The 276,787-nt window shown below is 50.3% G+C and overlaps 15 protein-coding genes and 1 long non-coding RNA gene across 20 annotated transcripts; 10 read left to right on the forward strand and 6 right to left on the reverse strand.

Moving 5' to 3' along the window:
- Positions 1-2,534: 2,534 nt before the first annotated feature.
- On the reverse strand, positions 2,535-5,275 carry EIF4EBP2 (eukaryotic translation initiation factor 4E binding protein 2). Its single transcript, XM_084289687.1, has 3 exons — positions 5,114-5,275; positions 3,739-3,918; positions 2,535-3,642 (listed from the first exon to the last, which is right to left on the reverse strand). The coding sequence occupies exons 1-3, from the start codon at positions 5,250-5,252 to the stop codon at positions 3,611-3,613; spliced, it is 351 nt and encodes a 116-aa protein (XP_084145813.1). The 5' UTR covers positions 5,253-5,275; the 3' UTR covers positions 2,535-3,610.
- Positions 5,276-6,409: 1,134 nt separating this feature from the next.
- Positions 6,410-8,639, forward strand: LRRC20 (leucine rich repeat containing 20). The gene is made up of 4 exons (XM_084289800.1): positions 6,410-6,527; positions 6,791-6,940; positions 7,095-7,262; positions 8,408-8,639. The coding sequence occupies exons 1-4, from the start codon at positions 6,446-6,448 to the stop codon at positions 8,557-8,559; spliced, it is 552 nt and encodes a 183-aa protein (XP_084145926.1). The 5' UTR covers positions 6,410-6,445; the 3' UTR covers positions 8,560-8,639.
- Positions 8,640-8,653: 14 nt separating this feature from the next.
- On the forward strand, positions 8,654-12,837 carry NPFFR1 (neuropeptide FF receptor 1). The gene is made up of 4 exons (XM_084289799.1): positions 8,654-9,395; positions 10,346-10,636; positions 11,494-11,593; positions 11,935-12,837. The coding sequence occupies exons 1-4, from the start codon at positions 9,362-9,364 to the stop codon at positions 12,707-12,709; spliced, it is 1,200 nt and encodes a 399-aa protein (XP_084145925.1). The 5' UTR covers positions 8,654-9,361; the 3' UTR covers positions 12,710-12,837.
- Positions 12,838-13,832: 995 nt separating this feature from the next.
- PPA1 (inorganic pyrophosphatase 1) lies at positions 13,833-23,339 on the forward strand. The gene is made up of 11 exons (XM_084290421.1): positions 13,833-13,962; positions 14,133-14,197; positions 16,444-16,497; positions 17,031-17,150; positions 18,470-18,556; positions 18,844-18,970; positions 19,485-19,612; positions 20,815-20,900; positions 21,108-21,177; positions 22,209-22,248; positions 23,028-23,339. Exons 1-11 carry the CDS (start codon positions 13,899-13,901, stop codon positions 23,057-23,059), a joined length of 873 nt encoding a protein of 290 aa, XP_084146547.1. The 5' UTR covers positions 13,833-13,898; the 3' UTR covers positions 23,060-23,339.
- LOC311211596 lies at positions 17,170-18,436 on the forward strand. The gene is made up of 3 exons (XR_014618627.1): positions 17,170-17,454; positions 17,553-17,945; positions 18,041-18,436. It is a non-coding gene; the product is annotated as an uncharacterized lncRNA (long non-coding RNA).
- A 252-nt stretch (positions 23,340-23,591) lies between the features above and the next one.
- On the forward strand, positions 23,592-27,238 carry SAR1A (secretion associated Ras related GTPase 1A). Its single transcript, XM_084290603.1, has 7 exons — positions 23,592-23,668; positions 23,861-23,934; positions 24,434-24,553; positions 24,962-25,027; positions 25,623-25,726; positions 26,101-26,232; positions 26,347-27,238. Exons 2-7 carry the CDS (start codon positions 23,877-23,879, stop codon positions 26,461-26,463), a joined length of 597 nt encoding a protein of 198 aa, XP_084146729.1. The 5' UTR covers positions 23,592-23,668; positions 23,861-23,876; the 3' UTR covers positions 26,464-27,238.
- A 493-nt stretch (positions 27,239-27,731) lies between these two features.
- TYSND1 (trypsin like peroxisomal matrix peptidase 1) lies at positions 27,732-29,638 on the forward strand. The gene is made up of 4 exons (XM_084289838.1): positions 27,732-28,770; positions 28,866-28,996; positions 29,092-29,271; positions 29,360-29,638. Exons 1-4 carry the CDS (start codon positions 27,803-27,805, stop codon positions 29,563-29,565), a joined length of 1,485 nt encoding a protein of 494 aa, XP_084145964.1. The 5' UTR covers positions 27,732-27,802; the 3' UTR covers positions 29,566-29,638.
- Positions 29,639-30,098: 460 nt separating this feature from the next.
- On the reverse strand, positions 30,099-33,240 carry SPOCK2 (SPARC (osteonectin), cwcv and kazal like domains proteoglycan 2; the record flags this gene model as incomplete). The annotated part of the gene is made up of 10 exons (XM_084290163.1): positions 30,099-30,374; positions 30,467-30,607; positions 30,738-30,800; positions 30,892-31,098; positions 31,192-31,305; positions 31,410-31,506; positions 31,606-31,693; positions 31,788-31,902; positions 32,009-32,054; positions 33,022-33,240. The coding sequence occupies 10 exons, from the start codon at positions 33,238-33,240 to the stop codon at positions 30,229-30,231; spliced, it is 1,236 nt and encodes a 411-aa protein (XP_084146289.1). The 3' UTR covers positions 30,099-30,228.
- Positions 33,241-34,190: 950 nt separating this feature from the next.
- Positions 34,191-50,293, reverse strand: ASCC1 (activating signal cointegrator 1 complex subunit 1). Of its 2 annotated transcripts, none has more exons than XM_084290644.1 (10): positions 50,258-50,293; positions 49,207-49,325; positions 48,667-48,766; positions 47,950-48,047; positions 46,819-46,997; positions 43,111-43,247; positions 41,518-41,637; positions 39,318-39,442; positions 38,716-38,795; positions 34,191-34,603 (listed from the first exon to the last, which is right to left on the reverse strand). In XM_084290644.1, the coding sequence occupies exons 2-10, from the start codon at positions 49,319-49,321 to the stop codon at positions 34,487-34,489; spliced, it is 1,071 nt and encodes a 356-aa protein (XP_084146770.1). In that variant the 5' UTR covers positions 49,322-49,325; positions 50,258-50,293; the 3' UTR covers positions 34,191-34,486. The 2 variants fall into 2 exon arrangements, with proteins under 2 accessions (XP_084146770.1, XP_084146769.1); XM_084290643.1 differs by having other exon boundaries at positions 48,667-48,769.
- Positions 50,067-53,663, forward strand: ANAPC16 (anaphase promoting complex subunit 16). The gene is made up of 4 exons (XM_084290645.1): positions 50,067-50,148; positions 51,294-51,451; positions 52,449-52,523; positions 52,918-53,663. Exons 1-4 carry the CDS (start codon positions 50,093-50,095, stop codon positions 53,031-53,033), a joined length of 405 nt encoding a protein of 134 aa, XP_084146771.1. The 5' UTR covers positions 50,067-50,092; the 3' UTR covers positions 53,034-53,663.
- A 3,058-nt stretch (positions 53,664-56,721) lies between these two features.
- DDIT4 (DNA damage inducible transcript 4) lies at positions 56,722-57,893 on the forward strand. Its single transcript, XM_084289946.1, has 2 exons — positions 56,722-56,886; positions 57,082-57,893. Exons 1-2 carry the CDS (start codon positions 56,790-56,792, stop codon positions 57,573-57,575), a joined length of 591 nt encoding a protein of 196 aa, XP_084146072.1. The 5' UTR covers positions 56,722-56,789; the 3' UTR covers positions 57,576-57,893.
- A 2,396-nt stretch (positions 57,894-60,289) lies between these two features.
- Positions 60,290-71,995, reverse strand: DNAJB12 (DnaJ heat shock protein family (Hsp40) member B12). Its single transcript, XM_084289980.1, has 9 exons — positions 71,851-71,995; positions 70,808-70,976; positions 70,051-70,196; positions 67,145-67,330; positions 66,360-66,439; positions 65,498-65,607; positions 63,696-63,868; positions 63,347-63,498; positions 60,290-62,070 (listed from the first exon to the last, which is right to left on the reverse strand). The coding sequence occupies exons 1-8, from the start codon at positions 71,981-71,983 to the stop codon at positions 63,377-63,379; spliced, it is 1,119 nt and encodes a 372-aa protein (XP_084146106.1). The 5' UTR covers positions 71,984-71,995; the 3' UTR covers positions 60,290-62,070; positions 63,347-63,376.
- Positions 71,996-72,292: 297 nt separating this feature from the next.
- On the reverse strand, positions 72,293-160,115 carry MICU1 (mitochondrial calcium uptake 1). Of its 3 annotated transcripts, none has more exons than XM_084290260.1 (14): positions 160,098-160,115; positions 158,836-158,935; positions 156,348-156,436; positions 146,972-147,133; positions 134,830-135,013; positions 129,771-129,933; positions 121,545-121,588; positions 107,290-107,404; positions 96,858-96,940; positions 92,347-92,544; positions 80,983-81,120; positions 76,123-76,231; positions 73,128-73,217; positions 72,293-72,509 (listed from the first exon to the last, which is right to left on the reverse strand). In XM_084290260.1, exons 4-14 carry the CDS (start codon positions 147,130-147,132, stop codon positions 72,349-72,351), a joined length of 1,446 nt encoding a protein of 481 aa, XP_084146386.1. In that variant the 5' UTR covers position 147,133; positions 156,348-156,436; positions 158,836-158,935; positions 160,098-160,115; the 3' UTR covers positions 72,293-72,348. The 3 variants fall into 3 exon arrangements, with proteins under 3 accessions (XP_084146386.1, XP_084146387.1, XP_084146388.1); XM_084290261.1 differs by having other exon boundaries at positions 158,819-158,935; positions 160,098-160,113; XM_084290262.1 differs by lacking the exon at positions 160,098-160,115 and adding an exon at positions 158,167-158,309 and having other exon boundaries at positions 158,836-158,937.
- A 3,678-nt stretch (positions 160,116-163,793) lies between these two features.
- MCU (mitochondrial calcium uniporter) lies at positions 163,794-237,365 on the forward strand. The gene is made up of 8 exons (XM_084290145.1): positions 163,794-164,009; positions 224,013-224,082; positions 228,052-228,222; positions 229,362-229,466; positions 231,704-231,864; positions 232,321-232,524; positions 234,175-234,291; positions 235,413-237,365. The coding sequence occupies exons 1-8, from the start codon at positions 163,842-163,844 to the stop codon at positions 235,488-235,490; spliced, it is 1,074 nt and encodes a 357-aa protein (XP_084146271.1). The 5' UTR covers positions 163,794-163,841; the 3' UTR covers positions 235,491-237,365.
- Positions 237,366-241,966: 4,601 nt separating this feature from the next.
- Positions 241,967-265,545, forward strand: OIT3 (oncoprotein induced transcript 3). The gene is made up of 9 exons (XM_084290493.1): positions 241,967-242,553; positions 246,170-246,544; positions 247,020-247,130; positions 250,121-250,243; positions 252,974-253,096; positions 258,237-258,397; positions 258,916-259,331; positions 263,125-263,224; positions 264,616-265,545. Exons 1-9 carry the CDS (start codon positions 242,490-242,492, stop codon positions 264,802-264,804), a joined length of 1,662 nt encoding a protein of 553 aa, XP_084146619.1. The 5' UTR covers positions 241,967-242,489; the 3' UTR covers positions 264,805-265,545.
- A 4,026-nt stretch (positions 265,546-269,571) lies between these two features.
- Positions 269,572-276,573, reverse strand: PLA2G12B (phospholipase A2 group XIIB; the record flags this gene model as incomplete). 2 transcript variants are annotated; one of them, XM_084290237.1, is made up of 4 exons in its annotated part: positions 269,572-269,690; positions 270,954-271,119; positions 272,418-272,494; positions 276,339-276,573. In XM_084290237.1, the coding sequence occupies 4 exons, from the start codon at positions 276,571-276,573 to the stop codon at positions 269,572-269,574; spliced, it is 597 nt and encodes a 198-aa protein (XP_084146363.1). The 2 variants fall into 2 exon arrangements, with proteins under 2 accessions (XP_084146363.1, XP_084146362.1); XM_084290236.1 differs by having other exon boundaries at positions 272,406-272,494.
- Positions 276,574-276,787: the final 214 nt, after the last annotated feature.

The raw sequence follows: 276,787 nt of genomic DNA on the forward strand, positions 1-276,787 counted from the left end.
CCTTTCCCACCCCAAAAATGAGGCTCCAGCAGGCTGCGGCTCAAGGGGAAGATGCCAGGCAGGGCTTTGGGGGCTCCCACTTTTCCCCACACACACGCCAGGCGCCTTCGGGAAGCCACCTCTGCGCTGGCTCCTCGCTCCCCAGCCTGGCTTTCCAGCCTCGTTAGTAATTTTAACGAGCTGGCACAGCCGGCCACCGCCACATCTCAACCAGCAGAAGTTTCCTAGAAAGCCCAGAGCGTTTCTCGCCCCCGGAGCACCCCAAAATCTCTCCCTGCACCCCACGGGACCCCCGGCACTGCGATAACCCTATGGGGATGTTTGCCCATGTCCCTCGGCACGTCTGGAAATAATTTGCTGGGAAAAAAACAGCTCGGGGGGGGCTCCCCATCACCGTGCCCTATTCGGTGGGAAATGGGGTGCCGGTCCTGGCTGTGGGATGGCGAGAAGGGCGAAAGAAAGAAAAGGATGGGGAGGTGGGCTTGCTCCCCAACCCAACCCCGGTGCCACCAGCAGAGCCAGACGGTGTCTGGGTGCCCGGGGAAGGAGTTTTTGGGGGTCCGGGTGGGATTTTCTGCAAAACCCTAGGGGAAGGGGTAAGATGGGCTCGGGGATGGGGCAAGGCACAGTTATGGGGCAGAATCAACGATGTGTGTCCCCCAGACACACCCCTTAGGGGACGCGCATCTCCCCAACCACCCCCACAGGGGAACGAGCATCCCCCAAACACCCCCGTATGGGGTCGAGCATCCCCTAAACGCCCCCATAGCGTCTCAAGCATCCCCTAAACGCCCCCAGAGGGGCTCGAGCACCCCCCCGAGCACCCCCATAGGAGCTCCAGAGTCTCCCCAAGCACCCCTACATGGGGTCGAGCCTCCCCCCAAGCACCCCCTCGAGCATCCCCCACGGGGCGCGCCCCCCTGTGTGCCTCCCCCCCGACCCCCTCCCCGGTCCGGTACCTGGCTGCGACCCCAACTCAGCTCCTCGGGGGGCTGCTCCGGGCCGGCCCCATAATAGGGGCAGCGGGGCCCGGGCTGGAGGCGCAGCCCCACGGCCGCCCCCCACCCCCGTCCGTGTGTCCGCCCGGCCGGCCGCCCGTCCGTCTGTCCGTCGGCGGGCGGGGAGGGCCGGGCGGGGCGGGTTTCAGCCTCCCCAGCGCTTCCAATGACCGCCGGCGGCCGCCGCGCTCCGCCCGAGCCCCGCGCAGGAACCGCCCCGGGGCAGGGACCCCCCCTCGGGACCCCCCCCCCGCCGGGCAGAGCCCCCCGCGGGGCCGTGGGAAGGGGCACGGGGACGGGAGGGACCCAGCGGGGGTGGCCGGGGACCCCCCGGGACGCTGCAGCCTCTTGGGGAGCCCCCCGCACCTTGCAGCCCCTTGGGGACACCCCGGTAGCTTGAAGCGCCCTGGGGACCCCCTGGTACATTGCAGCTTCTTGGGGACCCCCCCACACACGGTGCAGCCCCTTGGGGTTCCCCTGGGACCTTGAAGCGCCCTGGGGACCCCCTGGCACTTTGCAGCCCCTTGGGGTCCCCCCGGGACCTTGAAGTCCCTTGGGGACACCCCAGTACATTGCAGCCCCTTGGGGACCCCCCCACACACACCCTACAGTCCCTTAGGGGTCCCCCCACATATTGCAGCCCCTTGGGGACTCCCTGGCACCTTAAAGCACCTTGGGGACCCCAGCACACTGCAGCCCCCCTAGAGCCCCCTGACACATTGCAGCCCCCTGGGGACCCCCCTGCACACCCCCCTGGCACCTTGAAGCACCTTGGGACCCCCCCTGCACACCCTACAGTCCCTTAGGGGTCCCCCCACATATTGCAGCCCCTTGGGGACCCCCTGGCACCTTGAAGCACCTTGGGACCCCCCCTGCACACCCTACAGTCCCTTAGGGACTCCCTGGCACCTTAAAGCACCTTGGGGACCCCCTGGCACCTAACAGTCCCTGGGGGATCCTCACACATCTTGCAGCCCCTTGGGGACTCCCTGGCACCTCACAGCCCCCAGCTACAGCCCCCACCCCTTTGGGGACACGCACACACACACGGCCCTATAACCCTGCAGCACAGGCAGGACCGTGGGGGCGACACCAGCACGGCCTCCCCTGGAGACCCCAAATGCCCCGGCACTGCTGCCTCGCTCGCACAGGGCCACATAAATATTTACAGAAGCCCGGCAGGCTGAGGAGAAGGAGAGAAGGAGCCTTGACACGTTCGGGTGGCACCGGGAAGGAGGGCAGGGAATGTAAACGGAGCCCGGAGGCAGCCCGAAAATGGTAAAGGCCGGGACGCGGCGTGGCGCGAGCATCCCACCGCCACCCCACCAGGCTCGGCCCCGGTGCAAGGATTTAGGTGCAGGCATTTCGTGCCCAGCACGTGGAATTTTGTTCCTCCCCCGCAGACAGCCCTGTCTTTTCGAGGAGCAATTCACCACCCCGCGAATAAACGGGGCAAAACGCCCTCGGTGAGCACGGGATGCTGCGGGGCACCCCCAGCCCTCCGCCCCGCGCCGAAAATCCCCGCAGGCAGCAGCGTCGTAGAACCAAGATCTTTATTGACCTCGCTGTAACAGCAACCACCGGTGAGAGCTCTTCTCCTCCCCAACACCTCTTTCAAGAGACAGGAAAACCAAAAAGAAAAAACCACCGACAAACCCTGAAGAGCGGAGAAGCCGCCCCGAGAGGCCGGGCGCTCCTCGCTCTTCAGCCAGAACCCCGTTTAAGAAACAAGCCAAAAAAACAACAAAAAAAAAAAGAACAACGAGAAAGGTAACTCGGTAGAAAGTTGTAGAAACTCGGTAGAAAGCCGTAGAAACGTCGTAGAAAGTCGTAGAAAGGCAGGATGTCCCTTGGATTATCGCTTTTTCGGCTCGGGGAGCAGCGGTCCCGCGACGCACCGCGCGGCTGACGGCCATCGCCCTCCCCGCTCCGCGCCGCCCCGGCCGCCCCGAGGACACGAGGGACCCCCTCGGATCGTCATTTTAAGGAAAAAAAATATCTCTCTCTCTATATAACATATATATATCTGTGCGCGTGTCACAAGCACCCACCCGCACGCCTATCCGCATCTCCACTCACGCAGCACCCCGATGCCAGTACCTGGCAAAGAAAATCCCCCCCCAGATCCCAAATCTCCCCGGCCTGAGGGCGAGATTTCTCCCTTTTTTTTTTTTTCTCCCCTTTTTTGCTCAGTACCAGAAAATATAAATATTTATCATAAAACCAAGGGCTGCCCGCAGCGCACGGCCGCGTTGCGTTGCCCGGTGGAAGCGGGGAGCCCGGGAGCTGTCGGGGTCAAACCTGGACCCCAAAAGACTTTTCCCCACCCAGAGGGGCAGCATCGGCGGTGCTGGTACCTCCTCGGGTACCACGGCTGCTGAAATTTTCCGGGGGAGCCCGGCTGCTAAAACAAAAACAAAACAAAAAAAAAAAACCACCCTCGATTTCCAGGCGTTGTTCCTTAAAACGAGTTTTGGGAAGGGGGCAAGTGTATGGGAGCTGAAGGCGACGTGGTGAAAAAAAAAAAAATAAACACACACAAAAAAAAAAAAAAAATAAAACGGGAGGAAAAAAATCTGGGAAATGGCGAAGGAGAGCAGGAGGGCGCCCGGTCAGATGTCCATCTCGAACTGCGCGTCGTCCCCTGCAAGAGAGACGGAGAGAGGCGTGAGCGTGTCCCCAAAGCGGGGACACCCCGGGGGACCAGGAGGGGCCACCCCGCTCACCCCGCTGCCCGTACCCGCCGACGGCTTCCCGTCGTGATTGCTCAGGCTGCTGCCGGCCTCCGCCTTGGGCTCGTCGGTGGCGGCGCCGGGGCTGGTGACGCCGGGGATGTCGGGGAGGTGGCACGGCGGCGTCTGCGCCATGGGCGAGTTGCGGCGGTCCAGCAGGAACTTGCGGTCGTAGATGATGCGGGTACCTGGGGCGGGGGGACACGGCCTTCGTCAAACGGGCCTCCTCCTCCTCCTCCTCCTCCTCCTCCTCCTCCTCCTCTTCCTCCTCCTCGAGGACAGCCTCCGCTCGGAGGCATTTGGGCGGCCGCCCGGACCCACCCCGAGCCTCTTCTGTTTGCAGAAGGAGTCGCCGCTGGCCGGCCACCACCGCACGAGGACACGCAGCCTCCCTCAGGGCCTCTACCCCGAGCCACGGAGCCTCGAGAAGACTCCAGGCGGCTCGGGGAGGCTCGGGGAGGGAGGACGCGGCTCCGCGCCGCTGCCCCGCGCTCTTATCAGTGCTGATAACCCGCTGCCGGATCAACACCGCGGCACGGAGCCGAGGACGCTCCAAAAGCCTCCGCGGAGGCCCAGGGGTGCCGGAGGGAGGCCGGTCCTCCCGGCGGGCACCGAGCGGCTTCCGTGGAGCGGTGACGTCCCCCCCCCAGCCCCACTGCCACTCGGCAAGGGGGGAGAGGGGTTTTGGGGGTTTTCTCCCCAAAACACCACCCGGTTCTGTGGGATTTTGGGGCACCAAACCTGTGGATCCCCTCTGCCAGGTGGCTTCAGGCTCAGGGCGCAGCGATCGTCCCGAAATCCTAAATAAGCCCTAACGGGGCTGGTGCCGCTGCGTGGGGACGGGGGGTGCCCACGCCACGCGTGGGGGGGTCCCCACACTCCGTGGGGGCTTCCCACGCTCCGTGGGGGTCCCCACACCGCATGTGGGGGTCTCCCACGCTCTGCAGGGGGGTCCCACGCTGCGGGTACAGCGTCCCCAAACCGCGTGGGGGGGTCCCACGCTCCGTGGGGAGGCTTCCCACACTTCGTGGGGAGGGTCTCACGCTCCGTGGGGGGGGTTTCACGCCCCGTGGGGGGGTCCCATGCACTGTAAGGGGGTCCCACGCTGTGGGGACGGCTGGGGGGGGGGGTCCCACGTTCTCTGGGGGGGTTCCCACGCCCCACGGGGGGGTCCCCGACTGCACCAGGGGCTCCCCCACGGCTCGTGGGAGCCTCCCCTAACCCTGCGGCCACCTCGGAGCGGCAAAACGGTCCCGGGGCGCGGGTCACGCGTGGGTGAACGCCGATTTTAAGCTTTTTTTTCCCCTCTAAATCGAGGACCGGAGGGTGGGTGGGGGGGGGGGGGGAGGTTGCAAACTCCTCCGCCCCGCGGGCCACGCTTACCTCCCGGCGTGGTGGAGAAGAGGGTGCCGCCGGGGGTGGTGCAGTAGTCGGGGGGCAGCTGCGTGGCGTCGCTGAGGGCCACGGTGCGCGTGGGGATGGCGCGGCTCTGGCTGGGCGGGCGGCCGCCGGCGGACGCCATGGCCCCGCGCTATTGTCCCCGGGGCGGCGCCACCGCGGGGCGGGCCCGCCGCCTGCCCCCGCCCGACACACGTGGCGCAGCGGGCAGCGCTCCGGCACCGCGCCCCCGAGGCCGCGGGTTCGGATCCCGGCTCGGGAAGGCGGCGCCACGTGGCCGCCATGGGTTGTGTGTGTGAGGGGGTTAGATTAATTTTTTAATTGTTTTGTTCTTATTTTTGCATTTTTTATGCTTGTATTTTTTATTTGTGTTTTTTTATGTTTGTATTTTTTTATTTGTGTTTTTTTTTATGATTGTATACTTTTGGACTTTTTACCTTTTTATTCTTTTCTTTTTTTTTTTTCTCTTTTTATGTTTATATTTTTAAGTTTTGGACTTTCTGCCACTTCTTATTTATCATTTCTGTTTTTTCATTGTTTTTTGTTTATATTTTTTAGTTTTGGACTTTTAACCTATTTATTCTTTTCTTCTTTTTGTGTTTTTGAATTTCTTAATGTCTTTTTTAAACTTTTGTACTTTTTACCATTTTATTTTACCATCTTTTATTTTTCTATTTTTAAAAATTAAAAATTAAAAAAAAAAAAATTTTCTTTATATTTTTTGTGCTTTTTTTCTTATTCTTGTATTTTTAAGTTTTCTGTGTTTGTACCTTTTATTTTTGCACCTTATGCCTTTTTATCATCTTTTATTTTTGCATTCTTAAATTTTTTACGTTTGCACTTTTATTTTTGGACTTTTTACTTTTTTACAATTTTTGTGATTCATATTTTTGCATTCTTTATTTGTGTATTTTTGACCTGTTTGGTTTTTTTTATTATTTTTTTTTCTGTATTTTTATTGTTGCCTTTTACTTTTTTTTTGTATTTTAAAGGTTTTACATTTTTCAGTATTATTTTATTTTATTTTATTTTATTTTTTCTTTGCATTTTTTCCTTGCTTTTTTCTTTATTTTTTTTAACTTTTGTATATTTATTTGTATATTTTTGTGTGTTTATTCATCGGATTTACCTATTATTTACCCCCCCACCCTCCTCACGGCTTTCACCCCTCCACCCCACCCCGCTGCCAAACCCCGAGCAAAAATAAAACCAGGACACCCCTCCCACTGGCACCATCGCCCCCCCAGCTCCTGGGGCAGGCGTCCCGGGCCTTATATTTTATTTTTAGCCGCCCGCCATCCCCGGCTAGGCGGCCCTATGCAGCGGCGGATGGGCGAGGCGGTGGCCAGGGTGGCCAGGAGGGTGAACGAGGTGGTGGAAGCCCGCGAGGACGCCCTGGGTAAGGCTGGGACCCCAAAATCCCCAAAAATACACAGCCCAGAGGCAGCTGGGGAAGGGGACGGGGTCGCAGCCCTCTCCCCAAATCCTCGTCCCGCAGCAGAGAGGCCTGCTTGGGAAGAGGGGGTGAGGGAAATGCGTGTCCCGTCCCGCTGTCCCCGTGTGGGGCTGCGCAGTGAGGGTTTTTTTGGAGGACGAGCGCGGCGTTTGGCAGCCGCCGGCCTGCACCTGCCCCCGGCCGTCACTCGGCTCTCCCCGGGGTAGACCTGGCCGACTGCAAGCTGGTGGCCTTCCCCGCCGGCATCTACAAAGCCATGAGGAGCGTCGCCGAGGGCATCCACCGCATCTCGCTGGCCAACAACGAGCTGAGGGCCCTCGCCGGCCGCTTCGCCACCACCTTCAGCCAGCTGCGAGGTAAGGGGCTGCCCCCACACCTCAGGGAACGCCACCCCACAGCACGCTTCTCCCGCTGTTTGTGGTCCCCCGCGGGAGCTTCGTGGCAAAAAGTGGGCAATCTGCGTTTTTCTCCCCCAAATTCTCCGCCTTTTTTCTCCTCTCCTCCCCTCAGAGCTCAACCTGGAGGGCAACCTCCTGCACCGGCTGCCCGAGGAGCTGGGGTCCCTGCTGCACCTGCGGGCCATCAACCTCGCCCGCAACAAGTTTCGGCGCTTCCCCGAGCCCCTGGCGGCCGCCCCTGCCCTGGAGAGCATCGACCTGGAAGGGAACGAGATCGCAGGTGAGAGGGGGAGAGGATGGAGAAGGAGAGCCCACCAGCCTGAACCTAACAGCCCCCCAGGCTTGGAGCCCTTGGGGCATAGGACTAGGATGGTGGGACACCCATTTCACCCCAGTGGACCTTGAGGGAGACACCAAGAGGACTTTTTCTCTCCCCGCTTGGTGTCATCTACAAGCCAGCTGCGATAGCTGGTAGAAGACCTTTGGTATAGCCTCAGAAACGGGGCTAAAGCACCCAAAAATCATCCTGGTGCTGCTATCCAGCAGCAGGAGCCTCACTTGTGGGACTGGTGGGAGCAGGATGGGTTTTCTGCAGACGGTGAATGGAGGTCGGGGAGGGTGAGCTTAGCGGCAGGAGGGTTGCTGGAGATTTGGGTTTTGGTGCTGGTGCCCTCACCATCCCAACCACGTGTGGTTCCTGGTCCTGCATGTCTTCTGCTGGGGCTGCCACCGGGCTGTGACCCAGGCTGAAGGTATCTGGAGGCTCCTGAGTCACCTGCTGGGCACGCAGAGCCACAGCTGGAGGCCACGGGTGATGTTCTCCAGGGAAACAGGAGGACAAGTAGCTCAATTAATGCCTGCCCGGAGCCCCTCGGCTCCGAATCCAGGCTGTGAGTGCCACTAGCTGCCCTTTTCATCTCAAGGAGCTCTCAAGCTGCAGTGTAACCACGCATAGATTAGTGCCAGGGCTTTTAACTCTTTCCCTGCTCATCCGAGGGGCTTCTGGAGCTGTGTTTTTCTCCCTCGAGGGTGATGCCACCACGCAGCTGCGTGCACCTAGTCGGAGCTGTCATCCCTTCCCTCGCCAATTCCCCAGCAGCCTTTGATCTCAGCTAGCTGGTTCTATTTCGCCGTTATTATCATATTCTGATCTGAGGAAAATTACTGTTGGCTTTAATTAGAAAAGAAGCTTCTTGCTTTTTTTTTTTTTTTTTTTTTTTTCCCCTTGCTGCGTTTTAATGCCCGTATTCTCCTTCTCCAGCCGTTCCACTCGGAAAAGCAGGAAGAGGAGGGGGGAGAGGCTGTAAACATGGGCACTGCAGCTCCCCAGCACCCCTTGCACCGTTTTTTTTGGGGGTAAAAACGCCAGCCTTTTCTCCAGGAACCCCCCCTGACGTTCTGTCCCCAATTTGCTCCCTCCCACAGAGGTCCCGGTGGAGGTTCTGGCCTCCATGGCCTCCCTGCGGAGCCTCAACCTGCGCGCCAACCCCGTGTGCCCCGACATGCGCCTGCTCGTCCGGCCCCTCGTCCCCTTCGAGCTGCTGCTGTCACCTGAGGGCGATGTCCCCGAAGCCTGACACGTCCTGCCTGGTGCAGCAGGACCTCCCCGCGGCCTCCAACTGCTGACACCGCCCCATTAAACGTGTGTTGCACGCACTTTGCTCTCTGAATCGATGAGTTACCTTCTCCATAAAACCACCCCACAGGTACCTGCGGGTCCTGGCGCTGCGTTTGGCACCCTGGATGCGGTGGCACGTCCCCGTGGGGCTGGGGACATGGGGAAGGGCCTCCACGGAGCCCCATGATGGACACACACGTGTGCACTGTGGTGTCCCGAGGTCTTCCCATGCCCTGGTGTCTGTGGAGCCAGGAGGACGCCGGGGGGGCTGCAAAGATGCAGGGGGGACACACAGGGCATTAGGAGAACCTTCAGCCCCCAGATGCCAGGAGGTGGCCCCGTCCCCATCCCGCTGGGACACAGCTTTCCCTGCCTCCCTGCAGGAGCACACGCACTGGGGGGCTCAAGATATAGCCGGGCTGGGGGTTCCCTGGGGGGCACCCACACCTGGGCTGCCCCCATCGCGGGGGGGACAATATTTGCCCCCGTGGCCTCGCCGTGCCCTAACGCCCTGTGGCGGGAGGCTTTTGGGGGGGACACCCCAGCCCCCAAGGTGACAAGATCTGCAAAGCTGCTCCGGCTCCATCCCCGCCGAGCCGCCCGTGGGTACCCCGGTATCCATGGCGATGGGAGGATGCCCCCCCCTCCGCCCCCCCAGCTGCTGCCGCAGCCGCAGCCGGCGGTGACGGTGGCACAGGAGCGATGCTCGGCGCTGGAGACCCCCGGCCGGAGGAGAGCTGGAGCTGGAGCCCCCCGGCCCCATGCAGGCGCTGCGGAACCCGGAGCCCGGCGGGGGTGAGTAGCGAGGCGGAGGTTTCGTTCCCCTCCCTGATTGCGGGTTTTTTCTTCCCCACCGACCCGGGGAAGCCCCCGCCACCCAGATATCCCCAGCGGAGAGGAGGAAGCGTCCCCATATCCAGCTCAGGGCAGGGGGGCTGTTTTTTTCTCACCCCTTCCTCCCGCTCCCTCCTCCCGGAGCATCCTCTGGTTTCTCAGCCGGCACTGCTGCAAGAAATCGCAGCCCAGGGAGATAAAGTCGGGCAAAGTTTCGGGCTTAATCAAGGTGTCAGGCGATGCTGCTGCGGGCTCGGTGACTGCCCGGTCCAAAATTTCCCTTTTCCTGCCTTAAAATCGCAGCCTGTGTCTGCACAGGGTGAGCCCCCCCCCTGCCCAGCATCCCCCCCATCCCTGCCGGGGGCCGGTGCGCGGACCTGCTCCCCCTGGTAGGTCTGCAGCGGCAAAACGATGTCCCCCCATCCACCAGGAGCTGCCCTGGCTCCAGGTAATTATCATAATTACATATTAATTAATGCTGGGTATGGGAGGAGAGTGCACGGGCTCCTCTTTCCTGGACACCGGGGATGCTGACGGACCAACCGGGCTGGAGACCACATCGCTGCATCTGCTGCGTGGTCTGAGCGTTGCAGCGTGTCAGGAGATGGGCTTCTCCCCATGCCCTGCTCTCCTTGCGTGAGCCCTAAAAAAAAGAAAAAAACCACCAGGAGAACAAGATGCCCGCTGGGTTTCTTTAAACTGTACATCAAAAATTCATTCGGAGCTTGGAGGAGCATCCACACCGCGGAGCCAGCCCGCTTGCTGGCCCAGCCCCCTGAGCGGGAGGCGGTGACACGGTTGGGATTCCCCATTTCTGAGGGCATCTCCCCACCTTCCAGGGCAATCAGGAAAAGAAGGAAAGGGTCGCTTCATCCCCTTCCACCTCCATTTTTCTGCTGTCCCTTCCTCAGAGCCTTCCAATGGCAGCTGGGCCAACGCCAGCGAGAGCCACCTCCTGAAGGAGAACTACACCTTCTTGGCCTACTACCAGCACTCCTCGCCCGTGGCCGCGGTGTTCATCCTGGCCTACACCTTCATCTTCCTCATGTGCATGATTGGCAACATCCTGGTGTGCTTCATCGTGGTGAAGAACCGCCAGATGCGGACGGTCACCAACATGTTCATCCTCAACCTGGCCATCAGCGACCTGCTGGTGGGCATCTTCTGCATGCCCACCACCTTGGTGGACAACCTGATCACGGGTGAGGCAGCAGGGCAGCGGGTAGGTGCAGGCAGAGATGAGATTTGTGAAGGGAAGTGGTGGGAGACACCATGAGCCTTCTCCTCACCCTCCCTAGGAGGCCACCTCCAAAACTCCTGCACATCTTTTGTGCTGAGGACGAGGAGGGCAGGTGGTGGGCCGTGTCTGATGGAGGTTTGAAGCCATAACGTTGCTTTCCATCATCTTGAGTGTCACGGGCCACAGCCAGGGGCAGAACATTTCTGTATTTATTACCACCTGCAGTTTAGTGATTGCAGCCCCATGTCCACCAAGGTAGGATGCCACATCCTCCAGCTTCCAACAGGCCATGGGCATTTTCCCACCACACTGTATTTTGAAGATAAAAAGGGTTTTGGTGGCTTTGTGGCCCCATGATACCACCCGTGTTCCTGCTCCAGTGCTGTGCTTACCCAGTGCCATTCAACACCTTAACGAGGGAAGCAAATTAAAGCCCTGCAGATCAAGAACCTGAAGGCTGGTCCCTCTGACAATAGCTGGAGTCCTGCAGAAATGCAGGAGAAAGGGCAAGGGGAAGTGTTTATGATGTCACCTAGCTCGATAACCTTCTGAAAAGTGTAATACAAATCTTTTTAAGCATTTTTTTTTTAATATCTGTACTGCTAAAGGCCATCTCTGTATGAATAACAAGCGAAAAATACAGCTCCCCTGCTTAGGACCAGGATTTAGCATCGCACGGTGGATGGGGACATCTAGAGGGAGTTGCTGATGGACACGACTGAGCTGAATGTGTTCATTCTCAGGGGTGATGATGAGGTAGGGGATGACATGGGGACGTGGGCCAGCCCACCACCCCCAAAGCTTCCTCTGTGCTTGCAGGGTGGCCCTTTGACAACACCATGTGCAAAATGAGCGGCCTGGTGCAGGGCATGTCTGTCTCGGCCTCGGTCTTCACGCTGGTGGCCATCGCTGTGGAGAGGTATGTTGGGATGGGGGGCTCCTGAGACCTCAGCCTGCATCATGGTGGGGTAACCCAAGGCTGCAAAGACCTCCCGAGGCTAAGGAGACCTCCTGCTGCATGAAACCCTCCCCTCCCACCATGGGGCGCTGGCCACCTTCCTTCCCCAGGGATGTCCCACCATGGGCACAGCCCTCATCCCAAGCTTGGCGCCCGCGCAGCACCACATCCCCGCTCTCCTTCACCTCCCAAGGTGCCCATGAAGGTGTGGCGATGGTGAACATGAAACCCAGGTCAAAGCCGTGATCGTGCTTTTGGCCACCTCCTTGGGGTCCTACAAGGAGGTCCTACCAACCCCGCAGGTTTCGCTGCATCGTCCACCCCTTCCGGCAGAAGCTGACGCTGAGGAAAGCCCTGGTGACCATTGCTGTCATCTGGGTGCTGGCCCTGCTCATCATGTGCCCCTCCGCCATCACCCTGACCGTCACCAGGGAGGAGCACCACTTCATGGTGGACACCTACAACAACTCCTACCCCCTCTACTCCTGCTGGGAGGCCTGGCCCGAGACGGGGATGAGGAGGATCTACACCACCGTCCTCTTCTCCCACATCTACGTGGCCCCCCTGGCCCTCATCGTCGTCATGTACACCCGCATCGCCTTCAAGCTCTTCAAGTCAGCGGCGCCCGCTCACGGCGCCCGGCCCGAGGAGCCTGAGGGAAGGAAGGTGTCTCGCAGGAAGGCGAAGGTCATCAACATGCTCATCATCATGGCCCTCTTCTTCACCCTCTCCTGGCTGCCCCTCTGGACGCTGATGCTGCTGATGGACTACGGGTGCCTCAGCGAGCGCCAGCTCCGCCTGGTCGCCGTCTACGTCTTCCCCTTCGCCCACTGGCTGGCCTTCTTCAACAGCAGCGCCAACCCCATCATCTACGGCTACTTCAACGAGAACTTCCGACGGGGCTTCCAGGAGGCCTTCAGGGCCCCTTTCTGCTCGCCGCCGCGCCGGCGCCACCGCGGGCCCTACGGCGCCCGCAACCGCGTCTTCACCCTGGCCCGGGCCAGTGACTCGCCCCCGCACTCCGAATCGGGGCCCCTGGCGCCTCGCCGAACCGGCGTCCCCGCTTGGGATGGCTGAGCAGCCACAGCCACCACCTCGTCTGGTCACCATGGGGCCCGGTGGGGACATCATGCATGACACTCTGGTACAGAGGAACCCCAATGTTGTCATGGTTTGGTGGCCTTGATGCAGGGCATGAACTTCCAACTCAAGGGCTTGTTGTGGGGAGGAATGAGGATTTAAATAAATGCACGTCTTGCTGATGCCATGTCCCTGAGTCCCACCAGTGTCCCCCCTTTACCCAGTCCTTGTCCACCATCATGGGGGCACAGCAGTGGGGGAAAGGTGTGTGAGAGTGGCCGTGCCACGCTGGGCCATGCCAGGAGAAACCACACCATGCTGTTGACGCCATGTGATGCCATATCTTGATAGACCATGCCATCCTATGCTGAGGTGGCCTTGGTGGCCCACGTCAACCCATGCTGTTGAGGCTACGGTCTGCCATGCTGTGGTGGGCTTGGTGGACCGTGCCGCCCCATGCTGTGGTGACCTTGGTGGACCATTCCATGCTTTGGTGGCCCTGGCGTCCCATGCCACGCTGTAGTGGCCTTGGTGAACCATGCCACACTATGGTGGTCCTGGTGGACCATTCCATGGCGTGGTGGCCTTGGTGGACCATGCCACCTCAGGCTGTTGTGGCCGTGTGGTGCCACACCACACTGTGGTGACCTTGATGGACCATGGACCCCAAGCTGTGGTGGGCTTGGTGGACCATTTCATGCTGTGGTGACACTGGTGGACCATTCCATGACGTGGTGGCCCTGATGGACCATGCCACCTCAGGCTGTTGTGGCCATGTGGTGCCACACCACACTGTGGTGACCTTGATGGACCATGGACCCCAAGCTGTGGTGGGCTTGGTGGACCATTTCATGCTGTGGTGCTCTTGGTGGACCATGCCATGATACAGTGGCCCTGGTGGCCCATGCCCTGCTGTGGTGGCCCTGGTGGCCCCTAACATGCCGTGGTGCCCTTGGCGCCCACAGGAGCAGCACCCCCTCCCCTCAGCGCCCTCCTCCCCCCTCTGCACACGTCACTCCCCGCACGTCAACCTGCGCCACGTCACTCCCCGCGGCGGGCGGGGGCGGCTCCCCCCCCACCCCCCTCCCGCACCTAGGCGGGCCGCGCAGGCGCAGTGCGCGGCGCCGCGCTGAGGCGAGCGGCGCATGCGCAGAGCGGCGGCGCGGCGAGGGGCGTGAGGGGCGCCATGGCCGGGTACAGCGCGGAGGAGCGCGGCGCCCCGCACAGCGCCGGGTACCGCCTGTTCCTCAGTGAGTGACCCCGCACCCCGAAACCCCTCCCCGCATCCCCTCAACCCCTCCTGGGAAGCCCCGAGCCGGGGGGGGCTCTCGGGGGACCCCCTCCCAAGACCCCCCCCTTAAGGCCTGAGGCCTGCGGCCTGGTCCGGGCCCGGTGCTGAGGCGCCCCGCTTGCCTTGCAGAGGACGCGGCCGGGCGGTACATCTCCCCCTTCCACGACATCCCCCTGCGTGATGGTGGCGCTGAGGTGAGCGGGGATGGGTTGTGTGGGTGTCAGGCTCCAGGGGGGCGGTGGGAGGGGGGCAGGGGTCGTGGTTTCCCCGCCCGGAGCCACGCAGGTGTGTGCTGCGGGCACGGGGTGCGCGTCACGCGCGGGTTCTAACCGCTGTAAGGTCGTTTTTGTGCCCCTAACCTGCCCGGCGCCAGGCCAGGATGCGGAGCTGCACCCCAGGACCTCAGGAGGAGCGGCTCGCCTGCCACGCGCTGCTCGCACCCCGCCAGCGGTTAGTCGCTTCGGGCTCTTCGAGACCGCTGCCCGAAAAACCGAAGCAGCTCAGTTCTGGGGTCTGCTCTCAGCGTGTTTCCAGGGATAACTCACGCTCCTCACCTCTGTAGCTTGCTTATTCTTCTAACGAGTACTAAAAAGCCATGCAGCTTGAGGAACAGCATGGGTTTGGATGCTGAAAAGGACACGCTAGAGAGCCACGTGTGCAGGTTAAAGAGTAGTTTTCCTGTGTTCTTGCACGCTGCAGTGTGTAGAGAGTGCGGGTGTAGAGAGGGCATGAAGAGCGAGTGCCCTGATGATGTGCAGCCCATCAGGCTGATCTCTGAGGCAAGCTGCTGGCCGCTGTCCTGCCCAGGCCGGTGCTGATAGTTGCTCTCATGGGGAAAATGGGCGTAACACGGGCTGCTGAGGGGAAGGAGGGAGAGCCACCAGGCCCCTTGTTTGCTGCCCACGGCCAGCAAAAGGAAAATGGTGATCAGGGAGGGAGGTGAAACACTTCCTGCAGCTAGTTGGGAAAGCAGGCATCAGAAGGGTAACTCGGAAGGGAATATTGAGGTGGTGTCACACGTTGCAGCACAGGGTGAGGAGGGTTTCGGTGGCCTGGTAATGATTAACATGCAGAAGGGGGCGACTGACTTCAGGCACAGCGTGCTGCTTGCCAGCGCCTCGGTGCCAAGTCATTGAGAGAAAAGCGAGCCAGAATTGCACAACTGATCACGCTGGAGCTCGTTCTTTCTGTAGCTGGAACGCTCGGCAGGGATTTTGCTTGTTACTTAGCGGGTTCGTTAGCTGCGGTAGGGAGCCCGGCTCGGAGCACGAGGCTACCTTGCTGCGTGTCTGCTGCCTTGATCTTTATCCTTAGACTTCTGGCACTGAGCGGATTATCGCGGGGAGTTTTTTCAGCCTCGGGCTGGGATGTGCTGACCTCATCTGTACCTGTGCGTCCGGTCCCGAGGAGCGACCTTGGCCGCCCGTTGGGTGTCCGGGGCCGAGCCAGGTCTGGGCCTCGGGGCGCTGGAGCTGCGGGGTGGCGAGCTGTGCCCCCAAGTCATCCTTCTTGCCCTGTCCAGCCAGCTGTGGTCATCTCCTTCCTTTCCTCAACTTACCTATAAGTACAAATAATGTATATCCTTTCCCGTTGGAATTGCAAATGAGCAGTGACCCCCCTGCAATTAGGAGGATGCAATAAACTCATTAGGGAGGCGCGTGATGTAACAGCGCTCGTTGCACAGTAGCAATCTATTTGTGGTGCCATACAGGTGCAAGGGTTTTAGCACGCCCCGTGTTACCTTTGCAACGCTAATGCTGCTTACCCTGGGGATTAGAAACCTGGTGGATGCTGGGGAGCAAGGTCTGACATTTTATTAAAGGCCGTAATCTCCTCCAGCAGCGCTCATTAAGATTCAGGTGTGGAAGAGCCTTGGTCCTATGGGCCCAGCTGGAGTCAGGGGTTACCCATAAGTGAGGTCCTGCCAGGCGTGGGGACAAATATTTGGGAGCAAAGCTCTCAGTCGTTCGGGATGTTTTGTAGGTACACATGTTATTTAGGTTGTGGCTACTGCAGGCATCTCCTGCTCTGAATGGCCAGGCTGGCTCTTGCTGTAGGAGCTCCACGCTTCCTATATAATGATCACACCTAAAACCTCACCTTGTCTCACCTGGTGTTGTTTCTGTGCTGCTGGTGTCAATTCACTCCAACGCACTGCTCTGTGAAAAGATGACAGGGATGTTCTCAGGAGGCACCTGGTGGAAGGTGTGCAGAAAGCTTGCAATCTAGCCTAACCTCATGGGATTAAAATCTGAGTAATGACATGTGACAGGTGTAGGCTGTGGGACTTCTGTCAGGTGTTTCAGAATTGGCACTGGGGGGGGGAAGCAAAAAGTTCTGGTTTTCTTGCAGCCTTCTTGGTGTTCATGCTTACATGTCTGCTCTGGTATGGTGTGGCAGTGAGGTTCCTCCCCATTCACTGATGTTTTGCTTTCTTCAGAATGTGTTCAACATGGTTGTGGAAATACCTCGCTGGACAAACGCTAAAATGGAGGTAAGTTATTACTACCAGTCCTGCCTCAAGTGCTTCGGCTGTCTAGTCTATGAATAGTCTTGGGCTGTGCTGCTCCTCTCCTCCCTCCTGAAGAACAGTCGAGCATCGTTGGCTCTATAACTTGAAAGACAGTGATCGAGTCCCAATAAATCAGGCCTTTCAAAACCTGCCTTCCTGCAGAGTTGCTGTCAAGGAGGTTCTCTAGATGCAATTCTGGCTTCTCATGTAAATATTTGCCTAATGGTAAAGGCTGAAGTCTTGCAGGAGTTGTAACCACTTAGTATTCTTCTGTGGTTCTTGCCTGAAGTGGCGTGTAACCGGTCTCACCCCCGTGTCGGGTTCTGACGTCGCTAAGCCTGCTGAAATCTGCACCCAGGGGATGCAGCAGGAAACGGGGCTGTGCAGTGCTCGTGTTGGCCCCGGTGTCGGCTCCTGGCTCCCCGGCCTGTCAGCTAGCTGCCAGCTTCCTGGAAAAAATCACTGCCGCTTTCCTCGAGAGCAAAGTAGAGAGCCTGATGTAACTTCTCTTTCAGATTGCGACAAAGGACCCCTTAAACCCAATTAAGCAAGATGTGAAGAAGGGAAAGCTGCGCTACGTAGCCAACGTGTTTCCCCACAAGGGCTACATCTGGAATTACGGTGCTCTCCCGCAGGTGCTGTACCTTGTCGCTGTCCCTCGCTCTTCCTCGTGTCTGCGTGTGTGCCTCTGTCCTCTGCCAGCTGAAAGGCTGAGCTGGAACTCGCACATTTGCAGCTGCATCTGTAGCCTTGCTGACGAAGGGGACCTGTTAGGAAAGCAGTGATGTTTGCAGGTAGAACTCTCCGGGGAGAGGCTTGTAGCTGGGGCTGTAAACAAGCTGTGGCAAAACCGGAGGGCAAGCAGCTGCTGCCAGTGAAGTACAGGCAGAAGGCTCACAAAGGGCATCTGGCAGTGCCACGTGCTCCCTTCCCTGCCAGGTAAAGCTTTAGCATCTAGTTTTGAGCTAATGGTACAGGATCGAGGTGTGCAGCCCCGAGGCAGTGAAAATCTGAGTATCGTTTGTGTGGAATTGTAGCATTTGGACCCTTCGGCCAGTCGTGTGGTAGTGGCCCAAAGAAATCTGTGCTTCAGAGGAAAGGGACTGAGCTTACAACTGCCTCACAGAGACGTGTGATAGAGATTGTGGGGCGTCCTTCAGCACCACAGATCTCGGTGACCTGAATGCTCTGGCTGCACCACAAGGTCTTGACTATCACGGTCATGTCCTGGCATGCAGGGGGTTGGGAAGAGCGTTCATTTTTCTCTATCTGAGCGACCTTAGAGGTAGGTGCTCCTTATGGCGAGAGTGGACCCTACGTCCTTTTGCTCCTGATCAGAAGTGTGCTGTAAGCAGCTGGTAATTTCGGAGGCATGACTCCAATACTTTCTGGAGCCCCCTCTTCCAACCTGCGAGCACTCACAGCTTCAGGTGAGAGGAATTAGGACGCTATGTGGTGTAGGGTATGGGACCCAAGGTTCTCATTTCTGCTCTGGTGTAACAGTGTCCTTTAATCCTTTGACCAGAAGGAAGCAATACACCTTATCTGTCTTCCACCTCTGTCGGGCTGCTATCTGGAGTTCAGGAAGCTTCTGTTAAGGAATGAATAGGGAGAGGAGCAGGCAGGCAGCCAAAGCAGTGAGTATTCTTCGTAGATGTGAGCTTCACCTTTATGCGGCTGTTGAGCTGAGGAGGAAGTCTGAAAAGTTGTTGAAAGAAGGTTTGTCAGCGGGAGGGAGCGGTTTGCCCCAGGCAAGATAAGAACTTTGACTTGGATTTAAGCTGCATTTGCAGGCTAGTGTAAAACCACAGCGTGGCCATCAGCCCTGAAAGCAAGTGTGAAGTGGGTCGTCATCTGTGTCTTCCAGGCCATTGCCTGTGTGAAATAAACCTGCCTTTTGTTTCTTCTTCAAACAGAATTCACTCAGTGTGGGGTTTTTGCTTTGTTTCTGCAGACTTGGGAAGACCCAGGGCATAAGGATGAAGGTACTGGCTGCTGTGGAGATAACGATCCCATCGATGTGTGCGAGATTGGAAGTAAGGTAATGCTTCCTGAAGGTAAATGAGGTTAACGGGGCCCATTGTTCAGAGATGTTATTCCGCTCTTATCTCCTGTATCTTAAGAATGGGATGTTTCCTCTCTTGTCTTTGGAGATGGTTGATGAGATCTTAGAGCGAAAGCCTTGTGAGCAGAGGCTTGCAGACTGCTGATAAGCGATGGCAGATTTATGGTACGGGGCTGCCTGCTGCACTCCTGACAGCTTGTGCTGCCTCCTGGTGCGTGTTCTTGGACGTGTGGGTGCTGCCAACAAGTCTTTTGTCCTCGCAGGTCTGCTCTCGAGGGGAGGTAATCAAGGTGAAGGTGCTGGGCACGCTGGCACTGATCGATGAGGGCGAGACAGACTGGAAGATAATCGCTATCAACGTTGAAGACCCTGAGGCGGGCAACTATAATGGTAGGTGGCGGGGGGAGGAGCGGGTCTGGTCCTGCCCCGTCTCCACTGGGTGCCTGCAGGAAGCTTTCAGGGCAGGAGATGGACTTGCTCCTGCTCTGCCACCACACTTATCGGATGCGATACTGGCTGCGAAAGCAGAACAGGACGTTATCGTCCTCTAGCAAAGGGATACGCTGCTGTTTATCACAGGTTAGGAGACCTTTGCACGGCATGGGATCTCGAAGAAAAGGCTGGCTGTTCAGCCCGTCCTGCGAGTGGAAGGAAGGGGGGTTGCTCAGCAAGTCGCATCAAAGCTGTGTAAATGCGTCCGTGCTCCTGGGGGAAGCCAGGCTTTGTTCTGACGCTGAGACGCCAACTTCCCTCCCCACGTGCAGGCATCCGCTTTCTGTCTGTCCTGCAACCTGTCCAGGATGTCGCCAGGGCTCTGCGGGGAGGGGCAGCTCGAAAGAGCAGGGCGGTAGCGGGGTGCCTTGTGCTGTTGGGTCGGGGTCGCAAAAATTTTCTCCCTGCCTAGATATCCATGATGTCAGGAGGATGAAGCCTGGGTACTTGGAAGCTACGGTGGACTGGTTCAGAAGATACAAAGTACCCGACGGAAAGCCAGAAAACCAGTTTGCTTTTAACGGTGAATTTAAAGACAAGGTAGGGTCAGCGTTGTCATTACCCTGACCTGCCCAAAAACTGAGCTCTGGGTGCACGGGGACTTGAACGAGTAGTTGCTGAGGGCTGGGGATACACCTGCCTTCATTCTTCCTGCTCCAGCCTCCCCTCCTGCTTGTTTACGGGCTGGTGCTTGCAGGGATCCTGGGAGAAAAGGCACAGGGTTATCGCCCCACTACTGCTGGATATGATCAGTCCGGCTTCTAGCTGATGTTTGCATGAGGTCCCGTCAGGGCTGGCAGCCTGTCAGGACCAGGCTGAAAAACACCGGGGTTATTTGCTCCTGCTCTGGAGCAAAGGCCACTTGATGTCACCCTTTGCTTCAACACGCGATAGGCTGCGGTGGAACAAAGTCAGTGCCCAAGGGAGGTGAAGGCAGGAGTGAAAATGTTCGTTCAGGCCTAAACTGTGACACTCCTCAACTCGTGGTGCTGGGCTGGGTGTGCTGGGCCATCTCGTTGCCCCTCAGACTGGGTGAAACTGGAATGGAGGCAGAAAGCAGGGACAAGGCTCCTCGCACGTGGTGCTGCAGTGTTGTAGTTGGCTTCGTGCTGCGTCAGACCAGGATATTTACTGCTGGTGTTCCTGCTGGGACAATCACCCATGATCCAGCCTCCAGCTGACCTGTTAGCACTCGGGTATACACTACTTCTTTTAAGGGAAAAAGCTGTGATCTGCTTGGAAGTGGGCTCATTTTCAGCTAGCTACAGAGCTAGATTAGCCGGGTGACTCTTCCTGTTGATACGAGCAGCGCTGGAGCCGTTTGCCTGCAGCGGAGGAAAGCTGGCAGGTTGGTCAGGCCCAACTGGCTGCTGCAGACAAACAAGGAGGAGCTGTGGGGCGGGTGTTTTTGTAAGGCAGCAGTGGCCTAGGACTAGAATATCTGCCTTCAGTTTCTCTTGGCTTCACACTAGCTAGGCGACCTTGGCATGCAAGCCCACCTTGGAAGTAAAACACTTATTGTAAAATCGGTGTTGTTTCAGCTGGTGTGTGCTGGGAGGTTGCTGTTGTTCACAAAAGGCAAAGCGATGCAAGAGGTGCTCCAAGAGGGCTTCAGTTCCTGACTCTGGGAGGTGTTCTGTCTAAAATCTGCCTGTAAACACAGGCCTCTTTCTCCGCGTAACTGCTAGGCTGGGGAACATGGTGGAGTGCTCGCACCTAACTACGTTTGTCTTCATCTTTAGGATTTTGCAGTGAACGTCATCAAAAGCACTCACGAACACTGGAAAGCTTTGATAGCTAAAAAAACTGACAGAGGAGAGATCAACTGGTAGGTTAACGCTGGTCGCTGCGCTCGCTCCTTCCCCGTGAGCCCCGATGAAGCTTCCTTTCCTGACTTAACACAATTTCTGTTGGCTGCTCGCTGCCTCAGCAGGCAACCAGGCAGCTCCGATAACGATTCTCAGTATTCCATTGTCTCATGCTCCTGGGGGGAGGCTTGGCTTTCGCCTTCTCACGAGCACCCTTTCTCTTGCAGCACAAACCTGACGGTCTCGGACAGTCCCTTCTGCTGTAGTCAAGAGTGTGCTAAAGCTACTGTGGATGCAGTAAGTCCCAGCTGGGGTGTCCCAGCGCCCGTGGCAGAGCAGTGTGGTTTGTGTGGGGCCATAAGCTGCCATCTCAGTAAGAGGAGCCCGACCCTGTATGCTTAGAAAGTTTTTGGCTGACTGAGCGCAGCATCTGGTTCTGGTTAAGTAAGATGGATGTGGAGCAAGTCAGACATTCTTCCAGAGGCTTCTCCTCGCCCTTAGTCATCTGGGAGAAGGAATCCAATCCCGTGTGAAGGGCTGTATTTCTGTCCTGGAGCTCAGCTCTCAGCTGCTCAAAGAGCGTTTAAATATTTGGCCTTTGGAGAGCTTCGCAGCGCGGGGTCACCCTGTGGGATCAGAGCCGCATTTCTGAGGCACCTGCAGCCAGGGACCGTGCCTGCTTTGTGAGGTTTCCCGTGTAAGCGCCCTTCCCCTGATTCAGGGCTCAGCTGAATCTCCCGAGGCTTGTGAAATCACCGGTGCTGGCAACCTAAAAGTGCTTGGAGGAGTAGGGGGAGGAGAATCAAAACAGAAACGCTGCTTCAGAGCATGGGGACGTGACTGGAAACCAGAATCTCTCCGCAGATGTTTTTTGGAAGTGGAGTGCTGGCAGAGGGTGTCACGAGCCATGGCCCCTTGGCTGTCTGCTTTTTAAGCATCAGGTGAAAGCTCCTCTGAGGAGTTCCCCGAGAGTCCTTTGTGTCTCTTTTCCACCCTTACCTCGCACGTTTAAATAAAAGAAGCAGAGGGCGGGCTGCAGATGGCATTAGGGACGGAGACTGGTGGCGGTCAGCAGCAGGTGGCCCCGCAGCGCGAGGGGAGCGAAGGCCCCCGCCCAGGGCAGAGCCCCAGCGGCACGCCGGGCACGTGCAGGGGGGGCTGCGTGATGACAGGACGCGTCCTTCACTGCCTGCCACAGGCTGATTTACACCGCTCAGATCCTAAACTGTGCCCAAAAAAGATCCGTGCGGCCCTAAGCGGTGTCCAGGGAGCCCCAGGCGGGAGGGAGGTTGAACAGTTGCTGCCTGCTAATCCGCTTCTCGTTGCAGGCACCACCCTGTACGGCTGCCAACCCCATCCCACCAGAAGGTAAGCTGGAAAGCCCACGCTGCATCCTGAGGCAGGCTGGAGGTTGCCTCTGAGGAACCCTCAGTGGGAAAGGGAGGGTTTGGCGGCCTGGTTTGGCTCTAGCAGTGGGGAAAATGAAGGACCTTGTCGGGCCTGGCTCGTCTCAGGTGCTGTTTGATCGCTCCGTCACTTCTGTCGTGGCCTCGTTTCATTGAGATGTGAGGCTGGTTTTGTGGGCAGTGAGCAGATCAGAGCTGCTGCAGTTTGCTCCAGGAGAGGTTGGATGTGTAGCAGGCCCTTGGAGAAGAGCACTTCAGAGTCCTGAGGTGCGGTGACAGCAGGGCTTTCAGCGGCTCCTCTGAAAGGGGTTCGCCAGACTGTCAGTGCAGGCGAGGCGAGGAGGGGAAGCGCTTGATCTCCACGAAGAGGAGAGGCAGAAAGCGGCCGTGGGCTTGGTTGTGCAGTTGCTGCTGCTGGCATTTCTGTCAGGGAGCGAGCAGCAGCTGCGGGCTGGTAGCCAGGCTCTCTGCGTGTCGGCACCCTGTCCCTCAGGCGGGGCGCGCTGTAGGAAAACGACAACTGCGGGACAACCCCTGGGGCAGCTGTCCCCTCGCCCACCTTGTCACAGCTGTCCTCCCAGCTTGGTAAAGCTGCAAAGGAGCTGAAGCTGAATCAGGACGTGTGTTTTGGGGCGTGAGGGAGGCGGCCTTACCTTCCCGAGCCGGGTTGCACCAGAACCTGTGGGGTGCGGGGTGGGTGAGGCCGAGGACTAACCCCCCCTTTTTTTTTTCCCCATACAGTGGACAAGTGGTTCTACTACCCCAAAAACTAAGGAGCGGGGACGGACGCTGAGCCAGCTGCGATCCTCCAGCGGAGCTGCCCTGCCTGCTCCCCCAGACCCCTAGCTTTGATGTCACCGAGCAGCCCCTGCCTCTAATTTATGCCCCCGAGAGCTGCCCCCAGCCCCAGTCCCCGCTGTATCCAGCCGGGGGGGGCGCAGGGAGGCTCGGCTCCCCCCGAACCCACCGCTTGTGCCCCACAGCAGGCGGTGGGGGGCAAGGCCGGCCCGGTACGCGTGGTGGGGGTGCTGGAAATAAAACTACTGAACCCGCGCTGCGCCTCGCTGCTGGGGGGGGCGAAAAGGGGCTGAAAAGGGGCCGGGGGGGGCCGAAAGGGGCCGGGGCGGCGGCGGGACTCGAACCGGCGGCCCTGGGGGGAAAGGGGCGGGGCCAAGGATGGTGGGCGGCGCTAGAAGGGAGTGGGCGTGGTTTGTGGAGGGAGGGGCGGGGCTTGTTGCGTGGTGGGCGGGGCGTGACGTCAAGCCCCAGAGCCGACGTGGGAGCCAGCGCGGCGGGCCGGAAGCGGGCGTGACGCCATTTCCGGCGGGGAGCTGGAGGCGGAGGAGGCGGCGGCGGCGGAGCGGGGCCGGGGGCGGCCGCAGGTGGGCGGGGGGCGGCGGAGCCAGGGGGGGCCTCGTGGGGCCCTTTTGGCCTTTTGGGGTCGTTCCGGGTCTGTGGGGCCGGCCCGCTCCGTACGGGCCCCTCGGGGAGGCTCCGTGTCCGGCGCGGTGCCCGCAGGCCCGGCGCTGCCCCCCCCCCCCCTCCCCCCCTCACCCCGCCGCGTGTGCCCGCAGGTGTCGGCCCGCAGCGATGTCGTTCCTGCTCGAGTGGCTGTACAACGGCTTCAGCAGCGTGCTGCAGTTCCTGGGTGAGCACCGCCAGCCCCCGCTGCCCACACGCACCGGGCCAGGGCGCGTCCCGGCCCCGAACTGGGGAGGAACCGGGTGTGAGGGGGTTATCCCGCTGTGCTGCTTCCCTCCTCGCGCTTTTTTCCTCTCTAACCCGCCGCTATCCCTTACGAGTTTAACTTCAGACCCGTAAAATTTCCGTGTTTATGAGCAAAAATGTAAAACTCCCGTATTTGTGGGCAAAATTTCCGTGTTTAAGGACCCGCTGTGGGCAAAAACTGCTCTGTGCCCATCCCATGGGACACTTCCCTGCGTGCTCCTGCAAAAACAACTGCTTACATACAGAGCTCACAAAATAACTCATAAAATGCCGGGTATTTTGGCAAAATCCAGGGCAGGACTTGCCACTTTTGCCACTCTTTTACCCCTTGTTTATTCAGGAGGCTCTGCTGGGGATTGGGATTCGTGTCCCCATGTGTCCCTGTGCCGCTCGATGTGTGTGTCTCTGCTTCCTCACAGGGCTGTACAAGAAGTCTGGCAAGCTCGTCTTCCTGGGCCTGGACAACGCGGGCAAAACCACCCTGCTGCACATGCTCAAGGATGACCGGCTGGGCCAGCACGTCCCCACGCTGCACCCAAGTATGTGGGGTGCTGGGGGGCTTCTGGGAACCCTCCCAGGACTGCAGGTCTTGAGGGCACAGCTGAAATGTGTCGGTGTCCCAAATATAAAGGGGGGAGGTGGAAAATCGGCGTGGTTCGGTGAGCAGCACGAACCCGTCCTGGGGAGGGAGAGGGCTTCTGGTAAAATATGTACCGGAGGATGAGCACTGCGCATTAAAACATCTCCTAAAGTGGGGAGGGGGAGAAATTATTCCCTTCCGTTGTGATTTCATGGAATAATCTCGGTGGCTGAATTCTACAGAGAAAGGATAAAGGATATTTTATATAAAAAAAGTGTGATGTTTGTATGCGGCCCCAAAAATCTCTGGCCATGGCACCTTCTCCCTCTCCCTGAAGCACAGCCTTTATTTTTTTTTTGCCTTTCAGCATCAGAGGAGCTGACGATCGCTGGAATGACCTTCACGACTTTCGACCTGGGTGGACACGAGCAAGGTAAGCGCCGGCTGGCCGAGCTGGACACACCGAGTGGGGTCAGCCCCCCGATTTCCCTGAGATTCTCCTACCACCTTAAGAAAAATCTGCCAAAACGTGATGCTGGAGAGTGCTAGCAATTAGCGCTACCTAATTATTTGTTGCCTGGAAGTGCTTACGGAGCTATATGTGGAAATAACCCCCTGGCTCCAGGAGACCTGTTATTTCGGTGGCTGAATGCTCGTGCTCTATGCTGGCAGTTTGGGGAAAAAAAAGCTGCCAGCTCACGCTCTGCTGCCTGAAATATTTTTAGCCGTAGAAGACTTGGATGTCACGGGATTATTCTTTTGAACAGTGGCTGAATTTTTATCTTTAGGCTTAGTTTGTCGAATTTCCAAAAGAGAAGCAAATCTGCTTGATTTTTAAAGCCCTTCTTTCAGCTGCTGCAACCCCAAGGGTCCTCGGGGGCTCCAAATGTGCCTTCCCCTTCCACGTGCTGCCTTCCTCCACCAAAATGAGCCGGCAGCTGGCCGGGCAGGGCTGTCCTTGTGCGGTGTCCCCGTGCGTGTCCCCTGGAGGCAGGCTCACAGCGCGGTGCCTGTCGCTTGCCTTGCAGCCCGCCGCGTGTGGAAGAACTACCTGCCGGCCATCAACGGCATCGTCTTCCTGGTGGACTGCGCCGACCACTCCCGGCTCATGGAATCCAAAGTGGAGCTGAACGTGAGCCCGGCTTTTCCTTTCTGTCACCCTCGAGTTGCTAAACTAGACAAATCTCTTCTTTTTTTGGGGTATAACTCGTGAGTCTTGTGCTTTGGACTTGCCCTCTTGCACCGGCGGTGTCCAAAGTGTGCTGCTGTGGGGATCTTTGGTGCAGGGGGTGGAGCAGTTTGGGTCCCCTCGCTGTGGGATCCTTTAAATGGTGTTGGAAACAGCCCCTGTGTTTAGCTGCAGCCTTCTTCTGCCAAACTTTTGGGAAAAACCCCACCCACGGGAGCGCTGTAGCACCAAAAAGCAACCCCTGTTTGGCCGCAGAGCTCAAAGAAGCAGTCGTCTGCAGCGATGGGCGCTGCCTGACTCGTTTGTCTTGCTCGCAGGCCCTCATGACAGACGAAACAATATCCAACGTGCCAATCCTCATCCTGGGAAACAAAATCGACAGACCAGAGGCCATCAGCGAGGAGAAGCTGCGGGAGATCTTCGGCCTTTACGGACAGACCACGGGAAAGGTAGGGAGGGGGAGCACGGCGGCGCCCAGCGCCTGAGCAGGGCTTGCTGGCCGGGTGGCGGCGATGCCCAGGGGGAGGACGGGAGAGCTCTGACCCCTGGCTGGGCTTCCGCAGGGAAACGTGCCACTGAAGGACCTGAACGCGCGCCCCATGGAGGTGTTCATGTGCAGCGTGCTGAAGCGGCAGGGCTACGGCGAGGGCTTCCGCTGGCTATCGCAGTACATTGACTGACGCCCGGCGCGGCGCTCCTCCGGACTGATCCCCTTCCTGGCTTCCCGTGGGCTTCCCGAGGCCGCGCCGAGCCTTCCGCACACGTCCTGCCGTTGACCGCGGCCGCCCCGCCGCACAGTGGTGACACGCAGCTCTTTTCCCCGGCCCGCCGGGAGCTCCCGGGGATAACGGGGCTGGCGGGGCCGGGGCGATGCGCTGCCGCGTGCCGCGCCGCCGAAAAAGAGCGAGATCTCACCACTGTGGTCAATTGACTCAAAGAACAACATGGAAAACGAAGCAATTATATATTTTTTAAAGGAAGCGTTGACGTAAGCGGCGTCCCATCTAACTTTTTAGGTTAACGTTCATCCTGTTTAGTCCAGAGTCTGTTTAGGGTTTTTTTTTGTTTTTTTTTGTTTTTTTTAAATATATTTAACGATATTCTTTAGATCTTTCGCAAATTGCCGAACAAAGCATCATGGTATTAGAAGTCCTCAGCAAACCAACCTAGCAGGCGGGCTGCGAGCCCAGGGCACCGTGGGGACAGCAGCCGAGCTGGCGCGAGGCACCGGGCTTTCATTTTGGGGAGGCGAGAGCCGCGGAGCCGTGCTCGGTGCCCGTAGCGTGGAGGTGTCTGACATTTGCATATCGTAAGGTGGTTAATGTAGGCTTAAACCGGTTTCTTTTCTACTCTTCTTCTCTTTTTTTTTTCTTTTTTTTTTTTTTTTTGTCGGAAGTTCCATGGCTGTCTAGCGCTCACGTTCAGTTCAATAAAGACGTGTCTTTCTCCTCCAAAGGGCTGCGGCGCCTCCCTCTAGCCCGGCTGCGCGGGCGCCTGGGCGCGCTCGGTGCTAGCGCCCCGATCCATGCGGGGCCCCTCGCCGCAGGAGCTTCGGCTGCAGATTTAGGACCAGGATGGACGGGAGGCGCGGAGCCACGCAGGATGGGGCCAACAGAGGCAGGTGAACGGGCTGGAGGCCAGGCTCAATCCCCGAGCACCCCAAACCCTGAGCTCCAAGCCCCCGGGGGGGGCAGCACGGGGCGTTTTAGGGGTTTTGGTGCTGCTCCCTGGTGCACCAACCCCCCTGCATCCCCCACCCGCTGCATGGCGCTGCCGTAGCGCGGCTGCAGGGGGCAGTGGCTGCTCGCAGCGCCCCGCGCACCCCTCCTGCGCCACGTCGACCGCCCCGCCTCCGCCTCGGGGCCGTGACACCCGCAGCCCGCACCAATGGTGGCGGGAGGCGGTGCCGCACGTCACGCGGGGAGCAGCAGCAGCAGCAGCAGCAGCAGCAGCAGCAGCAGGCCGTGGCGTGCATCGCCCGCGCTGCATCGCCTGCGTCGCTCGCGCCGCGCCGCCGCCATGTCGGCCGAGCTGCCCTGCTGCGTGGTCAGCGTCGGCGCCGGCGCCGAGCCCTGCAGCTGCAGCGGGGTCATCCTGTGCCGCGGCCCCGGGCTGGTGCTGTGCCACGCCGCCGTCTTCTCGCCCTTCCTGCAGCCCGGCCCGGAGGCCTGGTCCCGCCACCAGGCCCTGCCGGCCTCCGTCCTGCCGCCCGGCCTCCGCGTCCGCCTCCTGCACGCCGCTCCCCAGCTCGGCGCCCCGCCTGCCCTGCAGGAGCACGAGGCCCAGCCTCTCGGCTTCGCACGCTGCCAGGCCTTCGCCCGGGCGCTCGCAGGGCTGGCGGCAAACTGGTGCGGCGGCGGGGAGGACGAGGGGGAGGCCGAGCAGGAGGCTGCCGCCGCCTTGCCCTGGTTCGCTTGGCTGCGGGCTCCCAGCCTCGATGTGCCGGGCGGAGGCTGGACGCCCTGGGCCTCCGCCGGCGACCTCCACAAGGGCGCGGCGCTGCTGGCCTGCGGCTCGCCCTTCGGCGCCCTGTGCCCCGACCTCTTCCTCAACACGCTGAGCGGCGGCGTGCTGAGCAACGCGGCGGGCGAGGGCAACGCGCTGCTGCTGACGGACGCCCGCTGCCTGCCCGGCACCCAGGGCGGCGCCGTCCTCCTCGGCCCCGCGGCCTCCCGGCCCCGCGTGGTGGCCGTCATCGCCGCCGCCTCCTGCGGCGCCGGTGGCCGGGGGCTGGCGCTGCTCTGCTCGCTGCACGCCGTCCTGCAGAGCAGCCGCGGGCTCCTGCGGCAGCTCGGGGAGCCCCCGGCCCCTCCGGCCCCGCTGGCGGCGGTGCCCGGAGCCGCGGCGCTGGGCTGCGTGGCGCTGGTGGAGAGCGGCGGCTCCTGGGGCTCGGGCACGCTGCTGGCCCCGCGCCTGCTGCTCACCTGCCGCCACGTGCTGCAAGCTGGCACCACTCCACGTGTCACCCTGCGGCCCCACGGCGGCCGGTGAGCACAGCCAGCGAGCAAAACCACCCATTTCTCTTATTACCACGAGTTTAAGCCCTAATTGTGTTGTTTTTTCCCAAAAAACCCGCTCGCAGGGCCACCGTGCTGCAGGCCCGCCTGCTGTTCGCCGCCGCCGAGGCGTCCCCGTTCGACGTGGCCGTGCTGGAGCTGCAGGAGCGCGCCCCCGGCTTCCAGCCCCCCCGCCTGGCCTCCGCCTTCCAGCCCGGTAAGCACCAGCACTGGGGGGGGACGACACACACACAATATTTGGGGTGAAAACAGGCTATTTGAGGGTGCCGAGCTCACCCCGCTGTCGCGCAGGGGAGGCGGTGCTGGCGCTGGGTTTCGGGGCGCTGGGCCGGGCGTGCGGCCCCTCGGTGACCGGGGGGGTGCTGTCGGCCGTGGTGGGGGCTCCCCCGGTCATGCTGCAGAGCACCTGCGCCGTGCACCCCGGCTCCAGCGGCGGCCCCCTCCTCGCCGCCACCGACGGACGCCTGCTGGGTAAGCCCCTGCCCTTCCCCTCACCCCTCCCAGCCCTTTTTGGATGTGTCCCCCCCCCTTGGTGACATCTCGCCCCCTCCCCGAGCAGGGATCGTGGCCAGCAACGCGCGGGACAACGCGGCGGGGGCCACCTACCCCCACCTCAACTTCTGTGTCCCCGTCACGCTGCTGCAGCCCCCCCTCGCCCGCTACCTCCGCACCCGGGACCCCGCCGCCTTCGCCCCGCTCGACGCGGGGGACGAGGGGGCACGGGCGGCCTGGAGGCTGCAGCAGAGGCCCCCCAGCAAGCTGTGACCCCCCCCCAAAAAAAAAATTGGGGGGCTGTTTCTATAAAGACTGTGACTCGAGCCCTGCTGTCCCCTGGTGCCCTCTGCAAGAAGAGTGGGGGGGATGAGGGGCCCCCCCCTCCATATAGGGGAACCCCCTGGCCTCATGCATTTGGGGAGGGGGTTTGGGTGTGCTATGGGGTGTGTGGGGGGATATTTGGGGCTGCCAGGAAGGGGCAGGCGAGCGTTGGACACAGCACGGGGCGTTTATTTCACAACACCGCAGCAGCGCGAGCACAGCACGGAGATGGAGGGGGCAAGGTTAGGGGGGCAGCTTGGGGTGGGGGGTGGATTCTTGTTGTGTTTTGTTTTGTTTTTTTTCCCCATTTTCTGTCCCAATTTTCATTTATTAGTGCCGTTGCTGACCACGCTAGGTTCTACCCCCCCCAAATAAAATAAAATAAAAAAGCGCAAAGGGAGGGGTGCGAGCTCAGCCCCACGCCACTCGCTCGCTTCCCCCCGACCCCCCCAAACCCCCCCTGCCCGCCGTGGGGCCGGCCCGGGCGAGCGCCCCCTCGCCCCATCCCACCCCTGGGGCCGGGGGGCTGCCCCCCACGCGCTGTTCTCGGGGGGGGGGCTCCGGGGAGGGGAGGCTGCCCCCGCCCCGGGCCGTGCCTCCCCCCCTCCGCTTCTACCAGATGTAGCCTCCGTCGTCGCCCTCGCCCGCCTCGGCCTCCTCTTCCTCAGCCTCCTCGCCGGCCTCCTCGGGCTCCTTCTCCTCCTCGTCCTCCCAGCCCACGCTGCTGCCGAAGTCTCCCGAAAAGCCCGTGGTGTCCTCTGCAGCCAGGGGGCAGGGAGAGGCTCGTGGAGGGGGGCAGCCCTCGCCCTGCCTCCCCGCTGCCTCCCCACCACCTCTCCTCGCCGCTTACCGCAGTCGGGGCGGCCGCGGGCGCGGGTGCCGCTCAGCTCGGTGCCGTGCTGCTGGTCCACGCACCAGCACTCCCCGCCGCCCGGCGCGCACTGCGCCCGCCGGTAGTACCCGTCCTCGTCGCAGCTGGGGACGAAGGCGCCTGCGGGAAGCCGGGAACCCCCCCCCCCGCCATGCCCCGAAACACGTGCAGTGCGGGAACAGCCCCACCACGGAGCCTCCGCCGCAAAGTTGGGGGTTTTGGGGGACTCAGAGGTCCCCCCCCGACTCACCCGGTGCCTTTTGGGCGGCTTCTTGCATCTGCAGCCTCTCCAGCTCCCGCAGGCACGGCGGCTCTGCGACAGCACCGCGCCGTCAGGAGCACATCTCCCCCCAAGCCTCACGGCGTGCACCCCCCAGACCCCGCAGCACATCCCCCGCACGCACTTTCCCTCCAGAAGCAGAAGCACCACTCGGCGGCGGAGACGCGGCCGTCCCGGGAGGCGTCGCAGGAGTTGAAGAAGGCGCGCACGCACGCCTCGTACTTGTCCAGGTTGATGGCCGCCAGCTCGGGCTGCTCCAGGAACCGGTCCCCGCTGGTGTCCAGCCGCCCGAACATCCACCCCACCGCCTCCTTGCAGCCGGCCGCCAGCGCTGGGGGGGTGAGGACGCGGCCCTGTGGCTCACCCAGCCCCGTGGGGACTCGGGGGGGAGCCGGGGAAGGGGCCATGCAGCAACGGGACGCACCGGTGCCGGGGGGCCCGCTGCTGGAGCCGTTGTGCTTGGCGTTCTCCCGCAGCAGCTGGAACCAGTCGCGCAGCCGCTCACCCAGGTCGGCCAGGTCCTGCCCCGTGCACAGCTCTGCGGGCACCGAATGTGGGTGTGGGGGGGATTTTAGGGGGTGCTGAAGCGTTTTTGGGGGGGCACCCCCATTCCAAACCTGTGGTCACCCCCAAAACGCTCACCCTGCTTGCTGTCAGCGGGGCCCGGGCAGGGGCACTGCCCCTCGCACCGCGCCGTCAGCTGCTTGCCGGCCAGGCACGCCTGCTGCTCCAGCTTGCACTGCGAGGCGTGGGGAAGGAGGGGGGGGCACACCGCAATAATTACAGGGGTCACGCGGCACGCCCCCCCCCCAAAAAAAAACACCGCTGCCGTGCTCACCGCCGAGCTGTATGTGTGGCCGTCGGAGCCGCAGACGGGCGCCAGCGGGGCGGCGTGGCAGGGCTTGCAGCCCCCGCGCTGCTTGATCCTGCAAAGGCAGCAGGCGCTCAGGAAGCCCCCCCAAAAACAATAAAGCCCCACCCCAAAAAAACAACACAATAACGCCCCCCCCAGCCCCTTACCTGTGCTCCAGCTTCTTGCGGCTGATGCACATGGCGCGCTGGTAGCCCTGCGCCACGCACACCTTGTGCCGGCTGCATTTCACCTTCTGGCACGGGTCCTTGGTGGTGTCCAGCGCTGCAAGGTAGGGGGGGGGCACGGGGTTTTGGGGAGCAAAAAGCCGCGTTTGGGTGCTGTGTCCGTCCCCTCTCCCCCCCAAAATAAAAGCAGGGCAGGCTGCTACCTTCATCCGTGGGCTGCCCGTCCTCCCAGCTCCTGATGTAGTCATCCTGCGGGGCACAGGGGGGGCAGCTGCCGGGGGGCCCCCCCCTGCGCCCACGGAGCCCCCCAGGGTGCTGCGGGGGGGTGCGAGCCGCGTCCCCGGCCCGGCAGGAGGAGCAGGTGCATCGCACGCGGGCACTGCGAGCAGCCCTGCGCCGCACGGGGACACTGCGCGCGCACGCAGGCGCTGCACGCCCCTCTGCCTTGCACGCGGGCGTTGCACACACGCATGCACTGCACATGCCCGGGCGCTGCGCGCAGACGGAGGCACTGCACACCCATGCACGGCGTGCACACTGCACACGGGCACGCAGCGGGTGCTTGCACCCTCATGCACCGCACAGGCACGCGCTGCACACCCCCGTGCACCGCACACGCACACACAGCCCATTCATTGCACACCCCTGTGCACTGCACGCACGCATCCCCGTGCGCTGCACATCCCGCTACATTGCACAGGCACATCCTCATGCACTGCACACCCCCGTGCGTTGCACACCCCTGCCCGCTGCACACGCGCATCCCCGTGCATCGCCGCCCGTGGTGCATTGCACATCCCCGTGCGTTTCCCCCCCCTCTGCATTGCACACGAGCATCCTGCTGCACCGAACCTCCCGGCGCACCGCACGTCCTTGTGCATCGCACACCCCCACTCTCCGCACACCCCCGTGCATCGCACACAAGCACCCCGGTGCACTGCACATCCCGGTGCACTGCACACCCCCGTGCATTGCACACAAACACCCTGCTGCATTGCACACCCCGGTGCATCGCACACCCCGGTGCATCGCACACCCCCATTCCTTGCACACCCCCACCCGTCGCACACCCCCACGCCCCCCCTCCCCGCTCTCACCTCCACCTCCTGCGCTCCGGGCGGCAGCGGCATTGCAGAGGGGGAGAGGCCGGAGGCTGGGGGTGAGCCGGGCGCCCCGCAGCCCCCCGCCGCCCCCCGGCCCCCCGCGGCTCACTCACGTCTCGGAAGCGGTTCCAGTGCCGGATGCGGCCGCCGTACTGCGCGATGGAGGACAGCCACTGCTCGTCCTCCAAGAAGTTCCCTGCCGGGGCGCTGCCCGTGCCGGTGCCGGTGCCGGTGCCGGTGTTGGTGCCGGTGCCGGTGCTGGTGGCGGTGCCGGGCAGCAGCAGCAGCAGCAGCAGCAGCGGCAGCCCCCGCAGCGCGCCGCAGCCCCGCATCCTGCCGCAGCGCCGCCGGGAGCCGAGCGGGGCCGAGCGGGGCCGAGCGCAGCCGAAGGGAGGCGAGGGGCGGCGAGAGGAGCCGAGAGGAGCCGAGAGGAGCCGAGCGCGGCCGGGAGGGGCCGGGCGGGGGGCGAGGGGCGGCGCCTGCACCTGCGCCGCTGGGGGGGGGCGAGGCCTGCGGCCGCCTCAGGCGCCCAGCGCCAGCCCTCAGACCCCAAAGGCACCAGAGCACCAGAGCCCAACGCGCCACAGCCCAAAAACCAAGCTCCCGGCACGCCAGAGCCCCCAGGTCCCAATGCGCCAGACCCCAACGTGCCAGCCCTCAAGACCCCAAGACGCCAGAGCCACGCACAGCAGACCTCAAGTCCCCAACACACCAAACCCAATCCAAAAGCACCAGACCCCAACGCGACAGACTCCAAAATACCAGACCCCAAGACCTCAGGACACTATACCCCCGGACACCAGGACAGCAGCCTTCAGACCCCAAGGCACCACACCCCAACACACCAGACCCCAACGCACCAGACCCCAAGACACCAAATCCCAAAACACCAGCCCTCAGACCCCAAAACACCAGACCCCAACACACCAAACCCCAACGCACCAGACCCCAAGACCTCATGACACCATATGGCAGGACACCAGCCTTCAGACCCCAAGGCACCACGCCCCAACACACCAGACCCCAGCACACCAGACCCCAAACCCCAGTTTCCAAAGATACCAGACCCCAACACACCACACCCCAAGGCACCACACCCCAACACCCCAAACCCCAACACACCAGGCCCCAAACCCCAATTCCCAAAGGTACCAGACCCCGACACAGCAGACCCCAAGACCCCACATCCCCAACCACCACCCAGCTCTCCTGCCTTCAGCGCTTTCCCGCTCACAGCTGGAAGTTTGATTACAGAAACCATCAAGCAAGCGGAGACGAAGGCTTTGCCTTTGAAGGGAATTAATTTATTTGGAGATCGACATCACACAGGCGCTGCTGGAGCTCCGAGCAGCGCCTGACCCCGATACCGCGCTCCGGGGAGCTCTCCTGGATTGTGCACGCTTACGCAAAGCGCGGCCTTCCTCCTCTGAAACAGGCGACAGCAGGGAGGTGCCACCCAAAGCCAGTTTTTCCAGCTGTTTTCTTGGAAAACAAACCCGTCTGGAGTTCCTGGGTTCCTGTCCAAACTCCTCGCCCTATAAAATGTGGTGGTGGTGCCCAGGGCGGCCGCGCTCCTGCTCAGCAGAAGTTGAGCTGCCCCGACGTCGCGTAGTAGCCGGAGGCGTCCGTGGAGAACCTCTGGGAGAGCCGAACCGCGTCCAGCTGCACCTCGCCGAAGTAGAAGTGCTCGAAGAGCTGGAGGAGAGGAGAAAAAAAAAAACGTATCGGGAGCTCTGAGAGCAACGAGCTGCTCCTGCAGAACGCCTCTCCTCGCAGGCTTCCCTTCAACAAAACTGCTCTGAAAGATTTCCAGCCCTGGGGACCACGTTTAGCCTTCAACGCGATCAGCGTACGGCACGAGCTCCTCTTTTGGAGCAGCATCAGTTCCTACCCACAGATCACAAACCCAGGGCTCAAGCACCTGGAGGATGTGGGTTTCTCGGTGCCGGAGGGCTCGGCCACGGCCCCGGAGGAGTTATGCCAGGGGAGCATCTCCGGCAGGGAGAGGAGGAGACGAGGAGCCGCGACCGCCACCATGCAAACTCCATTTGATACGATTAAAGATTTATACAATTAAAGATTAATTACATTCCCCAAAGCCTGCCTGCTTCCGTTCGAGGCCCTGGCATAAAACGCCTCATGAATAAGAGATGGCGGGGAGGAGGCTGCTCCCCCCTCTCTCCCCCTCGCTCAGCCAGGGGGACAAACCCTCCCCTGCTCCCCCTGCCACCGGCACCGCCCGGGTCACGGCCTCGCCATTTGCACGCTGCTGAGAGCGCAGCAGCCCTCGGACCAAAGCACTTTGCAGTCCCTCGGCTGCTGCTTTTTTTATTTTTTTTTAAATCCACCACCTCTCCCGTGTCCGAGCGTGTGCGCGTTTCCCGGTGAGAACACTGCTAGGACTATTGATTTTTGGTAATGCAGCTGTACTTGCTGGGAGTAAACATGCTACAAGATTTAAAGGACAGCCACGGCCTTTTTTTTTTTTTTTTCCCCCCTCTGCTCTCGTTTCCAGCCAGCTTCTCGCTGGTGCTTCTCCGCTCCCTTCGGCAACCAGATGCCGTGCGTGAGGATCAGGCCAAGATCCACCTTGGGTAACTGGGAAAGAGGCCCTCAAATGTCATCCTCGGAGCTGCCAGCGCCTTCCCGACAAGCAGCCACCCCGCTCTCGTCCCCCGGGGGCTTGGGAAGAGCTTTCCGAGGGCTGAGCCTCTGCTTTTGACTTCCACTTCTGTTTATCCTGGGGAGAAGCCAAGCAGAGCCAAGAAAGATATTTATATCTCCCACCACAGAAATGCTCTGGTTTCGGAGGAGGCCGAGGAGATGCCTCCTGGATGAGAATTTCTGCTTGGTTTTTGTTTTTTTTGTTTTTTCCCCTTTCCCCCTGGAAAAGGAGCTCAATGGAGGCCGTCACAATTCCCGCACCTGCTGGTGAACCCAAGGCACCTGGTCCCTGCCCCACGGTGCCAACGCCTCAAGAGCTGGGAAATTTGGAATCAAATCACCCGTGTGCTGTCCCTCGGACAGCAGGCACGGCTTAAACAAATTCTTCAACAACTCGCAGGCCTGCCTTCCTCCGGGCAAAGCTCCCCTCCGCAGGGATGCTGCTGGCGTGCTGCAGAACCTTCGCTTCAGCTCAGGGCTTCGGGTCCTTTCCCCTCCTCGCTGCGAGATCCATGAAAATTCATTGCGCTTGAGGAAATCAAACCCTAGTTGCTATGGTGAAAGGCGTTCTGCAAACTAAGAGGCAAACACAAGCGGGACATTTGGAGGTTACCGGAGCCTTGCACATCTTTCCGACAAGAATAAAGGGAAAAAAACCCCACACGCTGGCGCGTTAAAGGCTCTGCTGACCTCCCAGCCCCAAACGTGAGGGATTTACAGCACAACTTCTGTAAGGAAATTCACACTCAGCTGCTGCATCTCCCCCCAGGGGCCTGGTCCCCACGGCTCCCTGCACCCCGTTACAGCGCACGCAGCAGTCGTTTTTTAAGAGCCGGGCTGTGGCTTTGCTGCAGCGATGGCAGGAGGCAGCGAGAGCGCTGGGACGAGGAGCTGCAGCAATGTGACCTCCCGGCTCTGCTCACAAAGCCACCCAGAGGAGGAGCCGGGCCACAGAGCCAGGAAATTAATTCAGGCAGGCCCGGGAAATCAGCCGGCAGAAGGGTCAGGGCACCTTTGGGATGAACCGCCTACTTTTACTAATCAATGTCTTCTTTCTTTCTTTTTTTTTTTTTTTTTTTTCCCTGCACTGGGTCTCCATCTCTATTAAGGAGCCGCCGTAATTCAACGCCTGCCAGCTCCAGGGAGAGGCAAAGAAACGTCCTTTCAGATCCAAAAGGTGATGCTGCCTCCGCTGCGGGTGATCCCGGGGGAGGGAAGGGAGCCAGGAGCTCCCCGTCCCTCTTCCAGCACCTCCCTGAGGACAGCTGGGCAGCCCCCATCTCACCCAACGCGGGATCTTCGGCCCTTTGGTTTCATCTCTGCTTAAAAACCCAATGGGAATTTAGCCCGGGCTGCCCCTCCACACGTTGCTCTCCATTTCCATTCACTCGCCGCAGCCTTCGCGTCTTCACGGGGGGAAAGAAACAAAAAAAAAAGCAAGCGAGGAAATAAGAAAGAAAAGCCCGGAGGCGGCCAGGCCCCGTCTCCGGAGATGCCTCGGTGCCAGGGCCGTGCCAGCTGCAGCACCGGGCACACAGCCACCCTCGGGGACAGAGGAGGAGGAGGAGGAGGAGGAGGAGGAAGCAAGGCGAAGGGGCTGCCAAGCCCCATGCTCCTTGCACGGGGAAGGAGCTGCCCCCTCTCTCTGCTCGCCAGGGGATGTTTTGCAGGGGATGAGCGCGAGTTCTTCAATCAGGCTCCGATCGATTGGGGCTGCCGAAAGCAAAACGCCAGCTGGAGCCAGGGGCGACCTCCCCGTGGGCACCAGGGGGCTGGGAGGGAGCCGGTGCGTCCCTGCAAGGTCATGCTGGAAGGCTGGGCTCCGCTGGAAAGCAGCCTGCAGCTATTTCTGGCTCACGGCATTAATTAACGCCAGCGGGCGTCCTGCTGCAGGCACGGGGAGGCCGTGGGGCTGCACGGAGCGAGCAGGTGAGGGGAAGGCTGATGCTCCTCGCTCCGAGGCCATCACCAGCCGCTCCTGTGGCTACCTCGGTAGAGAACCGGTCAGTTTCCAGCAGGGTTTTTCCCTTTTCACAAACCCGAGAGGCAGCCCCGTGCCCGCAGCGCGATCCTCAAGTGGCGTGGCCAGCAGAGGGAGCATCGTTGATGCCTTCCGAGCCCTACAGGTTTTTGGGCTGGGAGCATTCAGGACGGAGGACGGCTGGATTTTACCTCCCTCTCGAGTCTGAGGACAAATTTGACGCGCACCAGGGCAAGGCCGGGAGGGACAGGGCGAAATGTGGACGCAGACCTCGGGAGCTGAGGCCCTGCGGGGGCTTGGGGCTTCCAAGGTGTGCCACCCGCCCTTCATGGAGCCAGTTTCGGGGCACCAGGAGCTGCCCAAACCTCCCAGGCCACATCCAAACACAGGGACCGCGTCCGTGGCCTCCCTGCCTCAGCGTGGTGCTGAGTCACAGACAGGGAGAGCTTAACCCAGTTCTGTCCCTCCGCCTGTCCTCTGCGCAGGGAAAATCAATCAGCCCCACTCCCTGCCTTCATGTCGATCTCACAGCCGCCTGTAACAAATCCCCTCACCCAGCAGAGGTTGGGATTTGCTTGCAAGCCACTGCTGCTTTCCATTTTTGCCTCTCCGGGCTCGCCTTTTCCCTCTGGATCCTTGCAGGGGCAGCGCAGCATCAGCCCGACGCTGCCAGCTGGCAGAGGCTGCCTGCAGGCTCAGCCCAGGCTGCAGCGTGCTCCTCTCCAAGCGAATCAATCGCAGAGATTAAAAAATAAATAAATAAATAAATAAATAAAAAAGAGCATGCGAAATGGCAGGCGGGTGTAGCAGCATAAATCCGGGCGAGGAGAAGAAGAGCAGCGAAGTGCTCCTCTCTGCTGGGAGCCAGACACGAGCCCGGAGCCTCCCGGGTAAAAACAGGAGCGGAGTGAACGGCAACACGAACACCCACCGAGCATCCGTGCTGCACGCTCCTGATCTGCGCCTCGCCAGCTTTGAGAAGGCTTCGGGTAAACGCCGTGGTGCTCCCGGTTATGAGTGCTCTAGATCGTGTGCTTTCTAAGCAGATCAACCCCCCCGGGAGATCCCCTAAGACAAAAGCAGCCTCCAAGCGGTGTCCCAGCCTCTTCTGGCCGGACAATACCCGCAGCTGGCTCCGTTTCCCTCCTGGTTTCATACTGACCTTGAGGATATTTCGGGCATTAAACGCCTCCCGTTCCTTGAGGGATGCTTTCCCGGGCGCCGTGCTGCTGCGCTCCTCAGCTGTGAGGGGAAAAGCCAGCAGCAGCGTGAGCCTCGGGTGGGAGCACGGGGTGTGCTGCGCCTCACCCCCTGCCCTTCTCCTCCCCAAAGCCAGCTGCCAGCTAACAAACCCTCCCTGCCCGCTTCTCCATGGGAAAACACTTTGGGTTGAAGGAGAACAAGGTGAATAAGGCAGGAATTCCTTACTGAGTGTTAGCTGGGGCACAGAGAGCCCAAGCCCTCACCAGGTACTTGGACACATTCCTGTCTGCTCCAGAGCTCCTGAGCGCTACTGGGCAGTGGCGGTCGGGAAGCTAAGACAAAGAATCTTTGAAAAGATCCAGAAAGGACTCGGAGCACGCCTGCCTTCTCCAGCTGGAGAAAAAAAAATATCTCAGGTCTGAGATGAAGGGGGGGAAAATCACAACACTAATCAAAAATTAAAACGTGGGAAGGGTAAAGCCAGCAGTTACTGAGCAAGGCGATCCCTGCGCAGCAGCACCGGGTGAAATGCATTTACCAGCGAAGAAGAAGGGTACCCACCACCTGGATCTCTCCTGAAGAGCGTGTTCATGACAGTGGCGTGCAGTTTCACCCTGTCCCACTCTTTCAGCATCAGGCCGGAGGCCACGAAGCGCTCCACCAGTTGATCAGCGATCGCCTGCAGCCTGGGAAGGCGAAAAGAGAGAGGACAGAGCAGCGTGAAGGAAGGAAAACTCCGGTGTTGGCAGCTTTTTGCTTCTCTGCTCCCACCCCTAAACTCCTGAGCAAGCAGAACCAGAGCTGGCTGCACTTAGTGGGGAGGCAGAGCCCGGGGCTGCCGCCTCCTGCACGGCCCCTGGTGGGCTGCCAGCAGCCTCCTGACAGCCCCTGGGCTCTCAAACGCCCGACTGCCGTGGCTTTGTGCTGCCTGCTGGCTCCACATCGCCGGTTTTGAAAATTAGCAATGACAGAGATTAAGTGAGTACCATTACGGACAATCCTAAAACAAATTAGCAGAGAAGAGCTCAAGTGCAAATGGTGCTTTATGACATTATAAAGTTAATCAAGGAAATAAAACAAATTAGAATGAATTATAACGGAAATTATTTGCCGGGTGGGAGGCATCAGAGCACGATCTCGCCCTCGGTCTGAGCCATTACATGTGCAGAAGGGCTTGCCAACCTCTAATGCTGTCTGCAGCTATGCAAACCAAGTCGGGCAAATCACAGCTCCTGCCTCACAGCTTAAGCCGCTCAGGATCACCCGAGGATCAGGAAGGAACTCCTCCCCTCCCTCCCCTCAGCCCCGGGAAGGCACGCAGCTCGCAGGGGCTGCGGCAGAGCCGGAGCCAGCACGGCAAAACGCCTGCCTGCTGCTCTCCCCCTGTACCTGCAGCTGAGGAATCGCTGCCAGCCTGCGGTGCCCATTTCCCCGAGCAAAACCCCGCGGGTTTTAGCAGGCTAGAGCTGCGTGGAGCTGTTTGGCAGCACGGGGTTTTCTGAAGGGATTTCTGTTCGCCCCTTCTTTTCTATCACCGGTTGCCCAACGCGGTGCTGCAGCCTCAGAGGAAGCAGAAGGAATGCTCCGTGCTCTCCATCAGCACAGAAGTGTCCTCCTTCCCCCTCTGCAAAGCTAAATGCTTGCTTCACTTGCTAACACTTCCAGAATTTTATTAGGAGAGAAGTGCCAGTTCCTTCATCTGCGAGGGATGAATTAACTCACAGGTGAGGGCAGGACCAGGCTGGGCTGGGGATAACAGATTTACAATCACGTGGCCCTGTGTCAGCCCGTTCCTAAGCACAAGCAAAAGAGGTGTTGCAGGACACAAGCCTGGCAGCCTCCAGAAGCCACGCAAAGCACGAGACCTGGCTTTGGCCCAAACCCCAGCTAACGCCCTCCACAAGGGAGGAGGAGATGCTACCTCAGCAGCGAGCTGTTTCCTAGGGGCTTCGCCACTTCCAGTTCCGAGGCGAGGTGGATTTGAAGATTTCCTTTCTCCAAAATGGGAAAAGCAGCTCTGCCTCCCACAGCGTCAGTGCCTACCCACCCCAGCTGTCCCCAGACATCCCTGCCTCGCTTCGGGCCCTGCTCAGGCTCTGCAGGACCTCTCCCCACCCACAGCCTTATTTTTGGAAGTGCAAGCGGACTCTCAAGCACTGCACCCCTTAGATGGTCCCAAACTTGGACACAAACTTGGAGAAAACGAGGTCCACGGCTCAGCTCTGACACTTCAAGGGCTTTCTACAACAGACCGACCGAAGGGTATTTGGGTTATCCAGCATCTGCCTCTGTCTCACCTCTCTGAGTGCTTCTTCCCTGTATTTCCCTTCTCTCTCCTGGCTGATGGCTGTCCCGGCTCTCCACCCTCCCAGTCTGTTTTTATCTCACCTCTCCCAGGGCAGGACCAACTTCAAAGCGGAGGAGTTGAGAGGAAAAGACCACTTCAATCCCTCCTGCCTCCCAGCAGCTGTCACGCGTTCATTTCCCCACCCGTTTCCTTATCCCATGTCCGATCTCTTACTTCAGCAGAGCCTCCGAAGCCCGGTTTTCCCCAGGGGGGTTTAAGCAGGGGAGCCACCCCCTGCCTTCTTTCCCCAGGGGAAAGGAGATGCCAGCACACGTCCCTCCTAGCCCACAGCCTCCCTCCTCCCCTGCTGGCTCCTGCTGTCCCCTAGCAAGGGGTCAGACACCAAAAGGCAGCACTGCCAGAAAAATAAGAGGGCTACAGACACTGAGGGCTGGAGGAGAGGAGGGCACCCACCTGTCCGAGCCGTCCTTCATGTGGACCTTGGCGTAGAGGACGTCGGTCATGGCAGGGTCATCGTTCATGTACTCCACCCCAGCCACCTCCACGGCCAGGGGCCTGCCGCCGGTGATCTGGCTGAAATGGAAGAAGCCCTTGGGTTAAAGAGCGAGACATCACAGCTGCGCTGGGAATACAACGTGTAGTACCCCTCACGCACACACTACATATGTGTGCATCTCTGTATTTGCTAAGGGAAGGGGATAAATCACAGTTATTGCTGCTGTTAAGCACGACTCTGAGGTTACGTGGGGCTTAAATGTCATACGGACCCCGTGGGGCAGTGAACTCCACGGCAGAGCTCTTTCCTTTCCCGGACATTTAACGTTGTTTGCACCGGGGTGGGGACAAAAACAAGCGCAACAAAACAAAAACCAGAGAAGAAGGCTGCCTCTTTTCAAGAGCTCAGAAAGCTGCAGCTGCTGCTGTCTCGTCGTCTCATGAAACACCACGCTCCCACACCTGCCTGGGTTACTGCCAAGGTCTCGCGGAGCATCCAAGCAGGCAGGAGAAATAAAGAGGAGCCAACAGCACGAGCGTGGCTTTGCTCTCACCTTGCTCGCTTGAGGTTCTCCAGAAAACCTCCCGGGGGGACAGGGGAGGGCGATCTCCTCCTCCAGTTTGTTTTCTGGGAGGAGAGCAGCACGCGTGCGGTCGTGCACGTGAGACTACAAGCACCTGAGGCCAGGCACCCTAAAAAGGGACAAAAAGGGCACATCTACCTTCACACGGCGCGGCTCGCCTTTGCAGAAGTAAACAAAGGTTAATGAAGGCTGGTGTGGGTGGAAGGGAGCCTAAATTAATTTTAAGCGTGTATTTATTTGGCTGTGGCCGGGGAAAGAACCTGTTCAAGCCCTGGAAACGTGCTTGCAGCTCTGTTGAGCAGCTGAAAAAACAGAGCCTGCGCTTTAGGAGAGGAGGCAAGGATTCCCATAGGTACCAGCCAGCACCGCGTGGCTAATTCTTCCACGGTAGAAAAGAAAGGAAAAAAAAAAAATCAGGAATCAGCGCTCTCCGTGCAGAGGCTTGGCAGAAATAAATAAATAAGCCAGCCCCTGAGGTCCTCTCCGATTTCTGAGGCGTGCAGAGATGAGGTGATTCCAGCGTCCTTCAGCCACGCTTCCAGCTGGAGCTGCAGCATCTGCAGCTGGGCCTTGAGGCAGTGAGGAAGCCCCGGGTTCAGCCCTTCCTGCTGCCTGCCCCGCACACGAGAAATGCACGTCAAGGGCACCTCAGCAGGGGACAGCAGCGAGGATCTGCTCGCACAGAGTGACAGTGGGGACCGAGGGGAGGAGGAGGAGGGACTGGAGCGGGTCTGCGGGGCGGGCTGAGGGTTGGGGCTGAGCCTGGAGCTGTGCTCTGGTTGTTATGCTCTTTGGTTGCTGCACGCCGGGTGATTCCTGCTGCTCCTGCTCGCAACGTTCAGCTTGTTTCTGAAATCCTGGCCTTTAGATGCACTCACTGCTGGGCTGCTCTCCTCCTCGCTGCTCCTCGTTAAAGACATTTTGCTTCTCCCCCCCCAGTAAGCGTGCCACCCCCTGCCCCACTCACTCCACGAAGTCCTCCTTGCAGCGCTGCAGCAGCTCGCAGGCCTTCCGGATCTCCTGCTCGTTCAGCAGCACCAGCGTCCCCAGGGTCAGGTGGAGCTTGGCAGGGTTCTGGAACAGGCTGCTGCTCACCCCGTGATCCTACAAAGCAACCAGAACCGGGGCCTCACTCACCCCATCCCGGACACACACCTCTGCCGGGAACGAGCTGCGAGCCACGAGCCTCGAGCTTCCACCTGGAGCCTTAATTAGCTCCTTTTTTCTGCCGGCAGCCTTAATTAGGACTCAGTGGGGTGCAGGGGGACTCCCACGGCCGCTGCCACCAGCGATGGGCTCAGCACAGGGCAGCGCAGACACGGAGCCGGAGTGAAATGTGGTTTTGTGCAGAGCAGCCGGGGCCAGGCGCGGTGACAAGCTCCAAGTGGTCTCTAAATCCTGCCTAAACACAGGCTGCACCTCGCTCCGCCAGCACAGCTCACAGCAGCCCTGATAATTACATTTTTCTCGTTCCCGCGCGCCCTATAGTTTGCCAAGATGAATTAAGTCTAAATTCCCTTTAAAAAAAGGAGCTACGTGTTGTTGCTGGGGAAGAACTGCTCCCAGGTGGAGCCGTGCTTACACTCAGCCTTCAGAAACACACGCTTTTGTTCTAGGGCATTTATAAAAGCACCTTGAGGACGGTTAGCACGCCCATATTACACCAGTGATTTCCCCTCCGCGGCTGTTTCCCATCAGCACACTGAACAACCTCCACGTCGAGCTCCAGAACCACTCACCCTGCTGCCGAAGCATTTCTCTGAAAAAAACAAACCCCAAAAAAGTCCCCTGACTGAGAACGCCAGCTCGGAAGTTCCCACCTGTGCCTCAGAGCTGGAGATAACACCCTCCTGGCACTTAAGGACCGCAGTCCCTCCGCCCCGCAGCACTCAGTGCCCCACAGCTCAGCGCTTTTTCAGGCTCAGCCTGGTGCTCCCCAGCCCACGGGCAGCGTGTGCCTGCCTGCCCCTGCTGCTGAGTGTGTTTTTTGCTGACTGAGCCCCTAAATCCCGGCGTGGGCTGCAGAGCTCAGCACCACGCAGCAGCCTGCAGCAGGCTCCTGAGGTTTGGCACGTCCCAGAGAGGACGCCTCCGTCGCACTCCTCACCTCGCAGAGCCTTTTTGCTGCCTTTAACTCCTCCTGCTGCTAACGGACAGGCCACGATTCCCCTCCATCAACCTTCTTTTCAGGGTCCCCGTAGCCAGAGGATGTTTGGCCCACCCTAAAGCAACAGCTTGGGGAACAGAAACTGGGAGAGAGTTGGATATACCCGTGCTGCAGCCAACCGGCCGATATCCCTCCCGCAGCCCGGAGGACTGTGTGGTAACCAGAAAGTCATGCACAGGTCAGGAAGCAAAACCTCGCCCTTGTTTTCGGGGACAGGGAGTGCCAGTCTGCACCCTAAACATCAAGCTGCCCCAAAAGCAGCCTCCTGACAGCCGGCAGAGTGCTGAGAGCAGCGCAGAGCAAACAGGCCACGACCCAGATAATCTTCCTGGCTTCCTGCCTGGGATTGCAGGCGGCTCCTCAGTGCCCTGCTGCCACCCCAGCTCCTTCCCCAGCACAGGGTGGGCATTTACCCACAGCACAAGTGGCAGCGAGGAGCAGAGGTGGGCCTGCAGCCCTAATGAAAGCCCTAATTCCCAGCCCCAGAGCCGGGAAGGGAATCCCCCTTATTTGATGGGGGAATCTGACAGCCGTGTGTTTGCAGAAACTTGCCGGCAGGTACAAACACATCAAGCTGATCCCATTGTCCCTCCAAAATTCACTGTTCCCTAAGGAGAAAAAAAAAAACCTGCTCCCTAAGGATGCACGATGTCATCATCACAGAAAAACAACTCACTTCCACTCACTGAGGCTTCCAAAAATCCCCCCACACACTCTTTCCTCAAATCTCCCTCCCACTTCTACCTTTGCTCGCTTAGCTGGAACATGGACAGGGTTTTACTCGGAGCCTTCCCCTCTTTGCAAATCCCAAACAAAGGAGCGAGCCAGGAACACAGCTTTCCCTCAGAACCCACTGAGGGGGCTGCAGGCTGAGAAACCCCTCGCTTCCCTGTCCTTTCCCCCGTGAGGTCCGATATCTCGTTAGCAGTGTTGGATACCCACAGGCTGCCGCGTGTTACAGCGCTCTCCTTCCTCTTCCACTCTCCACCTGCACGAGGTTCAGGCTGCAGACCCTGCGTCTGCACAGCTCTGGAAGACCCAGGTGTCCTGAGCCTCAGCACAAGGCTCACCTTACAACGGGTCTCGAGGACAAAAAGGAAAATAAACTTAGAAAGCACACAGCCACCAACAGAACCCCAAGCTGTAGAATCGAAATGAATGGTTGTCATAGAAACTGCTTCGGAGAGGGAAGAGGAAGAGCGGCTCACAAGTGCTCAATGGCCAGAAAAAATCCTCACGCACACACCTGGGCTTTTCCCCTCCTTGCTGTTACTGGAGAGCTCCACTCAAAGCCTGGAGGCTGCCTAATTCCCCAGCGTTTTACACCAGCAAATTGTGAGCAGCAGAGAAGCTCGAAACCTATTCAGGTTCCTCTGAGTACCCAGAGAAATCCCGTCGCTTTGGACAAATCTCTAAGCTCTTATTGCTCCGCGAGGCACGGCTCTGAATGACTGTTTTTCATTCCTGACGTGCCTTCCAGCAGACCCTGCTGGGAGAAGAAGTGGCATTCAAGTGGCATTCGGGGCTGCAGGGTGCTGGGGAGGCGTGCGGGGCTGCAGTGCCCTCCTTCAGCACATCCACGAGCCAGGTGAGGAGGGAATAAAGGCATGGGATGAGGGCGTGGAGGAGGGCAAAGATGAATAAAAACGGCTCCTTTTGGGAGATGTTTCACTGAAAGGGTTCACCCGACACGGAGGCAGCCTGGAGTGAGCAAGCTCGGATAAGCAGGGGCCAGGATGGTCAGGGGGGATCAAGCAGAAGGTCTGCAACAGCCACAAGCCCCTTCAGAAGGGTTAAGAGGAACACCAGGCTGAAAGCAGCAGCCTCAGCCCAGGGCTAACGGCACAAACAGGCGCTGCCAGAGCCCCACGTTGGAGTCAGCAGCCCCCCAAAAAGCCCCCTCTCTCCCCACAGCTGTGGTGTTCCCCCACAAGCACTGGGAGCAGCAGCCAACAGAGGGAGCCAGGCCACCACGGCCGCCAGCCAAGGCTTTTGCAGCCCGGTGGCCAGAATCAGCTGCGTTTAGCATCCCGAGCTCCTACAGCGGCAGGGGAACAGGCAGCAGGGGGAGAAGAAGGAGTTAAGTCAGACGAAGACCCAGGGAAGCGAAGCTCCTGAGCTATTTGCAAGATTGCAAAATATAAAAATAAAATCAAAACATAAAATAGAGAAAGGTCCGCTACATTATTTAGAGGCTTTCTTATAAACAAGAAAAACCCCACAAGAAACAACCCTCTTCTGAAGCTGAGAATTTTGTCCCACCTAGGAAAATCTCAAGGGAGGACAAAATATTTTACCAACAATTAACTGAGGAAGCCATTCCGCATTCCGGATTTGGCAATAAATTCACAGCAGACCCACCAACTTCAGCGAAAGGCCTGTGAAACACGCCCTGCTGGGCAAGGTGCTGAAGAGCGAGGCCCCCCAGGGAAAAGCCAGAAAGCTGCTTCAGGACACGAGCCTGCTGCAGGGCCCGCGTTTGATTTCGGATCCCAGGCGGGTGCTGACCTTTGAGCATTTCTCCAGCACTTCCTCCTTGAACTGCAGGAACCTCTCCTGGACCTCGGGCTGGGTGAGGGCGAAGGAGAGGAAGTGCGTGAAGGGCTGCTTCTTGCGGAAGCTGTCCAGCAGGACGTCGATGCGCGTCCGGGCCGAGATGACGCCGCCGCGCTGCTGCCCCGTGATCACTGCAAGGGAACAGAGCGGGGCCTGAGGAAGCTGCGGGGAGGCTGCTGCCACCCACGCCCGTGGGAAATAGGCAGCAGTTAAACGGGCAGGGGCTTTGCGGTGGGTTCGGCCACGGGTTTTAAAGTATTGATGCGGCGCAGGTCAGAATATTTCATCCTGGAGTCGCCAAGGGAAATAATTGGAAAACCCTGCAGGACAGCACCGCTCTGCTGCCAGCCCGCGGCTTGCCGGAGACATGACGGGAATTAAACCCCCCAGCCCCGCACGGAGGAAGCTCGCCAGACTCCCTGCTCGACTTCAAACGCCTCACGCGGCTGTGCTTCCCTCTGCAAAGGCAGGGTGCTGCCATCAGAAGCACCCCCTGCTCTCCAGAAAGCCAGCTCTGTGCGTCGAAAAAAAACACAACAGGGAAGAACTGCTCGCTTCAGTGGCTCTTCAGATTTGGGGAGCATTGAGAAGAGTGAGCCTGCTCGCACTGCGAGGATCGGCTGACAGCACTGGAAAGGCAGCAACGTCACCAAAACCCTCCTTGCACTGAAGGCAAGTCTGAAGTTCGTTTTGTGCGTAAATATGCAACGCAGCAATTTTTTTGCTGGATGTATGTTACGGCTCCTCGCTAACAGGAGTAGCAAGAATTGAAAGAACAAAAGAATAAAAACGAACCACACGTTTGGGCCCAAGGTTCACAAGCTGGCCATCTACATGTAAGGCTAAGAATCGACTTCATTGAGGGCTAAAAAAGGATCTAGTTTCCCCCCAAAATCTGATACTGCTTTATAAGGGTTTATAAGCAGGGAAAAACCTCAGAAGTGAGGTGATTTCCCCAGGGCCATGAGGTGAGCCAGGGCCGTGCCAGGCGCAGGAACTGAAGGGAAGCTCCTCCTGTTCCCTGTCCCCCCTTAAATCGTGTCTGTGCACAAGCCGATGACAGAACGCTGGTTTTAGGCTCACCGATTTCCCCTTCGACTCCAGGCTTGGGAATGCTGATGGAGGTTCGAGTCTCTGTTTCTAGCCTCTTCTTGGTTTCTCCTTTCTTCCCGATTATGTACCTGGAGGCAGAAAAGTGGAAGAGAGTCACTCGCTGGGCCTCCCCCCACCAGAGGTGCCCGGGCAGCAGACGCTGGCTCGCTTAACTCGGCCTGTGACAGCTCGGCCAGCAAATCCTGCCACTGCCTCTTTGCCACCTGTGTTTTCCCTTTGTCCCCCCCCAGTAAAACTATTCAGCCCATAAAACTGTCCAAACGAACTGGATGAAGCCGTGAACGCCGCAGGCTTCCCAGTGAACAGCAGATCTGAACCAACAGTCAATTCCAGGCACGTGCTTTCTCCCAGGGCTTTCACAAGCTCCCCCTGCCAGGCTGCTCACCCTGCCTCCTCCTTCCCTTCTTCCACCCTCCTGATGCTTTCATCTTCAAGGGAGGAGATGCTCAGAAGCTCTCCTGCCAGCAGCAAGCACCACCTGCTGTCTCTGTCACAGCAAATGCTGGGAGTCGAGCGCAGCACAACTGCACTAGGAAGGCACTGCCAATTCTCCCCTCCCAAAATCGGGGCAGTCACAGAACAGAATACATTGCAGAGATCCACCGCTTACCCTCATCCCCCCCCTCAAATATTCCGCACAGAAATGCTTCCCCAGCCGGAGGGGAAGTCAGAAACACAGAGGCTCACTTGTATAACGGGCTGGGGACCTCCACTCTGCACTGGAAACCTTTCTCAGTCTCTTCCACCACAAAGGCATCGCACGGTTCATCTGCACAGTCGCCGGGCCCTGCTGGAAAAGAAGAGCAGCCCTTGAACGTGCTGCACAGCCTGGCAGCGCTTTATGTAGGTCAACAGCCTCACAATCTTCTTCTCCCAAGGTTAAGCGAACCCCCCTCGGTTGCGGCTAAAGGCTTTTTAATTCATCTTACTGCCAGCTGTGAAAAGCAGAATGGGTGCTTCTGGACCTGGGGGGCACAGGGAGGCAGGAGGTACAGCCCAAGTTTTCTCCCCAGTGCAGTGTGTGGGAGAAATGCCCTCGTTCAGGTTCCTCTCTGCTCTCCCAGCAGGGTGGGCACCATCAACCCGCTGAGACAGCGGAGCAGGAGCCACGGGGGCCACGGCAAAGCGTTCCTCTCCCTTTGTAACATCTCACCCCGCCGCAGAGGCAGCAGGGTGGGCACGGAGAGGTGTCCGAGGGCACGCCAAGGCCGTGCCCGGATGCCCCACCTGCATAGAAGCCTTCATCATCCTCCTCCTCCTGCGGGTGGACGGGCTCCTGGACCAGGCTCTTCCTGTAGACGCGCCCGCCGATCTGTATCAGGGTGGGCCTCAGGACGTCCATCGCGCTGCGGGAAGAGAGACAGCGCGTCCCACACCCCCCTGCCATATAGAAAACCCAAATTTCCCCTGCAGCCGCCCCGCTGTGACACTACAGGCACTTTGTGTTGAAGATATTTGGGCATTTATGGGAATCTAAAGCCCCCCTATGGCTGCAGCACCTCAGTGCATCGCCCCGTGGGGTCTTTGTGCGGCGCAGAGCTAATGTGGTGCTTTTTTTTTTTCACAGAAATGGCAGAAATGGGAGCTCTCTGCCAGGCCATGCGCTGAGCCGGAGGGCGCTGTGCCAAATCCCGGCGGTTTGACCCCAAAACCCTGGGGAGCCGCGCCCGGGTTTTTGGGTGGAAAACGTGGGAATGGCAGCGGCGGGGTGAGCTGCAGAGCCGGGGGGGGGGTGTCAGGTGTCACAGCTGTGCACTGAAATCGCCACATTGGGGGAAATTCGTTTATTTTAGTGTTTTCACCAGAAATTCAGGCTGGAGCCCAACCGCGCGGGCAGCACCTGAGGGGACACAGCCGACAGGGGGCTGCTCCCCGGGGACACGCTGCCCCCGCGCCGGGGCTGTGCCGAGCAGGGCCGCGGAGCCGTGCGATTTAACATTTTTTATTCCCTAAAAACCCCAAAATCGCGCAACGATCGCGGCGCGGTGAGGGGAGGGGGGGGACGCCCTGGAGCCCGCCCCGCGCGGGCCCCGTTGCCATGGTAACCGCGCCCCCGCCCCGCCCCGCCGCCACCGGAAGTGGGCGGGGCCTCCCGCCCGCCCGCCGCCCCAGCATGCACCGCGAGCGCGATCCCGCCCGCCGCCTGCGCCAAGCGGTGCGGGCGCCCAGGTGAGGCCCGGAGCGGGCCGCCGCCACCGGGGAGCGGCGGGAGGGGCGGCCGGGGAGCGGGGGAAGCGCTCGGGGAGACGGCGAGGCCGCCGCCGGGGCCCGCACTCACCGCCCAGCCGCTCGCTACGGAAGCCGGGGAGGGGCCCTGGAGGGGGGTGTGCGCATGCGCGGTGGCGCGGCTGAGGCGGCGGCGGGGTGGGAGGGGTGCGGGCAGGAGGCGGCGCGGCGCATGCGCGGTGTGGCGGCTGAGGCGGTGGCGGGGTGTGGGCAGGGGGCTGCGCGGCGCATGCGCGGTGCGGCGCCGCCGTCCCCTCACAAAATGGCGGGCGCCTGGGGCGGCCGGGGCCGGGGCGGCTCCGCGGGGTTTAAAATAAAAATGTGCGGGGGTCGGGGCCCCGCGGCGTGAGGCGGCCCGTGCCTTTAAACGTGTCCTTTGGCCGGGCCTGCTCCCTCACGGCCAGTCCTGCCTCACACGCCGTGAGGGGAACAGCCCCGAGCTTGCTGCGGACGAGCTCGCGAGTTTAATTCCGAACCAAAATAAATAAAAATCCGCGTTCTCCACCAAATCTCTGAGCGCTTTCCAGAGCTGTGTAGCCTGAAGAGTCTGCTGTAATGCATTTAGTCGGTGGGGGAATAGAAACGCGTTGATTAGGATCATTGTGCAGTGCGTGTCAGTGACGGCCGTTGCTGCTCATAAAAGCACAAAAAGCGCAAAAAATGGTGATTTTTGTGCTGCCAGCTACATAACCAGTGCCAAACACTCCGTTACTACACATGGATAAACCTCTTACAAGGCACGGAGAGGCACACACCACCAGCGGCTGCGCTGGCGTCGCCCCAGTAGTGGGGCACAGAAGTGCCTGCAGCATTTTGGGGGCAAAAACCACGTTTTTGGGAGCGCAGGCGTGTCTGATGTAACACGTGGAGGGGTTGCTGCAGATGAGGAGCGGCGTCGCTGCCCTCGGGATGCCCTCCGGGAGCTGGCAGCCCAGGCGTTACCCGGGAGGAGGGCTTTGGCCGTGTTGATGCTCTGGCAAGCGCTGTCCTGGCCCCGAATTTAGGCATTTAGGGCTAAAACGTAGGGCTAAATTAGGGCTAAAAGTGAAACTTCCTAACCCTGCTCTGCTCTTCCTCCCCTCTCGCAGGCTGGGCCGGGCCGAGATGGCCGCCTCCTCCTCCTCCTCCTCGGCCGGCGGGGTCAGCGGCAGCTCGGTGACGGGATCCGGCTTCAGCGTCTCGGACCTGGCGCCGCCGCGCAAAGCCCTCTTCACCTACCCCAAGGGAGCCGGCGAGATGCTGGAAGGTGACCCTGCCTCCCCCCGAGCCCCCGGGGCCCGCTGAGGCACTGCCAAAAGCCAGGGGAGGAAGGAAGCAGCGGGGCCGAGCGGCTTTTCCCATGGCCCCACCTCTCCCCGCAGCCACCGGCGAGGAAGTGACTTCTCTCGCTGTCACCTCGCCTCTAAACCCGTGGCAGAGCAGGAAGCCCTCCGCCTGCAAGGGAGTAGGGCAGCGTTAATTTTAAAAATTACCCATTGTTGGCCGACCCTTTGATGCTGGGTGGGAATTGCTGTGAAGATAGCTGAGGCAGGAGTTTTCTCGGCAAACCCCCTCTGGTCGGTGCCCGTGTTTCGGGAGGACGGCACGGGGCAGCAGGGAACCGAGGGCCGCATCCTAACGACTGCTTTTGTTCCCCACTGTGCCCGTGTGCCACTCTGTTGAAGTAATTATGAGCAAAGACTTGTTCACGGCACTTAATGAGCCCTCGAAACAAATTAAAATAATGAAGCGCTTCGTGGTAGCTAATAGGCAGGCCACTGTGCTTCCTGAGAGCCTCCTGGGGGGGTGCAGCAGCAGCAGCAGCGCCGGGGCTGGGCAGGCGCTGGGCTCTCTGCTCCAGGCTGCCTTGTTTCGCTATTTAAAAATGGCCTAAAACGACTCCACGGGGGGAATGTGGCCAAATATTTGTGGATTTGCAGCCTCGCTGCGAGCGGAGCCCCCGTGGCAGCCTGACAGCACTCCACGAGTTCTTTGGGATGTAAAAAAAACCCACAACACAAAGCACAGGGCACGACCCTGTTAGGGGTCGAGCTGCTGGCACCCCCGGGCTCTGGGCGTTATTTATAGAAGCCAAGGGAGAACTTTGAGCCTTCTGCCACGGCGCCGGGACCTGCTGCCACCCGCGGCCCCGCGCTGAGAAATGACCCGAGGTGACAGCTCGCAGGTGGCACGGCCACCCCCAGCCCCGGCCGCAGCTCAGGGCAGGGTTTGGGATTAAACCACCTCCCTTCTCCTGTTCGCAGATGGCTCGGAAAGATTCCTCTGCGAGTCCGTCTTCAGCTACCAGGTCGCGTCTACGCTGAAGCAGGTGAAGCACGGTAAGCGCCGCGCTGCTCAGCACAAACAAAAAAAAGGAGGGCGGCTTTTTAAGCTCTAGAATGAAGGAGAGGAGTCCTCCTGCGAACCCCACAGCTCTTTTCACCTCCTTACCGGCCTCACGTTCCTCTGGTGTGACGTGGATTTTTATGGCAGAGGCAGGGATGGGTGAAACACAGCCCCAGCATCAGCTGGAGCAGGAAATCCCGTCCCTTTTGCTTTCGGGTGTGACCCGGGGAGGTCTCCTGGCCGTTCGCAGGGGCTGTGGGAGCAGTTCTGCCTCCCCTCAGCTTTCGGTGGGGTTCACTCCACCGGCAGCTGGGAACCGGCGTCTAATTGAAGGGCTTAATTGCAGCGTGGCTGCGAACCGCAGTCACCTTTGAACTCCTCCCGCAGATCAACAAGTCGCACGGATGGAAAAACTCGCCGGGCTGGTGGAGGAGCTGGAGGCGGACGAGTGGAGGTACAAGCCCATCGAGCAGCTGCTGGGCTTCACTCCCTCCTCGGGCTGAGCGCGGCGAGAGGGGGCAGGCAGCAGGCTCTGCCTCAGGCCGTTTCTCGGGGTGCTCGCAGCTGCCGTCAGCGGGATCGGGTTTTTTTGGGGGGCTTTTTGGGAAGCTGCCGGCGGAGATCCCCCCCTTGGAGCTGCCAGTCAGGTGGAACAACGGGACTCTGGAAGTCTGCGGGGGTGCAGGCTGGCAGGGCTCGGGTTGTGCAGCTGAAAAAAAAACGGGGTGGGTTTCACAGACTGGGTTTGAACTCAGCCCTGCGCTTCCCGGGGGGCTGCTGGAAGGGCCGGGCGAGGGGCTGGCTGCGAGGAGAGCGTCCTCGCCGCTCGAGCCAGCCCTCTGCAGAGCAGCAGGGCCGAGCCCTGCCAGAAACACTCCAGCCCCAGCCCTTCCTCTGGGGAGCTGACAGGATGAGACCCGTCCCGGGGCAGCTGAGGAGGGGCAGGCGGTGGCTGCAGCAGTCCCTGGGGTGGTGCTGAGGCTGCTCGCTCTCCGCTGCCGTCTTTTGTCTGCGCAGAGTGCTGCTGGGGCACCGCTCGCAGTGCAGAAGCCGTCCCCTCAACACCCCGAACCCCTTTTCATGACGTGTTAGATGGCTCTGTGATAATACAATAAATAATGCTGTCTTTGAAATCGTTTCTCTTTTCACAGCTTGGGGGGGGGGGGTGATGAAAGGAGCCGTCAGCTGCTGAGGGTGGTTGAGTGAAGTTCTGAGGCACCTCGGCTGTTGTAAATTGAAATTCAATTAAAAATACCCTGAGAGGAATCGAGGCGCGCTCGCTTTATGCTCAGAAGTGGATTGGGTTAAATCAGGTTTTAATCCCGACTTAACTCCACGAGCAGAAAACCCTCCCTTAAATCCACCCGCTGGAGTCCTCTTGTTTTCCATCTGCACCTCAGGTCTGTTCTGAAGGAGAGCTGGATTTCTGCTTTCTGGCGTAACCATTTCAGCCTGTTCCTTTGCCATGTATCCGCCAGCAGGGGGATAGGATCTGTGCTGCACAATGTCCTCATCCAGCTGCCTAATTTTTCCATGTTCATTATCTTACTTACCAGATGCTTTTTTTCTTTTAACTCGGCGATTTCAGCCCAGCCACATCTGGATTGAAACAGAGAGGCTTTTTACTTCTCAGCTTGGTTGTTCCAAACCAAGTTTTCATCCCCCCAGCCTCCCAACCCCACCTTGGCCCAAGCCCCCCCGTATGGCCAGGCTGCGACACCCGCTGGGGCTGAGCCTCGCCTGCCCTACGTGCTGCGAGCAGCTCAGCTGGAAACGGAAAAAGAAAAAAAAAACACATAAAACTTTGGGTTTTTCTTGCATGAAATTAAACTTTTCCACCCCTGCAGCTGCGGGGGTGTCAGGGCATCGGTGCCTGCAGCAGGCTCCGCACCGAGTGCTGAAGTTGCAGCGCTCAGGTAGCCAAATCTCCCTAGTTCAGTGCCTGACAAAGGGTCCCAAGCCCCCTAGGGCTGAGATTTCCCCCCCCCCGAGCCCCGCACAGCCCCTTTCCCCGCTCCCTCCCCATGTTTTTCAGCTGTTCCTTGGTGTTTGCGGGGGCTGGAACGAGCAAACCCAAGGAACAAGCCCTGCTCCCCGCCGTACATGGCTTGTTTGTGTGTGTGCAGCACCAAAATAGCCGTGTGTGCGTGTGTGTGTGTGTGTGTGTGTGTGAGAGCTATTGAGAGGAAGTGAAAAGTTCATCGTGTACAGTATGACCAAGGCAAAAACATGTTGTGGGGCCGTCCCTCCTCCCGCTCGGTAAACACTTTATGTAAGGAGAACCGGAGGGCTGGCTGCAGAGCTCCCTCTGCTCCAAACACGGGTTGGGAAACTCCTGGAGAGCCCCATTTCTGCTTCGCGCAGCTGTGGGGCAGCCTTGGGGACGGCCAGACCTCTCCTGGGGGTTTGGTAGCACCGTGCCCGCAGCTTGGAGGGGGGCTGAAAAGATTTTGAGGCTTGGCCGCAGCTGGGAGCGGAGGGGGAAGGGAGCAAAAAGTTGAGGCGGGGAGGGGAGTGGAAAGGAAAAAAAAAAAAAAAAAAAAAAAAAAAAAAAAAAAAAAAACCACAAGAAACCACGAACAAAGAGCCTCGTTCAGGGCTGCTCGCTGGTTTTCCTGTGGGTGCCGGCGGCAGAACGCCATGTACCGGCACGGCCCCGTGCCCGCCTCCCTCACCAGGGCCAAGGCACGCGCCGGGCCCGAACCCAGCGCCGTGGGGTGCCAGCAGGCCCCGTGGGGCACATTTTGGGGTGCTCGTGGACAGAGGGGATGCGCCGTGCCCCCCTCTCCACACCCCCCTGCTTCACTGCCATCTCCCCAAGGAGCTTTTTGGCACTCGCAGCCCTTTCCCCCCCACACACCCCGCGCCATTTAGCATGCAGAGATAAAGCCGAAATCTCCCTGAACCCAACTTTTGGGGGCTGGGGGTGTCTGCAGCCCCACGTGGGGGCAGGATCCCAGCCCCACGCCCCGTGGACGTGCGCCGAGGCACTCGCCGAGCCCCTTGCACGGCTTCCCCCCCGGCTGGCCCCCGCGGCACAGCGCCTTGTGGAGCTGTGGCGTGATGGAGCCCAGCTCCCCGGGAACAGCCTGTCCGGGACAAGCTCCGGCACAGCCCGTCCCGCGGGAGCCTCCTGGCCAGGCTCGCTCCCCGCTACGTGCGCAGGAACAGGGCGGGCAGGCGCCGCCATGCACTGATTTTGGGCCCAAAACCACCGCTTTTGGGGCTCCGCTGCAGGGGGGTCGCAGAGAAACCAGGGGGGTGTTCTGCCAAAGAAAGAAAAGTATTTACGCTCAGCTGGGGGGGCTGTGTTTGAACCTAAGCTTGTTTTTAGCAAGATGTGGTCCCTGTTATGCTTTTGTTTTTCCACTCCTTTGCCGTTTTCCCCCGTTTTGACCCCATTTTGTTCCCAGTCTATTGGACGGGCGGCTTGGGACTCCTCAGTCCTCAGGGGGGGAAACCGTGAGGTGAATTTTGTTAAAACCCAGCTTCCCTCAGCGTCTCCAGGCACATCCAAGCCCATTTTGCCATACAGCACAGCACTGCACAAACACCACTGCCTGTTTTTGTCAGCTGGGGCAGGGACCACCTCATTTTTGCCCCTTTTTAGCCCTTTTTTAGCGGGGCTGTTCCCGGGGCTGGTGGTGGAGGGGTGCGAACGCACAGCACCCAAATCCCTGGGGACACGGAGCCGGGGGGTGTTTGCCCCTACTGCTGAGGAAACAACACCACGATTTGTGGTAAAAAAAAAAATCTTTTTTCAGGGCATTTTGGAAGGTTTTTAGCTGCGACAAGCCGGCGCCACAAAACGGCAGCCCCTCGCCTCGGGGGCACCAGCCCTGAGCCAGCACCCGGTCCGCCGGCACGGGACCGAGCCCTGCCGAGGTTGGGAAGGCGAGGGCGGGCGTTTTTTTTTTGCCAAAACGAGGAGTTTTGGGCAAATTTCGGGACCCGGCGCCCGGCGGGACCCAGCGCCCGCGGCCGGCCGGGCCCTGAGGCGAGGGGCCGGGAGGGGGGGGGGGAGGGGGGAGGGGGGCGGTGCGTGCCCGCTGTCACCGGGCAGGAGAGACGCCGCGGACGTGCCCCGCGCTGCCATTGGTGGAGGAGGCCGGCCGGGGGGCGTGGCCTGCCGCGCCGCGTCTATATAAGCGGCGGCGGCGGCGGTTGTCCCCTCAGAGCGGTGCGGCGGGAGGGAGGAGGCGGAGGGGTGCGCGCGCGGCAGCGGTGGTGGCGGCGGCGGCGCTGCCAAAGCCCTCGTCATGGCCGGGCTGTGGGAGCGGCTGGCGGGCGGCGACAGGGCCCGCATGGAGAGCTCCGACTGCGAGTCGCTGGGCAGCGCCTCCGGCTCGGAGGGAGGTGAGCGGCAGGAGGCGGCGGGGGGGGCCCTGAGGCGCTGGGGCCCGCTGAGGCGGCGGGGCCCCGCTGAGGGGACAGGCCCTGAGGGGGTCGCTGTGGGGGGAGGGGAGAGGGGCAGCAGCACGCCGCCCCTCAGCCCCCATTGCGGCGGGGAGCCCCTGTGCCTGCCCGGTGCTGACCCGTTGTCCTCCACAGAGCCTGACTCGGCCGACCAGGCCTCGCTGCCGGACCTGGACCTGCTGCTGCACGACCCCGAGGACGAGGTGCTGTGCGCCGAGCTGCTGGAGCTGGTGCAGGCCACCCTGGGCAAGGCGCCGCTGGGCGCCCGGCGCTGCTCGCGCCTGCTGATGCCGGCCCAGCTCGTGGCGCAGGTGAGGACGGAGCTGCTGCGCCTGGCCTGCAGCGAGCCCTGCGGGCTGCGCGGGGCCCTCCTCGACCTCTGCGTGGAGCACGGCAAGGCCTGCCACGACGTGGGGCACATCGCCGTGGACCCCGCCGTGGTGCCCACCTTCCAGCTCACCCTGGTGCTGCGCCTGGACTCGCGCCTCTGGCCCAAGATCCAGGGACTCTTCGCCTCGGGGCCGGCCTTCACCCCGGGCTTCAGCCAGGCCTTGAAGCTGAGCACGGGCTTCAGGGTCATCAAGAAGAAGCTGTACAGCTCCGAGCAGCTGCTGGTCGAGGAGTGCTGAAGGGGACCCGGCTCACCCAAGTGTTTCGGAGGGGCTGACGCTCGCTGAGCTGGCTGGAGCGCGGCATCTCCCTGCGGCCGCAGTAGTTTAGGTTAGGCTGGAGTAGGGCGTAGGTGGACGGAGCCGGGGCAGGCGGGGGCCCTGCCAGGCGGGCGCGGGGCCGTTCGGTGCTCGCCTCACTTCCGTGGTTGTAGGCTGGTGGCGGTGACTGCGCTCCTGGGCTCGGCAGCGGGGCTGCTGCGGGGGCAGGCGGTCCCCTCCCGGTTACTTCTTTGTGTGTGTGTTTTGTAACAGCGATTGTAATCAATGGGGTCTCTGGGGGAGGGCACGCGTGTGGGGGGAGAGGGGCGTGCGGGGGGCTGTGGGGACGGAGGGCAGGACCCCTCACCAGTGCACCCCGTGCCGTGCGTGTGCTCCGTTGGTTACAGTTGACACTCGTACACTTGATGTTCAAGTGCAAGACTTCCTATGCAATTGTGTTCTTTTTTACTTTTCTAATAAAACTGGTCCAATTGGTAACCCGCTGCCTCCCTGTCTTCCCTGGGCTGTGGGGGATGATGCAACTGCCTCCCCCGTGACCCCGACCCCCCTCGTGCCCTGCAGCCGTGGGAATCCCGGTGGGTTCCTACTGCAGGAAGGGGCAGCGGCCCGGGGCACGGGGCCGTGACTCAGGCAGGGCTGAGTCAGGCCGGGGTGGCAGCGCCCCGTCACCCGCAGCCACCAGGAAGCGGCTGGGGGGGGAATTTGGGACAAAACCGGGAGCGTCTGGGAAAAGGGGTGTGGTGGGAGGGAGGTGGGGAGGTGGTGGGGGGTTGTGAGGCCTGCCCTGCTCTGCGCAGGCAGCGCTTCCCTCAGACACTCCTGAGCCTCCTCGCAGCCACGCTGCTGAGTGCATCTTCCCCCTCCAGGTCCCAAAATTTGGGCGCTTCCAAGGGCTGCTGAGCTGGGCTTGCTCCTCCCCGTCCCCACGCGAGGGCAGCCCCGTTTTTGGGGTCAGGGAGGCCGTGGCACCGGCCCAAAATCCCTCTGGCAGGTGCCCCGGCTCGCGAAACCCCAGCTGGAGCGGCCGAGGCGCTGCAGAACTGGCAGTTCTTGGCCCTGCTGTCACGGGACAGAGCAGGCACGGCCCCGGCCGCGGTGCCAGCGGCAGCTCTGGCTGCTATCTTTAGCTTTTTCCACCTATTTTTACACCGCGCGCGCCAGCAGGGGCTCACCCCGCGCCCTGCCAGCCCCCCGGCGCTGTCGCGGTGTCACCTCTCAGAGCTGCTTTTACAGGGAACGAGCCAGAGCTTCGCAGAACACCCAAAAAAAAGCCTGACGAACCCAAACCTGCCTGCGCTGGGCTCCCCCTGAGTGCCCCACGGCCACCCCAAACATCCCCGGCGCAGCTCCAGCCCCACAGCCCAGCCGTTTGCAGCCCCTATTTATAGCGAGGTGCCCTTTCCGTGAGCCCTGGGGCGGGCGGGCAGCGAGAGGCTCCCTGGAAGGTGCCAGAAGGCCCCGGCGGGGCTTTTTTTAGGGGACGGGGCGGTTGGGGGCCCGTGAGGACACGGCGGGGCTGCTTGTGGTGCAGCACCCGCAGGTCTTCAGCAACAGAGACCTCGGAGTTTGGTGAAAATCAGGGAGAAGGCGTGAAATTTGCCTGCCCCCATTCAATCTCCCCACTCCCTGCTCACAGCACAGCCCCGGGGCTGACCCCATCAGCCCCAGGAGCTGAAATTTGGGAGGGAGAGCGGTGCGTGCGCAGCGCCTGGCAGCCAGGTCTGGCTTCCAACCCACCCGGGAGAGGCTACAAATTGGGATATTAAGTTATTAATTTAATTGCTCGCACAGAATCGGCTGTTAGCGAGCTGCTAGCAGCCATTAGCAATAATCCCATCCTAAATAGCATCAGTTTGCTCCTGCAGGAGGATTCAGGGTGATGCTGGGCTTTTATTTTATTTTATTTTATTTTTATTTTTTTTCTCCATGTGCCTCAAAGCAGGGGCTTGGGCCAAGCTTTTGCGCTTGCATCTGCTTTTCCCAACATTTTAGAAGCCTAAAAGACCGCTTTCCCCACTGCAGAAGCCTGGAGGAAGAGGGAGGAAAATGGTGCACCTCCCAAAAACCAGCTCAGGCTTGGGTGGAGGAAAAGGAGCAGCTGAAGGCACAGGGCTGGGGTGAAAAATGCCGTTTTCTGGTCAGCCTCGGTGAGATTTCCCTTCCTTTGCTCGCTGCGGTTTGCACACGGGGGGGACGAGCGTGTGCCAGCTCAGGGAGGCTGCTGTTGACTCAAGTCTCTTCCCAAGCACAATTATGGAAAGAAAAATACAACCCAGGCAGCCCCGGGAGGCAAAACAGAGCTCGAGGCTGCCCTTCCCGCCAGGGTCGGGGCCGCGGCCGTGTTTCAGCCTTCCCCTCTCTCCGTACCCCTCCCGACCTCTCCCTTCTCTCCATCTTCTTCCCAGCATCTTCGCCCCCCCCTCCCTCTCGCACGAAGCTCCCAGTGCTCCTCAGGCGCTGGGGCTCAGCAGTTCTGCCTTGCTGTAGTCAAAAAATGAAATAAAACCCAGGCAATAACCGGGGAGTTCCCTGCTTTGCGAGCAGTTTGCTGGACGCCACCGCTCCCCTGCTCCTGGGGACAGCACCTCTGCTCCAGCCTCGTTTCCTACCAAGCCGCTTCCTCTGCCGCCCAGAGATCTGCACGACAGCAGCACAGCCGCAGCCTTTCACGATATAAACATTTATTTATAGATGTACAATTTGATAATTAACTCTAAATCAAGAAATGCAGCTTCCAGGAGCACCCGTTAGGATCTGCGCCTTCCCGCTCGCGTTACCCATGGGAATCTACTCGAAGCATCCCAAGGTTTGTGCGGGCAGGCCCTGGGCGAGGGATGCCGTTCCGCAGGACTTTCAGCACCTCTTGCACACGATTTTTCTTGTACCCCCCCCACCTCCACGAGCTGCGTGTGGCTGTGCCTATTTCAACACGCCGCGCTTCCACCCCGTGCCTTCCACAGACGGAGGTACCATTACAAAAAAAAAAAAAAAACACAAAACGAAACAAAAGGAGGAAAAAGAAAACTTCTAAAATCAAGTCCATGCTGTGGTGGCTGTGGCATAAGGCTTAGTTAGCGGGAGGGCTGATGCTTTGCAGAACAAAGAGCCAAGGACAGAGCATGCGGGCTTCTAACGCCGAAGAAAGGAGCCCACCTCGCTGCTTGAGCTCCCAGCCCTCGCACCCACTGCAGGGTGCCGGGGGATGGCTCTCACAGGCCAAGCCTTTAGGCAAAAATTAACTGTCAGGGACAAAAAGGGATCCAGTTCATCCCACGTTCACTTCTCAGACGGCTCACGCTCCCATCCAGGTCCTGCCTGACCAAGCCAGCGAAGCCGAGGGGACGGGGAGCAGCTGCCGACCTTCCCCCAGCAACCTTTCCTTCGGCAGAGGCGATGCAGGGCTCCGTTTTGTACCACCAGCAGCATTTCGCAGGTCTCCCCGAAGAAACGCAGGCGACAGCGCGCCACGGCCACGCTGCAAACAGGAGAGCTGCTGGGCGAGGGCTGCGGGACAAAGTAATTCACAAAGGGACACAGCTCGTGGAAAGCCCTGCTTACAGGCAGAAAGCTGCACACTGATTACGAGGCAAAATTAAAAGCAGACTGGGAAAAAAAAAAGAAAAAAAAGAAAAAAAAGGTTACACACAGACATCAAGCGAACAACAGATGAACTAAAACCATCCAGGACAATCCTTTCCTCCGCTGAATGCGGCTCCAGTTGACCTGCGGAAGCTTCTGCCAACGTTGCGAACCCAAAGTGCAAATCCGGGCAGTTTCAGGAATCGCTTCTCGCCCCCTGCAGATTTGGAAATGCTTTTATTACAGCCCAGAGGGCAGGCATCGGCATCCCCAGCCACGGAGCGCCGCTGTCCTCGAGAAAGCCAAGTGCAGTAACCACAAAGTGATTTCAGCTCCGTGTGCCAGGCAGAGGGGGACGCCCGGGAGGAGGCACTGCCCGCTTCCCCGTTGGCCAAGCTGGGCAGAGAACAAAATAATTTAATCACCCAACCCCTGCATAGTTTAAAAGTACACCGTATATACAGCTATAAATTAATTCTAAATAGATTATATTTCTTTTTTGTTGAAAGTTTCATCACCAAATTGTCCGATTTCTCTCTCCAGCGCAGTCGCCAGGGTCTCCTTTTGCTCCGTGGCTTTGCTTTTTTGGCTCTCTCACCTTCCAGGCCACGCGCTTGTCCCGACGGTTGCGGGACCCTGGGAGCAACCAGGCGGGTGGTGCTGGACGGGGAGGAGGAGGAGGACGGGCAGCTGCTTCCTGTCCTAATTGCTGCCTGAGACGTCGTGACGGCGGAGACGGGCAGAGAGAAGAAAGAGGGCAGTTGTGCGTTGCTAATTCTCTGGTTCCATTTTAATATCGGGTTTGATTCCTTAAACACAAAGTCCGCCACCCGGGCTCAGTGCGCTTCGCCGAGAGTCTTCAGGCGTGTCCAGTCTGGGGACGAAAGCGGTAAGGGTGTGAGTGCCGGGGGGCAGCACGGCGCGCCGCCACCCCACCCGGCCCCGCGTTTTGGGAGGCTCTGCTCAGGCCACGGGCACGCAGCGGCGCCAGATTCCTCCAAATTCCTCCCCTGGAAGGGAGGCAGGGGGGCAGCAGCGGGCTGGCGTGAGAGAGGAGGCGCGGTTGTGAGAAGAGGAGCGGGAGAAGCGAGAAAAGAGCGGTTCCAAGAACGGGGTGCAGGCAAAAAGGGCCGAACACGACCCCGAGGAGTTTCTTTGAGGGCCTTCAGGCTTTCAGACGCTCCGTGAGGCAAGGAGGGTGAAAACAAAGAGCAGCTCCACTGCTGAACCTCTTTACTCGTGTCTGGGAGCCAGCTAGCTGGATGCCCAGCGCCCCCAGGAAGTCCTTGCAAGGCTCAGTAGTGTCCATACGACTAAAACTTGGTGCTTGAAGCTTCCCCTTCAACTTATTTTGTACAGAAACTGCTTTCAAAAGGCTTTGTGGCTAGATGGGGCCACCCTCAGAGCGTCTGGTAGGTGAAATCAGCCTCAATCATCGGGCAGAAAAAGCACTCCAGGCTCTGCCCAGGTGCTCCTGGCTTTCATCAGCTCCCCCGTGGCCCAGCACTCCCGCCCTCACCTGCACTATCCGGCTCGCCCTACCCCCAGCTCCCCGACCCACCCGTCCTCCACCTCAGCCCCTTTTTTTCCCCGTGGACACACAAAGCTGCTCCTACAACCCGCCACGAACTCCAACGCCCTGCTTTGTTCTCCTCCAGAGTCAGGAGAAGGCAGAGGGGGGCAAGGAACATGTTTTCTGCGAGCCCGTTCCCCGTCACCACACTTCTTTAGTGCCACAGGTGACGACTTTTTCAATGAAACAGACAATAAAGCAACAAAAAGGGTTCATTCAGAGGCGGTGGCTGGCTGCCACGGCTGGGAAAGGCGTGGCGAGATAAGGATAAAAAAAAAAAAAAATCTTGAGCCAGCCCAGGCGTGCAGTTGACAGGAGCTCGGCCGAGTTGCCAGCACGCCCGGGGCTTCGCTTTGTTCCTCGAGAACCACCGCCAGCAAAAACAGCGAGCTTGGAGAGAGCCGGGGCGCTGCCATGCAAACTAAACAGCATCAATCTCCCCGGCCGGGAGCACAGGCTTGGCAGAGGGGGGCTGCTTTCCCCCCGCTACGTGCGCGCGTCCAGAGGAGACTCGGGAAGCCTTGTGCCTCAGAGATTTCAGTATTAAGAGCACTGCTGGAGCGCCACCGGCTCGTACTTAGAGCTCCGCCGAGCGGGCTGGCGGCGGCTATCCGTGCAGAGAGGCCTGTACGTCTGACAGTCTGCTGCAGCTGGGGGTGCCCATCTTCTGCGCCCGCTGGTACAGCTCCGAGTCCCCGAAGTAGCGCGCCCGGTACAGCAGGCCTTCCTCTGCAACGGGAGAAGCGCGGCGTTAGGAGCACGGAGCCCCCTCAGCAGGACTTGGCCAAGTCCCAGCGAGCACGAGGCTCGCCGCTCGGCAGGCTGCAAAGCGTGCCTACGTGGTGTTGAAATGCACCCTCAGCGCAGCTCGGCTGGGTTTTTCTGCAGCAGCCAAACACCTCTGCCCCCGAGCCCACGCTACTCACTCTGCTGCTTCTCCTTCCAGCAGTTGTTCCGCAGGTTGGCGATGTAGTCGTCCTCCACGCTCCTCTCCACGTTCTTCAGGTTGGTGCCCGTGTACTCCTCGGCGAAGTTCTCAGCCACGTAGTAGACGACTTTCAGGTGCTCCGTCACCCTCCTGTGTACGTGACCCACGGACCTGGCTCCGGAGAGAAGGCAGAGCAGCGTCAGACACCTGAAGGGCACGGCCAGAGCCCCGCGGCTCCTCGCCAAGGATCGCTGACCACACGCATCGCCCCCACGCTCCTCCGCCCCCAGCGCCTCACAGCTCGGGAGAGGAGAAGCCTTTCTGGTGGAAAAGAAGCCGTACCCTACCCCTACCCCCTCGGATTTGCATTTCAGACAAAACCTTGTTCTTATTTTCTCCCCAGCGCTCCGGCAAACCTAGAGACACTCACCGGGGCGTGCTCGCAAGCCGCAGCACAGGACCTGTGCCCAAACACTGGATTCATTGGGCACGGCTCCAGCTGGATCCGTGCCCGAAGTCTCCCATAACAAATACCAGCTGGCTGCTGCATCAAACACCAGCCTGCCTCCCGAGCCAGGTATAAACAGCGACTCATCCGGCTCGCCCTTCAGCCTGCGAGCAGGGTGTGCAGGAGCGAGTCCCACACCCCTGCACGCTCCAGCAGCGAGAAAACAGAGGCAGAAGAAACCAGCAGCCTGCTACCCACAGGCAGGCGTGCAGCTCGGGCAGGCAGATTCGATGAGGCACTGACCTAGGCGGGTCTGCCAGCAGGAACCTTACTTTTGGAAGAGGTTTACGAAGGGAACCGCGTGACACGTGTTTCTTTACGACTCTGCCATGCTCAGCAGCAGCCTCCTGTAAGCAAGGGGCACCAAAACCTCCCCGTGCCAATAAAACCTCGCCGGGTTCAGCAGTTTGCCTGCGGCACGGCACGCTGGGTTGGGCGCAGCAAGCTCGTTTCCTGCCAAGGAGCAGCTGAGCTCAGCATTTTTTTTTTTCCTTTGCCTGAGCGAGAGTGCAGCACCGCCTGCTGGCACAGCACGCTGCTGCTCCAGCTCCTTCAGCCTCACCCAGAAACCACGGCGGAGGGGCTGGGGCAGCTCGTTTGCTCCTCTTGTCCAAAGCCAAAGTGGGAAATCAGGCGCGGGGGCGATGTTCCAGCTGACAAGGCTGGGAGCAAATCCCTGCCTGCCTCAGAGCTGCCCTGCGCCCAGCGCCCTCTCGCCTCACAGAGCGCCTCCTCGCCAGCCTCAAACTCACAAGCAGAGAGACACGTGCCTGGTTTCGTGGCCCTCAGCCACAGAAGTGACATCCCAACACTCCTTAGCCTCTCAGGGCGACCCTGAGCTGCGCCTCGCCCCAGTTTGCTCCGTCTCCTGGCTCTAAGTGCTAACGCCAGAGCCCTCACCTCGAACCCGAAAGCCGAGCTGGGTTTTGGAGCATTCAGTTACATGTTGGGGCGAACAGATCTGACTTTCATTTTTCACACCCTGATTTAACTCTACATCTCAGCCCCATTGGGCTACAGCTCCCCCAAGGCCTTCACTCCGTCCCCTTCCCACCTAGCTGCAGGCTGCAGAGGCTCCCCGTCAGAGCCCCAGTCCGTCAGGCCGGCGAGCACTCTCCGACAGCCCCTTCCACCCCAAGACCTGCCTGGAAACAATTCGGCCTTCCCTGAGCTGTGAGACAGCAGGGAGCAGGAGCAGGAGGAGATAAAGCACAGAAACAGCAGGAGAAGCAGAGCGCCCAGCTCCCCGGCACCCACCCCGCGGGGATAGGCTCAGAGCAAGGGGTACTAACGGCCTCTGGCTCAGGCTGTAGGGAGGGCTGGAGACCATCATCTGGCTGAGCGCAGACACGATGATCAGGATGAGGATGGGCATCAGCTGGACAAACAGCCCCAGGCCACCCTGCGGGGACAGAAACGCACAGTGGAGCACCATCCTGGAGGCCCAGACCCCAGAGCATCGCTTTCCCTCCCTCCCAGCCCTAACGCAGCCTTAATTCCCCTGGAGCACGCTTCCCCCTTTAACCTCGAGAAGAACTGCTCGGGGAGTTCCCAGTTTTTCTTTCTTTCTTTTCCTTTTCAAGCATCTTACTGGCTATTAAAGGAGCAGGGTTACGTTAAGTCCCACAGTTTCATTTCTCCAGATCAGAGGGCTTGGAGACATATGCAGATTCTGTGAGGGAAAACCCCAAAACAGCTCAGGCCATGAAGCTTTTTCCTTGGTTAATTACACCTCACAGACTAGAAACACCCCATCTCGCACGGTGAGATGAAAGGGAGAAGGGGTACGTGCTGGGAGGAGCCACGTGTATCCGTATTATCTGAAAGCTGGATCTGCCTTTTAAAATCAGAGAATGAACTGAGAGAGGGAATGCTTATCCTCTGCTAAAAACAAGTTCGGTTCACTGCTGCCAGCTCACATCGAGGTGGCACAGATTCAAGGCACACCAGCGTTCACCCTGCTGGAAGAGAGTCCTGGGAGAGCCGCCCGCAGTAAATTAGAGTGGAAATTCTGCAGGCAGCTAACTTCCCACCACTGCAGCTTTCTGTACGGGGAGGTGCCAACGAGCAGGGCTGGTGCACAAAGCAGCCCCGCCAGCTCGCTGGAAAAAACATTCAGGCTCCCGGCCCCCTGCGTGCTCTCTCTCCACTTACATCCCCCTGGTGCTCTCGCCTGTCCTGCCTCTGGTGGTAGGTGTATCGCATCCTGCCGTTGCTGTACACGTGGACGTTACCTGCGGGCAAAAGGAGAAGGATACAAAGGGGTCAGCATGTCCCAAACAGCTCACCAGAGGTGGCTGCAGCAGCTACGGCGCTCCCCAGGAGACTGATGGAAGCATTCACACAAAGGAGTTTATCTTTTGATTAACACCAATCGGAAAAAGAAAAATAAATAAATTTTGTTAGTTTTTCCACCTTAAAAGCAGCTTTTCCTCGTTTTAGATGGCAAAACTACAGCTGAAGAGGGAGACCAGCTGCAAAACTGCTCCTGGATTCTCAAGGGACAGCGAGGAAAGGAAAAAAAAAGACTGAGCAAGAATGGCAACTCGCTGGTTTTCCTGGAGTAGCCCTGCCTTCCTGACAGGCAGAACAGGAACGCTGCGAAAGGTCGCGTGATGCCTGTGCCTCGTTTTTGTTCTAACGTTCAATCCAACCCAGTAACAGTGAACGTCTCCAGCGTGCAGACAGACTGCTGAGCTGGGGAAGAAGTCCAGCTCTGCTGGAATTACCTGCTGGGCCCCGAGTTCTCCAAGCTCCCACCTGGACGACTTAGAAAACCCTAGGTGCTTGGGTCAGTTGTGAGGGAGAGCTCTGACCGACCTCAGCTGTGGGGAGGAGCTGCTCTGCTACCACTCCTCGCCCTGCCAATAAACCCTACAGCACCGTGACTGTCAGAAGGGCCGGGGCCCTCTCGGGACAGCGAGGTTTAACGCGCTTACTGGAGGGGAATCCACCCCCGAAGAACATGTTGAAGAGGTCCTCGGGGGAGATGTCCGCCTCGAAGCCGCGGTGGAAGTCTGCGTGACTGTGTCCGTGCCGAGCGGGGTTGAGCTTCTCGTCCCCGTACTGGTCGTATTGCTTCCTCTTCTCCGGGTTGCTCAACACCGCGTAGGCGTTGCCAATGGCTGAAATACAGACAATTAGGAGGCAATTAGCTTCTTGCAGCCCCAGATGCTGCGCTGAGCCCTGCGAGCAGGCCCGGCTCGCCTCCCTCAGCACCCACGTCAGGTTCTCAAGCAGCCTTTGGCGGCACAGCTCTCCTGCCTGGCACGCTGCTTCGGCAGAAGGAAACCACACCGAGAGACTCGGCCTGAAATCAGCCCGAATAACCAAGCTGTGGTGTGGCTGCTGTGGGTTCTGTGTGCCTTCCTAGAGAAACCCCCTCAGGTGAATGAAACTACCCGGTGCTGCACAAGTGCTGGCAGCAGAGCTGCGATGCATTTTGTTTCATTAAACCCGTTCCTTCTTTCGAACAGCCGATCCCAAACCATTCAGCCATGAGCACAGCAGAGCACGATTTCCGACGATAAATCTTATTCAAAAGTAGCATTAAGTGCACTTGATGCCGTAGCCTGAAACCAGAACTACGAAGAATTTAAGTACAGGGTGCCTCACTGACAGAGACTTTAAGATCCCAAGCAAAAGCTGGTGAGGAGATGTGGGCTGCAAGCTGTGAACTTCAGAACTCCCAGGTTCCACAGGAAGGTTTCCAAGCAGGCAGCCCGCCGGCACCCGCCTGTTTCTGGGCTCCTCTCCCTGCACATCCCAGCTCACCCCTTCCCCTCGGCACCGACCCACCCGGGAGCCTCTGTAGGTGACTGCCGAGCACGTCCCTTCCCCTCCCCGTGTCGCAAGGACGTGAGGAGCTCACAGGAGTGGGGCTGACTGCCGCATTAAGGGCAGGAAAGGGGGACCCGTGCCCTTTGCAGGAGATTAACTCCAAGATTCAACACTTTCCCGGCAGTCAGACCGAGGTGTTTGGTTTCTTCTTGGACTAGAGATTTGGAGAGCGGAGGATGTCGTGTCAGTATGCTCGCTCTGAGCCTCGGTTATAATTAGTGCACGCACAGCAAACGTTTCTACGAGCCGGGCAGGAAGCTAGACCGCGAGGACTGGCTCCAGCACACCAGGCCGTCCTTTCACACCGTGTGATTAAGCAATGAAAATGGGGCAATTTGGGATCTTGTTCATCGTCTAGCCTTCTGCTGACCAAGCTCCACAGGAACACCTCATTCCCAGTCAGGATTTCAGCTCCAAGCGGCTCGGTTCAGCTCTTTGCCCAACGTCAGCCGAAGGCAGTGATGCAAACGAGGTTCAACACAACTGCAGCCACCTGGGACAAGGTCCCGGGCCCAGACCTGATGTTTTATCAGCTGTCACTGGGAAGACGAGTGTCAAGACTTGAGCTAACACAGCAACGTTGGAAAAAAATTAACTCAAGCCCTCAGAGCCCTGCACGTTTCCCCCTTCGCCCTCTGGCAGGGAGCAGCTGGACTTTGGCGAGCCCTGCAAACGAGAGGAGGCTGGAGGATAAAGGGCACCTTGCCTAACGCAGGGCTCCCGGCACGTAACTCTTCTCAAAGCCCTCGGCAAACATCGTTGGTTGAGATTAGAGGTGAGGAAACCTGCCTTTCGCCACCGGGCGAGGGCTGGCAGATAAAACTATCAGCCAGCGGCTCACAGCACAGGCAGATGCTCCCTGCCTAACCTGGCCCCTGCACTAAAAAAGAGTAGCTGAGGGTCAGCTCGCTATCTGCCAACAGCAAGGCGCTTATCAGCCACGGACTGAAGCCTTAAAAGGCTCGAACAAACCTTACATAAGACTTTTACTGCCGAAATTTGCCCACTCGGAGCTCGCCCCTCACCGCTCTCGTGGCAGGCTAGCCTTGCTCCCTGCTCCTGCAAAAATCTCGGGCTGCTCCAGCCCCGCTGCACCCATCGCGCTGCTCAGAACCCCACAGGCAGGTGCCACCCAGGCGAAAAGCCTTGGATTTGGGTACGGGCACCTAGGGAAGCGCCCGCGGGACTGTTTTGGGGGATTACCATCAGAAGAGGCCTCATTTTATTCATGAGTGGAGCAATTCCAGGGGAGCACAGTGCCTCAACCACAGTGCCTCAACCACCAGCCCGCTCCTTTATTTCCCCTCACACAGCTGAACGCAGTTCTCATAGTTCCCACGGCTCTCTACTGCATTTATTCTGGCAGAGGGGATTTTCCTGGCCCACAGGCAATTACTGAGCGCTCACAACCACGAGGCAAAAACTCAGCTAAGCGGGCTTCCAAACTCCTCCTGCTGGGACTTCTCATGCAAGATGCGGAAGATGAAAAATACAGGAAATGAAAAAAATCACGAGTGCTGGAGAACCAGCCACCTTCCCCGCAGCCTCAGAAGGGTGGCACGACTCCCAGACAGACACAGATGCTGCAGCCTACTTCATTGCTGCTGGACAACGACTGGTTTGAAGCTACCTGGCTGCCCAGGAACCATCTTCCTCCCAAGTGATTTGGTTACAGCAGCACCGCTGTGCTCTCAGTGTGCGGGAGCTTTTTGGGAGATGTGTCTGTACGACAAAGGGGCTGCAGACACAACAGCTGCCCCCTGGGGCTGTCCCCAGGAGGGGAGCACCCAGCACCTGCCCTGAACCCGCCCGTGGGGGCTGTTTCAAGCTCATCTCACACTTTGTCCGTGATACAACCAGCTCAGAAAGAAACAACTCTGCTGACCAGAGCTTTATTTCACTCTGCCTGAATCATCAGGTTGTTTTTAGGGAGTCCCTGCTCGCCCAGCTCAGCAGCATCACCTGCTGGCTGTGGGTAAGTCACAAGGCTGGGGAGGTGCGTTACCTTTAAAGGCCTCGGTGGCCCCTGGCGCGTGGTTCTTATCGGGGTGGAACTTCAGCGCCAGTTTCCGGTAAGCCTTCTTCAAGTCCTCGTCCGAAGCTTCTCTGTTGACTCCCAGAATTTCGTAGTAATCTTTGCACTGCTTTACCCTGCCAGGAGAAAAGACACGGGCAGTGAGTTTCGGCCACGGGAACTGCTTTGCCTCGGATGTGTCGACTCTGCAGCCTCGCAGGCGGCGCGGTTTCGACCGACGCTCAGCGAACTCCGCTTCACTCATCTCGGATTCCTCAGAGGTGACCCAATTTTCTCACGTGCTCACCCGCAGCCTGCCCGTGCTGCTGGCACACAAACACTCCTACAGAACGGGTCGGGCCAGGAAAGGTGGAAGGGCCTCTCCTCGGGCACTGCTGGCACAGGCAGAAGAACACAGCCCCCAAACCATGAGCGTGAGGGAGCCGGGGCTGCAGGGACCACAAATGGCAGGCCAGGATCTGGAGGATCGCTGGGTTTTTGGCGTCCCCCTGCACTGCTTCAGATGCAGTTAGTTCAGACTTAAAAACTACCACAGGCTGAGCGGGAGAGGGTGCTGGATAAACGTGTCCTGGGAGTCGGCAGCAGGAGCTTTAGGAGCATCCTGAGCATCTCCACCAGCGGAGCGAGTGGTCCTGCGAGGGTTTGGTACTCGGCTGGGCTCTCAGCGTGACCCGAGCAGCAGGACAGGGGGAGCGGCCGCCCCGAGGCCCCCCGAGCACACACGCACCTCCTGACGGCGTCCGCCTGGTCCCGCGTGTAGCCCCGCGGCGCCTCCCCCGCCGCCTCCCCGCCGCTGCCCGGCCGCCCCCCGGGGCCGGGGCCGGGGTTGGGGCCGGGGCCGGGGTCGGGCTGGGCCCCCGCCGCCTGCTGCTCCTTGTCCAGCTCCTCCAGCAGGGCTGCGGCGGGAGGGAGGCGAGAGTTAAACGGGGAAACTGAAGGGGTCGGGGGAAAATAAGTAATTTTGGGGGAAATTAAACGTTCCTGGGGGAGAAAAATGGATGTTTCGGGGGAAAATTAAAGACTTTTGGGGAGAAAATGAAAGATTTTGGGGAATAAAATTAAAGATTTTGGGGGAAAAATAAAAAAAAAATAAGATAAATTAGATAAATTTGGGAAAAAAATAAATAATCTCAGAGAAAATTAAACGTTTGGGGGGGAAATTAAAGGAATTCAGCAACAATTAAAGGAAGCCCAGGGGACATTAAAATAATTTTGGTGAAAATTAAAGCCATTGCAGGAAAATTAAAGGCATCCAGGGAAAGTTAAAAGGATTTCAGGGAGAGTTACAAGAGAACCCTTGAAAATTAAAAGAAATTTGGGGAAAATGTGATAAATTCAGGGAAAATTAAAAGAAATTCAGGGAAAATTTTGATAAATTCAGGGAAAATTAAAAGAAACACAAGGAAAATTAAAGAAATTTAGGGAAAAATAAAAGAAATTCAGGGAAAATTAGAAGAAACGCAGGGAAAATCGGGAAATTCAGGGAAAATTAAAAGTATCCAGGGGAAATTAAAGAAAATCAGGGAGAATTAGAAGAAACGCGGGGGAAATTAGAGGGATTCGGGGAAAAACAGGCGACCGTGAGGTAAAATTATCGAAACTCGGCCAAACTCAACGCCCCCCCCCCCGCCCCCCGCCCCCGGACTCGCTTTCCCAGCACGCCCCGCGCTGCCCGGACACGGCGCATGCGCAGTCCCCGCGCAGGCCTCCCCCCTCCCCCCCTCGCCGGCCGCCCCGCTGCCCCCCGGTCGCCGGGCGCGGCTCCCTCACCGCGGCCGCGGGGCGTGGGGTAGAGGCGCTGCGCCTTCAGCAGGAAGCGCCGGGCCCGCTCGGGCTGCCCGGCCCTGGCGGCCGCCAGCGCGATGCCGACGCAGCGCTCCGCCTCCTCCCGGTTCCCCTCCATGGCGCCCGGGCCCGGCGGGCGGCGCCGCCTGATGGCGTCACCGGCGGGGCACGCCCCTAGCGACAGGCCACGCCCATAGCAACAAGCCACGCCTCCCGCGGCGAGGCCACGCCCACCACCCGACCCTTACCCACCTCCCAACCAGGCCACCCCCACATCAGACCACGCCCCCCTCCCACCAGACCACGCCCCCACCGCCAGGCCACGCCCCCTCCCGTATTTCCCCGAGTACACGCGCATTACCGTAACACCCCCCCCCCCCAACCCCACGGCGCCCCCCAAAAAAGCAGGCAGCCGCAGCCCGTTAATTAACTCGCAGCTCGTTAAGGGAACGAAAGGGACAGTAGGGGCGCGGCGCGGCCCCGCTAGGGCCGGGGCAGGGTGAAGTCCCAGGCGGTCTCCTGGGCGCACTTCCACATGGCGCGCATCAGGCGGGTGAAGCCCATGTCCTTGGGCTTCTCCAGGCCCCGCATCAGGCGCTGCTTCATGATGGCCACGAACTCCTTGTTGCTCAGCTCGCCGTTCCCTGCGGGCAGCAAGGACGAGGTTACGGGCACCCAAACCCACGGCCACGCGCCCCAAACCCACCGCCACGCAGCTCGGGGGGCGGCAGCCCAGCCCCAACCCGGCCCCACGCAGGGCAGGGTGGATTTATTGAAGTTTCTCCATTTAATTTTTTCTTCCTGCATTGCATCCAAATGCAACTCGGGGCAGGGAAGCTCCCCTGAAACACCAGGAGGGGAGCAGAACTGCCCCCAGCTCTGCGGGCATACAAACAGCCACAGAAAGCCCCGAGCTCTGCGCCTGCTCTTCCACCCAGTGCCTACCTGAGGGTGGATTTGTTGCCTGACAAATCCACCCTCAGCTCCCTTGCTATCAAAATATTTTATCAGACCCCACGTGTGGATGCAAATGGAGAAGGTTGGGAGATCCCTGGATTCCTGCTGAGCTCCAGGGTGATCACCCCATCAGAAAACGCCACGGAGCAAAATAAAATAGATGCAGCAAAGGCACAAGGCAGCAGGTGGGGCTGAAGCCACGGGGATGGCAGCAGAGCTCAGCCAGCCACCAGCACCCGGCAGCTTCTGATGCCCTGTTTCTGTATTCCTCCTCCTCAGCTCGTGCCGGGAGGCTGCTCACTCACCGTCGCAGTCGAAGAGCGCGAACACCACGTCGCACACATGGTCAGAGAGCTCCACCTTCGCCACCGTCCTGGCCACCTGCTGCATGGTCACTGCAAGAGAACAAGGGCAGGCGGTGAGTGCCACACAAAGCCCTGGCTCTGTCCCCAGCCCGCCCAGCACCAGGCTGGGCAGCTTCAGCCAGCAGCAGCAGTCTGTATGTCCTCAAATAGAAACATGAATTTCACAGAAACCTTCCTCAGAGGTGCTGGACCAAGCCCCGACACCACTTTCCTTTGGTGCCCATCCTTCCAACTACAGACCAGGTGTCACAGACCAGGTAAATAAAACCAGAGCGAACTACAAGTGCCATTTCTTCACCGTTTTTGGAAAACAAAGCAGGTGCTGTCTGGCAAAAACGCCTCACAAACCCTTTTCCCATTTGGATTTTGTGTTGGCTGCATCCAGCTGCACGCAGGGAAGCCCCCAGGATTTGATGCCATTAAATATTAGTTTTATAACCTGAAAGCTATATAATTTGGGTGTTTTTTTATGGGTCATTAAAATACACTTTCACCATCCTCTTTAGAAGATGATGGGTTAATTCATCACAGAAGACGAGCTGCCCAGCTCTAGCTGCTCGGTGCCATCCATTTTTCCCCGTTTCATTTTAAACAGCACCTCTAAAATCCTAATAATCAGTTTGCTACATCAGCTTAGCAGCAATTTGACACAAAAGACCCTTTTTTTATTTCCTCCTCCTAATATGATGAGCAATTTGTTGCTTTTCACTACGCAACCCTACAAGAAGTTGTCCTTCGGAAGGGATGAAGCCCATTTATTCCCTGTTCAATTTGCAGGTGAGATGCCCAGGCTAGGTGAGCGTGGGTGGGCAACGTGCAGTGCACAGACAATTTAAGCATGGGAGCACAGACTCCTGCTGCAAAATCCAGGCATATCACCACGGGTTAATTTGCAGCTCCATTTGGACCCCAGGAAAACGCCCTTCATGCGGCTGATGCTGCTGGAGCAGCCACACTGAGGCTTTTTCCCAGCTGGGCTTTCTCCCCCCTGCTTTATGCAGTGTCAGCATCAACCAGACCTTGCCCTGAGGCTTTCCAGAGCTGGTGGGCTTCTGACAGAAGAGAGCAGCCCGAAACTTCCCCAGGCTTTCCTCCTCCAGCCACAGGGCTCTTAGATCAGTGGCTGAGGCTCCAGCACAAGTTCATTAATCGCAAGTAATTAAACAGCAATCGTGCTGATTTACCACCTGCGTGTAGACCTAAATACTCCAGGAATACATATTCCATGACCGGGCAGTTGCTAATTTACTGTAGGTGCTGAGAAAATTGGCTTTGCTAGGCTATTATCTCCTCACGGCACACTGCAGAACCAGCAGCACATCCATATTTCATGTGCAGCATCTCTTGCTTGTTTTTACTTCTAAACGAAAGGAAAAACCCATCGGGTTCTTTTAACTTCCAGCCTTGAGATGCAATGATCTAAAGGAAAGAGCACAGATGATTCCCCGAGAAGTCAAAGCTAAGGCTGTGGACACACGCAGGAAGAAAGGTGACACATCTGGCTCCCTCTGCAATTCCACTGCCCCAAAACGCAAGACCCAAGGAGCAGAGTTGGAATTTTTCCATGTATTGCACATTTAAAATAAGTTTGTTTTAATTGGCACATCAAATCTGGAAACACAGCCGTAATGGCTGAGCCCCCAAAGGATGGTGAGATGAAGAAGGACAGGGGCTGGGCTGGTCAATCAACCACGCCACGACCAAGCTCCCCAGGAAACACCCAGCTCTGAGGTTACTCAGCCAGCTCCTCAGCCACACTCGCGCCCTGGACGATGGGTTATCCGAGCAGAGCTGCTCTGGAGACTTCAACACTCAGACAAGGAACTTAACGGGCTCCCAAGGTCAGAGCCAGTGAGAAAATTCAGGTGTCACTACTCGTGTTTTGGAGCAGAAATGCAGCATCTGGCTCTCGTTTCTAAACAAAGCCCCTTGTTTTTGAGCAAAGCCAAGACAAGGCTTGAGCAGCACCATATGGGGTAATGGAGACCCCTATGGAAGAGAATTTGCAAAACTTCTTACTGCTTGTCATTTCCAGCAACTTTTTCAAGTGCATTGTAGAAGAAGAAAAGACGCTGCTCCCAAGATTGGGATTAAGAACCCCTGAATGCCTGGGCTCCAGCACCAGAGCCCGTGGTGTACCCACCAGGCTGCTCTGCCTCTGCACACACCTGACAGGCCCCCTGCAGCTGGCCCAGCACTCGCTGAGCATCTGGGCCCTCTGACTGCCAGCTGGGGCGGCAGGAAGGAGACGAGAAGAGCAAGGCGAGCAGCAGGCCTCCTTGTGTGCGAGGACAGCCATGCAGTGCGGTGAAGCCCCCTGCTCGTAGCTCAGGCTCCATCGCAAGCATTAGCTTGGAGCCACCAAACACCACGGACATCCCGCAGGCTTGCCTGCAAGGTGTCCCGGCAATAAACAGCTCTTGCTGATTCTCAGGGGCTGTGTGAGTGCTTCTTTTTTGGGGGAATGGGCTAAAGTGGCCCCAGGAGAGGTTTAGGTTGGATATTAGGAAGAACTTCTTTACTGAAAGGGTTGTGAGGCATTGGGATGGCCTGCCCATGGAAGTGTCTGAGTCACCGTCCCTGGAGGTCTTGAAAAGACGTTTAGATGTAGAGCTCAGTGATCTGCTTTAGTGGGGGACTGGTTAGTGTTAGGTCAGAGGTTGGGCTAGGTGATCTTGGAGGTCTCTTCCAACCTGGGTGATTCTGTGGTCTGTTCAGGCTATGCATTTTGCCATTTTTCTCTCTACATGTAAAATGAGGGAAGTATAACACCTGAAATCCCTCTTTATCCATGCACTGCAGAAGTTAAACCTCTCATCACAGAGGAACTGCAGTCTCAGGACATTTTTAATCCATCAGACTGGGCTTGTTCGACCCCTCCCTAAACCCAAATACAAGCTGTGAACCGTGCTGCCTGCCTCTCGAGTTTTAATACCTTTATCAAGCGAGGCTCCAGCCATGTGGTAAAAGCTCAATGCTGTGTCCACATCGTTTATGTTCTTCAGAAACGTGAAGAAGCTCTCCACCTCCTCAAACGTCAGCCCCTAGGATGGAGAAAAGAGGGACTTAGTGATGGGAAAAGCAGACTGTGACACTGCTCGGGTAACAAATGACAAAGGGAATCAACTGCTCGAGCTTGCAGCTGGGGTCCAGACACCGCTACAAGCAGGTTCGTGTAGGCAGACATGCCCGAGTGAGCTTTGCTGCTGGTGGCAGGGCTGGATGTGCTTGCTCTACTTCCCCACACAGCACTCAGGCTGGGAAGTGCTGCAGCTGAAGGCAGCGACCCCTTCAGCGGGACCACCAGGAGCTGCAGCACCCAAACTGTGCCCTCGTGGGCAGGAACAAGCACCCAGCCTGGGATTTATCAGCCTGTCAAGGGGAATTCAGGCTCAGCCTCCTCCTGTTCCACCTAGTGGGAGGCTGATGCATTGAGACACTGCAAGTCCCGACTGCATAACACAGCGGGGTTCCGTGCTGGGGATGGAAGAGCGCACGCTGCAGCTGGGGCTGCGAGTATAAATTCATGTCATCTGTTGTAACCCGGCTCGAGCCGTTCCCAACGACTTCCAATCAGGGCAGAAGCGACCTGTCTTTTTTTTTTTTTTTTGAAATATAAATCACATTTTTTTACGATCTTCTCCTACAGACACGGTGCCTCTGGAATTGTAAGCAGAAGAACTACAGGCAGTGTGCAACCTGCCTAGGAGTATTCCAGCTCATCCCTGTCCTCAGCGAAACCGAGCACGTGGCAGAGCACGGCCAACACACGTTGCACAGCACACCAACAAGTGCAACAGCAGGCTTTGGGAGCTGGATTCATGGGTGCAAAGTGCACACATGGACAATGTATAGGAAAAAATCCCCACTTGCTGTACAGGGAACTGTCTTTAAATGTAAACCTGCTTTCCAAGCGGTGTGCTAACAGCTGCACGGCAGAATTAAATGATATTTTTCTTCTGCCAGGACAATATAGCACATACTTTTGCACAAGATACTGCAAAGATTCCTGTTTTCAACAACATATCTACAGGAGAAAAGATCTTTGCAATTCAGACACCCATCTCCAACATCTCCCTGCTGAGCGTGGGACTGAGCAGAGCACTACACATTTGGAACCCCCGAGGGAACCAGGATCCCTGTGGCCACTTTCAGGCCAGCATTTTCCTGGATTTTCCAGCAGGAAATGGCAAATATCGAGGCCAAGCAGCTCATGCAGAGGCCCCTGGTTTAGTACCGTGGTTCCTGATGTTTCAGCCAGCAACACGAAGTTTACATCCTTACAAATGTAAATTCCTGGTCCTTGTCACCAGTTAAAAAACCAAAAGCCACGACTCACGGAGGCATCCTGCTATTCTAGGCTTCTGTGTGGACACACATTCTGAATCTCCACAGCAAAAACCCAGCTGGTGCTACGGAATTCAATGTATGATTGATGAATTTGATCGCTGAGGCTGGCATCAGCATCTACTCCTTCCCAGCTACAAAAAATCGGAGAAGGGAAGGGGTGCAGAACCGTGCTGACAAGTTGCCAGCCGCGATGATCACCATCAGTCAGCAGCCGGGGAGGGGAATTCATCTGTTCCCTGTCGATGCGTCTGTCGGCGCTGCTTGGGCTCCTCATAACTCACTCGTGTCTCCACTGAAAGCCCAATAAACATTAACCTGCCAAAGGGCTCCCTCCCTGCTTCCTCAGGAGCGTTGAACTGTATTTGCAAGGTAACACTGGATTAGGAGGCTTGCCAGGTGGGTTTGGGGCAATTCACCATCCAAATTGTTGTCCTCTCGCCTGCTTTGAAAGAAATAACCACGTCACAGCCCCTGCTGCTGCTGACAGAGAGCAGGGTTGCAGCAGGGTAATAAACTGTGTGGATAGTGATACATTGCTGCTCTGCAAGTGTGAAACAAAAGGATTTGGTAGAACAACTCTTCCTGCAAAACACATCAAACTGCTCTGAGCATCACAGCGTTCAGGGACAGGACGAATGGCGAGGTGGCCGAGCAGCCCTAGCATCTCTCCGAGGTCTGGGACCCAAGGGAGAGCAGAGGAGAGCAGCAGCTCCATCCCTTTTCCCCAGGCGAGGAGCAGGCTCTGCAATGGCTCTGCACAGGGCCGAGTCCCACACGCAGAGGAAGCAGCACTGCCGGCACCGAGCTCCTGCTGCTCAAAGTGAAGCTCGCTCTCCAGATTAATCCTGCATCCATTTACAGAGACAGCTCCGCGAGCACAGCCCCGGATAAACGAGCTAGGAAGCTCAAAAGGCAATTAACATGGCTCTGGCTACGGCAGTCCTACTTCTGAAAAGGAAACTGAAGCTACACAAAAGCCCCGGGAGCAGCACCAGGGTGATGCCATGAAAGCACAGAAGCATATTTAGATGCAAAGTGCTGCACACAAATGTGCAAGGGACGGGTCTGTTAAAATACCCTGGGAGGGGAAATGCTTGCATAAAAAGGTTCTCTTCTGTAAAAGACGATGCAAGGTTAGGCAGCAGGCTGGGGGTTTCTGTGAGCTGAAACCTGCTGAAACCCATGAGTTCAGTTAAAAAGTCACAGGACTAGAGAGACGAGACGCCTTGCTCTGAAGCTGGCTGTTCCCTACAAATAGGAACGTGACCTGGCTGCCTGGGGAATGAGGAATGAGGGGGAAACAAAAGCTCTTCCTCTGCCCCACATGTCAGGTGTCTGACTGACACTTGGAAGGAAGGGAACATCTGCTGGAAGAATCCTTCCAAAAATAACGTCCTCTGACTAATTTCTCATACACCCGGCTACTGCTTGGTACATATATAAAGCCACAGCAAAGACTTGACAGTCTGTGAATGTAACAGTAGAGCTGATGTTTTCTGTCACACAGGCATCACAGCTGCCAAGCTGCAAAGCACTTTTCCCTGAGAAATCAACTAATTCCTGCGAAAACTCAAAGGGAACAGAGGCATAGAAGAAAAAATCTGCAGCGTCTTGCTCAAAAATCAAGTCAACAGACTCAAAACTGCAGCCTCGGAAACACCGATGGTCAAAGAGCTTGGGAAGGGAGATTTCCCAGTATCGACAGGCAATTTCTTCCATTTTTCCACTGGACGCTTTTTGGCTTCGCCTGCAGCATTTGCTGTGAAACAATGCATCATGAAGGCACCTGAGCTCAGGCCTCCCTGGGGTGTTAGGACAAATGAGACACTTCCAAAATACCGATACTGCTGACGAAGTTCTGCTTGAAATCAGCACTCTGGGGATGTCCAAAAGTGCTGAGCTTCTGTGCTGTGCAGGGAGAGATCAAAACTCGTTTGATGCTGTACGTTCAGCCCTGAAGGAACAGCGACCACCGCGGCTCTCAGCAGCACCATCTGGATCCGAGCACTTCCCGAGCTTTCCTGGAGCTCACAGAGGCCAAAAGCTTAATGTTTCTGACCAGTGCAATGTAAAAGGCTTTGATAAATATTAATTTTTGAGATGAGAAAACTCGCTTGCAGCAGAGGATCTTGATTTTTTATCTTGATTTATGGCTTCCATGTTCACTCAGAACTCCTCCAGCTGGGTACAGGGAAAAGCCTCCACACACACAAGCCCTCAGATAAACCAGAGGAGGTTTTCACCTGGCTATGTACTGGAGCACTGTCATCAGGAAAAGCCCCTGCAACCAACGGGTGACAAGGAGCTGCCCTCAGGGGCTGTCAGAGACCTTTTAGCGCCTGTGCCCTGCTGTTGCAGAATGCCCAAGTTCTCCTCTGCAGCCCCAGCAGAACAGGAAAAAAGGTCACTGGTGCAGCTTTGTGTGAACTGAGGATTCCTGAACATCACAGGAGTTTAGGAGAGTTTTATTTACAGCCCCAAAAAGGGATTAAAAAAAAAGGACTAGACTCCAACACTTCTGTCCTGTAACACGCTTTGCATCGAGAACTGTCAAAAGATAAACACCAGGTCTAATGTCATCAAGAAGTGGCCCTAAAACAGTTGGACCAACTCAAAACACGGCAAAGACCTTCCCTCTATTCTCATTTTGGTTAACTGTATGTTTACAGCCTAATCGGTAACAGAACAATCCATCTTCACCAAAGCAACGTCCTGAAGTACCTCAGCACCCCGTGCTTGCCTTACCCGATAAAAGCACGGCCTTTTAGTACAGAGATTTTAGCCCAAGGACTCTCACTAATTTAACTGGTACAGAATCTGCAGCCTTATTCCTCTCTAAATCACGGGTAATTCAAATCATTTTTCACCTAAGTTCATAAACTAAATAATAAACTGCCCAGTCACAGCATCTAATTAAACCAAGTTCGAGCCAGTAACTAGGTACACTTCTTCAGCGTTTATTCTGGCTCCAGACCCAGACTGCCATTTAGCAAACATAAGCTTTGAAAATTACAGCATCCATTTCAACAGGGACAAGCCCAAACCCTCATCAGGACACCAAGCAGCGCACTCCCACCTCCTGCATCAGATTTATCACCTGCAAAGTCAGCACGTCTCCCCACACTGCTTCAAAAGGCGCGGGTGCTTCTCTCTCCAAGACGGATTGCTTGCTGCAGAGGGAGAGATCCTTGCACATCAACCTGCTGCTTAGAGAAGTAATTTCCTTCACTCAGCCCTGTTCATGGCAAACCCCAGATCTCTGGGGTTTCTGTCCCTCTCTGCCACGAAGCATCACTCAACCCCACACAGTCTGACACCATCGGTGTCATTTCTCCTACAAGCCTACCCACGGAGCCTGACCACCAGCTCATCTCTCAGCATGGTGAGGGGTGGCTGTCTCCTCCCCCCAAAAAAAAAGCTTCTCAGATTTGCTACCACCACTGACCTCTCCGTCTTGAAAGTGCTTCTTGAGCTGCTTCAGCATGACGGTGAGCTTCTTCGACTGCACCCCGCTGTAGGCCAGCAGCATGCTGCCGAACTGCCGCTCCGTGATCCGCCCGTCCACCGGGTCGTGCCTCTCGAACTGGAAGGGGGAAAAGAAAAGAAAACAGTGGTGTTAAAAAGGTTTGGTAACAAAAAATGAGCATCACAGAAAACACTGCTTATAGAAGAAATCCTAATGTTTGAATATTTGCTTCCACCGGGACTGTTTCCATCACTGAGACAACATTTTCTTTCCATGGGCAACTCCTTGAGAAATTTTTGCATCTTTTCCTCCTAGTTTTATCTTACTGAGGACAGTATTTGTAGAGCTGGACTTGAAAAATCAGAATGATTATTTGAACCTGAAACTTAGCTAGTGCCCGCAGGTCTCCAAAAGGAGCAGAAAACAAGAAGAAAATACTAAGGTGCTCTTCACGCGAGCTTCCAGCTTGGACATTGGAATAAACACACAAACAACTGGGTTGTTGCAGCAACTTTTTCCTGCTTGCTCAAAGAGCTGTGCAGGGCTAAGCTAAGCATGCAGGTAGAAGTGTGATGATTGCTCACAGAGGGGGCTGGTAGCAAATAAACCAGGACAAAGAAAAAAAAAAAAATCTAAAAATTAAGCCATGTTGCAGCTTTTCTCTGCTCCAAGCCCTGTACAGGTGTTCTCCTGGCCTTTGCTGCAGGGCAGGAGGGAAGAGCAACTCTCCCACTCTGGGCTTGGGCTGCGTTGAACACCAGGTCTCTGCTTGAGGAAGAACGCAGATTTCATCTTCTCCCTCCTCTGTGGCTCTACAGACACGAAAGACCAGGCTTCAGCAGGCTCCACTTTCACAGAGCTCAGCACTCAGAATCCTTTACGTGATTTCCTTAGGACATGTCAGGAGCCGTGCAGCTGCTGACAAGCCTGAGGATGCCACTTAACACCACAATTAGTTTTCCAGCTCCTCCAGAGCAACCCATTTAGCTCGAGAGCACTGCTGATTTGACACTATGTTGCTGGATACGTTGGCCATTTCTGCCTTATTTGCACTTAATTCTACCACTAACACCAAAGGCAGCACGGCACCCAGCTGAGATCAAGGCGGGAGCACAGGGATGAGAGGCAGCAGCTCTGCCCGCGGTGCTTCCATCCCCTGTGTAGGCAGAGCTGCAGAGACCGCTGACTACACGCGGGTCTCACGTGCATGGGTCTGTGCATCCTGGCCCAAGGAGCCAGGATTTAAGAAGATGCACGAGAGCTGTTTCCAGCCAGGAGGATCTGCCTGACCTTAGGGACTTTGGTTTGAGTGGCCCAGGCAGGATTTGGGAAAAAGATGGTTCGTTAGCCTGCTGTCTGACGCAGGCCTTGGCATTTACTCAGACCACAAAACGCTGGCCTCTGCCCTTCTCGCGTGCTGGGGAAAAGAAAAAGCTCATCTGGAGGGAAATCGTGTGTTCCTCCTTACTAAGGAGAGGCAGCTGTCTCTGCCACACTTTTGAAGAAATTTTACAATAACCAAGAGGCATAAAAACTGTCTGCACTGTTTCAAAACCAGCACTAACTTCTATAACACTCTTAATTTCAACCTAAAAACACGAACCAGCGCCCTTCTACCAGCAGCCTTCAAATACCCCAAGTTTTGGCACAGGAGGTGCTGCTGGGGGCATTTCCACCACCTCTCACACAAAGAGAGGCTGGGCAGAGGTCAGCCAAACGTGCACCTTCTGCGTTTGGCCACTGCTCCACTTTTACAACATTGATTTAAAAAAATCTATAGGGTTCAGTGTTCCCCTCTGCCTCCTGGTGCTTGAGTTGCCATCAGCACCCATCCTACAGGGAGAGCCTCTCTCACAGCAGACCCATTGCAGGAGATGAAAGAGCTTCATTTATTGATTGATTTATCACACGGCTGGGAGATTGCTTTAGATTTATCTTGTTTCTGTTCTTTAAGATGTGAAAAAATACCTTATTGAAATTTCTTTAAAGCACAAGACAGTCCTGAGCCCTGGTTAACAAACCAACTCGTTCCCCTGCCCTATGGGCTCAGCGTGCATGAACAAGTCAAAACACCACCCGAAAATTATTCACGTTAAATGCAAAAGCCTGAAAACCAAGGAATAAACGTTCATTACCCTGTGTTTATCTTACTTTAAACGAATGTCTCCAGCATTTAACCGAAGCACTCCCAGGTGCCTGAAGTCAATAGCTGGCAGGCAGGCACTGCGCTCGCGTATGGGCAGGAACGCAGCGGTGCTCGACAGCCAAGGAAGGGGACGGGATGGCAGCAGCTGAACTGCACCACTGGTCAACAGCCAGGCTCCGACCTCGAATATAATCACCACTGAGCTGAGAAAAAGCGAGTCACCAAGCAATGGGTAAAGGAAGTTCAAAGCTTGCCAGCAGCTGGCGTTGGAGGTGCTGAAATTAATTATGGGAGGGATGAGCAGAGGAGATCGCTTAAAGAAAAATTCTGGCGAGAAGAAAAAAGGTAGTTTTTTGGCTTCAAATGATTTGTGAGAAAAGCCCGATTTTCACTTCTAAAACCAAATACTCCCCTGGAACAGCCCATTCCCCAGCCACCTGCTTGGAAGCAGATGTGCTCACTTTGTTTTCTCCTGCCTTTCTTGAGTGTCTTTCTGGACTGCTGTACACCGCTCACCTGCTGTCTCCAACTTGAAAATGAAGGAAGGTGCAAAGTCCGGAGTGGTTTTCTTTTCAACATGCCATGTATGGCCTGTGAACAGCATTAAAAGCCCACAGGCACTTTGCAAAGCAGGACAAACTTCCCTTTCCCCAGGCAACCACGTCCCTTTGCCTTCATGCCTGTGACGTTACCGTGCAGGTTCCTTCTCCCATCACTCGGAGGAAAAGAAAACCCACGAGGAGGTGATGCAGGCCAGGGCATGCCGAGATCTATTACCAGCAAACAAGTTCCCTGATGGCCTTTTTCCCTTCCATCCATCTAAAGACACGAAAAGCACGGCCAAAGCCAGCGCAGGGGCAGCTCCAAGCACTGGGACACCAGGAGGAAGCTCCTGCTCTGCCCAAGGGCACACGTGCTCACGACTAACAACGCATTTTGAGTTACAAACTGAGGCTTAGGAGGGATTTATTCACTCTGGAGGGTTGGTTATTGTGTCAGGACCACACCAAATGCTGCTCTTGGGTGAGCTGAGCTCCCAGCCACTGCCACTTGGTGCCAGCAGCAGATTCTGCATGTGCACACCCACACAGCTGCAACTCGCAATAAAATGTTTTGATATTCATTAACGCTGGCGTGATGTGTGGGGAAACCCAGCGTGCTCCCAGAAGGGTGGGAATGCAGGGGAAAGGGGCACAGCCCCGAGCCCCAGGAGCTCCCAAGGCCAGCCTGAAGCAGCTTCCCAAGCCTGGTGCATCATTACCACACCTTAGGGCACCCTCTGCAATCATTAAAATGACTAAGCTAAATCTGAGAAGTGTGTTCAACACCCCCTCTTCCTCCAAAAAATCATGCAGGAAAAAACACATCCACGTTTCTCTCAGAGAAACTTGTTACACATCTCAAACTACGAGCTTTTAACTCGGCTTTCTGTCTGAATAAATGTGCCTAGCAACTTTTGCTTCAGCACATGGAGGAAAGGTTTCAAATGAGGAGAGCAGAAGGCAAATCAAAAGCGACTGTTTTCTCTGCTTCCGCACACCCTTAATTGCAGGGCTTCTCACAGAAAGGCAGTACAAGGATCCACCATCAAACGACAGGCCCACGATCCCCCCGCTTCCAGCCCTCACTATTTATTTTGACTAGCCCCATCTACCTGCTCCTGCGGGAAACCAAACGCCAGCCTCTGAGAAGCACCCAGCCTGAACCAATTCAGAGGCAGCACTGTGAGAAGTGTCTTTATTAAAAAAAAAAAAAAAAATCAAGAAAAAACTTCTTAAGCAGGGCCATCGGTTTCCTCTCCAGTGCCTGCTGCCGCATAATGAGGTGGCTCTGAGGGCTGACGAGCCACCTGGGGTCCCTCTCAAAAACCATGGGACATGGCAAATGCCACCACGGACTCGGGCCCCTCACCTTGTCGGCGCTGACTCGTCAGGTCTGAGAAACAGCAGAGAAGCCAGGAATAAGAGCTTATACCAAGGCTCAAGGCACAAGCAGCATCGTGTCTTTAGAAGCATGGATTTTGAGATCCCAGGCTCTGCAGGTCTCGGGCCAGGGCTGTGCTGCTGCTTTTCCTGCTCGGGGTCAGTGTGGCAGGAGGAGTCCTTCAGCCGCAGTACAGCAGTGTGGTGGAAAGAGAACTTCAGGGGATACTGGTGTCTTTTTAGCTTACCCCACAGACACTGCTCCTTCCAAAAAAGGTCGAATTTTGGTGCCAGACACCTCAGGGCAGGTTTCTTGTTTCGGCTGATTCTCCTCCTCTATACATTCATCAGAAGCAATAGCATTAAAAGGACACGTGGGAAATTTCTACCTAAACCCCCCAGTGCCGAAACCCCGTCCTCTGTAACTGCAAGCATCAGGAGCCCACCTGTTTTTCTGACAAATATCGCAGGGTTTTTAACTCCCAGCTCCAACACGCACAGGAGCTCAGCATTACTTCCACGAGCAGCCCCAGGGTGACAGAAGGGAGAAATCAGCAGGGGTTGTGGGGTGGGACTTGAATATAATGCATTGACTTACCCTGCGAGAGGAATACTAACTGCTGAGCTGCACGGACAGCGTGATGTCCCTAAAGTTCTAGGAAGGCTTCGACTGAAAAAACAATCCATAAATTCCCTAAACTCTCAATAAAAGCACCTATAAAAGAAATGTATGTGTGCCACTTCTTATTTCCCATTCACAAAGAAAAAAAAAAATCTACAAGGGCTTTTGGATGGAGAAAAGAGCACTGAGGGATGATTTTTTAGTTTATTTATATTGGTTAAACAAACATCCAGAACAGAAATATTGCTGATACTAATTCTGCCAGTATTAAGGGTGCTTGAAAAAGGTGACCTGCTTTGAAGGCGGTGCTGTGCGTGTAATAAGGAGTCAAAAGGATCTGGACAGTGATTTGTAGGGTAATATTCAGATTCACAATGTATGACCCTTTAAAGTAGTAGTTGCTCAAAGCTTTATTTGGCAGGCTGTAATACATTATTTATCTGCAAACTGCTGCAGCACTGGGCCTGTTTACTGTTCTGAAGAAGCAGGCTGCCAGGCTCTCTTGTCAAGTTGCATATACAAATATGACAGGGGAAAAAAAAAAAAAAGAAAGCACTGTTTATCTTCCTAAAACCCAGCAACCTCATCTGTCCCTCCCCCAAAAAAAAGGGATTTGGAAGGAAGCTGTGGGGCTGCAGCTCCCTGGACTCAAGTGTAGGTTGTACAGCTGGACTGGGTCAGGAGAAATGCTCCCAGTGCTCCCAGCATCTTCCACTTCTATAAATACACACACATATATGTGCATGGGAGAGAAAGGGAGCTGTTTCCACAAAATCAAAATCCGATTTTTGAATACTTTCCATTTTCCCTTTCCCTCCACTCTCCAAGAGCAGCTTAAAGTGAATATGTAGTAGCAAAGTTAAAAATTTACATCCATCAGCAGCACTGAAATCCCTGCAGACCAGGTGGTTGAAAGATGCTTTTGACATTTCACTGGCCTTGGCACGGCACCACTGCCTGCAAGGGGGGAAAAAATAATTCTAGCCACCAGCAACTTGTTACGCTTTAATGAGCAATTAAAAAAGGTTATGTAAAGATGGCCATACCTTAACTTCATCCTCATGAATCAAAGTAACTCCTTGCCAGCTCTGAAAGGAGCTGCATTTTGAAATTTCGAGCAGCGAGGGAACGAAATGAAGAAAATGTAAAGGGGAGGAATCTGTAATACCCCAGGAAAGGGCATGTTGGTTGAATTGGAAGGAAGCCTTCTCCTGACTGCCTGGAAAGGAAGGGAATGAGCCCCAGCTCCCGCTGCTGCTCTCTGCCCTTGATAACATCCCTGGTACCCAAATGTGAGGAATGGAGAAGCTTCTCCATCCTGCTTGCCTGCTGAACAAGAAGAAAGCAAAGATCCCAACACAAGGAGCTCCCGACCTCCCTGCAGCAAGACCCACTGGCCAGCCGCATGCACCCAAGCCAAACAGCCTGAAAACACGACTACAAACCTGTGGAACTGGCACACAGCGTTATTAAAAAAGGTCTCTGTCACTGCTGGTGAGATTTATGCTGCTTCTGCTTGGCCTTGGTGCTCAATTTGCCACGAGAAAATAAACCTGCTGCACTTCCCGAGTAAGGTGACCAAAACGTTTGCTCAGACAGCAGAAGGATGATGCTGAAGTCAGACTCCTGACCCCTCTGGGGGTTTAATTTTCAGGCTCCACCGAAGTGCTCTGCTGCCTGCACCAGAGGAGGGCTCCTCATGCTGCCCGGCAGGAGCGGATTTATGCACACTTCATAAAGCAGCTTTGTTACAGAGCAAAGCCCTCTCCTGGCACTAACAATGCAATAAATAGAAATCCTAATAAAATCCTCAAACAGCTTCCCCCGTAGAGCTGCTGCATCAGGCACATTTCAGTCACCTGGTGCATGTGCAAGCGACAAAGCAGCACTGCACAGCCGGGGGGGCACAAACCAGGCATCGTGACAGCTGCTGGGACCACCAGCCACCCCAAAGGAGGAGATGGCCAAGCTGTCCCTGTGCATTTGAGCAACGTCCCAAAGCACACACAGTCACCCCAACTTTCCTTGCCTCACATTTAACAGCAGAACAAGCAATAAAGGGCTTAGTGGTAGATAAAAACGACCGCCCTCAGCCTTTTCCAGTGACTCTTCACATTCACTGAAACAGCTCAATTTCCCATCTCTCCCCTATAAACTACCCAAGCCACAACCCCTTAACTTATTATTTTTGAGATTATTTTTCCCCATAGTTACATCCCACTCCAATTTACCAAGTCTTAGGCTGGATGAAGACAGGGCGCCAAGTTTTCCCCAAACCCTAACCAAGAAGGCAGTACGATCAGCTGGAACACTTCACGGAGCCCTTTCCACTCACATGCCAGGACAAAAGCACACTGACAGCAGCTCTGAATGGCATCAAAACCATGGGGAGTGCTCCAAATCATTGCAGCCACCTGTCTAGAAACTCCCAGCGCCCCAGCTCACACAGCTGGGTGGCAGAGGACCATTGCTGGAAGTCTCCCATTTCCATCCTGCTTTCAGCTGGTTTATGTCCCATCCCCTGCTCCAATTCTGTGCGTTGCCTGTTTTTAATTCTGTGCATTACCTGGCAGCCACTGCTTGCCTCTCACCGCCCTGAGGGATCAGGCCACCTCTTCCTGCCACAACTCTCAAGCTGTGCAGCACCTGCAGAGGTACCTGTTACTGCGCCTGGCTCCTCCTGGTGTGGATCCCCATCCTCTGCTGGTTCTCTCTTCCCCTGTGACAAGCAGAGGCTCCAAGAGGTGCATTTTCAGCTGTTTCTAACCACCACCAAAAATCTGCAGCAGCCTGCAAGGCCATAGAGCAACAAGGCTGAATGCAAAAAAAACAAACCAAACCAAAACACAAAACTCCACAGCTTAAGTAAGCTGCATGGTAGTTTTTGTTGATTAGTACAGGACTCAGCTGCCAACTAACCCAGTGCAGGGATTCAGAAGAGGAAGGCACTTTGGGACAAGTTATTGGACTAAAATCAGGTTGAGAAGCTGTAGAAATGCCTTCTGAAGCCAGAATATTGGTTAAGACAGGGCTGAAATCCAAAAGAACCTAAGGTTTCTAACGAGAAATGAGCAGACGGAACAGCCTGACTCCATCCATCACCCCTTCTCGATAAGAAAACAAGCCAAGCTGCAGTGGTATCAGCACTCCTTGTGGAAACAGGCGTTTCCAGGGGAAAAGCTGTGCTGCACAACTTTGCCTGTCCAGCTGCGGCATCAGCCCAGAGCCACAAGGTGTAGGGTTGGCTTAGCACCTGCTTCACCCATTCAGCTGAGAACAAACGCCCTCCCCGAGTAACCTCCAGGGCAACAACGTGCTCCAGAAATCTCTCTGCAGGCCATTTGGAAATGAAAACCTTGGCTGAGGTTTTACACCACAGGCACCCAGCTCACTGCTGGCAAAGAGAGACCTGGGAAAACAGCCCACAACTCAGCACGGAGATGAAATCACTGCTGTTAGGACATTTTGGGTTACCTGTCTGGGATAGCAAAGAGAAAACACCAAGGACTTTGGGAGCCTGTCCCACTGGCTGGGTTGGTTCCTAATACACAGCCCTAGGTAACCCACAGCAACTCACAACACAGCAAGGACTCCCAGTCTGCTCGTGCTACAGCTTCCTAAAAGTATTATTTCCTACAGCACAGATAGAAAACTCATCGACAGCAGGGTTGGCGCCAGTTAGCAACTCTCTCCTGTAGGAAGCAGACACACTTTGCATGCAACTTCTGGTCTGGAAGACAATAAGGAAGCAGCGAGATAGGAGGGAAATCACCGAGGCAGCCAAACCACAAGAAGTGGCAACAAGCCGTTAAAAGCTTCTCTTCTCCCTCCGGCTGTGGTTACTTTGCTCATCCTTTCCTTGCACAGCCGAGCCGATTGCTACGTCTTCATAAAGTGAAGCAACAGGGAAGGAGGCAGTGGCCACGGTTACTTAACCATGCTGGCAGCACTTCACCCTTCTGGGACACTGAAATGTTCGTGGCTTTGCCTCATCTAATCACTCTGAGAAAGTTTCTGCTCAATCTTTGGAAATACGCACTAATATTTTGGGAAGCAGAAAAAATAACCAAGACCAGTACGAGAAAAGTGGGTTCAGGTGGTCAGAAACTACTGCTCTACCTTTACAGGCAGCAGAAAAAAATGATTCTTAAGTGTATTAACTGCAGATACACCTGGAACCTGAGCTGAAGGGAAAACAGTTTTAAGAAAAGTCTTATTTCAGGTAGAGATCTTTTGGATGAAGAAAAAGTGAGTCCCAGTTTGAGAACAGATGTCCTGTGCCACTCAGAGGCTGCACCATCCCCAGGACAGGTCTTCAGACATGCTCATGGTACGTTTCCCCAGAGCCTATTTGGGAACTGAGACACTTAAAATGAACACAAATAGGTTTTCAAATTAACATCCCACCTTCAGGCTGCGTACTGATTTTGCTAGGCCAGCCAAGAATCAGCAGACGAGGCCGGCAGAGCTGTCACCAACTCCTTTCTGCTCCTCCCTGCCCACTGGTAGCTCCAGCTACTCTGACAAGGATCCAGAGACGACCTGCAAGGGCAGCCGGGCACTTTCTGACGGATCCAACACCACTGTGCTCCCAGGGTCATCACCCAGAGACAGACACACAACACCAGGGAAGCCTTAAAACGTACTTGAGAGCTATCTGTTGCTCTGCAGCACAGCTATCTCCTAACACCACCTCTTAGGCCCTTCTGGTTCGCACAGATCAGGGTAAATACTTGAGGAACATCCCCTCTCTGACTTACCGTGTTTTTAAGGGGCTGAGTTCATTAGAGCCCTCCTTGGAAAAGGAACGCCATGAACTCGCTAGGCATTTGTGTGAAAAGCCACTTAACGTGAACAAAAACATCACATGCAAAGCAAGGAGGGAAGGTGGGAGATAATGTCAGAAGAGATAAAAGCATGAGAGGAGAGCGGCTACGTTACATAATGCTGAGGACAGAAATAGGTCTGTTGCCTAAATCAATGAGAACTATGAACAGAAAAATCAGGTGCCTTAATGCCATGAACTCAGGAAAAAGAGACAAGTTTGGCAGAACAAAACTGTTCCCCTTCCACAGCTCAATTTTTCAGTTCAAATGAGTACCAAAAATGCTAAGCACAGCATGGTACTGTGTTCAAGGGTGCCCTCGTGAATTCAGTAGCAATGCTTTTAGGACATTAACTTACCAAGACATCTTATCTTGTACTACCCCAAATTAACAAATAGCATCTTAGAAAGGCAGCTAAATGTTCACCAGAAAGATGGACAATTGGCTGAAGTCACTAAGAACTACATTAGAAATGAACTGTTGCAGAAGGAAAAGAACAAAAAAGTACCAAGAAGCTAAAAACCCATTGCTTCCTAATGAGATATATGGGAACCCGTGGAGGGGGCACACGACTCCAGCACAGTTCGAAATAATCCTCTGAGTGCCTGCTCATCGCCTGGCCCTGGAGAGAAAGTGGCAGTGGGAAGCCAAAGCAGAACAGCAAGCAAGGACGAAATCTCTATTTCTCTTCCTTTTGAGTTCAAGTTTCACCTTAGGTTTCTTAACCTTAAAAAGTATTTCATCCATTTTCCATTCGTAGAGGAGCTGCGAGGAACTGACACTTTCCAGCCCATAAAGAACATTCTCCTCCACCAACCTATTCCCCTGCAGACGCGCAGCACACCGCCAGCGTTAATGAGCAGTTAAATGAACTCAGCTAACCGGACAATTACCCCCACAAAAAGCCTAGTCCTTGAGTCAGTTCCTTACTTTGTAAATCTCCAAACAGAAGAGGGAATAAATTCAGGTTGGGTTCACAGTGGCTGACTTGATGGTACCTTAATAAAACGCCGTTCATTAGCTGGATCCCACAGCCTGAGCACGTGGGCATTCACACACCAGGCAGAAGCCTTAGTGACCTCTGAATGCTGCCTTAACCACGTTATGGCTGGGAGGATGAATTCTCGAGCACAAAATCCTCACTTCTGACGCAAATGAAAACCTGGCTTTACACAAACCAGCCTGAACCTGCTCCAGAGAAGTGCGTTGCATTAAACCAAGTCAGTTTCACCTGGGGGCCGAGACAGACCCCAAGGAATCCCCATTGCTATTCCTGCACTCACATTATTTAAAAACCAGATTTTGAAGCTTGCTGCTTGAAGTCAAGCTATGCAACTGCAAGGAGGAGACTGGGTGCTGCTGTTAACTCATGGTGATGCAAATTAAAAAGGAGGCATTCAGTTCAATTCAAGGCAGAAGAGTCAGAACAGACGGACAGTTCTTATTGAATGCGGAAATGTTCACAACAGTGAAGCAAATGGGGAAAGAGTTTTGTGAAAGTTATAACTGCTGGTCCTTCCAGGCACAGCCCACTCACCAGGACTGAGACAAACCTGCCTTGGTAAGGGAGCAACAGCCTGCTGGCCACCTCTTGCCTTTTTCTAGAGCATCTCAATCACCACTTAGGCAGTGCTGAGGCTAAGCAAGCCCCACATGGAGGGACACACACCAGGACCTGCCTCCTGCTGCTGCAGCTCCACAAGAGCTCCAAAAAGCTCTCCGCTACTGCAGGGAGCTGGAGGTGTTCCTGGGGAGCATCACGCTCATCACAAATTCAGCACGGACGTGCTGCACTGCCCTTTCCCCGTACACAAAAGTAACTCAAACCTCCAGTTTGAGGATATCGTGCTGCAGCTTGCGCTGGAATTCCAGGAAGTGGGAGATGGTGAGCTTCCCCTTCAGATCCGCCCCGAAGAAGTAGGTCGTCAGCGCAGAGTTGAAGCCGGTCTTCAGGGTGTTCCCAGTGGTCGACCGGTCTCTGTGGCGCATGCCCATGCTGGTTTGGGAGCGAATGATGCTCTGGACCTAAAAAAAAAAACACAAGAGGGACGATGTTAGCACCAAATCCACTTGGATTGGACTTCTTTTAACCAAGTATCCTGGTTAGCTGGCACTAGCTCCAGCTAGCTCACATCGCATCTCCTTTGCCCCATGCACAAAATCGGGGTTTTTCTACCCAAGGGCACCCCTTCTTGCTGCCTGACGTTCTCTGCCACGACTGTAAGCTCCTCTATCACCCGAGCTTTGGGCAGGAGCTGCCCAAAACAGAGCAAAGGGCTCCTCAGACAGCATCAGCCCAAACAACCCCCCAGCAGAACACACCCCACAACGCATCTGGGTTATCAGCAGACAGATATTTGCACAAACACGGCCAAGTGTGAGGTCACGCACTGTAACAGCGGTATCTTACAAAAGCCTCTGCTCTGGGAATCACAGCAAACCATCCGTGTGCATGTCCTGGTCAAGTTCCGTGGTTGAGAAGCTGAACAAAACACCCAGAAAGTGAGAAGTCATGCGCAGGGATGGGGGAGCAGCTGCAGAGAAGAGTGCATGAACATCGTGCACAGCCCTGTGTTTAAAAAGGGATGGAGACCGCAGAGGAGAGGCACAAGGTTTACCAGTTAAAAAAACTCTTCCTCCTGAGCTCCTGGCAGCATGTCATGACTTCTAGAAAGCATCACACAACTTGAACGGATGCTACGGGACAGGGCAAGGATACCCAGGACAAGCTCACTGCCCCCTAAGACACGGCAAAAGATCAAACTGAAGGATGCAACAGCTCAAAAAATCCAAGAACTCATTATTTTAAGCATCCCATGCAAATGTGAGGGGTAACCAAGGCAGATGGATAGTGCTGTGTCTTGTACAGGTAGCCACAGAGCAAGGAGAGGCTCCCAGAGAAGGAGAGGCTCCCAGGGGCTTTCTGGAGCTCCAGTAAAACCTGCTGCTTCGCCTTCAGTCTCCTCCTCCTCCTGCCAATTTTCTTTTGAAATAGGCACTGTGCTGTGAGGAAGGATCTTGTCCTCTGGTTCGCAGCAGCCCTGGAAACAGCAGCTCCTTCTTTTGCTTTGTGCTCCGCTTGAACCGTGAGCTCCGCACGCACGTTTCAGGCAAATATTTATCAGCTGTCTGAAGCGATGCAGTTTATGACCAGCTTGGAAACCTGCCCCTGCTTCTGCAGAAGCAAATGTTTACCCCGCTGCAGACGGTTCGATAGAGCATCTCCTCCCGGCTGTTATTTACACGGCACCGTAGGCCAGGCAGACCCGTGGCCCTCTCTCTTTCTCTCCGCATCCATAAGAAGCCCCAGACAGTCTGGACATCCATCTGTGGGCACCGGAGCCAAACCCATTTGGCTGGTACCTGTTGTCGGGAATTCTCCTAATACCCAGCAACGCAGGCAGCCGCCACAAGTTGTTCTCCAGTCCTGCCAGTGCTGTCCTCCCCCACAGCTCATCGATCGTACGGCTCTGCACAGATGCTTTGCTGTCGTCTTTATTTTTAAATGCATTTCAGCTTAAGCGTTTGATCTCTTCTGGCTTTTGGACCAGACAAGGGGAAAAAATCAAGGAAAATAGTTAAAAGCAATGGTTTGTAGAGAAATTATAACACTGCCTGCGAGTTAACTACTTTTCATCCAGCATTTTAATTAAAAATAGGAGCGTAAACTAACAATTTCTGGTTTACATCCTGAAGGATGAGAAGCTAAAGATGATCCTGATGCAGGCACCAAACTATTTAGCACTATGCACTGTGTATATGCATCAGCAGGAAAAAATCCGAGGCTCTTCAGCGAGGCACAAGAAATTAATATCTTCCTGGTGGGTAGTTAAAGCCTCTCACTCGCATATTAGCTCCATTACCACAAGTGATTTTTTTTTTCCTTGATGAACACTCAGGGTCTGCAGATGTTAATGAGAAGAGAGACCTGCTGCTGGCTCTCTCCGAGGACGATGTGTGAAAACAGAGTATGAAATTCATTCCCACGTGCCCACAGCCAGCAGTGATGGTAGGATGCTTGAGCCCAATCTTTTCTTTCCCTTTTCTGCAAAAAGGCATTGCCCTTTTAACCTGATGTCGCTTCAAGTGGCGTATTCCCTAGGAAATGGCAATTCTGGCTGTCCCTGCCAGGTACAATGTTTATGGGACAGGTTTTCAAACCCTGCCATCCTTAAAACGTCCTGAGGCATTTCCATAAGGAGTGAGAAAATATTTATTTTACAAATGATTGTGTACGTGCTTATAAAAAAAAATAATCCATGTGCCTCCCAGTGAAGCTATGTGTTTACCTTAATTCTGTTTGCAAAGTGCAGCAAATCAGTTATGCTGCTATCTGCAAGGAGCAGATGGTGGCAATTTGCTTCAACTAACCACTTGGGTCAAAAGGCTCGTGTTCTCCAACACTTTTCCAGGCTTCGATATTGTCAGGTTCTTCTCACTTTCCGAAGCAGTCCCTTCATCCGCTGACTCAAAAGCTCTGGAAGATCAGTCTTCAATACATTCCGATGCTAAACAGTAACTTTATTCCTTTCTATAGACGCAGTGACACATCCAACGAGCTTAACAAAAATATGTTCCCCTTCCTGAGGATTTTTGTGTGACTTAATGCACGGATAACTTCCTGTTGCCTACCAGATGATTTGAGATTACTTAAATCTATTTTGTGCTTTTGTCTTCTTAGCACTTCCAAAATATGCATCCTTTCTTCAGCTAGGTATTAAAACAGCCAAGCATGACACCTGCGTTAATTCCTTGGCCTTCGCTGCAATTTCAGTAGGCAGCTAATTTCCCATTTTCCTTCAACGCATTTATCTACACAACTGATTTCTCTTTAGGCCATTAACAACTACTGTAAAACACATCTTGAACAGTTAAATACGAGATGCCTGTGGTGCAGTACTATATCCATGTACTCGGCAAATATAGAAGAACAGTATTTTTGACTACAGGAACTTGGTTTCCTGTTTTCCAAGCTAAATCTGTGTTTAGAGAGGCAGCGCTAAGCAGCACCATGCCCTGGGCATGGCTGGGCATTCGAATCTGCACTCAGTGGAAAAAAGAACCAGCTCCTAGATTTACAACACGAGTGATTGCTTCAAGGTATACCACACTGGAGATAAGCACACTCCAGTGTTATCACTGTCTGAAGTTTGTATCTAAGGACATGCAGTTAATCAGCTCCGTTACACAGCTCCAGAGCAAACTAAGAGCACCAAACCCAAAATAATTTAGGGAGGATGACAGCAGAAGATTGGAAGCGGCGGTGGTAAATTTCCCAGAGCTGCTTTGCCACTAGTTCTTTCCATTTAGAGCAAATGCCCCACGCGTGACCTCTTACAGACTCTCCTGAAGTTAAGCAGTCATTCAATCAGCCTGAGTAAGAATTCGTAACTCATCGTTCAGGGCTGCTTTGTTCTCAGATACCACCAAACAGCTTTCTGCTGTCTCCAAACTGCAACACACACGTCCTCCAGCATAAAAAAGCAAGGGAAGTTTATTTTTTCTGACCATGGAGTCTTCTTTTCCTTTGCCCTGAAGCAACAGCTTCCACTCACCCATTTAACACACAGCTCCACGATACGTGGGGTCAGAAAAGCATCAGGGACCCCATGAATATTTGGTAGATCAGGAGATAACAGAGGTGGCGACTCATTATTAGAAGTACTGGTGATGGGAAAGCTGAGTTGCATTACAGCTGGAGACACCACTTTATTCCCCACTGACAGCTCAAGTCTTTGATAAATTCTCACCAGAGCAGTATCACAAATCACATCTTACGTGAGGGGCTCACTTGCATCAGACATGCAGATGAAGCTCCTTTAAAAAGTCAGCCTGCACGCTCTCTGCTAAGCAAACTGCACGAAGCAGGAGAAAACAACTCATGGGGACATCCTCTCAATAAATACATGTTTTTGGATCACATTAAAATAAATGGCTAAATTCTTCTTTGAAGCTGACCAGTCCTGGTTATCCTCTGAACACGAAAGTAATCAGTAAAATAAAAGCTATGGAAGAAATTAGGGTCAGAGCCCTTTGATACCAGTTGAGCAAAAAAATTCTTTGCCTACTTCAGAGGTGACTCCTTGTAAAGATACCTCTGGGAGAAAATCTCAGGAAACTGGAATTTGTACTTAAAGTTGTCCTGGCTGAATGAAAAAGTACGTTGTGAAATGACCAATAAAAAAAAAAAAAAAACAGAAACCAAGGCACAGCAGCAGAGCACAGGAGGAAAAGCCAGAAGCCAGCAGTAACCAGAAATATACAGCACACTCAGAGAAGTGCTGCAGAGACAACTAAGGTGTTGCAGCACAAAGTCATCACCCTGCCGTTCAACTCGCCTGCTCGAACTCTTCCATGTCCACTTCGCCGTCGCCGTTCAGGTCAAACATCTTGAAGGCGATTTCAAAATTCCTCTGGGGAGCTGCATTGAAAACACACAATAACAAAGACCAGTTAAAGAAAATAAAAGCACAGAAGGGGGCAGGGGTTACAAGTTCAGAACGACTGTATCCAAAAGCAATCTTCCACAAGTTCTACAAATGTCCTGGTGCTGCTTTTACCAAAGGTCTAGACGAGGACGTTGAGGGGGAAGGAGATGTTTCTTGAACAAATTTTATTCCATTTACAGATGGAAAAAGCAAGAAAGCAAGACAGCACCTCATATTTCTAATGAGAAATCAACAGAAAGTGACTCCAGAGTGAGAGTTGAAGCCTTCTGGATGTGGTGTAATACAAATTTGGCCAGCTGATGTCCCTCTGGTGCCTGCAGAGCGCTCTCTGTGCTTTGTGAAGCAGCCGGTGGCGAGGAGCAGCCCTGGACTTTGGGTACTTCTTTCCGATTCAGCTCTTGTCACTGCAAATTTAAACTAATCATTGCCAACCCTGTCTCAGTCCAGTTATAAAACAGAGACAACGCACAAGCCGGAGATCACCAGCTGAAACCCAAACAAGACAGCACAGGGCCTTGTATTTCATGACATTTAGCCTACGCTGTTCTGGTTTGTTTAGGCAGAGCCGTGCAGATGCATCACGCAGACAAGTTTGCTTCAGAGCCACCCACTGCAGCAACACCGCGCTCCTTGCCGTGCATCCCAAGGACCAGCAGTGCATTTCCATTTCAGGCTCTGTAAGTTGTCAACATTTCAAGCCACACCACAGTGCCACAGTGTTTTTTTTCTCCCCCAAATTCAGCTAGTACAAGAGAATTTATTTAGCTCTGCTACTCTGAAATACGTGCCACCTACGTGATTTATGGTGCTTGCTGGGGTTTCCAGGGAATCTTCCAGGCTGTAAGGAGTGCTCAGGTTATCCAAAATGATCAGCTGAAACTCAGCCCTTCTTTGCTCTCAATCTGGTTCTTCCCCCCCTCAAAGAAAAAATCTGACAGCAGGGTGCAGAGAGGCTCATCCCCCATTAGCCTCATTGGTTTCCATCAACTTAAACTTCTCTTGAAATGCTAAGAAGTGAGAAGATTTTCTGCAGCCACCTTTGTGTTAGGACCTCTCTCAGACAGGGACGGGGGCAGAAAAGAAGAATCATTCAAAGAAATTAATAGGAAATTACTTGAACCGGCTTTTGTACCTAAGTTACAGCTTGAATTTAAGGCCAGAAGATTTTTATGTTGTTTTCCCCTTGGCATAATAAACTGGAACACTTTATGGCTAGAAGATTTAGCAAACACGTTAATGAGATTAGCTTTCCAATCACTTTGAACCTTACCAAGACGCATAACCCCATTAAACTCGACTGCAGGAATGACCTGTCACTCACCACTGGATCTATGCAGCACGTACAGCCCTGCAGTAATCAGCTCATGATCTCCGGTTTCCTCCTGTTACGTGCCATTGCTTGGGCTTCAAACTCCAAACATCAAAACATGAGATGTCTCCTACATCCACAGCCATCACCAGCAGCACGTCGCGTGTTATTTCCCCTTTCCTGCACTGTCCTGGAGTGATGCCTGATCTGTTCCACGTGCCAGGGGAGGGAGACCTCACGAACCTCTCATCCCTAACACAAGCCAACTTCACATTCTCTCCAAAAATGCTATCTAATGAAAGGATTCGCACAAATTCCCCATTTCCTCGAAGAGCGACAAGGTTAAGCACCTTCCACCCGCCCCTCTTAATGTTTAAATAATGCATCCAATTTCATTCCCTCTAATTGCAAGTACTGCATGAAAGCCTGTGGGCAATTTCTCCTCATTAGCCCCAAAATCTAGTGCTGCACTAGAAGTCATTTGCTCTGTAAGGAAATAGGGGAATACACAAACCTAATCCAGTTACGAGATGCTAGGAGAAGAGTATTTTGCAGGTCTCTCTTCCTCCCATCTCCTCTGCTGGGACACAACGTGTGTGCTGAGATTGCAAAACACGATGGCACGTCCCATTCAGGCAGACACGGGGTGAGCAGAGAAAAGTGTTCTTCACTTACCCCTCACAAAGGCCATTCCCTTCTTCTCCCTTCTCTAAAGGCATTTTCAGAGCATCGCAAAATTAAAACAGACAGTTCTGCACCAAAATCCTGCAGGTCATTATTTTCTAAGGACAGGAAAGTCTCCAAATTGGTAAATCTAATGACTTCATTCCTTGAACAAGCGAGACGGACCGTCTTGTCCTCTGATCCGTGCACCTCACACCAATTATTCGTAACAACTCTCCCACCCCACAGCTGTGAATCAGGGAAGGCAGAGGGCAGCGGCGACCATGAGCTCACCCGCCTGCGGCTCACGAAGACGCACGTCCCTGGTCTCTGGGCAGCCAAAATTTATTGGTCTCGAATGAGATGGTTTCCTGCCTCTCCTCTTGGGCAGGATAGCTCTGATCAAGATTTATTTATTGGGGAAGAGTTGTCCTGAGACGAGCTCACCCCAGCCCTTTCACACCGCGTCCCATCACTCGTGGTTACATCAGCCTCCGCGACTTGCACTTGGCTTCCTCTTAGAGCTTGCAGAAGCCTGCAGACCGTAAAACCAGCTGCTCTCCGTTTGCCTGGCTAACTTCAGCTTCTTTTATTCTGTCCCCCAGTGTTCTCTATTGCAGCATCTCTAAATTTCCCCAATGTCTCCTTAATTAGGATTGCTCAAAATGAACGCAGCGTTCCTCATGGAATAATCACCGAAAGCATTTAGAGGACTGTTTGCTTTTAATACAGCCTAATAGCTGTCTTTATAGGGAAAAAAGGATTTCTGGCTTGTCCCAGGTGCTACACTGAATTTCCAGCTCTTCATTTTGCAAAGAATCTCCTCACGAGCCTTTTTGACATTACTAAGAACCACGGGCTTTTATTACAACTGATTTCCCTTGGGCAGCTAGGCAGGGCAACTGCGTTTTCTTCTCCAGCTTCCTTTCTAGTCTTTACGTGTTCGGTAGGATACAACAGAGTACTACTTGCTCACATGAACATTTTAACATTTATAACTGGCTCACCATTTAAAACCGTCTGGAATTGTTTGTTCAAATAAAGCATTTTGAAGCAAAAACATGACGTGGAAACCAGAAGGCACACGCAGTAGCATCGAGGAGAAGACCAACACCTGCCCAGACCATCAGTATGAAGCCCCAAGAGACCTCTGAGCGATCAGATGGGTTGATTAAGCACCTGTAAACCGATTATGTCATTTTGGACTATTTTGAATTATTCAAGGGACCGATTTGCAGCACCCAATTGCTCTTTATTGCCACTTTCTGTCACCACAAGCAACACAGCCTGAAAGGCACTAAATGTTTGCTGATGAGAAATGCCAGCTTGCACTATTTTTGTACTTGCTGGATGTTCTTTTCCTCCTCTTTCACCAGAAAGCCATGCTCCATGCTTAGAGATGCCTCAAGTCCTTCCTCCTGACTGCTGCAGGAGCTCGGCAGCACACGGTTACAGCCCCCTGATCGTACAGCATCTGCCTCGGAGGTACCAAACGTCAGGCAATTATTTTGAGCACCCTTTTGTGCTCACAAGGTCAGCAAGCTGAAAGTTGATGCAGGTAAGATCAATCTCCATGCACTCGCAACTCCTTAGCAAACTGTAGTCATTTATACTCATTAATGTGAATTAATACATGCACACTGATGAGGAAACAAATGGAAAAACTCTGCTAGAAGCAGCAGCATTGTGGTTTTCTTTTAGATGACTCCCTACAAAGGCTTGATGAACAGAGAGCGTTGAGAAGAGAGAGATGCTTTTAAAGTGGATCCTCATCCAGCCATTATAATTATAAATTAATAAGCAGTTACAATCATAAATTAGTAACAAGTAGGACCACAGTTAAAGTTTTAGGAATGGTGATTTCTGCGTGAATGCTTTCCTGCAGGTACAAAATGGGTAGCGTTAAGGACTGGAGCATCCTCATCCCAACAGCCACCTGCAGCACTCCCCACCAAGGAGAACAAGCATTGCTTCCTTCAGCTGTATTTGAAAAAGTTATCTGTCAAGGCAGAAGGTTTTATCGGTGATGCTGCTTAGAGGAAGCAAAGCTCCTGGCTACTTCCATACTCTTCTGGAATATCTTGTCTTTTGGTGGGAACTTCAGTGCAAAGCAGCTCGGGACATCAGCATCCATCCTGAAGCCCAGCAACGCCACCAGCAACTCCAGCGTGAAAAGAAAGATCAAGATTCCAACTGGAGAACTCTTGAGGAAAAATCAATCATTAAAAGTTAAATATTCTTCTTCTCCTTCTATCCATATGTTAAAAAAAAAGTGTTTTTCTTCAGCTTCAGAGTACATCTAAGTCTATAATCAATCCAAAATTAACACGGTCCTCCTAAAGCAGAGGGAAATCATCTGCAGAGGTGGCTGCTCAAGCCTTGCAGCTATAATAAATTTTCAGGCCACATTAAAAAGATCTATTAATCAATTTTTTTTTCCCTCAAGTTACATGAATCAGCAGGGCCACTATTCTGTCTGACTCTGCACAGCAGTCTTTTAGCCAAGAAACTTTTCTGTAGGTGTTGGAATTGGAACGTTTTTTGTCTGAAGGAAAGAATCAGGGTCAGGGAAAAGCTCACCCTGACAAGACTGTAGCCAGCAGCAGCTAGTTCACAGCACAGGATTGCAGGGAAAAACTAGATGATACAGTTTCACATAATGATCTCCAAATGGTGTAATATTTTTTGAGAATGGGGCAGCAGCCTTATGGGGAAGCAACTATCCATAAAATATAGGTGTCTGAGTCCCTGCTGCAATAAATACGGAGAAAGAACAGAATGTCCTCATATTCCAGATATTTTCCTCTTGAATTACTCCCCTACTTCTGAAAAGGAACTCGAGTCCCACCAACCCAATTATTTTATTTATTTTGTATGTTAATACAGCAGTGGAAATGCCATACAGAACTGAAGTAATCATCCCACAGCCTGGAGACCCAGCTACAGTAACCTGCCATTAGACCTGCTACTCTAACAAGGGAAGGGTTACTTCTTATCCAAAGGAAGAACCTCAGTTACCTCTGACAGAAATAACTAAAATACATCAGTGTTTATCCTAGTACACAAACTAGACTAAAACACAGATTTAAGCTTTAAAGCGGACTTGAAACCCCAACAAGAGCTGAGTGCCTGGCTGCATTGCCATGCCTGGCTTGCTCTAAATCCGAGCTGGACGCAGGTACATGGATTCAACCCTCCTCGAGCACTGAGCCCCAAAGCCATTCAGCTGCATACAGCCACCCTGCCACCTTCCCTGTGCTGACACCAAGTTCCTTCAGTGCAGGGCTCATGGGATGAGGAGCCCACAAGAGGAAGGGGTTAGGTATTTAGAAGTGTACCTCTCAGCTATACTAAGCTGTAGTTTTGTAAGTTTTGTACTGAAATGCATGGATCAGCCAAAAGAAACAGCCAGAAGACCCACCAGAAGCACAAGCACCTGCTATGATCCATCCTTTTGGAAAGTAACTGAAGCTCGTGCTGCCTCCAGATACAGAAACTGCCTCCAGGCTTGCAGCGTGCTCTCCCTTGGAGCCATGTCCCAGCTGACCCCATTTTTAATATTCCATTAAAGGAAACTAAATATATTGCCACTTCACTTTTTTACTGATTAGCTTATGAACCAAGGAGCCTACTGCAACATAAAATTTTGCATTTCAGCTCTAACGTCAACGACAGATGTGCACCTCAGTCTGAGATTTAAGAGAATCTGACAGCACCTAGGCTAGAGTACAGGGCTTACCTTTCAAGAGCTTTTCATCACTTACCACAGGGCTGACAAAACATGGCTGGAAATCAAGATTCTCTTTAAATGCTCCTCTGTAATACGAATCTGGAAACCAGCTGTGGAAATCACAGCTCCACACAAGGGCCGTTCGAAGCCACGCTCTCCAGGGAGCCCCCGGGGGAAGAGGACATCCCAAACCTCCGCGGGTTCTGAGATACTGCCACAGGCAACAGAAAATTGCTCTATTTCCTGATCCATAGAAAAAAATCAAGATATCTTCTGTTCAATCTTGTCCAAGACCATCCCAGTTCCTTCCCCTGCACTAATTACCTCCCAAAATGCCGGCTGAGACCTCATTAAAGACTCAGTCGCACGGTAAACCATTAACAGGTGTTACAATCATATTTTGCTGTCCAGTTTTAAGACAAGTTTTTCAAAGCAGAGAGGTCAAGCTCTGCTTGGGAAGACGCTGGGCTGCCAGCTGGGAGAAATCTGCCCTGGTTCTGCTCTGCTGTTCTTCAGCACAGCTACCAGCCCCTGCCAGAACTGGAATGCTGCACCAGAGAGCCCTTGGTCTGACACGGAGCAGCCAGATTTGTGTTCCTAACAAACACCCTTGGGCCATCCCTTGGGAGAGGGGCTCTGTGCTGCTCAGATATGACTTACAGACCCCACACAGCAGGAGTGTTCTCCTCCTCCGCAGCTCTCCCAGGGAAGGGGGGATGCTCCCTGCACCATGCCTGAATTTGAAGTAACAGCACTACCTGTGTTTGAGACAGTGGTGCACCGCAGTGACCCCTTGTGCTGCAAACCTGCGTGCTGTCTCAGTGAGATGTCCAGATCAGCCCGGACAGACCCCCGGGCACCTCAGTCGTTATTCTGGTACAAAACCAGCACAGCCTGAGGCTGCGGTATTGAAGCCATCCCTGCACCACGCACCGTGGATGAGACACACCTGCATATATGTGTATAAGGAGATCGAAGGGCTTGAAAGTTGGTGCTGCTCTGCAGGATTAAAATATCATCAGTAGAGATCACAGGTCTCACTTTTGAGCAGAGACCCAGAGAATGCTCACAATGCAGTCCAGAAATCACTTCCAGAGCAAAATGGCTTGCCATTTATTTTTTAAATGGGAAAAAACAAAGAGAAGTCAATCTGTCCCACATGAGAGGCTCCTCATAGGCCATTACTTGCAGTGGTGCTGGGAATTTGGGTCACAGCCAGGGACACAGAGCAGGGAAATCAGAAATGCCACTGGCTGGCGCGCCGTGCTCTGGAAAGAGCCTGCAGGGCACAGGGAAGGAGCTGTGGGGCAGCTCCAAGAGTGCTGGCAAAAGAGTAATTCCTCTGGCGTGAGCCCACGTTATTTAAACCTCCTTCCGCGCGGAGTAAATCCAGACACAGTGACAGTCCAATTACAGAAACAAGACCAACCTATTCTTCTAATGCCCAGCTCCTTTCAGTGCCCGTTAATCAAGCAGGCATTAGCACGCCTGCACAACGGGCCGCGCTCGCTCTGCAATTGCGGTCGCTGGTGATGGAAGAGCTCCCTCCCCTTCCTCCAGCTGTCCTTCAAGCCCAAAAGCAAAAACCTCTTTGGTTTTCCTATGGTTTCCCTTGCTTTCCTCTAGCACTTGAAGGAACGAGGTGAAACTCATCCGCATTTTGCTCATCTGCCTACTTCTGCCCCAAATCACGAGGAGCAGCGGAAGCAACAGAAGCCCTGTGGCCTCCCCAAGGCCTTTCAAGCTCTAATTGCCTTTAACGGAAGGCTGTCCTTCTGAATGGTATTTTTATTAGCTTTTTAAAAATACATTGTCACAGAAGCACAGCAACTGATGAGAACAGACAGTGCTGGAGTGAGAAATGACTGCTAAATAGGACGAGGTGACAGACTTCATCTTCTGTGCAACACGCAAACAGACCTCGGCAAGCAACGTGCAGGAGAAGTCTTCAGCCCTCACATGCCTTCCTTCCCTGATAGCTGGCACTCAAGCCTACATTTCACAGAAAATAACCCAAATGAGCTTCAACTGCAGCTACAAAGATAACGGAAATAAATTTAAACGCTCTGGGAAAGCTCTATCAAAGCCTGGCAGCACTTTTGGTAAGGACAAGGAGATGGGGATGGGGAGCGCAGGATGGACACGAGCCATCTCGGTGCTCACTTGGCATCACCTCCCTGAGGAGCATAACGAGACGCAGCCCTTTCCTTCCTTGGGTGTTGTGTTTTCAAAGGGGATCATCACTGATCAGTTCTGAGCTCAATAAACCAGGCCAGACCACAACTGATGTCTCCCCATCGCTTCTGAGCATGGCAGAAGAGCACCTCTCCCTCCCACCGCACAGACCCAAGCTCATGCTCCCTTTCTGATGACCTTACTGCTCAGTAAGCCCTCTTCCCTTTTCAATATTTTGGGACTTTTAACTGTTTCATGTAATCTACAGCCCTCTCTTGTCCAGACACATTCTCAGTGCTCTTTAGGTAACTCAAACATTAAGAAAAATGATCTCGACCTGTCAGGTTTAAGACACACTCTTCTTCATTCTATTTCATTTATTTCCTGGAAGAATAACCAAGACCTACTGGATTCCTGCAAGGCAATCATTACTCCAGGCTAATGAAACAGGCAGGGTGGCACAACAGTGAGCTTCCTACCTTTACATCAGGGCCAGGTTTTGTTTATTTTAAAAAAGCCAGTGCTTTAAAAATGAAAGTGAGAGTCTTACTTGGGGGAACTGAGTGTGAACAGTAACTCCAGAGACATCCAGCATGATCCAGCATGGCTCTCAAAGGACAAACAACCCCAAATACCTAAAAGGCAATCCTGGAACATTCTTATTTTCCCCAGTCTTGAAATCTCCTACCTTGCCCACCCTACACGTCACTCTTCAAAGCACAAACTCACCAATTCTGCCTCCTCTCATTAGTCTGACTCCCCACTAATTGTGGCCATGCTTAAAAACCTGAGAATAAATGAAAATACATCCTGCCTGCCAAACACTCCAGTATAAGGTTGGCTGCTACTCTAATGCAGGCTGGTAGTTTGTTTTATTCTTACAAAGACGTTAAACCAAAGCAAGAAGGAGTTATCTATTTTTATTGTCTGCGGCAGCACATGCAGTTCATTTTGCATCGTGCATACTTGATTAGCAGCTTGTTTGCAACAACTGGTACAGCCATAAAAAGCCAAGGGCATCGATGTTTTCTAAGCCACATTCAGTAATGTGATATGAAAGATTTGAGGCTGTCTGCAGAGACTCAGATTAAAAGCCCTTGCTATAAACGTGAAGATACCTTAGATAATTCTGGCACAGTCCAGACTAAGAGAAGAACAGAATGGCAAAAATCCTGAGCCAGTTCTGAGAGTCAGAAGGCAAAAAAAATAAATAAAAAAAATCCTTGGCTCCAACGAGTGTTATCTATCCGTGTTTGTTTTTGCGACATGAAGGTCACATACAAGCCTTCCCTCGCCAGGTCAGTTTGACAACAAACAAGACCTTGAAGCTGGCTTCTCCCCTGTAACAGAGCCTCCAGAGCAACGTGTTCAGTAAAGAGCTGCCTCTTTCATGTGTCCGTGTCACAGCAGGCAGGAACACAGGGGAAAAAAACAAAACAAACCACCATAAAACACCCGCTGTTTCTACAAAACATCAAGAACTATCCCCCTTGACCCCCCTGAACAGCACAAAGGCAGTAGTGGGGACTTAGAGTAAAATGTCAAGAGCTTGGATTTGGTTTTTAATCAGTCCATCATACACAATTAGAGGGCCAAACTTTTCTCGTATAGAATTTATATATATATATATATATATATATATATTTTAAGTCTGAAAATAAACTGCTTTGGTTTATTTGAAAAGTGGCAAGTTTCCTTCTAGCAGGACTGGAAAAGAACAGATTTGTAGACTTTCCTGTTGATGATACAGCATCGTCTGAGGGAATCTACCAGGATGGCTGTTTGCCTTCCCCCTGAAGAAAGGCCAGAAATGCCTCTCCACATTACTGAGGGCTTCAGTTTCACCGTTTCTTGCCAACAAAGTAAACTGAAGTCCCAGCACTTCCAGAGAAGAGACTTTGCTGGGACAGATTAGCAGATCACCGAAATATCACAAACGCAAGTCAAACGCAGCCATGTGAAGACAGAAGGCATCTGATGAGCCTTGTGGAAATGTAAACTGCTTAACTTCTCTCCTCATTGGATTACATCAAGCATGAGTGTAAGCTTACCAAATGCAGCTGGAGAAGAGCTTGCACAGCTTTGCAACAAGCAGTGAAGAGCTGGAAGGCAATATTCACTCAAACACGAGAACATCACATAGTTAACCAAAGAACATCTCTCTATTTACAGTTTTGAACAGCAGGTTCAATGATTCATTCAAAAAAGCCACGTTTTTTAAAAAGAAATACTTCTTTGGAAATCACAGATAAGCTTATCTTTCCAAACTACTTGAAGCTAAGTCTAAAATAGATGAAGTAGCAATAGCAATTGTTTACTCAGCTCAAGTTTCAAACAGTCAACAATCCCTTCTAGGGAAAGGCACACAGAATACATCAGAAAGCTCATTGCTGGTAAACCTTCAAAACTAAAAAGCAGTGACTGCAGAAAGAAAAGCTACTTACTGGACAGGACTGTCGTGAGGAAAATGTAGTCAGAAAAAGAAATGAGTCCGCATTCTCCGAGTGCATAAAAGATGCTGTCTTCATCAGCAAACTTCTCTCGCTCCTGGGACAACTTCTGTTTATTTGTCCAAGCCGAACCCCAAAGGGAGAAAATAAAACAATCAATGAAACACAGAATCTGAAGGCTTTCTTCGTATCCTCACCACCAAGCCATTCCACATACACACACCCCTACTGTCACCATTGATATTCAGTGGACCTTTTCCAGCCTTCAAATCTGTCAGAAACAGCCTGCAAAGGTCAGTGCTTCCCTATCTCAAATCAGGGATGAGGAATTGCACAACAATTGGCTAAATTTAGCTGAAATACAGATAAACTAAGTCAATTTGGCTTAATGCTGTCTGGATCTGAAAGAATATAGAGCTATAAAAGTCATGTTTTTATAATATAGGAGCCAAAAAGGAAACTATTAGATTTCACTAATAGCATTTTAGCTTTAGTTGTACTTTTCAGGAGTAGCCAAGAAGGAATTATTTCACATGAGTATAAGGTATGATTAAAGTTACTGGATATATGTAGTGATGAGAAGGATCCAACTCAGGAGTGTGCTTTGCAAGCTCACCAAGGAGGACCAGGACCAAAACCATACCTAAACTTCCTCTCTTGCTCCCACTTCACTTCCAATGCCTTGAAGTTTAATAGAAAATATCGCATGTGTTTGATCACCTCACCTCCCTTGCTAAGCTAAAAGTCCAAGTCTCTTTGATCCGCTGAAGCTTCAAAGACTGAAAAGGATCCGTGAAACTGTTAGGAGCTGAATTCCACACTGGTGACCCATTTTAAGAACAAGACAGGAGGAGGCACACACACACACACGGAGGAAAACCAAATAAATATAAAGAACAGGCGTGGATGAGGTTATTTCATAGAAACTAGATCATGCAGGCACAGAAGCACGGTCAAAGCAGGCTGAATTTAGGAACGGCTTGAGGAAAAACCACCAACAAACAGCACCACACGAGGGTCCAGCTACACAACTGTCCCCCACCATTACCTCTGTCTAGCGGAGATCCCATCATATACAAGACAAAGGAAAGAAAACTGGTTAACCAACAGTAAAACAAGCAGGCAAAACACAACATCAAGTCGAACAGTTAGACTTGCCAAGAGCAGGAAGGTCCTGAAGCAACCAGGTGGTTGCTTTGACCAGAGGCTGCTAAGAAGCCTAGGGCCACGTCCCAGCAAGAGTTAGCACGGAGCCTCTCGGGGTGAGGCCCCCTGCCTGCAGCTGATGTCTCTCGTCCGGCTCAGTTTGGGAGAGCACTCACCATTTCGTGGGGCTGCAGATTGGGGAGGAGCTCAGCTAATAATTTAGATGAAAACTTAACCCGTATCTGGCTCGGAAACCGCAAGAAAAAGAAACAAAAATACAGTTTTTCAGGAAAAACGTTCAGCTCTATAGATGCTATACAACTCTTCACAGCACCTCTGCCTTTACCAGTGTCAGGAATTGAGTAAGAGGCGGATCACTAACAGCAGACAACACTAATGGCACTCATTTCATGCAAAACAACTGATTTATGCTTGCGGGATACCGGGCTGAAGTATCATTTACTAAAAGACTTTTGCCTCCCCTTCCCACCAAAGCTGATCCCAGGCAAAACTGCCTTCAGGCTGGCACATAGCTCAGGACAAGGCAGCACCAGCTGGCTTTCCTTAGAGCTAAGGGAAGGATGTGTGGGGAGAGCAGCTTTCTGCTAGTGCGTGATTTACCGCCTCTGATCACCTTCAGCAGCATTTACCATCAACTAGCTGGTGGCATCCTCCTGCTTCATCCACTTTAGGAGCCCGTGAAGATGCTGCAGAGGTTGGTTTATTAATTTTCACGGGTCTTGTTTCTGCACTTAAAATTCACACCCAGCAAGCAGCTCCCAACAGCCTCCAGAAGCCTAAAACCCACATCCAGAGACTAACAATAAAATGGATATTAAATTAGCTGCTCTCTGAAATACACAGGTTTAGACAGATGGGAGAGAGAAGCATTTCTTCGTTTGCGTTTCACTTTGGGCAAAGCAAAACAAATTTCAAGCCCTTACTTGCCAGGAACCCGGGGAGGGCGAGTGCCACCGCGGTGCTCAGCCTGCCTGCAGCAAGCAAGAATTTCTCCGCCTGAACTTCACGGGGTAAATAAAGTGCACCCGAGCTGCTGCAAAACAACTGACCCAATCAATAAGGTTTCCAGGCTCCCAGTGCTGGGAGGACAAAAGTTTTTTAAAAAAACGTACAGCTCCCCCATTTATTTCTTCCTGGCCCACTGGGATGCTGCTTGGGGTGGGGGGAAGCTATTCCCACTACAGCAAGGGCTGGCACCATCCTTTTTCCTCCCTACTTTTTAGACCATATTCTCCTGAATTGTCTTAAAATCCCTACAGAAAAAGCATTTAAAAACCATCCTTCACTCACTGACAGGTGGATTTGGGACGAGCTGTTATCCCCTGTCATCAGCTCACACAGCCCAGTCGCTCCTCTGAGCAGGAGTTCAGCACAGAATTACAACGAGGGTTTGGATGCCCCAGCCTGGCTCACAGTTTAACACTAGCTGGGAATAGAAGATGAACTGTGATGGGCATTTGGGGAGATTTGTAGGGAAGATACGGAGCAGTACGCACAGCCAGGCTGCTATCAGGCCATAGCCCTGCTGCCACCACAGCGCTGAACACCAGCCCTTCGCCAAAAGGGTCATGAGTGGCAGCAGGAAACTGGAAAAAAAGCTTCCCATCTTCTGGAGACGAGTTACCTTCATGAATTACGTGTTCAGTTATCCATCTCAGCTTTCACATTTCTTGCCCTTTTCTGTCTGATCTGTATCTAATCTTCAAAGCGCTCAGTGACAAGTCAAACATCTTCAATTTAAGTTTTTTTTTTTTTTTTTTTTCTCCCTGTTAAACCCATTCCCAGAACCAGCACATTGATTAAAATCATTCAGCAGTGCCCAAAACACGCCCGCAACTCAGCATCCACAGGTGAGCAAGGCCCAGGAAGGGTCAACAGTTATGATGTCTTATTTAACCAGGCAGTAAATTTGTATTAAACAAGCACACAAGCAAGCATCCAGATTAACAGGTACAAAAAAAGGAGATGAAAACCAAATATACCATTGATTTCAGCACAAGCATGGCTCTAAGTTCAGTGAGAAGCTGCCAGTCTTGGTGGAACAAGTCATTATACTCAGGGAAATTATCTTACAATATCAACAAACACCAACAACAGGTTAAAAAAAAAAACGTAGCTGTTTTTTGAAATACAAAGCTTGGTTTTGCCCTTCCCAATCCAGACCCAAGCCCAGCAATCAGCAGGTCAAAGACAAGTGCCTCTAATGAAAAAACTGATATTTTGCCCCCAGTTTTTTAAGCCATGTGGGTTAAACATACATTTCAGTGGCACCCAGTAACAGCCAACAGCCTCCCCCAGATCCTTGTGCTGCAGAAAATGAAGTTGCAAGCCATATGCAGACAGTCCCCCAGACTTGTGTTTATGAACGGAGATCACAAGCAGGCAAAGCACCCAAAGATATAACACAAACTTCACATATTCTGCCCCAAAACCAATGAATTACTGGAGCATCCCTCAAGCCAAATACATGATACAGCTCCCAGGCACGGGCAAACATACACGAGCTGAACCAAAGCTTCCAGGTACAAACAATTTTTTGGGGAAAAAAAACACAAACATTTGTTCATTCCTTTGCTTGCTAACCATGACCTCTACTTTGGGTTAAAAAATGACTTTTCCAGGGCTGAATGAAGAGTGAAACGTGTTGGGGAGGGATGGAGCCCTGCGCCAATACTGCTGCACAGGGCGAGCACCGCAGACGTGCCATCACTTGGGATAAGCTGTGGTTAAAGCACCAAAGCACATGCCCAATCTGGTTAATGCTTAATTAAGCAAATCCAGAAAAAGATGTAGTTTTGCAAATTAACAGTTGCCTTCTCTGTAAAGGCAGAGATGGTCACCCAGTGCAGTGTCAGTGCTTGCTCTGCGCTCCTAACGTGCAGCTAGAAAAGCCCCATCAGCAAAACCCTCGCAGATCCATTTCCAAAGCTCCTTAACGAGCAACACTTGATTGGCCTCTTTGGGAAGAGCATATTCTTGGTGAGCCACTTAACGTTGACAGTTTGTGTTTCAATCTGGAGGAAAAAACCATGCACGTGGCACATTTATTCATGTAACGTGGCTGTGTTTCGCTACCACCTTTGTGCTCAGGCGCGCCAGAGCTTCGGGAATTTCTCGCCTTGTGTGAACACTTACCAGTGACTGATGCCTTCCCAAACAACAGGAAAAAAATCTAAGTGCATGCAAGATTTTGTAAATAAGTGAGGAATTTGGGGTGAGCCATAGCAATCTCCTATTCACAAGCGTCATCATACTGCGTTTGTTCCCTTTTTTAAAAACAAACCTGAAGGTTACCAGTACTGCCTGATATAAAACCAGGAATATTTGGAATGGTGAAGCCAGCTTGCTGCAAAGCAGTTCTCTTTCAGTCCCAACTGACCACCCTCAATTATACAAGCTCTTTAAAGACATCTCCTCGTTCATTTCTTTTATGGGTAGCAATAGGCAGAGGAAAAGTCAAAACACAGCGCTCAGTGTGAAAAGAAATGGTCTTCTTTTTTTGTCACCCTGCAGTAGGGGTTGTATGATATCTGTAGGGTACGTTTGCTCAAAATTTCTTCACTTGTTCTGAGTTTGCTGGCTTTATAAGGTGAACATGACCTTCCCTATCATTGCAGTTTGGGGATACGCGTCTCTAAAAATGAAGTATCTCTACGAAGCAAGGGGAGCTGGTAATCTAAAGGCGTGTTTGCCTGAGATGGATTTTATAGAGAGCAACCCCCTGAGATCTCGCAAATCTCCTGCCTACTTTTATTTCCCCTATAAACACCGGCTGCGTTTTAAACTCACTGGTTAAATCCTCCAGCTTAACACAGCCAATACTGATGAGCTAGGGAATTTTCTGGGGGGGGAACACCAATTACTGCTTGTGCACAGAACACGGAGCAGTGCACGTGGTGATTACGCACTATTAGTGCATGGTGCTGGTGTACAGCCTGACACTCAGTGCTTAACACAGCAGACAGCTCCCCTACAAATAAATAACCCCAAAAAGGCCTTCAGAAGCAGACTAAAACATGGAGTTTTTCAGCCCAAATATTCAAAAGCCCCATGGGGAGAAACAGGCAGGGCAGGTCCCTCTGTGCTACGAAACAGGGACGAAAAGGGATTTGGGAGAGAATAAGGGGGTTTAGAATTGGCTTTAATTTCCTTTCTTTAGAGCTAACTTTATAATGGGGATGGGAAATGTCATTTTACACCCCTCCTGGGATTTTATATCACTTTTGTATTGCTGAAGAAATAAACATTTTCGAATTGAGGGTTGTGATGGAAGTCATTACAGCCCAGGAAACCAACCCAAGCCTCCTTTGGCAGTGGAGAAGCTTGCATTAGGAGCAGCTCGAGGTAATTTATTATGAAGTCTACATATTAACACAGGCAAATGCAAACAGAGTCTGCATGGCAAATGGAGGTGGGTGTTAGAGCACAGGAAGATGCTTATAATGTGCCTGCAGCTGATAAATACTGCAGCTCAGGACCTCTCACGAGTGCATTTTAATAAAGAGCTTTTAAAAACCGTCTCCTTCTGGGGTGATTTGTTTATCTGTATACACAGCGGGCCCCAAATTCACACCTGGACATAGATGAAGTTGTTCTGCATATATCTTTCCCTCCAAATTTGAATTTGGACACATACAGAATCAGAAATTAGGCAGCAATGATTCCTACGGGTGGTCTCCTGGGACTGGAAAGAGACATTTGCATCCGCTCCTTCCAGCAAGGCTGTGAATGTTCACCACCTTTCCAACCCAAGGGCACCTGAAACGCAAGGCCAGCATTCTGAACAACCAAGGAAAGAGACACAGACTTCCCAGACCCTTCACAGGCAGCAAAACCAGTCATGCACAGGAGGAACCCCTGCTGGGAAAGCAGAAGGGAATGCCTCTGAAAAGGGACAGTCTACACTGCTGCTCCCCTCCGCTGCGGTGCCGCAGTCCTCGGCAGAGTAACAAGGTGGGCTCCCTCAGGAATTAGGGTTGTGCATCCAGGACTCGCTTTCTGCTGCTCCAAACAAACCACTGGAGTCTTACGTAAGGTCATTTTTGGCCATAATGGCTGCTTAGGAACAGCTCCTTCAGAGTAATATTTGTTCTCTGTTGACCACACATTTGCAATTTATTCAGGTTGCCCAAAATCTCTCACAAATAGGAGCTTAAAGGAGGTCTCATCTGCAAGCTTGGATTGTTTTTCACACAGGGGAAAAGAAAAAAAATCCTCAGTGCTGAAGACAAACTTCTGCAGCCCATAGATTTTCTACCAAAACCCACAGGAGATGAAGCTCTCCTAATCCTGCCGCTCGCATGACGGCGGCACAGCTAACCCAGCCCTCCTGGCCTCCTCACTGCGCTAATTAGGAGCGAGAAGATCTCTCCAGGAACAACAGGCTGTGCTGCTTTCCTACAGCTGGCTCAGCCCTCGCCTCGATTCTGCCCAAAATGGAGCTGTATTTTCAAAGTTCTTCTCTCTAAGTCAAATAACCCAAGCCGAGGAGGAGCAGCACTCGGGTTGCTTGCACAATAGCAGCTTCCCCACACTGCTGCAGCCCAGGACTGTTTTTATTACACCATCACACTCTTTTTTTCCCCCGTTAAGTACAAAGGGCAGGTGATGCTTGGGAAATGAAGCTGTGCTCCAGCCCAGACACAAGGTGCCTGTAGGACCACAGCAGCATTTGCCATGGAAATTTGGTGGGCGAGGATTAAAATGAGGTCTCTGGTGTCCCAAACCATGCTTCTGAAATGAGCTGACCTCCGACACCCTTGAATGTAAATGTCTGTTCAGGTCCCCAGATGGAATATCAGGATGCATCTCAGGCTGCAGTACACTCAGAAATGTCCTTTGCCATGAAAAAATCCAGTGTGAAAGCACGTGGGGAAACAGTTCTGCACAGAATGCTTTTACTTTGCCCTCTGATGCTGTGAAATCAATGAAAGCCAGAGGGAAAGTCAGCAAAAACTACATATTCAGGGTACACTTCCCTCTTTACTTACTAACACTAAAAGATCTTCTCTCTGCTTCCTAGCTCCTCTTCCCAGAAGCCTTTTTATGAACTCTAGCATCTAAATATCTTCCTGAGCAACTATTTCTGAATGCAGTTCACCCTACATAGTTCTGTACCTTTGAAAACCTCAGGCAAGTTCGCAAAAATCACCTTCATCTAACTCACACTTATTCAAGTACCTGACATCTCCCTCAAGCTTGTAAAAAGCTTTGGCCAGGGCAATGCCTCTCCTTTCCCACAAAACAAAAATAACTCCACGGCTTCAAGCAAAAAACATCTTTTTCCAACACAACCAGCCCTCTGCTGCTAATAAGACTGGAAACAAGTCAGAGGCCTCAAAAGGCAGGAAGGAAACAGGAGGACAGGGAGATACACCTTGGAGCACTGCTCGAAGATGCTTCCATTAGTACTAAAAGTTACCCTGAGGACTTCGTTCTGAGCAACCCAGGCTGGAGTATTGGACATAAATCCTTTTGGCCACGTATTGAGAATGCCTTCAGGATTATTTCATAAAGGAGCAGGGAAAAGGGGGCAGCATACACTGTCCCTTTTACATGAAAAGTGCGTATCATGAGGTCTGAAGCACAAAGTAATTAAAGCACATGCTGTCTGCTTTGTACCTGCCAGAAATCCTGGTGGAAGGGGAGAGGGTTAGAGAAGGGAAGAAAACGAGGGAACGCTTGGTTACACCAAAGCCATCATTAGAAATAAGACACAAGTATCACGGATTAGTATCTGGAAGAAACCCCGCTGGATACCTAGAAACCAGAATAAAAGAGCACAGACAGCAACCAGAGCACGTTAGTGGGATCTGCCCAACGAACCCTGTGAAAACGAGCAAGAGAATTAGTGGTACAAGGCAACAGCAAGTAGAGCTCCAGCCATACAAACAGGACACAACCGCTTGGTAGGAGGCGGGAGAGGATGAAGTGTTCTGTATGTGGAGGTAAAGCAACACACATGTCTACGGGGATGTTTGTGTGCCGTGCAATTACCCTGTGTTAAATGTAATTAAGTGTTCTCTTTGATTATTTTTTTTTTTTTCAAAAAACAAGAGATGAACCTGCAGGTTAGTATCCACACAGGTCCTGGTGAACTGCACACAGTAAGTGGCAGTGAGGATCAGAAAAGTAAATCAAAGCTGCCAAGCAAAGCAGTCGAGGGCCACATGTGGCTGGGAGAAGAAAGCTAACGAGCAAAGAAACCCACAAACATGGGCAGTGGTGTCAGCGAGGTGGAGGAGGAGCACATTAGTTCAAATCACAGGTCTGCTGCTATTTCACAAGATCAGCGTCTCTGCTTGCTTTTGCTAAGTGATGGGAAGGAGTCATCTTCCACCAGCTAGTCACAACACTTTGGGGCATGCTGGAGAACTTAGGTTCAGAAGAGTGAGGTTATTACCTGTATAACATGTCCCTGCTCGTTATGTAAGCACGACTGGCTCTAGGTAAGGCCAGAAGGTAAAGAAATGTAAAAGCAGGAAATCTGACATTAGGCACTGATGTTTTGCATGGACGACAGAGCAGGATAGGCGAACGCCTCGACGTATCTCCAAGGCATAAACCAGACAGAGTCCCTGGTGTGACCAGTTCCAGCTGCTTATTTCAATCACTCCTATGCATGAGAGTGGCAGGAGCTCGTACAGGTGAGTTTACACAACTCCTCGACTGCTTCATTGCATCTAAGGAAAAGTACTGAGGATCTCGCTCAGCTAATGAGCTCAGTAAGTCAACTGCACATGCACGTTACGCTGCATCCTTCTGAAGGGAGGTTTCAGAGGCACTTGAACACCACAGTAACTCAGAGCTCTCATCCAGCGTCAGGCTCCTGAATGAAAGCAGGACTTGGAGCTTGCCTCATGACAAGCCTGGGTCTACAGCAGCTCACGCCACTCTGCCGGCTCCCATGTCCCAGCCTGAGATCATACACAAAGCAAGGGAGCCCAGAAATTCTAGCTAATGAATAAAGGCCCCTTTTTATTCTATATTTTCAAAATTAGCAGCAAGATCTTTCAATCCACTAGAAAAACCTGTACTAAGGATAATCCATCTTCCTCCAGTCCTTTCTGGGGGGGTTCTTCCTGGCACCTGAGACGCTCTTTAAGTCACCTGGCATGAAATCTTCCTCTTGTATTAATTCCCAGCAGCCCTAAAAGGCTCACTTGCAGGGCAACTCCCCTTTCCCTGGACCCACACCTGCACTTACAGGGCCTTGGTTAAGCTAAACCTCATCCTAGCCCCTTACACAAGCCTGCCCACCTGCATAACAGACTGAGCTATGATCAGAGAGGCTCTTCATGGTCGAAGTGAGTTTCAGATGTTTCAGTGGTCCTTACCTCTTTCTCCTCTCCTTACACTTCAAGCTCAATGAGAACATCAAGGAAAATCAACATGGAAACAGGTGTACTTTAAACAAATAGCCAACATAAAGCACAACACAAACTTACAATGTAAGTGAGCAGCCAGAACATCCAGACATGCTTCAAAATTGACCACCTTCCCTTGTGTGAAGTGGTGAGGACTGCAATGGATGTCTGCAGGCTACTGGCAACCCTACCACCTCTGGTAGGGCCTGAATTCTTGATAACCAGGGAGGGAAAATTTCAGCAAGGATTAGGCACAGAAACTCAAGTATCTGCCCTTCCCTTCATTTTGTTATTGCTGTGTGGTACTCCAGGGCATCCCAAAACATCTAGGGATGTAAATCCAACTGCTGGCAGGAAATACTTAATTCATAAGCTTAATCAGAGGGCAGTGAAAGCCTTTATTACTTCCTGCAGCAGTGGTTGCATGCAGGCAAGCTGTTGCTGGTAACTCAGGGGGCTTTTGTTCATATTAAGCAGCAGCAAGACATTTTCCCAACAGGAGAACAAAAAGGGCAAGTCAAGTTTACTCAGTATTGAAACTAACAAGCCAGGCAGGTTTTTTTCTATGTTATGCCTCCACCACATCCATTTTCTGCCTCCACTCACCCCTTTAGCTCAGGCTGTGCTGCTGAAAGCTCCCTCCTGTGGCTCAGCAGGATGGGGACCACAGCAAGCAGAGGCTCCTCCGTCTGCACAGGTGACAGACAGGGCACGGCTTTGCTCTGAACAAGGTGGACGTGCAGCTCACTTTAGAGGACCACTGCTAACAGCATCTCTTCAGAAGATGAAGTTTGTTAATCATTAATGCATAAGCCAAGAGAACAGAGTAAACAGTGCATGAAAAAGGGCATTTTTTTTTTTTTTTTTTTAACAAAACCCATATTACAATGTGTGTAACACCAGCAAAGCTTATGCCACACGATGGGTGCTATGAGACTTACTTCCCTTTAGTAACGTGAGAGCTTGTTTATCACTATCATCTTGCTAAGCAAGGATGCAAGCAATTAGTGGTGGCACAGAACAACACATCGATTTTAAAGCCTGATGCAGGAAGAAAACCTCCACGTCACTCTCCAAACTGCTTGCTCTGAAGCCCTGATGAACATGACACAACGGGGGGAGCAGCACATCTGTAATTGAACAGGACTTTGCCCTGAACAAGAGGGACACCTTTCAAGATGGTACAACATCAGGGACTAGAGATTTCTGCTGCAGCACTGATGAGCACAGTGCTTAGCTGATGGGTTAAGGAAAGCATTTGTTTTCCGCAGCCAGACTGCAAGAAGAAGAAACAGTTTAAAAATGGAGCAGATGAACAGCTGCAGTCTGAGCGCCTTAACTTCACAGCATCCAAGGCTGCAAGTTAGATTTTGCCTGGTCTCACGTCAGCCTTTTCACTAAAACTATCACGGGAAGGTACTTAAACGGTGTTCAGGCTTAATATGAACGCTCTGAAATGTTGACAAACTGATCTATTTCTCCCTCCTACTGAATGAACAGTGATCGATACCTCTTCTCTTCTAGTTTCCTGAGGCTTGCTTGCCTGGGGGTGAAACAAGCAAACAAAACCGGAGCCAGAGACAGCGCTGCCTCCCTCAGCACTCAGCGTTTCAAACAAAACTGAGTTCATGTAGGCGAACAGATCTGACCACGGATTTTCTGGATTCACTGGATGAATGTCTCTTGGGTTTTTGGCCTCATAATGAGCGGAGGAAAACTATCCAGGCTCAGATTACAGGAGCCCAGCTCCCGTTAATAAGGCAGTAACATTTACCTCCCTCTCCAGCCACTCTCTGAATTATCACTAAAAAGGAGCAGGTAGAGGGGAAAAAAAAAAAGAAATATAGAAATATTCTGGTTTCAGCATAGCATTCAAACCCATGCACAGCGAGATGCCTCAGGAGCCCCACACAATTACAGAAGAGGCACATCCCTGAAAATCCTTTGGCAAGACCAGTCCCACTCACTGCACAGCAGCCACTCACTTGTTCTTGTAGTTTTAAGTAAATCAGACTTGTGCTGTGAAAAGAGCAACTCGTACCTGCATCCTAATGGCGTGGCGTTCACATCTCAACCATTCATGCTCAAAATTCACACCAATACTTGAAACTCTGTACCGTGCTATGCATGTAAAATGCAACTGGCTGCACAGCTGTTTATGTTGATTTATAGAAAGAATCAGTGAAAAAGTTTATTTACCTGCAACCCTGGGCACAAACCTTTGCTTGGAAACAAAATTAATCCTTTCTACTCTTCAGCAGTACCTAGCTTGCATATTCCCAGTACTTTTTCGCAGCACAGCTTGTCTGTCTGAAAGCTCAATCTTTTCACCTTAAAAAGGCAGAGGAAATTTCCAGTGCACAAGCCTATCACTTTCTGAGTGCATGCCTGGGCCACAGGTCCCATTGCCTCCACGGGACATCTGTAAGGATGCTTAAGGGAACAGCAGACCTCCCAGCCTTCTGCTCGAGCTCATCATCTCTGCCAACGCATGAAAGGAGAGCGCCAGAACGGCATCTCCACCAAGGCAGAGCCGCAGCTGGGGAAGTCATCTCCAGGCAGAGCAAGGAGGATTTGCCTCCCAGGAGGAATAAGCAGGTGGAAACAGGCAAGGAGGAAGAGATGCAAAAGGATTTTATCCCTTGGGTGCCGCTATGCGGCCAAACTTGGATGAGAAGGGTCAGTCTCACAGCACCTCAGGTGGTGCTTCACTGAGTACAGGCTGTTTGTTTTAAGCTGAAACCCAAAGCAAGCAATAAAGCGAGGAGAAGATGCTACCAGACACATCCATCTACTGTCCGCTTCTTCCTTTACCAAGGGAGAGCCAAGGCCAATTTTTTTTTTAAAGCTCTCCTCACATTCCTGTCTCACCTGGACATCACCACGACCCTAACAGCCAGAGGCACTCAGCCAGTCCCAAGGCAGCTGTAAGCAGCCAGGCAGCCAAACAAGAACCTTTATTTCTTCGCTTCCCACAGAGCAGGCTGCTTCCAGGCTGTTATTAGAGCATGGAAAAATAGGTCCTGGGAGAAGATAATGAAGTCTGCTGCAGTACCCTAAGCCTGCTGCCTCATTTCCAGGCTCCCCAGATCAGAGTGTGGGGATGTCCAAGCGCAGCTCTGACACCTCCAAGTTGTATAAAACAACTTCACTTGCCTACAGGCCAGAGAGGAGGACGGTTAGTGTGTAAGGCTACCAGGGCAAAGGGCTCCACCCTTCAGAGATGCTCACCACCGAGTGGGGTTCTCTGCAGTAACTGCGTCCATCACCCCGATGGGGTCGTGATTCAAGTCCTCAGTGCTGAGACACGTCACAAAAAGTGGAGTCCAAACTGTTTGCCTTGATCTTGTCCCCAATATGATAAGACCTGATGGCAGAGTGCTCAGGAACAGAAGAACTATTAGCAAGAAAAAGTGTGGCTTTCAGCTTTTCTGCCCTACAAACAAATCTTGTTTATGTAAAGCCTCAGGGAGGAACATGATAGCTTGACAAGATAAAGCGATGCAAGCAAGCTGATGTAAACCAGCCACAGAACAGAGAAACTTCTGGTACCTTGCAAAGAAAATACGTGCTTTATTTTTTGGAAGCTTGAAAAGCAGATACAGTGGTTGTGGCAGTGGGGAAGACAAGAAGTGTTCATGATTCAGTTTTTTGCATCAAAACCAGCTGCCAAACCACCACCTTCCAAGTGCCTGTTTTTCACGCAAGATTTGCTTTGCTGCCTGGGCAAGCAGAACACTTGCACACCACAGGTGACAGGGACCTCAGGTGTTTGATCACCTTTCCCTACTAAACGAAGGAAGACAGGGAACTGCAGGCATTCAGCCCTTGCTGCGTTGTATGTTAATCTTTAAAGCCAGGTTTCTTTGTTGAAGCTTTCGGGAAGCGCCTGACGCATCAGGTACATCACTACAGCAAGGAGGGGATCAGGTGCTGACTTTGCTTCGGAAAAACACAAGTTTGATTTCCAGATGACGCAGAGGAAAAGAAAACATTGCTGAAAGCTGCAGTACCAGGACGTGCCCACGATGACATAACGGAAAACAAACCTGCAGGCATCTGCAGCACGTCACTATGGGCTGGTAGTCCTGGGGCCAGAGCTACCTCTGTACCAGTGGGGTTTATGGTGTGGTTAATCGAGTCTCCCATCTGTATAACGACAGGTCGGATGCTACGTGCCCCATTTACACAGACAAAACTACATCAGAGCATGCTCAGCATTTTACCAACACGTACCACGACAGCACAAACATCCAGAACAGTTGTGTACCACTGCAGAAAGGACCTAGGGTTCAAAAGGGGAATGAAGTGAGGGGATTCGATGGAGTAGAAATACATGCTGGGGATGCAGGAAGAATCGAGCGTCTCCAGGAAACTGGAGACAAATCTGGAAGGGAAGAGTCAAGTGAGTTTTCCCTGAAAATGCATAGCTTATGGGGCTCTCGGTCATAAAGCAGCAGTGAGGAAATGTGATTACAACATAACATTTCCTGGCGTACCAGTACTTAAAAGAGGCAGAAATGTTTTGATTGTCAACACTGAGTGAAGTCCCCTTTCATAAAAACATTTCTCATTCACTGTCATTATATAAAAACACTGCAATGCTACCAAACAGGAAGCCTAGACAATGCTTGAATTTACACCTATATTGAAATAATAAAGCACTCCAGGTTACGGAGGTTATTGAACAATATACATGTGGTCTGATGTGCTCACCTTCCCATCATAGCGCTTCACTATGAACTGATCCAGCCCCAGATCTGAAAGAGAAAAGAAAGCTATTTTTAAAAAATGGTCTTGGAGCACAAAAGCAAGCATTTCTTGGGCTTTCTGGTTCAATGGGGATTAGGAAGTAAAACAGTGTGAATACCATCACTGGGAAGTACAAGGTGAAAGAAAAGTTTTAGTTCCTTGCACAATGCACTTTGATCACAAAAGACAAATTCATAAGATCAGAAAAGAAAATCCTCATCTTGCAGGGACAATAGCAGCACGGCTGCCAGCACCTCTCTCAAGTCTGAAACACCCACCTCAAACAGGGAGATTCCTGCTGGTAACAGGTAAAGATTTTGCCCACGATGCCCCAAGTCAATGCACATTGATAAAACTTTTGTTTTCAGTACCATTTTTAGAGTGGTTCACAAATGGAAAAACAGAATTGTTTGCATAATTGGGAATTCTTCATATAAATCCAAGCCTCATTTGTATTTTCATATCAAATTGTTCATGAGCAGTCAGGTGAAGAGATGCAACTGTATTAGTGAGTGCTTTAGCTAGAAGGGTATTTTGGAGGGAGGTTATTTGTACTAGTAAATTCGATCTCATACCATCACAAAAGTATTTTTTCTTACCCCTATTAAGGGAAAAAAAAGCATTTGCGGAGTTAAGGAGCAGAGCCCTCCATCTGATGAGCCATGCCCAGAAGGCTGCACATATACTGATGAATGCACAGATGAGCAAGATCACAAAAACATCAGAAAGATTAATTATTGGAGCTCTGCAATACAAATTCAGCAAGATGCATCCCGAGAAGAGATTAAGCAGAACTCGAACCGAGCGCTTCCAGTAATTCAGGAGCACGAGGGCCAATTTTCAGTTTTCTGAAGAATAAAACCCCAAGGAACAGCCACATCCCCTGCATTTTCTGCCACTGTTTATGATAATTATCGATTGCTCGTTTCAATTTAAATTAGAAAAAAGATGGAAAAACTAAATAAAACCTCTTCTATCTCATTCGGAGGAGCGGTGAGCAGCCTGCCGCATCACCTGCGTGTGGAGGAGGATAATAAAACACTTCTCATCTATTGAAAAGGTTCATAATGGGTGCAGTGCAGAAAATGGAGTTGCTCATCACTCCAGGGTGACCTCCTCAACCTTTCTGAACCAAAGCAGCTAAAACTCCCCCATCACCAATTTCAGAGGTCAAGACAGCTGTGAGAGGGCTTTCTGCACTTGTGAATATTCAAGCCAGAAAGCACCTTCTCACCATTTTGTGCGCCTGACAACAGCCAGAAAATTGCATATTCAAGCACTTTCTGAGTTTAATCTTCTTTTCCTTGGAAGAATTTTGTTCCTCCTCAAAGTTGTGTGCATAAATGCAGGAGGATATATATTGTCACATTTCAAGGCAGGTTTTGTTTAATACAATGTGCTTATACATATATACTAGATGATGCCCTAAAACATATCCCTGGCAGGCCAGCATTATATACATGCTCACAGAATGCTAAAAAATGTCATAAGACAAAACCAGAAGGTACATCTTAATGGCAAAACCCCTCAAACTGGACACTATTAGGAACGCAAACAGGTTTCAAAGATGACCCAAAATGAATGGATGTTCATGGGATGAACAGGAAGCAAAGATGAACGAGTGCTTTCTTTGATATATACACAAATCCTTACAGGATTTTGTATGTATGTATAGGAAGTTATTAAAAACAGCCAAATAACACCTAAAAAGCCCAAAAATGCAGCACAAAAATGTGTCACTTTTGCTGTCCTTTTCCGCGTCGCTATATCAGGGCACACTGGAAGACAGCATTACATACTGCTGGCACAGGAATGTCAGTTCACGTTGGTGTTTTATGCTCATCCTGACTTGCGGCTATGCACAATATCCCTTCTCTGCTGCATTACCTAAGCTCCACACTTGAATTCACCTATAAAATTCCCCTTGCAATAGCTCCTGACCAAATTAATGAGAACTGTGAAAGTTAAGCCACAAAGGCATATATACATCCAAGGCACACACTTTTACTGCACACACTTCCCCTTTTCCTTTTTTTTTTTTTTTTTTTTTACAGGTTTAGCTATGTGTTTTTCCGCAAGTCCTTAATCTTAAAAGTGAACAAAAGGAAACCAAACACTCCTGATACCTGTGTTCTTCCTTCTTTACATTACATACAAAAAAAAAAAAAAGGGCTTTTCCTCAAAGACTTTTACAGCAGAAACTCAAGGTATGCATAAGGCTGGAAAGCCGACGTGGGAGCCAGCAAAATGGAAGCGCTGTGTGAAAGACGACAATCAAATCTGAACAAGGAAAGCAAAGAACATTACTTATTACATTTCTGTTATTCAAAAGGCAGCGTGCTAAGTTAAGACCTCTGCAGGATTCAGTGAACGACATGCAGGCTGGGTTCATGAAGCAAGTATCCCCCGGCTGGGCTGTTACTGAGGAGCTGCAGGAGCACGAGCTAATAGGCACACTTCACAACAGAAGTGCTTTTCCAGCACACGCTACGAAGCAGGGGCTGAAGTGCCATTCTCCCAGAAGAGGATTAAAGGATTTCTTCCAGGAGATGACAATGAAAGCCAGAAATTGTTTCGGGGAGTGCCTGTCATTAAACGCCCCTGCTGCTGGAAGGCACAAGGTGCACCACAAAGGCTCCCCGCGGAGCCTCTCCAGTTGGGCTCCGGTGCTCATTGTGGTGTGACACAGCCCCTGCACCACACACAGAAAACACTAAGAGCACCCAAGGCACGAGATGGGGAACAATTTTTTGGTATGAAGCCTTCAGCAAGCCATTCAGCCGAGGTAATGGACTCAAACTCTACAAAGAGAAATGAAACAGCTCCTTAGCACACTGTCTGAAACACACAGTATCGCTTGAACACGAGCCCAGTATAAACTCATTTTGCAGGCTGAGATTTCTCCTGCAAAGTCATCCCATGCCAAAGCCCAGACCACAGCCTTCCTCAGCGTGATCTCATTACAGCTCCTTCAGCCTCCTGAAGGAAACAGACCCAGAGCTATGACCTATCCTGAAACACATCTTTTGTTTCCATCAAACACCACACAACGCCTCGCTTTTCACCACGCACCCAGATTATCAGCGCTCCTTTTGCTTACCCAGCCACAGGTTCTGCAGAAGCCTGAACAACTTGCAGTGATTTCCAAACTTCCCTGCCACAGCCTGCTTATTTGTGGTCCTTAAGTACCATGTTGTATTACTGCTACGATTATTGACAGTACCTAAAATACAATCAGGAGCTGCCACGGAGAGGCCAAAGACGTGGCATCACCATTAAGTGGTGCTTCAGGTTAGATTGACACCCCTCCATCACCAATATTAGGAATACAGGATGCTATTCATAGTTGTTTGATGGTAGTTTCACAGCACTAAAAATAAAAAAAGTTTCCGAATAAATCAAAATGACTTACACTCACTGCCTGCCACGCTAGGGGGAAGAGGCCGGTCAATAGCAGAGCCTCGCTCTGTGTGCTTGCTTCTTTCATTTGGAGGCGGGAGGGATGGTTTAGAGAAAAGGAAATAGATATAAAGGGAAAAAACACGGAACAACCTGCTGCTGCTCTTGTTCAGCTCTAATAAAAACCTGAAGTCAAATGCTTGCTATATTTCTATTGATTAACGAAAACGCGCGTCCCACAGATGCACTCAAAGCTAACTAATTACCGTGCCTGCTAAATACGTACCAGTTACTAAGCTCCTCGTGTTACCTGGGAAAGAAAGCTGTAGGCAGCAGTTTATAGATTGCAGGTCTAAGAATTATTTAACAAACGAGCTTCCAGGAGAACGATTAATGTTATGCCAAGGAAACAGTTCAGATGAATTAGAAACCATCATGATTTCCTCTGGGATGCCAACGATTTTCCACTGCGATGGAATAATCTTTCCAACTCCCTCCAGTCTTTATACCTTTGTCAGATTTTCCACATAGTTGGGGTAAGATTTACTCGACTGCTTTTTCCTTTCCCCCTGGTTATTAGGGCATGGACTTTTTCTTGTAAGGAGATGAGCAAAAGGCCCAATTAAGAAGACTGAGGAGCCTGCTGGCCATGCATACACAACACGCTAGGTTAGGGAAGGGGAAAATACTGCACTGAGTTTTCCCATCTGAAGCTGTACGCCAGCATTGTGTTTTGCATGAGTATGAGGGCTCAGAGATGATCCTGGCCTAAGAAGGATATTTCTGCAGCAAAAACAACAAGCACGCCACTCTTGCAAAGGGCTGCTAGGAGCCAAGTGCCCCGGCTGGAATCAAACCCCAGATAAATAACCACCACAGCTGAGTGTAAGCGATGCTGAGGGAAATCGGGGACATTGCTTGGCTTCCCAAGAGGGACAGCATAGACAGCTGAGTTCCCCAAACTACTCAGCATTGTGGCAATTCAGAAGCCACCTTGTGCTCAGCTGTTCTTTAAGTCCAGGTAGGAAAAGCAAAACACTTAAAAACCTGGAATTAGGCTCCCCAGTCCAAATAACACCTTTGTCCTTGCTCTGTGCAGAATTTCACAGAATTCTTCCAGTTCAGCCACCGAAGCTCTGTCCTCTCCTATGCATCCACACTGAAGCACAAGATTTTTGCTATGTGCCATACAAAACCAGAAGTTTTTTTTAAAGTCCAGCACCAAGCATTTCATAAGGTGACTCTGCGTACTCCAGTGCTACTATACCTGAAGAGCTGTTGCATGAAGCTGAAATCAAATTGTTATTTTTACATACTGTTACATAAACCTACATATTTTTCACAGATTGCACTCTACAGAAATGTACGCCAGGGCCACACTCCCGCTCCTGAACAACGTGGCCTCTTCAATCAACTCCTTTGAAGAGATCCAGCCAGAAGACATCAGCTCCATCCCTCACAGCTCCTCTCCTCCAGCACTGCTCTGCACGCAGAGGTTGCAGGGCACAGCTGCTGCTTTTGGCACAGCTTTGACAGCGTGTTCCTGGTTCCTTACAAGCAAAAAGAGAGAAACCTGCCACGTTCTGCACTTCCAAGACTTCACATTTTTGAGCCACTGCGAAGCAGGGTGGATCCTGAAAGACCTTTCATGCAGCAGGAGTTTGGGTTAACTCAGGACGTTAACAAGGATGGATGAACAAAACCAGTTTGGGTGTAGCATCTCTTTGTTACAGTGTGCTGCTGTAAGACACAAAGCCTTTTTTTCTTTTAATCCTTCTCACAAAGACCAAAACCTCCTGGTACTGTCTGGAACAAGCACCAGGCAGGATGCTCACACAGCCTGGGAGCCAAGCCACCTCCTGGGTAGAAGAGAAGGTGGGAGGAAAAAAAAAACAAAACAGGACTGCAGGGAGCAGCTATCACTGCCCACGCTTCAGTGGCGCTTGGACTTCACAGCACAACAACAACTTTTCTTCAAGCAGCTTCCCAGACAGATGCCATTCTTCTTTGGCCTGTTCTGGCAGACACTTCCCAGTTGGGCAGGAGTGTGTCAAGCACGGCTTCTCTGCTTGCTTGTGAGCAAACAGGAAGCCAAAGCCAGGGCAGAAAGTTTTTCTGAACTATTAAGAGAAAGCAACCTACGCGAGCTAATGAGTTAGAATTCATTTTCCCCAAACAAAAAAGAGAATTTAAAATTGACACTTCATTGACAATAAACCAAACTTTCCCATACATAATCTGTAGAAATTTGTCAGGTGTAAGACCTCTCTGTAGATCAGCAGTTTAAAACTTATGTGCAGCAGGCACTCAGAGGCACTGTGGTATTCCACGTGGCTTTTATTCCACGGTATTTGCCCTTGATCAAATAGCACAGACATCAGTGAGAAGACACTCGCTGAAGAGTGGCAGCTTGTGCGCTGTGAGTCCTTTAAAACTGAACGGATTAGGAACAGATGAATCCACATTTAAGGTCTACTGTAGGAAAACACTATGTAATACCTCTTGCAGAAAGCCTTGGGGTCAGTAGGGCTACAGAGGAGTCAGTATGCCAGTTTGAGCATTAACCTGTGAGCACAGCAGGCCATGCCACCACCTGACAGAGATTTCCAAGGAGCGCCCAGGGATGAAGGCAGGATGCTCCAGCCCCAGCGGAGGGCACACCCGAGTCATGACTAAGGGAGAAAGCAGCCCCAGCACTTCCTCCATAACCTATGATCCAGATTTTCCTATGAGTCAAAAGTACAAAACGGATGTTAAGTACACAGATAAATCAGCCAGCAGGTAGCAGTCTTTGTCTTAATGTAATTTCTGGTTTTAAAGCTAGACCTATCTTCTTTTACTACCAGATTTTAAAACATTTGGGAACAAGGTTATGGCTGGTTTGACTTTACTGTAGCACTAAATGTTTTATTCTTTTGAGTTCATTACGTGTTTAAAAATCACTTACCATGATTGGCATGATCTATAGTGCTTATGAGGAACACACAAGCTAGTTTTGTCTGCAAGCAAATCCACAACAGCAATGGTGGTTGGATTTTCAAGCCAACAAGCTGTAACGCTGCCTACACCCAGCCAAGGCCCACTGCCTTCCATCTCACTCCACTTTCCAAGAGTGATTCCATCAATCACGAAGGTAATTTCCCTTTCAGGTTGCTGTGTGGCACTGACTGGTAGCTTTTGAAGGCACTTAAAGGCCGTGATGGGCTTCACAGGGCCATTTAAGCAGCTCACCTATCCTGAATAATAGTTATGGGGGAAAGTTAGCTGCTTCTAGGACTGAAATTATTCACCTTTGCTTGACACTGAAGTAGACATTGCTGGGCACTCTTCCACACTCTCTGTGCACACTTTGAAAAGCACCAACTAGAGGTATTACACCGTAGAAGAGGAGAATCAAATGGCTTAAAATTAAGCATGGGATGGTTTCTGGTTTTAAGCAGGCTGACAAAAAAATAACTTACATGGGAAGCCTCACACTCAGCCAGGTGCTACTGGAAGTACTAACTCAAGGAGCTTCACATGTGTAAAATAGTAATGCGTTTTCAGCATCTCTGAACATTGCCTTCTGTTCATTGCTCAAGCCACTCCATCGCTGAAGGTGAAATGAAGTAATTAATATGAAGAACTACTGCCATTTTCAGGACTTGAAGACATTAATATCAATTCACCAGCGTGTTTTAACACTAAGGTAATGATGGGATTATTCTTCCTTCCCTCCTTCACATGGTTGTTTTCTAAGCACAAGTGTACACAGTATTTATTCAGCACCTGCCACAAGACATCAAACCATTTCCTAGCTTGTATATAAACCTCAGTCTCAGAAAGTGGGCATTTGGGGGTTGAGGTTCCTCAATGCCTGCAAAGAGGAGTTTTAGTTTGACAAAATGTGCTTTGTTCTTTGAGATACTTTGTGGGAGACTAATAAATCCAATCCCCTACACCTCACCCACAATACGAGTCTCCTCCAAAACAGAAGATATGCAAACCCCTCCCACCACCCTGCAAAACCCAGCCTCTCAAATGCTCAAGACAGTTTTTCATCCTAGAAAAGCAGCATCTGCTCTCCAGCCTGTTGCCTCCCAGACCCATCCAGGTACCAGGACAGATGTGCTCCAGCTCAGACATCAGGGAATTTGAAGCAGGTAGAGATGAGGCCCACCCTGGCCAGCAGCATCACGGCTCAGCTGGGCAAATGAAGCTACCTGTACTCCTCTATTCCTCAATTTCCTTGGCAGAGCACCCTCCTTTTGTAAGTTTAGGAACAGTTCTTACTGTGTTTCAGTTGAAAGGAACCTTTCTCTATTAAATATGCATGATAGCTTCAGGAGGTGCTTTCTAAGCCCGAGCACTCCTGGGTTCAAAACTCCCAAGAACTCAGAGCAACACTTACAAACCTGAATTATCAACATTATCTGGCAGCATTGCAAGACAACCACTTATAAGCTTGCACAGACACACTGCAGACTCTGCTGGAGAGATGAGTTTGGCTCGTACATCAGTAGCCTTCTGCCTTCCTCCTCTGTTCATTGCAGCTCCCTTGTCCTCTTGCGCTTCATCCCATTGGCATAAAGCATGGGGTAAGAACACCACCTTTTTATTGTGGCAGCAGCCCAGGCACTAATTGTTGAGCAACCCCCCAATTTGTGCTGTACGGGTCAACACAGAGACAGATGATACTCAACAACGTAAGTGTTTGATGGGAAATTTGAGGATCAGGGAAAAAGAGACTGCAGAGTTTACTCCCCTTTGCTGGGTTAGTTTCTGCAATCAGCACACACATACGTCACTTACTTTCGGGTTGTTTTTCATTAGGTGTTATCGATCTCACGAAATCCTGCGGCGTCATAAAAACCTCAGATTCGCCGTGCTCATTTATCACTTTCAGAGTGGCGAAGTATCTGAAGATTTTGTCTGGCGTGGAGTAGGCTCTGATCCTGTTCTCGTACTCCATCACCTGGGAATCAAACGTAACCAGCATGAGATGTGCACAGTTCCACCCCAGACACCTAAACTAGGAGCCTCCACCAGTCTGTGAAGGTTTTGCCCCACTGCAACAAGGCTGGGGGCAGCAGCAACACAAATAATGCTGAAAGGGTCAAAAATCCCTATCCTCAGCCCTTGAGGTACCAGGAAAGTTGGCATTAGGGCTCCCAGTGTCACAGGATTACACTGCGAGCCTTCCCGGGTGGTGAGTTTTGTTTCTCCTCTGCCACCAAGAAGAGTCAAATGAAAAAACCCTGAAGATGCTTCCAAGTATAACATAAAAAAGCACTAACATCAAATTGGTTAATCTAAAGCGTCTCAGTGCTCCTAACCAAATTCGCTGTGTCAAACGGTCTGGTTCATGACTAATATATGAATTGAAAGACAAAAAAAAGTCATCAAGAGATGAGAAAGTACTTCCCCTTCAAGCTGGGCCTTGGAAAAAATAACTTGGAGCCACAGCTGGTTGCTCAGTCATCAAGCCTCTTCTGTCCTCTTTCCTATCACCTTGGCAAAACTCTGTAAAAGTGTTTGTTAGCCAGTCTTCTCCATGCTAATTTGCCACTTGCTACCTCTGCCAGCAGTGATCTTGCACCTAGAACTATTTTCCCCAAAACATAGGACTAGAATTAATCAAAGAGAACAAAGCTGTTGTAATCAAAACCACGACCTAGGCGGGAAAAAGGCACCAAGCCCTACACTTCATCATGCGTTAGAGCAGACGACTTCTCTTATTGGTTGTTTCTGCATTATTACATGCCCTGTTTAACAATCCATCTTGTTCTTGAAGCTTTCAGTACTCCTGGCCAAGAGCCACAAAATAAAACAAAAACAAAAAAAATAAAAATACACAACAATCAGCTGGAAGAGACCAGGCAAGATCAAGGGTGCTGCCAAGGCATCTGTAAATAATTTACTCCTTCGGTCCTGTTTCAGCCTTGTCCTTTAACTTGAACAACTCCTCCACCCTGATGTTTATCATGGAGAAAACACCCTCTCTCATTTTTCATATTTCTAGGACGAAATGAGGCTTCTAATCCCTCCAGGGGGAACACAGAGCCTTCCTCCCACCACGCAGTACAGCTCCGCTCCCCGGCAGCCTGTGGCTGGGGGACGAGTCAAAGGTCCCACCTGCACCTGTAGAGGCACTGATACGGCTTTGACATCATCTCACACTCCTCCTAACATCTCTGTAGCTTTTATTTCATAATGAAGCCCATCAGGACCACATAAATACCCTTGCATCAACCCCTATGCCAGCTCCCTCTTTCCTCTTTTCTTCTTTTTTCACACTTTTTTGTTATCTCTTCCTCCTGTTCCCAGCCTTTGCACCTACAAACCTAATCCCATTTTTATTGCCTCAGTCCACAAGGTCCTCTAAGATATGGGGACTGAGCAAAGACCACTTGTTTTATCGCTAATTACCAGACAGCACCTATCAGCCAGAGGCAGTAAATGACACCATGAACCTTCCCAGCTCCTTCCAAAAGCTTTTTGCTTAAATCCCCACCTGATGGGCGCTACCTCCGTACACCAAAGGGATCTTTAGACTTGAGCTCCCAGGCCTGCCTCTGACTTTCCCGTAACATGACCTGACCTTGCTAGGAGTGAAACTACACCTGACTTGATCAGCCCAAACGCAGAGAAGTGCTCCTGCCTCACAGCAGGACACCCAAAGCCAACGGCAGAGCCAGCAGCAGACATGGCAGCACACGGCTGGCAGCTCCCTCCATCCACGCCGCCCTTTCCATGCAGCCTGCTCTCCTGTTTGCCTGGGACCATGCATTACTCCTGATTTCCCAAGCCTGAGGAATAATTTCCTGCAAGGCACAACCAAGTGCTTTCATTTAGCACCTGGGTTGCACCACTTTTGCTCAACAACTCGGCTCTCGCACCAGAAACGTTACCCTTGGGACTGCTGGCAGCAAAAGCACACTGCATTTCATCCCACTTGACTTGGCATCCACAACTGATCTCTGCTCTGCCTCTGTTTCAAGATCTTGCTGCGACTCTGTTTGACAGCCTGTCAGGTGCTGCTTTTGGTTTTTGTCCCTCTCCCAGTAAAGGTACCAAGCCCAACCGTTTTCCCTTCCTGGGCCAGCAAGGTCTCTGCCAATTCTCTCACCCCAGCCGCAGGGAACACAGGCAGCACGAGGTGGCTCCCAAAAGCAATAACGAAGCAGCAGCTTGAGTAATTCAGTCTGGAAGAAAGAAGTCAGATCTAAACCACCTGTTCTAGCAGGCTGCTCTCATCACAACTGAAATCACACTTTCCCAAACTTCCCAGGGAGATGAGCAAACACAGCAATCCGGCCTCCTTTTGCCCACAGCTGAACTCACAATTACCTCATTTCTGCTAACATCATCTTCCTAACTGGCAGAAATTAGCAACCACCCCATGACCTACCCCCTGACTTCAGCACCCGGCTGAACACAAGGGCAGCTCGTGAAAGGGATGGCTGGGGCTCGCCGAGTGCTAACAGCTTGCCTGTTTCAGACCCAGTGCTAAGCACACCCCCATTTGGAAGGTTTTTAAGCTAATTCTAACCAACCTTGATAAAACCATCCTGGGCAGCCCTCCTCCACAGCCCTCTTGCCTTCAAGAGGCTCCAAGACACTTCCCTGACCAAGCAATCACTTGTTTTATTATTATTCTTATTATTATTATGGCATTTCTTTCAGAGCACGTGCTGGGGAAGGAAGATGAGCAAGGAACGCCTTTTGCCACACAAAGCTGATGCCACTGTTGTGTGGCACTGCTGCAGTCGTGTTGCTGCTAAGCTTTGTGTTAAGAGGAAAAAAATCCCATGCAGACATGAAAAATAAAGCTCTAATTAGCATCTCGGTTCACAGCCAGAGCAGCAGCTCCCTGACTGTACAAGAGAACGGGATCTCGGGCTGTCCTATACAAGGTCCTATACAAGGACCTATACAAGCATGGGTCACAGCACGTGCCGCGGCCTCATCCATGCACCGCCCAGCACCAGCTCCTGCAGACAGCCAGTGATTTGTATTTCGGCTTCCTCTTGGCTGAATCACTGCCCAAAATAGCAACGTCACATCTAATTTATTGCCTCACCGCCGATCAACTGCATTAAAAGCAAAACTAGGATAACAAACAAGCGTTAAAATTAAGCTTAATTGGAAGTATTTGTCCTCAAGGAAAACCCCACGCCGTTTTCAGCTAGTAACAGGGAGATCTGGAAGGGGTTTTGCTGTGTCTTTTTCCTTTTTTTGGTAACAGAGAAGAGTCGGGAATTCCCTCGGTGCCACGCATGAACGGCAGGGGAAGCAGCACGCCCTTCTGAGTCAGGAGCCAGGGCACACCTTGCTCTGCAGCAGAGCAGAGAGCAAACATACCTCCTGGGCTGAGTCACCAGGGCAGCTGCTGATTAAACACCACCCGCAACAGATCTGCTCAAACCCAGAGCTCAGCACCTGGCAGGCCAGCGCTCACATCCTGCCTTAAACGAAGCAGAAGCAAGACCAGCACCTGGTTCAGAACAGGCACATTTGGCCTTAGGGCTGGAGAGAGACGGGCTTCTGTTTGAAAAAGATGGGGAGATTTGTTTTCATCTGTGTTCTTCCCGTGGAAACTGCTGCTCCCAAGTCATGCAAGGACTGGAAGGGACCCTCCACGCCTGGCTCGTGTCTTATTTGGGAAGCACAGCCACATTCCTCCCCGCCTAGTATGGGAAGGAAAGAGCTGGTCAGTGTAGGCACGTCTCCTAACGACTGGAGTTAGAGTCCTTGCTTGCAAACAAATGTTCCCTGGCTTCCCCAGCGACAGCATCCAGCCACGTAGGACGAATCAATCATTATGCTCACTCTATTAACAAGTGCTCTTTCTGAAAAATGGAAGCGTGCAGGAAGGCGGATCGTATCTTTGCTCTTTGCAGCCTGCCTCCATCCATCGACGCTGAAAAAAAACCACAACAGGCTACTTCTGGCAAGAGTCAAAGTTTTGCTGAAGCTGTCAGACTGCCTGACACCCCTTTGCCAAGGAAATTATGAGAAGCTGAGAACTCACATTCCCTGGACGACTCTGAATTCTTAGTGTAGCAACTTGCAACATAACTTCACTGAGTTGCCACCAGAATGTCCCAACAGGGAAAGTTCGTAGCCCCAGACAATGAAACTTGGGTGATCTAAGAACAGGATATGATTCAGCAACTTCAAACAAAACAGTTACTTTTTATGCAAAGCTGTTAAGCCACCCTACAACAATCCACAATTTAACACATAATGAGATGCAGCCTCCAGGATACGGTCTTAAAAACAATCATCAGGAGCAAACCATACAGAAAAAGAACTGGGAAGAGCACACACTCCCTGTTCTCCTCTCTGGCACTGCAGAGATATTAAATCAAGCACAGCCCAATAAAACCAACGTCCAGACAGGTTTAAAAAAATAAAACACTGTGGCCTGCCAACTCTGTTACAGGACTCTCCATCAGGCTGAATTGTACATCTTGTAATAAGGGATAACAGACAGCACCAAACGAGTCGTCGGGCACTGCTGAAGTGCCCAAAGCTCTCGGGATCACCCAAGAGTGAACACAGGTCACAAGTTGATGGTACGACTCCTTACTCAGGCTTCTGTCCTCCTGAAAACATGCCTGATCGGAAAGTTAACTGGGCATGTATTTCAACAACAGAGAAGGTTTGCCCCAAAGAAGCTCAAGGTACCATGCCAAGAAAGCAGGTTCCCAAAATACCAAGGTCCCTCAGAAAATAAAGACAGGTACAGACCACAAGCCAGGCTCAACACATGCTGTACCAAACACGAGTACGATGTTGTGCACGTTTTCTCCCTTCGCTCCCTGCAGAGCAGCAGCTGCAGGTGGAGCACCACCAAGCCCCGCACCTTGCGGTCCCTGAAGCCCGACCGTTTCTTCTTCTTCCCCTCTGCCTGAGCCTCCTCGCTGCCCGAGGTGACGGCCTTTCCACCCTCATCGCCGCTGCTCTCCTCCTCCTCAGGGTGCTTCGCCTTCTCGCTCGGCTCCGTCCTCGTGTCGTGTTTCACAGAGGATGAGTCTTCGGCATAGGCTCTGTGACAAGCAAAGAGAAAACAGTGGTTTAGGAAGCTGAGAGGGGTGATAAAGCTACAGAAACCTGCCCGGCTCTCCCTGAATGAAACCTGTTACAGTTCAGCGTGGATGACTGCAGAGAAAAAGAAAAAAAAAGCAATCTTCCTGGATTATTGAGTGCATTTCCCCACTCGGATCAGATTTCCCCCATGCACACTGAAAACCAGCCTAATAACCACAGCAAGTTTTCTCTGTCCTAGAAAGTTTGAGCAATTCCCTCTACTGTACCCTCTCCCAAAAACTACACAGATTGAGATTGGGAAGGGGATTCAGTACTCCCTCCAGCTTTCAATTCCAGTTTTCCCCAAAAAAGACCTATATAAAAATGACAGAGAAGCGTTCCACCACAGCACTGCAGGGTTCAAACACAACAGGCTCTTTGTTTCAGCAATTTTTGGGGAATTTCTAACAGGTGGCAGGCTGTTTTATTTCCTTATCTCCCTCTTCCATCAGGGACTTCTCTAAATCCCAATGCTTCAGGATTTGCAGCACCAAAACTGAGGTCACTCATCCCCCGCCTGGGCACGTGGCTCAGCAGGCAGAGCGAAGGACCCCTTGCTGCTGTTCAGATACAAAAACCTTCAGCAACCATCCACAGCCTAAGACAAAACTTGAAGTTGCTCTGTCTGAGCAACTTGCAGAATAAGCAGCTAGCAGTGGGGTGGTTGAATTAAAAGCACCATCAACCTGTCAGCCAAACAACGCCACAGCTTTCCTGCGTCTCATTGTAAGGCAGTTTCTGAGCAGACAGAGCTCAGACATCACCAGCAGAGAATTTATCATCTCCAAGGATATGCTAACATGTCACAAAGCTAACTGACAAATTATTTCGCTCGCTGAAGGCCTCTGACAGCTCAGGCAATCATCCTGGCTTGCCTCTGACTTCAGCTAAGGTGCCTTCACTTCTGCATTCCTGGTGATTTATTTTGGGCCCATCACAGCGTACAGGGCTCCCGCTGCTCAGCAGCCTTCCGGAGAGGGCTGATGCTTTGTTCTCCTGTGTTGTATTTACAACACAAAGTCAACATGGGACTTTATTCAGGAAAACTGCGTTCAGAGAAAGCCAGAAGCTAAGCCAGCTCCTTCAGTTAACCTACGCATCACCACGACAAACAGGACTCGCTCCTCCCCAGCACCTGGCAATTCACCCCCAGCTCACGACTGCAGGATTAACTGCTAAGGGCCAAAACAACCAAATACCAAACCACCTCCCTTTTTTCAGAGACAGGATCCAAGCCTGGGCTCTCTGTGAGCACCCTGAAGTAAAGAAATTAACGCCCCAGAAGAGCCAGGCAGCTGATCCATCACTTGGAGCACGAAGTCCATGCTGGCACTTCTCCTGAAGCCTTCCCTGGGAGTTTAATCAGCACTGGCACATCCTCGCCGAGCTGTGGTTTGGGCTGCCGGCAGTTTGCTCGAGGAAGCTGCTGCCAGCAGAGGCTAACACAGCAGCACTGACAAGGAAAGCCCTTCTCTAGGGGAGGCACCAGTCCCAAGGAGCCCCACAAGAAAAGGTCCTGGGGACAGAAAAGCAGTAGAAAAGGTGGCTTGGCTACACAACCACACTGCCCGGGATCAAACACGCTGGAGTCTTGGTGAAGATCTGCTCCTGCAGTGCTTGACTGACAGTCAGCAAACCAGGGCAGGGACAGATCAAACTTCAAAACCAAACGTTTCCAGCAAATCCTCCACATTCCTTCAGTTCATCGTGCTGTCAAACCCGTTGGCTGCTGTGGCGCAGACGCAGGCTTTGTGGATACAATTGGCTTTTTTCACCCCCTTTAGTTTATCCAGGTAATTAACTCTCCTCTGCAGATGGAACACCTTCCCACCACACAAGCAAAACGAGAGATGAGAATAAAAGCAGAATTCAGAGCCTACTTCACAAGCAAGGCTTTAAGCTGGATGTTATTCCTCACCTCCAGGCCCAACTCCCAACTCCTCGCTGAATTAACCGCGGCAGGATCTGCTCTGCACGTACAACTACGTGTTTCACATCTGCACAATCACCCTCTGTTTAAGTTCTTGGCTTCCATCACCAAGGGAAAGCTTTCCACGTCCCTTTGCAGGGAGAAGGGTTTTCCAGCCCTGTTCCCTCCCCGAGGCTGGTGTGCCTGCTGCTATAGCTTCTAGGCAAAAGGGAGAGGAAAACAGTAAGGACTTGCTTCACTGCATGCCAAGGTAAGCTGCCAGCCTCTCGCCATGAAGAACACCTGCCCTGGATCCGAGCTGCCATGCCTCAAACCTTCTGGTCTCCTCAGGTTTTTCCTCCATACTGATCTGAGTTGAAGGCAGAGAGTATTTCCCACCTACTTCCAACTCTCGTCTTTTAATCCTTGCAGAAAGCCAACAACGGAGCCTAGGACTGCACTGATCCTCGCCAAAGAAAGCCACTTACCCCCCACAGCTGGCTGCTCAGCGCTCGCTTCTCACTTTGCTAACTGGTCTTTGAGAGAGCCAAACACGTGCAACCGTAGGACACGCATCCACGAAGCATCCTGGGACTCATATCAGGGACTGCCTAAATAGCCTACGATTTTACTCATTAAAGAAGTCACAATCCCTCACATTAAGGTATTTTCCTTCGAGAGAGAAGCAGAACAGTGTGCTAAAACAACAAAGCTTTGTGCCAGAGATCACAGTGCTTAGTTATTCTAATCCTGAAGGCAGCAGCAAGTATTTAACTACCAGATGCTATTTATTCTGAGAAGGAAACAGGGAATTATCAAGGACTTGGGCATCCAGGAGTCGTCTAACACCTTGCCATCGAACAAGAAGCAGGAGAGAGGAATCCTGACAGCTGTGTTCTTCAGTAGACTGGAGCTGCAATGCTCCGTGCATGTAAACACCTCTTCTGGAGACATCCCAGGGAGGTTTAAAGCCATGTAAAGCTTCAGGCTTTCATACTGAAATGCAAGAGAGAGCAAATTTGGTCTGGTCTGGAGATAAGATGCACAATTACGCATCCTCCAAGGATGGGGAGGATGAACAAGGAGTTCCGTCTCATCCTCAGCCCGACCACAATCAGTGATTAGTCAGATATTAACCTAAAATGAAGATCCGCAGCCCAGTTTTTCAGGGCTTTGCCCCTTGCATCCGTCCTTCCTTAACTCTCGCAGAACTTGGCCCTGAAATAAGTTCGCACAGAGAGTTTGTTGCCAGGGCTGTAAGGAAAGCACACCCAAATTAAGGCAGATTCCAGAAACTAAGACAAAAACTTAGATGGAGGAGACAGCTGTGGTTACTAGCCACAGCCCAAAGCGGGTCCAAGAACAAAAGGAAATAGCAGCATAAACTGTGAGATGTGCACGGCCTTCCTTCCACCCAGCCAGCAGCACGAACGCCCTGTAGAAAATTCTGAAGGTGCCTTCAAGGAAAAGCTGCACCAGCCAGAACAAAACCAGAGCAGGGCTGGTTCAGGGTCCAGAACATGCTGTGAGGAAAGCTGACCTAAGGAGGTCAGCATGCTGTGAGAAAGCTGGAGGAGAGGAAGCTGAGATAAGCACAACAGACATACACCAGCTGCTGCAGGACTTCGCTTGGACTGGTGAGGACACGACATGAAGCTGATTTGCTTCGGGACACGAGGGAAGAGACTTGGACCCAAGGGGAAGAGGGAGAAGCCTGTGTACACACACACAGAGACTGATTAATGTGAGGACAGGGAGGCACTGAAATCAGCTGCTGGGGAGGATTTATTCCATCACAGCTCTCTCCATCACCTAACTGCTAAAAATAGGTGAGGCAGCTGCCTGCCAGGAGCAGGCAGGAGGCACCCAGCCCTGCCTTGGCAGCAGGCTGGCTGATTCCTCACGCTCCCTCCCACTCCCCCCCGCCGCAGCCCAGTTTAGGCACTGGTACCAGCACGCAGGCACAGGAAGACAGGACAGGACATGAGGACACCTCTGCTCCGAGCCCCTTGGAGGGGACTGCTCTGAAGAAAGCAAACCTGAACCATTTTAGGTCGGTCTTCCCAGCTAACTCGGCTCACACAGGACAACATTGCTCCTTAGAGAGCTCTTCCTGCCGACCTGCAGAATTCCCCTCGTGTTTGCTCCTGGGCACGCAGATGGTGCAACGTGGTCCAGCAAGGCAAGACAATTCTGCAAGGCTGCAAGGCTGGCAGCAACAGCAAGCAGCACGAGCTGGGGCGACCACGAGGGCTCAGTACGATCAGAGCTGGCATCCCATTCTCCATCCCTGGCCCTCCCTAAAGACAGCAAGCTCGTCACCCTTCGGCCACCAGCCTTCGCGTTCAAGAAAAATAATACCTTAGGTGGGAAGGTAAGGGAGGACAACTCCAGTTCTGCCAAGTTTTCCAGGTGCCCTCATAACCACAAAGCAGTACACTCGAGGCTTGCACAAACCTGGCTTTTAGAGCTCAGACTGAGCCAGATGAAGAGACAAGTGAGACTTGGAATGACAACTGCCAGCTGCTGAGATGGGTTTGTTGGATATTCAAAGCTTGTACGCAACGGTGAGAGGATGCCAAGACTACGAAGAGATACAAGTGAAAAAACAAAACTTCAGTTCATGAAAAAGCAGCCCCCGTAGAAACAGAGAAACAAAAGACACAGGAAGGCTGTGCTCCACAGGAACTCCAAGCTAGACACCGTGCAGGACTGGTAAGGGCCACAAAAACCCAAGCAGGAAGCAAGGACCAGCAGAGCACAGGCCTTTTATTGCCAGAGTTAGCAAAAGCAACAAGGAATGCGTAATGAATCGAGATGGTTTGCTGGGTTATTGGAAGTGACAGAGCTATACAAACAAAGGAAGTGTTCACTTGGAAATATCATGGCTTATATTCTGTACATCCTCATCTCCAGAGAGATCCCAGAGGCTCTCTCCACTTCACTATATTGCACAGCAACACTACGGACACGTATTTGTCTACCTCACTTTGAGTCACTGCTAAAGTCTTTTGCAAAAATATGAAGCTCAGTTTTAATAAAAGTTGGCTGCCAGCTCGTGCCCGGCTGTTGTTGGCGTTCAGTCATCCTCTCCTCTTTCCAGGTATTAATAACACCAAGTTATCAGGGCTGCTGGTGTAACGACAGGCCTGCTAGACTTTGTAATTAAAGGAGGGCAAAGAAGAATTTAGTGACAAGGGCATCCAGAAAATAAGCCTTATGCTAGACAACTACATTAATAAATGTCATTTCTGGATGAGATTACCACTGCTCTTGATAATCACAGTAACATTCATGCCGTAAATGCAAGTTCCCATATGGTATTCTTCTTGCTACCAAGTGATGCTGTGATTAATAAAGCAGAGCAACAAAAACCAACATGACACAGCCAAACAATTACAAACTGGGAATCCAAATACAAGCGTTTGATCATCAGAGAGTGGCTGAGCTTCTCCCAAGCCCTGACAAGGCCAAATTCCTGGCCATATGCCACCTTTTATTAACGACCTAGAGGATAAAGTCCCAATATTAAACATTGCTCCTGTACAGCACCAGTGCAGCCCCTCCTAGGTCATTGATCAGCCTCCTCAGCATCTTTTTTTTTTTTTTTTTAAATCTTACCCAATCAAAAGCCACAAATTAAATATTTATCAGGGCAGAAATAACAAATATTTAGCTTTTTTTTTTCTCTCCCAGAGTCAGAGAGCTTACTTCTCACGGGCTACCAAAATGCAGATGAAGTAAACTCATCATAGCTCCCTGACAGCAGAGTTTCTCTGCAGACAGACAAGTCAGGTTGCTATAACGATGTAAAACGTCAACACAAGCTGATGAAACTCAAGCACGTTATTTTCCATCAAGCTTAATGAGCCTGCATTACTAATTAAGCATCATGAAGAAGTTTTAAGCGAGACTGACCCCACAGCACCTGGTTGGCAATACAGAATATGAATTCTCATCAGCTCCTGGTTCTGCTGTGCCAACGTCTGGTACAGCCCCAAGGAGCAAGAAGAGGAACAAATCCGTGGGGAATAACAGGAAAAACGCTTCAAGAATCTGGACGGTGACAGTTAACTGCAAGATGGAGCTATTTAAACACAGGAAATTTTGCTTTGGGTACCTATAGGAGTGTGAAATCTTTCACTGACTTACTGGAAAAGGGGTGAGAGCCACGAGATCCCCTGCTGGGGATGACAAGACCCCTTCAGGTTGCTTCATTCTCTTGCTGTTGGCTGAAAGCAGACAGCCTGGGAAGACCACAGGAGGTTAGCACATCTAGAAGGCCAGGCCTGGCACCCCTTTTTGCTCCCCAGCTCGTGACACCTTCAGTTGCATCCTGCAGGTAGTTCGGCCGCACACTCCCTGGACCAAAGTCGCAGCGACTTCAACTGCAATGCAAGGAGGGAGCAATTCCCCACCACGTCTCTATTAAGAACAATTCAACTCCTCTGCTGCTGCACAAATCTTTGCAGAGCACTTCATAGCATTACTCCCTTCCCAGGCAGCACCTCTCGCAAAGCCCTGACCGCTGGAGCAGGCTGGAGGCAGAGGGGCCGTGTCACATCAGACGCAGCCTCCTCGGCCTCACCAGCCTTTTGTTCCCTTCAGCTGGCCCCAAGAGCAGCACCACGCCATCCCATACGTGGTCCAGTCGCCAAATAAAGAGCTTATAGCTTTCACCAGCAAGTCTCAGCCACAGCCAACTGCAGGAGACTGCTGAAGCTGTAGAAGTTTGCCAGAGTAAAAGATAAATAAATAACAAACCCCAAGGTTAGCCTGACTTTTCTTCTAAAGCCTCCGTTCCCGAGCGATGTGCCCAGCCCCAGCTTTTCTTGCTGCCTCCCCCCGGTGAACAGGCGTTTCCAGGTCTCCAGTCTAAAGGGGGGGAGGCAGCAGGTGGGGCCGTGGCCACCAGAGGGCACCCAGATTGCTTAAAAAAAGATTTCAAAGCGCGATTTCGGGTGGCATGAAAGACCTTGGGCTCCAACAGTGCCCGTCATGTTATGAGACAGGATTCAAAGCGCGGTCCTGTAGGAGAAGCGAAGTCCCAAGGCAGTTCGGGGAGAAGCTTCTTGCACTGCCAGCAGGCTTCTCTGCACAAAGCCCAGAGCTGTTTCGCGATGCAAGCTTTAAATAAGCTGCTGTGAACGTGCTCACGCCCTGATCCAACTCCCCGGCTGCGTGCTCAGGACAATACCTGTGCTCCAAGCTTCGTGGTTCAGCCGAGGTCACTCCCCGCGGAGCAGTTCAGATGTTTTCCTAATTGACTCCAGCTCTGACTTTGGCTCATTCCCCAGCATCAGATTCTTTCCTTTCCCCAGATACTCATGGGTAAAAATAATACGAAGCCAAGAGCCACCAGGAAGGACACAGTGCTCTTTCAACACACCACTCATAGATCAATGTGGCTTCCAGCCTGAGAGGAAAATCCTCAGCACAGCAGTCCCAAGGATAGTCCCTTCATTCTGCCACCTCTCACAATGAGAATTAAAAAATGGAGCAGAGCTCAAAATATAAATAGCCTAAAGTGGGTATTATCTGTTCCCCCCCCGATCTTCTCTCCTGCACCATGTCAAGTAGCACCTGATCCAGCTATAAACCAGGTCTCTCTCCTCTCGATGATGAGTTGTGGTATCCTTTGTTTTGCTAGAACAATAAAAGTCAGTCTCAGCTGGCATAACTTATTTCCAGCAATTCTGCCATTAAAAATGTATTCTAAGCAAATTATTCTGAAGTCCCCACAACTCTGCTGGAAAAAAAGCAATGCATTCTTAAACAGTTTGCTAAGGGCTGATCTAAGCTTCAAAATTAATTGCAGAAGTATCAAGACAAAACCCACGCGAGGAAGACAAAAAGCTGTGAAGGTCAGCAAAGCAAGGAAGAGGAATGGGTGTCCCCTACACAGCAACTTCCAGGAATCAACTGGAGAACTGATATGGGATAACTCAAGGAGAACAGGGTGGAGGAAGAAGGGAGGAAGGAATGGCGAGGATGAAATGAATTCTCAACCTATTTCAGCCAGCACCAAAACAGCTCAACTTGCCAACAAGGAGCGGAACCTGAAAAACAAGAGCTTACAGCAGCATGTGGATGTACCTTCACAGCTGGGAGGCAGGTAGCTCGCACTTGGTGGCTTCAACTTATGCACAGGATGAGGGAAAGAACTAGAAGAGCAGCAAATAAAACCAGGGGGATGCGTTAAACAAACACTCTGGTATGCAAAGGATTTCACTGCTGAAGTTCCAGGGCAACGCAGGTGCCATACCCTCACCACCAATTTGTTTGGAGAAGGAGAAGAAAGCAAGCACAGCTAAATACTTCCAGTCAATGAGGAACGGCACTGGTAACGCTGCTTGCAGAGATCCCTCTGCATCCCCAGAAGGTGCCTTCGCTCATTCCTGTCGCTCAATGGCAGGTTGATCAGAGTGACAAGCTTCCAACACCAAAATCCCAACCTAAGCACTTGCAGATGCCCATTAATTCAGTCAGCATGGCTCATGAGAGGAAGATCTGTGGCCATTTAATAACATGCCAAATGGGTATTTGGACCTTGAAATAGAAGATACAAGTTGTACAAGAGCACCACTAATATCCTCTTACAAACACCGAGCATGCCACAAACTGTAAGGCTCAGTAGCTCCCATACATTAATGCCTTCCTCAGATCAGCCACTGACTGCACCAAGATTTATTCCCATTAATTCAGTTCATTATGCTAATGGCCAGATGCTTAATTGCTTCTGTTGCCAATTGGCAATCCTTTGGGTCTAAGTTATTGCTTAGAAAGGGTAAACTTCATTAGTCTTCCAAGCGTAGTTATTTGCACTGCTGGGTTATGCTTCACCACGGCCGAGCCGAGCAGCACTGGCCGCTCGTGTTGATATTTAGGTGAGATGTTTACCACGGAAAGCAGCTGCAAGAGCTCCTGGAGGACAGCAAGCCCCACGCCTGCAGCAGACAGCTACGCAGAAAGCTACACGCTGCGTGCCTGGGCTGACACAGATCAAACATGAAGATCCCACCAAGCCAGGGGGACACAGAAGAAGTCTCTGTCTCACGTCCCGCAGCTGCTGGGGTTTATGTCTGTCTTTTCCACCCTTCACTTCTCCCTGTGTGGGCCTGCTTATCCCACCATTTGCTTCTGATGATGCTCCAAGCATATCCTGCGTGATTAATCTGACATACACGGGTTTCAGGCTGCACGTGATTGTCGTAAGAACCACCTGAAGAGCCCCATCTGTCTTCATAGCACGGCAAGTTCAGGTACAGGCACCGCCTTATTAATCCCTTTTTGCAAGGTTCCTCACCACCAGAAGTACAAGAAACGTTTTGAAGCAGGAAGTTGTGGCTTCTTTCAGTACTGATCAGTCGCAGTGCTGCTTCCCACAGGTCAGTAGGGCAGTGTTAGGGCACTGACACGCTGCTCCACGCAGAGCAGCAAAAAGAACAAGTCAGAGAGCATCTTTCCTGTATTACTGCTCTTCTCTAGTACTGCATTACCTCCTAATTACCTAGTCCAAGAAGCATAAGATTCTCAGATGCTTCTTGATTTAGCCTATGTCTAATGCTTTAGCTCAGAAAAAGAATAAAGGAAAGCCAAAAGAGGGAGGCATCCCACAAAAGTGTCATCGTAAAGAAAATTCCCTGATAGCCTGCAGAGGAGCATCACTTACTACCTTCCTCTCTCAAAGGGCAAGGAAGCACCCAGCTCCATTAAGGGACCAGCCCAGGCTATGCAGAGTATTAGCAAGCACACGCTCCCTATTAGTGTCACCTACCATCAGAGGGACGTTACTTCTTTGTGATGCTAAGAGAGCCAGGCTTAGGAAATGCCTGGGGAAGCCCTCGGGAGGCAAGCTGTGCTGCAGAGAGGTTTCACAACAAAAGCAGAGTTGCTTAACTACCTGAAGGAAAACCAAGGTCACCTCTGTCTAGCAGACTAACTGCACCAACCCACCTGGTTACACAAAGATCCTCCCTAACCTGCCCCTCTGTTACACACCAATTCAGCACTTAATAAATCATAATCCCTCGTTAATGTAACCATGGGCAAGCAAACAGATTGATGCGTGTTTTGCTCTGTAGTTTATAAATAACATTTTCACTGACATTTGGTTTATTTAATCCCTGTGCCCCAGCTAGATGTATTATGTATTTGCCTTTTATAACTAATTCATTATACTTACCCCTTACTGTAATATCCCAGGATATCATTATAAGTGCTTTGTATTCACCTGTGCTTATTCTTAATCTCTAGTGATCGCCTGATTTATATCGTGGAAGAAAGAAAACAGAGATTATCATCTCCCACTTATTTAAAGCGTTAAAATGCTTATTTGAAAGTCTGGTGAGAAGTCCTACGGGTGCCAGTAGGAAGTATTTTCTATACCAAGCATCAGTTTTGTTCTTCCTTATTTAACAGCTGTGTGTCGAGTAATTAAATGAATACCGTGTGCCTGGACGTACTTCTGTTTTACAATTACAGGCATTGTGGGTTTACTTGATATCTCAAAGAAGATCTTCAAAGTCCATACAGATCTGCTCAGTGGTTTACAAATTTATAAAAAAAAAAAAAAAAAAAAAAAAAAAAAAGAGCAAAGAAAGGAAAAAAACTCAGAGTAAGTCACTGCAGACTGATCAGGACTCGGGAGATCACAGACCACGCCACTGCAAAGATGCTGCCTGTCTGCTTGATCTGATGTTATCGGCACTCTCACCTGTGCAAGGTTGCACCTGGTCACAGCTCCCAGGGCCCTGAGGAGCAGCCTGGAGCTAAGAACACTCCTGCAGGGAGTGCAAAAAGCAGGGGTGAAGCTGCTGCAGGAGGGAGATGCCACCTCAGTGTCTTTGGAAGAGCTTGAGGTAGGACGTTACGCCCTACCTACCTGATGATCACACAGAGGATGCTTCAAGCAGAAAACCTGCTCGATTCCCTGCCTGCAAAGGGCGTTATCTTGGCCATCACCACAGAGGCATTCAGCCTCCATGCTGCGCGGCTGCGCATTCAGGTCCTGCAGATAAGGATGCGCGAGGTAACTGTGGATTACTTGTAAAATGTAGCATAAGCTGATGCTGCTGGATCGCAGCATTCTTCTTGATCCAAGCAGCTCTTAAAAGGCAACATCACTGTTGAAAACTCTAAGAACGGCCAGAACAATTAACAATTAGCATCTTCTTCCCATTACATTAAAACTAGAGCCTTCTGGCCAAAGAGGCTTGCAGAGAGCCAACAAACCACCTAATACTGGAATAAAACGAGGTGGGTTTTCAGCAGTGACTTCACTTGCAGGCTCTAATTACAGCCAGGAACTCAAGTGGCATGGCTGGTGCTACGCTGCTTTCATGTTTCCAGACAGGTGAAGAGTCCTTGATTTACTTCAGATGTGGCACAGGCCCAGGGTTCAGCGAGGGGCATCGCAGGCAGGCACAGAGCTCACCGTTCTCCTTGCAGCTATGAAACGAAGCAGTAGGCACACCCAGACTGTCCCCTTATAAACCACAAGTCTTGCTTAGAGCTACCTTACCAGTGAAGGATGGGCCATCCCCTTCGGCTCCCCCTTGCTGTTTTATTTGTGAAGCAGCCAGCAGAATATAAAGAAAAGCAGTGTAGCATCCCCTGGCCCAGCACACCGCCCTTCACAGCCCTGCCAGAAGTTGAAAGCACTGCGTTGTCACCCAGCTTGGCTGAGGCAACTAATTTGTTTGCACAGCACCACAGACCCAGGCAGCATCACCAGGCAGCAGACCCCACCAAGGGCAAACAGCCTGCATGGGAGACTGCTACAGAAGGAAACTCTGCAGCCCTGAGCTTTGTTTTATCTCTGACTCAGAAGAGCAAGAAGCTCTGCAGAGGGTCACCAGCAGCACATCCTGTTCCTTCCATGCAGCAGACGCAGAACCAGCAGCAACACTTCACAAAGTCTCCTGCAGATCTGAAGCCCGCCTGCAGGCACTTACCACAGGACCTAGAGCTGCAGGAAGCCTGAGGCAAGAAAGGAGAGAAATGTTACCTCTGCCAAAGGAGCCTGGCGCTTGCTGTCACCGCCGTTGTCCCTATGAAAGCCGCCACCACGAGCCTCCGCCTGGTCCTGGGGTGTTGTGCTGCCCCGTGGTAACGCCGCGAAACAGCTGCCAGCCCTGCTGCCACAGGAAGAAATCGCAGACGAAACATCCTGTCGAGCAAGAACAATGCATTATTAAGGAACAAACAGCTTCCAGCAGCCCACTCTCACACTGACCCCCGGCCTGGAAGGATGCTAGCGCCCAACCAGCAGTCTGAGTTTTCCTGAAACAGGAAAAATGGCACAAAATAACTGTCACAGCTGATCATTAGCTGCTCCGAAATAGGGGTGTAACCTGCCTAATAAGCAGCAAATTAGAAGTATTACATCTTGGCACACACCTGGCTAACACACCTTGCTGTTGCATCCTACTTAGCTGCCCTTACAGCATTTTTTGAATTCCTCTTCAACCTTTCCCCATCCGATTTCATCAGGAGGAAATACTTGTATGCCCCTGTTCAACTGCCAGGGCATAGAAGATCCAAGCAGATCTTGAAAGCAACCACACTAAATGAGTAATGGCTATTTGCCAGAGGGAAAGACAGACAGATTTTAGAAAGCAAGTTAAACCAAATAACAAGCAAACCAACCCGGTAGGAAAAACCTCATTCATTTTAAGCTTCCCCAAGAAAACCCTACTGTTCTTAAACCACTTTTTTTTTTTTTTTTTTTTTTTAGCTAGCCTGAAGCAAAACATTTATATTCAACTTTAAGTAGCAGGCAACTTTCAAAATGTCAAAGCTCGTAAAATACAATCTGTACCCTCTTACACACACAACACTTCGGAGACGAATGAAAAACCAGACCCACAAATCTAAACATTATTACAATGGAGAAATCTGAACTGAACTGCAGAAATGTTACCTGGTAACATACCCGAGCTATAGGAGCCGAAGCAATTTTTGCTAGCTCGCAAAATTGAAGGCCGAGGGCAAATGTTCACTTTAAAAAGGAAAGCTGCTTTTTTTTTTTTTTTTTTTTTTTTTCTGGTTGTTTGGGGAAAAAAGGCTTTACTTTAAACAGATGCAAATTCAGTCTTCTGATCACAGGGGTCAACCCATGCATGACAAAGCATGGAAAGGCCTTGATGTAAGAAAAAGTTGCGAGCAGAATTTTGGAAGAATTCCCAGGGCCAGCGAAAACACCAGAAATGGAGAGCGGTGGCCTGATTTTTTTTTTCCACCTTCATTACCCATTCTTGCTGTTCTGCTCAAATATTGCCAGGCAGTGAATAAATAACCACAGAAGACAAAAATAAGGTTACAACTGGTGGTTTCTACCTGCTTGTGCAACACACAATGCTAGCAGAGATTCACCCTGCTCCCCTGTCCGCGCTGTCCCAGCCCATGGGCACGCTACGCCCAGCTGGGCCTCTCTGAGCAGCAGAGTTTGTATTCCTCTGGGCACACGTTAATGACTAAGCCTGCAGTCAGCATCACCATTTTGTTGATTCCTTTCAAAATAAATAGGCTTAAAATCAAAGTTTTAATGGAATTCAGCAAGCCAGCAGTGCCTGTTCTCCAATCCTCTCCAGCTCGGAACAATAGAAGATTTTGTTATGAAAACCAGCTCTTGTTTCAGATTATTTCCATCCTACACAAACCTGATGTTCCCGTCTCTTCTCCAGGGATGAATTTGTTACATACGCAGAGAAAAATCTGCGAGTGTTATTTTCACAGAGGAGCTAATGTGGCCCTCGCTCGAGTTCCCCTTCCTAATTACAGCTCCACATGCACAAGACGTAACGGATAAGGAAGCGCTGCCAGGATCATTTCATCAGTCAAAACGAGAAACCGAGCCCCACGGTGCTGACTCTTTAGCTGTAAAAGATTTTACAAGCTTTCAGCCTGGTGGCTTTTATATTGTATAAACGCACTGAGCCCCAAGAAACCCTGAATTACCAGCTTCGTCCAAGTTATCCCCACTCTTGGTGCCGGGATATTCACCCAGACAGGGCCCACGTGGTAGCAGCTGCCTGGGACTTGCAGCAGACAGCTTCCCTAACAACTCCAAAATGAAGAATATACTTACTGTAGATCAAAAAAGCACTTGGGAGGCTGAGTTTTCCATGCTTCCCATCTGTAATTTTACGAAGTCTCAATTTTTTACCATGATCGCCATCCTATTAGGTAGGTTTTCTTAAAACCTCCTGGCATTTAAGACAAGATCACTCAAAAGCAGGTGGGAACTTCCCAAGGGGTTAAAAAGAAGCATCCTGCCCTACAGCAGCCAGAAGTTTAATACCACAATCTCCAGTGGGATGAGGACTAGAACTGGGATAAAGAACAAAACCCCCAAGAACTGATGTGGTTACAGCTTGGTGTAAGAAATGGACCCATGTTTTTTTCATGGTTCAATACAAGAAATGATTTTTTTTTTTTTTTTGTATAGAGTAGCTCAGAAAAGCCTTAACCTGAGAGCAATGAAAAGTGGGATTAAACAAGTTTTCTTGATGTGCTAGCAACCTGTTCAGATTACTGCTACAATCAGGTTATTTTGGATCTACATGTAGGTCATTTTGTTGTTTGTTGGTGACTTCATTCAATATGCCTCAAAGCTCCCTCCTCAGAGCCACTCCCAAACGCCCCAAACCAACCCAACCAACAAAACCACCACACCCCAGAGCCAGAAATGGATTTCCCTTGCTAAGAGACCTGACAAAGCACCTCCCTGTCTGGCTGTCCCCACGCACATCACTGCAGCTAACGGGTTTCTGCCCCAGCTCCGGCAGAGTGAATCCTCTTGTATTTGTAATGTAACACAAAATGTGCTGGCATCTGAAATTCAGGAAACCCACAAACCCGCTAGAAAAGCACCGCTTCCAAGCCCAGATACAACGGGCATCGTTCAAGCGGACGACATGCAAATAGCTTTAAAAAAAAGAAATGCAAATTATTTCAACAGCTATATGCGTTCCCGCTGAACGCGGATGTTTTGTTTTCCATAAACAACCCCCTCTCCATCAGCATGTTTCGCATGGAAACTCAGGCTCTCTGCTTTCCCCATCATGCCGTGTCTAGAGCACCAGGAGTCCAGCCCTGGATGTTTGCATGCAGGATCTCACCTCTCTTTATTTTTATTTATTTATTTATTTTTAATATATACCAAAAAGAACAAAAAGACTGGCTGCTGCTTTTCCAGTTAGCTGATGGCTTCAGGACTGAGAGCCCAGCCTGGGGAAGGGGGACTTGTCTGCTCCATGGAGCTGAGCGTGGTCCTTTTTGAAAGGCAGAGCACGCTTCAAACAACTGCTTGGTGTTGAGGCTGGCCTCGGTGGTGCAAGCATGTGAGAGGAAGAACAGCAACCGACTAAGCTGATGGGTGTTTAATTTTTAATCAGAGAAGGGTTCGCAGGCACTTTGTGTTTGAAGAATTTCACCACGACATGGTGAGCTTGTGCGTTGGTGAAGAATGTCAATTGTAAATTTAAATGAAAAATATTTACATAGTAAGATCATCTCGAAAAAAAAGATTTGCATTTACAAGGCTTTGCTTAAGCACGAAGTCTTCTGCAGGGACTGGCACAGACAGAGCCACTGGAAGGGCTTTCTTGAGCCACGTGTTTATTAAAAACCCAAATCTGACATTGTCAGAGCACACCAAGACAACCCAGCAGCCACCAGAGGAGAGTTCCTCACCTATTTCCATCTCAGGCACTTTTACCATTTATTTTTTTTTGCACAGCCCAAAGGGACGGGGTTTTTGGGTACCCAGAACTGATTCACGCAGAAAACCCAGCAGGATTTCAGGCAGCACTTGAAAAAAACACACAACAACTTGGGTGGTGTTAAAGAAACAGGCCCACTGCAGAAAACACACGAAGCCATCAGGAGGACGAGCTCTTCCCTCCTCTTACAGGGAGCTGTGCCAGGGCAGCTGACCCACAGGAGGCACCTTTCTGCATAGCAAACCTGGGTCCAAAAAGCCTTGAAAGCACCTCTGGGTGTACTGCTAAAGGCAGGGCCCACAGCTCTGCAGCGAGCTCTGCCTTTGATCTGCAGGCCCATCGTTCAGCAGCGTCACAAGGAGCAGGGGAGGTGCCATGCTTCTCATCCTAAGGGCCAGGCAGAAGGGATGGCCAGTCCCCTGAAGCTGTGTTAACCAATTTAAGCTTAAGATCACAGAATTAACAACACGAGTGTGCTGGCTTGAGATACTTAGATGAGTCTGAGATGCAAAAAACAGGAAGGACCAAACTTGTCCCCACCCAAACACTCAAATCATGCACCTGCCCAACTGGGAGTGGCATTAAAATCTAACAGGAAAACCAGATACGAAGGCACCCTCGGGATATGGAAGGCCACTCAGGCTGAAGGCGTTTTGATTGCCTTTGGTGCAAATTAACATGCTCTGTACTTTTGCAGCAGGCCTCAGCTGCAGGTTTCTCAAAATCTTGTCTGCGTGTGCATGTTTCACTCCTGTTGATGAGCACTGTTTCTGTAACCTCTGCAGCATGAAGTCAGCCTGAACACAAGTTATTTTGACTCCTCCTCACTTCCCGTTTGACCCTCATACTGTTCAGAGACCTGCACAAGTGTAACTCATAGAAAGGTTCACCCCAGAGGTGAACTCGACCTACAGAAGAGTTTGGATCCATTTCTTCTCCTGTCCCCAAGACAGACCCAACTCCTCCTGCTTTTTTCCGTCCTCCAACTCCCAATTTCCAGCTTACCTAGTGCTCCTTTCAGATGAGGGATTACTCACGTTACTGAAGTTATTAACTTACCAAGGCTCATAAATCAGTTTTGAGAATGAAGATGAAATCTAATAGCAGAAGTAATTTCTTCCTGGGTTTGAGTTTGGGGCAACACTTGATCACATCCATTTCAGCAGGGAGGGGAACTGCGCTTGTTTCAGAGCACAGTTCAGGCTGATCGATTGCCTACAAAGCATCAATTCCTCACACTGCCAGATCTTTAACAGAAAGCTAGACCACAGCTCGGCAATTTCTTTTTAACTGTCGTTACAGCAATGGCTCACCTCTTCCTAAACACCTCGGTCCTGAAAGTGAACCAGTCAGGAAATAAATCAGATGGTCTGAGCTCAAAGATTTCCCCCTGTGCTATCGTTTATGCCTGCACTCCTTTCTGGAGGAACTCTGGAGCAGCCTGCCATGGTGGGAAAGGCACAGGACGAGGGCTTCCTGGCCACGTCTTGCTGTTTGTGCACGTCAAACCTGCTCTGGCCAACCTCTAGCTTCAGCACAGAGAACTCTTGGTAGCTTTAAACTCTCAAAAATTAATGCAGAAAGCCCTGGGTGCTGATCATGAAGCTCTTGGTGTTTAAAATCTCAGTCTAACATTGTACTGGAACACATGTGAGCGTTCAGCAATCACCCTGCCATTAACATGGCTTACTTAGCACGCCCATTTACCCATCAATATTCCATTATTTACGGCACCGCTGTCTCACAAGTTGCTTTTATTCTGTCAAACGGATCCATTCAGCATTAAGAGGTTCTCAAAGCAAAAAATAAAACAGCAAAAAAAACATGGCTGGGTGGAATCAAGCCTGCACTACCACCACTTTTACACATATTCTCCCTCAGTTTAATGTGCACATCCACACTGTTAGCAGTTAATTAAGTGAAATGGACGTTTCTGTCACTATCAGCTGCTCTAAAAAAACAACAAAACTGAAAATAATTTCATTGATTGTTAGTGCTGAGTAGAGAAGCACACAAGATTTTCAATCTAGCTTTAATGCTGCATTATTAGTAATCACAACAGGTTTATTTATTAGGTAATCCAGTAATTAACTAGGTCCTGATCTTGCCTTGGGAAGGGAGGCAAGAGCATTTACCCACTGGGGACAGATTTTTATCCAGGCATCTTCAGACACCTAAGGCATCCTTAGGGTAAAAGCCGCGGTGCCAACTTTTAGTTTAATTAAAAACTGAACTAAGTTTAGTTTAGGCCCCATTTTAGAGTGCAGGAGCAGCGCTGCCTGGCGAGCCGAGCAGCAACATCCAACCTGGCTGAAGAGGACTTGGGGATGGAGGCAGGCACCAGGAACTGCAACTTCCAAGCAATGAAAGAAAAACACACTGAGACACATATAAACCAATTATCCCATTCCTGGGGCTTTTCTACACAGAAAACATGACTATAATCCCTAGAAAATAAAGCCTTCTCAGTAGCCTTTCCACAGAAGCCAGTTAGTAACTATTGGAGCTGTAAAACAATCTTACCTCATCCCTTATTAAAAATAATGACCCCGCTTATTGAGCTGCTTCTACCTCTATCAGCCCAAAGTGAAGTTTTCTTTCCCAAACAACTGTTCTGAAATAATCAGGCCATCTCTGCAAATGCCTGAGCAGCCACAGAAGCAGGCAGCGTAGGGGCATTTCACAGGAGGAAAAAAATTAAACTGATTTAGAGGAGCAAAGGTTTGTCAGAGAGCTGTTGGTGCAGGGGTAGGAAACATTTGTGCCTTTTTTTCCTGCAGAAAATCACAGCCAGCAGGAAAACATCTGCTTAATGACCCCAGTGATTTAACTTGCCTTGCAGTTTGTGTTGATGGGATGTGAGCTGGCAATTTGAACCAAGAAAGGTGATATTTGGGACAGGGAGAAAGCGAACTCTACGCAAACACACTGGAACAGAGTGAAGCAGTCCCCCAGGCACCCCACAGGGACTGCTTGTTTTTCACTTGTTGCCCCTTTTTCCTGAGAATTCCTCACTTTGACACCAAGCAGAGAGACCCTCCCAGAAGCTTGTGCTGCTGACAGCCACCTACCTGTACAGCACGTGGACAACAAATCCCAGAGCAGCTAAAGGAGATTTAAGAGGTGTTTACAGCTTGCTTGGCTCTAAGAAAAGTGATGTTAATTCTTCATGAATAAACATTTCAAAACAAAATGATGCTGGGAGGAAAAAAGAAAAAAAAAAAAAAAAAGGAAACAGAAAAAAATTAAGGCTCCACTATGCTGTGAATTTAGATGAGATACCTGCTGACACACATTCAGTTCCTGAAAAAAAACATCACACAGGTTATTGGATTAATCCAAACATGAGAGGAGAAAAAGGAGACAGGTTCCCACCACATCCCGCACTGCAGGATGACATCCAGGCGAGCCTAGCACCCCTCAGCAGGGCTTTGACCTCACAGTCCACCAAAACTGTCTAGTTGATGGTCTTGGGTCTCGTGCTAAAGGCCTATAAATTCTATCAGTAAGAGGAAAATCCCAAGCGTTTGAGCTTACGTGACCATGGAGACTTAAAACCACCAGAAAAGCCAGCTATCTCCTATTTAAAACACAAAACCTGAAACCCATCACCTGGATTTGTTTGCTGGGGGACAGAAGAAGGGCGACAAGCTGTCAGAGGCCACAGGGACAGCGAGGAAGCCCTGCAGTGAAACAAAGGCCGTTTACACAAGACTTTGCAGGCTACACATCCATGGCTCTCATACACCACCACGAGCAGCTCGCCTGCCCCTGGCTGTGCGTTCCCACCCCAGCACGCCCAGTTACCCCTTTACTCTTGACAGAGGTTCAACCCAGAACGCACAAAGGAAAACTCTACAACAGATTTCCTTGGGGAAAAATAGTCACCACCGTCACAGATGAGGAAGCAGGCCAAGGTAACTCCAAATTTACTAGCCAAGGACTTTTCAGGCCGTTTCGCAGAAGTTGCAGTGAAACACTACATCATCTGAACCATCCAACTGCCTATTTTTTCCATTTTATAGCACCTTAAATCTCTTCCACTGAGGACAAACCTGTCAAAGGCTTTTGGATGGTATGTGCTTAGACAGCTTGTTGCAGCTCAGACTTTACAGCCTCATTTTGTGGTGCAGAAGTGTTCTCCTAGAGCTACCACCCTGAACTGTGTTAAAACACCGTGCACTAACAAAGGCACTGAAAACTGGGAAGAATTAAGTAAGTATTTTTATATCCCGGTCCAGTCCATCTCAGAAAGTGTTACTGCAGCAAATGGAAGAGCATCCAACAACATTTCTGTAACAGATCTAGCACGACTGCTACACGACTGTTATTTTGCTTGAGAAATACAGGAATAGCTGTTTGCACATTCTGGATCTAAACATAACTGACGGGTCCCTCAAATATCAGCTGAAAAATGTACTGCTTATGGAATACTGCCTCAAAGCAAGGCTTATCCTGGCCTTTCAAAGTAATGTACTGATATTAAATGCTAGCAATTGAAGATTATTCTAGGCAGAGCACACCCCTTGCCAAGGGGAAGAAAGCCAGCTGGTAGGGGCTGCCCCGAATGCACGCAGTGGCGTCCCCCAAGGCTCTGGGTGTGCCAGAAGGTGGAATCAAGTTGGTTGTAAGCTCAGCACAAGGTTCTGCACCCTAAGCATATTATTATCTTCTTATGGACAAAAAACCTGCCCACATGTACCAATAAACTAAACACTGAAGTACTTTTCTAGCCTGTAACAACTTCGCTAGCCTGTAACAACTCATAGGCTGTTGAGGAGAAGCACAACAGAACGAACTGGTACGAACCCTGCAGAAGGCAGATATATGCCTTCCAAAAGACACCAATCTCCAAAAACACCTGCAGCACTTATCCCAGACCTCCTGAGAGTCCAAACTGTTCGCAGGTTTTGCAGCTTGTCCCGTTAAACTGCCTGAGGGTAACGGTCTGATCTGTCCTCCAAAAACGCAACCACAACCAGCAGCTTATCGGGGAAGTCGGCTTCCCAGCCTAAGAGGTACAAGAGGAACCTCTCCTCGTCCTGAGAGCAAACACGAGTTGACAACGGTTTACACAGGCATAAAAAACACTGTTGAATATGTTCATTAGACTAGCATGCCACTGACCAGCAGAAATTCAAGCAGATGATTACAAGTCTAAAGGTGTCACATGAAACCAGTGGCCACCCCCTCCAGATCCCCAAGAAGCAGGCAGGGATGATGCCAGGACGTGTTTGCTGCAGAGAACGTGGTTTAAAAAAAAAGCTGAGTGAAGATGTTTAAGTATCTCCCTATGCTCACAAAGTTTTAACTGAGCACGTACAAATAGAGAGTTGTTTTTCTCCTTTATGTCTTATCAAGATGGTAAAACTGGGGTTGGGTTGGCAGGGAACGCCAGGCAGAGTTCTTCCACCGCTCACTCCTGTGTCTGCTTCGCTCCTCCTCCTGCATCCAACAAAAATGTCAGCACAACTCTTCACCCTGCAGAAAGGAAACCTTGCTTCCTGCAGCACAGGGGAAAATTCTGGGTCAAGCCCTCAGAATGGGAGTAATTCCAAGCAGGGCAGCTTGAGGGGTAAATGTCAGCCAGATAATTAGTTCAGCACAATTAAAAGTAAGGGAAAGAGGGGCCCCAACAGGCAGCAGCACTATCCTTACCTGTCTCGTAAGCGTATTCGCTCCCTGTTGGTGGGTCAAGCAGTCATGAAGAGCGCAGGAAGTTCTCTCAGCAACTGTAGGGCTGTGTTCTAAAAAGAGAGGAAACATAATAAAGATTAAAACTCTCTGCTGCAGCAGGTTTCATGTAGCTTCCCTCCTGGCAGTTGTGCTCGGCATAGCAGTGCTCACACACATCACCCCCAGTACTCCTGCTGTAGTGCTCGCACCTCACGCTGCCTGCCAAACAAAGCCAGAAAAGGAAAAAATGGTCATGCTGCTGAAAAAAAAAAGCCAGCCAGGCCTTTGCTTTAGCTCAAGCCTGAGCTGGCACCTGGGTTTCGAGAGGAGAAAGCCCAGCAAAGCCCTGCCCAGCCTGGTCTCCCTACCCCTAGTCAGCAGACCCGACTAAGACAACTTTCTGTGATGAGCCACTCGGCAGTTTTCATCTCATCAGCGCTAACGAAGCTCACAGAAAAGTCCCCAAAACAACATCAGGACCTTCTTGGAGATCTTCCCCAACACCTTGGGCTTTTTTGGGTGTAACTGGGCAGGATGTTTGTTGCCCAAACACACATGGCTTCCCCCCACACACAGACATTTTGATGGTCAGGACCAAAAACCCTGCACAAACAACGAGCCAGGGCCCTGCAGAGCAAGGAATCCACACACTCTTTGGAACATGAAGCCCACTGTGTTAAGGAAGATCTCTCAAATATAACAGACATGCCTTATTTATTCGTATTAAGCAATCAGTATTAAAGATCTTAGTCTGCAGCATGCTCTCCCACTATTCTGTTCAGGCACTCCACGAGGCTCCAAAGACAGAAAAGCCTTCCCTACATATAGCTCCAACACCTCAGCACCTATAATTGTTTCCTCCACCCTGATGCATAGAAAATCCTGCCAACTGCCTCCAGGGAAAAACAAAACAAAGCAGAACACACTTTTCCTAATCATTAAATACTAAAAAGAAAAAGTTGGTTGGTGTATGCCACAGTATACCCCCTCCAAAGGAGCTCAGGATAGACTTTGATGCCCTCACTCAGTTTTACCCTCTTTCCCAAGTGGCTCATGAAACTCAAGGGAAATACAGCACAGGTAAATCATGTTGCGATGAAAATCAAGCCTTTCTATGCTCTCAGCAGTTTATTAAGCCAAATTCACCTCGCAGGTTCTTCAAAAGACAAAGTGCACATCAAATAGTTCGGCTGTTCAGTGAAATTGAAGCTGTTTAACGAACAGGTATTAAGGAAAACATTTTGACATGAGCTTTAAAAACTAAATTAGCAACAATTCCAGTAGCCCTGGCAACAACCCCGTTGGCAATTATTCACAGCAACAATAAAAATAAATCAAAACTAGAGAGCAGAGACGCCGCACTTTGCAGGACGCAGCGCATTCAGAGCTACTTCTGCTCCCTGCCCCTTCCCCACAGCGAAGCCCAAAGACTGCTGCCATAAGAAAATTATTTTTTCTCTACGAATCTCACACGCAACGTGGAACAAAATCAAATCCCAGCAGTGATGAGGCAACCCAGCGCCCTACAAAGGAGTCCACAAGTGCTGTGGGCTAACCAAGGGTGCTTTAAGACAGTTCTGCTGCAGGGGGCTGTAGGGAAAAAGCAAAGTCACCAGATGAGCTCCCAAAAAAACTTTGGCTGTTCCTTGCTTTTCACCAAATGCACATCAGATGGGGGTTTTTAGAGGGATTCCTGGTTCCTCAGCTGGCCCTACAGGTCGATATTCACTGATAGGTGCCTCTCTGAGCAAGCTGTCGCTCCTAAGCCACCAGCAGCTGAGCACGTGAGAGCTGCACTCACATTTAACGTGCCCGCCTGGGCTGGGAGCCACCTGACAGCAAGGGGACACCTCCTGACTCCTCCTCAGCCAGCCAGCTCGCGGTGTCTTCAAAGGGAGACGAGATTTCCAGCTGTCCTGCCTGCCGGGATGTCCTCACGTCATGCTTTGGGACAAAGTGGGAGAGTCAAAGAGCCAGGCTCCTGAGCCAGCACCCACCACAAGCATCTCCCAGCCTCTCCTCGCTTGCGGGGACATGATGCTCGCTTCACTACAGGCTTTTCGTGCAGGAGAAGCTGAGCACTCGATCTAAGCATAACCTCTATGGTTTATTAATAAAGACGCAATCACAGTTACAAGCAGCACTAGCAACTGGGCACAGGGGAAGAAGCCACAGCGTGCCAGTGCCTTGTTTCGCCAGCACAGCTGCCATCCTATAAAACCTCCCCAATACACTGAAAGCCCTATTAAAAAGCTTTTTTCCCACCTCTCAAAGATGAGTCACTTCACTACCACCAGCTGCTGCTTCTACAACTGCACCTAAAGGCCTCAAACCAGCGGAAATCCACAATAAACACCCACGCAGCACCCAGCTGCTTTCCTACAACACTCAGCAGCCATGCACCCTGAAAGCACCAGTGCCAGAGACCTCTCACCAGCACCAGAACCGCTCACCTCGCACTTTCGCCTACCTCTCGCCCGTCGATACAGGCATTTACCAGCTCGATGGCACAGCGGGAGCTGCCAAAAAGCAGGCAGTGAGGTTTCGGCTGCTAAAAGCTTTCAGGATACCTAATCACATTAAAAAAAAAAAAAAAAGAGAGAGAGAAAGTAAGCTAATTTTAGGAGCAGCAAGGACTTGAAGAAAACCTCCTCGCTGGCACCCAGGCTCTTTTTGAGACACAAGTCACCAACTCACAGCAAAATAATCTCAAGTGCCTGGCTCCCAGGGGAACTTTTTTTTACCATCCAGCACCCAGACGCTCACTGACACACAAAGTTTGTGCTCTCAGAGGACTTTCAGTAGGACAACACCGTCCTGGAGCCCACAGCCAGGCTGTGCCCAGGGCTGACACCACCCACAGCGTTTTGCAGAGTCAGGAGGGGAAACAGGAGGCCACGGGGGGCTCCCCCCTCATAAGATGTGCTTTAAAGGGGCTGGGGCTTTAGGTCCCTGGGGGTTTAGGGAGGGTCTCCATTCCCTTGGGGTTTTAGGGTGAGGGTCTCAATGCCCTGGGGGCTTTGTGGGGGGGATCTTGATGTCCTGTTGCTTTTTATTTGTTGTTTTTTTGGGGGGTGGGGGTAATTCCCTGGGGTTTGAAGGGGTGGTGTCTGAGTTTCCCGGGGTTTCAGGGAGGGTCTCGGTTCCCTGTGGGTTTGGGGGTGTCTCAGTGGTGCTGTAGTTCCTTAGGGTTTCAGCTCGCCCTGTTTTGAGGCAGAGGGGCGTCGCTAGGCTCTCACCCTCTGCTATTTTGGTGGAGGCAGCTCCACATGCCCGAAGCACCACAAAACTTTAAGAACTACGAATCTCAGCGGGGCAAAAAACGAGGAAAAAAAGGGGAAAAGCACCCAAAAGCTCGCTGCAGAGCCCACAAACCCCACTCTAGGGGAGCGCCCCACAGCACGGGGTGCCGGCGTCACTCCCCAAATCCCCCCTCACACAAACAGCCGCCGGGCCGCGATGAGGGGCGGGGATGGGGAGACCCCCCCCCAGCACCCTAAATACCCCATTAACGCCCCCCATTAACCCCATTAACACTCCCAATTAACCCCTTTAACCCCACTAACGCCTCCAACTCCCCTCAGCACGGCCCAGCCGCATCCCCAGAGCCCTGCCCCGGCCCGAGGGCGGCTCCCAGCGCCCCGTGCCCGGGCTGCGCCCCCCAGCCCAGCTGAGCCCCCCCGGACCCCGGGTCCCGGCCCCGCCGCCCCCCGCCCGCCGGGCCCCGCTCACCTCAGCGCGGCCCCGCCCCCCTACAAGGCCCCGCCCACCCCGCGCTCGCGCTTCCGCAGGGGGCGGGGCTCGGCCTCCAAGCCACGCCCCCGCCCGCCCGCCCGCCCTCCTCAGGTTGGGGAGGTCCTGGAAGGGGTGTATGAAAGGGGGGGGATGGAGGGGGTGGGAGGGGGGAAAAGGGAGGCTGAGGGGCTGGGGAGGGGGCTTGGAGGGTTGGGTGGTGCTGGTGGGGAAGGGGTGTGGGGGGGCGGAGGGCGGTGGTGCTTGAAAACGTCGGGTGAATGTGGGGAGGGGGCTACGGGCAGGTCCTGGAAGGCGTGTGCATGAGCCCTGAGGGCTGTATTTTTATACATTTATATACACATACAGCTAATTCTGCATCTTTATATACGTGGGGTAGGAAAGGGGGGGGTGTGGGGTTGAAGGATTTACGTACATCCCGTGAAGTCACTGTATATAGGGTCTAAGGGATTTATATCCAAGACCTGAGAGACCCCTCACTGGGGTCTGAGGGATATATATATATATATGTATACACACATATATATGCACACATATACACACACATATTTATAACGTCCTGTGTCTATAAGGTCTAAACCACTTCATATAGATCCTGACAGGCCTAGTAATGTCATATAAGCAGCTAATGTATAGGCTTTGAGGGACACATATATAGTTACAAGGTCTGAAAGGGGCTATGGATATATCTGTATGTATATAAGCCCCTAAAGGACTATATAGGGTATACAGTTTTAACATAGCCCTAAAAGGCCAGTGTGTTGCATCTCAGGAACCCGTACACGTGGTCCAAACAGCCTGTGTGTAGGGCCTCAGGTGTATATGTACCAAGTCGCAGCAGCTCCCCAAAAGAGTTGGTCCGTTTCTGAGAGAATTAGCCTAAATCTCCCAAAAACTGCTCCTGGGAAAGCAGTCTGAAAAATCCCAATTTTGTTGTGTGACAGTGCCTGAGCTGCTTATCGTGCTCCTGGTCTCAAAACACTTTATTTGGGGCAACTTTTTTCCTTAGTTGTGGTGAAAAGTGTGGAAATTCTGCCTCCACTATTGCTCCATTTGCTACCTATTTAGTTAATGTGCCAAAAACTGCAGTGGAAGTCTTTGTTTTTTTTTTTTTAATCATTAGACAAATAGCTATTCAAAATCTTTAAAATTGGGATTGAATTTTGTTTAGAAACAACCTTCTTGAAACGAAAACAGACTGAGCATCTGTTGTTTTGGTGTTCTTAGAATAGAAATCCCTGCCTGAGATGATGCATCTCCCTGATCCTTCCTTTCCTGGAGGAATTTTTAATGTACACGCATTCACACCTGGACCAGAAGGATGACAGGAGTAGCCTCAGTGCTTAAAAATGATCCGAGAGCAAGAAAGAAAAAGAAGAAAAATACCATGAAGAGAAACTGAACACTTGCATTGTTGTAGAAGTGTGTAACTGGAACTGCCACACCAAATCATAGGTCCATGATGAGGCTTCAGCATTTGTGTAAGTTTAGTTTTCAAACATTTAATTTTTATTAATTTATCTTTATATTTTTATGTACTATCTAAAATATATATATATATATTTGCAATTTAATTGAAAGTCAAATAAGTTTTAGTTGTATGTGAATGTATGTGAAAGTGCTTTCTTTTGCTGTTTTCTTTTTCTGGCATATCTGATGGGGCCTTTCAATGTGTTTCCAAGAATAATTTAGATAAAGTGGTTTTCTAGCGAGAGGTGTGTCCCTCGAGCAGGTAACTCTTCAGGGTCCAGACGAGTACTTCTACTCCAGACCTGAAGTGAGAGCCAATGTTACTGCAGTGCAGCAATTCCTGAATTAGGAATTAAATAGAAATTGTGCCCCGTTACAAGTCTCTTGCACCCTCAGAGGTAAGCCAGGCTGTGCAACATTAATGATACCCTACTATTTCTTCATTTTTTTTTTTCCTGCTGCTGCTCTGTAGTCTCCCTTTTCTTTTCCTGGAAAGAAGAAAGGCATTTGAAGTTGTTTAGTTGACCTGTGCACATTCGGGCTGCTTTTGCACTGTGGACACCAGCTAAAATATTTGTATGTTTTCTGATCAACCAAACCTTTAACTCAATGCAGAGGAGAGCGGGAGCAGCAGGGCAGGACCTCCTGGAAACCTCCCCCAGCAATGGTGAGCTTGATAATTCAAAAAATGTCATGGAGGGGGAGCTTTTACCTGTTGGCTGGGAAGGAAATGAGGCAGATTGAAAATAAATCATCAGAGACAAGGATCTGGGGAAGTGGGCGTTGCTCCACTAGGTCAGAAAGGTGCAGGAGGAGTTTTTTCTTTTCCTTTTCTGTCCTTTCAGCCTTATCTAATAATTTTCTGTGTTTCTCCAGGGCATGTCTTTGAAGCTTCCTGCTCCCCTGGATGGAAAAAAGCTGATTTATAAAAATAGACTTTTTCCCCCAGAAGCTGATTTCATCCCAAGATGGGCTTTGCCTCTCCATGCTGCTGCTACAGTTTGGAAACCAGAACGTCCTTCAGCATGGCTCAGGAAGTAACCAGAGAAACTGCAGGCTTGTGTCTCACAGGTCTTACTTGCTTCATTTTCCATCACAACAAGCTCTTCAGTGGCTGTCCTGGGAGACGAGCAGTGGCGACAAGGTGTGTTCTTGAGAACTTGGGGGCAGAGTGTGGAATTGCAACTTGCAATTGTTTGCAAACCAGCCGTGGGGAGAGCCGTGACTCTCCACAGCGCTCGCGGCAGTGACACTGCTTCATGTGCAAACTCAGCCCGGCGCGTGCTCAGGCGTCTCCGTCGGAGGGAGGACTTGCCGTGGGTGAGGTTAATTTTAGGCCTTCAAGATAATTTTAGTTGCTTCCAGATGCACTTTAGGCTGGTCCTCCTCAGACTTTAATGAACCCCCATTAAAAAACACATTTTCCAGAGGCATAAATAGGCAGTGATGACTCTTCAGGAATGCGGGAGGCTGCCAAATCCCAACGAGCCCTTTTCGTAAGGAAACTCCGGCAGCAGTTTCTAGGACAAACCTGGAGGAGGGCTTTTGGCGATGCCAGGGAGACTTCAAGCGGCTGCTGTGGTGCAGAGGCTGAAGACTGGTGCTGGGCACGGGCCTCTAAACAGGCGATGAAGATGCTGGAGCCTGAAAGATGGGAGGAGAAGGATCCCATGGGGCCCTTGGGGCAGGGAGAACGCATCCCAGGGAACTCTTGGAACCGCTCTGAGCGTGTTCTTTGGGTGCGTTTACAAAACTACGTTAAATTCTGAGCATATTTGCCAAATGGAGGAGGCTCGGGGCGGAGGCGCTGCTGCTTTGCCTCGCACATGCTGCTCTGATGCGTGCCCTGCCCCCACCCAGCCCCAGGCCTGGGTGCTGAGCAGGGCCGAGCAGGGCAGCAGCACCCAAGGGTGCCCCGCGGGGAGCCGAGGCCACGCCCCCTCCTTCTGACCACGCCCACCCATCCAATAGCCACGCCCATGTGGTTGCAAAGCCACGCCCATTCACTTGGCCCCGCCCCCCGAGCCCTCCCCCCTGCCCTCCAGCCCCCTCCCGGCCCCGCCCAGCCTCCCGCGGGCAGTGGGCGGGGCTCCCCGCCGGGCGCCACCCAATCCCCTTTCTCCCCGCGGCGGCCGCCGCCGAAGGGGAGACGCCCGATTGGCCGCCGGCCTCCCCAGCGCCCCGCCCCTCCCCGCCGCCGGCCCCGCCCCGCCGGGCGTGCAGCCGCCGCCGCAGCGAGCCCGGCCGTGCGCGATGGCGGCGGCGGCGGGCAGGTCCCTGCCGCTGCTGCTCTGCCGCCGCGCCGCGCTCGCCTCCCCCGCCGCGCCTGCAGCCGCCTCCTCCTCTTCCTCCTCCTCCTCCTCCTCCTCCTGCTGCTTCCCGGCCCTGGCGCGGCGCCGGCAGCAGCAGCGACACCGCACGGTGAGTGGGGCGGGGGCGGGCGCCGCGGGGCTGTGCCCTTCAGGAGCCCCCCGGCCTTCCTCCTCCTCCTCCTCCTTCTCCTCCTTTTTCCTCCTCTTCCTCCTCCGCCGCCTTCCTCCAGCCCTGCCCGGCCCGGCCCGGCCCGGCCCGGCGGCAGCTGCTCGTTATTCTTAGCGCCGCGAAACTTGAGCGGGGCGGCGGCCGGGCGGCTCCGGGCTCCGGCAGCTTCTCCTACGGGGACGGTGCTGGGGGCCGTGCCGAGCCGTGCCCGGCCGTGCCCAGCCCTCCCCGGCCGTGCCGCTCCCTGGCCCCGCTGGCAGGCACCGCCCCGGGGCCGCCAGGTGGCGCCCCGGCAGCCTCCCGGGGGTACCGGCCCCGAAAGGACGCGGGGACCCCCCCAAAATGCCGAGTGACCCCTCCGCGCCCGGCCGCTGGGGTTGGTTGAGGAGGTGTGGGAGCACGCCCGGCCCCGCGGTGGGGCTCAGCACCGCAGGGTGCAGGCGATACAGCTGAGAAGTAAGCGGTGAAAACGCCCCAAGGCTCCCCGATTTGTGTGGGGTGCAGCTGGGCTCAGCATCAGCCCCAAGGGCTCTGCCCGAAGCGCGGGGTATGGGGGCGCAGCAATCGTGCTCCCGAAGCCGCCTCCCGCAGGTGCTGGGGGAAGGAGGAGGGTTTGCTCCTGTCCCGTGGCTCACTGATCACAAACTGCTCCAGGTGTTTGTCGTGGGTTTTTGGCAGCTTTGCCGCTGTCAGTTCGTGGCGTTGCGGTGGTTGGGTTTGGGGTTTTTGCCCCTTTTCAGCAGGGAGCTTGTCCAGGAGTCACCGCTGTGTAGTGGTAAGCTGGAAGCTTCCCCGAGCGGGTTGGTACTGGGGCATTAACCCTGACTTTTGACAGCAGCTGTACCGTGCCTGCTCATCTCCTCCTGGAGAAGATGAATTATGCTTTCGTGGAGCACTGGGAGAAGGTAGAGACCCGAGAGCTGCACAGTCCAACAAACGATCTCCGAGGAGGAATTACAGCAACCAGAGCACTTCATAATAAAGCAGGAGGCTGCTGCAAAGGCAGAGGAGAAAATTTAGTTCTGTGTTGGGTCAGAGGAGAGATAATGGGCTTGCAGTGCAAGCAGAGGGCTTCTGTTAGGTGCTGCGGATCTCTTTATTGCTTAAAGTAGTGAAAGACTGCATTATTTCCTGGGGAAGCTGTTTAATCTCCGTTACCAGACAGGTCAGACTAGCAGCAGTCAGGTAGGAATGATGAGGAATTGATCCTTCTCTGTGAGAGGACTGGGCTGTGTAAGCTTCCTGCGTCTGTAGGTTATATTAGAAAATAGGTATGAGGAACTTGTATAATACGGGCATAATTAATAGAGTGATTTTACTGGGTATGTCTGTGCAGTGTTGCTTTTAGTACAATAAATTCTGCTCGGTTACTTCTCAGAAAGGCTTGTTTCTAGCAGAGATAAATGAGCTCTCTAGTAAAAAGGTGGGGATGGTAAATGGCCTTATGGAAGAGTCCCTTCAGAAGGAACATACTCTGTGCTGGAAGAGCCGCCACCAAATGACTTCACTGTGAGAGGACAAACCAAGGGAAAACCCTCACTAAATGTGTCATGGGTAAAGAACGAGGTGGTGGTAACATCAAACGGCAGAGAAGTCTGAACTCCTGGATAAATACTTGGCTGTGAAGCTTGTGATGGTGGTGCTGGGAGGTACGGGGCTCAGGTGAAGTACTGGGGCTTGCCGGAGCCTTTTAGAAGCTGAGAGGGATGGGGAAGGTTTGCGGGCTGAGGGTGACTGATATTACGACCCTATTCAGACCACGTCCACCCTGCTGACAAGGCGGCTGTCCTGCACCAGCTTCTGCGGCTTAAAACTCGCTGCTCCTTTCCTGCCTGCCCTCAGGAGCGTGGCAGGAAAATCCAAGGGGATATTCCTGAGAGGAAACCTCCCTGTGAAGTGAGAGAAGCTTGCTCCGAGCGCTGCGGGTGCTGGGGGCCAGCTGCTGGAGGTACGAGCTCCGCACGGCTGGGATGCACTGCGGGTAGGAGGCAGCTTTTTGTGCCAAAAAAAAGCCTGCTAGGAAGCTTTCTCCGGGTACCTGGCGGTAGACAAAGGGCTTAAATAAAATTCTCTGTGTTTGCATGTTGAACGCTTAATCCGTGTGGCTTTGTTTCTCTAACAAGGGACTAATCTTCATTGTGTTTCTTAGGGTATGTAACCAGGTGGCTTGGCTGTGTTGGATTAGTGTGTAATCAGTTGTTTCAGTTCTGGAGGAAAAATACCTGTGGAGAGGCGAGGGCTCAGCTGTATGTGGTGTTCCTATGGTAGTTAATCCCAGTGACTCTGGGCGGGTAAGCGTTATTCAGTAATAATGACTCAGTGACTTCTCTGAGGCCTTAAAAGGAGCATGGGGGGCTATAGAGACCGAACTGAACAGCAGTTGGATTTCCAGGAGCTAGCGGACAGCAGGTGGGTTGCAAAATCTGCACAAGATGAGGACCGGGGTCACCTACGCGGTGCGGGCACTCCTGTGGGAAATCCCACAGAGGAAATCCCAAGGAAAGGTGTCCTGGGGCGTGGGAAGTCTCGGGAAGCAGGCCCCATGGGTGCTGGTAGGTAAAATTTTCGGCTCTATTTTCCATGCTGTGGCTGAAACTGTTGCAGCATCCCCTTTCAGAGGAGCTGTTGCTCACCATAATGTCCCTGGTGGGCCCTGTAACCACCTCGTGCCCTCACTGTGACGGGCCGTGGTTTATTGCCATGCTTCCCTCTCTCCTGGAACCAATTTAATTAATGAGTGAAGCTGGGGGCTCTGCATGCAGAGGTGGTGACTGACTGCCAGGATAGTGAGAGCTGGAAGAACATTTTGGTGTGGTGTCTGTGTTTTTTGCTGAGGAGGGAAACTAGAGGGCTTTGTTAATTAACTGGGCCCGTGTTTTCCTGATCTCACCTACTGCTGATCGTAATTTTCAAATGAAAGATTAAAAAGCTGAGGAACTGTTGGCTGTCCAATGGATTGGAGGGGCATAAAACAATTATGCGCGCTGGATCGTTGCCCACCCTGACCTCAAGTGTTTGCCATGCTGGGATGCAGAACACTAAATTAAACCCTTCCCCAGGACTTCACTATAAAAGCCTACGTAGAGATTTGATAACAGTTTTGTGTTGACTGGCTTCTGTGGTCTCTGATTTTTTCCTTCTCATTGGGTGGGTGATGCATTCGTTTTCATAGCATCAGGGACATGCATGCTGTATGACAAGAGGAGAGGTGCATCTGGCATCACTTTGGAAGTCAAGATGGGATGTGCTTGAACTAAAACACGAATATATCCCAACACAGCAGCACTTTGGTGAAGTAGAGAGCCCCAGCAAGTGTTGGCTGAACTGTAAAATGGGTTTCTCCACCACAGCCCCCTTTTCTCCTTCTTTCCTCACCTCCTTCCCACACACGTGTACTTGTTGTCCTGCTGATTCCCTGCTCTCCTCACCCTGGCAGAGGGTGGCTAAAAGGTAACAATTCCATATACTTGTCATTACCACTTGCCCACTTCTGAGCTGCCTAAATTGATTAAAATGCAAGGCAAACCGAGGTCTGCTGCCTCATACCAGATTCTCTGTTACAGCAGAGGCTACGGCCAAATGCTATTTTGAAAGGTACAAAAGTACAAGAGAACTTTCCCAGCACTTTAACCTCAAATGAGGAAAGGGAATCTGCCCGTCGTTAATTATACAGCAGTGGAGCTAAGTTGGAAATCTTGTACTGCTTTAGCTTTTCTATTAGATTGCTTTGGGGTTTTTTGCACAACCCAAAGGTTAAAGGGGCATGACCGGAGAGACTTGTTTAGTGTATGAAAGTGGCGAAAACCTTCTCATAGTCTCATTCATTCTTATGGAACAAAATAGGTTTTAAAGGGATGCTGAACTGGAGGGAAAAAAAAAAAAAAAAAAAAAAAAAAAAAGAAAAGGAAAAAAAGGCATTTCAGAGCTTTTGATGTGCCCGTGGCATCCTGTTCATTCAGTGAATAGGAAAAAAGCTTTAGTTGGTCGTGTTCAGAGAACACCCTTCCGGGGCTGCTTATGTAAAAGATGTGGTATTCAAAAAGGGGTTAGGTTTTTTGATTGTTTTGTGACAATGACGTGATGTTAATAACTTTTTTATAGCCCAATATATGGGAATAATTGAGACTGTGTATGTAGGGTCTGTGGTAGGAAGGGACGTTACGGTCATGGTTGGGTTGCTCCAGTCATTAATGTAAAATGCCAGGACAAATTTCTCTCCATATGGGGAGCGTTTCTCAGCTAGCCTCAGATAGGAGGGCTACAGCTCTGCTTCTGAGAGGCAGGCCTGAAAAAGAAATATAAACAAAAAAAAAAAGTTCAGGGCTTTCATTTTCTGAGGCTGTTTTTAGCCTCATCTTCAAGATTTTCTGTGAGATTAGGTTGCATGCGGTCTTGAGGATGAAACTGAACTTCCATGACTTGATTTCAGGCCCGTTCTGCGAGTCGCTTGCCTTTCTATAAAATAGCACGCAGAGGGGACAAACATGGGATCGAAATTACTTTCCTCTTTGTCAGCACTTGCTGTCCATGGAGGCGTTGAAACGTTTTTAGGTTTAAGGTGGCTTCGTTTTTTTTTTTTTCTGGTGTTAATTACTTGTTTATTGAGCAAGTATAAGTGCTGTCTAGGTGAGAGACCACCTTTGATATCGCTGTTGTGGTGTTGATCCTGTTTCCGTACTCTCTGAGGGCAAACCAGTGAGCTGGCTTTAAGGACTGTTCTGTCCTTGAGTACTTCATGTTAACAACAAAGAGAAAATGGCTTGTTCTTTTTCCATTAAAGTTTTGGCAAAGGGTTTTCTTCCTGGTATTAAGGTCTCAAAATGATATGTCATCTTAATGAAGACAAAAATATGCAGTACTTGAATGTGATGTGGAATTATTTTCCAGCAGGGCAAGCCTACGGGACATTGCTCGTGTCTCGTGTAAAATATGAAGCATGGCTGCTATCTCTTTCTGCATTCTTGGCAGCTCTTAAGGAATTAAGAAACATAGAGCAACTTGCATAAGTAGACGAAAAAATGTGGAGGACGAGCTCGTTGCAGTGAATCACTTTTATTGGCTTCCCCGGGAGGAAGGGATTGCCACGCAGTGAGGTAACTGTTACAGCTCTGGAACTGTTTATTGGAGTAATTAAAACTGGAATTGGTTGGCTAACTTCTGGGGGATGGGCTGGAGGATGGCCGTGGTTCAGCAGTGCCTTGTGGAAGGGGTGGCTGTTCTGAGAAGATTTGGGTTGGAGCCGCGCTGTGGTAAGGGTGTCCACAGCTTACATCGCGCAGGGCCCAAAACATGTGAGGTTGCGGAAGTGGAGCAAGGAAGAAGGGTTTCCAGATCTAAGAGCAAAGCCAACGCTTTACAAACGTAGGTGGGAGCAGGATTTATCTCTCTGTATGCGTGCAGGAGGTGGGGACATCTGAGCTCCCCACAGGCAGGTGCTTCTTGCTGCACAGCACCTGAGTATGGAGGTAGGCGAGGGCTCCTTTCCTGCAGGATTTCACTTCAGTTCATTGCTATACATGGGTTGCAGGGAGGAACCCAAAATAACTGGATTTATTGGATTAATCTACATTTAATTTCAGACAGGGAAACTCCCCGATAGGCTCTTGAGAGAAGTGATCGCCTCCAGCAGCTGGCAAACAGCATCCTTTCCTTCAGGGCTGAGCAGGCCTTCCAGCCTCTCTTTTAATTTCTAGGCCTGCTACTGGAAAGGAGGATGAAGTTACTCCATCTTTCCTCTGTTCTACATAACCATATTACCTTGAAAAGCACCGAGCTGGGCGAATCTTTCATTGTTTTATTTTGTTACGAAGAATGCCATGTTTCCTTCAGCTGCGTCGTGAGTTTATCTGGATGGTCTCATGCTAACTGTTACTGTACCTCGGAGTTGCTAAGGGGAAATGTGTTCCCTAAATTTAGTAACAGGAATGTTTCGTTTCCACACTTGAGACTTGTGTGTGTTTAGAAACGGCCCAAACAGCAACTTGCTGAACAGTTTGGTCAGAATCTGCCCCATGTTCGCACCCAAGTAACCTCTTGAGAAGCAATGGTTGTAGCTGTTCTGTGGCAGGTCTGCTTTCCCTGGCTCATTTCTCCAGGATTTCCTTCCAGTTTCTTCTCATCATGGCACTGCAAACGTTTCAAGACTCAGGAAATTACTGTACATAATTGTCTTAAACGCTAATTTTCTTTTCGCCAAAAATGCCTCCTAATGATGTTGTGTTCCTCTTGCAAGTGATGCCTGTAGAGTGAAGAGCAAATGGGTCTTTGTTGGACAGAATTTGGATGTTTGTAGAAATTTAATCAGAATAGTGAGCTCTGAGGTATGTCCTGCAATAAGAGATGAATTGTGATGGGTTATTGTAAAAGGAAATAGCTGATGTCTCCACTTAAACCATTTTTTTAAACTATCTTCTCATAACTTGTCATCTTTCTTGGACATTTGGAATTAAATGACAGTTTTCTACTAGGCAATGTACCTCCAAAAGTAAGAATTTTGTGACAAATGAAGATTTTTACTTTTTTTTAGAGAAAACAGGCTGTTCAAGACAGCACAGGAGTGACAGGAACATCTCAAATTGTGCATTAGGGAACATGAGCTGAGCTCTGGATGTTTTTGTTTTTTCCATATAGGACTTAATTATGTACGATGGCCGTGTTGGCATTATGCATGCAATGCTTACCACTGGGAACTGTTTGCGTACCTTCTCCCATCTATGTTTTCTAGAAAAAATGTGGGTAGAAGCAATATGTAAGGTAGCAGCAGCCTTCTTAAAGTCACTTAAATTAATCGGGGACCCATCTGACATGTTGCAGAGGTTCCTCTGTGCCGGAGCAGTGAGAGTGAAGGGCAGTGGAGAAAGTGCTTGTCCCTCAAATAACGGCGAGCTGGGAAAAGTGCAGAGATTTCCTGGGGGAAAAATGCGTTTCCTTTTTTGGAATGAAAATGCTTTAATTCATCACGTTACTTGGGAAATCCTCTTGGCTTCCTGCGGAGGGGGAAGGAGGAGCCGCCGAGCGTTTCTCCGGATGATGGAGCACGGCGTGCCTGTGATGCATAACAGCATCTGCTGCGCAAAAGGCTCCCGAGGGAGGCTGCTGCCTGCTGCCAGACTATTCCCCCTATCCAGGGACTTGTTTCGAAGGCAGCAGTAACAGAAATTCCGTCGTCCAAATATTTGGTAGATGTGGTAATTACCCTAATACAGCGTGCTGTTGTTTCTTCCAAGGCTGGGCAAAGAGGAGAAGGGGATTATTCATCTGGACTTGGGTAGAAGTGATTCAAGAGAACCTGCTCTGGTCTCTCTCTTAGGCAGGGAGTTGTGTTACGAGCAACGTGTATTGCTAATAATAATTCCAGTTCTAAATACTCCCCTCTGAATCAAAGGAATATATTCAAGATTTTTTCCTTCCTGTTGCAAGTTCCAAATGAGCTGTTCTTGTGCTTTATGAACTGCCTGGGAAAAGCACCTGGAAAAGTGGGGTTGAAGGAAACTTGCACGGGTAGAAACGTCCATTCCTAATTGCTGGATGGGGTGATGCGAGTCCGGCTGCCAAGAAACGAGAAACTGAGGGTCCATAGCAGAGCTTTGGTTGGAAGCCAGAAAGCCAGAGATGTTTCTGACCGCAAAGCTGAGTAGAATTATGGAGTCCAAGATTAATTTCATCTTCAGAATAATTTTATCCGAAGATAAAGACCATGACTCAGATTTGCACACGTTATTTATTAAAAAGATATCACAATTGTGAATCAGCTAGTCACCCTGATGTGTAGGAGTGACCATTTCCATATTTCCTCTTGGCGTTTAATGCTCAGGAGAGTAATTTTAAACAAACAGTTCCACGAAGTACTCCTCTGCATTATGGAGCTCGATTGAGTAGGGCAGGATGTGAGGCTGCGCAGGTATGGTCTGCTGAGCTGGCAAGGCTGCTGTAGGAAAGGACTGTGAGAAAAGCATTAATACCATGCAGGCACTCGTGAAATAAATTGTTTTGTAAGTAGCATTTTGAACAGATGTGTGGTTTTCTAAAAATCTTTCTCCAAGGGTTCTCTGTTTCTGTTGACTGTTCTTGCACACAATTCAGTCTTTCTCTGTATAGCAGCTCCTGTTCTTGTGCTGAATGTCTGCTTATAATTAGAGCAGTATGATTTTCTTTCTCTGTTTGCAGCCAGCGATATCCCTGTCTCTTGCGGGACATCCTCCTCTCTTCTGTCCCAAGCACGTTGAGGACACACTGAGGGCTTTGGATGTAGAGCAGTGAGGTTGGTGGAGCCGCTGCTTTCATGACCTACTTCTTGGGCAAGCATGAAAGTAAAAGCCACTCCTGGTGACACAGATGAGAGATCCTGCCCTTTTTTTGGGTCTTGGGCTTAAAAACCATCAGGTTCATATAGTCTTACTCCTTGAGGTTTGGAGCTGGTGTCTCCTAAATCATTCCAGTATGGGTGGAGAAGAGAAATAAGAACACCTAAGAAACAAGAACACCTAAGCGTATGTCAGTTTTGATTTCAGGATATAAAACAAATACTTCATTGCTGTGGTCAGTCAGATGTAATTAATTCAGTTTCTCCTTTGAAGAGAGGTAGGTGTGTAATTGACTCATCCTAAACGCTTTTATCCACGTTTATACTTTCATTTGGGAGATTTGGCAACACGCAAAGCAGAATGGCTGTGATTACACTGACATTTTATATAACAGAGTGCACCGCAGAGGGCTGTTTGTTCTTGGAATTAGTGTCGAAGCACCGTGGTCCTTCTCGAGGCAGTATTTACATAATTTGTGTGCATTTCTCTGCTGGATGGAGTGAGTCTGCATTGCTGTGTGACAATTGATAGGTGCCTCTCCGTGTCTGCTGTGTGTCTAAACTAGTTAGTGCACTGCATGAGGGCAGTGGAGCTCTGCTTGCCTCCTTCGGGATGTGATTTTTAGAGCTGCACGTTCGAGCCGACGATGCTTCAAGGAGGGTTCTGACTCAGGAATATTTACGAGTTTTCTTGCAATCCTGGCGACGTGGAAGCACACGGCTTGCAGGTGCCGTGAAGTCCACAGAGGCTGTACAATATGAATGTTTGAGTAAGCTGCCTGGAGACCCTCACTTCACTGGAGGTGCTTATTGGTACTTACAGCAGTCATTACTGAATTATCTTTGCTTAAAAGTGAAGCAAGTCCTTATCTCGCTTCCACTGAACGCACACCAAAAAAAAATCACCCTGATTGTTTTGTTTTTTTTTATTTTATGGTACTTAAGTTCTCAAAAGTATTTCCCTGTTTTCCTCCATTTGTAAGTGTGAAGTAGTTGAAAACACATTAAATGAGTTACTTTGGCCATAATTTGCTTTAAAAAAGCGTTCTCTGAAACATTTTATTTGGAGATGGTTAGATTTACTCGCTAGTGATCGGCTCTGATGCCACACAAGACTTATTTAATCCAAAGTGGTTAAAAGTTGTGTTTTATGGGCTGTGTTTACAGCTTTAGCTCTGATTTACCTTTGCACCTTGATATAGCTGCCAGCCACGCCAGTCGCTGGGTTGTGTGCGCCTTTCCCCTCCTCATTAGCAATCTCTCCAAGCTCTCCAGCCAGGAGCTTGTAAGAATGAACAAATCTGCGTGTAGCTTGTCTGTTGTCTGCAGAAACAGCACTCTCCCAATTAGAGGAAAAGCTGTATTTTCTTGCTGCTGTTATGGTGTCTTCTCTCCTACTGCAGTGGTATTTTGCTGAGCCCTACAACTTCTCCTGTAGGCTGCTTGAGATGCATGAACTGCTGGTGCGTAGACACAAGATAAGTGCTGGAAATCTGCATGGCTCCTTGCGAGAGAAATTTCTATTTGTTATGTATTACCTGAAGGTAGATCCCTTCCAACTTCTTGCTGTGAAAAATATCTACATAATTGATTGCAGAACTGAAAGCTATTACGCATGCTGAAAGGGCATTTTAAGCGTAATACCTTCATCCTCTTCGAGTCCGTTAATGAAGTCCGAGTTGAGCACCACTGAAAGTCAACTTGAAAACTTGCTGGTCTGTATAAATCAATCTCACCAAGTCCCAAGCTGCAGGGCAAGGAGAGCTCCAGAGAGAGCAAAAACAGTAATAATGGAAGAGAAGATGAATGGGATGCAGTTGAACTGTTGTCATCTGTTCATATTCCACTTTGAGAACTATTATAATAATAATAGTTCAAGACTTTAATGGCACGTCAGTGTGCTTTAGCAATTTGTTATATTCTTGACTTGTACTCTGTAACTTTTGTGCAAAGATGCTGTTGTTACCCGGGACTTGGTCTTTTTGGTGCTGCTGCTACTGCAGTGTCATTTTTTTTCCCCCTGTTTACTAGCGTACTCGTAACGAGAAACACTTTTTCTGCAGTGAGGCTATTGCCTAGTGATGGAGGCTTTTCTCTTCCTTCCAGTAAGAACGAGGCTACCAAGTCATTGCGGGGCTGTAAGTTGCACTTAAAAAAAAAAAAAATAAATACATAAATCCTGAAGGAGCACAACCTTGCACCTAACTCAACATAAAATGCCTCAGCTTCCAGCCGTTACGGTTGCTGGTTTCAGGCTTAATTGTGATGTGGCTTTTGCAGATAAATGATGTGATAGGAGAAAAATAACCGGACTTGGGCTGGACACTTGCTGCTTTTCCACCCACAGGTCCGATCAGCCATTAATTATCTTTTCTGTACACAGTAATTAGGACTGAGTACGTTAACCATTGTGTCATGGAGAGGAGAGAGGCATGCCTTCATGGTGACTTCTGGTAAGAGGGGCAGGGCAATCAGTGCGTTTTTTTGTTAGCTCCAGCAGGAATGAATATAAATATTTAACGTATGGAACAACTTTAAGTCATCTTTGGTATAATTTAGGATTGCAAAGCTAACTAAAAACATGTGACAGAGCAATGTGACACTTTGCTACTAAGAGTTGCCTCCCAAACAGGCTCCTCAATGCTCTTGCAGCCTACGAGGTTGACTGAGCACCGTTTCTTGGAGCTCCTTCCAGCCCTGAGATGCTGCAGGTACCCTCGGGGCTGCCATTATTAAACGTGTGCGTGCCAAACGAGGCACATCTCACCTTGTGCACCAGTCCTTCTGCCTTTCTCCCACTTGTTCTGAGGTTTCTGAGCTGCCGGGTCTATCTGTGGAGCTGCCGGCTGTGACTAATACCTGCCTTGCTGAAAAAGCTAAGTACCAGTAGCTGGCAAGACTAATTGTATATAATGTGCTGACTTGAAGCTCCGGAGCCGGCAGTGATAAATGTCTTGCTTGCACCTTTCCCTGTCCCTTTTCTTCTGTTTTCTACTTACAGTTCTTCTTCTAGCTTCTGAAAGGCAGAGAAACCCCAGCAGTCCGTGTGGTGGTTCACAATGTCTGCGTAACCAGCACGTGAAGATCACTGTAGATAGCTGCCGTTATCAGTGTTTCTGCAAATTGATTTTTGATTAATCAAAAGTCAAAGAGCTGGTTTAAAACAAACAAGTTAAAAAAACCACAACCAACCAAACTGTTTTACAGCATTGTTGATCGACTCGTATTGTTTAGGGCTTTGATAATTTTAGGAAATAAATGTGCGCTGTAATTCTTAGTGCAGTGCTGGGGGGAAAAGTGGGAGCCTACAACTTCTGAGGGCAGTTTTCTGTCCAAATACATTAAAGCCAATTTTTAGGATACCAAGTTGATGATAAGCACTTCCATACCTCTTGTCATTCTGTGCTTATGCTAAGATTATCCTAGTTCAGAAAAATGACATGGATTTAGTGTCAGTAAAGCAGTAATCCAGCAGGCTCCTGTAATACTGATGGTGTGTGTCCGTTTAGCAAATCACTCACAGTGGATTGCACAGAGGTTCAGCATCAAGTGTTCCTGGCTTCCTTGTAAATTTGTAAATTCAGATGAAACCAAATGCCCCATCATTTCCCACTGTAAAGTGGGAAGTTGAGGTGCGGATTTCTTCGTGTTTTTCTGATTCCACACTCAAGCAAACGGAGAATGACACCTCACTTGTGGGCTTTAGGGCCACCAGGACTTTTTTTGACCTCTCGTGGTTTCTTTGAAAGCATTTTTTTTGGCAAGGAGCTGTTTGACAAGGCATCCATCATGGAGTTGGAAACACCGGACTGCAGACGACCTCTCCAATGTTGTGGTCGGTTACAGCACCCTCTGCTTTGGGTCTGTTTTCTGTGGAGGAGTTAACATTTGGGTGGGAGGACAGCTCTGCTCTGAGCCTTTTAGAAGCAGAGGTATGAGGGCATCTCCTCTCGATCAACCAGAAGGAGAGCCACCACGCTGCTGTTGGCGTGCAAAGGGAACCCGCTTGTAAGAGAAACCACTATCTGCACATGCCTGTGACAGGAAAAATGCGTGGAGTGATAAAACAGGATGTTTTCCAGGCTGAGCAGGTGTGTGTTACTGCACAGGAGCTGCAGGTGCCTTGTCTGCATGCACAGGAGCTGCTCAGAGCACGTTGCAGCTGTGGCAGGGATCCTCCCAGGTACTCTGCAAGTAAATATTTGGTTTCGAAAAATCTCTGCCCCTTGAATGGCCACCTCTGAGTCATTGCTGGAATAATGGGATGCTTCTCGGACCTCTTAAAGGATGCTTGACCCGTGATGCTAAACAGGCTGCTTGTTCTGATTTTAAAGCTGCCTTTGGGATCGAGGAGCAGTTCATGTTGCAGGTCCAAGGTGGAAAGAAGGAGGTTTATTGGAGATAAGGCGGCCTGCCTGAGGTTTCTGCTCCTGCTGCACTAAGCACATGCATCGACACCAGGCTGCCTTGCTTGGGGTTTCTTGGTATGCAGCTCTCGTGGCCTGCCAGGGATAAGCACGAATAGATCTTTATTTAATACCGTTTAAATGAAACAAATCTAGTTAGCATCGGACTTATTAGATCAAGATGTATAGTACGGAATACGCAAACTGAGACTGTCAGAAGCTGATTTTCCCTTGAACCGACGACATGTCTACCCCTGCAACACAGCAATGAAAAGAGATCATGTTGGAGTACAATATTAACATCCTTGTGCTTTGGGAAGTATTTCTGCGGTGTGCACACACGCGGCTGGGGTAGCGCTGGGCTTGCAGCTCCATTTGTATGCGGAGCACTTCCAGCAGGAGGGTTGCTGCTGCAGACAGCGTGCTGCTGGGGTGTGCTTCCAAAATGTGCAAGGAGCTTGAAGGGCAGAAGTGCATCCCGGCTGGGGAAGTGAGTTCGTGGTGCATCCAGAACTGCACATCTCTTCTACTATCGTGTTATTTAACCGGGTGTTTTCTCCGTGTAATGTCTGATAAACCTTTTTCTTTAAGTCTAGTGGCTTATGGCAATGGTTCTCAAACTTTTAGGTTAGAGATTAAACCAATTAAAAACTTTTCTAATGTATTAAGGATTTTTTTTTTTTAAATATAGGAATACCAAGGGGAATTCAGCGCAGTCCCTCCCGTTGTGCCTTGTCTTTCCTTCTCTCCTCATGGGGGATTGAATTTTCCACCCAGCAGCGTTGAGCAGCTGGCTGGAAAACAGCTGATTTGGAGGGATGAGCCCCACCTGCCCAAAGGGCTCCTCTCCCCCTTCGGAGGGGCTGGCTGTGTGCACGAGGAGCGGCTGAGCAGAGCAGCCGGGCTGCAAGGATGAACAGCCCTCGCTGGGCTCTGCCCCGGCTCTCCCCATCCTCAGCCCGGAGCGAGCGGTGGGTACCGCGTGTTATTTCTGCCTAGGGAGTCCTGGGCTCCTGCTGCAAGCGCCCTTCTAAGCTGTTTAATGTGTTGTGTTGTAATTAGCTGGCATTTGAAGTCCTCTGATATTGCTTGGGCTGGTGCTTGGGTGTTATGAATGCCCGGCAGCTGGGGGAAGGAACAAATTATTTGTGGAGCAAGAATGTACTGCCCATCACCAGGGCACTTGCCTGTGGGGAAAAATATATATATATTTTTTCTTTGCTAGCTTCCTTTTCCCTTTCAGCCTTTCTCCAAACCTCCAAGAGTTCATAGGAAATGTGAAAATAATAAAATTGATGTCTTCAGTGCCTTTGGTTCTTGTTTGTGCTTTGGTAATAACTTAATGAAAAATCCCGAATTCAGGAGGGAGCATTTGGGAGCTTTGCAGCCAGCACTTGATGTCTTGCTGGTTACGTGTGTACTTTGGGCAGAATAAGCCTTGTATTGGTAGGGCAAAGGACAACGATTGGCTTTTTCAAGCATGCAAGTGGTTGGATAATGTAAATAAAGATAAGGCTGCACAAATATTTATCTGCTAGTTGGATTGTGTGATGGGTGTGGTGTGTGTTTAGTATATACTAAAAAAAATATCTGACGGTGCATCCTACCTCCTTAGGGCAAGTACAGAGAAGCACATCCAGCTTTTAATGAGGGAAAGCTGACTGCTAGCTCTGTGCTGAGTGTCCACGGGTTAGCTGCTTCCAGGGGAAGGTTTGAGCAAAAGCTGCTGCTCTTCCTGGTAATTTATCTTGGGAGTGACATTTCCTAGTGCAAGGACGAGGAGTTCAAACGATTATCAGGTGTACATAACATGTAAGGCCAACAAAGCTTTGTGGTTTTCTTTTCTACTGGGGCTTGCCACTCTGCTCTGAGGCTTACGATGGTTGCTTTTTTAATTCCTTTTGAACAACTGGGTGAATAAGTGGCTCCTGTTCCTTGTGTATAATATCTACAGCTCTTCCAGAAATAGTGCTCCATTGATAAACAGGTAAACACGTGTTGGTTAGTGTTCTCGTTCCAAAGCCCACGGTGCCTGATCTAAAGTTATGAATCCCTTCCGCTTGTTTACGGTTTTATTTTTGGTTTTCAGGCTAACAAATAGGTCGATGTAAGAAGTTCTGCAGTCCGCTCTTCCCACAGCGTTGTGTGGGCTTGGTTATCTGGATTTTCCTAGAGATGGAAGCCGAAACAAATGCTGCTAGCAACTGTTCCCAGTAAATCTTTGTTCAAAACTTAAATTGTTTTCCTTCTTGTGACTCAACTAAATAGCCTGAATCTGTACGTGTCATTTTTTTTCCTTTTTTTTTCCCTAAGGAAACAAGATTGTGCTTTTCTTTAAGCAAGTAAACACCATCCAGGCATAAGCAGGAGTCCGGAGAAATATTTCTTCTGCAAGTACCAGTAGAAATCCAAAGTGCAGTTTCTCCATGAGGTTGCCTTAAACTCAGCAGTTCAAGGTGCTCTTACTTTGCAGGTGCTTTAACTTGAGAACGAGGGGGCCCCTCTTCAAAAGGGGCTCATGAAATGGGGTTTGCCCTCTTCTTTTTCTGCTGAGGGTGTGGAAGTTGTGGCTGGTGAGCAGGGAGTGCAGGGTTTGAATGACATTAGGGGATATGTTGGTAGCTGTGAGACCATTGGACTGTTACAGGGAATGAAGACTGAAGTAAAATGTACAGGCAGGCTATTAAAAATTGAAAAGGCACGGGGAGAAATCTGAATATCAGTGGGGTGGGATTGTGGCTTTTAAAAGTTATTGCAGACATCTGTGCATCCAACAAGGATCTTCAGATGCAGTTAATTTTCTGATAAAGTAAATGATTAATCACACCTGTTGTGGAAGAAGTGGTGTTCATAGGCTGGTGATTTTGCTCACAGTGTGCATGAGCCTGGGAACAAACTCATTGGGGTTTTTGCATTAGGAACTGAGAAGGGGGACCTTGATGTTTTTGTGAGATGTTGAGATCATTTCAATTAGTTATCAGGATTTTGTCAGTGCTCAAGCTGGGAGAATGTGAAATGCTGCAGGTTTTCCCTATCAGTGTGAATTGGTGGTAAGCCTGAGCAGGTGTTGGCAATGATTGGGAAACTGGAACAGGAGGTGACCTCTGCAGGCTGGCAGCTTTGGTGTACTCAGAGCATCCCGAGTACCCAGCTGCATCAGGTGGCTCATGGCCTTGTCCCGGTGTGCTCTGGAGATCTCCAAGGATGGAAAGTCAGCTGTCTCCTTGGGCACCCTCTTCTAGCACTGCGCAGCTCCCAGGATGATTTTTGTCATTCTCTGACAACAAAAAATCTGCACGAACAGTTTGTCCTGGCCCTTTGCTGTGCAGCCCCAGAAGTGTCAGGCTCCGTTTCGCCTCCAGTTCCCATGTAGGTGACAGGAGACCTCTGGGATCCTGCAGCAGCCTCCAGCTGATGGACCTTGTCCGGGGTGCTCTCCGCTTCGAGACCCCTCTGCTGTACCGTGGGTGCACACAACAGGACATGTGGCACCAGGTGGGGCGGGTAACCCGCAGCCGGAGGGGAGCAGCACTGCGTTGCAGTGCAGCACGGTGCGTGGTTGCACTTGTGCTTGGAGCTCCTGAGCTGCTTGCTGACCTAGGAGCTCCAGTTAGACCTCGTTTAACCCCTGGAGATTGCCAAAGTGGCAGCCTTGCTCTGCAGCGCGTCGGCTGCTGGCCCTCGTTCGCAGCTCTGCTTCTGCTCTCATCTCCTTTCTTTAACACCACTTCGATTGCCTTCAGCTGCCTGAATTCTTGGGCCATACACTGTTACTTCAAATATGTATTTAAGGAGTTTAATGTCAGAATTATGAATATGGCAGTGCTGTTCTTTCCAGACTTTAATTAAACTTGCCTGACTAATGAGGTGCTTTACTTCGCTTCCACCCCCGCCATGTTTTTTTGTTCTTTACGGGTATCTTTGTTCATCTTCTCAGTACTTTATCGTTTCTGAGCTTTTTTGTCTACCAGCATGAAAGTAAAAACCTGAAAGTCAAGGGCAGTAAAGGTTTCCCTTCTTCGAGGTATGTTAAGAGGTGCTTAACACCATCATTGATTTCAAGTCTGTGTGTTAATGGCAATGAACTTCTAAAGCTTTTTATTTAACATAGACAAAAAAAAAACAAAAAACAAAAACACAAAACATCTCTGTTCTCTGTTGGCCATTCTTAAAACTTCATCAAAGGTGCGAGCTATTAATGTGCTTTGACAGTAACTTGGAAAGCTGTGCAGTGTATTAGGAAATCCAAGAGGTTTCTGACTGTGCCGCGTATATCCTGCTGCTTTTTGGGAGGGCTGACAAGTAATTTGGGAGGAACTAGGCAGGATTTATTCAGAAAGTACTGTTAATCTGTTTCTATTTAAGGTTAGCAGTGGCTGATGAATTTCTGAGTGGTGATGTAGAATAAGCTGTGAATTGTTATGGTTTAGATGTGATTTCCTATGATTTTATTATCTGCTGATGAGAGGAATGATCAGAGCATTTCTGAACGAGGTTGGTACAGGAACCAGTCTGTGTGTTTCATCATAAGCCTCTATTTTCTGAATGAGTTTAATTCTATGCAGACACTTCCAAGTCTAATAAAACGTGGGCATCATTAAAAGATGTCATAGAAGTCTCTTTTTTTGTGCAGGTATCTTGTTTAACTCTTAGGAACCTGATTCATGTATATCGAGCCATGTATATTCTGTGCATTTCAAGTGTTTTTTGTAGTCTCCAAGACATAATTACTGAAGTCCGTGTCTGTTTTGTGGTGGAGAGCCTGAGGCTGGGCGCTGTGCTCCAGGTCCAGCAGGAGAGCATCTCCACTCAGCATCCTGTGCTATTTCAAGACCCACCGAAGTCAGCCGTTGGCTGATGAACGCAGCTACTAATTCAGCACTTACTCATTTTTTTTAATCACGTTTCACTGTGAATACGGCTGTGTGTAGAACTTCCTGGCAGTGTGAAGGCGAAGAGGAGCCGGTGAATGGCTGCGACTCAGGAGCTGGTGAGCGCGGCGGTCAGAGCTGGGCCGTGGAGTGGTTGCTGTGCTGCCTTGCTGCCACCGCAGAAACCAGCGTGCAGTTGAGTAATTGCTTTCATTTAGAAACTGCTTGCTGCACGTTGAAGGCGTGCTTTCCTGTCTGAGGAACCAGCTAGAAAATATGTCAGACCAAGCACAAGCTTTCATTTAAATGCGTCCTCTTGAGTGCCCCTCTTATTTACTCAGACTTTTGCAAACTTGTCATAATTTTCCTTCTCCGGGTTGTAATACTACCCTAGGTCACTGTTCAGTGTCCCTTCAGCATGCCAAAGCTTTGGTCTGATAGTCTTGAGGACCGCAGAAACCCACATTATTTCCAGTACAAGTAACCAAATGCAAGGAAGTCATTGGAGTTCCCTATGAAGCGTGAGTATTGGGCAGAAAAATGTCCCAAGGTGCAGTACAGTGGGTCTTGACAGCCACATTGCTGACCTTCCTAATATTTACCCTGATGAATTATTTAAAACAAACCAAATGTTCACGTTTTTCAGTGGAAAATAATGACGTGGAAGATATAACTGCTTGGACTCCTACTTCCCATGGCTTTAGTTTGGGTATGGTTGCATGTGATCAGACCCTTGGTAGCATAAAGGCACACGCTTGTCAGTGTGTGCCACTTGGGCACAGTGGAATTTCGTGTTCTTTTCCTCTTTTTAAGATAGGCAGTATCCTGAGGGCTGAGCAATGTGGTACGGAGGGAGTTTTTGTAGCTGCCACACTTCTGCTGGGGTCTATAAAGGGCAAGAGCAGGAGGACTGGTGCTGGAGGAAGAATGCCCGTTCTTGGTGTTTTGATGTGTATTCAGCTGGCAGACTTGTAGGCCCTTTGAATACCGTGAGGATTAACTTGGTGTTTCCTGCATATATTCCCGAGTACTGCTGTACTTTGCTGTTGTAACAGTAAGATCTCGAATGCAAACCTGCAATTTATCCTTTTTCTCTAGCCAGTTCCAGCTTTAGAGATGGAATTTCCATCGCTGTGTCTCTGAAGTTACAGCCTGTCTCACCTTGGTGGCTTCTGTGTGTTCCTGGCCTAGACAGCAAGAAATATTCTTGAGTGTCTGGTGGACTTAAATCTACCTTCTGGAAGTCAAGAGTGTTATTTCTCAAAGGTTAGCACATATCACGATTAGCAACTGCCTTAGTTGGTGTTCTGTAGCAGGTCAAGCATCTGGACAAAATTCTGCTCAGCAAACTTCTTTTGGACGATTCTTCCCTAGAAGCAAAATAAAGATGCTGTTGTGTCTTTTGTGGCAGATCTTTGCAGTAGATGCAAATCCCAAAGCACTAGAGGAAATAAGTGCTCCCGATGACACCAAGCTGCAAGGTGCTGTGCTGAGGGTAGATTTGGGTTTTGAAGTTCCAAATGTGATTGGTTCATTCTGAGACTGGCTTTAGCACGTGGGGTAGCAGTCATATTGTAAATGGATAATGTATAGCGTACAAGCTACAGTTTCTTTCTTTTAAGACCCACGTACAGTTCTCCTGCTGCTTTTCCTCACTGAGATGTTCCAGGCCAGCACACCCAACGTGATACAGCTGGGCAAGGGACAGCGCGATCAGCATAGGCAAGGAATGTTTGCTTTTCCCTCTGTTTTTGCTTAATTTGGATCACGCTGAGCACAGTGGGAGGTTTGACACACAGTCCTCTTGGGTGGCTTTCTGTCTTCCAGCTGTGCCAGTCCTGTCCAGAGTTGAAACTTGGGATTTATTTATTTTTTTGTGATAAACACAGTTCGCTTACCAATGGCTTCAGAGGGAAGATCTTTAATAGGAAGCAGATCTGGTGGCTGTGGAGTTGGCTCACTGTTTCCTAGAGGATCTCCCAGAGTTTGTTTCCTTCGAGGCTGAACTTGTGTGAACCTGACCTGTGGCTGCATATGCAAAGGACTGATTTGGTGAGATGTTAATGCTCAATGCATACATCAGCTTGGCAGCTCTGCTCGGGAACACAACCTTTTTAAATACCTGTTGTACAGCTAATTGAGCTAACCTCACATATTCACTGCTTTCATTTCAATGCCAAACTCCTCTTCAGATAAACATCCAGAGGAAGCTGGTGGCAAATACTTGTGGTTGCGCGCTCATTACAAATACACCAGAGCAAATTATCCTTTGGGATGGAGAGCTGCTCCTATCTCTACATCTTGCTAATCTTGGGTGGGATGTTAGATCCTGGAAGGCATTGCCTGTTTGTTTTGTTTTCCTGTGCCCTGAAAGTATGTGTTAAATGTAGAAGTTGCTTTCTCAGTAATTTTTTTAATGATAATCAGGATTAGATCCGTGCTCACTGCTGCTCTTACACACGTGTTGGCCTTAAGGCTATGGCTGGGATAGGATAGGCAGGAGGGATACACCCTGCTGTCCCCTCTGTAGCTCTGTTCCTTCGTGGATTTATGGACAATGAACAGACCTTCATCAGCAGGTGAGGTCTGTGCGGCATGGGCTCAGGGATGTGCTGTGTGTGTTTTTCCAGGCTTGTGGTGCCTCCTGGTGCAGGCGGGTGGCAGGGAGGTAGCTGTTGATGATGTGAATTAGGGGAGAAACAGGCTTGTGGGGACTCCTGTTAGCACTTCCAGCAGCCTTTGTAAAAGCCATGTTAGAGGGGCTCCCAAAATCTGAGGCAGGATTGGAAATGGGCTTTCCTCATGAGCTGGCTAGTTTTGGTGCAATTTTAATAATTCTTGACCACGAATTCTCTTTCTCCACACTGCTGTTCATTTTTCTCCCCTGCCATTAGTATAACCTTTGATAAATCCTGCCTGTGGACTGACCTCAGTCAGGTACAAAGCCTACTCTGCAACCTGAGGCAGCCGAAGCACGGGAATCCAGGCTTTGTTCAAACAAGTCTGTCTGACAAACGTGCAGCCAGATGATGTTGGGCACGGAGCTGTACGTGGATGTGAAATGTGCAGCTTCATTTCGTGCTGTATTTAGGGATTATGTGTTATTTAGGGCTTCCCAAAAGTTAGAGAGCCAGCGTGAGAGTGCTGTGGGCGCCCAGCCTGTAACAGATTGCGACCAGCAAAGCTGATGCTTTTTGGTGCGATGTTTGCCTGTGTGTTATCCCTTGTACTGCTGGGACATGTCCTTTTCCAGATCTTTTTGCAACCTCTTCAGATGTCTCCAGGTTTTTGGAATTGGTTAGCGTTGTTTTCTTTTGTAGTGATCTCTTCCGTGTAAACTGGGGTTGCTCAGCATTGATTCCACTGTCATCAGCTGATGAAAAATAGAAGAGAACCGATGAGGTAACGCCAGGCCTGCTGTGATGGCTTTATTTTATTTATTGTCACTTCCAGTCTCCTCCTCTGCATGTATGCAGTGATGGGGAATGGGCTCCTCCCAGCTGGAGCAGCAACCAGGCCACGGTGCTTCGTCTGAAGGTGCCCGGAGATGCGTGCTGGAGGCAATGGAGTCGTGGAGCAGAGGCAAGCCGTGACCTGGTGACACGGAGTCATCCTCCAGAAGCAAAGGATGACCCAGAAAGAGTGCTGGGAGTGGTGCAGGGCTCGTCAGGGCTCTGCGTCTGCCCGCAGACCGCCGCCTGTGTCAGGTTGAGCAGGATCCTGCAGCAGCCACAAGAGTTGCGTGGGAGAGGGGTTTTTGCAGCAGCACCTTGGAAATAGCTCTGCTATTTCCAACGCTGGGGCTTTACGTGCTTTCCTAGAACTCCGCGTGGACTAAATGGTGAGGATACAGTTGCCAGCTGGAAAGGGTTTTTCTTCTTTTGAAATGTAGGTGTGTTTTATTGCTAGCCTTGCAGGGGCTGTTACTGTGCTGGGGCTGTGGGAAGACAGAGCAGAGGAAAAACAGATGTGCTTTGCAATAAAGGGCCGTAGAGGGGACACGCCAAGCCATTTTCTGCTCTAATGGGAACAGATGGGGCCAGATTTCTCTTCTGAGTAATGAAGTCATCCAAAAGACTGGCGAAGACTTGCACAGACATGGCAGTGCCGTGCAGTACCCGAACCCCAGCTGCTTGCCCTCCCTCAGTTTTCTTCTGCGATTGTTGACAGGAATGGACTCCTGACAATTTTAGCCTTTGGCTGTGGGACAGCTGATGTGCAGTTAAACACCTGGGTTCCTCAGGAGGAAATTTGGTTAATACTGTCCAGGCTTCCTGCGGTAGCTGTAAAAGAAAGGTCTGGCACACTGGAGGCTGCTGCAGGTGAGGATCTCATTGACTTTAACCTTGTGCTCTTCCCTCTCCATCATTAGCTGGCCAGGAGCCTCCTTCCTCCTCCGCTCTTCCTAAAAGCTCTCACACAGATGTGATCTCAAGGCTGGGGAGGGCAAAGGGGGAAGTGTTGTTATTAGACATCCTTTTTAAGAGAAGGAAAGAAGTTGTTAGGTTGTGATGCATACACTTATTTTCCAAAAACACAACTACAGAGGCTTTTCCAGGTCTTACAACTGGGCACTGACAGAGCTCTCTAATTCCCATTTGGTACCCAAGTGTAAAGTTTATGCAGAACACCTCCATGTTACAGAAAATTTAAATACTTTGAGTTATTTTCATGGAAAACTGTGTGGAGAATGGATTTCCTCTGTGAATCCCTGTGGTTGTAATCACGATGTTCCTGTGGGGTAAAAGTGAAGTAATTTAATCCTGTTTAATGCTTCATCACCTGAAAGACAGGTGGCCAAGGACATGCAAATTAGTGCATTTCTTTTTAGTGGGGATAGGCTATGTCCAAGCGTAGCTGCTGACAAGTAAGATGAATTATGTGCCTCGCTCCCGTGTTCAGCACAGCTTAATGTGGTGTTGCACCAAGATGTAATGGAAATCTGGAGCTTGAGCAAAAGATTCAGAGTCCACATACATTTTTTAATCTAGCTTTTGACCATTTAGTGAGTTTTAAGTGTTTAAAATGTCTTTCCTCGGCCTCCCTTCAAACTGGAGGGCCAGGCAGTCCTTTGGTAGGGAAGGAAGAGGTAGGATGTGTGGTTAACCTCATTTCTTACAAATACCTCAAGGCTGGCCTTAAAACCCAGCACTGCATGGCTCAGGTGTGTTACTTTGCTGGATAAAACTTCTCCCTAGTAAAACCAGACGTAATTGATGGGCTGTAGCTCCTGGGAAGCTGCTGTTTCACTGGGAAATTGTAGGGCTGCCTTCTGATCCAGGGGGAAGTGGAGTGTCCTGCTGTAGCATTACAGAAAACGTGCGCTGGCTGCTGTGTTATGAGCAATGGCTTAATAGGTTCCTACCAGCTTGTGCACGCAAGTGACATTTGGGTTTTCCTCCAAGGGTTCCTTACAGGAGCTCGTTGCGGGGTAGTTGGGCTACACAATGGCTGGAGTGGGAGCTGTGACTGTGCTGGAACAAGAGGAATGCTGTTTGGTTGCCATCGTGAGGACTCCCTGGGACGCCCAAGTGACTGGTACGTAACCATACGGGCCCATCGGGTACTCATAGTGTCTGTTCTCCAGCCGGTTTTCCCTTCAGTTTGCGTTTCCCTGATCAACCTGTAGGCAAATGGAAATAGGAGGGATGCTGTCTAGAGACTGTTGCTGGAGGCGTTGTAGTGTACATGTAGTGTATATGGTCTGCTGCTTAGCCAGATAAAGGTATTGGAAGACCGGGCTTGCCCATCACATGGGGAAAGGGAAGGATTAGGTGTGAACATAGATGCTTTAATAGGAGAAGAGTTTCAGATGGCCACAGAGCCGTGTGTGTTTGGTTATGTGATAAAAACTTGGATGCTTTGCAGCACGTTGATGTAGTGCTCTGTTCTCACTTGCTAGAAATGACATGTCTTTTATCTTGTTCCCTTTCTGAACACTCGGGAGACGTGTGCTGTACTCCACGTATCTGGAGGCCTGTGCCCTGCTTCAAAAAGCAGCTCGAGCTCCTCATCTCCTAGGACATCTCCATCTGGGAGCTCATTCAGAGCAGAGCGGGGTTGTTGTGAAAACTATGTGCATCTAACTAAAAATGAAGACTGTGCCAAAATCTTTGGTATGAAGCTCGGAAGCAAGCATCCTGGGGCTTTCCGGAGTGTGTCAGTCCTACCACCCATTCATTCAACGAGTTCACAGCGATCGGCGTTACGATTGCTGCTTCGTAGAAAGTGTTTTGTGTGGATTGAATCCGTATGAGGCGCCTGCTGTCAAAACCACGGGAATCACTAAAGGCCTCTTTCTGAAGGGGAGCTTCCATAAAAATGCTTTTGAGATTAGGCAAGCTGGTTATTTTTGCAATGCTGGCATCAGTCAGAGCTACTTGCTCTGAATTCCTCTTTACAGAGAGGCCGTAACTAGTTGGGGTTTGACAAACAAAACAAAAACAGCCTCCCCCTCGAGTTACTCATTAGAGAGAGCTTGGAAAAACAATTCCATCTCTAAATATATTGGACAGGAAGCCTTATTTGAGAGCCTTCCTCTTGAAAATAAGTATTTTTAACATCAGACTGTGCTTGCAACTTGCCCCTGGTAAGTTGTGCTGGCCTGAACAGAGAATGCTACGTACAGAGGTGCGTGTGGGGAAGGGTTTGTGTAATTAAAGCAATGATTTACTGTGTGTTTTGATGACCACTAGTCCAACTTTTCCTTCCGCTGAGTACTACAATGTTTAATAATATCTACTGGAAATTCCACATCTGCCCTGTGTCGCTGCAGCCCAGTAAAGGACTGGGCAAGCATTTCATAGCAAGCTGCTGTTCGGGGGAGATAAAAGCTGTGGGCACCCAGTGCTTGCCTCATCTCGCAGATAAGGGCAGACATTCTTCCTTTCAGTCTGCTAGATGTATTTTCAGCTGTTGTACTCGGTGTTAATGCTGGGGAAAAGCACGCATGAGGGAGAACAGCCTCAGGGGTCTTCGAAGTCCCTGCCAACCTGGGCTGCTCTGGGGTTTTTCATCCTGCTTTGCCTTTGTGCCTGGCCAGTGCATTGTGGAGTTGTTTGGATGGAAGAGAACATCGCTTTGGTCATCACAGCCCTCCAACAACTTGTATTTCTGCTGACAGCTGATAGGATAAGAAAACCCCTAAAGTTAAGACAAAGGAAAAAGAGGGTTACCAAACTCAAACAGACTGCTCAGCTGCTGGTGTTGCTTCTAAGTTGTAGGCAGTTGGTGCCAAACAATTCTATGCTCTCAGCTGGAAAGCAGCTCCTTCATTCCCTCCAGCAGAATACAAAATTAATTTCCTGTGATTGTTTGCTCAGCCCTGCTTGAATGTCCTGTTTGGGAGCTTTTGGACTGTCAGAAAGGTGAAGTCAGGGCTGGTGATGTGCTCCTCTGTGTTGTGCACGACTTGAGTCGAGGATTTTCTAGCCCAGCTGCAAAGTGGTCCTGCAGCTCCCTAAACCAGTCTTGCCAAAAATGAAGTTAAAACTTTCTGTAAATGGGAATCCAAGAGCTAGGTCGTGTTTTTTATGCTGTTTGTTTGTTTACACTGTAAATATAAGACTGCTGGTGTAAATGGATGAAGCTGCCAAAAGAGATCTAGAGAAATGACGGGTGTTGGTGCTTCGGGCACGTCTAAGCATGCTGCATGCTCCTTACAGAGGAAGGCAGCTACCTCCATCCAGTCTGCAATGCGTGCAATGCATTTTTCCCCATTGACTCTGAGATAACTTCTCTGAGGATGCCAGTGTGGAAAGCACCTGAATGTCTCGAGGACCTCTGCCATATCCCGTATTCCTTGCCCTGGAGAAACTCATTTTGCTTTCCTGTGAGGTAAGAGTGGAGCAGACAGGCAGCAGGAGACCTGAAGCTTGATGTAAGTAGCAGTGTGGATGTGTTCATGCTGTCTGTAGTCTTTTCAGCTTGAAGTAATTTTCAGCTTGTTGCATACTTTCTTCCTGGTATGGTCAGAGGCCTACAGCACTTGGAAATGAATGCAGTGCCTCTCCACGAAGCCTCAGAAACTCTCAGGTGATTAAGGAAAACAATTATTAAAAGGCCTACCCAAAAACACTTTTGCTTTTCCTTAGGACAAATTTCCCTCTGTATAAACTCCCAGGAAAGGGAATTGGTGCTCCTGAGCTAATAACTGTGGTGACAAAGGGGCTTGCAGGTTTGCAGGCTTTGCTTCAAAAAACCAAGCTTGAAATATGTATGCTGGGCGCTCCGAGAGGCTGTGTGCCTGGGATGTGGGGCACTTCTGGTAAAAGATAAATGAAAAAGAAGTGGTGAGGAAAAACCTGTCAATCACACAGCATTCACTATGGGGAAATAACACTATTAACAGTTCGGATATATCCAAAAGGTTTTAAAATCCCGTTTTCTTTGCTGAGCGGAAGCCTTTTTCCTGCCAGGGAAAGCCTAGAGCGCTGTCCAGGCTGGGGCTTTCCCTTTCAGGAGCGTGTATCTACTTGTCCCCGGATGCTTGTAGGCATCACTAATCCTGCAACATGACTTTCTGTTTCCTGAAGGGAAGCCTCCTAACGGTGAGGTTGGTTTTGGTTGTGCAGCATCCAGTTCCTGTCGTGTACAGCAATAGGAACTGCTCCTGTTTTATGGCAGCTCGTGTTTTATGGCAGCCGGTCGTCGAAGTCCTGGTCTCTAACGAGCTGCTTGCTGAAAACAAACTCTGAATTAATTTTCAGGAAGGATTAAAGTGTTGTCAGCACTAGAATTTAAGCCTCTGAAACTTTCAGCGATACTAAGCCTGATGTAATTCTGCAATTAAGATGCTCCAAACCGAAAGGACTTTAATTGGGTTTAGCTTTCTAGCTTGTGTTCCCATGTAGAAAACCCTTAGTCATTTTGTAGCCTGATATCCTAATTTGTGCTGTCAGGGGGTTTAACAGCAGGAATGGACTTGTCGTAGGGTTGTGGAGTTAAATGCTGACTTGCTGAGGGTTTGTATCTTTCTGGGGGTTTTTGTAGAGATGCTGAATTGTATATTAGGAACTCAGTTGTAGGCTGAGCTCTGAATCAAAAAGTCTTGGGTGACTTTGAGCACTACCTCTATCTGAAGGCTCTTTACTGGAAAAAGTTTAGCTTGAGTCATTTCTGTGGTTTCTCAGGCTCTTGAGAGAGCAGCAAACTGTTGCTGGGCCTGCCCTTTCTGGCTGGGCTGGTTGCTTGTGACTGTGGCCTTTACAGAGCAGCAGGGACAAGGTATTTGCCTGGCATCGAACAAGTAATACATTATTAATAACATGACTGCTGCCATGACATCACCCTGCTGTTTTCTGTCCTACCCTGTTTCGCTTTCTATTTTTCTCAGGTTAAAGATATGTTCATGGCAGCTTCCCCTTTGTTTCTTCACAAGGAGATTATTAAAAAACAAACAAACAAACAACAAAATAAAACCACTATTCTGTTTCTTCAACCAGGGTGGAAATATCAGTACAGCCTGGGAACTGCCAGGCCCCTCGCTAGCATGCTGTGAGGCGAGGTTATAAGCCTGGTGTGTGGTAGGTTTGTTTAGGCAAGCAGGCCTCCTGTCAACACACAACTGGAGAAGCTTCTAGTTTTGAGCCCGTTCTGAAATGAAGGAAATAGTTCTGCTGAGGAATGGTTTTTAAGGAGAGAAACGAGGAAGTTACTTCCAGAAGAACCCTATTAGGGTGGTCACAACTGCTCGCATCTCACAAGTTTGAGTCAGTCGTGCAGCACTACGTGTACTCTAATATGAAGTGAAGAAGGGACCTTGGGTGTTGCTTGGGGTGAGAGCTGACACCTTCATCCTGCTCTGGTATCGACACCTCATGTTTAAAGGAGGACTAAGAGTGAGGCTTTGAGCTCCCCTGGGACTGTGCGTGGGCATCTTCCCCTGGCTGCCTCGCAGGCCTCAGCACAGCACTCCAGGTCGGGGTGTTTCCAGGAACACATACAAGGAGCTGCTTACATCTCTTCAAATCTGCTAAGGAAAGAAATGAACCTTGAAGGGCTTGTTAAGGGGCAGCATCCAGCCTTGTGGGGCTCTGACCCAGCAGACGTACAGGGCAGGAGCTGGAGAGCTCAGCTCTTTTCATCGAAGCACTGCTGCTTGGGCTCAGCATCACGGCACGCTCACAGGTCCAGCTCGTCGCTGTGAGCTGGGAGAGCCCTGGCCCCCTACCTTCTTTCTGAGATGTAGGTCTGTAGTCTCATGGGATATTTATTTACCTTGCGGCTTGTTACGTGCCTTAATTCTGAGATGCTTTCACACCTGAGAGCTCGGTCTGTGGGTGTTAAACCTATATTGTGCTAGGCTGTGAAGTCTTGCTCAGACTGTAACCACTGCTTCCTTTCTCCTGTTTCAGCTGTGTGATTAATTGCTTGGTTAGAGAGCAAGGATGTGTTGCTGTTTGGAGAAGGTGTTTCTTTGTAAAATATAATACTTCCATCTACCTCCTCTCCGTGTAATTGTTATAATTGTTTGCTCTTTGTGAGACGTGAGAGCTTTTTAAAGCATTGCTCTCCACTGCTTTGCTGCTGATTTCCTTCCCCTTATGGTACTGCTCCTCAGTTCAGGCTTCAGTGTTCCAATCTTGGAAATTATTAAAGTGATGAGGATTTCCCAAAAAGCAGAGAATGTTCTTATTCTTGTTTTTGTGAACAGAGGTAAGTACCATTATTCTCTTTCTCTGAAGAGAGAAAGAAATTTTGTGCAACGGATAGCATAGCTTTTTCTAAACTTAGTCTTTCTTTCAGACCCCTTCTGGCTCCCCTCTGAAAACTTGATTTCCTCCTGCAGGGGAAAGGATGGGGCTGAGAAGCGATGCTGCCCTGGCATTGTTTGTTACTGGTTTATCAGAAGGCAGGTTCTGCAGAGCAGTTGCATCGGTAAGCCTCGGTGTGCTTTAAAAATGGCAGGGCAGGCATTCCTCGGGTAGCAGAGCGCTGGTTCTTCACCTGGGTGTTCCTTGGTGCGTGTCTGGAGAGTGTTTGTGTATCGTTCAGTTGTTTTCTTGATGCCACTGATTTATTGAATACTGCACCTTCTAGTGTCTTTTCAGTTTTTGTACAATTCTGCGATACTGCCATAAGTATTTTTAGCCAAGTTTCACAATTTTGTAAGTCTTTGCTTAAAATAATCTAGCAAAAGATCCAGGAGGAAGAGTTGAGTGCAAGGAATTTTGGTTGTTCAAGTAATGTATCTATAAAAAGATCTGTCCTATGATGAATAATGCACTGTGCTGGCAGAAGTCGGGGAGGCTTGTCATAGCTCTGGGTGCAGCAGGGACGGTGTCAGTCGTAGTAGTTGGTAGTGCCTGGGCAGTGCCCTGCACCTGCTGCTGCCTTAGCAGGCGTGAGTAAAAACCAAGACATTGTGGCATTGCCAAAAGTGCTGTGGCTGATGTCATTTCTTTTTTAAAATAGGGCCCGTAGCATTCTGATCCCTGGATAAATGTGTGGAAGTATTAAAAAGAAGTCATCTGTCAAAATGCTGTAGGAGCGGAAATGTCTCGCTTGAGTCAACAGATTATGTCCAACCTCGCTCCCTGTTCCCATAAACAAATGGTGCCATGGGTTTACAACGTGCCGTGAGGCTTTGATTACAGGGAGAAGCGAAGTAACAAATTGTACCCTGAACGCTTTGAGTCGTGATGTGGGATGCCAGCGAGCAAATGATAGCGTATCGTGAGTTAACGTTGTGTTAAGGGGATGTTATGTCATATGCCTGTGTCGCAAACCGAGCCCGGGCTGCATTTAGTTCCTTTGCACTAGGAGAAAATGGGCAGGTTGTAAAGTGCCTTCAGTGTATCGCTGCTGTCTCCTTCCTTCAGGGTTCCTTGTTAGGAAACTGGTTGTCATACGGGGGTGAAAAAAGGTATAAATACATGCCAAATTCAGACTCCGCATCCAAGGCTTCAAGTCCAGGTTAGCAGCACCTTGTGTTACCCAGGAGAAACAGTCAACGCTCAGCTGGGGCCTGGGTAGATCTGGGTACCTGGATGTCCTGGAATCAGTGCTTGGTGCTTGGAAATGCAGCTCGGTCAGGTACCAGGACTGTCTGAAACAGATCTAAACAAACATTTAAAAAAAACACAACACAAGTGAGGGCTTGAATTCTACTGTGAAAACAAGAAACCTGAGCAGTACTTAAAACAGCTTGAGTCCTGTTTTTGTCTTTTTTTTTAAAAAAAAAAAAAGTCTGAATTTTTCAAAATTTAGGAAGTTAGATGATGGCTAACAAAATGGCTTTCTTGCCACATCCTTCGTGTGCTGCCAGCAACCTGACGAAAGCCTCCAGTGCTGTTGCACTTGTGTAAAGCAGTTACATGCACAATCCTGGAGGGAGCATTTTAATTGCACCCCATAAACACTGCAAAGACCAGCTTCATGCACTGGGTTCTTGGCTGTGCGTGGCTCAAGGGCACCCAGAAAGAAGCTTTTGGTTGCTGAAGTTGCATTGCTGGATGTCCTCCTACTCCGTTTGGCTGGCCCTCCTAGATGGAGGGGCAGGGAAATGCTCCGTGCTTAAAATTAGCAGGGCTAATCCGGCTTAGAGCAGAGATGGAGCTATTTGTTTCATATTTTAGAGCTGGTAAATACCCACGCTGGCTAACACTTGGTTCATGAAAACATCCTGGGGTAATCTGCCTCTCCCCGAGGATGTGCAGTAGGAAGGGCAGAAGAGCAGCAGGTCCCTCAGAGGCACCTTGTTCCCCTTTCCCTGAAAAAATCTCACTTTCTCACAATGCAAACTGGTGATGCTCACAGCGTTATTACCAGATGAAGGCTTTTTGTTGGTGTTGGTTTGGGCCGTAGCTACGTTAAGCTGGACGTAGTAAAAGCCAAGAAGCAATCCGTTCTGCTACCGGCGGAATTGATGTGCTCCTCTTCCCAAAGCGTATGCTGTCATTTTTTTCCTTTAATGACCTGCATAGTAAGGTGTTTTGTTAGCTCTTTCTGCATGTCATTAATTATAAATGCTGGTTCTTTTTGCATGCCATTAATTATAAACGCTGAGAGTAATGAAGATAAAGTGAAGTCAAAATTTACTGAGATTTCTGCGAAGCGCATGCAGCTGGGGGCTGGAAGGACTGTAGTAGGTGAGATGCTTGCCTAAGTGAAATTGCGTTTGAATCTCCTTTCACGTAGCAATTTTGCATTATTTATTGGAGAAAACGCGTAATCTAGCCCTGGTTTTCTATTCCTGTCTTACAGCACCAGCGCTGTCACAGTGAGGGGAACCTTTCAGAGCGCCAGATGCCGAATGAAACACGTGTAGCGCTTCCAAATCTGCTTTATTCTGTTAGAGGCAGTTGATTCCTCTAAACCCCAGAGATCACAAATCAGACGTGGAAATATTTGTCTTATAAAACACTGGTTTCCCACTTCTGTGGCTGCAGTGGAAATGATTAAAGCCTGCCATCATTCTCCTCCAGTAGAGACGCACCGGGTGAGGACAGCGTTAATGCTGCTTGTCATCCCGTTTGCGGATTTCTTAATTTATGGGGATAACGGGTGTGTTTAGAATCAACAATCGTGATTTTGGAAGCTCTCTGAGAATTGACTATCTGCCTTAAACTTGGCCGGGGCCTTTCCCCCGGCCTGGTGGCCTCTGCCGGTTGCTGTGGGAGGAGAGGCGAAGCCTTGCTCCGTTACAAGCTGCTTAGATAAAAGACAGAGCTGATAGGCTAATTGCCTGCTCCGTGGCTTGCCATATGCTGCTGCTCTCCAGAGTGTTATTCACTATTGGCATTTGTCATCCAGAATTGTTTAAAAAAAAAAGAAATTCAATTTAAAAGGCCGTCTCTGGAGAAGTATCTGTGTACGGGAGGGAAAGGCTCGCTGAGACAAATAGTTTAATTTGAACCCTTGCAAAGGGTGAAGGTGACTGCAGGAAGAGATTTAATAAAGGATGTTAAAAGAAAAATCATTACTTTATTTGGCAGGCAGCTGCTCAGCATAGAAATTTGGCTTCTGGCATCCCTGACCCTGCAGGAGTTTGCCTTGGACCGCGGCTGGGTTTTCCGTGCTCACAATGTGCCGTGAGTCAGCCTGGAAATTGGGAATGCCTTCTGGTTGGAAATTGGTGTAATGGGACTAGGTGGTTTTCAGCTTGGCTTTTAGCATTCGCCTGGGCCGCTGGGGGATGTGATGTGGAGAGAGCTTGGATGGCTTTGTAAGCCTTAATGAAAAAAGTCCAGCTGCAGTTCTGCTGACGCTGCCTCATAACGGGAGAGCAGGAGAGCGATCGGCCCGAGAAAACGAGCTGGAGAAGGTGCTATTTATTGCTTCTGCAAAGCTACAGCTTGTCTGGAGGCAAACAGGCACGCAGCGTGGGCTGCAGCTTGGGTGCAATACAGGTGTTGGTGTGCACAGGAAGGGATGGATCCTCTTCTTCCTTAGGTGGTGTCAGGCAAGAGGCAAGAGATTCCCCTAGAGCAATATCTAGAGTACAGCAACACCAGCAGTAACTTTTGCCAGACCTAATGCTGGTTTTCTGGCCCTAGCATAGCAGGACCTGCACCAATTCCCTGCTTCTGCTGCTCTCCTGGATGTTGGAGGTAGCATAAAAGTATAGCAACAGGTTTGCAAAAGATAAATTTTTTTAACTTGTTTGTGTCATCTTGGATTGAAGCTGAAGGCAGAAAATGGTCCGTGATTGGAGCTGTTAAAAACGCAATCAAGCGCTCTTCAAATTCATCAGCTCAAAAGGGGGGAAAAAAAAAAAAAGCATCGCTGCTTTTTTCCAACAAGTAATTCCTTCAGCTCCTGAAATGGGGAAGAGCGAGGCTGGTCCCCCTGGATGGTCACACGAGCAGGGAACAAACCGTGGAGCCGAGAGTGACTCCAGCTCTGCTTGGTGCCCAGCAGAACAGCCCTGGCATCGGGTTTTGCTTCCCAGCTGTTTCTGGTAAGTCATGGCCAAGAATGAGTTTCCAGTGGCCACTCAGGTTTTGTACATAACTAGTGGAAATAAAGCTAGCTTCTTCCTGGCAGATTCAACCACGAGACTCGATCTCACTTGGTGTAGGTCTTGGTGCTAGTAGGAGAGCTGAGAGATTGCTTCACTGCCTAGCCTGAGAGCTGACATTCCTCTATGAGCTGGAATAAATGGCCTTTAAAATCTGGGTCTTTGTGGCAAATTGAAGATACTTTTATGTAGTAGCCAACAAAACAGGATAGCATTTTGTGTTGTGAGGTTGCCCGATGTCAATGTGTGAAAAGAGAATTGGCAATGCTCACCTGGGTGTCAGAAGATGGAGGAACCGAGGTGGTTTCTACGTGAACATACACCATTAGTGGAGGCTGCTGCTGAAAGCCTCCTCAAACCCTCCCCAGAATCACACAGAGCACCTCCCTGTTTGCTGTCCCCTCCAGTTTGCCCTATAAAAGCCTCAGAGGCTGCTGCTTCTGTCCCACTGCGTGCAGGTGATTGGGAAGTCAAACTGAGGAGTTCCCTGCAAAAACCACTTGGATATACATGTATATCACCCTGCAGTGATGGGTGGGAAAACTGTGATTCAATCAGGCTTTCTAGCAGCGCTGTTGAAGTTCACAACTTAGCTTTTGACTCGTTAACAAGAAGGTTTAATTGCCGAGAGTACTTATCCGTGGGGAGCTATATTTGGACAGATTTCTTTTGTAAATATTGTGAAAGAAGCTCGTGCTTTTGTTCGTCCCGTTGAGCTGTGTCACAGGATGCTCTGTTCTTTTCATGGCCGTTGATGCAAGTATTTTTGTATCTCTGGTATTCCATAGCAAAAAGATGCTAGAAATAACACTTGGAGGGGAAAAAGCTTGTGTCTTCCTTGTTTTTTTCTCTGAGCCCACAAAAGCTTCATGTCAGCTGTAGCTGGCTTGGATGGGATTGAAAGAACGGGGTGGCAGTCATTAAGCAGTTAGAAAATGGCCTGTGATTTACGGCTTGGTGGATCAGTCGGTCATCACAGCTACACCCCATAGTCACCTTGTCCCTGTCTGCCCTGGAGGTGTACAAACCCTCCAGGATGACCAGGTGGCATTTAAATACACTCGCTCACGTAAAGGAAGCCCTAAGAATGGGTCTGCTCAGTGCTGCGTGGATAAATCCTTGGCTTCCCCACGTTCCTTCTGGGGATGGCATTCATGTTGTCTTTTAGATACCTTCAGGAAAAGCTTTGAGAAGTGAAATGACTCAGGAAAAAAAAAAAAAGAAAGAAAAAAAAAAAAGAAAGAAAAAAAAAAAAAGAAAAACCTTCTGGTTTTGGTCCTCTAGTACCCGAGAACTCAGCTGGCTCTGCTGGAGACCGACCGTGGGTGGCTCTCGTGGTAGTAGTGCTCTCCTCTTCCCCGGGAGCGATGCACGTAGTCCTGCCATCGTGGAGACAGATGGGTGAGAGCTGTGAGCATCCTCAGCAGCCTTCACTGTCAGAGCAGTTGCCTGTTGCAGAGGAAAGCACCGCTTTAAATGGAAAATCTCTACCCCTCATTTCATTAAAATAAAAGCTTTGATGGAAGTGTTGCTTTCATGCATCTGCGTGAGGTGATGGACCCGAGGCTGGTTAAGCCTCGCAGCGGGGAGCAGGGAGATATTTAGGGACTGCTGCTCGCCTGAAACACGGATGCCCTGATGGGGTAATAAAGCAGTGCAAGGGGTTTCTGTTACAGCAAAGCTAGAAAGCCGTGTGATGTAAAAATAGAAGAGACAGAAGCAAAGAGGAGGTGTCTTTCTGCCTACTCAACAGAGTTCAGAGCCGAGCAAAAAAACATTAAACGACTCAAAAACCTGCACGATCTCTAAATATGCTGGCTGTGTTTTCAGCCCCGTGGTATGTTTGAAATCTTTTTCCAGTGGCTCTGTCGGCTCAGCTCTAATTCATAAGGGGAAAAGGCTTTGTCTTTTTCTCCAGTGTGCTTCTGGCTGCATGTCATTCCTGAAAATCTGTGGTTTTTAGGAGAAAAAGCAGAAGAGTGGCATGAAATGGTCGGCTTCAGAGACAGCAAGAACAACGCTGTGATCCGGGAGCAGTGAATGTCTCTTCCTCTCTTCCCTGAGACAGGAGACCTGCTGCTGTCTCCGTGGAGAGGTGGCCCTGTTGGAGACATCTCGGGGTGGGAGGGAAGTGTTTTGGGGTCGGTTCTGTTCCGTGAGCCAACAGCATCGTGCTTTGGAGGCTCTGTGGCTCTTTGCCAAGCAATGGGAGGAGGTGGCTGAAGTTCAGCAGGGGTGTGGGTTTTCTAAATACATGTGGTTAGCAGCTGGAGAGGCAAGAGATTCCCCTAGAGCAATTTCTGCTTTGTAAATCCTCTTGGAGAAATGAAGGAGCATTCAATGAGCCTCACAGAGGACCGCAACCTGTATTGCCCCGTGTTCACGTGCCTGCGGACGGAGGTGTCTCGTGTCGAGGCTTGGGACCCTCTGGTCTCTTCAGCAAGGAGGAGAAGGGCTGGGCTTTCATTCAGGGGCTGCCCAGGGCTGGGTGTTGTGAGAGCAGCCTCGTGAAGCCTTCCCATGGCTGGTTGCTATGAGCTGCTTGTGAATCCAGGGTTATTTCTGTACGTGCTTACGAGCTCTGCCTCCTCCGTAAGCCGGGCGCGGGGCTCGCCACCGGCGGCAGGGGACTGGGGTCGTGAGCACTCGGCTTGCTCAGCAGCAGCGCTCTTGTGAACGTGCAAAAGGGGTGGAAAAAGCTTGAGGGCAGGGCTGCGGGGCTGGCGAGTTAATGCCTTCAGATGTTTGCTGGCTGCCATGCAGCCGGGGTGCTAAAACGCAGAGTTTTTCCCCACGTTTTCGTGCTGTTAATCTCCCTCTGACACAGACGAAGCGTTTTGTTGTGTGCGTGCTCCCCCAGCTCTGCAATGAGCTGAAAGCTGCTGCCTGTAGGGAAATGGTGTAGGAGAGCCTTGCGGCCGGGGTTACTTTTGCTCCGGTTTCTCCACGTGTTTGTTGCAGACAGGAATGAGCTCACCACGGAGCATATGCCGTTCGCTTAAGCTCTGATACTGTGAATGTGGATTTTCCATTCTTCATGCTGCTAGCCCAGCTGACTAAATAGGCACATCCTTGTAATGAATGATTAGAAGCAGGCTATTTCTTTTCCTGCCTCCCAAATAGTTTTTTGCAAGCGTAGCGCCCAGAAGGTGGCTGGCACCCATTTAGCAGTGCCGTGCTTCTCTTCTCCCGGGCTGTTCCTAAAGCAAACACCAAGCAGGGTGCTGGATCCGAGCAGGATACACCTGCACCTAACACGCTGGCAACAGCTAACGAGGGGGCTGTAAAGCATGGTTTGCTTCGTGTGCTGTCTTTGCAGCTTGCTTCTGAGTTGTGTTCTCCTCTCCAAAGCGCTGAGCATCCCTGGGAGGAGAGGCTGCTTGGTGCTTGACAGGTTAAAAGCCTGGTGCTTGCCCTCAGGTTGCTGCGTGCTGCTTTGCTGCCTGCGTTTTTCTTATTTTGCACAGGGAGAAGCAGTAAACGTCAGTGGTAAACTGTTAAAATTTTGGCACTGATGCTTGTTGTCCACAAAGCTGTGCTTTCATTAAATGCGTTGCAGAGGTGAGGGGCTGGGGCGGTGCTGGGCACTCGGTGGGCAGGAACGGATGCAATCCCCAGGGCTCACGGCGCTGTGTCCTCCCTGGAGCTGAGCATATTGCCTGCAGCACGTTTCCTTCCGTGCCCAGCGGATTTTGGCAGAGGTCTCCAGCAGCCTTTTCGCTGATTGAGCAGCGATGGGGGGAGTAGCAGCATTGGCTCAGGTGTGCTGGGGGAGAAACGGGCTTCCCGGTGGAGTGTGGATCTCCAAGGGGAAGGAAAACCTCCAGGAACTTTCTGCTTAGGTAAAGACTTGTTAATTGTGCCAAGGGTTGTGGTAACTCAGTTTATTTTTTAGTTAAAATCCCTGTTGGTAATGTTCATCTCAGCATTAGCACAGTCCCACAATGAGTTTTTGAGTGCAGCTTAAAATTCCAATTTCTCAAGCCCAATTATTTTCCTTTTTAGAAGGAGAAGATACCTGTTTGAGCAGGGAAGTGCTGTTGATCTTTACTATAGTAATTCGCTTTCCCTAATTAGCTCAGTTGCTTGGTATTACATGTGGATAGAAGCAAAACTTCCTACTTGCAGCAAATGCTGGAGCATGTTACAAAGATCTGCTTTGGAAGCAGCAGCTACCATGTAGTATCAGAAGCATTTGGCTGGAGTAGAGGAGCAGAATGACTTCTCTAGGAGTAATTCATAACGGTAATGCAGCCCTGGATCGTGCTTGTGCTTGGACAAATGCATTAGTCCCAGAGCAAAATGCCTTGGGTTAGCAAGATGGGTGAATGCGAAACATCTCGAAGGGTCAGCAGCGTTCAGTTGACATTCGAGTGCACGTGTGGATATACATGTATGGATGCCAAGCCCACATAGGGATGCAAAAACCTATGCCAACCCCTGCGTGAAGAATTCCCGCATCATTTTGGGCGGCTGATTCGGTGCAGTCTCAAATCACTCAACCGCTTCTCCAACACTGTCTTTTCTATATGCTAATTTTCTGGTATTCTATGGTGGTGTGTTTTTTGTTTTTTTTTTTGTTTTTTTTTTTTGGCTTTTGTGCTGGGAGCGATGTAATTACCTCTGACAGCAAATAATTTCCCAACAGAAAATCAATGAGGCAGAAGTGTGGAAGTGTATTAACGTGTCTGGTGGTGTTGCCTCCTGCAGTGCACTAAGACTTGGGGTAGATGAGGGGAAAATAAATGCTGGCAATTATTTAACATGGGTTATTGATGTTAGGTGGCGGAGATCAGAGCACCTTTGTTTAGCTGGACTTCATTTTTTTTTTTGTCCTCTGCAGGCCAAAGAAGATTTTATGCGACTGTAGGCTACCTGACACACAAATCCGAGTGCCAAACAGGTTGTAGGAATGAGCGTGGCTTATGCAGGTATTAAATGCAGGCTGCGCACTGAAACATGACTCTAGGAGCATGTTAACTGATGTGAGCCTGTTTCCATCCCATGTAAGCCAGTGTTGGCAGTGTGGCATGGCACTGGTGTACAAAAAATAAATCCCTTTACACCTAGTCTCGGGTGAGGTTGGTGTGAGAGCAGTGGAAGTTACCCTTCGCTGCCAGCCTCGTGGTGAGGAGAAAACTGGGTGTTTGGGTTCTTAAATGCTCAGCTTCAAGGGAAACTCGTGGGTTTGTTTTCAGGTGTATGCGTGTGCTGAGGAGGTAGGTGTGTGTACAGGGACTTGGGATGTGAACCCTTGGTTGTTGTACACTTACACACATTCACTGCTCTGAAAGGTGTCAGATATTTCTGCGCTCTCTGGCCAGATATTTTTGTATGGGAGGTGCAGGCCAATCAGTAAAATCCCTGCTGGCATTTCTGCCTGCATCTTCTCCTGACTTCCTTGTCGCCGTGTTTGTGCCTGGTGTTTCAGCCTGAAGTTCATCAAACTTGAAGGGGTTTGGCTTCTTGGGTGCTTCTCAGCCTGCGCCACGAAGGAGCTGAAAGAGGAAGCGAGGTGGAAGAAGCATGCCCTTGGCTCATCCTACAAGCCACTCGGAGGAGTACGGGAAGCACTCCTGGTTTATTTTAAGCACAGAATGAATTTGAGACCTTAAAACACGATTGCTCCAGCCCTCTGGCATCCAGAAGCACAAGCCCCGAGGAGTCACCCGGGGGCAGCTGTCGAGCTTGCTGCGTGCTCCCTCCCCCAAGTGGAGCTCCCTGCATGTACTGAGCACCCTGAGCTCAGTTAGGCGCTGGGTGTTGGGCAGAGGCTGCCGTGGGAGGGCTGGGATGCCAAACTGGTGTGCAAATGGACTGCTTGGCTGTAAGGAGAGAAGGCTGGAGAGGTGTAAAGCACGTGCTGCAGCCCTTGCCCTCTTCTTTCTTGAGTAGAGGGCTTCAAAATAGCGTGCGTTGGAGCTGGGTGCTGGCTACAGGAGACCATGGTCAGTAAATTGGTGTGCAACAAAGCTGCAAATAATAGAGCTGGACTGGCTACTGGGCATGAGTAGCCCATAGGCAGACTGGTTGTACTTTGTTTTATGGGTAAATGCTAGTTATACAAGTGTCTTTGGCTGTTTTCTCATTTGGGGCTTCCCAAATTTGCTGGCTTTCGAGGGATGGCTGAGTCCTGCAGTTCCTTCAGTTCTCTCGCTGGATGATGCCTGGCAGCTCAGCTGCAAAGCCAGGGCCCAGCAGCAGTGCCTGGCTCCCACGTGAGGTGCTGGGCATCTTTAAACTGCCTGTCCCTTGGGGATTTTGGGGCACTGGTATCTTAGTGCACGCCTGCAGAGAGAAATCAGTAGGGGTAGGTGATGAGTTAGGGTACAGCAGATTCAGGAGTCCTCTGAATCCTACTTCATTCTATTCCTGGAGCAGAGGCAGGCATCTGGACATGAAAACCCTTCATAGTGGTTATACAGCACCAGGCTATGGTGTTTGAGGCTGAGATTAGCCTAGGAGAGACGGCTGGGGTGTGGCAGGACCCCTCTCTTCAGCAGGAAGGCAGGAGCCATCTCAGTGAAGTGTTTTGGTTCCTCTGGAAGATGCTGTTCATTTTTCCTGCCCATCGACCCAGTACACGACCGCTAGGAGATTGGGCTGGGGAAGAAGGCAAAGATTTGGTGTTAATTTGGGGTAACTGTAACCCTGAATTTGGAGGGGGGAAGCTCAAGGAGTTTCTTCCCCGGGTTTGTGCTGCGTAACGTGGATCTCGTTTTGCTTCAACGGCTTGCAGCGTTGACAAGGGGAGGTCTGGTAGATGCTCGCAGGAAATGTGTGCAGAAAAAGAAAGATGAGACTGGCCATAAATTTGGGTTTATTACAAGGTGATGCTGAGGTTAATGAGGACGAATAGCTTTCCTGTGTGCATCTGTAGAGGGCTGATGTATTGACTGGGCTCCAGAAAGAGTTAAAGCCCCCAAATTAATTGCGGAGCTTTTACTGAGTAGCTGGGATTTGACTGAGCCACTTGGCAACCCCTTTGTGGGGGCTGAAAGGTCCCCCCTGTGCTTTTATGGAAGTAAAAAAGGAAAACTAATCTGAAGGATGGACGTCCTTCCTTCGTGGAGAGCAGAACCCTTAATGCAGTACCGGAGACTTGACTTTTTCTTAGCTTTATTCGATTTAAGCCCTCAAAGCCTCAGCTGCCACTTCCAGCCATGTTTCTCTGATTTTCATTGGGGATGAATGCAAATACCGACCTGCCAACAAGTGGCACGGTACTTAATAAGATTAAGCTTTAAGATGCTCGCCTTAATTCCTGGTTAGACAGAAAACGTCGGTCCCAGATGTCAGCAGGGCTGATGGAGCCATGCAGGCTTCGTGTGCTCCCCTCGGTGCTGTTAGCACAGCAGCAGCTCTCCCCAAGCCTTTTGGACAAACTGTTGGTGGCAACCTGCTCGGTCTGTGTCCTCAGCTCTCAGCACCCTGGGTGTGCAGGGAGCGTGGGGAAGCCTCCCCTCGCCTGCTGCACGGCCTCACCGAAATGGAAGTGGTTTGCATGCGGAGCTGCAAGTCTTGCCCCGAGGAAATCCTTGCTCCGAATCACAACAAAGGAAGGAAACACCTGCCCTGGGGCTTCTCCTTCCTGTGTGAATGGGATCTCGCCTCCGAGATCCCATTTAATATCGATTCAGGTATCATCATAACGCTCTGCCAAAAGGCTATGGAGATCTCATGGGGATTTTGCAGATGTGAATTTCATGTCCCTGTGTCTGAGCTGTGGAATTGAAGGTGTCAAGGGCCTGCTGAAAGATATCAGCTTATTAAAACTTGGGAGGGTAGCAAAAAAAACCCACTGATTTTTATGCAATTAAATGGGCAATGATTGGTTTTCTCACTCACGGGGAACTCTGTGCCAGAGCCGGAGGAAGCATCTTGCATTTTCTTCAGTCTCGGGCATTTACAGCTCTATATTTTTTAATCATGGTGCAGATAAAGTCAAAAGCAAGGTGTTGTCAGGGTCAGAATCAGAAGTCAGCTCATGGGCTTTGAAGGTTTTGTGATAAGGATGCCTAGATTATTTTTGTGCGTGTTAACTTTGAGGCTTATTTTAATTACTGTATTCTCTGAAGCCTTGAAATGTTAGCCTTATAAAGGCAGCTGCTTCTGAAAATGCAGGCTGGGAGAAGGGATTATATCTAATCAGTAAGATCACCTTCCAGTCTTTCAGAGCTGCATGTATTGCGTTAAATATATTTTTTGTCATTGCAGCAGGGAATGCAGGCAGGCCTCAGGTTTTTTGTGTGTTTTTTTTTTTTTTTTTTTTTTTTTGTGTTTTTTTTTTTTTTTTTTTTTACAGATGCAGACACTCTTCAGTTCTCTTCTGCAGGAAAGCTTTCCTAATTCTTGAGCTTTTTTTTTTTTTTTTTTTTTTTTGCCAGTGTATGAAAAAAATTAACAGGAACCAGGTTAACCTCCTGAAGGGAACAAAAAAAAAAAAAAAAGGGAGATGGGGGACTTGTAGGCTTGTAGAAATTTAGACCTCCAGAAGATAAACAGGTTTGCTTATGTTCATTTTCTTCCCCTCTTCAATTTCCATGGAAGTTAGTTATCAAGTCTTGTTTATTTCTCCTGGAAGTCGCAGAGGCATCTGGTTCCAGGTTTGGTTTTGGCTTGTATATGCTAGATTTTTCTCTCCTTACAGCGAGTAGTAACTTTGTGTTCCTTAAAAACTGAGTTCTCAGACCACGTGCTTGGAGTATTTATTGATCTACCAAGTATTCCTGGGGTAGCTGCATTTGACTTGGATATTCATATTTCATCCTCAGTTGGAATAAGTCAGAAAAATAGCTTATTTAGTAAATATTTTTTTTATTTAAATGAGCCTTAAAGTAAATGACTATTTGCATGTGTACTTTCTGAGCCAGTAAGCGCAGTGCTATGCTTGGAGCAACGATGACTGCCTCAGATCAGTGCTCTGGTGAGCCAGCCACTGGACGTGAGCATCATCTCAGGTAAATAATACAAGCAGAAATGGTGAATACGTTTAGGATTGATTATTTCAAATGAGTTTTCCTACTCAGTGACTTGCCTTGTTATTAAAGGTAGAGATTTGGGGAATTGCTTGGTCATATCCCAGAGCTATATTGCGTTGCAGTATTGTTCAGCCAACCACGAAGATTATGTAAGGAGGCTTCTGCCAGGCTTGATTAAATCCAATAACATTTATTCTTTGTTAAAAGTGGGTACAACAGCCTTTCTGCTTTTTTTTTTTCTTTTTAAATCTTCAAGAACTCCAGGTGATGAGCTGGGTATCAGTTGCTGCTCCCTAATACGTATGTTGAAGCTCCATTCCTTTCCCCTTCTCTGCTTTTCAAACACTTACTTTCTTTTTATTCTAGTTGTGCATTTGAAAGAAACTGGGTTCATGTAGATCGAAGCTTTTTCCTTGTCCAGATATCCTTGCTGCTATGAGCACTGGGGATTGAAAGGAAGATATGGTTAAGAAATCATAACTTGAAACTCAGTTTTTTTAGCTAGAGCAAAGATTAGCTTTAGTGAACACGCTTCTTTTCCCTCCCCTTCCCAAATGATGGCTGGGGACCTCTATGAGGTTACTCATAGGGGTAGGTATTTCAGGAAAAATACCTAAAATCTCAATGAATACCCCAGTTACAGCCTGGGCAGTGCAAAATGTCCTTTCTCTTGGCAGTGCTGGGGATCACCTGGGGATCCCGGAGAGGTTCTGTCTTGATGCAAGCTCTGCTCTTTTCTTTTGAAAGCCCTGAGAAATACCTCTGTTATATTCAAAAGGTAATTGAGAGTATTTTTCCAGAATTTCAAGTCGCTTGGTTCTCTGTGTGCCCAATCCTTTTGCGGAACAAACCGCGTGGAAATAACATGGCTCATAACTGGCTTAAGTGATTTACCTTGGCATTATTAGGTGGGAACTGCGTTGTGGTACCCATTGTGCTCCCTGTGACCTCTGGATAGAGCAGTGTGCAGGTTAAATGAGGTGGGCAAATGTGGGATAAATGATCTGTGATGTGCTTTCCCTGCCTGTGATTTTGTTTTAACAGCTGAAGGAGAGGATCAGGGAGGTGGGGTGCTTTCCAAAAGAGTCTGGAATCATAGCTTCCCAAGCAGAATTATTAACTTCAGGCATCTGTTGAGGAGAAAATCTGAAGTTACTCTTGAGGAAACGCCCTGCTAAGTGGCATGCCAGCTTTAGCAAGGTTCTGCAGGCGTGTGCTGGAGGGCACGCTGAGGTGCAGTGACGCTGCAGCCAGAGGCTTGCCGAAAGGCTGGAACCCGAGGGTGCAGGTAACAGCCTGAGCACAGAGCAAACATGCCATGCAAAGCAAGTGTGTGTCCCGCAGCAACCCTTAAGAGAAGAGGGGCTGTAAGCACAGAGGGTGGCAAGTTGCTGCTGGGTCATAGCTACCCCCAAAAAAAATATATATGGAGTTTTTGCTCCTCATATTGGTGTTGGTTGTTCTTTGGTTTAAGTGTGAAACCTCACTGAAGCCGTTGCAGGCATGAGCAGGTGCTGGCAGTGCGTTGTGTGGATGCTTATTCCCCTTCAGCGCCCTTTCAAGCCCTGCCCTTGCAAGGGCAAACCCTCTTCCAGAAGTCTTTGCTCAAAGACTTAGTTCAGCTTTAGCCTTTTTCTAATGCAAGGATGGGTTTTCTGCCTGCTGCCCTCCCTCCGTGTCCTTGGGTGAAATGCAGACTAGCAGATGAATTCCAAATGTTTAACTGAGAAATTACTCTAAAATATTTATTCTGTAATTGGGTTGAACAGCTTTTGCACTCCAATATAATCAACTATTTTATACCCATTCCGGGCTGCAGGTAATAGACTGAACTGCGTGCTTGGTATCTTACCTCTGCTGCATTATTCATAGCCCATTGTTCCTGTTCCCATCTTGCGAGATAAATGACCTCTGTTTTCAATAGTTAAATTTGATTTATTCTTCCTTCAGCCTGTGTAATATTTAAACAGATCCCAGTCAGAGTTGGAAGATAATTTCTCCGAGACCCGAAGTGCAGGATTACATTGAGCTGGTATCCATTGATGCATCACGATGATAGCATCCATTTGAGGGGAAAGCAAACCGAGAAGAACACATTTGAGGATTACAAGTTTTATCCTTCACAATCCAATTTTTTTTTTTCTGCTGGCAGTGTTAGAAAGCCAGTTCCTTTTCATCTTATCCTGATGATTCATCTACTCCTGGATTCTATAAAGCTATCCAACACCAGAAGCTCTGTGCTATGCTTTTGGAGAGGAGAACTACTTGTGCAAGTTCTGTCCTTGCCATTTTTCCTGCCTAGCAGAGCTGTGGCAGCCTCCAGTGCCCCTAGGATGAAGTGGCAGGTCATTGACAAGGAGCAGGACAAAAGCAGGGGCTGTGGTTTGCAGTTGAATAGCGTGTTTTGACCTGGGTACTTTGAGTCGGCTAAGATTGGTTTGCTGTCTGTGTCAAGTCATGCCTAGGAAGGAATGAAGTTTGTTGAATGGAGGAAGAATGTTCCTTTTATGTGAGGAAAGACGATAAATCGCTTGGTGTTTACCTCAACTCCCTCTTCTGGCTTAAGTAGCAAAAATAATTCAGTTGAGAGATGACTTGAATGGCTCCTTACACGGGCTGTTACCCCAGGGATGAAGGGTACGGGGGAACATCCATGTGCATGTGTCGGGGACTGCTCTGCAGTGCCTGCTGCATTACTTCTGTCCTGGCAAGTCGTTTTGTGACTAACTGAACTGATATACATCATAAAGCAGTGATCTCATGGATAAATTTGCTTAGAAAGTACTTTTTCAAGTATTTTAGCAAACTAAGGCAAGCGTTGAAACGCTTCCTGGTTTCTGTGCCAGAAATATTTTAACTCCATTAAATATCCTTGAATATTTTTGTGTGAGCCAGTGATAACTTTTTCCTGATGTCCGTGAGCCAAGAAGCTGATGAAGATTGCTCAGTTCAGTAAAATATTTTCTTGGCCTCGCTGCTGGAAGGAAACAGATGTGCAGGTCTCCCTGGGTTGCGATGAAGATCGATGGATTGCAGAAAAACAAAACAGCAAGCACACCTGAAGAAAGTAAGTGTTGCAAACACAGTAGTCCCAGGTGATGGGAAACTTGGGGATGTAGAAGCAGCTATTGGTTTCCTTCCAGTTTCAGGTTTGTATCTGGCATTTCGTAGCAGATTCTGTTCTCCCTCACTATTCACACTCCACTTACACGACCAAGCCTATTGACACAGATCTGCTTCCTCCCTCGCACTTCAGCACCCTGAATTTGCTCCCGGAGAACTGCAGCTGAGCCTCTGGTTCTGATGTAACAGCAGGAAAAAAATCTTTCCACTCTTACAGCTTCACAGAAGAAAAAAAATAATTAAAATGGAGTACCTGGGCCTTTTCTGTGAGTTGTTATTTCTTAAATGACCAGTGACAGCTGATGAAACAGCTGCAAGTGTCATGTATAAGTCTGCCTAATATGTGACGTAGCCCAACCATGTGCCACTTGTTGTATTTTAGGTTTGCTCTGCAAATTTATTATGAATAAATCCAGGTGACCATGCTTATTAGTCAAGTTCAAGGCTTGCTAGCTCACTGCTTTCCCAAGATGATTGCCTGTGTGTTTAAGGACTCAGTCTGGGAGTTGGTGAGGCAGTGGAAATGCATGGAAAGATCTCTTTCTTCAGCTTGCTTTGGTTACAGAGAGCTCCTGGAAAAGCCCAGGAATAGTCCTCTGGCGACTCCTCACAGTTTGTTTTTGGTATGCTAATATTTATAACCCTTTGGGGAGACTCAGTCCCTAATTCTTGCTTCGTGTCCAACAAACAATCGCTTCCAGCTTACGTAAAGTTCTACAAAATTGTTCAACTGTTGGTGGCATGGCCATCTTTGAGCTCCTCCAATAGAGCTGTCCTCAACAGCTCGTGAATTTGCTCTTTATCTTGTTGCTGATAGCTATTAAAGCTGCTATCGGATGATGGATGCAGAAATGATGGTGGCAGAGGCTTTTGAAATGCTACCACTCTCCTGCAAAATGTTGTAACTATGCCCGCAGTACAAATCATGTGTGCTGTCAGCAACAGTTTTAAAATAAGCCAGCTGACTTCGAGCGCTTTCTCCTGCTCGTGTGGTTTGTTCATGGCTCTGGTGGCAACTCCTGCGATGGCCACGGTGGTTTCTGCAGGGATGCTCGAGCCCAGAGCTCTGCGAAGTGCCAGCAACTGGACTTGGCTGACATGGTGAGGCAAAGGGCTGCCGTGATGATCAGCACGGTGCTTGCAGTCTGTATTTAAGGTCAAGTCAGCAAAATGTTTGTTGTGTTATGCTTAAGGGGTTCTGCTGTGTGAGCTTCCCTTGAAGAGATGGCCCATCTCTGCTTGGTCTGTGTCAAACTCATCTCGTTAATAGGTGCAATAGCACACGGGGGAAAGGAGAAGGTGGCAGCCACCCAAGTGGCTTTTCTGAAATGTGCCCTCTGTGAGGAGCAAGCACTGCTTAAAGCTCCATCGTTATCTCAACCTTCACTGCAGCCTTCACTACGAGCTGACAGTTGTCAGCCAGGGCCCTTACAGGCCCATCTTCGAATTGGAGGCTTGGACACCTGCTCTTTCTGTCTCGTATTAGGCTGGCTTGCAGTGGTATTTGGTGAGAACCAAGCCTCAGAACTCGGTGCAATGTGATACAGGGGAAGTACACGTGGATTTTGAGGAAGCTGGGAGGAGCGAACAGGATCTGCCTGAAGGAAGACGTTCACAGCTCCAAAATAGCGTAACATTTTTAGGTGTTTTCCAGTCACGGGCAGGACTGTGAAACACCTGCTGTTGTAGTGAGGGATTTACAGCCCCAAAACCGTGATGTGGTGTAAGTGCCTTTCCTTCCTGCACCAAGGAGGAAGAAAGATTTAATGGTTCAGAGGCAAGGTGCGGGGGAACTGGCTGCTGAGCAGGCAGCTGGCCTTGCTGAGGCAGGTAGGCTTGGTGTCACAGTTCTTCTGGGCAAGTTTTTTGGGACGGGTTGTCCTAAAAGGAGCAAAGAGTTGTTCTACACTTGCCTGTTCATGACTTCTGGATGCTCTTGCTCTTGATTTGGGCACAATGATTTGTTAAATGATTTCTTGCTGTTTACTTAGTTTAGGATCCTTGAAGGAGTTACAAGGTGAAAAACGCTCCCTTTGCAGAGCACGGCCAGCCTTTGAAATGAAATAACCTTCTTGTTAGACACTGTACGAACTCTGTGTTTGTTTGAATTATCCACTTCCAAATGGATGTGAGGCACAGGAGGCTTTTTCCAGCAGAAGCAGTGACTGAAGGTGCTAACGTACTAAACACAAGGCACAGCATCCAGGTTGGAGCTGACGTGCTGCAATACCAATGACAAGGTGTGCAGGGCTCCCGTGGCGTGTTAGCAGCCGTAGCTGTGTGCTGCTGTGATCTAAGGGTGGCTTTTTGTCTTTGGAGTTGTCCCTCCCCCTGCTAAATGCTCCGTCAGATGGAGAAGACACCACGTGTCAGCTCCTGATTTGCTTAATAGTGCAGTTAAGCACCAGTGCAATCAATCTAGTGACAGAGTTAAAATTATCTCCTAATTACATCGCAAATTGAAGAGGTCTGGGGGGCAGGGAAGGCGATGGCATTTCCTGCAGTGCTGGAAAGGTGGGGGGCAGGCAGGGAGGGTTGTGTCCCCCACTAAGATAAGCCTCACACTTGTGCTAGTTCCCTCTAGCCAGACCAGAAAGAGCATTTAAAGCCTCTTGGAACAGGGGAGGAAATCCCTCTCAGGAGTCCCCTCAGCCATCACGTGCCTTCTTGTGAGCTTGCCAGCAGCTTTTCTCACCAGCCCCGCCAAAAAACAGAAGGGCGGTGGCTGTGCAGTGGTCTCAGGCATCGTACACCTGGATTGTTGTCTGAAGATGAGAGGTTTTGGCAAGCCTTGATAATCCAGGGAGTCACATTGTCAAACTCATTGAATTTAACGCTTTAAATTTACATCTGTCTTGCCTTTCTACAATAGGCGAGTAAGAAGGAGAGGAGAGCAGTTATTACCGATCAGTCTTATTGCTGTGTAGTGTTTTCCTGTCAAACTCTGTGTTGTTAAATATACTGTCGATATTAATAACAATTTCCACCTACAGTGAAAAATAGCGCAGGGCTCAGTCACAAACAACTGCAACCAGGCTGCATCCTAGCCTGTAAAACTGTTCCTACATCTCATGTACTTCAAGAGACAGCATGTCAGCATGTTAATTAATATGATTGTAGCAGCCCACTGGTGTAAGTTGAAGCTCATGACATCTTTAAATCGGTGATGGTCTCGATCTGAAAGGTCCAAGCAGCATTCTCCTGGTCTTCCCTTAGGGGCCTGAACTTCCTAAGGAGCGCTTAGCTGCTGCATGCTGAGCACCTGGCCACTAGAAGAACTGATAAGCTTGAACTAATTCTTTTGTTCTTGTCTTTAGGCATATTGCAGCGAATCTTCCTCAGTTCCTAATACAGGAAGGAAATGCCTCCTCCGTGGAGAGCACTGTAGCGTGCCTGTCCCCCGCTGCTCCATATGTGCCTCTGCAGACTGTAGTCAAACTTTTACAATTACAACTTGATTTTAATTCTCTCTCATACACTTTTTTTTTCAATTTAATATTTATCTTCTTGAATTACAGGAGCGCAACGTAGAGATGACTCTTGCCTTTTTTAATTAGCTAACTTCAAAACATCTCTCAAGGACACTGTGCGCACTCTGGGAAAGAGCAGGGTAACAAGACTTGTTTGCTCTCACCTCCTCATTGATCTGGCACAGGGTTATTCCTAATGCCACGCAGAAATCATGCTCCTCTGTGGGCTGACCACCTCTTCTTGGGACGTCCACGTGGAATGCAGTCTGGCTGAATAGATTTGCTGTGCATTAATATTCCTGAAAAATATCCCATGCAATTGGTATTGTGCCCTGCTCCACCACGCAAGCACTGGAGAAAGGCAGTGCCCTGTACTCCTGTTTCACCTCTCGGCTGCTGTGCTAGCTATTCTTTTCAAGCCATGCCTTGTGAATGTTTCTCCTTCTTCATCATGACTGTTTTCCTTCAAAAATTGAAGCTCTTAGTTATTTAATCTGCACTTGTTGTAAGCGGTACTGCTCCACGTGTCTGAAATAGCGGTGTCTGCTTTCTCACCAAGTGTTTTTGTATCTAGAGCTATTGTGGTGTTACTAGTTTCAGCTGGACAGCCACTTACACTGCTTACAGCCAGTTATTTTAGTACTTGTCTTTTAATGCTGTTTCAATGGCTAATGTGTTTCCACTGCTGTGCTGAAAGCTGAAACGTTGCCTGCTATCAGGGGACTTGGTCTGGGCAAATACAACTGCCAGTAAAACATGCTGGGTGGGGAGTGCCTGGGCTGGGTGGCTGTGCTCTGGACTTGGCATGCCTTGCTGCCTTCTGTCTTGGATTAGTGATAAGCTTTGTCTTTACTAAAGAAAAAGAAAACAAAAAAACACCAGTGTTGAAAGAGGAATTGCTTTCTATCTCATGAAGGTTTTTGGACATGCAGGGTTTTAGCAGAAGCAGTGGGAAGTAATCATGATCAACAGCTGTGATGGCTGACTGTGATCAACCTGCAAGTTAGGATGGGTGAACTGGGCCAGAAGGAGTGATGCAGGCAGGGATGAAAGAAAGCACTTGGAGTGGAATCCGAAACCCGAATCGTTCTGCCTGTGCATCTGGATCTTCTAAGCTTGTTGGTATGTTATTTTGGAGATGGTTGCAAGCCAAGTCTGGGTGCAAGTACAAGGCTGCACAACTGTGATTGCAAGAGCACAGTGCTGCCTTGAGAACAAGGCAGTCTTTACCAGCTGTGGAAGCTCCCTCCATCATTTGTTGGCTTTGCACAGCTGAAAGGTGCTTACAGGGAAGCTCAGGTGGAAGCTGACTTGCCTTAAGATGACAGCATCTTTAAGTGGGAAGTGGCCTAAGTGTACAGGACTTCAGCTTTCCTCAGTAAGGAAGGACCCAAGCAGACTGTGTGGTCCTGGTAAACATCTTGGTAAGGCGCTTTTGGTGCGTTCAGTCTGCTCCCACACGTGTCGAGTCCCTGTAGAAATGCAGATGACTGAGCATACGTGCAACTTGTCCCTTCGGCAGGGCAGCTGTTCTGTAGGGACTTGTGACACCTGTGTGCCTGGGGAGCATTCAGCTCATGGCCCGGCACCTCCTGCCAGAAGGTGTGTGTAACAGGGTGACCGAGGGACTTTCACCCAGCCCGCCCAGGCTGTGGACTTTAGCCTGCTAAGGCAATCCCTGGAGGGGATAAGAAATGAAGGCTGAAAGAACTCCACGTAATTAGCATTGGATCAGAGGAAAAATACGGGTTCCCAGCTCTACTTACTTTGTTAAAAAAGCAGTAAGATGCCTGGAAATAGAAGCAGGGAGAGTCCTATTCTGCCCTAGCTGGGCCAGCATCCTTGCTTGGGCTGAAAAAGCATATTCTGGAGTCCTTGCCTGGATGCCTGTCCCGCCCTGTTTTTTCCAGGGAGGCTTTTTGGCAGTTCCATGTGTATATTTAATTTTCCTAAGAGGGATGATTCAATTTTCATTAACTAGCTGAAGCTGTCAAAGAAAATACAAACTGGAAAGGTGTCTCTGACAGCTTGTGGGATTCTGAGCCAAGTGGTAAATTGCCTTCTTCTAGACCACTGAATACCTATCAGAATGTATTAAACCAGTTTAATTGGTTTGGAAAAGCTTTAAGGAAGTGACCCAGCCAAAGGATCTCCATTGCTTTCTATTCTACTCCCACCTCTCCCTAGGATAATCTATTTCATCTGGGCTGCTCATATGTAAATGGTCTCCGTTTTTCTTTCTTTGTTTACAAGGCTTCTCAATCTCTTAATATGAATTAAGCCTCAGCGTTGTAGTGGAAAGAAGTGGGAACTGCAAGCTGTTTGTAGTATGTTTGTGCGGCTTACAGACTGTCGGTTGGAGAGCAGCTCAAGTTGGCTTTTCAGGACCGACTGCTGAGAACTGATGTGTTTGTCCGCAGTTTTCTTGTGTCTTATTTTTTGGACAAACCTGCAGCAATTTCTGTGGGAAACGTTTTTAGATGGTTAGAGAGATAAACATGTTAAATGTTCGGAATTTCTTTAAATAAAAAAAAAGGCAAATACTTATCTTATAGATGAGTATTATCTATTAATTAATTCTTACTGAATTAGTAGAAGCCATTTTTTTTTTAAACCAAAAAACCCTGAACCAAATGTTCAGGAACTCCTTTCATAATACTCCCCCGTGATGTTATTTTATTGTGTATACTGGCAACAGATCGCTTGATGACCACTGAAAATGCATAGGAAAGTTTTGGGCCTGCCTTTTTTTTTTTTTTTTTTTTTTTTTTTTATCGTTCTTTATGTAACGATTGAACTTTGATCCTCCGACTTAATTGTTATATGGACTTGAGGTGTGTTCTGGCACAGTGCACATGTCCATAAACTCAGTTCCCATGAGTTTCCCCAGGACAGAGGAGGGAGATTCAGGAAGTGACAGAACGAATGGCAGTGACAAGGCTCTGGCCACGGGCTCTGCCCTGGCACCTTCCTGAGGACGTTCAGCCTCTCCCTGCTGTGCTCGGCCCAAAGCCGTGGCAGCAGTGACTGAGGTTTCTCTGAGGACAGCACTGGCCTCGGATGAAATGATGGACTTGAAGTTATTAGCTTTCCCGAAACTTTGTTTAGCTGCTAGTGCCTCTGTTGCTCTTTCAGGCCATTAGATATAATTACGTTGTTTGGTTTTGTAGCACGGTGATTTCATGCAGGAGATGTTGAAATGAATAGCTTTGAGCTGGTGAGGCTGTTAGGAGATGCCATTACCATCATTGCTCTTCTCAAAAATGAGTTACATAAAATCCCCGTGGTCACCGGGTGTTCTCCTCATCTTCCTGGAGATGACGGATGGTGAAGTGGTTGGTGCAGGGACTCGAGTCCCAGCCAGGTGCATTTGCAGCCTGGGTCAGGAGTGCGTGGTTTGGGGTTAAAAGCTCGCCTCTGGCAGGGGAGCTGTCAGGCTGCAACTGTAAGACCTTGGTATTGAGGAGCTTGGGGAAATAGAGCAAAGTTTGCTTTTCTGAACCCATGCATAAAATGCAGTAGGGTGTCACGTGGCTGTTCCTCGCGCTGTGTACAGAAGGGGTCAAGCCTGCTCTTGCAGAGAGGGCAGGTGAGAGGAACTAAAGCAAGTCCAACTGGGAAGCCTTCAGAGCTGAACGCGACATGCTATTAAATGTCAGATTTAAAATCAGCCTCTATTCTTACTGCACTGGATTAGTGTGCCAAAGATTTGCTCCTGCAAAGCACCGCTGTTTGCTTGTTTAACCTGTGCTGAGTTGCCTCTTCAGGCACATCCTTCTGACACATCTTAGGTGACCATGGTGCAATTTCCTCTTTCAGGGTGGAGGTGGGAGGCTGTCCTTAAAAATAGGTGCATCATTAACTGAGGGGTAATTAAACATCAATGTTATAGAGGTATTCATTTCTCGTATAAGTTCATGAGCTGTTGTCTGGTGGCAAAGTGAAACAATGCTCTTTAGTGCCTTTAAAATATTCTTGTATTTTTGCTGGGTTTCTTTTTTTGTTCTTTTTACAACGATAACATGCAAGGGAATGTGTGTGATTTAGAAATCTGAGTTGCACAGTAGCAATCCTCATGGCAGGTAGTATATATCTGGGGAAGGATGTCAGGCATCCACTCAATCCAATGGAAGATTTGTGCAGAGCGTCATGAGCGTAGGACTAGCTCAGGTATTGATTTTTATTTTAATTTTTCTTTTTTACTGTACTAATCACACCTGGTAGTCAAGTAGTGTGAATGGAATGTAGAAGGTGAAGAAGCATTTCAAGCTGAATGTCCTAAGCTTTGGTATTTCTTACGGGAGAAACTTGGCCAGTAGTAATTAGCCACAGGTACTTGTAACCATTTCCCAGAGCTTTGGCTTTTCTCTTAGAAGCTGAACTTCTGAATGTGAGAATCTATGAAATATATCTGGTGCTTCTGGGTAATACTTTTAAATTCCCTACCTAAGTGGATCATTCAGGATCCAGTCCTAAAGATAACTGGGTCTCCAAGCTTCCCTTGTAAGGCCTCTCATTTGGGAGAGGGAGCTTTTTGTCCTTACTGCTTGCAGTAACTTGATATGACTTGGTGGGTACAAAGGACCTGCCTTGTTCTGCCCTGTGCTGATGCTGACTGTAGTCTGTAAGAGCCTGGTGTTTCTTTTCAAGAGCTGAAAGCCAAGTTCCCTCATGAGTTTATTTCCTTCAAAAACCGGTGCGAGTTGGCTGCTCCCCAGTTCGTGCTGAGGCAGAAGGAATTTCCGTGCACTTGTGGAAATTTAATTTCATAACTCAGTTTATTATTTCATTCTTGGTCTTGTATATACCAGGGGTACATCATTGGCTGCTGTTTCCTCACCAAGAAGCTCTTGCTACTTTTTATGCAGAATGGCAGCAAGGTGGGAGAAGAGAGGATCAGAGCTTCTCTGTCAACTGGCTATACCATAGGGAGTTGGCTAATGTGGTTAGATAAGAGGTAGAGACAATAAAACTACCAACAGCAACAACAAAAACGGTAAGCTGCCATGCAGGAATCAGTCTGATTTCTTCTCTCTGCTCATACAGTAATCAGATGTCAGTGGCTGATGGAGATGATCATGGAGCAAAGAACTTTGAAATGAGTGGAATAAAAGCTAAGAAAACTGTTCAAACTCTTTCCAAAACCAGGATTTGAAGCCCCTTTAATATGAGAAAAGTTAATAGAGGAAGGATCAAGTAATAAGTTTGGAAAAAATCAGCTTTGAGTTGTCTTTGTATGCAGGCTGCAAAGCTGACGCAGGCTTTAAATATGTAATGGTGTTTTGTTTGCTTTCTGGTGTTGTTTTTTTTTTTTTTTCTTTTTTTTTTTTTTTTCTTTTCCCAAGCCTCGAGATGCAAGGGAATTAAATTCTCAGCTTTTTCCACTAACTGTGAGGGCTGTGCTAAAGAAATGGAATTCAACTGACCTACTCTGGTAAAGCAAAAGTATTTTAATAGTGAAACCGTGCTCTGGCATCACCAACTGCAAGGGAAATGTTCCAGCCCCAATTTTTGATGGCTAGAGGTAAGGAAGGCTGTGCCAGGTTGGGAAGGAAGGACTGTGGCGGTCTGGTGTACCATGGTTGTAATCTGTTTCAAGTAAAGCAGGAGCAGTGTAATTCTCTGCAAGTTGTTGATGTTTACAGGAAAATTAAGTATGTAGTCTGAAATATATATATATATTTTTTTTGTAGGGGGAAGAAGTGGGTGTGGATGGTGGGAACATGAGGGAATACCTGTTAAAAGCAGCAGGGACTGCTTGACCAATGTGCTTAACGTGTCCATTAAAGTTTTTCATCACCTCCTCTTCCCACTCCTGCCCTCAGCTCTGTCACAGTGTTAGCAGTGATGTTCCTGTTACAAAACTCTTCATTGCAGCATCTCCACAGCAGCAGTAATGCTGGGAGAAAGATGCAGTGAAAACAGGGAGCAGCTGCTTCATTCCCTTTACATTTCTTTAGCAGGGGATGCGTCTCCTTCCTCCTACCCCCACCTCTTCCTGGACACTGTGGGTTACCTGTTTCTTTTTAGGCAGATGGGCAGAGGAAGCAGGATGAGAAGGGAGTATTTATAGCTCACCTCCTGTTTGCGTTCCTCCTAGCAGATGTGATCGAGCTCTGTGCTAATACTGGAAGAAGAGAAAATTCAGGCAGGAGTGAGAAGGGTGGCAACTGAGGACCATTTGCTAATGTGTAGGTCGTATGAAGTGCTTCAAAATGCCAAGATTAACACTTCCCACATCTTACTGGCATTGCCTTTTTTTGTGTCCATCTCCTCAGCCTGATATAAAAAAAAAAAAAAAATCACGAAAAACAGTACTGCTGTTCTGAGTGGTTCTCATTTGCTTGACCTTCATCCACAGAAACATTACCCTATGGAGGCAGTGGGTGAGAAGTGTTCTTTTCGAGGCAAAATCTGACTTTGCAAGTGGGATACAAGCAAGGTCGTGCTGACAGAGAACAACAAATGAGTTGAAGGCAGTGGGATTTAGTCAGGCAAGCGATCAGATCCCAGGAGACAAGCAGTATAATGAGAAGGGCAGCGAGATCTTTCACTGCCACTTTCCAGTTTCTGGTCAAACGTTTGGGGTATTTGCTGCTGGGTAGCAAAAACCTGTGGTTTGAGGATTGCTCTTGGAACAGTAAGGGCTGTATGAGGGTAACAACGTGTGCTTTATTGTATGCCACATGCTCAAACAGTAGCAGTCTGTTCCCTAAAGGAAACATTTCCTGAAATATTTACTATGTGGATGTATCCAGAGACTGTAGCAAAAAGTTGGAGGAAGCCCTCCATACAGGGTTCCTCTTATTTGTCGAGCAAATCCATGGTGAAGGTGAAAATCTCGATCTTTCTCTGAAACTGATCCCAAAGGGAAAAATCTTGGAAGCAGGCCACGGAGCCCAGATGTCATGGAAGAATGGAGGTGGAAAAGGAGGGGGGCGAGAGAGATGGGAAAAGCTCTCTGAGGCCAGACTGACCTATTTTTATCATCTCTTTGGAAGTCTCTGGAGGGTGCTGAGGGAAAGCACCCAGCAGGAGCAGGGCTGGATGAGGCACAGTGCAGCGCCATGGGCATGAGGGACTGCCAGAGGTTCATCCTTGTCTAAGTGGCATTTTCCTGCCTCCTTTTGAGCCTGAGATGCGATTCGAGGGATGTCACGTTGATATCTTTCACTATTATTGCTAGCTCACTTGCTTTGGTTGCGGGATTAGAACAAAAGAGAAGGTGAAGGGAGGAGAAACCATAGTAAAAATGGCGTAGAGCCAATGAGACGGATAAGTGCTTGTGGTGTCAACAGTGAGTGCTGAGGGCAAAATGGAGCAGAGTGCCTGCAGTGGTCTTGTCTGTGCCCAGACATGTCCCCATGTCTGCGTACATGAGGGGTTGGTTCCCTCGCAAGCTTTGCCTCAGTAGCTGCTGCGTTGGGCACCTGTGCCTGGGTGCTGGCAGCGGGGCCATGGGAGCTCTGAGGGGAGGTTGAGGCTGGTTCCAGAACCTTCTGGAAGGTTCCAGCAGGGGTCTCTGTCCCAGAATGGTTCCAGAATGTTCCGTGAGGGTCCAGTAGGGGTTCTGTGAGGAGAAGTGGAGCTGCTCTGGCTGGTTCCAGAACATTCCAGAAGGTTCCAGCAGCCCCACCACAGGGCACAGCAGAGCCCTTCGGCACCCCTGAGGAAATGAGGAAAAAGTGCCAAAATGTTGGAAAAGAGGAATGAGGCGGGAAAAGTGTGAGGAACAGCCCTGCGAGCCCTTGGTAAGCTACATGTCATGGAGGATGGACGAGGGAGTTCTGGTCAGAACGCCATTTTGCTCCATTTCCTCTGCTTTGCAAACACCCACTGTGAGGGGAGCAAGGCGGGAGGGCAGGACCTGACAACTAACGATGAAAGCGCTGTTGGAGAGCGATAAAAATGTAACAGGCTGAGTACAGGAGCAGAGCTAGTTGGAGCCATAAAGTAAGATTGATAAAAGGCGCTCTTCAGCGCTTTTGAGGCCGGTGGCTTGGGTTACTGTGACTGCTCGGGGAAGCCTGTGGCAATTCTTCTCACTGAGATACGGGCCAGGAGGTTTTACTGTAACTGCTATTAGAGCCTGAAAAGATGTGTTTTTTTCATGCTGTGAAAGTGGGGCTAGAGGAAAATAGCTGTTGCCCCTTGGAAAAGGTGAGCTGCTTCCCGGCTGGCTTAGGGCAGCCTCAGTTCAAGCGGGCCCTTCAGAGATGAATGTTGCGGCTGGCAGCTGCAAATGTATCTTGTAAAATGTCTTAGCATGGGTGAATTTTTATTTTTTTTTTCACAGAATATACTTGGCATTTCACAAAAGCTCTGCAATGTGATGGTTAATTGCACTCCGGGTAACAGCCTAGCAGCATTTCTTACTTGTGTTCTAGATGGAGATTCACTTTTCAAATGCTTTCTTTTATTTCCTGGACAACTCTTTTTAATCAGACTTTGGGGACTTGGTAGTCTGTCGTTTTGGTAATTACTCAAAACGTAGAACGTGAGCTCTGTCAGATTGCTCCCACTTTTCCTGTCAGAGAGCACTTGCTGGTAGCTACAAGACTCCTCTTCTGTTACAGCTTTGATTAACTTTGTCACCAGCATAGATTTGAGATAGCTATGCCAGGCCCTCTAGAGATGCTGATATCTGACGTTTGGATTGTCTGATATAGACCTTGACAAGGCTGGAGGAAGTGCTATTAGAGGGCTGGGATTTTTTGTTCGCTCTTGCTCCCTTAATGCTCCGTTAATCGTTCTGTTGTGCAACCCTGAGTCTTAAGGTGCATCTTAGCACCATGAGACAGGAAACGAAGGACTCAGTGGGTGTGAGAAGTGAATTCCTGCTTGTGTTGTCTTCAGACTTACCAAGTCATGCTGGTGCTTAAAGCTCCTCATGTCAGCGTTGGGGATTTGGTGCCTTTCATACTCCACGTATTGCTCTGGAATTCAGAGCCGAAACCCTGGTGTAGTTATTCTGCATTTCTTTGAAGCAGCGAGCTGTTGACTGCAGACAAATTGTCATGAGATCTGGTCAGTGAAGCTTGAAACAAGTTCCTCTCCTCCACCCTGCACTGCTTCAGTCCCAAACTTCAGTCTTCCGTCACAATTCTGCGTAAAGCTGTTGAATTGTAGACGTGTAGGATAAAGGGTTGAGGCATTTCTCTCCATCTTAATTCTAAAACGATAGCCACCCTTCAAGAATAAAACTGATTGATGGTTCCTCAAGCTCTTGCTAACCTTGGATGGCAGGAGGTGACATTTGGGTCTGTGCTGACTTGGAGTTCATTTGTTCCTCTTTTTCCCTCTAACCAGAAGAGACTGCTTTCCTAGATAAGAGGTTTCTGACAGCAGCATTGCAAGGCACAGTTCAGAACTGCAGCAGTGACAGATATGAGAGGTTTAACCAATGTCTCTTTCTAGAAAATGCAGCCATGGTGTACTGCTGTGTGATGAGTGAAACATGGAGTTGGGGCACGCCTTCATGGGGGTGAAAAAACTGTCAAAGAAGCTGCATCTGAGGACACCTCGGCTTTTTGATTAGTCATTTAACATGCTCTGTTTTTCAACCTGTTTTGCCTGTGTTGTATAAAGGCAAGGAGCTTTTTGGAGCTAGCTTGTACCTGTCAAATGTTCATGGCCTTAAGGTAAAGTCATTACAGATGCTAGCTGATAAAATCTTTCAGTTATATAGCTATTTAGTGGTGAGATAAACCTGGGTTTAGTGAGTTGTAGGATTTTTCTGAAAACAGATACTAAAACTTTTGGGCTGCTGTGCAAATCTGGTAGGAAGGCAGGCTCCTGGTGTGCAGTATTTCAAAAGTAGATGATTAATGCCATATAAAAGGGAAGAGTAAAGCTGTGAGAAGCACAGCTCTGCCATGGGATCAGGTGAAATAAATACAAAACCAGTGCATCGTGAAAGTGCTCTCACAGATGGTTCTGTCTCACTGTATAAATTCTGCATGTGTAGTATCTCACCAGGTAGAACAGTGTTTTCAGAAGGATTGCAATTGAAGTTGGTGGTTTGAAATAGGAACTGGTCAGGTGTTTGGGGATTTTTTTGCCTTCTTATGGAGGTTTTCCATCATCTAGTAAAACTCTGAACAGAAGCTCAAAACTGGCTTGTATGTGGCATGCAGCTTCTGACTTTTCCATGATGTAGTAATGATGCCAAGATGATTTGTCCAAAATGTGTGGCTGTACCTGTGTGGTTTGCTTTTCTTTTTTCATTAAAAAAAAAAAAAATAATAATTCTTCAGGTGGGGTGGATTCCTGGTTGCTCAGCAGTAGCACAGGGGTGCTTATTGGTCCAGAAGACTTACTATTTTCAGATGTCAAAAGGCAAATTAGCCCTTTGGTTCCCAAAATACAGTGTTGTGTATTTTATTTTTTTTTTTTTTTTAACTTTACCCTTTCCAAACTGTGCTGCTGCTGACTTCTGTTACAGCTGTTGAACGCCGAGTTCCTCTTTGCTGTTAGTTCCCTGACTCCAATGTCAGAAGCTGAAAATGCAGTTGCAGCAACAAGCAAAATTGAAAATGACTTCAATGATTTTCATTGTCAAGGCATGGAAAAACAGAGTGTCAATACAACAGGAGCTAGAGTGAATTCCCAGAGCTGTCAATGCCCTGACCGTCTGGGCATAGGTCCTGCTTTCGAGACTAATGCAGCTGAAGCTGTCCTCAATTTGCATAGCAGGCTCCAGAAGAAGAGTAGCAGAGAAAGCTTCTTTAAGTAGGTTATTGAAAGCAACCTTGCAAAATATGGAAATCTGGACAGTTTGGCAGAGAAATAACCAACTGCCTGGGCTTTGTTTCCAAGCTTCCATTGGAAATTTACTTAAAGCAAGCCCTACCTGTGGGATACCTTTATGGAAATGCAGGCTTGGCAGCTGTATTTTAAAAACAGCAAACAAAAATCCCCAGGAATGCCTGTGTTGGACCATTGCTGTTGAACAACCTGGGTGGCAGTCACTTGAACGTGTACCCGTGAGGCAGAGGGGAGCTGGTGTTGTGCCTTACTGTTCTGGTAAAAATGGAGCTCCTCTTTGCCAGAATTGTAGGTTTACTGGGGGAGAGTGGTGTGTTAGTGTATAACTAATATAAAATAAGTTATCCTAGAAGACAGGCTACAATCAGGCTGATTGTAGGCTTTCATGAACAAATTAGTCCCTTGCCAAGGTTGAAGAACATACGAACCATTCATGCGCTTCCCTCTCTTATTAGGCTTATTCTTTTTATAGCTCGGTATCACAGTTTTTGTTTCTGTCTTGAACAATTTGTTCTATCTATGAACAGGCATGTTTACTACTTGTATCTTAGTTTGGCTTCCATCTCTGTAAGGGAGGAAAAATAATATAATTCAGCAGAGAAAGCAACCTTAAGAGAATGAACCTCGTAATCCAGAACTCCCTAAACCTTCCCAATGGTACACTGGATCTTAACCTTTGAGAACTGATGTTTTTGTGGGATTTCTCCTTTCCACGTCTGCATGGTAGTCTGAATTGAATTTATAAAATCTAGCTTACTGTGGCTTTATTTTTTTTTTTTCCGTTAAGGGGAACAAAACCCCAGCTGTTGCCTTGCACATTCTCACTTGAAACTAAATATGCTGAGAGATGTGTAGGGTGAGCTTGGCCGAGGGGCAGAGCCCTGCTGGGTGGCAGATGGCAGGAAGGGGCTGTTCTCGCCAGGTCTCCGGTTTGTCGGAGGAAATGCCCGGGCATCAGGGCAGGGGATGGCGGGAGAGGGGACAGGAGGTGGCAGTGGGGTGCGATTCTGCCGGATAGCGTGACTGAACGTTTGTCCTTTTGCTGTGCTTGTATTTTCTAGGTGCATCAGAGGCTTTCTCCTTGGCAGAGTGTAAGAGTGGTCTATTGCAGTACGGTAGTGCCCTCTGATGGTGAGTGACATAGAGAAACTTTTGGCTTGTTTTCAGCTTGAGTCATGTTCCTTGACCCCTTTTCTGGTTGAGGCTTTGCTGGCTGGAAGGTAATTCAGTTTCGAACTGAGGAAGTGACAACAAAGTCAGTCAAGAAGAATCAAGGAAACAGTCAACTTTTCTAATAACTGTTCTTATAAAACTGGACAGGCTTTCTGAAGAAGGATGTCACTGCATGCAACTGTCCAATGTTTTTGCCAGGCTTCCTCCTGATGTAGCTGTGAGCTCTGTGTGCTGCCTACCTTTCAGGGTACTGCATGTCTTGTTAACTTTTTAATGTGATGAAAGCACAGTTCCTACCAGCCACTCAAACGGTTGAAAGCATTGCGTTTGCTGCTGTAAATGAGTTGTGAAACCAAGGCAGTTTTGTTCCTTTATTTAAATTCTGGGACAGCTCAAGCATTAAGCTTTTTGTGATAAGGCTGTCATAACATAAAGCAAAAGAACGCACTGCTGAGGTAGGTGGAACTTTAAAAATCTTGATACGCAAAGAGGGAAACAAACAGCTTTGAGATGCCTGCCTGCTTAACATCTGTATGCTGAGCACAGAGGCTGACATGCTTATGCTGACTGACACCAGCAGTTGGAGGATCCTCTTCTCATTAAGGCTTGTTAATAAAGCCTGAAAGCTAACAAAGTGAAGGGCTCAGCCACAACTGCTCTCCCTGCCAGGAGAGCGACTGTGTGTGAACACAAAGGGAACAGGACTGCTATGGAGACCTCAAAATAAAAACTGGAAGGTTTAAATAGGTAGAAGTGTAGAGAACAAACATAAGGTTGAGAAGATAATTTAAGCGTGTAGCTACTTGCCTGATTTGATTTACCCCTTCTTATGTTATGCTTGAGTATTTCTCTTATTTTTTCCAGTAACGTTGCATTTACCAGCAGTAGATGTTCAATGCTGATTTCTCTGACCACCCCTTTTTTATTGTAGCTTTTTTCTTAATGTGTTGCTCGAGTTGTTCTTGACGTCTTTTCAAACAAACAAACAAAAAGTACTGAAGACCTCTGCACATAAAGCTGGTTCAAAACTTTGTGGCGTATGGATGAAATTCATGCCTCAAAGAGAGCTCATGCTTAATACAGCATGTAAAGCCTTTAAAATCCTGTGTGGTCTTACTTAGCAGCATTCCTGGCCAGCTTGTACGAGTCTGCAAGTGCTGCTATGCAGTTACCTATTTTATTTGTCCCATGCACCTAAATACTGGCTTAAAACTCGATCAGAGATGACTAGCTAAAATCTTACCTCTATAATTAGTGAAATGCCAAGATGTTATGTCCAAATAGTTGGAGTTTTCCTCTCGCAGGCCATCCACAGGGCTGTCAGAGCAGAAGAGAAGGCAGACAGCTTTGTTGCTTGCTAATAACTTTTACTGTGGCTGTCTGTTACAGTTTGCTAGGTCTGTGTTATTGACAAGCCCTTTGTTTTGTTGGGTTTTTGGTTTGACTCGGAGCTCTTCCCCCTTCAATGCAGTAAAAATCTGACCAGACATAACTTGTGTGGGAGGCAATGTGAGGATCAAACTGGAATTACAGACTTTCTCTAGCATAATTCACTGGTGGGAATGACTTCTACAAGCTTTTTGCAAGGAAAACGTAAAACAGCTGTGATTACAGACTAAAGAGGAGCCTGTCCTCTGAAGAAACAGTTGGGTCTCTGATGCTTCACCTCAGCTGGATCTGTGCACACTTCTGGTGCTGGTGACACACAGTGACCCACTGCGTTTGTTGCTGCAGTCTCCAGCTGGTCTGTGCAGGGTAAAAAACATCACCAGGCTGGAGCTGCGTGCGCTTCCCTCACAGCGGGCAGTCCTGGAGCTGGGTTCTTCTCTCAGGAGAAACAGGAAGGAATTGGTACAAGCACTCTTATCTGTTCCCTTCTACAATGAACTTGCTCACTATATGGTCAAGTAGTGTTTTAAATAATATTTTTCATGTCAATTGAGCTCTCTGCAGCAGTCTTGTGGTTATATAAGCAACAATGTTGTACGTGCTTCTGACAGAATCAGTGAATTCAGTACTTTGTTGGCTGTTTTAAGCTTCTAAACATGTTGATCATTCCTTTTGAGCCTGCTATCTTATGTGGAAAAATCACAAGTGTAGTTAATGCTCTTATATTTCTTACCAGCCCCTTACTCAAGTGCTGGAGTGCATGACTGCAAAATCTGATAGCTCGTGTCACAACAGCTGCTGATGTGGAGCTTGAAATTCTGTCTAACTGTCCAAATAAACTGGCAGCTTGCTCTATTTTTCCAGTAAATATCTGACTGAGTTTTAAGCATTGAAACAATAAAGCTACTGAAATTCTGTCAGGTGAAACTGAATTTTGAAAATAGGCACTTAGCGGTTTCCAAGTACCGGGGCCTACTGAGAGTCTTTAGGTATTTTAGATGTCCATATCTGGTCACCTCTACCTACTCTCTAAGGATGACATGAGGACGTCTCTGTCAGCACTGGATAGCAGTCCCCAGGAAGAGGGAAGAAAGCTTTATATGCTTAATTCAGTTTATGAAGGCACATGACAATAAGCTCAAAGCCTGAGAGAGCTGCTCTTGCCTTGTAAAAGTGTGCGGCACTTGTGCAGCCTTTCTCAACATCCAGGAGCCTCCCTTCCCAGAAAGGCACATTGCCCCAGGACACGTCCTGGTGTGTGGATGATGCTGCTATGTAAGAGTTCATCATCTGGCAGCAAATGACCTGAACAGGGAGGTACAAAGGCTGTGGCTGCGCAACTTCCTGAACTGGATGCTGGGAATAGCTGCTTTTGGTAGATAAAACGTAGTTATTTGCCTCTACTTTGTGACTTTGTTAGCTGCTTGAGTCAACTTGGAATGTCAGCACAGGAGCTGGATGAGTTTGGATGGTGTGGTTTGTGTAGCTGGCCATAGCTACAACAGGTGCAAGGACTAAGCCAGGTGCAGTGTGGGTGGGTGCGACTGCATAATCCTTGAGACATGGCAAATGCTCTCTGCAACAAAAAAACAGTACGTCTTTACATAAGAAAAATAAGCAACAATCCCAAGTGAATCATTCTTAGGTGCGCTGCCATATCTTAGCAACTACTGCATTTGGGGAGGTTTGGACTGTTCGTGACTCAGTGGAGGGTTTAGGGAGTTTGAACTTGGAACTTTTCTATGTATGGCTGTCCTGAAGCACGCAGAGTGGGCTGTCTTGCTGGCAGTAAAATAATAACTAGCTTACAGTTCATACAGGTCACCACAATTTTAGAAAGGTGCAATGAAATCCTTAAGAATGCTTTTGAAAAAGCTCCTGACAGCGCTAAAAAATAAATAAATAAATAAATAAATAAATGTTGTTTTATATGCACCTAAGAAGTAATGTCCGTCTTCTGAAGTAGGAAGTGTATTGATCCCATGAATTTTAGATGAAATGACCTTGAAGCTTAAACTCAAACTCAGAGTGCTGTTCCTACCACCTAATACTCCTGATTGCTCTCTTAAATATTTGTTGCCTCAGGACAAAGCGCAGGAAACGAGACCTAAACAAAAATAAAATGGCTTGAAGTAGGTCCTTATTTGATGTTTCTTAATACACACAAATCTGCCTTTGTCTTCTGGGCCATAAATCCTGCTAAATTGTGTAGTTCCGGTCTTACCTCGTCCAAAATTTTCTGGTTCTCAAAATCTAGTCATTGTGCTTACAGGAACTATCTTCTGTTCTCACTTTTCCACATGGCACTGAGAGCTTAATAGACACTGCCAAATTAATGGGAGTGAAAGCTTCTGATGTCTCTCGGGTTTTTGTCCATTGACACATCTCGTGATAGAAGTTGAACCAAAAATTTCAAGTTTGTTTCATGTTGATCTCCTAGCCATATTTGTTTTGTCTCTGTAGGACAGACACAATTATTACGAGAAGATCTGTTCATTTTTAAGGGTAATTTTTGTTTTCATCTTTCTTTTTTTTTAGAAGTGACGGTAGTTTACCAAAACGGGTTACCTGTGATCTCTGTGAATCTTCCATCTCGGCGTGAACGTTGCCAGTTCACACTTAAACCTATCTCAGACTCTGTTGGTGTGTTTTTACAACAGCTGCAAGCAGAGGACCGAGGAATCGATCGGGTTGCCATCTACTCAGCAGGTACTGTTGTTTACAAACTAATTGATTTACTCACTTGACAGATATTTTTATCTAGCCTTTTCCTTTTTAAGTAAAAGCTTGATAAGGTGTGAGTTCTCAGACGTTCCCCAGAAAGTAGAAATGTCACTTCTAGAGTAGGAGTATTTGTCTTTGGTCAGGTTTGCCAAGGAAATTGGATTGTAGAGCTAAAGAGGAGGAAAGCATTCTTAATGCTTAGTTTCAGCCTGAAAGATTCCCTAACAGTAAGGATGTTATCTTTGTTGCCTGTCTGCCTGTATGCAGTGACTTCAAAACAGAGTGTAGTAGTAGCCTGTGCTGGAGCGCTGCGAATTTACACCAGCATATTGGGGGACTGCTGCCTGAGGCTGTAATGGTGGTGGTTGGTAACATAAGTTCACATTCAGAATGCACAGGGTGTTACAAAGAAATGGAAAAAAACATAAGCTTGTGTTCAAGCTACTGATGAATATGTACACAGCTGTTGCTGGTGGTTTTGCCTGAAGGCCTTAAATTTGCCACGGACGTGTTTTCAGTTCACCTCCATTAGGTCTAATATCTATATTTTAAATGTTTCCTACTACATAGCCTGAAGATGAGGGTTACCAAGTAGTTTATAATTAATTAGAAAGTGGGTGTGAAAGGTGGTACAAAGGAAACATCCTAGCTATGAACTCCATCATATTTCACTTAATGGTCTATTTCATTGTGTTTTGCTCGATTATTATGTATTTATTAGTCACCAAAGCTCTGAAACATTAGTAAGTCTTATAAGAGAGTCTTTTTGAAGCAGCCACTTCCTTGAAAGTCTGATCATCTCTAATGCCAGTGGGGAAAGGTGAAGATCTCGTAAGAGGATTGTATTGCAGAACTTGGTAATATGTTCATGCTGTGGGGTTGAAAGGAGCTTTGTTTTCCAAGATGACCCAAAATATCACCAATACAGAAAAGCAGATGCATCATAGCTTAGTTAGTGTTTGCCATGCAAGATCTCCCACTCTGTAGGTCTGGCTCGACAAAGAGTATTGTCTGCAGGAAAATGTGCAAGTCCCCCAGCTGGATGTGGGATGGCATTACAGCTTGCTTAGCTGTGACGTGTTTAGGTTCTTTGCTTTTACTAATGAGTTGTGTTTGCCTTACAGATGGCACACGTGTTGCCTCCTCCACAGGCATAGATTTGCTTCTACTGGATGACTTCAAACTGATCATTAATGATGTCACGTACCATGTTAGACCACCAAAGAGAGGTAAACCAGCCTGGTTCTTGTGGATGTCAGAAAGGCATTTCAGTAGTCACTTGCCTGTTAAATTGCAGCATGTTTTTCTACCTTGTTCAAGAACACAAAGCTTTTTTTCTGAAGGAAAGCTCGCAGTTCCTAATCCAACCCTTGTAGTCCAACTTAGGTATTTCCAAGTAATCATAGAGTAGTGATGAAAAGCAAATCGTCATTTTCTTCAGGGCCAGCATCCCTCACAAGGGAATTAAATAAGTACAAGAAGTAATTTTACTCTTTTTAAGTCATTATGAAGTATTTGAATATAAAATGGGAATTAAACTTACCTGATGTGGAAGAACTGTTATCCCACTTGCCAGTGAAGATTTTTGTTTCTGCAAAGTGTGGTACTTAGAATGTTAGAAATGAAAATCAGTTCTAGTGTTCTTGTTCACAACATAAAGATAGCAAGTAAAAAAGCAATTTCTGATGACTGAGAGATCTATGTTGCAGCCACTTGTCCTTAGCATCCTCCCACTCAAATCTGGGAATGCAGCATTGGGTGAGATGCTGCTTCGCTCCTGTCTCTGGCTTAGGCTGACCTCTACTAGAGATGTTTGCTCCTCTCTCCTTAAAAGCCCGTTAAGAGAAAACTGTCCATTAAGATGGGATATCTAACTGAGATGTGAATAGCACACAGGAACAGTAGCTCTCTGGTCTCTCTGCTGCTCTGTGTCCTAAGTGCAGTGTTTTCACATGCGTGAGACTTTTTAAGCCAGAGAAGTGGAGTCCTCAAGGATCTTATGAAGGCATCTTTTCCAGCTGTTAGCCCCTGAGAGCAGGCATTGGTATCAGGCCTAGCTGGTCTCAACTCAACTTAGTGAGAATGCAAATGTGGTGTCTGTTTCTGCACTGGAGAAACTGCTGTCCTAGGGCAAGGCAATTCATACAGCCAGCTCTCAAAGTGTTGGAGAGAGCCCAGTCTGTGCCAAGGAGTTGGCATGGTTTTGGTTAGCTTGCTTGTATGCTTTACCAGGGTTTTGCTGGCAGGTGAGCTCTGAGATCACCTAGGTTATGTGCCTCTGATTCATTTGTTAAGGAGATTTCCGTAGTTAGCTTGTACTAAAATGGAAGGAGGCACTGAGATGAGTTCTGTTCAACTTCTAGTTATTGCTTTTCCTTTACGAAATCGTGCTATGTATTTTGAAATGTGTGTGCCCAGACATTTAAGCACTAAATATCTCTTGATAGTCACATCGGTAGGGTCACATGGGCTGCTTCTTCACAGTGGAGTAGAAGATGTTTAGCTGGGATGCATGCAGTTTGCATACTGCATACCTTGGCACAGACTACTGAATCACTTCTTTCTCTTGGGCTGCTAGTGTTAAAGCTTAAGCTGTCCCTAGCTTGTCATCAGCTTATCATCAATTGCTCTTTTGTTTGCTGCCCTTTCAAGATTTACAGGCCAAGTCTACCTTTCCAGAAGGCAGGTTGCTGCAGATTTTCTGTTGGCTGCGTTCTGTGTTCATAACCTTGTTCTTCCTAACCTAAGGTACAAGCCCAAGGATGCTACCTTTTTTATTTGCCTGATGTTGAGTTCTTTTGCTTTATACTTACTTTTTTTCCCATGTGGGCTGAGTAATACAATGCCACTGGTCACAGCTCCTTTATAGGCTGCTTTCCCGTAGGGACCCTTTTTGTGCTGCAGTGCAGGGCTCTGGGCTGTTTCAGGCAGTGGCTGTGTCTCTAGCTGTCTTGTCTTTAAATGTGGAGGGGGAGAATTTCATTGCCCTGTAAGCAACTCCAGAGAGTTGCCCCCTGAGTGTTGGGAAACAATTCCTGGCATCAGTACTCAAAATAATTATAAGACTGCATGTTCTTGGAGCTACTGACCTAAGATCAGTGGCTGCCGTAGTCAAGGACTAGAGTTGCTGATGGCCTGGCAGCTGATGTGATCAAACATACTAGTTGTTCACTTGTCTTCGCTGAGTCTTGCATTCAACTACGGATCAAAAGTAGCTGTTGATATCTGGCAAGCTATTAGCATGCATCTTCTTCCTGTTCTGATCAAACTTTAGGAATATCCGATAATAAAGCCTGGTTTTCTTTCAAAGACATTGCATTATCTTAGAGTGCTGGAACTCTTCCAGAGGCTTTTGTGTTAGAAGGATTGTTTCAAATGTTTCCTGTGCAGAGTAATAGCAGTTTCTGAAGTGTGTGTAAGAAGTCCTGTGGATAAATGCATATAAAGCAGTCTTTTTCTTTCCTAGAGCTCTTAAGCCATGAAAATGCAACTACGCTGAATGATGTCAAGACATTGGTTCAGCAGTTGTATACTGCCTTGTGCATTGAGGAGCACCAGCTGAACAAAGAGAAGGAGCTCATAGGGAGACTAGAGGAACTGAAGGAGCAACTAGCACCGCTAGAAAAAGTGAGAAGCTTCTCGTTTGTATTTTACTTGTCCTCTAAATGCAGTCTTAAGTCATGTCAATGTTTTAATTAAGCCCCGGCATGCTTCAAATATGTTTGAAATCACTGAAGAAGTTGCCTCTGTATGCCAAAGTACATCTGCTTCTGATGTCTGTAGAAATCCCGTTTCCTTGCTTTATGTGAAATGGAAATGAACCTGCTAATAGAGACTGGGGCTAATACAACAGAATGTTTCTGAACATAGAGGAATAAGCAGCTTTGGAAAGTATCCAAAGCATGGTCAGAGTGAAATATGGATGATGGCAAGGTACTGATGGAAAAGTCTATAGTTGTCTGCATAACCTAGCCTTGATCACGTCCCAACTTAACTTTGAATATAGATACAAGGTGTTATTTTTATGTTACCTATTGATGTATTTTTCTGAGAATACAAGGCATGTGCTTCTGTTTTTTGCAGGTTAGGCTGGAGCTCAGCAGGAAAGCAGAGAAGAGGACGACCTTGGTGTTGTGGGGAGGGCTGGCCTACATGGCCACTCAGTTTGGGATTCTGGCCCGCCTCACCTGGTGGGAGTATTCTTGGGACATTATGGAACCAGTCACCTATTTCATCACCTATGGTAGTGCCATGGCAATGTATGCTTATTTCGTAATGACTCGCCAGGTAGGACTTCTTGTGCTGACATTGACACTCCACTAGAAGACTTGATATGAGCTCTACTCCCTAGATAAATAGCAAAATCACGCCTACTAGAAGTTGTTTTGCTGCCTCTTTACCCGGTTGGCACTTAGATGCCACCTCAATTAATTTGTGCTCTCCAGGCAGCTGCTGGGGGTTTTTCTGGTGGTGGTCATTATTGATTTCCTGGTGTCTAACCATAAACGTTTGTGTGCTCTGTGACTGACTGCTTAAGCTATACGAGTTCACTTACTGGCACAAAATGGTTTCTGCATGCACAACGCACGCTGGCTTCCTCCAGGGGGTCTCTAAACAGTACGACTTACCAGCCTAAATACACCAAAAGTGTGAGGTGCCTTCTGAGTTCCAGGGAAGCACACAAACACAACTCTGATGTGAGGTGTTGGCCTTTCTGATAGGAAAGGCTCAGGAATCGTGTTGGAAATGCTTTTGTTCAGGTGTTCTGGCCTCCTATTCAGAAGAAGCAGATCTGTTTGAATGCTTTTCCCTTTGTGCAGTTATGGATCTATTGGCTCTTTATTTGGCTTTTCAGTATTTTTAAAAGTAGACCAGTTCTTGTGTTAGAAACTCTTCCCACAAAGCAAGAACTGTGCTGCTCTGGGTCCTTGTAGGTGTGACAGACTCTGAGTGGGGATTTCTGTGACGTGGTTTGTATTACCGCTCCTATTCCAACTAAACAATCCCACCTAAATAATGAGGGAGGAAGGGCTCGGTCTCTGCTGTCACGAGACCACCAGAATAGATGCCCTGGTGGATGTTCCAGCACAGGGTCCCAGGGATCTGTCAGTTGTATTGTTTCAGGGGCTGAGGAGATATGTCCCTGTCACACTGTTTTCTGCTAAGCGCTGTTGTAATTTCTGCCATGTTTGGACTCGGACATGATGTTTTAATCAAGTCGTCTGTATCAACTAGCATGTTTTTCTGTCACTAGAAATCTTGTTGTTTCAAAGTGGCTTGCCTCTGAATGCAGTTTTTCTCCACCTGACAGCCCAGTTATTCTATGCATACCAGATGGAGACTGGGTAATATTCCAGTGCTTTGTAGAGGCTATGTGGGACTCAGAGTTAACTGCTCTGAGTTATCTGCCCTCTAAAAGTCTGTGGCTTTTTTGCAATAGCGTATTCCTGGCAAGAGTTGTGGTACGGGACTCTTGTTCTTGCCTGGGTGGGCTGGTTATGAGATGAACTCATGAGCAACTAATGTTGTTTTAATTGTTTATAAAATTAAGAAAAGGAGAGTAAGGCTTTTTACAAAGGCTTATTCTGGTATTTAAATTTTTTTCTCCCTTTCTCCTCACAAACTGTTGGTGTTGCAATCCTGAAGTGTCAGTTTTGTGTCTATGCAGAAAGGTGCATGCATTCAGGAGCGTGGTGATGGTAATTTAGCATTGGGGTGTAATGTATTAGTAGAGAAGCAAATGGCTGACCATTGGGACTAGCTGGGATGGAGTTAATTTTCTTCGTAGCAGCCCCTGGGCTGTGTTTTGGATTTGTGAGCAACACAGCATTGAAAACACACCAGTGTTCGCTATGGCTGAACTTCCAAAACATCTGCTGCATATTGTGCTGCACTGTCATGCTTTATTCTGACCTTCTCTCCTATTTTTTTCTTTAGGAGTATGTTTATCCAGATGCCAGAGACAGACAGTACTTATTATTTTTCCATAAAGGAGCCAAAAAGACAAGATTTGACCTAGAAAAATACAATCAACTCAAGGATGCAATTGCTCAGGTAACGAGAGTTTTTTCCAGAAATAAGGCAAATTACTGCTTGCTAGTTCTCCATCTGCTATTAATAGATGCACCTCCAATAAGAATGGATGTCTCTTAGGTTTTCAGCCCATTTTCTTGTCACAGCCCCAGTGTAATCACTGAATTAGCTTTGATGTGCCCAGGAATAGAACTGCTGGATGTATAAATCAACATGAAACAGTTGCCTGTACCTATCTGTAAGGGCCTTTTAGAACCTGCTAGCAAATCTTGAGTTGCTTGAGGCACTTCATGCCTCAGAGGAGCCTAATTCAAGAATTCCTTTCTTCTCAGCTCCTACACACCAGATGGATTTAGCGAGAAATGGAGACTTGCATCCATTCAGTTCATGCCTCCCTGACATAGCACTTGGGTGCACTGGGTAGCAGACCTGGAAAGTCATGTTCAAAAAAGCTGCATTGTTAGTGCTGATGGGGGCAGATTTCTTGTATTATAGGGGAAGACCCTTTTGGCAGACTGTCCTCAATGTGGGATCTGACCAACAGAGGAGTCAAGGAGAGATTTGTCCTCATTTTTGAGTGCCTTTCTGATTAAAGCAGGCATGAGCAGAAAAAGCAGGGCTACCGCATTCTCTTTTTCACTGTATCATTCTCTGTTTATTCCCAGGCTCTGGAAATGACAGTGTAGGATATCCAGGGCAAGATGTGTTATCCCCCCCTGCCTTGGAGAAGGAGCTGTGTGAGGAGTAGAGAGAGCTCAGAGCAAGACTGTGTGAAAGACTTCTGATTTTTTTACACTCTTGAATACAGATTGCCTTGGGCGGCTATTTGTTTGGTGCTTTTCTTTTAGTATTGACCATTCCTGTTAATCTAGCTCCTTTAAAAAAGTTTCATTGAGTTTATGGGAATATGTTCTCTTCCTACCATATTCTTTAAGCAGCTGCATGTCAGCAAGTTCAGAGAAGCACAGAGCAAGTATGAATTAGGAATGGTTTTCCCAAATCCAATCCTGTGACTGTTTTATTCCTTGAATGCCTCAATTTTGGACAGGAAGAGTGAGGAAATTTTCCCTTCTGGAAAGGGGTATGGGGTTGGGGAAGGTGTATCGGGAGCCTGTTCTTTATAATGCATCTTTTACTTTTAGGCAGAGTTGGACCTTAAGAGGCTTCGAGACCCGCTGCAGGTTCACCTGCCCATCCAGCAAATTGATGAGAAGGACTGATCAGCAATGAAGCTCTGAACCCCGGCGAAAAACCTGTTCATAGCTCTTGCCTTTTTAATTAAAGCATTGCAGGTGTAAGCTGGGAGGTGGCATGGGGGTGGAGGGTTTTTACCTTTAATCAAGACAAAGGACTGTAGGGGGGAAATCTCTTAAATCTGAAGATGGGGGCATTGTGGAATGTTAGTTCTGAAAAGGGCTTGGCAAATAGTCATGTTTAAAAACTGTGTGAATGGCAATTGTGTACAAATACAGGATTGTGGGGGGTTCACGAAAAGAATGTAATGCTGGGGTAGGGGCGTCTTCTTCCAGCTCTGCAGGGTCTGCCTCTTGATAAGACACCAGCAGCCTGCTTAGCTTTTTAAATTTTCCTTTACCTGATTCAGATCTCTCTTCTCTCTTCAACAACAACAACAAAAAAAAAAAGGGATAAAAAAGAACAAAGAATCCAAGCCACCTGGAGCTATGGCCGGTGATCAGAACTTGCACTCCACCGCCATTAACGCGCACACTTCTGATCAGACCTGGTCTCTTTTATAAAGTTACTACAAGACTGCTTTCTACTGGAAAACCGTGAGCTTGCCCTCCCCAGCCCCACCCCGTGTGCTCCACTGACTTCCTCCTTTGCTTATTTGTAGCACAGACTGATTGTAGCCAAGTGAGAGAAGGAACAAATTCTCTTCTGGACATTTGATAATTGAGATTTTGGATTATTCCATAATAACTATATAAACTTTACGTCCCGATGCCCTTGAGCTCCTTCTAGAAATCAATGGCAGCATTAGCATGCAGAGTTTTTATATTCAGTCTTGAGAGGGCGATTCCCCTCTTCCTACAACCAAATCTGATAGCCACCCTGGACTATGAAATTATGAAGGTTTAATGGATTATGAAACTGTCTCAGAATCATGATTCCTGCTTAACTGAACACTTTTGGAATGTGGAATAATTAAACTTGATATTTGACCGTTTGCATAAACGGGATGAAAGGTTTCAAATATGGTCAGAGCATTTTCCTTGCCCAGAGGCTTTTTGAAAGCCCAGAGCTCTTACAGTGCAAGACACAGAACTACTTCAGTTTTCTAGCACTTTCCCCCTGCTTAAGTAGCTTTAAACGAACTTTGCACCCACAGGTCACAGTTTCTTAGGAGTGGCTAATGACATCTTTAGTTCTTAGCTAAAAGAAATAGAGGAAGGAAAGTCAACCCATTGCCCTCTCTTCTAGCCAAGGCTGGCTGATTTCTAAGCAGATAAAACACCTTCATTCAAAGCGGGTCAGTCTCTTTTTAGCATCCTGCTGATAAATACTGCGGGGACAGGATGGAGCACTAAGCTTTATACACAGAAAAGCTGGCTGCTTTTTTGATGTTTCACTACTACTCCTCACTGTGTCATGGAAAGAGGCTTCTGTTTGTTTGTTTTTTTTTTTTTGAGAACCATGTTTAAAAACAAAAAGAGAAAAACAAATTAGTATTAACTAGATGCCAGGTGCCTTGCAGATGTGGAAACACAGCTGGGATTGCTGCCTCTTCTCACTCAATGGCATGTTGGACCGAATGGGTGCATGTTTCTAGTTTTTTCTCCCTTCCCCTTTTCCTTTGTCTTTCAATTTAATTACATTGTGTGATTATTTTTTATCTGTTTTATCCTGTTTGTGTGATGAGTTTTAAAGGGGGGAAAAAATGAATACAATCCTGTAGCTGAATCCTTGGTGTGTGTTTGGGATGAGGGAGGGAGCATGGAGAAAAGTCCTTCTTTAAAAAAAGAAACACAACAAAAAATAAAACCTGAACATGTGTAAAATCCTGTATCATTTATGAAATATGTATAAAAGAGCAATGTACTTCTGGAACAATAAATAACTATTCAATTTTTGAATTGGTGCTCTTGAATAACATTGTTTTCCCCAGCTATATTGCATGTGTGGCAGCCACCTCCTGAGTTTCCTCCATTTCTTTCTGTTTAGGTGGTTTCTTCCTGACCTTCCATCACCAAGGCCGCGGTGGTGCAATAGCTTTCCTGAAGAAGCTTGGATGGAGATCTTGCTGCTATACCTAGCCGCGTAACACAGGGATCTCAGGAGCAGTCAAGGTGGTGAGGTAGAAGTAGAGATGTTTGGCCTAACCAAGGGCTGTCTTGGTTTGACCAGCATAGTAGTTCCCTGTGGAGTCTGACAACATCTGGAGACTTGTGGCAGGTTGCAGGATAAGAATACGTATGAGCGTGTAACACCCAGCAACCTAAAACATACCAAGTGTTGTTAGCGTGTTTCTATATTGAGTTCAAGTGCTGCTTGAGAGGAAAACTCTCAAGTTTTGACCTTTTATTCCTTCCTTTCTAAGCCCTTCATAGGTTCTGGTCTGATTAGTCCTGATGGCATATCTTCGTTAGCTTTAGGAATCAGCAGACTGTGTACTTTGTCCTAACTTCATGGCATGGTAGGATGAATGTTCAGTGCCAGAAGATTTTTTTTTTTTTATCATGTCCAACTGTAAAAAGTCATGATTGGTCAGTTTTCCAACAGCTAAGTCTCTCGTGTGTTTTTAAAGACAGAAATGAGGGACTGGAAGCTGTTAGTTGTGACCTGCCTTTAATCACTGTTTAAATTTAGTTCAGCAACGCTGACAAACCCTCTTCTTCCAAGCAGCCCTTAGTCTGCTGCTGTGTACAGGCAGACTGCTTGGAACAATTGTGTAAAAACTCGTCCATTTTGTCATCCAGAAGAACTGAAGACTGTGACATCTAGCACCAAAGTCCCTATTTTGAAAGCGAAGAAATACTATGACAAAATGGTTCCTGCACATACTTTGATGTTGTTCTACAAATGATACGGGGAAAGGAGGGGTAAAGTAAGATTCTATAATTGTACCCTGAAGTAGGGGCTGTCCTGGGGCTCCTGTTGGTTTGTACCTCCTGTCTCACTCCTCTGGCACCTGGTCTCTGCTGGGGGTGGGTGGCACGACAGACCTCAACCTCTAATCTCCGTGTCTCTGCTTTTGCTGATGTTCAAGGGCATGATGTATGTTTTTGTTCTTTACGCTGTTGTGTACCAACATCAGCAGTGTTTTGCAAGAGCTACTTCATGTCCGAAAGACAGGCAGGTAATGGGGTCCTGTCCTGCTGGCAGCATTTTAAGAGCAGGCAGTGCTGCCTGAATCTTAATGTAGCAGTGTTCCTAAGCTCCTATGAAGGCTGAACAGCGGCATGTGCTGCAGTGTTCAGATGCCTCTTTTTCTACCACTTTGGTGTGTTTTTTTTTTTTAGCTTGACCTCTCTTCTCTCCTTTTCTGCAAGGGAACCTTTTGAATAAACACATATCAAGTTTAAAATTGTTTGGTTCCCCTCTGCTGTGCCCGAGAGGCTCCAAGGAAGGTGTTAATGGCTTCTTTTCCTTGAAGACCACAGGAAAAATCCTTTTTCCCTGTCCCTGTAATTCTTTATCTGGCAGGCAGTCACAATGAACACCTTGCTGCACCTTCTTACGCTTCCCTCTTGGTTTGTGTGGTGCTCTGAACCTGCTGTTGGCTGTCAAATCTTTGCACTGCATCAGTCAAGGAAAGCCAGCCAAGCTGCCTTGTCTTTCTAAGCCAGTGGAGCAGTTTATTTGACCTACTGTGTGCTTTTGTGTGGAATTGTAAGTACAAACTGCTTTCCTCTGCCACATTCTGTAACTATGTTGTTTTCATATATGGAAAACCTTTTTTATTTTGCATCTGAAGTATTTTCTACCTATTCCAATTATTCCCCTTAAAATCAGTTTTATTTCTATATTGACATAAAGGGTGAGAAGTAAGACACAGGCATGGAAACCAAACCTGCATCGTGTCTAAGTCCTGGAGCATCATGGAAGCTGGTGTTATGGTGCATCACTGTGGCTCTGTGAGCTTGTGAAAGATGGTTCGATTCCTATTTCTGCTTCTGCTGAGTTTTACAGTTGGGGGTTTGCTGTCTGTGTCCATCTGGGAATTGAGGATCATGGAAGAAAAGCTGGGTCCTGTAGGACCTCTGGAAAAACATTCTTAAACACCAAGTTCAGCACTGGGGGAGCTCAGTAAGGGAAAGGAAATTACTATTCTTCGCTGAGAGTCGTGTGCTTGGCTGATTTTTCTATGGTCTTGGTGTTTTACTTGTGAGTTTGCTTGTAGTTGATCAACCTCACATTTGCTCCCTGATCTCAACACCTCTTCCCATTGGCACTGTATCCTGGGACAAACTGTTTACAGAAATGAGGGCTATCTCAAAGTCCTTGACACTCTGCAATCCATCTCAGCAGCCTGTCAAGGCTTATTGTGAGCATACATCCTCCAGTTAATTGCAGACGGGTCCTGTCACGTGTGGTGGGCTCTCCTCGCTCTCGGTGGCAGGAAGTGTCGATTAGCTCTTCTGTCTGCCTCCTCTGGCAGGCTCCAGGAGCTGCTCCTGCACCAAGAGCTCTTGACACACCTCACTTTCACCCAACAGCAATGTTTGACAAAAAGACCAGCCCCAGCCAGCACTGCATGTCTTTATTCATCAGTCCGTTTCATACAGCATGACACTTTCCAACCTAGCTAGCTGCCTTTTTCAAGACTTCGAGCTCCTGAGCAGGTTGGGAAGGTCCCACCTCTTGGGTACTAACATAAAATCCCAGCCCTTTAATTTAATATCACCTTCCTTGTTTGTACCATTTAACAAAGGGATCATCTGTTTGCAGCAGAGTTCTTTTCCCCCTCAGGATTAATTGCTCTAGCTCCCAGAGGCAGAGATTGACAGTGGCCTACTCCACGACCAGCTGCTCTTCTGTGTGGGGGAACCAGGCTCGTGTACGTCACCTGGAGCAAGTGGCAGATTAACACACACAAAAAAATGCTGATAGAAGACTCAATCTTTCTTTCTGTGGATGTTCAGAGGCAGCACACTGAATTTTCTCCAGCTTTATACTTTTTTCTTGAACTAGATAGTTACAGTGATTTGGGACAGAGCCAGCCGTGAAAATGCTGGGGCATCTCTGTCTTTAGTCCCTTGGGGGTAACTTGAAAGGGACTGTTTGTGAGACCTTTGAGGCTGAAAGCTGCTGTGATGCAACTGATTTCCTTATGTTAACTACTAGTTGTCAGTCACATAAAATTGTCAAAGCAGTCCTCGTGTCAGCCCTAATATACCACTTCCACAATAAAAGCAGCTGGTAATAAAATAGTTCCGAGAGAAATACACACACCTCTAACATAAATAGAAAATTAAATTCAAACCTGTCAGTTTTATTTACCCAGGAACTCAGGTATGAATCAACCTCTGAATGAAAATGGCAAATATAACTTCCCCTGCCTTGCTGTATTATTCTGTGTTCAATTTTAGTTTCTCTTCTGGGAATTCACATCATTCACCTCTTGAGGGTTATCTGCCTTACTAGCTTGGCGGAGTGAATGTGTTCTTCTTTCCTGTTGTTGAAAAAAACTTTTCTGGTACCACAAGCTGTCAGCACAATATAACCGCTAAGATATTTTTTTTGGTGGTGGGAGCAATGACGGCTGCTTTTGTTGTTCACTGTAATCATTCACTGCTGAAAAAGGCCCTACCGCTGGGGTGGAGCATGCTGGGCTTCGCCACCAAGGGAAACACCCAGGCACAGAGATACCAACCACTGAGAAATTTCTATAATGTGCAGCGTAGGTGCTCCATCTCCACGGAACAGCCAAATACCCAATTCCTTGCCTCATGCAAACTTTAAGTGAAAAGAACAAAGCCATTTTTTTCCCCACTGGGATTTGAAGCAAGCATATCAACCTTGACATTCTTCCTTTTTGCCTGCTGTGAAAGTGGGGGGCGTAAGGGAAACGGGGAAATGGTTTGATTGTGCCATTGCTGTAGGGTTAGCTGCGCTCTGCTGCTGGAGACCCTTCTGCTTGCAGATGATATTTGGGGTGAGCTGTACGACCCCTGTTCAGAAGCAGGGAGGGACTTGCCTATGTACAGACGTTTATGTGTACATACACGTTAAAACAGATTTAAATCTAGTGTTCATGGTAGGAGCTACAGCTTAGTGGGAAGAAAGGAAAGATCCCTTTGTGCTCATTCGTGTGTCCTTGGTGTAGCTCATTGCCAAACGTGGTGTTTGGTTTGCCTTCATAGAGAACAGATGTCAGAAAGCTGGGGGCTAGCATGGTCATCTCATCTGTAGGCAGAGCATGTGGGTCTGACCTGCCACATGGCCTGGTTTTATGCGAAGAAGCAAGGCAGAGGTTCTCAGTACTCAGTTTTGCATGGAAGGTAATTCAGTACTGTTGGGTTTCTTGCCTTTTTTAAAAAAAGAAGACAGAACATAAGACTACTGCAGAAAGATGCCTTTGCCTTTGTTTGATGATCTCCGTGATGGTTGGGTTATGTGACCAGCAGTGGAAAGGGTCTTTGTCTAACAGAGGAACAGCTTACTTCCTTGTGGGGCACCAGCCCTTCACTTTGACTGATGTTCCCATTGTGGCCCTGGTCCCAGCACTCGTTTGCAATCTCTGCTCAGAAGGCTCAGTTCTCCTCTGGCCACTATTTCCTGCAGTTAAAGCTCCCTAGCTGGCGTTTTCTGACTGAGGGGGAGCCATGAAGTCGTATGACTTGGGGAAGGAGCAGAGATAACAATGAGCACCCATCTGCTCCTCTCTTCCATCCCTTCGGGATGTCCGGGTGTCCCCTGGTTAGAATTCCCCTCCAGATAAGATAGTGGAGGTGTCACCGTGGGGCAGTCAGGCAAGAAAACAATAGCGAGTTGTGTCCAAAAAACAAGATCGATCAGTAACTGCACCTCTGTTGTCAGTAAGGGGCAGAGCTGCTCTGGAGAGGTCAAGGCTGGTGTTGTACCCCGCATCCCTTCAGCTTCTTCCTCTGATAAACTTCCACAAGAGCTATCCCAGTTGCTTTTCAGAAAGCCTGGGGTCAGAAGCCACACTGAGGGGAAGGCTGCAAGAGCCACAGCATTGCAAGGGCTTCCAAGGCTGTGTTACTCAAGTGGTAACTGTGCCTCGGTTGAGTGGGATGTTCCAGTACTTGTTTTTCTGCCTCTGCTTTGTTGTCCAGCTGCAGCCAGTGTCTTCAATGGGTGAGTGAAGAGCCATTGCCTTCTAGCTTATTCTGTTCACCATCTTTAAGGTTCGTGCTGAGCACTGGTGTGCTTAGGTGACAGACTGGGAGATGTGAGAGATCCTTTTTCTTCAAGTGTGGTGTGAAATTTCTTCCAGGTGGAAAGGTCTTTGTCTCAGAGCGTGGTGCCTTCCCTACTGGGAGAATCTTCACTGCTAAGCACTGGGGGATTTTCTTCTCCTCTAGCAGGAGAGACTCTACACATAGCTGTTAAGCTACTTTTTCACCCTTTCCCTGGCAAATCTGAATTGAATTTAGAGTCATAATGCAGTGCTGCTTATTTGTGCCAGAGCAGATCGCCAGTACACAGGGCACGTAGGATTAATCTCTGAAGAATGGTGGGCTTATGAATGCCTGCTAGAGCCCGATTTGTCATCCAGTATATACGTTAGCATGTCAGCTAGAGAGCTAATGATACCATCAAGATTACAGATTGTAAAGCTTTACTTGATGGCTGATGTTTGTCAGGCTGAATTGCTCAGGCCACGCAGAAAGTGTTGGGGAGGAAAAAAAATGAGCCATGAAAAACGGAGGGGACTGGAGACAGTTGTACGTCTTGAGCAAAACCCCAGCGCCTTCAGCCTCTGGGGAGAAGAGAAGAGAGGTTGATTGGCTGGTTCTTTATTACTGTGGAGTTTCTTCATAAAAACTCAAATTAGTTTTCAGTAAGCTGTGGTACAGAGCGCTGTGTGTCTGTGGGGAGGTTGGCCAGGGGGAGCATTGGCAGTCTGAGGGGGGCTATGCAGGTCTGCAGTGCTCTAAAGAGCAACAGCTGCTTTTCCTGCTCATCTACCTGCTCTTTAGGCCATCCTGAAGCTCTCAGAGAAGTGGAAGAGGGGAGGGGGTGCTATCTCATTTCCCCTGGAGTGCTTGCTTCCAGCTCCCTCTGAGCCACTGCATCTTCATCTCAGTGGATTTTGTCTTTAAATTATCTCCTGTCTGTTTAGGAGACAATGTGATTTCCCAGCATGAGTGTTTGCAGAGTCTATCTACAAAAGATATTTCATAAAGTTAATTATACTGTATAAAAGCTAATGAGAATGTGTGTATTTTTGGTGCTGCCCAGCTGGGAAGCTGACAGGGCATTCCTTGCTTTGCCTCGTTTGGCTTTTAACACAAAAAGCTTTTAATCTTAGTCAGTGACTCACCCTAAGGCCGTACCAAATCACGTTGTGGAAGCCAAGAGCGTTACACCGAGGGAAGCCCAGAGGAAGCTATTTTCAGCTGTGTGCAGAGAAAAGGCAGGACTAATCTTTTCTGGTCTTGAGAAGTCAAGCTTGAACAGCGCTGCTGCTGTCTGTGGGTAAGGGCAGGAGGCAAGGAGAGGCAGGTAGAAGAGAGAGCTCATGAAGCCTGCCAAATCCCAACAGACTCCTGCTGCAGTCCTTCTCCTGCTCCTCGGGAGACCTGAGGGCTGCCTGTGGTGAGAGCAGATCTGCTGCTCTGCATATCTCATGAATTATGGCACTGGAGAGCACCTTTGTAACCCAGAGCTGTTCTCCCTGTGCCAGCTTGCAGCTCTGCAGCACTCTTGTGGCTACAGCAGCTGCTCCTATCTTTTAGACTGCATTTGAGGCCAAACAAAACGTGACAGTGGCCGAGGACGGCACAAGGATTTTAGTCTAGAGAAATGCTGTGTTAGTGGGGAGGTACAGGACAGCACGTCAGTGAGGCAGATGTTTACAGAGGGTGCAGCTCACTAAGGGTGACCTGAAGTCCCTGGTCAGAAGCACATAGACTTCCCGTTTTCAAGTCAGTGAAGCACATCAAAATACTGAACCAAGAAAGTTTGCCTGCATCCAGAGCATTCTGGTAAAAAAGCATAATGTGTCCTCCCCACCCCAAATTGCATCAGCTATTGTTCAAGCAAAATACGAGAGAACAGTTTTAGAACTTGAAATGCGATGCAGAAGGTACAGTGTATTCCAGGCTGCCAGCGTTTAATCAGAATGATTGGTTTTATTAGCCTACTTCTAGCAAATGATAATCAATTCTCCTTACTCAAGACAATATTAGCATTCATCTCACTTAATAGGGAATAGTTAGTCACAGGTAAGTGGTGCTTAGTCAGGTATTAAATGTACGTGGAAGTGAAACCTCCGGGCTTGTAGTGAGGAAGCTGCCAAATCAGGGTTAATTAGGAGAAGACTGAAAATGTAACGAACACTTTAATTCTTCATTTTTTTCTCCCTGTGCTATTCTCCTGTAGTAATTACTTGCAGAAAGTTCAGAAAGGGCTTGAAAAGAAACACGCTCCTTGATCCTGGAGTGAACAGACAAGTACCCACCAAGAGGTCCACGCATTTGTATCTTGCCCTCACAAACAAACACTTCACTCACAAACATCTCATCTCCTATGGAGATCAAGAGGGTTTGTGGGCTTGCAAGGAATGTGACTGTGTAGAGCCAAACATTTTGAAGGTCCTTATTCAGACCCTCATGCTCTCTAGTTTTTAAGATAATAAATCAAGAGATCTGAGGAAGCTGTGTCAAATGCAGGGAGGCAACATCATCACACAAAATCACAATAGATAAATCATGAAGGTAGGCAGCACTGGGCAGAGGGAGAATTGGGCGATGGAGTCCCTGCAGAAGACCAGGGTGGTCTTAAGAGGGGGCTACTTTTTCTCCCTGTTGATCCACTGCAGCATTTTCCAAACTAGATGGATTTGAGTTATAGCTCTTTAAACTCACCATGGTACAAGTGTACACAGCTGTACAAGAGACAATTAGGAAGAAAGTCCAGTAAATGGAGCAGGGTCACTTTCTCCTACTTCACCTCTCTTGGTTAGAGACAGTCTGCTGGGCTATAGATCAGCTCCAGTATGACCTGGGATAGGCAGTTCTTATATTCCGCTGTTTAAAACTGTGCCCTGAAATGAGTAGGAGCTGATAAATTATGCTTGCAGAGTACTTGCAATTATATAGGAGTCTAATAACTGAAATTGCATATTTTCTTTCTGTATGCCTTAAATGTAGCGTTCCTGTCCGGTGTCTTGCAGTTCACCTTTTAACTGACGCTTTGCAGGGTGATCTCTGGCTGCGGTTATGGCAACTTGACTGTGAGGGCTGAAACGAGCTGTAGGTGGATTTTTAGGGAGGCTGCGTAACCTGTCTGAACCCTTGTCCTCTTCTCCAGGACATCACCAGTCACTTCAGGAGGGGCTTGCAGAGGCTCAGTTAGCGCTTGACCCACGGGTGGATGTCCTGGGCTTGACCCAGTGCTCCCAGGACATACTTGTGGTAAAAATCCCTCCCCAGACCTCAGGTTTGCTTATTTTTTTTTTCCCGTCCTACCCTACAGCAGCTAAGAGCAAGTCAGACTGTTGCATAATGTTGTCAGAGCTCAGATAGTTCACTCCTTCCAAGACATTCAAGCCAAGCTGTCAGAATTTTCCATGAGGCAGTTAGTTAGCTGGTACTGCTGTCTCACCCCAGGGATCTCTATCTATCACAACGATTCTGTTAAGTCAGGAGTAGAAAAAGAAAATTTGTTGCGCTCCTTGCAATTATAAATCAACAACTCAATCTGTATCTGCTTGATGTTCTCTCTTGTGTCTTGCTGCATGTCTCAGCCCTGGACCCCTGCTCTGCCTACATCAGCCTGAACGAGCCCTGGAGGAACACGGATCATCAGATAAATGGCTCCCACGGCCAGCCCACGTGCGACAGTCAGATCGACGGCGAGTGGTATCGCTTCACTGGCATGGCTGGCGACGCCATGCCTACCTTCTGCATCCCCGAGAACCACTGCGGGACCCATGCTCCCATCTGGCTGAACGGCAGCCACCCGCGAGAGGCGGACGGCATCGTCTCGCGCCAGGCCTGCGCCAGCTTCAATGGCAACTGCTGCCTCTGGAATACCACGATAGATGTCAAGGCGTGTCCGGGAGGGTACTACGTCTATCACTTGACCAAGCCCAGCGTTTGTTTCCACGCGTACTGCGGGCGTAAGTAGCTGCAGAAAGCTCTTTTCTGAAACCCACTCATCCCCACAGGGCAGGAAAGGTAGCGAGGATCCAGACCCCTGCGAGAGACTGACTGATTTTTGCTTTCTCACCCAGAGCACGTCAGGTGATGCAGTGCCTGCCTGCACGGTGCTGATCAGCCCGCTTCACCTCCATGAGTTCCAGCCTTCAGTCAGCTAGCGGAAAGCTTCCACAGCCAACCTGGCTGCAGTGGTTTAATGCTCACTGTGGGCCCTATGGTTTGTCTTGGCACGCTACCAAAGCCACAATTTGCATCTCTGACTTACAGTAATTAAACCAGATTGTTTCAGATCAGCTTCAGCAGTTCGGCTTCCTTGTTGTGGGCCAGGTCTGTGACTGATGGACTGGCTGCAGGGTGCGAAGCTGACAGTACAAATGCAGTATTTTCAGTGCACGCTCAGTGGTTTGTGTTGACAATGCTGTCGTTGTGCCCTAGATTTTTATGACATCTGTGATGTGGTGGATTGCCAGGACTCCTGCCTGGACACCAATGACTGCACGTGTTCCCTGGGGACAACGCTAGGACCTGATGGACAGACATGTCTGGGTAAGCGCAGAAACAAGCTGTGGCAGTCTTTGCTGCCAGTAGCAGTCTCCTTGTAAGATCCTGGTACAGTGTCGTGGGTTTTCAGGAAGGGCCGTGCATTCTGTCACTAGAAATCCTCCCAGACTCTTTCCTCCAAGACTCTTGGCTGGCATAGGGCTACACGCTAGGCTTTGCTGTACCTACTGCCCTTGTGGGGCGCTGGCCAGGGACTGGAGGAAAGCAAAAGGATTGTGGGCTGCAGCACAGCCTCGGTGCTTTGGGCAGCATGACAAGGCAGCGCCTGGCACTTGGTGGCTGTGCTGGCAGGGACCTGCACGGCCAGGAGGGGTGGAAGCGGAGGGCGGCATGTGAGAGCAGAGCAGGGAAGATGGGGTTTAGGAATTTGGGAGAGAATCCCCATCAGCTCCTGAGGAGAGGACAGCTGCTGTTGTGCGTGTGGTGCTGAGCACCTGGGCTGCAAGGTCTTGGGAAGAAAATGGTCAGTGGGGCAGGAAGGGACCAGGAAGGGGTGGCTGCTGGGGACCTGCAGGTCCACACTGATGGATGGATGGAAGGAGGTGATGTGGGGGGAGGAAGGGGTGCTAACATCTGGGGGAAGTGGGATCTCAGCTTTGTCTCCGAGGCTTGATTTGGTGGAGAAGTTGAGAGCAGAGCTGGCCCAGGAGGCTGTGTGCCAGATGAGTTTTTTCCATACAGACTCGAGCTGACAAAGCAGGCATGGGTGGTTTCTTTCTTCACACTCCTCTTGTCTGTGGGCATCAGGGTAGGGGCCACAGTTGTTGCAGTCTGTGGAAAGAGCAGCCTGCCCCTGATGCAGATTTATGCTTGCTCACCCTTTCTACAGAATAGTTTTGCTAAAACTGCTCCGTCTCTCTGCAGCCGAGTGACTGTAATTTGCTGCGAGACTGACTTAGCCCTCACAGCAAATTAAAAGCATCTATCGGCTGCTTCTCCGCAAGACCTGCAGGCACGAGTGCCCCTGGCAAGCAGCAGCACTCGATAAATGTGTGGCAGGCTCAGGAAAGGCCTGCCTGCACGGGCTGGCGATACCTTCATCCTTCTGAGGCCAGGTGGGGCAGGATTTCTGCACTGCTGCTTCTCCTCACGATAAGCAGATGGCACAACGGTTCAGCTGTAATAATCACATCCGTTTACCTGCCTGCATCCCTCTCTTGTCATATGGCTCAGTTTTCCTTCTACTGACTTGGTGTTGTGCTGAGGAATTGCACGTTCATGCCTGCTTTGAATGCAATCCCGCCGGCCTTCCGAGGAAAACAAACAAGTCCATGTTAGCCTTTCCTGTGCCTTTCCTCTATGGGGAATGTGCTCCCCTTCCCAGCTCGCTGGGAGCTGAGGATGCTGCAGTAATGCGAAGCAGCTCGTGTCTGTGAACCTCCCCTCTGCTGGGCTGACTTCTCTTCAGTGTGTTAGATATTTTGAACCCCATTTAGAACTGCTGATCCCAATTTATATTGCCATTTGCAAACTTACCCAGGGGTTAAAGTTAGCTCTTATGTTTTGTAATGGAGCCACCTGTTCCACTGAAGGTGAATTGCTGGGTACAGCCCTTTCCCAAGCCAAGCTCTAGGACGTCCTAGCAACATTTCTGAGCCCTTGCTAGCAGTCCTTTTGCTGTTCACCCTCTGTTTTTTAGCAGCTTTAGTTTTATTTTTAGAAGGGAAAGTGTGGAGCCTGTAGAGTTGCAGAAAGGGAAGTGTTTGTGTCTCTCCTGGCCATGCTTCCTCTCTCCCAAGGCTGGGTAGCAGACATTTCTTTGGCTAAAATACTTAATTCCTGTCACCTGTGGAAGGAGCTGCCACCACTGGCTGCAAGCTGCAGATATTGTCTTGTATCTGGGACCTCTTTCACCTGAGAGAGAGCACCTCTGACCTGTCTCTTAAAGTGGTGTTTGTCTTTTTTTGTTTTTAAGCTTCTGACAGCTAGTAAATGGTAGCTCCTAAGCTGTTTTGGTGAAACCCCATGTGAGCAGTGATTGATAACTCAGCATTCTGGCCTGCCTGCGAGAAATCATCAGTTTTGTGGCTCGGCGATAGCAATGGCTGCGACCCCCTCTCTCCTATTTGATTCACTTACTGCACACAGAGATTAAATAAGGCTGAAGAATGAGAATCTCAGAGAACAAAGTACTTTTCCAAAAAAAACCCAAACAAAACAGATAGATGGACACAGAGGAACTGTAACCTTTAAATAGAGAAAGTCAGGAGAAGTTTTCACAGCTTTACTGAGAGACTCAAAAGCATCATGTGTGCTTTTTCAGTTAATAAATACCTGTTTCTGTTCTGCAAGAGCACTTGAGCTGTCCGGGGCAGGGAGCAGCCAGAACCAGGACAAGGAGACAGAATGCTGAAATTTCTCAGGATGTGATTTTCTTGGGAAGCTCCATGGAATTCATTGTGTGTTTTGGTTTGATTTCAGCTTTGTTTATATGTTTACAGCTGTTTTTTTATTCTTGTGTCTTTATTTTGAAATAAAGGTTGAATCATTTAAAGTTGCTGCAGGGTAATTGTACACTTGTAGCAGCAGCAGGTGTGATGCAAAAATAGATGGGGTTTATTTCTGACCAATTCTGGTATTCACCTGCTTTCACCGTGTAGGGAAGTCGTGTTCACTCCGTTGTAACATCTTTGTGAATAGGGGGGGAAATGGTTTAGGATGAGAGGATAAATGGAAGCTTGAGCTCCCTCAGGATGCAGAACTAATTTGGAAGTTTCCCAGTGGGACTGTGTCCATCTTTACTCTGAAATGGCTGCTGCATGCATGCAGCTTTTCTCCACGACTGCTTTGCTCCTGAGCTAGACACAGCATGACAAAACACTGCTGCTGTCACTAGGCAGAGGTCTTTATTGCTTAGTGGGATATCATGGGGCTAGGAAATCGACTCCACAGCCCAGCCAGCACTCCCCCGTAGCAGCCCCTTTTTGCCAGATGCGTCTACCAGCGGGCACGTTCTGACAGTTTGCTTTTTGCAGATGAAAATGAATGCGAGCAGGGCAACGGAGGCTGCAGCGAATTTTGCGTTAACCTGAAGAACTCCTACCGCTGTGAGTGCGGGGTTGGGCGCACGCTGGGGAGCGACGGGAAGAGCTGTGAAGGTGAGGTTTCAGCTCTGACAGCCTGCTGGGAACAGCGTAAATCATTCCCTTTCCCTGGCCGTGCGAGTTCTGTCTTGGCCCCTTGCAGCGGGGATGAAATGTCACTCATATCACTTCCCTGCTTGCCAGTGGTGCTGTTCCTGAAACAGCCTTCTAATCAAGCCTCCTGGTTGTGCTCCCTGCCTTGTTCATTTCTGTTGGGATTTGCTTGTGTTTTTCCCTGCAGGGGGAAAGGCAGCAGTGCATCTGAGAGACTGGTTGTCCAGACAGAGCCAGTTATTGCTGGAGGTGCTGGGATGTGGCTCAGGAGATTTGTATGATAAGCGTGGAGGGGAAGATTTAGCTTTACTCTTCTTTCACAGCTGGCATTAGGTGTGGGGTAATGTCATGAGATTAGGCTAGAGTATGAGGATCACTTCTCCTCCCAGGACAGAGACTGAGAAGAGAGGGAGCCTGTGTGTGAGCAGAAGCCAGAGTTAAGATGAGGGCTGCATTTGGCCTGTTTGGTTTTTGTAAGGGATTAGTTGTGGGCTCTGCTGTACGCAGCTACTGCAGTTACCTCCCCATAGCGGCACAGCAAGGTAGAAAATCTTTGAAGAGTTTAGACTGGTGGCTTGGCAGGGATGTAAAGACCAAGCTGTTGTTTTGGGCTGTTGTCACTAGCAATGCACAAACATCTTTGGGCAGGAAAAAAAAACAGCAAATCCTGACTGGTGCCTGACGTTTTCTGTGGGCAGCCCAAGTATGTTCATAGAAACTGTGGGGCCTCAGACAAGGCTGATAGCTACCAAAGTGCCTCACTTTGGAGCCACTTAACTGTCAGAACTGAGTACATCTGCAGCCTGCGTGCAGCCTTACATTAGCTGCTGAGTGGCCCGCATCCGTGGTGCAGAGAAAGAGAGAGGGGTGGACATTGTATTTTTGGGCTCGCTACCACTCCACTTTTTGGTACACTGACAGATGGTTCCAAGCTGTGGGTTTTGTTCCTTTTTCTCCCCTTAGATAGGAAAGCACCTTTCATTTCACTTTTGTGAAAATGTCCTCTCCGAGCTCTGTTAATAAAACGTCAGTCATCCAGACAACTCCTGGAATCATTGTTAAGTTGTCTGAGGCCCAAAGTGATCAGCAGGCTTTGTCCCTTCCACATCCAGTGCTGAGCTGCCGGGGTGTCACATAAACCAGCCGTGCTACGTGGCAGGCTGTGTTCCTGAGCACTGCAGGTTTCTGACAGGGCTGGAATAGCCTGCGCTTGGAAACTCATTTGTTTCTGCCGTTCCCAAAGTTGGAATGTAGGGCCTTTGATATATCATTTAATTTCCCCTTCTGCAAGAAGGATGGTGCTTTCCGTGAGTTTAACATTGCTGCTGGGGATTTTTACGATCTTGTTAGTGAGCTGTGTTTCTAAAGATGTGCCCTCAGCTTTGTGAGCCATTAGAGTATGTGATTTACTTGTGAGCCACCGCACAGCTGGTGCTGAAAAGAATGAATGCAAGAGATTTAGCTTGATTACCTGAGCTGGTCAGACTGAGTAGGGTTAAGAGTACCTCAGTGTTTCCTTTACAGTGTTTTACGTGTTACTTTGACTCACATGGAGTGTTGAGGCTGTTGTTTTCCATGCAATGGGTCAGATCGAGTATGGGTTTTCCATTGTTTTCTTTACATTTCAGTTAAAACCACACAGTCGTTTGTGATGGCAGGCTTAGGGAGAAATATTTTGTCTTTGTGATTCATACGCATTATATTTACCCCTATTTTGCTGAGAACATCTAGCAGTATTCATCACAAGGGGTTAAAAAAATCAATCAGGGAAGATTATTTAAAACAACCACTCCCTCCATCCATGATATATTCTTTATAGAAAATCATAGGTGACCACCAACAACTGGAAACAATCTTATTTCCTTTACTTTTTCAAATCTTCAGAGCGTATTTAGATGACCCTTTCAGACTCTTCTGCAGCTGTAGTGGCTGGGAATATGTTTTACATGAAAATTCAGATTCTCAAAGAACAGCCTCACCTGAACAGTAACAGCGTAAGAAAAACCATGAGAAATCCCCCAATTAGCTATGCTGCACTCTTTGCTCTGCACTTTAGATGGGAAAAATTTAGGGGTGGAACCAACCTTACACCATGAGCTTTCATCTTTCTGTCCCTGTAATAATGCACCTCCGGGAGCAAGCCTCTAAGCCAAAAACGCACTCTTAAACAAGCAAAGTTCCTGGTAAATAAACTCCTACAAGCAGAAGTTCTTCCTCAGCTTACAAAGGGGATGCAGCAGTGTCTGGGATGCCACCACCTCATGTCTTGCCTCTGCTGTTCCCAGCTGAGGATAGGAACTGGCTGCCTGGGAGTCTGTCCTCCCTGAGACATTTTTCCCTCACCTTTTTGAGGTAAGAAACGACATAAACACGTAGATTTAGAGAATGTCTTGGAAGCTAGGAAGGGCCAAGCTGAAGATTGCTTATTCAGCCTCTTTGTGTAAGTCAGTTACAGCACGTGGTTTAATTTGGTAAGCTTTTTCATGGAATTCCTTGTTGACTTCATGATGAAGTGGCAAACACAGGATTGGACAGATAAAAATAGGCTTGCGCTGCATCTTCTTGGAAGCAAATTCTCACCATGCTGCTGCCTTCAAGCTCTGTGCTGGTCACGCTGTTAGTCAGTGAATATGCTGGGGCCTGCATAGCTTCCTGTGGAGCAGGGTGTGCTGATTTTCCTGTCTTTTGCAGAAATCGAAGGCTGTCACAATAACAATGGAGGCTGCAGCCATACCTGTATTGAAGTGGAAGACTCATACCAATGTGAATGTCCGAGGGGACTTGTTCTGTCAGAAGACAACCACACTTGTCAAGGTAGGTCAACAATTAGGAGACCGGGCAAAGAATCCTCCTGACAGCCTGTGGTCCCTGCACATGAAAAGCACATTTGAAGGGACTTTTCCTCTTGATTTTGTTGTGTTCTGTTAGTCTCTCCTTTTCACTTTGGTTAATGGAGCTTTGTCGTGAACGACAGGACAGACAGATCATCCAGAACTGACAGCCTGGGGACATGGCTCTTTTTACCAAGCAGAAGAGAGACACAGGACCCAGCTGGGTGCATCTTGCATCACAGGCGGGTTTGGCAGTGTTCACTTACAATTGAGATTGCTAAACACCTCCCATTATATTGTTCTGTTTCAGCTGTGTATGCCTTTGCCAAATTTACGCTACTAGAACTGAAATTTTCCATGCCTCAAAACGGGCTTTTGAAATTTCAGCTGAAGTGGTTCAGTCACGTCCAAGAATGAAGTTAAAAGAAAAAGAGAGAGGCATTTTTTGCCCAATTTCTCTGTAGCCACTCCAGTAAGCATTCCTATGCCTTGTAGCAAGACAGTAGCTCTGTTACTGGTACATTTTTCCACTGTCCCATGGAAAAGTGCTCAAGATTGCATCTGAAAATTGACTGCTTCTACATAGAGGCAAGGGCAACACTGTTCTTGGAAGGCGTCCATGTGAAGTCTACTCCATTCTCCATTCCTGCACACCAAGATTAAGTCCTCACCAACTCACGTGCACCTATGGCATGCGCCTAGAATAAACAGGTTCCCTTTCCTGGGTTGCAAGAGCTGAGTGAGATTTCCTGTGCAAATACCTCCAGGCTCCCAGGAGACAGTCTGGCTCGAGCACTGAGTGCAGGGAGCAGAGAATCAAGGAGGCAGGTCCTGAGGCTATTGAGAGTTAAGCAGAGTCTGTACCTGCTCATGCAGTGACTTCTTATAATCCAGAACTTGAATCCAGGAATCTTTTGGGCCTCATAATCCTACATCTAGCTGATTCCCTGAGGTGCTGAAATCAACGAGCAGCCTGTGTCTTACAGAGATGTCTACTACAATCCTCTGCTGAAGGGGCATAAAGTTCAGAACTGTGTGCTGAGAGAGCCATGTGGGTGCACAAAAGGCAGGCAGAGGTCATGTTCTCCGTTGGCCTCGTCTGACTTTCCAGGCCACTTTGTAGTCCTGGCAGGCACGGCACAAAGCTGGAGAAGGGGCATGCCCTGGTAGGGACAGACCATGCTGAGTCTCTGGTGGTCTGGTGTGTTACAAACTGCCCAGGCATCATTTAGAGAAACAGATCCAGACTTCATGGTGGCCAGCGCAGCAGATCTGCCCCAGAGGGACTGCTGGAATCATTCTATTTGGTGCAATTTCTGCTCTAAGCTTTGTAGAAATTCAAGCCATACAAGGCTAATTTTGCAGTCATATAAAATTAGCACAAGAATTAGAGGAAAGACAGGTATTTATATGTATATATAATGACTCCCTTTCATTTCAAGAAATGAAATGAAATTCATTTCAAGAATGAAAGGGATTCAGCAGCGTCTGTTTTATCCCGTGTGCGTGTGACTGTTAACCCACATCCCAGGCACGGTCCTGCAGGGCGAGGGCGGCTGGTGGCCCTGCAGGAAAGGAGGCCGTTTGGCTGCGGGTCTCCTGGTAGGAAGGTGCATGGTGAATGATGTAGGGGTGTCCCTGGAAAGGAGCAAGCCTTGCAGGTGGGGCAGCTGGTTGTTCTTCTGGAGTGCCACATCCCAGCCTCACTCCCTTGGGAGTGACACAGGAACAGTGGCATCTCCTTGCCCCCTTCTCTCCCCACCGCTCACATACCTAATGCTTGGAATTGCTTATGTAGCAGAAAAAGACTTGCCAAGAGCCTGGAAGAAAGTGCTGCATCTGCAGAGATCCTGTCTTCGCTGCCCTGCAGGCAAAGCTAAGGCTGATGGCTGCCTGCAGCAGGGCTGAGTTGCCCTCTGCTGCCTGGAATCCCCTGCTTTGGCATTTTGAATTCATTTAGGGTGCAACCTGAGCTTCCTTTTCACACCTCGAGTCTGTTCTCCTGTTTCCAGGGGTGAGCACTGCGCCCTTGGGATTCGGTGCTGCTCACTGCACCAGCAGAACCAGGCAGGGATGGGGATTTCCAGGAGCTGTGATTATTCATGTTGCTTGAAGGTGTGATTGATGGATAGAGGCCAGAAAAGAGCAGTGTTCTTCAGACTGGCTCCCCGAGGCAACCCCAGCAGGGATAGGAGGCCACGCGTTTCCCAGCCAACGTTTCTCCTCCTTTGGAGGCTGCTAATGAGACCAGCAGCACTGTCGGGTGCCGAGCTGGGGCTCCAGATATGACATCTCATCAAGCAAGATTGCTTGTTCTTTTGCATTTCATGAATTTATGTCCCTATCCAGCGGTCTGCAATTTTGAGGAGGTATGACAGAATATATCTGGAACCGTACCACACAATTCTTTATGGCATCTAATCAGGTTTATAGTGATACAATTAACGGTGCAGGGCAGGCACAGTTGCCTGGAGCATTGGATCTGCACCTTATCAACCCTCCCCTGCACTGCCTGTACTTTCAGAACAAATATTAATCCTCCCCCACAGAAATCACAGCCTGGGTTGCCATTTTCCCAGAAGGATCCCAGCCAGCCATACCACCTGAAGTCTTGCAGACCATCTTCATGCCCCACCTCTTCCTGAAGTGTTTGGTGAAATGCTTTTCTCCTCTCCCATGTCCCAGCTGTGCGTGTGTTCCACAGGGAATGGTGATGTAGCTTCTTTGTGTCTGTAGGAGTGGTTCAGGGCTCCCCAGCAGCAGGGAGCCTGTTCTACTACACACAACGATAGCCCCTGCTCCAAGCAGCTGTTCTGTGAGAGGCTGAGGAGGGAGCCACGGGCTGGATAAGGATCAGGGTGCCAACTGCTGGCAGCAGTGTAAGCACTGGCCTGGCCACAAGCTTCCTCCCATGCTCAGGGTACCTTGCAGGCAAGTTCAAGGTGTGTAACAAGGAGTGTGATGTGATGTGATGTGATCACAGATGCTCTGCGTGAGGGTGAGGAACCGACCCGTTTGACTGGCATAGCCTCAGAGAGGCTTCGAGGAGCCTCACAGGCTGCACTGAGCCAGGCTGGGCTGCACATCTGACAGCAAGACAGGAGAGTGCAGCTCCCTGAATGGATGCAAAGATCTGTGACTAAAAGAGGGTTCCCTGGCACCCAGGATTACTCATTTCTGCTCTGGAATAAAACCTGCGTGCAGTCACCACTGCCTTGCCAGCTCCTCATCAGCCACCCCGCGTCCTCCTTGTCTGTCCTGGGGGAGCCAGGAGTGCTCAGAGCTGAATCACGCTGCTGCAAGCAGCCTCTGCTTGCACCACATCATGAAGCTGAGAGAATGGAAGCACGGTTCCGAGTATTGATTACTCCTCGGTGTGCAAATGTCTAATGCGGTTTGAATTACATTACCAGTTCTTCTGAGGAGTCTCCCAGAGCGCTTTGCTCAGCAGCGGTGAGCCTGAATCACAAGCAGAGCTGCTCACAGGAATAGCCACACCTGCTTTCATGCACGTGTTTCTGTGCCTAGGTGCTGGGAGGCACATGGGCAGTGCCAGAGCAGTGGTTCAATAGTGCAGTTGTTTCTCCTTTCTTCCCTGTAGAGCCAAAGACATTTAGAAACAGATATAGCATGAACAAAAGTGGTGCTGAACTCTGCAGAATTGCAGCTGGGATCCAAACCCTCTTGCCCAGAAGTACACCCTTACAAAAGCATTAAGTGTTCGTATTCATCAAGGAGTCACTAGAACAGTGAAGCTCTAAACCCGCATCGAGCCGTTCCTTTCTCCAGGGGGTATTCTTCTCTCTGTCTGCATTGCACTGTGTTCTCCAAGTCCCTTTGCCTCCTTGTGAGCTTTGCCATTTGACTCGCTCGGTTATTCCCACTTGTCTCCTTCTGTGGGTGGGGGAAAAGTTCAGGTAATTCTTAGTTCATTAATTTTCCATCCTAACCCAGTAATGTCATTAGGAGAGCGTATTGCTTTGGGCACGCCGCATGTGTTTTAGCATATCACCTTGAAAATAATGAGCTTCCAAGAAAATGTATTCCCTTCAGATACACAGTAACTGTTGCAAATATACTTCAGATAGGACAGGAGAATTTTCTTTTGGAGGGGACAGGTTTTGGAACTGTTCCTTGTGTCCAAAATACATAATCAAGTTATATAAACTTGATCAGAATTAGGCAGAGACAGATCATGGGAATGCCAAGGATGGGGAGTATAATTAATTTTAAGGAGAAGGTTGGGGAGCAAGTATATTTGCAGAAAGTTTTGTCATGTGACTTCAAAATATGTTAAATGATAATTCTAGAGAGGGTTTATTTTTCTGGTTGAGGAGGAACCAAAATACAAGCAACAGTATGCTTGCCCTGTAGCTAACTGAATAGATACGTCTCCAACCAAGGAATACGTGTAACAGTTACTTCTATATTGGAAGTTATTTCCCATTCTTACCTTTTTCATTTTGTCCAGTCTGTGCACTTTCTCCCACTTCTTATGTAGTAGAATTTAAATGAAAAATAAAGCTCACTTGGAAGCCTTTTATGAGAATTAAAAGTAGTTTGGTAAGAGGTGGAAGGAGCTAATTGAGTTTGTCAGAGCTGGGTATGTTGCTCATAAAAATATTGATTATTATGTCATTATGAGATGCTTCCATTTTATTTAGGCATCCATATGGAGTCATTCTGCCTTGTTTTGACACGTTCTGTGTTTGATGTAAAACCTGATAAAGGGTCTTAAAAATGGCTCTGCCTGGGGTGTTGTGAATTTCATAACTGTTTCTGGGAAAGGCTTTTCCCAGGACAGCAGTGCTGGGGATAATCAATCAGACCTGTGCTGAGCATAAAGTGTAGCTGGAAATGCTGCATAGCTAAGTTTTTGCTGCTTTGTAGCTGTCATCATCGTCCTCTTTTGTGGCAGCCCTGCACCAGAAAACTTGGGGCAGTGGTAGCTCAGGAGGTCTGCTGCACAGCTGGGAGTTTAAGATAGGTGCTTAAATTACTACAGCAAGATAGAATTATAAATGCAACAAACGATCCCCCTTTTTTCCTAGTAATTGATACAGCCCTTCCCCAGCACCCTGCTAGACTTGCAGTGCAGACTTATTCTGGGCCTTTTCTTGTAGTTCCAGTGCTGTGCAAGTCCAGCTCTATCGAGGTGAGCATCCCAAAGGACCTGGTTGGAGGCCTGGACCTTTCCCTCATCAACAATTCCTGTAAAGGGGTATCCAATGGCACTCACGTCAACATCCATTTCTCCTTGAAGTCCTGCGGCACCGTTGTGGATGTATGTACAACCATTGCTGTCCTGCCTCTTGGGACCTCTCAGACCTGGGGACTGGTTTAGTGGCCTCTGGGGAAAGAAGTTGCACCAGCATGGGGGTGCAGGCTCACCTGCTGCTTCACAGAGGTGGCTTCACCATCATCGTGGTGTGGAAAAGGCCAGTGGTGCCGTTCTTGAGCCTCCTGTTGAGGCAGTATCTGGTCCCAGAGCACGTTTTGGAGCTTGCTGGTCGGGAACCAGAGCGTGCCTTTCACCAGGTGGGTGGCAACTTGGAAGCCAGCTCCCCTGCTTGCTGCAGGAGTCCAGTGCATCCAGGATGGCAGCAAACTGGCAGAGGCCCTTGGGTTGTAAGTGAAGATGAATATCGCTCTAGTTGCAGTGGATTAATTCATGAGCTCTATTCGCAGTGGCTCTTTTATGTCTGAGTTTCCTGCACGAGATAAATTCAGCTGCTGATCCGACCTCAGAGAGGCCTTTCTCAGTGACCTGCCCTTTCCTTTAACCCCCCTTTTTTGCTGCAGGTGATAAATGATAAAATCATTGCCACCAATCTGGTGACCGGCTTGCCGAAGCAGACTCCAGGGAGCAACGGGGACATCATTGTCCGCACCAGCAAGCTGCTGATCCCGGTGACCTGCGAGTTCCCACGCCGGTACACCATCTCCGAAGGTTACGTGCCCAACCTAAAGAACTCGCCCTTGGAAATAATGAGTCGCAACCAGGGCATCTTCCCCTTCACTCTTGAGATCTTCAAAGATAAAGACTTTGATGAACCCTACAGGGGTGCCCTTCCCACCCTCAAGCTTCGGGACTCTCTGTACTTTGGGATTGAACCCTTGGTGCATGTCAATGGACTGGAGACGCTGGTAGAGAGCTGCTTTGCCACTCCCACCTCCAAAATCGATGAGATCCTCAAGTACTACCTGATTCAAGACGGGTGAGTTCACTGTTCCCTTCCTTGCTGGCTCTTGGATGGAAATTGGCAGTGGGCTAAGCCACACGGCCTGTGTGACCCGGGAAATGATGTCACTTCTGCCGTGTTTCTCGTAATCACCAGCAGCCAGCACCATCCTGCCATGCTGGGAGAAAGAGTGTGGGGGGCAGTGAAAGAGGGTGCTGCAAGAGCAGCCTTTACGGGGCATCTTTTCCTGTAATTAGACCTGTGGATAATTGACTTGGCTCCCATAAAAGGGAGATCCTTGCTGATGTCCTCTCTGCCAGCCTGCAGTTCCTGGTCGATCAGGAGTGCTCCAGTGGCTGTGTGCCACTGCCATGCAGCTGCCCAGGAGCTGGAGGAAGTTTCTTAATTTTTTCCTATAATGTGTGCCAGCAGACTCCGTGGCTGGTGCTGGCTGGAGCTCCAAGAGCTCTCTGTGCTCTGCTCCCTGATGCCTGTTATCAGTGCAGCGATCCCCTAGGGAGGACCCTACGCCCCCTGGGGTTGGTTTGGGGGCAGTGGTCTTTCCAGGAGGTGCTAGTGAAAAGCTCAGGGAGGATCTGCTCACATCGGAGGTCGGGGGCTGCTCTGGCTGCTAAGTTGATGCCTGTTTTCAGGGGCTCGTCGGGGTGGCAGTGCTGTGATGCCACGTTGCTTGTGGCCTGTGTGCCCCCAGCAGTGGCTGGCAGCCCCACCAGACAGCGAGTCTGCTCTCCTCTGGGCAGGAAAGTCCTGCCAAAGGCATACTCGAGTGTCACAGCCACCGGTTAAGGGCCTGGGCTCGTGTGAGCCCTGTGTTCTGCCAGCCAAACTGTCTAATAAGGACAACAATTGCTTCCTCGGCTGCCAGGTCAAATCACCCGCTGTCGCAGCTGGTGATGACAGGTCCTGTGCGACTGTCTGGTAGCAAAAGGGAGTGCGGCACACAGACACTGCTTTCATTTCTCTCTCGCCAGGGTTGCAGCATTACTTGCTCTCCCCCCAGCCGAGGCTGCGGTCTGTCAGTACGTGACATTTCGGGGGTTTGTGAGCAGATTTGTAATGGGAGGGTTGATTTATCGACTCCCTGGCTGTGCCTGTGGACCCTGGCAAACTCAAGGCTCCAAACATTCCTTCCGTCCCCTCCACGAGTAAAAATGATGGCCCTTCAAAACAGCGGCCAAAACCTGAGCTGAATAGAGATGAGAGGAGGCAGAAAATGCCTTCTCTTTTATTTACCGCAGCACTGGTTTGAGGAATTACACAGCAAGCAGCCGGGACCTTTCTGGTAAAGAAAGGTTTTCCCTCCCGGTGGGGAAGGCAGCAGCAGCCCCTTTGGTGCTGTTATCCTGCAGAGGGCATTAAAACTTCACGGCAGGGAAAGCTGGGCTGGAGGAGGCTGGCTGGAGCTCCCGTCCAGCCTGCTCAGCTCCACGGCCATCGCCACATGCCCGGTGCCCCGTTTGGCCAGGATGTGCTGCCGGGCTAACCGGAGCTCTTTGGCTCTCGCTGTGCTCGCAGCAATTAAAAAGTCAAATGAGCTACAAGCTGGGGCTGTGCTACAAGCAGCTCTGCAGTAACCCTGTTGCCTTCCATCAACCCAGCCCCAGAAGCCCAAGGCAATAAAGATGAGATTTTTAAGTCGGTTTGATTGCGTAGGATCAGATCCACAGGAGTTAACTGCAGCTGAGACTTCCAGAGGGACACGCGGTTTAAATTTGAGGGGCTATACTGTAGGCTGGGGGATGGGAAAACTCCTCTCCTCCTTTCGTGCCCCTTAATTCCCTCCCATCTCCAGCTGGTGGGATGTGCCACCCCTCAGCACCCCTCCTGCAGCTGTTGTGACCCCCCTGGAAATCAGGATTTTCCCAGTGCCTTCTCTGCAGGCTCTGTAATACACCGCACTGCTGCTAGCCCAGCCAGCCCCCAGGCAGCCCTCTGGCTTCTGCCCTTGCCCTTCCTCTTTCTCAACAATAAATAAAAGGCACTGACCAGTGGCACGGGCGATAAGCACTGCAGCTCCCTGGGGCATCCGGAATGAGGTCGTGTCACCGAGGGCAGTCCCGTGTGAGCTGACGTGGGCAGAGGCCGTGGTTTATCTGCACAGCGTGGTTAAGGGGGCTCCGTGGCAGCGCTCATCCTGCTGTGCTGCCCCACGTTTGCAGCCTTGGTGCTTATCGTGGGCCCCAAGCCCTCCTCTCTGCCCTGCAGCCCCCCAGTAGTGGGGTCAGAGCATTGCATTTGTGGCAACCTGTGGGAAGACAGACTCAGGGGCATGGCAGGGGCTCTGTGTATCTATCCCTGGCTCCTCCGTGTTCATTTTTCCCTCTCCCTACCCCAGACTGGTAGGTTTCTTGCAGCCACTGTGGAGCACCCACCTGCAGGGAAACTGGGATTTAGGGGTTGGTCTGAGACAGTGTCCAGGAGTCATCACAGTTTATGTACTCACAAACAAGAATGGGCCTCTGAGGTGACTTTGTCATTCTCCACAATCGAATGCCTTTAGGAATGCTACTTTTAAATTTTCTCCTAAACAACATCTAACACTTGGCCTCGAGCTGGAGAATCCACGTCACCTCTTCTAGATGCACAGTGATAATTTATTAGCTCCCCACGGATGCCTGTGTTTGCGTCCCAGACGAGTTTGCCTCCCTAGGCTCAGTCCAACACTTAGCCCTGCTGTTCCGCACACGTAGCAGAGGGGCACTTCTGGAGGAATTGCAGCAGGCTGACCCACGGCGCCCAGTCAGTCGGACAGCACGGAGATTTCCAAGCACAGGTTGTAGAGAAAGCAGAGGTATGTGTAGGTGTGGGGTGTGCTGCGCTTTGCTAATTGAGCCTGTCAAATGTCAGCATTTCTGACAATGCCTTATGTACTTCTGGGGCGGAGACAGAAGCCGAGAGCTGCTTAAAGAGAAACACTTGGAGCTGCCCCGCTGTTACCTCTTGTCCTTTCCACCACCACGTTTTAATATATCTGTGTCTGTATGTCTGGCGAGGCCCACATTTCTGGGGTTACCTTTCTAGAAGGGCCAAGCTGTGCTGTGGAGCGGCGTAACAGCAGCATCCGTGCCCCTCAGAGCACCTAGGGGATTGTGTCAGGCAGCGGTGACTGTCAAGTCACCTTTTGCCTTGCTGCTTCTCTGTCAAACTCCATCTAGGCTTTGGTAGTTTATAAGTAGACCAGACCAGAAATGTGACCTTGTATAGGAGTCGTTTATTTTCTTGCTGTTCTGTGTCCCTTTAGAAGCCGAAGTTAAGATTTTTAGCTGTAACTGGAGCTGACCAACCAAACCCAACAGGGAGAAAATATACATGGTGTACAGCAAAGTAGGTCTGATGTTTTGTGTTTGTCTTCTGTGATATCTCAGTAACGTGGGTAAAGGCTTCTTCAAGCATGAATTACGGGCACATGCGTGTGTATACAGAAGGTACCCAGTGCAGCGTGTATGTATCACAGCTCCGCTGGTCACCGCAGACTGTTGCAACAGTGAATTGAGAGGAGGGTGAAATGAGGACAAATTTGACTGCAGTTCTCTGGCAGTCCCTCTGCCGAGGGGACTGGACCACGTCCTGCCAGCTCTCTGCTGCTGAGCTGTTCTTTGTCTGGAGATGCTATTATCATCACTGTTGTTTTCCCCATCATTCCAGAATTTTCTCCCGTGGCCAAAGAGGAAGTAACATGGATGGTAGCTTAGCTTGAGAGAGACAAGCGCTCCTTTCCTTTCTCTGGTTTAATAGGCTGGGATGTTTTTTGGTCTCTTTTTTCCATTTCTGGGAAACCCATTAAATCCTTTCTCTCTGCTTTCCTCAGCTGCGTTTCTGATGATTCGGTGAAACAGTACACGTCAAAAGACCATCTCGCCAAGCATTTCCAGGTTCCCGTGTTTAAGTTTGTGGGCAAAGACAACAAGGTAAGCTCAAAACCCACCCCTCAGACATTGCATCAGCCCTGATCTGACTGAGGAGTCTCAGCACAGAACTGGCTGTATTAGAGTACCAAGAGGAGGGTTGCCTGGCTCAAGGCAGATACTGCTGTGCCTATTCCAGCTGCTGTTTCTTTCAGGAGCTTGACACAGGTACTTTAAAAGAGAGTGTTAAAAACAAGTAAATTTTAAATAAATATAAAGGGACAGCCATTGAAAATAATGGCATAGCAAGCTCAAATTGTTACTGTTTCCAGTGTAGTCTTTGGGGTCCCTGGTATACTGGGAGAGAACAGTGTTTGTGTTTCCAGTCACCAAAGAACAACACAGGCAGTTAGCCACATTGCACAGTGTCCTGTCTTTAAAACAAGGTCATTTATAGTTTTGAATCTCTTCAACTTTATACCTTCTCGGGCTGTTTGAGCAGATGCCCCTCAGGTTTCCAGATACAAGGTCTCCAGGTACTGTTTAAGTCAGTGTGAAACCAGGCTGGTGGCAGTTTGGGGCAGAAGCTCTGTGTTAGCAGGACAGCAGAAGGATAATGCCATCTTCCTAATGCAAATAGCTTTCTTTTCCTGTGCTGGAAGAAATGAGGTCTTTTTATCACTGTTGTTATGCTCAGCCAATGCTGCTTGCTCCAAAAGGCATAAAGTTTCCTCTCCAGCCCCTGCAGAGCCTAAAAAGGATGAGACCTTCCAAAATTCACAAATTTTACTTGGCTTGGTTGACACTGCTGCCTCCATGTGCATCCTCCCATGCAATGGATTTTGCTTCAGACCTCACTGCTGACCAACACCCAGAACATTTGCTTTCCTAGTCACGGCTTGCTTTCTGTCCTTGTCCTTTAGAGGGCAGGGAGCAGCAATCTTGTCACTGACTGCCTTGACTGTGCTAAAAGACAGAGCAGCTGTCTCCCTGCCCTTCGTGCTCTCCTCCTCTCTGCTGCCAGTTTTAACCCTTCATCAAGCAGCATTTTCCTCCCTTGCCCATCAGTCTCTTGCCTTTATGTTCCCCAGCTCTTGTCAAATTCCCTTGCACGTTTCTATCATCCATCTCCGTGTTAGGCTTCATGCGTTCCTGGCCTTCTTCCTGCCACGCAGCTCCTACCAGTCCGCGTGAGCTCTTCCAAGCTTATTCCTGGCGTTTTCATCCCTTCATTTCACGCCTTCACATTCCCTGTCTAGCCCTTGGCTAAGAGGCAGACCGGGTGCTCTGCGCAGACCTCGGCTGGGTGCTTTGGAAAACGTGCCCTCTGCGAGGCACGCAGGAGAACTGATGGCTCGGCCAGCATGGCTGCAGTTGGCAGTGGTTGATAGGGAGCTCGCTGGTGGGGAAGCGAAGGGGCTGTTCCCTGTAACTCACGCCTGCTGTCTCCCCAGGAGGTGTTCCTGCACTGCCGCATCCTCGTGTGCGGGGCGCTGGACGAGAGCTCCCGCTGCGCCCAGGGCTGCCGGCGGCGGGTGCGCAGGGCGGCTGGGAGAGAGGAAGAGGAGGGAGAGGAGGAGGCCAGTCACGTGGCAAAGCACATCCTGACGGGCGGCCCCATCAGAATTGACTTTGAAGACTAACAGCCGTCCCTTGGAACAGCACCTCCGCCCGAGACCAACCTTTCTTATCGATGCCTTCTTTCACGGTGGTCTGAGAAAGGAGAGGGATTTGGCACAGCCCCACTCGTACCTCAGGACCTGTTTCCCTAGCTGCATGTCGATGGTTTGTGAAGTAGGCTCGGCACACAGCCTTCTGCAGAACAGTTTGGTTTTACCTCTGTTTCTCTCGGTTGAAGGGACGCTGTTGCTTTTCAGGCTTGAAGCATTACCCAACTTTGTCTTTCCCTACATCCACCCACAGGCTCCACAGGACTGTCCGTCCTGGACTAAACACATTACTCAAGCCTTTCTCTCTTCAGATGATAAAAACAGCATTGCAGCTGAACGTGTTTGCTCTGCAGATCTGTGAGTGATGCTGAAGCTTTTGGGCGTGCTGTGATCTCGGATGACCATTAATAAAAATATGTATAAAAATATATATCCCACAACGTGCAAGTCCCGTGGAGCTATGAAGCAGTTGTCATTACAGGCAGCTAAAGCTCAGGTCTATCACAGGCACATATTAATATTATTTTTAAATAGCAAAAGGTATTTAATAACTTTTTTTATTGTCTTTTGATAATTGCATGCAGTTTAACAGTGTTTCCTGTTGTATTTAGCATCTCATTATTTTTCTCTCTCTTCTCCCCCCACATCCCCAAGCAACACGGTGCCTTTTGTAAGTGCTGTAGCACCTTGATTGTAAGAAAAAGATCATTAAAAATCTATAAACACCTGCCCCCAAGCATGCTGCTACGAGTCTGTGTTTGAAAGCTGTAATGGATTACCCTGGAGGTAATCCACACCCTCTTAAGGCTGTGGCTCTGACAAAAAGATTTGAGCATGGCACATTCCAAAGAAAATAAAATGGATGATCAGCTCGGGGTCCTGTGGGTGTCACGCTGGAGCAGGAGCGCTGTGTGGTGAAGGATGAGGAATGCGGGATGGAAGGCAGGAGGCACAGCGAGACGGGCAGGGCTGGAGAGTGGAGGTGGAAGGACCTTTCTCCAGCACTGGCTATGGCAGTGCAGTGGAGTCGTGGGGTTTTCTGCAGGAAGTTTCGTGGTGTGCGGGTTCAGAGGTGTGCTGGAAGTCCCCCCAAGTCTACATTGCCAATTTGCTGCTTCAGTTGGAAGCAGCCAGATTGCTGCCAAAGCCAAAATGTATTGCTGCTCGCAAATGGATGGGGAGTCTGTGTGAAGGGACCATTTAAAAGGGAGGCACAAATCACCTCAGCAATATTCCATTTCGCAGATTTATTTCTGCTGGTGACTGACATTTCCATGATGAATGGGCATTTGATGGGCTGGGAGTTTCGTGGCTTTTCTAAATGGCTTCATGGCTGCTTTTCTGATTTGAGAATATGTGTGTGTGCACGTGTGGTAGAATAAATGAAAAATTTCCTATGAAAATAAGTAGGTATAAGCAGAAAGGCATTTTTCATGTGTTATCTGACCATATGTGAAAGAAAAAGAAATAAAAAAGGCCCTTCTCATGTTGCCATGCCCTCCTGGTTCTGCTGATTCGCCTCTACACTAGGACCACACGGGCAATTTCCTGCTGTCACTTCTTTGTTCAGACAGCCCCTGCTGAATGTACTTGTTTTGCTAAAACAAGAGCTGGGAAATGAAATCAATTAGCTGGTGCCTTCTGGAGAGGCAACTGGTGTTTTTTGTTAGTGTGAGAGGGACGTGGGGAGTGGAAGATTTGTTGCCTTGCTTGTTTTACTTATTGTGCACATTATCTGGTTCTTTCTGACAAATCCATACAAAACAACCTCGCTGCTCCACAGCTTTTTTTCTAAATCATGTGGAGGAGTAATGAGGAAGAAGCACTGGTCTGTGTGGCCGTGTGAACAGAGTGGTCTGGGAAGGTGCTCAGTTTGTGCTGCGAGCGGGACAGTAGCTCTGCTCTCTGCCACTGCCCTGTGCCCATTGACATGGAGGGGAAGGCTCCTGGACAGAGAAACCCATTTTTCAGTCTTTTCTCTCTCCCCAGTTTACCTTTTGTTTCCATCTGCCTTTGTCAGCTTTACAACCTGGACGTGAAATCAAAGGCCAAACTCATCCAAGAGCCAAGGGATTTGCTTTTCTCTTTAATTTTATCAGCCACGCCACGGAGTGGAAACAAAAGGCAGTGCACAAGCAGGCACTGAGTGTGTGAGATGCCCAGCAGCCATGCTCCTGAGGGTCCGGCCAGCTGCCAGCCACGGTTCAAACCCGAGCCACATCAGTGCTGCCTGACGCGTGTGGCTGGGATTTGTCTGGCACCGCCCCATCCTGTCATAAGATGCAAAGTGCAAGTCAAAAGGTGGGTGTCCAGGAGGAGACACCAGGTACCTGCCTTCCCAGTCCTGCCTTCGTGTCCTCAGTGGAAACGTAGAGTTCAAATTTGAGGCAGCACCACTGGGAGAGGGCACGCTGACCGAGCGGGCTGAACGTCAGCAAGAGTTGCAAATGATCCTGCCAAAACGCAGAGTCAACAGGAAGTCAGCGGGTGAGCACGGTGTCTTTGTCCCGTTCAGAGCAGGGTGGAGATGAAGATGACCCAAGCTGGACCTCAGCTGGACACTGCTGAGGAGCACGAGCAGCGTGCAGGGGAAGCAGTTACTAGCTCAGCCACAGCAGTTTTACCATAGTTTATGCGCCGTTTCTGTCCTATGCAGGATTATCTGGTGGTTTTCGTGAGTCACCGCCATTACTTGAAGTTTTAAAAATCTCCTTGTAGAGCTGCTTGGGGGATTTTTCAGATCACCACAGCCTAACTTTGTTGTGAAACGTGCTGCTTGTAGCTGCCCCGCATGCAGCAGCCTGTAGCGTTTTGAATGAACGGCAGTCTGAAAGCACAAAGACGTCATGATTTATAGATTTATATCAGCTGTGGCTCCAAAGCATCCGTGTGTGGACAGAGAGATTTCATTCAGAACCCTCCAGTTTCTCCAGTGTATGTCATTATCCATCACCAGTTGCTTGGCCTGGCTTTAATCTGGTAGCAGGCTATTGGGATTAGACAAGATAGGTTTTTAAAATTGTGTCATTTAATCACAAGTGTGTGTGCTCCCCTTTAGAACCGACAACAGGCACAATTTCACCAACGGAATGCAAAGTTTGGGAAGTGTCTGGAATCAGGAATATTTCCTTCCTGTCCCTTGAAAAAAAAATGTATTTCTCAGGCAGATAATCAGGGTTCAGTCCCATGCTCTGATAGCCACACACTGCGAGGAAGCTTGGCGGCACAGTCCTCACTCTCCAGTGGCACGAGCACAGCTAGGAAAGGAGCCCATTACACCTGGTGAGTGTAAATTCAGGCCCTCCGTAATGAAAACAGCCCCGTGCACCTCCTGCAGTCACTTGTGGTTCCCTATTTCCATACCGTTGTTGCAGTCCCTATTAGCAGTAAAGCAAAGATGACTGGCAAGAACAGGAATACAGGGCTGAAACAATTTATAGCGCCGTGCATCCATTTAAACACAAACTAGAAGAAAGGTAACTAAAACAGACTCTTTCCATCCTTGTTAAATTACCCTTCTGTAGCCTTAACTTTTCTGTGACAGATGGAAGAACAGAACCATAAATATGTTTGCAGAAGACACTGCAGTATTTATGTGGCACGGCACGCACACCCGATAGCGACTTCCTTTCAACAGGAAACACAGATGAAAGCTGTCTGCAAATGTTGCATGTAGATGAAATTCCATAGACCGCTTTAAATTCTAATTTTACACGCAATAAAAGCTCCCGAGAGCAGATGGAAGTATTAACCACGTTTTAAGAAGGGTGCTGTCTGAAACTGCCGATCGTTCTTCAGCTGGCAGCGTCTCTGCCCCACCGAGGTAGCAATAAGCCCTGCCATCTGACAGATAAGCCTCCAGGATTTTGAAAAGCTCGTCCAAGACAACTGTGAGCCTCCTGTTGCCTTTGTGCAGAAGATGGAGGTGGATACCCAGCCATTTTGTGTGCAAAAGGGTTCTGAAGGGAATAGCTTTGTTAAATGATACAGGAAGAAAATAACTAAACAGCTGCAGTCTGGGTGACACAGACAAAGAAAAGCAGCTTCCTCTCTTGAGACGGGCAGAGTGCTGTAGGTGTGTAAGAGACACTGAGTATTACTGCAAACAAAACGTGTCACAAACACAGCGAGTCCTTCTCATTCTTACCAAGTCCCTGAATATTTTAAGTTGTTTTAGGATCCACCAAGTATTTAAATAAGCAGGGTTGTCAGGGCGTGTAACAATAGGATGGAGAAAGTCAGGGATGGACGTGAGCAACATACCGAGAGCAAATTACCCCCCTCCTTCAGTCACCAGAAGTGGGAAAATGTGAATAGTGTGGCCACGGACTGGGACTTTGGGGGGCTGCAGAAGCCTCTTGCCTCGCACTGCGATTTAGAAAGGTAAGGGGCAGGGGATGCTAATACAATGCTAAGGCAAACAAGTGATCCCCTCGTTTACAACCATCGCTGCATCCTGCTGGCCCGTCCTGATCAGTCTGTGGAGAAAATTGGCATCAGGCCATTCAGGCTGATGGACTTGGAAAGGGACAGGGCTGTTGAGCTGCGGCTGCGCTGGGCAGCAGGCATCGCTGCCCCGTTTCCACAGGCTGCCTCCTCCCTGGCAGCCTCTGCCCAAAAGCTGTAGCCGACGCGTGTTGCTCGGCCCAGGTCCCCCCGGCCCGAGGGCTGATAGAAGGCGCTGTGCGGAGAGGGGACGCTTGGCAGCAGGCTGCTGGAGGCCAGGGGATCTGCTCTTCCTCACAGTTCATCTCGTTCTTCCTCACTGCAAATGCAGGCGCTCCTTTGGCTGTTCATGAAGGGCCGGCAGCCCAGGGTCCAGACGGCGTTGAACACCGTGTCTGCGACGGATTCACAAGCTGTGGAGAAAGAAAAGATCAGGCATGTGAGTAACAGGCACCCCGGGATGTCTGAGGGCTGGCTGGAGTACTTCCAGTTGGAAATGTGGGCATGTTCTCTCTGGGTAATGTGTTTTTATAAATCCAGGAGGTGCCTTCTGCTGACCTGGGGCTTCTCTACCTGGGGTGGCACTGACTTCCCTCCCTGCCAGGCTCCTTTCCTGCGTCTCTCAGCCTTTTCTGGTTGGCGGAGCATTTGGAGCCCTACAAACAGCACCGTGTACCAAGCAGATTTCCCAGAAGACCTCCACAGCACGGTCTTTCCAGCTCCCTCTCCTCACAGCTGTTCGTAGCCACTACTGGCCAATCTATTCTGCTTTTATTTCAGTTACAATGCCAGCATGAAGCACCCTGCTGTGGTTGCCCCAGCATGCCTGACTGCCAGCCCCTTCCCTTCCCCCAGAGCAGCCCTGAAGCTGTGTATCGGTACTTCGGGAGACTGCTCGTTTGGCAGCTGCTACAAAGCTTGTGGTGAGTCAGCGGGGAAATCGAGTTTGGGGTTTACTGATGGCTGGAAGCGGGCTAGGGATGTCTGCATCCACACAGAGGGAAAGTGATCACTCTGCCCTTGCCTGCTTGCTTTGGCCTCTGGTGGAAAGGACCCCACAAGAGTGGGGTGGCAGTGGAGGAGACTCGCAGCAGGCAAGAGGAGGTAGAGCAATGGGAGAAGAGGACAGCTCAGAGGTTCTCACTAACAGCCCTTGTCCCTCCTCTGGCCACCAGGATGTGTGCTGGAGGCATCTGCTCCTGCTTGGCTGCCCGTAAAGGTGGCTTGGGTCGGCCAGGGCCTGAGCTCTGCTCCCCCTTAACTCCCCGGGGCCTGCCTGTTGGCTCCACCGCTGCAGGCTGAAAGGGAAGAGGGCTGACCTGAAAAACTGGCAGAGCAAAACAAAGAGATAGGAAGAGGTTGGCTGCAAGAGGACCCCTAGATAAGAGTGACCATGAAAATTTGGCAGTGCTTGGCCTGTGGCACTTATGTCTCAGTCCACAACTCTTCCTCTTGCTGGCCTGCACGCTCTCTAAACATTTATCTGTGACCAGGTACAAAGCCGGGGTCACGTAGACTTCAGTGGTTGTCCTAGTCAGGCTGCACCTCTGGAAAACAAATGCAGCTCAGCTGCACCTAACAACAGACCTTATGAGCCAAGAGGGGCTGTTCCCAAGGGCTCTGCCTGGTTTTAAGCCCAAATTTCCTCTCCCTGCCACCGCCTGGGGGAAGCCTACCTTCCACCTTGGAGACGAACCCCAGGCTGCGCTTGAGGTCGGAGCAGATGGAGTGGAGGCACCAGCGGAACTTGGCATCGCAGCGGTACTTGTTGGCCCCGCAGGTGTCGTAACAAACGTCCAGCTGGTTGCAGCACTTGGTCATGGCGGGGATGCCCAAATCTAGCTGGGGAAGGAAGGGAGATGAGCGTCCCTTGGACTCAAACAGCTGCAACTGGGAGAGATTTTACAGGGCCCCGCTGGCTCCTTTGCCCAAACCAGAGGTGTGGCAAAGCCCCCTTTCCTCCTTTTCCCACAACCTGCTCCTTGGCCTAATAAATCTGCTGTAAGTGTTATTAATGCCTCATTTCCTACAGATACACTCGTGAGACCAAGGATAAATACAGCATGGATTGGGGAGGTTCTGCTCCCTTGGAGGTAAGCCGCAAGCTTAGCTAATAACCATGGGGGTGATGGAGCAGGGCCTGACTCCTGGAGAGGCTGGACTCATTAGCTCGTTACGAATTCTTCCCCTCGTTGGCCTTCCTCATGCAATATTTAGGGGATGTGTTTTTTCTCCATTGCGCTCGGTGCTCACGACTGCCCGCAGAAGGAGGCGGTGCCACAGAAATGCCCACAAGGTTTGCACTGAAATGTGGTTTAGGGAACTAATCTAACAAGAAAAATGGGCTGTAAAGGGAGGTGTTTTCAGGGCAGGAATCGGCCTAATTGATGCAGGCTTCATGGGCAGCAGTAATGCAGCTGCTGAATAGTAATTTCTCCTCTTAGAGCCGTTTGGGAGAGCTTTTTCTGCTGATTCCAATATGATTTCATTAATTGCCTTTAAAACAGCAAGAGGGTGCAGCATTGAAGCCCGCAGGTTTATTTCAGTACTCAGTAGAGGCAAAAAGCATGGGAGGGAGCGGTGTGGATAATGCATCCAGATATTGCTGTTTGTGCATTATGCTAATGCATAATTAGCATAATCACTGAGCTGCCCAGCATCAAATGTGTCTCACAAGGGCACAGGGTCGATAAAAACACATTTCCTCACACCGATGCTCTGCTTGGACATCCCTTTTCTTCTTCTAGCACGCTGCTCAGGAAACCTGTGGTGCCTACAGAGACAGCCAGAGCAACAGGCCAGTCCATCGTGGGCCGAGCCCCTGTCTGCGTGATCCTTGTTCTGCTGCCACCAGCCCCTGAGGTCTTGCTGCTTCCCTGAGTGACAGCGAGCTCGGCTGTCAGCAGCCAGCCGTGTCTTTTGGCAGTCCCAGGAAGGCAACGTGTCCCCTAGCACAGCACAAGCGACACTCCCTCCCTTGGGCAGAGCTCTGCCCTCAGCCATGAGGAGAAGCCATCGCACAGCCAGCATCCAGCACAGCCGAGCATTTTCCCTCCCCCAAATTATCAGCTGCTTACTGTGATTAGAGAATTGCATTATTTCGGAGCGGTGGGTGTGGCAGTACATACACTTTGGGGTACCTTGAGCCCCAGAAAATAGGAGCTGCAGCCGTTGGGTTCCTGGGGCTTGTAGTGAGGTCGCGGCATTGGAGCCTTCCCTGAGGAAGAAAGGAAAAGCATTAGGAAAGCTGATCTTCCCTGGAGTCGTACCCAAAGGCAGCTCCCCTCTGCTCTGCATCCCCTGATGTTTCGTTCTTCTCCAGGAGGTGCAAAGACTGAAGGATGAGTGCCACTGACACACTGCAGTTTCATCCCTTTATATCTGCCCTCCCTTAGCATGCTTCTTAATAGGCACAGAGAAGCAAGAAGTTCCTCCCTGAATAATTATTTACTCGATGCTGAAAGAGTGGAGAGAGGGAGCGTGACGGGACTGCCCTGTTTCCAGTGCAGACCAGCCCTCGTGGGGCTGGGTTTCGCTCTGCTGTCCCTTGGTGCGTGTTCAGTGCTTGTTGTGTTTCTGCCCCAGCAAGGGAGATCTCAAATGCAGGATGCGGTGTTAGAACAAGACCTTTGAACCCTGCTTTGGGAAAACTTTGTAAGCTGTGTGAATGCTCCAACTAAAGCATGTTTAAGACTTCCGAAAGTCCATCACCTGTGTTGTGAAGTCCCAGCTTCCTTGATCCCTGTTAGAGAGTGTGTATAGATATATAGTAGATGTAATTTAGCCTTTCAGGACTGGATCCTTTTAAGCTCCATTTTCTCTTTTTCTTCTTGTCAGCACCGATAGCCATGGAAGACACTTTTCCCCTTTTTTCTGACAAGGTACCTAAATTACCAGTGGTTAATATAGCCATAAATTTACTAAATCTAGTGTGGTTTTGGGAAGACCTCACAGCAAAATGCCTCAAAAGATCACATGCAGGAACATTCCCAACACCTTCTAAATCACAAATCGGTAGAGCAGTTTTGTTTAAACAACAGGCTTGCAGCAAATAAGGGTGGGAAGGTATTTCTCAGGACGGCAGCTACTCTTGTTTCCACCCTTTTGTCCCTTCGAATAGGTTCCTGCTCCAGACGCCCTTTTCTAGTGCAGAAAGCATTGAGCAGTGGGGCCGAGTTAACAACAGACAGAGAGCACAGATCAGTTGGTTGCAGCACACCCCCATTATAGGATTAGCTTTGCACCAAAACACAAGTCCATTGAGGTACACAGACACAAGGTAACATGTGAGTTCAGGACACGTTGCATATTGTGCTATTTTGGTGGCTGTGCTACAGAGAGAAGGGATTGTGCCTATAGATGAGCTGACTCTTACAGCCCACGGCTCCCAAGCAACGCAGGGAGAGGAGGGCAGCAGCCAGGTCTGGCTACAGCCTGGTTCCTTTTCTGGAAAGAACCAAGAATTGGGACTCAGAGTCAACTGCTCTTGAGTTGAAGAAGGAAGCAGTGGCAGGTTCAAAATCTGAGGTAGATTTTGTAGGATGGGATCAAATTTTAGTGACTTGCTTGTACTATGGGTGATAAGTTGTGCTCCTGCAGCCAGTTATGGGGTAAGGTGGCAATTCGGAGTAGGAGTGAGGCTGCTTTGGTATGTGGGGGTAACTGTTTCTAGAGAAAACCTTCAACAAGCTGAAGTTCCAGCTATTAAAATGTTCTACAAAGGTGACCAGAAAAAATAAATAAATCTTGTGAGAATTGTGAAATCAGCAGAACTGCCCTCAAGATGAGCCTTTGTAGGAAAGCCACCTCCTCCTCTGAAAAACAAAGTTTAATCATTTGCAAAGTGATCAGCTAGATCAAGCCCGAGACACCACAGTTAACTTCTCTCCCACATCTTCTTTGTAGCTGAGAGGAAAACAGAAACGAAGGCAAGGCACTAGCGATAGGGCTCCCGGTTCTACGTGAGCATTGACTCACAGCCTGTTGTTATTTATTGCCTGCCCATCCCACAGGCAGGTCTGTGCTGGGGCAGGGGCTGGGTGGGTCACGCTGGCTGTTTTGCTGCCTGTGTTTCACCAGGCACCTCTCGTGGGCTGCCTGAGGGGTGATGCTGATGTATAGAAGCATGGCCCTGCTGAGAAAGCCTGTTCTCTGGGAGATGGATTTCAGGGCACTGCCTCATTGGCATTGCCTTAAAGGAGAACTGAAGTGGAGTTTCTAATGGGAAGCGAGTTTCCCTGATGCATTTTAATATCCCCAAGCTGTTGTGGCTGTGCCAAGAGAATGGCAAACAGCCTGCTGGCTAGAGGAGATTTGTGGCCTATGCAGGAGGTCTGAGACTGCAGTACTGGGGTAAGGTGAAGGGAAGAGATCTCCAGGTGAACGGATGCTCCTGGGGTCCCGTGCTGTGGTGGGGGGACCAGGTTGTTTCTCTGCTCTGGACAGACACTGTCCTTCCTCACCATGGCCTGAGTGCTGTGGCAGAGGGCCTTGGAAGGTGTGCCTCAGGCCCACACGCTGTGCAGAACATCAGCATCCTGCCTGGCCAGGCAGCTGAGAGAAGCTATCAAGGGATTTACTCCCACTTGAGGGAGTTGTTCCCCCTGAGATGCCCAGAGAGATTTTATAAAGAGGAGGAGGCATTTTCCTGCAAATGCTTGGGTAACCATAATGTTCTGAGTTAAGGGAGCAATCCGTCACCTTGTTTGTTCTCAGACCTCACCAGGTGCTGATAAATCGGGAGGAGAGGCTGGCAGCCAGACCAGCCAAGTGTTCGTGCTGAGCTGAAGATGGATGTGGCAATTACAGGTGAGTCCTGACCTTTATCGTGGCAAAATAAGCTATTATCAGTATCTCTTGTCTGAAGTAGGAGAGTGGAATGCACCAGTTTTGTTTCTTGGCTGGGAAAAAAGCAATCAGGCCCTGCTTCAGCAGCAAGACAATAATGATGGTTGGCATTCGCTCTTCTGGGCACGGGCATCTGGTCTCCTTGGTTGGGAATTGTCCCTGCATCCCCTCTGCTTGCAGCTTGCAGTGTCTGTGCTAGCGACCAGCACAGACAAATGGTCCTGGGAGGGTGCAGCGAGGCCCTGGGAGGCACGTGGGTAGCATTTTAAGTTTCCTCCTTCAGCCAGTGATTAATGAGCTGTTCAGCAGAGGATGAGAACAGGGCTAAAGAAGTGTGTGTTTGTTTTCCTTTCTAGGTGAAGATTTCTCTGATAAGAAGCAGGATGCTCCTGGGGAGCGGGCAGGTGTTTGCACTGCTCTGTGGAGGTGCACAGAGGGCACAGGACCAGGGCAGGGAGAGACCTGGCCTGAGAGCAGTAACTCCTCCAGGACTTGACAGTGATGAGTCAAAATGAGCTTCCTTTCCAAAATGAGCTCTGAGTATCATCAGCCTTCCCTAATTTCGCCTCGGGCACTCTGTAGCATCTCTGTTTCTCCCGGTGCCCTCCCTGTGGGATGATCCAAACCTTTCCTTTTTGGTAAATCTCTCAAAGTCCAAGGTGAGCAGTGGCTGCCTCATTCCACCTTGAGTACTAAAGGTTCCTCCGTGGTGACAGTGGGGCTCGTTTACCTTCCTGTTATCTCCCCTCCTCCAACCCCTGCGATTAGCCAACTCGCGGCTGCTGAATAACCACGCTCCGAAGGTTGCCGAGATTACGGCCGCTGCCGGCACCAACAGCCCCTTCGGAGCCAGGCTGAGGGCTGGGGTTCTGCTGCTGGCACCAGCAGAGCAGTCGTGGTCTCTGCAGTGGCCTTCCCCTGCCGCCCAGGGTTGGGTCATGGGTGGCCTCGGGAAGGAGAGCTGCGAGTTCCCACACAGGAGGGAAGGAGGGGAGGGAGGAGCCAGGAAGAGCTGGCTGGGGATGTGGGGGCCAGCAGCACCGCTCTGAGGGCCTCAGCACCAGGTTAGGAAAGTAACAGAGCACCGGGACAGTGCTAAATGCCTTGCCAGGCCACCTTACTGCCAGCCCTCCTACCATCCCCTAACGGGCAGTGCCTGTGGTAGCAAAGCAGTCAGCAGCCCCACGTCCCCAGCACGGACGCCCTTCACTTACCATACCGACATCTGTACTGACAAACGCCGTTTTTCCCCCCAAGCAGTTCCAAGAAGGAGTCAAAGTAGCTGTTAACTGTTTCGAAGCTGTCCCGGATGGCCCCGATGCCCCACTCTGGAAAGTACGACTCCGTGGAGGAGCTTTGGTGGGCGGCGTTCTCCTGCGTCGTGTCCTCGGTGCCGTGCCCCAAGCCCAGGATCAGGCACAGAACCGCTGCCTCGAAAAGCAGCCGCATCCTGCAGCCGGATCCAGGCCCCGGAGCCTTCGTGCGGGCCAGGAGGAGCGGGGCGAGCTGTGCCGCGTCGGAGGCAGGCGAGCGCCCCTCTGCCCTGGACTTTAACCACTGCGGGGGGAGCCGGGATGAGGTCACGGTGCAAATCAGGGTGCAAAGTGCACCGTGGAGATTTGGAGCGGGTCCGGCTCGCAGAGAAACGCCGGGGGTTGCGTTT

This window comes from Netta rufina, assembly GCF_964035555.1.
Source record: "Netta rufina genome assembly, chromosome: 7".
Taxonomy (NCBI): domain Eukaryota; kingdom Metazoa; phylum Chordata; class Aves; order Anseriformes; family Anatidae; genus Netta; species Netta rufina.

Bases quoted from the DNA above. Each gene is read 5' to 3' on its own strand.
- EIF4EBP2 (XM_084289687.1), bottom strand. From the start codon at position 5,252: ATGGCGTCCGCCGGCGGCCGCCCGCCCAGCCAGAGCCGCGCCATCCCC. The intron at 3,919-5,113 runs GTAAGCGTGGCC...CCCCCGCCCCAG, and splicing joins CTTCTCCACCACGCCGGGAG to GTACCCGCATCATCTACGAC. The intron at 3,643-3,738 runs GTACGGGCAGCG...TCTCTCTTGCAG, and splicing joins CGACGGGAAGCCGTCGGCGG to GGGACGACGCGCAGTTCGAG.
- LRRC20 (XM_084289800.1), top strand. From the start codon at position 6,446: ATGCAGCGGCGGATGGGCGAGGCGGTGGCCAGGGTGGCCAGGAGGGTG. The intron at 6,528-6,790 runs GTAAGGCTGGGA...TCCCCGGGGTAG, and splicing joins AGCCCGCGAGGACGCCCTGG to ACCTGGCCGACTGCAAGCTG. The intron at 7,263-8,407 runs GTGAGAGGGGGA...TCCCTCCCACAG, and splicing joins GGAAGGGAACGAGATCGCAG to AGGTCCCGGTGGAGGTTCTG.
- NPFFR1 (XM_084289799.1), top strand. From the start codon at position 9,362: ATGCAGGCGCTGCGGAACCCGGAGCCCGGCGGGG. The intron at 9,396-10,345 runs GTGAGTAGCGAG...TCCCTTCCTCAG, and splicing joins GAACCCGGAGCCCGGCGGGG to AGCCTTCCAATGGCAGCTGG. The intron at 11,594-11,934 runs GTATGTTGGGAT...CCAACCCCGCAG, and splicing joins GTGGCCATCGCTGTGGAGAG to GTTTCGCTGCATCGTCCACC.
- PPA1 (XM_084290421.1), top strand. From the start codon at position 13,899: ATGGCCGGGTACAGCGCGGAGGAGCGCGGCGCCCCGCACAGCGCCGGG. The intron at 16,498-17,030 runs GTAAGTTATTAC...CTTCTCTTTCAG, and splicing joins GGACAAACGCTAAAATGGAG to ATTGCGACAAAGGACCCCTT. The intron at 18,971-19,484 runs GTAGGTGGCGGG...CTCCCTGCCTAG, and splicing joins TGAGGCGGGCAACTATAATG to ATATCCATGATGTCAGGAGG.
- SAR1A (XM_084290603.1), top strand. From the start codon at position 23,877: ATGTCGTTCCTGCTCGAGTGGCTGTACAACGGCTTCAGCAGCGTGCTG. The intron at 23,935-24,433 runs GTGAGCACCGCC...GCTTCCTCACAG, and splicing joins CAGCGTGCTGCAGTTCCTGG to GGCTGTACAAGAAGTCTGGC. The intron at 24,554-24,961 runs GTATGTGGGGTG...TTTGCCTTTCAG, and splicing joins CGTCCCCACGCTGCACCCAA to CATCAGAGGAGCTGACGATC.
- TYSND1 (XM_084289838.1), top strand. From the start codon at position 27,803: ATGTCGGCCGAGCTGCCCTGCTGCGTGGTCAGCGTCGGCGCCGGCGCC. The intron at 28,771-28,865 runs GTGAGCACAGCC...ACCCGCTCGCAG, and splicing joins CTGCGGCCCCACGGCGGCCG to GGCCACCGTGCTGCAGGCCC. The intron at 28,997-29,091 runs GTAAGCACCAGC...GCTGTCGCGCAG, and splicing joins GGCCTCCGCCTTCCAGCCCG to GGGAGGCGGTGCTGGCGCTG.
- ASCC1 (XM_084290643.1), bottom strand. From the start codon at position 49,321: ATGGACGTCCTGAGGCCCACCCTGATACAGATCGGCGGGCGCGTCTAC. The intron at 48,770-49,206 runs GTGGGGCATCCG...CTTCTTTTCCAG, and splicing joins TGATGAAGGCTTCTATGCAG to CAGGGCCCGGCGACTGTGCA. The intron at 48,048-48,666 runs GTGAGCCTCTGT...TTCTGCCTCCAG, and splicing joins GTCCCCAGCCCGTTATACAA to GTACATAATCGGGAAGAAAG.
- ANAPC16 (XM_084290645.1), top strand. From the start codon at position 50,093: ATGCACCGCGAGCGCGATCCCGCCCGCCGCCTGCGCCAAGCGGTGCGG. The intron at 50,149-51,293 runs GTGAGGCCCGGA...CCCCTCTCGCAG, and splicing joins CAAGCGGTGCGGGCGCCCAG to GCTGGGCCGGGCCGAGATGG. The intron at 51,452-52,448 runs GTGACCCTGCCT...TCCTGTTCGCAG, and splicing joins AGCCGGCGAGATGCTGGAAG to ATGGCTCGGAAAGATTCCTC.
- DDIT4 (XM_084289946.1), top strand. From the start codon at position 56,790: ATGGCCGGGCTGTGGGAGCGGCTGGCGGGCGGCGACAGGGCCCGCATG. The intron at 56,887-57,081 runs GTGAGCGGCAGG...TGTCCTCCACAG, and splicing joins CGCCTCCGGCTCGGAGGGAG to AGCCTGACTCGGCCGACCAG.
- DNAJB12 (XM_084289980.1), bottom strand. From the start codon at position 71,983: ATGGAGGGGAACCGGGAGGAGGCGGAGCGCTGCGTCGGCATCGCGCTG. The intron at 67,331-70,050 runs GTAACGCACCTC...TCTGTATTTCAG, and splicing joins GGCCACCGAGGCCTTTAAAG to CCATTGGCAACGCCTACGCG. The intron at 63,869-65,497 runs GTTAGTACCCCT...CTCCGGAGCCAG, and splicing joins TACAGCCTGAGCCAGAGGCC to GTCCGTGGGTCACGTACACA.
- MICU1 (XM_084290260.1), bottom strand. From the start codon at position 147,132: ATGTTTCGTCTGCGATTTCTTCCTGTGGCAGCAGGGCTGGCAGCTGTT. The intron at 129,934-134,829 runs GTGCGGGGCTTG...TTTGATTCCCAG, and splicing joins CGGGCTTCAGGGACCGCAAG to GTGATGGAGTACGAGAACAG. The intron at 121,589-129,770 runs GTAAGTGACGTA...TTTCTCTTTCAG, and splicing joins TAATGAAAAACAACCCGAAA to ATCTGGGGCTGGATCAGTTC.
- MCU (XM_084290145.1), top strand. From the start codon at position 163,842: ATGGCGGCGGCGGCGGGCAGGTCCCTGCCGCTGCTGCTCTGCCGCCGC. The intron at 228,223-229,361 runs GTACTGTTGTTT...TTTGCCTTACAG, and splicing joins GGTTGCCATCTACTCAGCAG to ATGGCACACGTGTTGCCTCC. The intron at 231,865-232,320 runs GTGAGAAGCTTC...TGTTTTTTGCAG, and splicing joins AACTAGCACCGCTAGAAAAA to GTTAGGCTGGAGCTCAGCAG.
- OIT3 (XM_084290493.1), top strand. From the start codon at position 242,490: ATGTTCCAGTACTTGTTTTTCTGCCTCTGCTTTGTTGTCCAGCTGCAG. The intron at 250,244-252,973 runs GTGAGGTTTCAG...TGTCTTTTGCAG, and splicing joins CGACGGGAAGAGCTGTGAAG to AAATCGAAGGCTGTCACAAT. The intron at 258,398-258,915 runs GTATGTACAACC...TTTTTGCTGCAG, and splicing joins CCTGCGGCACCGTTGTGGAT to GTGATAAATGATAAAATCAT.